Genomic DNA, 243793 nt, shown 5'->3' with positions numbered 1-243793 from the left:
GAGCCAGAATATCAGGAATGCAGTATTATGCGTTTTACTGAAACATGGCAGCAGGATCATATCCCTGGCACCAGTGACTCTCTCTCAGGCTATCTAGACATGCGAGCAAAGATTCTATGAAGGTTGGAGCACTCAAAGGAAGTGCATTGCCAGTGCTTGTACACAACAGTGTCATCCAGGACATGGTACTCTGAAATTTTGTGGAGGCATCAACAAACATGTGGATCAAAGGCTACCTGACTAACATATCACAGTTAATGACACTGAATGGTCAAGTGTCTAATCAGGTAGTCATTACTACAGGACCACCACAAGGGACGGTACTCCCACCATTCCCTTATAATATGTTCACTGAGTCACCTGTCACCTGCAAAAATACTAGGAAGACTCTGCAGTCACTGGGTGCATTAAAGATTGACAAGAAGCTGAGTCTATGGAGTTAGTGAACCACTTTGTGGCATTGAGTGGAAACAATCATCTGATGCTGAATGTGAACAAAACAAGGGAGATCATTGTTAATTTCGGAAGAAACAAGAAAAAGCCAAATCCTATTACCATCATAGGAGAAGAAATAAAGGGGGTGAAGTAGTATAAATACCTTGGCTTTCACCTGGACAACAAACTCAATCAAAACGTAACTATGAAGTCATCTACAAAAAGGGACGGAGCAGACTGTGCTTCTTAAGAAAGGTTAGGTTCCTCAGTGTGGAGAGCGTGATGCCTTCTTCCATCATCTGCTGGAGTAACAGCATCAGAGCAAATTACTTTAAAACAGCCACAAAATAGGCTTAAATTGGATGCAACTACACTTTCACTCTGTCTGAAGACGTTTCCAAACCTATCCAGGAGTTTGTCAGTTCTGTTGTCCCAAGCAATCTGTAGTAGGCGCCCTGATGTTTTAAGCAACATGGTCCAGCCTTCTAAGGACATTCCTAGTCAGATGCAAATCAAAGACCCACAAGTTGTTGCCCTGAGTTGGTGTTTTTTTTTTTTTTTTTTTTTTGTGTATGTGTTAAGTGTTTGGCCATTCGAGTCATGATAAGTGTGCCTGTGCCATTTCTTTGGAAGGATTTCCAGAACGGAACTCTAGATACCTGGAACCTGAAATCACAATCTCTCCCCTCCTTTTGGCTTTTTCCATTTAAATAAGATGGTTTCCTTTACGGCTATTTCAAACCATTGACCTTTCCTTTACCAGACTGACACACCGTGTACAGTATACATCGTATCAGTATGGTTGGCCAGGCTAGGTTTGGATCGTAATAAAAGTGAGTATAAAAATTAATAATTCAACAAACATTAGTTCAATTTAAAAAACTCACACGAAGAGAAAAGACAATTAGAAGAAATGTATTGATACAATTACTTGGTCTTTAGCGCTCAGACCTCGGCAGGAAACTTACAGCTGAATTTTGATTGATATGCATAAACAAGAGTAAACAACAGGGCAGTTTCCCCCCCAGGCCTGAAACTGGTGGTGGAGTGGAGATAGATGAAGTAGGTCAGTCTGTAGACTGCTGGTTAGTGAGACGGTATGCTGAGTTTTATGGGGAGATCCAGTGTACTGTGTGAGCTGATACTAGGGCTTAACTCAGGGACCTGGAAGATGGAAGTCCAGTTGAATAACACAGGTTCAGAGAACCTGTCCATGATGAGCAAGCATGAAACGATAGTGGAGAGGAAAAACTCCCCGTTGGTAAGAAACCTCTGGCAGAACCAGGCTCAACATGGCGGTCTTCTGCCGGACTGATTGCGATGAAACAGGGAATGCAGTATGAGTCCTGGAGGAATGACACTCTGATTAAGCTTTTAGCTACGATGGTAGAGGAAGGGCACAGCGCAAAAAACGCCTGCTGATTGGCTTTCGTGGAAGTGTGGTTCAAACCTGATTGGCGGTGTCATAGGTGGATGTAGGCGAGCAATCAGTTTCTTCAGTTGAACTTCCGCCTAGGCTGCATTTCATATTTTCTCCGGTATTATATATCTGACAACTTTAGAATTTTGCTTGAAATGTAAAATATCCAATGGTGACCAAACAGGGGAAAAAAGGGAAGAGACCTGTCACTAAGCTTCCTCTAATTCTTATTTTGCACATAAATGTATGTATAAAAGTTGTGTAAACAAAAGTGCTCATATGTCTTGAAAGTTTTCTATAAAATCTTTTTTTACACAAAATCATATGACTTGTACTAACTTACTTTTCTGCATGCCTTTATATACCTTTCACATAAGACATAAATTATCTGTAGGTAAGAATCGTTTAACTAATAATAAGGATGAATTTCACATTTAATGTCATATTTTCTTTTCAGTTAGGTCCTCCTATTCCTAAATAATCACTTTATCTGTATTTGTAACAATAACATTCAAAGTCATCATTAAGAAGTGAACTGTTTTTTTGTTTTGTTTTTTACAATGAAGATGATAAGTAATACAATTATTGGGTACAAGGTGTTATTTCTGGTAGTAAGCCAATTCAGCAGTTATTTGTCATTAGATGATTCATTACACATATGGAAAACATGGAGTTGTGAGTCATTACTTGGTTTATACATATTACATTTATTTATTGTGCTCTTGTATGCATAACTATCTGCATTAATCTACAAAATTTGATCTGGACTAAGGTTAGTTTTTCCAGACTTTTTAAATATACGTTTTAAACAATCCTTTATTTGCTTTTTAGAATAAAATGGAGTCTGTCTTTAAAAACATTGTTTATAAAGATAAAGAGTAAAATAAGCAACCTATAGCCTATCCTGGGTGATTTTTAGCAGGTTGGCAGGTGTGTGGATTTAGCCCACCATCTAGTGGTTTATAGCTCACTATTTAAACTGATTGGTTGCATCCAAAATAAATACTTGTTGCATTCCCCCCCCCCCATCCTTTTTCCTTTTTAAACAAAATGTCATTATTATTCCTTTTTCCCTTGATCATTTGAAAATATCCACTGAACTCCCATATGATGAAGTTTTCAAACCCCAGCCCTCCACGTCGTAATCCACACATCAAGTGACTCATATCACCAGCAGCCGGTTAACGTGAAGATGGTCGGGATTATTTCCCCGCCTCAGATCTTGTCTCCACGCGTGTTTACGCTCATGTCTGCCACACGGCTCTGGCTCCCAGCCACCCAGGGGTATTTATAGTCATACAGCGGCGACCAGCAGCACTCCAGGAGAGATCTTCATCTGAGCGTCAAACTTGGACTGACTGAGTGACAGGAGGGACATGGATTTAGGATCCAGCTCATGAGCGCGCGCACGGCACCTCGAGGTAAACCCATCAAATATGAATAGCTCCATTTTTTTGGTTGGTTTTTCTGCCTGTTTGTCGCGGGTGTTAATTCAATCCTCCAAATTGCATTTTTGTAATTTATTTCCATACTTCTGAGTGTTGCCTTTTCTCCCTCCTCCTCTCACTTAACTCCACAGGAATAAAGAAACGGCAGCCTATTTAACAATACCTGTTAGTAGGCAAGTTAATGCATTTGCAAGGCGACGCGCGGCTGACGTGTACAAATTGGAGGAAGGGGGGGGCGCATGTTGTTTTAGTGTTCTTTAATTAAATGAAATAAGCCTGGGATCTAACATTTGAATTTAAAACAACAGATAAAAACTAAAACAACTCCACATATTTTTTATTTCAATATCAATGCACAATGTTCACATTTCTAATATATTTTGATTGTTTTTCTTGTTTGAATTGTCCATCAGATGAGGGATACTCCTTGCTTCTTGTACAGTTTATAGCCTGTTGATATAAGAAACCTTGACCTTTAATTACCCCTCATCTGGAGCTCCACAGCAGACTGATAAAACCACCTACAGCTAGTTCTTTTGTGCAGCCAACTGCTCAGCAGCATACAGGTGCCATCAGGCTGCCCTTCTAAATGTGTGTGCTGACCTTGCAGCCTCTGCCAGCTCTCACAGAGGCGTTGCTCCTGTGTTTGGAGCACAGAGCTCAGCTCAGGCTGTGTCCAGTTCATGTCTGAGGAGCCCATGCTGCTGATGATGAGTGAGTCACCAAGCGCTTTTTTGCTTCAGCTCCTCCACACTCAGTCATCTTCCTTTCAGCTTCCAACTCAATGGAAGTGGCCTTGTTTTGTCTGCCTCCTGACTGACTTGCTCCATGCAAACTTGCTGTTTTTCACCCTTTTGATACACCATCTGACCCCTTTGAATTTCTGTCTCAATAAGACACATGGCTCGCTGGCAGCAAAAAGAGAGAGGGGGAGAAAAAAGCTTCAAATTGTTAATTCTTAGCTATATTTACTTTGAAAACGACCAAACTTAAGTAAATGCCTCCTTGGGTGAGCCCCACCCTCCGTGACTGAAAATTACACAAATCTCGTTTATCTTATTGAAAAAAAAAACTGTTTCTCTGTATCATTTAACATTTCACCCAGACTCTTTTAAATTAAAATAAATTACCCCTAGTAATTTAGTATTGAATTAGGCACAAAATGCAGCCTTTTTAACCAGCTATATATTTTATTACAACTTCCCTCATGGACAACGCAGTCCATTTACATTGAAGTGACTAGAAATGACCAAAGTAGTGGTCATTGATATGAACTTTGGTAAATGACTAGGTTTATTTAATGAATTTACAAAAATGCTGATGGTTTTTATAAATGTTAAATCAGTCTGGGTGAAATAATATGGGTTCATAAGAAAAATGTAAGTTGTGAACCCTATATTCACACATCACAGCAGCAATAACATCTTTTAAACTGTCCAAACATGATTGATTGCATGTTGTGAACTCAATACTTTTATATTCATATTTTACTGGCAAGTTGATTCTAGTTTGGTTTACCCTTACTTTTCATTGCTAGGTAAACAAACATAGTAAATATGTAAAAATGCATTTAAATGTAGAGCAAAAAATATCAAAAGTTGATTAATTTCTGTCAATTTTTTAAGTTACAAAGAGTGCTATATTCCAAATATTTATTTATATGCATTTTGACAAAACCCCCTATAACTAATACATTGTTTTAAATAGGCTCTGCTTCTCAGTCTTCTGAAGGCAGTGGTTGTCTCTGATGCTTCAGTATGATTTTTTTTTTTTACACTTTTTCATTACACAAAACCTTCTGTCAATATCCTTGGATACATCACTTAGTAAAAAAAAAAGGTAGCTTCCTTGGCAATAGCCTTTAATCATAAAAACCTCAGGGATTACCAGTAAATGGTACTTTTTTTTTTTTTTTTTAGTAAAACATGCTGAATCTAAATCACCTTCTCTTTACTATACAAAAGAATATTAAATCATAGAAAACAATACTTTTAGAAATTTATACATTTGCATTTATAAAATAAAGTTATAAGACAATGGTTTCGTAACCGCTTAAACAACAATTGATAAAAGTACAGTGAAAAATTGATCAGCAATAGAAAGCATAGCCAGATCCAGGAAGGGGTTGCTTTTAAATGCTTTGTATTCTAAATGCAATTATTTGTTCTTGTTGTTGGACAAAGGCAACGAAATAACATAACAAATTTGGTTGACAAATCAGTTGTTGGCATCCGTGATTTCTCCTTTAATGCAGACTCTAACTAGGACTAGCGTCACTTTAATTTGCCCATATTTTAGTCAAAAGTAATCTAGGTTTGGTTGTTGTACATACTTTAATATTAAAGATACATGTTTTTGGCTTTTAGAAATTATTTACAGGTTTTATTCATAAAGGTTATTCTTGATAGCCGGCCTCATAATCTAATGGTAAACACTGCCAAAGTGTAATGTATCTGTGTAATTCCTACCACAATTCTTAAAATAATCACCACCCTCAGTTCCCTTATGTTTAAATAGTTAGCCTTTGAATTAAGAAAAAGGGGACCTAGCTAAAGACTCTAACGATTAGTTTTTTTTATGTTTCAACCAACAACATGCACTTTGAGGTACTTTCCTTTAGCTTTCCTTAAACTGCTCCCATTTGGATTCTGAGGCACTAATTTCCTCCTCTCCTAGAAGAATCAGACATCAAATGCAACATCAAAAGACATTTTAAGGCCACTAAAGATTCAAATAAAGCAATGCATAAAAAAGTCACTCATAAGTAAGGGTGTGCAAAATAATCGTCAAATCGATGCATCGTGATTCTAATTTTTGTGATCTACTGAATCGATTCTTGAAGGCAAGAATCGATTATTAAAAAAAAAAAATGAACAAATAAAATACATTAATGGTTGGCGCACATCAATCAAACCAAGTGGAATACAACTTCCAGTCCAGCAGATGTCGCTGCGGATGTGTTGACGCCTGCTGCTTTGTGTCATAAGCATGTCCGGACTGATTATCCTCATTTTGTTATTTTAAGTTTGATGAATCCTAAGATCTTTTTGTTGGTGTGTCCATGCCAGTAATAGTAATATTTCTGTCCAGTATTTGTTTTCATGGCAACACCTCCAAAAGTAATTTCAATAAATACAGCTATGTATGAATTCAGTTGCTTTCAGTTATGTATCAATTGAAGACACTATCCAGATCACACCCAGCCAGTCAGCCACTGGTAATGGCTGTATCTTTTTCTTACAGTGTTCAGTGAAAATATCCCAATGCATCGCAATATTTCAAGTATCGTGATGCATCGTGATAGAATCGCATCGTGGCATGTGAATCGTGATTCGAATCGAATCGTGACTTCTTTGCCAATACCCACCCCTACTCATAAGTCATTATTCTGACTCTCATTTCCTGTGTAAAGAGTCAATAATGTATCAGTGCTATAGACATGTCAACAGGAAAATGATTATATGGCTAAATGAAGAACTTGGCATATGAACAACAAGGGTACATAGTGATAATGTCTACACATCCAAGTGACATTATGTAATTAGAGGTAAACATGGTGCAGCACAAGCTACTCATTTATCAATCATTCGCTGTTATTTAGGTATAGTTCAAAGTATTTTCTCTTAAAAAATAAACATAAGAATCTCTAAACTAATAAAAGAAACATTTTTATTAAATAATGGTCAAATATTCCTTTTGATTAATTCATTAAAAATAAGGCTAATTCGTCAGCCTGGGCTGCTGATCGAAAATATAGAAGTTGTGAACCCTTGAGCACCAACTCAACCTAAGCTGAAATGTTGAAGCATTTCAGTCCAAAGGAGTGTCTCTGCTGTGGCTTGTCAATGCTTCCTTAATTGATGCCGCAATTTCTCATAACTTTCTCCTTTTCTTTTCTGCTTTATCCAGATTTTTAGAATTATGGTGAACTTGGGAAACTCCTGACCCCTGCAGATATGCACACCAGTTCAGATCAGTCCATCTCCCGTTCCCTCACACCAAACCTCCGCTCTTCATCACGCTGTGGAAACACTCATGTCCAGTCCTCATTGTCCCTGCCAGAGCCTGAGGACTGGAGGAGACCCACCCCTGCTGCCCGTCCAGGCTTGGCTCAAGGAGCTCGTTCCTGCTCTCTACAGGTCCCTCACACTGACCCTGAAAACCTGGGCCTTCCGCCTCGTGCTGCCAGTTTTGACGTGCCCTACAATCGCGAGGACGGCTCGTCAGATCAAGGCTCAGGTTCCCTCAGCCCCCATGCTGCACTGCGGCGACGCGGGGGTCTTGTGGAGCAGAAAGACATCATCATGGCCCACCAGGCTCACAAAATACAGAGCACGCCACAAGCCCGCAGGAAGGAGTGGGAGTGAGTATAAAAGAGCTTCCAATTCAAAGGATTCTTTTTAAACTGCACATGTAAAGATGATAGGTCTGCAAGGAGTAGGATGAATGCTCCAATGTAGAAAAAAAAATCATACAAGCCCAATGCACCGCTTTACTTATTAACCTTTAGCTTACATCTGTAAGGAGACAGAATTTGTCAAAAGTATAACCTCAAACTTTTATTGAAAAGCTTCTTTTTCCCATGTTTCTAAAACGTCCTAAATACAAGCTGGCGTGAATAATGACAGGGCTGCTCAGCTGGAAATACAATGTAAGCCAGTACTGACAGTAATAATTACATCTGCAACTCCTGCTGCGATGTGTCTGTCTGTCATCAAAATAGCAGAAGATGTAACACTCTGCAGCCTCAGCAGATACCTAATACACCAGGACATTTCCATGTTTACTAAAACTGTAGCAATTAATGGGTTATTATATGACTAAATTACTCCTACAGAGATTTAAATGTGTTTTTATCCAATAGCTTAGAGTTTACGAGCATCTTTTTTTTCTGTTTCACTACCAAATAGCAATAAGAGAGAGGAGCATATCAAATGACACAGAAAAGCTGACTAAAAACAAGTGGAAATAAATAAAAATTAAAAATGAACGATACAGTTGCTTCTTTTGGCTGAGCCAATTTTATTCTCCTAATGGGGAAACGTATCACGTAGCAATGAATTTAGAATTTTTTTAATATGATCATTAATGACCGACACCGAAAATACATTATTTATTAACCAGGCTGCTGTCAGCCTGGTTGCTTTTGTTGACTCTACAGCAGTGGTTTTAAATGTTTTCCAGGCCAAGGACCCCCAAACTGATGGCGAGATGGAGCGGGGACCCCTTAATTTTATGTATATATTGTATGAAATTGTGTTATATCAAACCTGTCCTATAATCACTCTATTACATATGGAGTAAAGAAAGTAATTTCACCCTGGGATTATTATAGTATTCCTGATTCTGATTCCTATGATGGCACAGGTGTTGTGAATGAAACGGTGCTCAGATTGAAAGAGCTCCTGTGTGTCACTGAATGTGTGCATTGATGACTGAAAGACATCTTCTGCCTCCATTTATCTGTTTACTACAGTGTGTTGAATTCATGTTAATGTGTATTTAAAGACATTTCAATTAGTAAAAAAATTGCAGTAGGGAACATAACAAAAACATCTAGGCAACCAAAACTTTTGTGACCCCCAAACAGTACCTCCCTGGACCCCCTAGGGGTCGCAGACCCCCTGTTGAAGACCCCCGATCTACTGTGTGTAAATAAAGAGCAACGATTTGTTTAACATTGCTGATATTATTTGACTGTTGCTGAAGAAGTCAGAACATCTAAAAACCCACTCCGTCATACTGGTATTTCACCTCTTTCAATGAAATCAAGGCAAAGTGTTGAGAATGTTGGAATTTGGAGGAAAAAATTTCAATGTAACCTAACAATGAACATCAGTAATACAATAGAACTTTTTTGGTAGAAAGTTATTTGCTGTTTTCGTTTCTTTCTTCTTTTTTTTTTTCAAGAGCAGTTTTAAATGGATTTTTATTTTTGTGTAGGATTCTGTTTTTGTTTTATGAACTGAGTCATGAGCTAACGATGTCATATTTTCATTAAGATCTCACCAGCACAGCTAAGCTCTTATTGTATAACTTCCCATACTTGCACAACACATCTATTATTTTTATAGATATGCTCAAAAAAGTGATGCATTTTCACAAAATATAAGGCTTTTAAATTTAGACCACAATAAACATGCATAGAATCTTTTTAAAAAAGAAATTAGCTGAAAAACTGCAAGAAATAAACTATTAAAATTTTTTAAGACAAATTTTGATTTGTTCCAGCTTTTTAGTTTAGACCTTTATTAGCACTATCCTGATATTGGAGGGGTAAATATTTACAATTAATTTAAAATTATTTTATCGGGGTTCTAAGTTATAGACCACAAAGGCAGTGTTTTGTTTTGAACAGTTAAAAATAAAATTATGCATTTTTGCATCTTACATTCTGAAAAGTGTGGTGTGCATTTGTATTCAGCTCCCCTTAGTCAGTTCCTGCTTACAAGCAAGTCTTTTGAGCTATATGTCTGCCAGATTTGCACATCTTCAGAATTAGTTTATTTTTGCCCATTTTCCTTTGAAAAATAGCTCGGTGATATTAGGCGAAGAACATCTTTAAAGACTTATTGGAATTTTGCAACATATTTTGCCACTTCAATTTTGGTCCGTTTGACTGGTCGCTTTTGACACATGCTTTTCCTTTGATCCAAACTCATGCTTTTGCAGTTCTGGCTCTATAGTTGATCAGAAATTAAAAAATTCTGTTTACATGGAGACTAAATAAAATGATCCAATCGTGACATGTGTTTTTTTTTTTTTCTGATTAGACCGAGTTGGCTTAGAGTCTTCAGTTTGACATGTTTACATTAAACATTTTTGGTTTAATCAGCCCTTTAAACTGATTATTTGTGTGAACATAGCTGTTGTCTGCTGAAGCATATCCTTACATTTTGGTCTCATTTGGACAGAGCATCCTATTTGTTTACATAAAGATGAGGAATTGTTCATGTAAACAAATAACATATGTCTGTTTATAAGTAAAATCTGCAAACGGAATTAATTTTAAATAGTTTTTTAATTCTGAACAATATTTATTATTCATATTATTGTGTGGAACTTTATGTTTATGTTCTGTTGTTCCACAAATGTGTTAAAGGAATTTGGTTAGATCCTATAGTCTTCAACTTAATGACTTTGCTATGAACCTAGAAAATGTCAGTTTTCTCCAGTTAATAACACTACATTGCTTTAAAGTCGATCCCGGAATCAAGCATTGCTTCTTTTAAGTTCCTTATATGTTGTCTGCTGGCACCATGATAAAATTAAAAAGACACTGTCTCCTGTTCTTTAAATAAAACAGGACACCCACTCACACTCAATTGGTATGTCACAGAGAACTGACTCAAATTTCTCTAAGAAATAACCAGCATACATGGCAGTGAAATTCAGATTGTTCATATTAGTTCTTTTTAATGTAAAATAAATGATCAGCAATGCGTTATTCACATTCCAGCATGAACGGGCAAGATTACATTGTATTTGAAATGGTCAGCACATCATAGTTTGTATTGAGGTTTGTACACAACTAATTTGCTGCAGTTATTAATCTATTTATATTATCACATTCTTCATCAGATTCTTTTTTTCTCTGTAGTTTATCTAACCATTTTTTTTATTGTGTTTTGAATCTTTTCATGCTTACCTGTGAACCTTTGACCACCATATCTGGATCAGTTTGATTGCCTACCTCTAACCACTTGAATTTGAAGAGGCGCTGTATCAGTGTAACCTCCAGTCAACTAACATAACAACCCCTTGTGGTTTCTATTTACTCTTCACCACCTCCTCTCTATTTCCACTTTATTGCTGCACACTCTTGTTAGGACTGCATCCTCTACAGAAATGGCTACAAAGAATGCATCCAAAAACACCACTATATACATGATTCATATATTTTTTAGTTGTCTATAAATGTATTGTGGTTATTTGTCCATTAGGGGATGCTAGGGAATCAAAGTAGAGCTGATGTGTGATGAAGTAAGCAGTAGGTCTTTTGAATGCTGCTCCCCTCAGAATGTTAAAGGCTATTAACACTATTTAATGAGTAATATGACATGTTTGTAAAATCCACTTTTGAGTGCAAGGTTTTTTTCTTTCTTTCACAGGCTTTTTAATTGTGATTTCGGCACATTTAATCAACACTCTGACCCAAATTCGGGTGTTACTAAACAAATTCGGACTCCGATTCAAAAATGTGTAACTGGTTATATAAATATGGAACATAAATGAACAAGGCTTTGCGCCAATCTGCGGCGATATAAGAAGCCATTATTAGACGAATCAAACTGACATAACTCAGAAGAGAGAGTGTCTGTTGCTAGGTAACAGAGAGAAAAATAAAATACTAAAACCACTCCAGTCAATGTTGGGTGAAAGCCTGTCTGCAATTATATAAATGCCCTTCAGAGCTCTGGCACCAAGTGCCATTAACGTTTCAGCTCTCGATACATGTCACCTGCAGCCAGACTTTCTCAGTCTTTCTCTCTGCATGATGTTTAAGTTGGAACTCCTTGGAGTTTGTTTGATGAAAATGTAAGATTGTAAGTCTAAATCAGATGTAGCAGCTGGCTTAATCTTTCTCAAAGTTTGGTAAGGCCTAGGCAAATATTAAAGCTTTTCTGCTCTTCTAATGATGCTATTTTTGTACTTCTCTGAGTAGGCTGCAAACAAAAGCCAAACAGCCTTAAATCAGGCTGCACCTGGTCATCTGCATACTGTTGTTCGGAGCATCAATGTGGTGATGGTGCTGTGCAAAAGTCTGTCAGCTTCTCCTCGCAAGATGTCAAGTGACCCTGATTGGGTGGTGTGCTCATGTTTGTGTGTTGGGGAAAACAGCTTTCTGTAGGATGAGGTTGCTCTATTGTGCAACAGGGCTTTTGTTGGCAGAAATGAAAAGAAAAAAGCAGGAATTCAAGAGAGTTATGTAGCTATGGAAACAACAGCAAAGGAGAGCACTGGAGACACAAGCGCAGGGAGAAATATGTGCTGCTGGCAGAGATGGACAAATATTTTTTATCAGGCAACATAATTGGAGATGTTTTTTTTCCCTTTGTATTGAGCTTTCAAAAAGTATTCACTATTCCTAAACATTTTAACATTTTATTTACTTACTTTTTCTTTATAGACTAGCACAGGTTAGAGTGTAATTCTCAAGTGAAATTAAAAAGGTAGAAAGATTTTTTTTTTTCATGCAATTCTCTTCAGAAATTTGACAGTGGGGTTGTGTGTGCATCAAGTTTTTAAGTATTTTCATATTTTTTAAATTAAAGTCTGGATGTTGACTAGGTTACCCTTACAAATGAACTTGTGGCAATTTAAATCTCTCATCATCTACTGTTAAATCTGTATGTTCACTGCTATTTTTCTCCTCAAAGGTGAAGCTCTTCCCCCTTTCTAAAAAAGCTGAGTACAAATTCATTTCACACTTTTCAGATTAATATTTCTAAAGCAATTTAGACCTATATTTGATTTCCATTCGCTTCAATTGGCATACTTTGCTTTGGTCTTTCACAGAAAACATCTCAGTGAAATCCATTGAAGTTTGTGGGTTTTAAAGTGACAAAATATGAAAAACAGTGAATACTTTTGTAAGACTCTGTGCAGTCGACCATAAAACAGAAATGGAAGTCTATTTCTATTAAATCAAGATAAGATTTGTGTATTTAGGTCTTGCTTTGCTTGAAGTTTTACTCCGGGTTGGTTGCTGCTCACTATAGAGAAGGCAAATATGTATTTTCAGAAATGTATTTTTAAATCCCCTTTAATATTTTCTGCTTTCTCTTTTAGATCTCTTTTTTTTATGTCAAGTGAGATTTTGTCATTTTTACTTTCCCCTTGTTTTTTTTTTGTTTTTTTCTGCCTGTCTGCGCAGAAGGATCCATCAGTTAGCTCATACCCTAAAACACTGAGATGAGAATTCAAGGTGACTAATGCTGCTACAGTTGACTTTGATCATGAAAAAAAAAAAAAAAAAAACACAGCAGCATCAGTTGAATAATCTGTCTGTGGGGGCAGAAGTGGTCATCTTCATGAAAACGTTGGGGTGGGGGGGGGGGAGGCAGCAGATGGAGTGAGAGAGCCCAGTCCTCTAATGAGGTCTCACTTGTGGCAAGGGGTGTAAAAAGACCCTGCTTTCTTCTGCTTTCCTTTAAAAAGGGAGCAGCCCTTAGATCTATTTCGTGTTCTATTTTTTTCCCCCTGACTTCCAAAAACACAAATCCAATATTAGCACAATGGCCCAGTTTTTACATTTTGCAACAGCCTAATGCTGTTAATAAAAATATGACAACACTGTACGTCTGTCTGGCGGAGAAACAACAATTCAATAGATGTTAAACAATTTATCTGTCCAGATCCCTGATTTATCACCTTATTATTTGTCTTTATTTTTTATTTTTATTTCACACATATTTTCTATTTCCCACAGCACCCACGATCATCTTTACATAATTATCTTTTGAACCCACACAGCATGCTGTATATAGTCACTTTTTGTTGTTTTGGAGGATGTGTTTTTGTTCATCCTCAACAAACTCTAATTGCTATGGTAACTAGTTGCACGTCCCTCCTCTCCAGCAGCTTCCATTCAGATGAAATTGGAAATGTCCATGAAGTATAGCGCTGTGGGAGGGGACAGGCGCTTATTTGTGCGATCCCGGTGGCTGCTTTTTTTCTCTTTCCACTAGGTGATAAGTCCAAGCGCGAAATACTTTTTTTTTTTTTGGGGATGGATGGATGGATGAGGCAAACCGGCTTGATTTCCACAAGTTGACCCCAGCGGGAAGATGCGTAAAGTTTTGAAAAGCGAGGCGAATTTCTCCGTCTGATGCGCTGATCGTAGTTTTTGATTCCCGCTGTTTGCTTAACCACTACCAGCTTGGATGTTGGTAAAGATTTACAACTTCAGTGGATTTTCTATAAACTGCTTGTATTAAAAGTTGCTCAGAGCTGATTATTGCGCGCTCTCAAAGTTGATTTTCTCTACAACCCACATTTTAACAATCTTGATTTGATGCATGGGAGCTTTTTTTTTATGAGAATTAAAGCAACTAAGTGATATACTAGTTTTTTTCCCCGTGTGGAGATGGAGTGAGAGGATCTTGCAACTTGTAAAGGAATCTAGCAGCTCGAAAAGCTGAGAGCGGACTGCAGGTGGATGATTTTTTGCACTATTCGAACTCCTCCTCGTAAGTAAGACTAAATCTGTTGACTCCTTATGTGTGGCTATTGTTGTTGTTTTTGTTTTTGCTTTTTTAGAATGGCTCGGTTCGGAGACGAGTCCGTTCCCGCCACGGTGGACTCCGGGGATGGGGACTTGGAACAAGGTGGCGACGGACAGGACACCGCGTCCGGCGGGCTGACGGCTTCAATGAAGCAAGCCAAGGCGCAGCGGGCCCGGACCATGGCCCTCTACAACCCCGTCCCTCACCGGCAAAACTGCCTAACCGTCAACAGGTCGCTCTTTATTTTCGCAGAGGACAACATCATTAGGAAATATGCAAAGCGGATAATAGAGTGGCCATATCCTTACCTTAAAAGCATGGTTTAAGTAAAAAAAAAAAAAAAAAATGCTATTGCTTTTATTTATTTTGGGGGGAATGGAAGATGTTGCCGCGGGTTGTAGGTTCAGCACAATGGACAGCTCCCTCTTTCTCGCTCTCTATCTCTCGCTCTCTTTCTGACTTTTCTTCTCAATGAGAATTAGCTTATCAAATCTAGTGATGATTTAACTTTCTGTGTACTTCCCTCTCTAATATTTGCTGTGCGATTTATTCGTTGCTGGTTTTGACAGGAAACGGAGTGTAAGCATGTGATGATCATTAGAGTCAGCTCTGCTCAGTGAGGGGGTGGCATGTAGGCACATCTCTGCTGCCTTAGTGCTCATTGGAATATGAACCTGGCCATGAGTAGGAGTTAGTTCAAATTCAGCAGGCAGTGCTTTTCTGATTCTCTGCTGTACTGCTGGTAAACAGTTTTCCTTTCTTTTAAAAGCTTTTCATGGAATTTGTTTTGCCAGTGCATGATTCTGCAACAACACAGGTGACAGAAGAAGCTTGTTTACTTTCTTTTTATTGTCATGCACATCTTAAGGCTCAGTTCCTTGCATCATCAGCTCAGAAGGACCATTCAGTTGCCATATCTGCCCACCTCTCCTCCTGCCTCACACCCCCTCTAGTATAGCATGCCAGTCTCCTACAGTTACCTAACCACATGCTCTCTGTGGGCGTGTGGGAGTCGGGCGAGTGGTCAGCACTAGCTGGCCACTGATGTGTGTATCAGTGGAGGCAGAGGTATGGTGCATGTGTGGGAGAAAGATGGCCAGTATAGTAATTTTGTGGCTGTGAAAACAGCACGTGTCAGAGTGTTGACTGGGTGAGACCTAAAACGTCCAAAAATCTGAGAGTGTGGGTGCAAAACAAATCTGTGTGAAAATTTACAAGTCAAGTAACAGTGGTAATTGCACACTTCTACCAGGGCTTTAAAAGAATTTCATGAAGGTTGCTTCCTTATTGGCTAAGAAAGACTGCACTCCAATAGTCAAATAAAAAAAACTTATATTATTTTATATGTTATGCCACATTGTACCATTGTATTTAGAATTGGAAAAGAAAATCTATTTCTATATTAAAATCTGAAAAGTGTGGCATGAGGCTGTATTCAGCCTCTGGGTTGGTAGTTTGTAAAACCACCTTTGGCTGTAATTATGGCTGCAAGTCTTTTGGGGTATGTGTCCACCTACTGTTCCATTCTTATTAGCTCTCCCATCCCTGCTTAAGAAAAGCAGTATCACAACATAATGCTACAGGTACAATGTTTCCCTGTAAGGACATTGAGTTGATGATTATAATTCAGTTTCATTCCAGTTCAGTTATTAATTTAGTGCCAATTCACAGCTAAGGTAATCTCAAGCCACTTTACAGGGACAATACTCTCAGACTGGTTAGGAAAACCAGTTATTGACTTGGAAGACATGCTCACTTGAATTTTTTGGCTGACCTTCAGCAATCCATCATACCATGCATATATGTATCGGCAGTGTAGAGGAAAACTCCCTTTTAAAAGGAAGTAACCTGCAGCAGAACCAGACTCAGTGAGAGCAGCCATCTGCAGAGGCCGACTGGGGTTCAAGGAAAGAGAAGCAGACATACAAAAAGAAGCATATATACAAAAGTTAACTGTTAACTGGTGCCACAGGAAGGACACAGCCAGGCAGAAGAGCTCCAAGCCAATTCCTCTAGTTTCAGTCAAAGAAACAGGACAACAATGAAAAATAGGCCCTACTCCAACATCTATAATTAGCGAGGTTGATGGCAGCAGCACTCAATCAATCCAGAATGGAGTCACAGTCAAACAGTCACAGACAAGATGAAGTTACTATGATGAGGAAAACGCAGAGAGAACCTACAATTTTGGGTGGAACCAAAGCTTAAACCTTTGCAGCATGAACATGGAAAATAGCTCTGGATAACTAGCTATTTTAGAAAAGGTATGAGAAATATACAGCCAAGACAGAGGTGTTACACAGCCTTCACTTCCAGAATACTTTGTGCATCATGCGTAGGCAAAAAAGTTCTGTTTTGGTCTAATTTAATCAAACAATTCCATCTGTTTCAAGTATATGTCCTGTAGAAAACTCACCGGCTACCTTCCCACAATTGCTTTTATTTTTCCAAGTTACTCACAATGACAATATTTGTGAAGCACACAAGACATGGGTCATCTAACTGTGGATAACTGTAGTTCTTCCAGAGTTACACCACTTGGTTGCCTCACTGATTGCTGCTCTTTTTTTCTTTTAGTTTTTAGAAAACTCACCAAACAGAGTTCAGTATTCTGTCCAAAGTTTAAGGTACCATTTTAAATCCCAATTCTGCGATAAATGTCTCCAAAATGTTATCTCTTATTTCTTTGCTGTGATGCTTGGCGATTTTGATGCTCGTTGTTACTAATGCTATCCAACAGACTCATTGAGCCTTTACTGAATGGGTGTATGTAAACTGAGATTAGGAGACATAGTTATGGGCTCTTTACTTTTACTTTTAAAATTCACTCAGGAGTATAGGGGGCTGAATGTATATTAACCTACCACTTTACAGTAAAAAAAAATATAATGTAATATTTTTTCTGAATGAAGAGAGAATAAAAAAATATAGCATATTTTTCTTTAGCTTTACAATTGAACACCGCTTCAATGCCACCAATCAAATAAAATCCCATTCCAATCAACAAGATAAAATAATTCTTAATAATCCTGTATATTGATCAGCAATATTTTTTTTTAGCTATTTTTCTAATATGGAAATCTTCTTTGTATTTATTTCAACCTCAGCTTGAAAACTGTTTAAATACACTGGAATTTGATTCATCAAAAATCAATTAATTACTGTAAGGCATAAAGGAAAAAGTCTTATTGACTTTTTATGAAAGACTAAGGAAATTCACTTTAATGCATGAAATTAGACTACGGTAGATAAATCAGGGCTGTACCCTTGTTTTTTTTGTTTTTTATATCAGGAGCACTAATGCCCAATTGAAAGAAATTAGGAGCATTGATTTCAATTAAAAACAACCCGGTCATTCATGTTTCGTTAGGCTGTCTTTCTTCAACGGAGGTTTCCAATCACAAAACCTACTCTCAAGCCTGGTTCTGCCCTTTGCAATATAAGCTTGTCCTCAAACTTAAGCCAAGGGAAAAGTTGGATCCAACTTATAAACCTTGATAGCAGTGTCGCTAGATATCCTCAGAACACTAAATACTGGATCTATGTCCTATCTGTTGACATCTCTCATTAATAATGACATAATCACATAATTTACATATTGAAGGTACATCAATATTGACAATACAGAAAGTGATTCAAATACTCCAAATACATTTAAAACTCAAGATGAACTTTATAAAACATTTTCTAGTGTTCCTGGACATTCTTCCAGTCTCTTATTTTTTTTATCTAACAGATATCTTATTTAAATCAAACCTTTTTTTGGAGTAAAACGCAAATAAAATGGGTGAAATTTGTACTTCCACATGTGCTCCTAGTTTTTTTTTTTTTTCCTACTTGTCGCATTATCTGTTATAAGGAGCAAATACAAGTTAAACACTTGCAATGCACTGCTCTGGTAATATATCATATAAGACAAAGGCAATTTTTTAGTCAGCTGAACATGGTTGGATACTTAGAAAAACAAGATATATAAGATGTTTGACTTTGGTTGGTATTGACAAACAATATTTACAGTTACAGTTTGTATGGAGCTGGTGGACAACCTGGCTAGGGGAAAAATATGTTGCCCTTCTATATTGATCTGGCTGTTACTTAGTGAATGTAATGATTTGTCCTTAGAAACTTTTAAAAAAGAAGTAAAAAGAAATATGTGCCAAAAGAAAGAAAATGACAGAGCAAAGCTGCGAATATAAAGGGTTTAGTGGATGAAGGCTTTTTTAATTTCGTTGCAGTGACTTGCACAAGTCTTTAACTTTATCTGTGATAAGTATTTATACTTTTGTTTTGCTCCAATTTAACACAGTGAACTAAGACAAAGTAGATGTAAAATGTAAGAAAAAATACAGTTTGATTATTTTTTAATGTTTTTTTAACACGATTTAAAAGGAAAAATTATTTAAAACAATGGTCTATCTTTTGTCTTTACCCTTCTTTACTTTTATACAGAGTACACAGTATAAAGCATAATGTCATGGGGAAGTTTAAACCACAGGTTAAAAAACAACCTCTTAAACTAGGAACTTCTTACAAAGCAGTCATAAATAATTTAGTGTAAATACAACACAACTGCAAACCTTCGCATAAATGTCTGTCCACCAAAAGTTACCTGACAGGTCAAACACCACATTTACCGTACTAGAGAAGAAGAAAAAAGGCATATGGTCACACTAGAAGCTGCATATATCTACAGCTCATGTGGGAGAAGTTTCAAAATATAACTGTTAGCTTTGCTGGCTACATGTATAAGGTTAGCTAAAGAATGGCATGAAGAGAGTCATTGTTTTAAAAAAAAAAAAAGTCAAACCAGCTTTGCAGGGAATGGTAGTGCTTTTATAAGGCGACCAAATCAAAGTGCTGGCCTATTATTATTATTATCTTTTTAAAAAGTGATTTTCCTTGGTATCAAGATTATGCTTTCTGTTGAAATATCTGAAGTAAAATACAATCATATCCTGAGAAAATATGGGAAATATGTGTCAAGGTGTATGAGCAGTAATGCAAGACTGTTCATGTTAGGCTAGAAAAGTAGGAATGCAGTTTGTGATTAAGAATTGACTAAATATAAAAAACAGGTAATGATTATAAAAGGACAGGATTAAAGTATTAATGGATTTATTGAATGATTATTGTCATTATAATCTAATGATTATTATCTATTTCCAACTACTTTTCGATCCTAATATTGTCTAATGTGAGTAATTATGTGTCTCAGAGGATCCTATCTAAGCTCCCCTCCTTGAATCAGTGACCCCATTTCGTTCATAGTAGGAAAATTAATAATGAGCAGCACACCCCTCATGGGAGCCCTGTTGAACTGAATGTCACAAATGTTGGGGCCTAAATAGTTTATGCCACTTAACACATGTACGTGTGTCAGATTCTGGAGGACAGTGAATTACGTGAATTTTACGAAGTAAAAAAAGTACCAATCACAGTAGCATAGATTTACAGTTACTCTGAGAGTAGAATTAAAGAAGATTAATATGACATTCATGAATCTATTACCACTTTGATCAGGACTTTAATAAAAAATTTGCATTATAACTTTGTTGGTTGATTTTCCATCATTTTGGCCCTTTAAAGTGATACAAATTAAGTCAATGAATAAAAAAGATGATGGTTTAAAAAAAAAGTTAAAATAATAATGCAAATAATAGTAATAAGTCAGGTTTGGTGGATGTTGTTTTGGACCCAGACGCAGATTAGAAGGAGGCAGAGGAGAATCCTTTCAGGTTTAATCAAATAAAGAAGGTAACAGAAGAAAAAGTCCAAGGACAATTACAGGAAAACAAAAATCAGGAGACTTCAGGGGAAAACGTAAATGTGAAACAAAACCCCAACAAGAAACCAGCATTGATGAACTGCAGAGGAGAGTTATATGTGGGAGACTGAACCAAGAGTGGAGTATTTAGTTAATTGGGAGCAGGTGTGGACAGAAGCAGCTAGAAAGGAGCCGGGTGGAAAGGAAAACGGCACCAGGAGGCAACAAAGAGCAACCAGGGGAAAGAGGGCTTAACTGTAACTAGAAAAGAACTCAAAATGAAAACTTACACAGAACCAAAAAGTACATTGGCAGATCATGACAATAATGCAAACCAATGTAGTCCTATAATAATTCAAACAACGCAACATTATTGTGTATGAAACCTATAAAAGAGCACTGATGGATAGAGAGAAAAAAATCATCTCTGTAAACAGGACAGGGCTGCACACTTTCAGGCATGCATACAGAGAGTAGATTATAAAGATTGTCTTCCTGCTGCAGTATTCTGCCCTGTGGAGAGTTTTTTTCTCAACTAATAAAAATCTACCATTGGTATTTCTGAGTGTCCAAATATGTTCACAAACTTTCTCTTCATGATCTGTCTCATTGTACCAATGACTACTTTGTGGTGAAAATGACCCTAAACTTTCAAATACTGTATGCTAAATAAAGATGCAGAAATTGTACCTATACTTTTCATCTTTAAAAAAATCACTTTGTTTGCAAAGAGTTATATTGCCATATCCTCCAACCAGGTACTTTGCATACTTTTGTCATGAGCATTTTCTCTGCGTATCCATAAAGCTGCATATTCATAAAAGTTTAGCCTTTTCTGCTTATTTTTGAGACAATTAAATATGCATCTTGTTAATAGATCACCCTTGTGTGGGCTATCACATCTGGATTTGTTTTTTATATTCGCAAACTTTCCAAAGATTGGGCCCTGAGTTTATAAAGACTTCAGTCTACAGTTTTGCCAGCTATTCATGGAAAAAGGAACCTGACTGTAGTTTGAACAGTTAGATCATCAGGCCAAGGTGACTTCACAGTGCACTCATTTTCCCTCCCTAACCTGCTCCTCTTACTCTTCATGAAAAGCACTTTTAAAAGCATGTTACCATGGATACTTGCAGTCTGTCTAACTGATTGCTTTCAATACCTGGGAAAATGTATCATGGTAGTACATCATCCATTACACAATTTCCTGCCCCTTTCTATGTAATTCAATTAGTAAGCATTAAAGCATAAGTGCATCTAGTGAGCTTTACTATCTTAATGTTTTTTTATGTTTTCCATGCTGATTTGTTCTGTTTTTGTCCTTGGGATAAAATTATTTTCCTTAACCTTTTGACCTTTACACCCTTTGAGTACATGATCCTTGCTACCATCACAGCCAACTGTGTTGTCCTGGCCTTGGAGCAGCACCTCCCTGGAGAAGATAAGACCCCTATGGCAAAAAGACTGGTAATATTTGGTTTGACTTCTGCGATGTAGATCTATGGAGGAGTTGCAAACAAATGCAAACCTGTTGAGGGTTGTTTTTAACCTAAATCTGCTGATATTAATGAGTATGTGACATGTGGACAACTAATAACCAATCAAAAGAAGTTTTTTTTGTTCATAAGAAGGGAATATTTTAGATATGTGATGACAGCACGCCCTGCTCTGCCCTAAGTGGTATAAGTTTTGTGGATTCAGGAAGATAGTAAATGTTTTGTGTTGTTTTGATCTGATTTTCTCATTAGACAATCATTCTAGGTTTAATTATCACTTAGACAGATAAGTAAATTTATGATACGATACCCTGCAGTAAGCAAGTCTTTTTTATAAAATATATGCATGTATGGAGGAATTAGTTAGAACAAGTTATTCCGACATAAAATGACATAAATTACACACAGGTATAACTCCTCAGATGTAGATTATGCACATTTATTTACTAAGTAGCCTTCTGGGAAAAGGTTGCCGTGTGACCTTAAGAGATTTAATTGGCCTTGCTCCTGACTTTTGAAGTGAGTGTGAAAAATATGTTAGATTGAATGAGCTGTTTAAGGACTTCAGGAAGAATTTTCTGTCAACCAATGAGTCTTGTAAAAAATTTAACATATCTCTCATAAATTGAAACCAACCATTTCACTCTATTTAAAAAAAGGTTTTTGCCTTTAACAAGTTACCCTTAAGAGCAGATAGCAAGATGCCAAACGATGCTTCATACAAAAGTGTAAAAACGACTCCCATAGCCGGCTCTTTCTAAGACTTTAAAGAAGATTTGGCCTGTAGATAAACATATTTTGCTTGAAACAAAAAGGGCACCCCAGGAAAAGAGCCTCATACTGATGCTGAAGCATCAAGGCAGAAGTGACATGGTTTGGGAAGAGAAAAAAAGTTTTGTTTCAAACCATTATGTTGACCCTATAACATGACCTAAAGCATTTTAAGAAAACCAGAAAAAAATAGAAAAATCACGTAGTCCAAGAACACGATCCACGAGATATTTAATGACTTAAACAAGCTTTACATTCCTGACTCATCTCACAGCTAAATGTGAAGTGTGGTTCAGGGTTTTCCAAAACTGTTATATGTCCACATCATGACTATATTATCAGTTTTCTCAGCTAACGGGTCAAAGGCTATTGAGTGTTTAGATGTTTCCTCCTCATGTATTTCTTGCAGTATTTGTTATTAACTTCATATTATCTGGTTTCTGTTTCATTAAAGTGAAGACCAAATCATGTTGATAAAGAATTGAAGCTACATTGCACCTCCAAAATAAAGCATGTCGGATTTAAATAGTAGAAGCTTTCTTTTGTTTATGAGGATAACACTTTTTTTCATGACCATTATATCGGATTTTAAAACAGCTTCAAAAAGTTTATGTTGTTTAAGTCTTAATACAGACAGTTTTACAAATTACATACCATAGCCAGTATGGGTTACTATATTTCTATTTTGTCTGATGATGCCTCTGACCGTTGTCCTGACTTTCCTCCCACAGGAGAAGACAGAGCCCTACTTCATTGGGATATTCTGCTTTGAGGCAGGGATCAAACTGGTGGCGCTTGGTTTTGTTTTCCATAAAGGGTCCTACCTGAGGAATGGCTGGAATGTCATGGACTTTATAGTCGTTCTCAGTGGGTGAGTTACATCAACTATTTAATCACATTGAGAATTTTTTTTTAGTTTTGTATGAATGCCAAAATGTATAATATAGGAGGTCATAATAGAAACAGCTGTTGGGTCGCAACAGCCTATGGCCCCAGTGGGCCCCTAAGACAGTAAATCCCATAGTGCTTTGCGAGGAGAGCTCTCCACACATTCTGGGATATACCTGCTCGTCTAGTGAACATGGATGATCACTACTTTTTAAGGTGCATTGTGAGAAAATTCGAGTCTCATTCAGTTAGAGGACTTACTTTAGCTCTGAGTCACACAGGACAACATTTTTCCACCTATACAGGGTTATAAGTAAAGTGAAATAATGTCAGCGGCACTGAAAGGCTGTATTCATTGACATTTCTTGCTTTTAATTTTCCATGGGATTTTGAGTTGAGGTTTGTGTGTTATTATTTAGCTCTCTGAGGTTACGTATAACTACTATATTCCTTTGTTTTTTTGCGTCAGTCATTTATTTCTCCTGTGGTCCATTGTAACACTTATTTGGATTCTGTGTTAATCTCTAGTCAGCCTCCCCCAGTTGCCTTGTGCAGCTTTTTCCTAAAAGCTGCAGCACATTCACTTTATTAGACTCACCTTTTCACTCCTCCCTGTATCTATCTCCCTCACTCTCTTCTGGCATATATTCTTGCTCTTGTATTTCATGTTCCCTGTTACTCCCCTTTGCACTGAATGATAAGAACATTGAAAAATAGTCCAGAAGAAATTGAATAGAATAGGATAAGATAGTATTCTATCTATTTTATCCTATTCTATTCTATTTCTTAGAGTAGAGTAGAGTAGAGTAGAGTAGAGTAGAGTAGAGTAGAGTAGAGTAGATTAGAGTAGAGTAGAATATTGTCCCTTAGAGGAAATTTGTCATGGACACAAAAGTGCATAGTGCTTAGTAGTAGCTTCAATTAGAATCAATAAATACACATAAAAAACAAATACCAGGTAAGGACGTACACATACCCTACCTACACACTAATAACACATCCAATTAAACAAAAACAAAAAAATATAAGAATAACATACAATACCTTAAACAACAAGCAGAACTCCAATTTAGTGCACACTTCCCACTTTTCATATCTATTTAAAATTTTGATTTAATATTCTGATGAAGGTGGGTATAAAGGCGTATTTAAAGCGGTTCAGTTTGCTTTTTGATATTCTGAACCTTCTGCCTGAAAACAAAAGCTCATATTCCATATAAAGGATGTGGGGCGGGTCCAGCAGTAAACACAGGTAGTTCTTCTTTTCAGACGCTTTTCAGTGCGACTTTGATTTGGACTGTGTGGAGAGACTGCTGATCCACGCCGTCATCCCATACCTGATGACACTCTCTATCACTGGGTCACATCCCTCATTGAATTGTGAGTCAGATGAGGGCAAATGGATGGTGAATCTTCTGAGTATTGTTCCTAAAAGTACGGGTGAAGATTCTCAGTCATCCAGGTCATAGTCATTCCAAAAGTAATAAAAAACAATGGATCTTTTTTTGTTTTGTTTTTTACTATTTTGGAAGTGGATGAAAGGTTATGTCTAAGACCACCTCCTCTGTTGAGAGATGGATTTTCCATATTAACAAAGATTGCTTCCCCCTTGCTTAAACCATCTTTCTTCGTTTGCAAGAATATGGACGTTATTGTCCTCAGACGAGTGTCCTTTAGCCTTCAGGTGTAGGTGAACGTCTAAGTCCTGTCCTGAGGAACTGGCCCTCGTGTTTTGAGCCATGTGCCTGTGAAGTGGTTGCTTGGCAATACATTTTTGTAGTGGAAGATGGAGATTAATATAGAAGAATTCCAAGAAGAAATAATTTAAGCGACTACTGAAAGCTGGGTACTGAGACTTACAGGATGAAGATACACCATATGAAAGGGCAATGGCCTCTAACAGCCTGAGCTATCATCCATGGTTAAGATCAAAGCTTAAGGTGGTTTTAGAGAGAGGTCAGTCTGTGACGAGACTTGAACTATTATTCATAGATAATCACTGCATAATTTAAGATTGATGTATTTTGCCTAGAACTTTCAATGATTTAAGTTTCTAACTATGGAAAACTGGGAGATGTACTGTAAAAGAATCCCTATTCTTACAAACTTCACAATTTGACTCTAGAAGTTTTTACCACTGTTGTAACACAGCAAAAGCATCAAATCACATGTTTGAATTTGTTGCACCTCTACAGGGTGTAGTTCACCCATAGGCGTCAATCTTGCTTTAGGATTTTAAGCCCATGTAGAAAATAGTTGCACATACATAACTGAAATAAATTTTGAAGAGGCATTATCAAGCTTTCTAATAATACTGCCACCTGTGGTCCAAACACAGAACTGCAGCACTCTTCTGCTAGTTCTTGTAGCTAATTTTTTTTCCCCACCTGACCTGGAGTTGCCATTGGCGCCTGAGTTGAGCTGGATGCCCGTCGCTTTGGAGTATCAACAAAATCCTTCTTGACTATAAAGCTTTCACAGTTTGCTAGGTCGGACCGATTTAACATGGATGCGCTTCATTGATTGATTGACTTTATTTATCTCACAGTGGAGAAATATTCTCGTTACATCCATTCAATAGTAAAAAAGAAGAAAAAGGTCCCAAAAGGAACAGCTGAAGTCTCTTATTTAGCAGTATTATTATACCAGGTTATTGCACAAGGTATTAAATGGGTATTTATATAGATGGGTATTTATATATATATATATATATATATATATATATAGCTATTGTGTTGGGTATCAAATATAAACAAGTGATTGCGCAGGGTAATAAGTAGTAATTGCATATTAGATATTGCACAAGTTATTGCCGTTGTTGTGTTGCATTGTAGAGTCTGATGGCAGCAGAGATGAACAACTTGCGGTGGTGCTCCTTTTTGTTATCATTGTGATATTAGCCCTACTGATGAACTAGTGCCAATTTAGCATGGTTCGGTTGTGTTGGTGTTGTGGGGTTCAGTTGTGCGTGCCATTTACACTCAGCACGGACCGATCTCGGCGCAGTCTCAAGAGGGTAGTGTAAATGGGGCTATAAAAGGTTTTATAGCCCCATTTACCTCCTGAAGAGGACCTCCTCCTCAGGAGGTGGAGGCGGCTGTGGCCCTTCTTGTGCAGGGCGTCGGTGTTTTGAGTCCAGTCCAGTTTGTTGTTGACATGAACCCCAAGGTTTTTGAACTCTCTACAGTGTTTATGTCCTGCCCCTGGATGTTCATAGGGGAATTAGGAGGGTGTCTTCTCCTGAAGTCGATCACCATCTCCTGGATCTTGCTGGTGTTAAGACACAGGTAGTTCTTCCCGCACCAGTCCACAAATTTTACGATGACCGACTGCTACTGTACTCCAGCTCATTCCCTCAGAAACAAAGCCCACAAATGTTGAGTCATCAGAGAACTTCTGGAGATGGCAGCTGTCTGTGTTGTAGGTGAAGTCAGAGGTGTAGAGGATGTCACATCCGCTGAACAGCACGGAAGTTCTGACCCAAAGTAGGCTACAGGCATGTAGATGCATCGGTGCTGAACTACTGAGGAATCCGTCTGCCCAGTAGCTATGTTTTAGTCATAAATGGTCAAGTAAAAAGTCTATTTGAATGATATTTTTCCTTAAAAACTTACATAACGTCTCTTTAATGTGGAAGCATGTAAAAAGGCAATACTTGGAGGCAGACGTACTAAGAGTGGGATCAAAAACATTCATTGTGTCTGAATGTTAGTAGGTATTTTTAGAAGTATGTCAAAGAAATTCAATTGTAAAATTTTAGAAATGTTTTAAGTTATCACTAAGCAACTGATTCTTTAATTACTTTCAAATGAATTCATTTTTTAGTTTACCAGGCTGTGGCAGGTGAAGCGAAGGATTAATTTCAGACACTGATTGTCAAATTGTGTTGGAGCATTCATGCATGTGCTGCTGCTGGTGTTGAGGTTTATCAATATTTTTCATATGTGTTCTCATGCTGCAGCTGAATGAACTCTAATGCGCACACACCATCTCTCATGTTTGAGATATGCTTCTGAATTGTTGACTCAAATGTTATATAAACTCCTTTACATATTTGTTTTTCATACATGCAACATGAATCTATAAGAAAACATGACACATAGATGCTGAAAGAAGTGTGCTTGTATGGTGCAGTCAGGCTCTGGAGTCAGAGGTAGGTGGGTGGATAAGTGGATTGGCGGTTGTGTCTAAAACTCGCTCTGATTCACCCCCAGGACCTCTGTGCATTGAATGTGAAAGCAGCACCAGAGAAGGCTGGCAAAATCATAGAAAGAGCAGATGGATAAAAAAAAGGGGGCATGGAAAAGACAGAAAAAATGGGAACACAAACATGATCAGTGTTAATTTGTTCCATGTAGGACTGGCTGTTGTGAGTTAATCAGGCTCTGGTGTTTGTTGTGCACTATTCAAACATGCAGGGAGGATTGCTGTTGGCATCTTGACATCTCATTTCAATTTTGACACCCACATCTTTATTTTCTTCTGTTTCTTATTTCTCTTTCCTCCGTTCTCCCTTTTACTCTCTGTCTTACATAAAAAGAACATCAGCAGTACATTTGTTGACCAGTAAATGCCGAGCAGCTGGGTGGGTGACAGATTTGCACAGAATTTACATCATTGAGTATTCAGGAGGTTTGGAAAAAAAAATAGAGCTTTGATATTCTAAAATTTTCTCATTCGGAGTCTGTCAATGTTTGCAGTAGCAATTGCTTTGAAATGAAGGCCTGCTACTCAAGTGAAGTCAAAAACGGGTTTATTGCAACATTGCATTACAGTGTATGCAGGATTCACCTCACAGACTAAACAAATACAACAAAAACTACAGAAACATGAAAACATTTGAGGAGAAAAATGTAGCTTAAATGAAATTTATTTTCTCTTAAATATCTTGGTTACCAAATTGTCGGAAGTTGGCAAGAGAGTCTCGCAGCAGACCTGCACTGTCAGGACCCTTCGTTGCAGCTCTGGGTCCTGACAGTGCAGCTCAGGGTCCTGAAAGTGCAGCTTGGGTTCCTGACAGTGCAGCTTTGGGTCCTGACAGTGCAGGTGTGTAGCCAGACCCCTCTCAAAGTGGGGGGCAGAACAGAAAAAGTAAGTTTCCTGGCAGTGTGATTTATTAAGCTCTTCTATAGCCTGCTAATGTGGGCCCTTAAGGCTTAGCTGGAATGACATTTATTTTGTAAATATGTGGATATTTGCAAACAATTTGATTTTTGGTAATGTTTTAGACTTGCTACATGTTTGTATTTGTTTGTTTTACGTAATCTAAAATCACATCTGTATTGCACAGCTAGAAAATAGGGTAGTGAATTTAATTCCCCTTAATTTGAATTACAAGGGTGGATTTAATTAAATTGGTTAATAAGGTTTGGTTTGTGATTTTTTATACTAGAAAGGAGTATTAATAGTCTAAACTTCAAATAAAACCCCCTCACTATACAGTAATTTGCAGAAACAGCCACTTCTTTTTGCACTTTCCCTCCATGTTGTAATTCTGCTCACTCATCATGCACCTTTCACTTTTTCCAAAAGATATTCAGCTTTTATGTTAAGAACTTTAAATCTCCTGAGGACCACAACATTTATAGTAACTTGCAGGATAATTAAAGCTCTTTCCTTCCAAATTAATAAATTGCTCCACCTTTCAGGCACTGCAGGCCCACAAAAGTGTCTCTAAAAATAGAGATTTGATGTGTATTATCACTTTGAGGCAATAGTGTTTTGTAGCAGTTTGATGGAGATTATAGACACTAGCTGGTAGAGGCCATTTTTTAAATAAAATCTGATAAAACCAGACTTTGTAGGCATACTTATTGTGCTGCTATAGTAAAGATTTTCAGAAGACCTTCAAATGAAATTATGTCATACTGTAGCGGTGTAACCCTACACCATAAGCGTCGTTAGACCTATTTAATTGTGGCTTCAGTCATCCTTTCTTTGGCATTAGCCACCCTATAATTATTTTGCGATTTAAAAAAAAAAATGTTTTTTTTCTGTATTTATTTTTTCCTTATATTTTCCCAAAACAAATGCAGTAAAGCACCGAATAAAAGCCATAAAGAAGACAAGTTAATCTGAACAATCATAGGCGTAACTTCCATAAGGACTGGTGTGGACATGTCCCCACCAATCTTGACCGGTAGGGGGACAGTCCCCACCAATATTTTGTACACGTATTTTGCTTTCGGTGCTGTGTATATCTGATTAAAACCCCATTCATGCCGCTCCTCAGAAAGAAAATAAAAAAAGTTCTCCCCGCTGCTCACCGTCCACAAACCCCGACAAAAAACTCAGAAAAAAGAATCTGTTTCCTCTCGCTTTCTCCCCATCACCCCCCTCCGCCCTCTCCCCATAACATTTGAATTGAAGATATCCGCGGGTGACGGGTCGGGTTCGGTAGTCATCCTAACGGGTTCGGGCGGGTGCGGGTTGGTAAAACTCGACCCGTGCAGGTCTCTAAGCTACACTACATTCAGTATTGTTGCCATAGAAACAGACAACAGCGCCAATATATCAGAATTATACTAAAACACACGCAAATAATTTCCCACATAAAAAACAGGACTTTCAGTCCATTACAGTTTTCCGTTTTTAGAGGGTTGTTTATTTTGCGTTTATTAAGCAGTGATTGATTAATTTAAACACCTGCTCTACTGATGGTCTATCGGAGTTGGTGTTTAGGTTGAACATAAAGAACACATAAATCTGATTACCGATTACTTTTAAGCTGGTTGAACATACTGCGACAGACTGGTGACCTGTCCAGGGTGATCCCACCTCTCACCCAGAACATGGCTAGAGATATGCACCAGCACCTCCTGATCCCACTGAGGGATAAGGTTAAAGAAAATGGATGGTTGAACATAGTCCGCTCTCCCAGATTCTATCAAATCAGTATTGATACCCTCAGGGGCGGATTTAGGAAATTTGGGGCCCTAGGCAAAGACAGGCAGGGGGCCCCCTGAGAAGAAAACCCATAAAACAGACCCATTCTACAGATAGAGAAATGTTAATAGAATAGACATCCATTATTTGTTCTAGGTTTTGTCCCTCTCTTCTTGTCCCTTTTTCCTCTCTATTTATCAGCGTTCTGATGGCATTTTAGCCAAAGGATTTTTATCAAAAACATAATTAATGTGCACAAATAAGGATTAGTTGTATTAACCATACATGGAAACAGAGTTTTATGGGGCCCCCAGAACTTGGGGCCCTAGGCAACTGTCTAGTATTGCCTAATGGTAAATCCCCCCCTGGATACCCTGCTGGTGGATGTTCTTGACAGAAAGACGGAGTTGCTTAATCATATTCTGCTTAAGGCCCCATAAGGTCTTGTCCGAGTCCTGGTTTAAAAATAAATTAATTTTAAAAAGTGACCCAAAATTGACTGTCAATAAATGTTCTACAAAATTGATATATTTATTTGATTTCTTTGATTTGTACTGTCTGTTTAGATTTATGTGATATTTTTTGCACAAAATATATACACTCACCGGCCACTTTATTAGGTACCCCATGCTAGTAACGGGTTGGACCCCCTTTTGCCTTCAGAACTGCCTCAATTCTTTGTGGCATAGATTCAACAAGGTGCTGGAAGCATTCCTCAGGGAGTTTGGTCCATATTGACATGATGGCATCACACAGTTGCCGCAGATTTGTCAGCTGCACATCCATGATGCGAATCTCCCTTTCCACCACATCCCAAAGATGCTCTATTGGATTGAGATCTGGTGACTGTGGAGGCCATTTGAGTACAGTGAACTCATTGTCATGTTCAAGAAACCAGTCTGAGATGATTCCAGCTTTATGACATGGTGCATTATCCTGCTGAAAGTAGCCATCAGAAGTTGGGTACATTGTGGTCATAAAGGGATGGACATGGTCAGCAACAATACTCAGGTAGGCTGTGGCGTTGCAAAGATGCTCAATTGGTACCAAGGGGCCCAAAGAGTGCCAAGAAAATATTCCCCACACCATGACACCACCACCACCAGCCTGAACCGTTGATACAAGGCTGGATGGATCCATGCTTTCATGTTGTAGACGCCAAATTCTGACCCTACCTACCATCCGAATGTCGCAGCAGAAATCGAGACTCATCAGACCAGGCAATGTTTTTCCAATCTTCTGTTGTCCAATTTCAATGAGCTTGTGCAAATTGTAGCCTCAGTTTCCTGTTCTTAGCTGAAAGGAGTGGCACCCGGTGTGGTCTTCTGCTGCTGTAGTCCATCTGCCTCAAAGTTCGACATACTGTGCGTTCAGAGATGCTCTTCTGCCCACCTTGGTTGTAACGGGTGGTTATTTGAGTCACTGTTGCCCTTCTATCAGCTCGAACCAGTCTGGCCATTCTCCTCTGACCTCTGGCATCAACAAGGCATTTCCGCCCACAGAACTGCCGCTCACTGGATGTTTTTTCTTTTTTGGACCATTCTCTGTAAACCCTAGAGATGGTTGTGCGTGAAAATCCCAGTAGATCAGCAGTTTCTGAAATACTCAGACCAACCCTTCTGGCACCAACAATCATGCCACGTTCAAAGTCACTCAAATCACCTTTCTTCCCCATACTGATGCTCGGTTTGAACTGCAGGAGATTGTCTTGACCATGTCTACATGCCTAAATGCACTGAGTTGCCGCCATGTGATAGGCTGCTTAGAAATTAAGTGTTAACGAGCAATTGGACAGGTGTACCTAATAAAGTGGCCGGTGAGTGTAAGTGAATATTGTAACAGTTATGTTTTCAACTGTAAGCATTAAATTGATAAATGTTATTCGCATTTTTTTGGCTTTATCCTTTCCAACAAAAAAAAAAAGGCGTCGCGCAGGTAGCTCCCTTTCCTTATGAGCCGTCCCCACCAACTTTCAACACAAAGTTACACCCTTGTCTTAGACAACGCCTTAGCAGGTGCACTGAAAAAATTTTGGCGCGCGCAATATCTTCTAGGGGCTGAGCCACCCTTGTCTCTTAAACCTAGAGACGCCCCTGCCCTACACTGAAGATTTTAGCTAAATTTACCTGATGGGAATACATTCTACATAGAAGAACTCTGAAAACTCCTCTACAATTTCAGAGTAAGAACCTGATGGATGATACAAAGTTACAAAAAGAAGAGGTTTTCTTGCTTTGCAATTTAGATAAGGGGAAACTAAGGGATAAATGTTCAAAAGAGTTGTAATTATTAACTGCCTTTGGAATAATCAGTAATTCAGACTGAAAGATTGCTGCTGCTCCTGCTCCGTGCCCAGAACTTCTGGGTATTTGAAAATTTAAATAACTAGAAGAAGTTGCCTCATTTATGCTCACATAATCCTCTTGCTGCAGCCAAGTTTCTGTAAGGCAATATAAATCATTGTGATTATCACAAATCAAGTAATTACCGGTAACTAGCGGACTTTATGATGAAAGAGATCTTATGTTATATAAACCACATTTGAGTTATTTTAATTTAGATTAGTTTATCATGATTTACTCCTTTGGGAATCTTTTCTAATTTATTAGATTTTGGACGTGGGCAAGACACTGTCTAGATGGAGTAATGAGTGGGTAACACTAGAGAAGCTGCCGAGACGTGTGTTAAACAACGACTCTGATTTTTGTACATATATTTTGCCCTTTTGAGGCTTTGTGAAGGCAAATCTGTGTTTTCCAATGTTGTGTCATAAATCTAAAAAAATAATCTACAAATTTAATAACGGAGAAGCTATTAGTCAGCTTTATATTTTTTTAATATATAAAAACTATTTATTTTCTGAGGCAGTGTTTATTTAAGAGCAACTATGAAAATTAACAAACACCTAGAAAAAAAAAACACTATAATATATTATTTTACTTGTGAATCCCAAATTGTTCATTCTTGTTTGCCTTTTCTAAAACATGCTTTAAATCAGTCACAGCTGTCTATCCATGCTGGGTCAGATCCTGACGTTTCAAAAAGGAGGCAGGCAGTCAAGGCAGCAGAATAAAGTGTTAGCCTCACTGAATGTAGCTAAACCAGTTCCTGCCACCTTGGGGTGCACTGGAGGTGCGCCCTGAGCTCTCTTATACCTTGTATTGCAGAGGAGCTACTGCACATGTACAACTTTTAATTTGAGTAAATCGGCAAAGATTTTTGCGCCTTAAGGCAGAAATACATCACCATTCCGACGATAAATGAAAGCAGCTTTACTTGTCATTAAAAATTAAATTTTTATCTTGCACATATATGTTCATATATATCCTTTATGACGGAACAGAGGCTTTGTTGCCATCTATCAACGTATTCACATGCAGAATTGAATTTCAAACAGAGCATGACTGGAGAGAGATAAGAAAAATATTTCAAAAAATCTACTTTTAATTTTTGTGGTCATTACTATATTTTAAGAATGCTTTTCTATCGAAAAGCTAAAGTTAGGATCCTTATATTAACCCAAGTCATGTCATTTACAGTATGACATGCCCAAACTCATCAGTGAGCTTTCTGCTGCTCACAGATCTTGAATGTTATCATTCCAGTTGTGGCTGGAATTGGCAACAGTCGACCTGATTTCCTGCCACCTGACACATTTTTTTTTTTTTGGTAGCACATATGCTGCCTCTTCTCTCTCTCTGTCTCAGACACACACTCAACACACATGTACTAACTCTTACTCCAGTAGCCTAGTATAAGTTAGTCAGACTTAAAAGAAAACACACGTGTCATGGAGGCCAGCTGGGAGTAAAATCGAGGCCACTGGGCCAGTGCTGGCGGCATTCAATCCATTTCATATTAATAAAATGCTAGAAGCAAATCTGCTGGGACAAGGAGCTCAATTAAAACCCTTAATCTGAGTGAGGAGTGTGTAGCAAAAAATGACCTCAGCTGTGACAATTTACACACAATCCAATTTATATCAGTAGGATTGTTAAAATGGTCGGTTATATCCTGCGGCTAATAGACCGGCACAGGTGGATTTGATGCTTTGATTAGCAGTGAAATGGCCCCCTAATGGCTTGTGTGTTTTTGTGTGTGAATGTTGCTCTGGTTTGGAGGAAAGGTAGTGATTGTTGCCAGTGAACTCGCTGCCCTCCTGTTGATAGATTAATTCTGGTTACTCCCTCATCAGACCTAATAATATTGATTCCAGCTGTAGGTGCACACTTTCCTCTGTGAGTGTTTGTCCATGATGTGGTGTGAAGGATCCCAGGTTGTAGAGTGTGGTACTCTGTTAGAATTGTTGCTCTTTAGACAGGATGAATAATAAAACTGGGTGGGAGTTGGGAGTGAATCATTGGCCATCTGGTACAAATAAGCGACACACAGGAGTGAGACAGACACATGCATGGGTGAATTAGCTAATTGGAAAATTTAAAGTCACTGTTTCCATGTTCAGGGCATTTACACATCGCAAGGTAGAGCACATACTTAGGCAGTGCGTTTTCTTAAATCTAGAGGGGCTTAAAATAAGCTTTTCTTTCTAGTGTTTTTTTTTTGCTTCATGTGGTGTATGTGTTTGTGAATCTTGCTATTTTTTTTTATCATAGCTGATGATGTCTTATTCCAGATGTTTTCGTCTCTGATAAAGGCTTGACTCATTTCACATAACATGATATAGTATAGAGTGGACTAGACCACATTAATTTAATAAAATCCATGCCATATACACATTTTCTGTAAATTAAAAATATGCAAAAGTAAATGTATTTCAATAATCGAAATACGTTCTATGGATTGATTACACATCTTTAAGCCTTCAAGCCTTTAAAAAAGCGTGGCATTTAAGATTAGGCTATTACATGAGACCAATCAAAATTTAATGTAGTACAGAAATGAGGCCTCAGAAAGTATGTTTTATATAGACTCAAAGCTTGTTATTGTCAACATGAAGTTTTAAGCTGAGTCAAGTCTCATTGGAATTCAAATTCTAATTTATCTGACATAATTGCATATACTTGAAAGCTCAGGTTCTACTTTCCTTCACAGAGTGCTTTAGTCCAAAGCATAGTCGAAGAAGGACAGCTTTAAAGGAACAATAGTTAAGAAATTGACTGTGAAATTAAACAAAATAATTGTTTGTCAATCATTTTTTGTTTTTAAATTGAATTTAATTGAAATGTGTGTTGCTACTTGAGGGGAGTTGCATCGGGTCAGTTGGCGCTCCTAGAGTTTTTTCTGGGATAGACTTCAGGCCAGTTTCTAAATGTGGTAAAATCATCCTCAAACTCTTTATTTTGAGTTCAAACCTTCTCATCTTGTATATCCTGCATGAAATCTTTTAAAGGGACACATATTTCAAATAATTGAAGAAGCATGAGGTACGTTTCAGAAATTCTGTTGTTTGATTTGGAGCAGTTTGGTTATGATGGATGAGCCTTCTGGGTTATTTTTTTATTAGATGACTGCTCTTGCATTGACAGCATGTATTTTGACGTGTTTGCATTATTTATGAGTGAACAACAATCTGCTGGACAGCAGAAAAGCAACAAACAATATTCCTTTCTCAAACAGATTTATTCATTTGCATATTGTTATCACATTGATTCGGTTAAGTACAAGCTCATGAATGGACTAAAATAGTCTAAATATATGGGGGATACGTTCGTATTTTAAATCTGTATCAGTGGTTTTCAATCAATTGTTCATGAATCAAGGGGCAAACTAGTATCCTGTAATTCTGTGACACCTTATATACGTACGGTGAGTTATTATTTCTATGACTAATAATTAATAAGGACCCATTTCAATGCTCACAATTCAACAGAAGCATATTAATGTTGCTGTTAATGCCTTACTTGTTTTTTTTTCCAGAATAATTCCAAAGCCATTACCTTGGAGGTGCATTATGCTAATGTTAATTCATCTGTGCATTAGTGTCTGCAATAATGTGGTGAAACAGTGAGTAGCAACATGATGCTGCTGCTGATTACTGTAGTTTTTGGTGTGCTGTTCTTCGTGTAGGTGGAGGTGTGTGGGAGAGGGCTCATTCTGTGCATGTAATGAATTTAGTCTCTCCAGAGTCGATTTGGTACAATTTCTGCAAAAGTGATTCTTGTGGAGAGCGCACAATGAGAAGATGAGCCTTTCTGTAAAGATAAAGTTGTGAGTTAAATGTGGTCAAAACAGTTGTATCTCACAAAAGAAAACTTTGGGCAAGCGAATAAATATATGCAAAGGATTATTATGGATAGCTTTATTAGTATTTGGTACTGTTTTAGGTTTCATTCCTTTCAAGTGGAAGAAAAACAGGTGTCTGTAAAATTATATTTACTTTATGGGATCTGCACACCTGGCACAGAATCCCGGGAGGTGAACAGACTGCACAATCAGGGCAGAGGTCCGCGCCTGTAAGTAGCGCTCCGTCTCTTACCTGCAGGATCAGCTCTGCTCCTCCCTCTATCCAGGCTCCTTTTATATTGGCTTCAATCAGCCTCTGCTGACACCTGCACACAGCAGTTGCGGAGCGCAATTGGTGCGCTTCACCTCCGACTTCAGCCCAGCTTGGATTGTTAAAGTGGGAAAAGAGAAAACAAAAACAATCCAAAAATGCAAAACACAACAACAAATCAAAATAAAAGAAAAACACAATCATGTTTTCCCCTGGGAATGTAGTGTTGGTGCGTGCAACACAACCGCTGCAACACTACATTCCCCACAATGCAACGTTATCCCGCGAAGTCGCAGCAGAGCGCACAAGCAGGCGTGGCCTGTGGGCCAGTTCTAATGGTAATTAAATATCATCCAGGGGGCTGTGGATAAATTGATTGCGACCCTGAAAGAGAAAGCGGGAGAAGCGGGGCTTTGAGCATAAATAATTTGTGGTGCCACCCTACCTACAATTTATTAATCAGTTTGTTTCTTGTCTCAAAAATGGCTTTTCAATTGTAATCTTTTGAAATCAGATTTTATAACTAAAGGAATAAATTAAAATCTTGAAACAAACTATTTTTCCACCAGCTGGTGCTCATACAAGTGTTTTAAATATCAATGAAGAAAATAAAATTAGGAAACAAATAAAGTGCCCTGAATAAAATACAACATTGGGGATTGTGATACAGAACTAGGACCCATCCTATAAACTACTGTTAGAATGAAGCCATATTCTTAAAGTAGCTATAACCATTATCTGGATACCCTAGCTAATAAATAATTTACCCCCCTTCGTCTGCTTTTTATATGGTTAATTGGCATCAGATAGCTAAAGCCTGAGATTTTGCTGAATTTTACAGAGATTATGTTAAGGCTCTGCATATTGATTCTTATTGCATAGCATAATGCATGGTGTGATCTACCATTTTTATCTCATATTGCTCTTTCTCTCTTTGTACACATTATTGTAGCAGTTTCTCATTCCTTACAACATATTGCAAAGGCTTGTGGACATACAACAGTTGTTTTTATAAAACTCTATGCTCTTTTATAACATTATCATGAGCTCAAGTCATGTCAGTCTATATTAACCATACTTCTGAGCACTAAGTTATGATTTCGTATAAAAGGAATAGTCCTTATTTCAGTGCTTGAATCATTACTTATAAAATTTAAAAACTTGAGATCAAAATGATTTGTCAGAATATGAAGGTTCTAACTGGATACCATCTGACATTCTGAACAACTGTTGTGGTTTTTTGGGATGATGGGTGTTTTCACCACTCAGATGTGGAGATCTAAAACAGTGGTGGAATATCTAACTACCTACTTACATTCCAAAATCTAGAAAAGGAGTTTTTCACATCCTGTTGGGGGAAGCTATGTGACCGGCTTCCACTTACCGAAATGGTCATGCAACCTTGTATGCAGCATGTGGTCACATCACAGCAGTGTCCTTCAAAGGGTGGAACCACCATGTGGAGATACTTTACTTGCTGCATTGCAAGATATGATATTCGTTGTGATGAAGATGAAACAGTTTGGGCTTGTCAGAGAGGAATGTCTGGATGTGCATGAATGATTTGCAGTACTATGTATGTTGTTTGTTCATTTCCAATACGTACTACAATATTGTCTGGTTGTGCACAGCTCTACCCAAGGAGTTTTTTTTTGCACAATATTGCTAACAATTTAGAATTGCAAAGAGCATTTGTTGTTAAAAATTATAAACAGATGTAACAAGTGTAATTTCAGCAGTTACACATGATTTGTAATTTTACTGTAGTTTTCAAATGTATGAGCAAATAGTATGTAGGGCCTTTCTTCGGTATTTTCAGGTAGTACCACCAAGATCAGACTTTTTTTCCATGGGAAAATATTTCCAGACTTAACTGTCATAATGAAAACATGACAAACCCTTTTGACTATCTTGTGCATAAACAACAAAGAAAAAATCTGCACTTTTCATTTGTTGACACTGACACCCTGGGCACAGTGTGTGATGCATGTTAGGGGAGCAAAGGTGCTGGGTGAAATAAAAATATATCCATTCATAATATCCATATTTCCACCAGATATTTGTCTAGCATTTATGGGAGTGCCTGTATTCATTTATTTATTTTTTCAAATAAAGCACTGCAATCAGACCAGGGCTGACATGTTTTGCAAAGAACAGCAAAGCATTTCAATTTATACATGTGCATAGATCAGTGAAAAAGGCCTTGGAAAGAAAGACTTGGACTTACAGTGAATGGTTGATTTTTATAAAAACTGTAGCCTCAATGAGACTAAATACGAATGCATGCTGCTGATTCCAGATATTTATTTTAAAGAAATCCTAACACATCACTATTTGGCACTACTCTGTGTTGATCTGTCACACTAGACCTTGTTAAATTTTTTACATGAAACATAAAATACTGGCAAAGCACTTCATTTGCAAATGTATTTGCTGATTCTGTCTTTTAAAATTAAACACTTTGACTTTGTTAAAGATCTTAAAGTGCACAGCAGTGAACTTGTACACTTGGGTAGACCTACACAATCACAATCAAAAGACTTATCTTTCACCTACTCATCATTCTTTTAAAACAGGGACCTTATTTCTTTTTCCACAATGATTTTAAATCTGTATATCCCAGTGGCCCATCCTTTATACAAAGTTAAAAAAAATTGTAAAGGGGAATTTATTTATTGTGAATGGTAAATGGCCTGTGCAAAGCACTTTACAATACTTTCAGTCATTCTTCCATTCACATGCACACTGATGGTTGTGAGCTACATTGTAGCCACAGCTCCCCTCAGGCTCACTGACAGAAGCAAGGCTGTGGTACACTGGCGCTACCGGGCCCTCTGACCACCAGCAGTAGGCAATGCAGGTAGGGTGTCTTTCCCAAGGGCACAACAACATTGAAGGCCAGATTAAATCCAATTAATTGTATTTGCAATATAATCACAATTAAACAAAACACAATTTTAAAATTGAAGAGGCACTGATTTATAATCACACTTATATTTATAAAGGTAGAGATTTGCAGCTAGATTCTTGCATGGAAGAAGAAGTAAACACTTTTTTTAAACAATAGTTACAGTAAAGTCCTTGAAGAATAGACTCTGGGCAAGCAAGCTTTCAAAAACCGAAAGCCTGGGGTGCAACATCTACAAGCCTGGGGTGCAAAGGCAAATGGAAATAAAATCACAATTTTGGTTTCTGTCAAAATCTATCAGCCCTTATTGTAATGATGATAATAATAAAAAAAAGTGACAACAATTATAATAATAAAATTCATTAAAATCCCTTTCACATAAAAATATTGTAAAACGCTACAGACATCAGCCAGAATAAATATTACTCTTAGCATTAATGAGAAATTAAGCTCTAAAACGCTGCTTTTGCATTTATTTTATATTTAGTCTGTGGGGTTAGTAAATGACTTTAGGGCTGTAGGGCTTCATCCCATATTTCAATGTTTGTGGATTCAGCTTGTAATACAAAAGAGTCTTCATGCAGCCTTTTTATAGCAGTCTTAGTATAATGCGCTTAAAACAATTTGTTTGCTGTTGCATATTGTTTTAGGAAAATATTTTTCTTCAGGAAATCTGTACCTAAATGGAATAAAATGACCTCTCTGTGTAAGGATGAATCATCAGCTTCCACAAGAAGCATATTTGTTTTGATTTGGAGCAAGCCTCCCCAGAATTGTTTGCGCTCGAAATGCGGCCTTGAAGAAGGTGCTGCTGCAGCTGCCTGCCTTTGTTTTGTGTGTGAGTTTTAAAGGCCGTTTCCACAGACTCCCACTGCCGTGGTCCCTCTCAGTCACAGTGTCTCTCACTGTGTCATCTCTATGTCTGACACACTCTCACTTGTTACATTTCAGCTCACTAAAACCTAATAATCTGCACACAAGTACTTGCACATGCAGTTATGCCACAAAATAAGAGAAAGGCTGTTAAATTGCAAAGCGATTCTTCTTTCAGTTATTCAGAAATTGAGACAAAATTCTGATCTCTTTGCATTGTAATAACAGGAGCAAAGCTATGACTTGGTGTTTAAAGCAATACTTCTGACGCATGCAGAAATGGAAACTATAGAAACCATGTAATACTGCATGCATCAGAGCAGTATGACTGATGTATAATTAAATGTGTTGGATGATACCAGAACTTCGGCCCTATAAATGCTATTTTAATAAATTTTATATGACTTATTCTTCTTTGATACAACACAAAACAATATGAAAAATCTTAAAGATATTGTTATGTAAGACAAAATGAGAATCCTTAAGCCATTGTTTTTCCATACCTTTAGAAGTCTGTAATGTCAACCATTTTTGAAGTGTCACCAAGTGTATTAGCAACTACCGGTACATATCAGCAACATGTTGCTGTTTGTGCATCATTTTCAAATGTTGCAGGAGGAAGCAGAGAGTCAGAAGCATGAATCTCCTGCATTTGTGCATATGGGCTTTCTAGGATACCCTAAGTCTGTCTTAGCCGCATCTGAATGAATGCTATCAATTATATTCAGTTTGATTCCACAAGGGATTGCGACAAACTCAGAGACTCAAAGCAGGTACTTGACAGGGTTCTCACCAAGATGTTTTATGAGCATAGCTTTAAATAAACCTCAATAACCATTGGTTGGTTTGGCTTCAGGAACTCTTCCTGCTGGTGGGGCGGTAGAGCATGTATTCAATGGCCTGCAAATATTCAGGGAAAGTTGTTGACAGAGTCTTAAGTGTACAGGGTTCTTATTTTCACTGCACTTTGTGTGCAGATAAAGGGGTACATTTATTTGAAATTAAAGTTTCCTCTGGATTTTAGCATGTTAAAGGAAAGCTCTTTGTCTGCACCTTGAATCTCTCTCTCTCTGGTTCGTTTTCCTACGCTATAGAAGTCAGAGAAACAGCCTTATTTTAGTAATTTAGTCATTTTAATAACTTTAAGCCTAACCAGCGTTTGAAATAGGCTGGAAAGAGCCAAGGAGAAAGTCCTGATGTCAGTCTCAGGGCTGATATGATCATTAAAAGGAGAGTTGCAGCCTTAATATCAGCATAGCAGAGAAAAACTGGCTTGTAAAGGCTGGGGAGCACCCTGCTTGATTCTCATACCAGTGATTTTGTGTAAAGCACATTAAAACATACAACATATATCAATAAATGGGATGGCAACTTAGTTTGGTCAGCGACACCGTCATTTATAGCAACACTAGCTACATTCACATGGACATAAGTAACTGCCCATGTCTGTCTGATTAGAATGCACGTAATCACTTGTCAGGAACAAGTTATTCTGAATGTCGGCCTGAGAACTAAGTGTTGAATGGCAAATTGCTCTGGCTAGCTGTTATCAGAATATTTCGATCAGCATGTTCACTTTTTAGTCTTAGCAACCATGTTTTTCCTTTTACCTATGTTCATATAAGCAATACAATATTATCAATTTGGGGTTTCAGTAAGATGGTGAAACTTTGTGCATGTAAACATAGCTATTGCCTTAATTGGGAAACCTTTTGATCAAATCAGGGGAATCCCTAGATGTCATATTTTCTACAAAAATTGTCATTTTCTTTTCTATTTTTAATGAATGAATATAGTAATATTTTTCAGGTAAATCTGCTTGATATGCAAAATAATATAATTTTGTTTCTGCCCTTTATTGAACAACACAAACAATAACTCTAACACAATGACAGGTGACTAGTGTTTGTGGGATTGGAAATATACCCAACCAGAAGAATGTATCTTTTTTATTAAACAAAGGATTTTTGTAGCCTTTTTGTTTTTTTTTTTGGTAACAGTAATAGGTGAGGGAGGGGCAAACTCTTGTTACACTAGCTCTCATACAGCCAAGGAAAAATTGTCACTTTTTGAGATGTCTCATTTCGTGAAAAAAAAGATTTATGTGTAAAATGTTTTTGTTTTTTGCAAAAAGTTTGTTTTTTAATTTTTTGTTAAAAAACATTTAAAAAACTAAAAAACTTTAACAAGCCTTTTGACTCCATGTAAAAAAAGGTTTTCTTTTAAGAAGCTTCCTAAGCTTTAGTCGTTGTGACTCTCAGAAATCTTTGAAGATTGATTATACCAGGGGCAGTCAGCCCGCGCAACGTTCTGCACCTGCAGTGAACTTTTAGAAAAGGTTCTGATCATGGTGAGAGCATTTTCAGATTTATCCGCATTAGTGCAAGCAAGCCTCACTCATTCACTCGCTCGCTTGGCCTCTCTCCCTCCCACTGCTTTCAGGAGAGATTCTGCGTGGGTTTACACTTGAGTTTTTGCCATGTGCTTTCTACTCCCTTTTCACACACACACATATATATATATGCCCTTCCCCACATTTACCGGCACCATGCAAAGATTTTATAAGTTGTATATTTGCTTGTTTATATAAAAGTGGGTGTTTAAAAGAGCAAAGTGGTCAAATTTGACAGAAGATTCCCATTTCTTCTGTAAATTTCATTTTTTTTGTAAAGCTAATATAGTAGTATCTGACCTACTAATGAGGATTAATGTCTGAATCTTTTTCCCCCTCCTACTTCTAGTTGAATTTATACATTTGAGATATTTTGGTTTTGCCATCCTATGGAAAACCTCATGTGGTTTCTTTTGTAAGCTACTGTGATCTGGTTGCTCCTGATGCTGTTTCTCGGTGTTTATATGTAGGTGGAGGCACATCGATGTGTGCGTGGGTAGATGTGAGTAGAGCTGCCTGCCAGGTGTATGTGCCTGTGCATTCTTTGTCTCTCGCCATACAAGTCTGGTGCATTTAATGAAAACACTGTACCACTCACCGGCTGCGCAGTTGTTTCTGGTTAATAAAATAATGAGACAATTGCATTTTTCCCCCTTTTAAACAAAAGGCTTGTTTCTAAGCATTGTTTTATAATGACAATATTTTAATTTAACCAGTTTTTTACTTTTAAACAAAATTCAAATTTTAAGCTTTTTTTTCCAGCCAACTCAGACAGATATTCTTGAAAAAATGTTGTGGACTCTGCCCTGTAGCATTCCCAACATAACAATATTTTAAATCCTCTAGGATCTTGGCCACTGCTGGTGCCCACATGAACATCCCAGTCGATCTCCGGACCCTGAGGGCTGTGCGAGTCTTAAGACCACTCAAACTCGTCTCTGGGATCCCCAGTAAGTAACTTACTAACCTTTAAACTTCAGATATTGCACCTGAATGTTTCCCTGAGAAATGCAGAAATAGTATCCATGTGAACGAAAGGAATTTCAAAGTGTTAAGAAAAAGAAAACAGGCATTTCTGCACAGTCAACCAGAAGAAACGTAAATTATTTGATGAATTCTTGAACTGAAATAGAATAACATCAAAGTGTTGTTATTAATTTTAATATGAACAAAGAACAAATGTTAGAATCTTTTTAACTTAATTTGTTTTGATGATCATGAGCCATTTCAGATAAATAACTATCAGACTTCCAAGAAGTTCTAAAGCAGCATAGCAAACTTTGCAAAAGTTTATCTATTTGTTTATTTTTTATTTTCAGCAGCGAAACCAGAACTGAAGTGTAGTATCTTAGTATTGATTGAATAAAACTGTTGTTAGTTTGTTAGAAACAGGGCCTTAGATATACAGTAGAAACATTCCTTTTTGTCAACTATTTAATTAGTTAGTTTAATTATATTAAGAGAACATCACAAGTCATTTTCCGCAATGGCGGTCATACAAACAAAACAAGTATCGTTTAGAGCGGATGTAGATTTGACCAAATCATATGCCTCCGGTCTGTGACACTGTCTGCGCTCACCTACAATTTGGGAGAGGTGCAGCGGAGTGTCTGCGGAGGGGGCGGGGACGTCTCTGCATTTACCGCGACATCCACGCAGACGACCTTGTTTCGAAGTATAAAACAACCTTAAGGCTTACAGGACAGAGAGATTGAGAGCAGGCAAGCTGGAAGTAATCCAAAGCTCTGCAGTGGATTACCATAAACTTGAAAGGAATCCAGGACTGTGTTTGTGGCATGGCAGATTAAACCCAGAACTGGTAAAGCAGGTTAAAACCCCAAGCACAGAGATAGCTCCAAGATACAGCAATGTATACTACATGCATTCAGCGGGGATTTGTGAAAGATGACCAATTGGACATGGATGTGGCCTGTTTGAATAAGGTGTTGGTGTCACGTCTTGGTTGTAGTAAAGATGACCCAAAATGCAGAGGCAGAGAGGCTGAGGTGAATTCTTGTAGTATTAATGAAAAACACTAATAACAGAGGCAAAATCCAACTAAAATGTAACTCAGACCAGAACCACGGAGACATCAAGGGAAACGCGCACAAGGAGCCAGGGAGAGACGAGGTGAGAGGACAACAGCAAAGACAGGACCAGCAACAACAAGGAACCAACAAAGAGTGAGAGCAGAGGGAGAGCATATATAGCTGACAGAGACAAAGACGAGGGAGCCAAGGGGAAAGGAACACACACACACAAGAGGGCAACAGAGGACAACAGGAAAAACATGAGAATCAACATAAATCTAGAAATTACAACAAAATAGGAGTTAAACCAATAAAACAAGAAAACAAGGAGGAAAGTAAAGCACAACATAACCAAAACCATGACAATTAGACATAATGACGACAAAAGGTCTTCTTAAAGCAGGAGACTCATTGTGATGCAAAAAAAAAGAACCTCACAAACTGATAATTACTTAAAGAGATGTGAGTACAATGAAAGCTATTCAAGCACCTTTTTTAAGCAATAATCTTTAGGGTTGACATGGTTTGATAAAACTCTTTTTCATCAGACCAAGGTAGTGTTTTCAAGCAAAAAGAAAAAAATTCAACCCTCCATTAATTAAGATGGTCATATCTCATGTAGTCTGTGCAGTTATTGTGATTTGTATCTCATTAATTAACACATGTAAACATCTTCTATGATGGCTCTTAACTCCTTATAAAGGGCATTGTCACATTTTACTTTTAGAAAGGAAAAGTCCCCCTTAATTTTATATTTGTTGTATTTTGTTACTCCTTTCATTTTGAACCCAACTTAAATGTGTCTGAGACCTACTTTTTTACATACTATTTACCATACATTGCATTTAATAGCAAATTGCCTGTTACTGTTGCTGCCAAATAACACTTTTAATTGTATAGCAATATAATGACAATAAAGATTCCTCATCTAATTGTGATTAATCTTCTAAAATTAATTATTTAATTAATAACCAGAATGGAAAACACTCTGGTGCAGAATGGTAGATAGGCAATATTAATTCTAATAACTACTTATTTCAAAAAAATGTATACAGAATATCAACTAAGACTTACTGAGGTCAAAATTTTCACAAAAACGTGGCCTGGTCTGATGAATCTTCAGTTGCATCATTCAGATACCACAGTAAAGGTTTGCCCAAACACCTTCAAAGGATGAATTCATCCCACTTGTAAGAATGGCTCAGGGTTTTAAGAGTAGAGGGGCAGGGGAAACCTCCTATGCACAACTTTGGTTGTAAAGCATCTTCTAAATGGTTTAAATCACTCAATAATTATTATTGCCAACAATCTCAATGCATCTATGACCACAATGCACTCACCCTCTGATGCCTTGGAATAGTTAGCATATCTAAATCTGTAAGGGCAATTTTTGGATGTGGCAGTATGAAAGTTTTGCATCATAACTGTGCATGAACCTCAGATCTCCAACACCGTCTTAGATCTTTAACACAAAACATAAAGGTAAATCGTAATAAGAAAAATGTTTCATACCAAACCTTATGCTCTGTAGAGTTCACTAAATATAACCGCTATCTAAGAAATTCATATTTGTTTTCATATTCAGTCTATCTTGCAAAGCTACGGAGGTATAATTACGAGTTCTAAAAAATAGCTTCTAGTTCCAGTTCTGAGGAAACGCACATAAAAGGGGTTACCTTTTGCAAAAGGTAACCCCTGAAAAATCTGAAAGCACCAGTGTTTGCTTATAAGCAGCTTTGCTTCTGTACTCTACCTGATATTTTCAATGAGGCATTGGAATTTGAGCTACTTCATGTAAGATAAGGTTTAAGAAGAAGGTAAACTTTTCCCTTTAACTTAATTGATAAAAATAAAAGCAGATAGGTGTGATAAAAAAAACTGAGGATATGATTTAGTGAAACCTTTGCAGCATCACACCAATAAAAATGTTTGGGCCTTTTGTGGTTCTGTTGCTTGTAAAATATTTTCTCACTTGTTAATCACTTCTACAGGCCTACAGATTGTGCTGAAGTCCATCATGAAGGCCATGATCCCACTGCTACAGATCGGCCTTCTCTTGTTCTTCGCCATCCTCATGTTTGCAATCATTGGCCTGGAGTTCTACAGTGGAAAGCTTCATCAAACCTGCCTGCCATCAGACGACATTTTCGGTAAAAACCTCATATAATGCAAATGATTTTCTCTTTAAACTGTTTAAGAATAATTGTTTAGAAATAAGGAAAAGTCTTGATTCACTAAAGATAATGGTGTAAACACAGCCATCGATTTGGGTGTCAAATACTAAACCCTGACTTTAACTCCTTCTCAGAAACACTGGTTAGAATTACACCTATTGCCACAAATCCCTAGCTACATATAAAATCCCCAGAGTTTGTTTTGGATTATTTATTACCAGCTGTGAATAATTCACCAACAAGTATATGTAAAACATGTGGTTTAGTCAATTTTCTGAAAGAGAGGGTGTGAATATCTTTATTTGAGGGCTTCATGGATTACAGTAGCAGCAAGCTCAGAGGTATTATTAGAGTTGATGCTGGTTGATTTAGCCACTGCTTAATTAGTCAACAACTCCACTGTAATCACGACACACCATAGCATTTACTGTCATTGCCCTGAGATAGAGTTTGATGCAAGGCCCCACAGGAATTCAGAAGGAAACTGATGCCTCCTCGCTTTCTAGTTTACCTTTTCTTTTCAATCACCGCTCTGGTTCTTTTCACACGTTGTTTAGGAAAAATTATAAAGACAGCTTTTTTTTTTTTTTATTAATTGCCTAAAAACATAGGAGCACTTTTTTCTATCCTCTGCTCCTCAGTATTAAAACAATAATCCTGATTTTGCGTTAGTACAGTTGCTTGCAGGAGTTTTTATACCACTCGAACTTTTCCCCATTTTGGCAAGTTACTGATGCATTTTTTGGGGAAGATTGCATTTACTAATTCATGTTACTTTTATGTCAAAGACAAACACAAATAGGATCATAACTAAAGTAGAAGAAAAAAATTAATAAAATATAACTTGCTTTTAGAAAAAAAAAAGCAGAACCTTGACCCATATGTATCCTGGATGTCTTGTCAAGGAGGTACATTTTCTAAAATTTAGTCATCCCGAATAAGTTTCATACAAGATGCCCGCTGTTACACTGACTGAACTAAATCCATATGGGGCTCACATATACATGTTGACTAGAGGGTAAGTCTGCAGGTTGAAGAGGAAATAACAAAGAAACAAAACAAAGTATTTCATTGGAGAGAACAAAAATAGCAATTGTAACCAACTGTGTCTACTGTAGTTTAAAGATAGCATGAGCTTCAACTGCTCTTTGTTTCTCATGGATGTACAGTAAACAACACCCGAGTTTCTCATCTCTCTCTGCTAAAATGTGTCACCATCAACATGTGAAACAGACATTTGGTTGTATTAAACAAGCAAGCTTTATAACAATATTGTAACAGTAGAATTTCTTTGTGGCCAGCCACCAGTTCAATATTACCACTTGTTTTACTTTGTTTGGCCATTTTTGCATCTAATATTTGACTTTAGGTTTATCATAATGTATAGCTTAACAGCAAATTTTAAGATATTGCTGCTAGATTTATTGTAGGCACAGTAAATGCATTTCACTTTCACATAGCTGCGTTTTTTTGTTGTCGTTTGTTTTTTTTAAATTTTTTTTTAGATAATGAGACTGTTGACTCATCAGAGCTGGCATTTGCATGCGGGGTGAGAAAGTGTCCAGAAAAGTACGACTGCAATGACACCTGGATCGGGCCCAATGATGGCATAACACAGTTCGACAACATTCTGTTTGCTGTTCTCACCGTCTTTCAGTGCATTACCATGGAGGGCTGGACAGCTGTGCTCTACAATGTGAGTCTAGGCAACAAATCAATATCCATATCCGACTGAGCAAAGTTACATATTAAATAATCTCAACATTTCAGACCAATGATGCTCTGGGTTCTACATGGAACTGGATGTACTTCATTCCTCTCATCATTATCGGCTCGTTCTTTGTCTTGAATCTAGTGCTGGGAGTTTTGTCTGGGTAAGTATGTTTCTTCCTGTGTTTGCAAAAGGAAACGTGGTCTTATTGTTGATACTGTGAAGTAAGACAGTTGTTTCCTGTCTTCCCAGAGAATTTGCCAAGGAAAGGGAGAGAGTGGAGAACAGGAGAGCCTTTATGAAGTTACGTCGTCAGCAGCAGGTTGAAAGAGAACTGAATGGCTACCGAGCCTGGATAGACAGGGCAGGTACTGGGAAGCCGAAACATTTGTATATCAACGTACCAAAGTACAGCACAAATGTCAAAGTCAAGCCCCGGCCCGCAAATTGTTTACCCATGGCCCCCCAGATGATATTTAATTACCATTAGAACCGGCCCACTGGCCACAGCCGCTTGTGCGCGCTGCTGTGACTTTGCGGGCTACTGTTGCATTCTGGGTAATGTAGTGTTGATGCGGTTGTGTTGCACGCACCAACACTACATTCCCAGGGGAAAACATGATTGTGACTGCTTTTCAGTCCGATCTAGCTAAAAGAAAGATGCAGGAAAACGTCAGCATCCCCACACCGAGACTCCGCCAGAAGACGTATTTCCTACCGATACTCTGAGACAGAGCCCTACTTACAGGCGTGAACCTCTGCCCTGACTGTGCCTTCTGTTCACTTCCCGGTATTCTGTTCCTGGCATGCGGATCCCACCTGCCCCTCGCTCGGCGGCATGTCTGTCTTTATCACCTGCAGGATCAGCTCCCATCTCCTTCCATCCAGGCTCCTTTTATTTTTGTTTCAATCAGCCTCTGCTGACACCTGCGTGCAGCGTTTTCCCAGCGCAATTATTGTGCTCCGCCTCCTTAGACAACCAGCTTCAGCCCAGTGTGCTTGGATGGTTAAAGAGAGGAAATTAAAAAACCAAAACAAGCCAAAGATGCAAAGCACAGCAAAAAAATGAAAATAAAAGAAAAACACAAACACAGTAATGCCTTTTCGGTTTATAATGCATGCACTTTCATTTATGTATTTATCTTAATATGTTTATTAATATGATAAACGTTTATTTATAATATTGATATTAATATTTTGTTTAAAAACAAACAATATGTAGCTCTTGGCTCAATAGGCTCTGTTCATTTCAATATGTTTTAATAAACATTTGAATAGTCTGGCCCTCGGCTTTTAGCAAATTAGGGGGGGTTTTTGGCCCTAGGTTCATGCCAGAAACAGCTCTGTTGATTACTTTGAGGAAAGAGGCACTGTCAAACACAGAAACACCAGATCAGGTAGATCTTCTATTGCAAAGGCAAAAGAGCAGTGTACGCATTAGCAGTGGCAGCACTAGCTACATCAATTAATTTGTCCTGGATGAAGAAACTGCTACAATAGAATTCCTGGGTAGAGGATACTTTCTATTTAAAAAGTAAATAAAAAAGTGAATAGTGGCAATGATTCCATCAAGGACTCTGCTCAGAATAAAATGCAACCAAATACACAAGCAAATGGGCCACATTTAACTCCAGCAGAAAGGCTGCAACTTTAACCCATTATCTAGGGGAGTCAGTGGTTTTGAATTAATTTCGATCATCAGCTCTAAAAAATTTTGCAGAGAGGATTTAACTATTTTTATTCGGTCAAATAAATAGTTTGAGTGGCATTACTAAAAAGTGAATTATACATTTTGTAATTTTGTCTTTATCAGAATCAGAAGAATCAAAATTTGAATTTTTCATTTGTAATTGTTCCTCAAGGGTTCAACTACATTTTAATCAGCTCAGAATAATAATAATAAAAAACAATATAAATCAAAACAGTGAAGGCAAAAAGTGATATAAGCAATAACAAAAAAATAAATATTATAAAAACTTTATAAAATGACTGTGCAATTACAGAAGAAAAAAAAAAAATATATATATATATATATTTATATAAACAAGAATATTTACACAGACATTGCAATATTGCACATAAGAATATTGCTCTCAAACAGTAATGTAGAGTTTGCACAGAGTGTACTGACTGTTCGCGTAATTGTTTGTATTTCCAGTGTATGTGAGGCACTCAGGACAACAACAGCTCACTGAACAAAGCTGGTTTTATTATTTTATAACATTGAAATATAATCGCTTTAAACCTTGCTCAAAGCAACGTAAACTACCCAAGCCTTCACCTGTCTTGTCTGGAAAGTGACTGCTCTGACAGGGTTTGGGATCTTCATCAGTGGAAGAGTTGGGAAGCACAAACATGCAGTGCTGTAATGGCATCCTACATTGCTTGTCTCCCACGCAAGCAGAGGGTGAGAAAAAGGTGATACTGACTCACTGACTTAAATTTGTGTGCATGTACGTATGTGCACTCGCATCTCACTGTTTACATGCCCAAGTATGTGCGCGATGTAGACACTGTGCATAGTTATGTGCACAAATGTGGGAGAGTGTGGGAAGAGGGAGGAGAAAAGAGAGACAGAATATAAGGGGGATTTAGAAATCAGTCTTCAGAGAAGGTCACAACGGCCTCTTAAGGCAGAGCTTACATCATTTCCTGCAAATGTTTGCAGACATCCTAAACAATTCAACCCTGAGATCTGTACTGCTTTAGTTCTGATGGTTTGAATTGTTGCTTTGTGTTTAAACTCCAGTTTTATTCTGTTACAGAGGAAGTAATGCTTGCAGAGGAGAATAAAAATTCAGGCAGATCCCCTTTAGATGGTAAGTTAATCAACTCCTGGACAAAATACTTTTTTTAAATCTTACATTAGACAAGGTTTTGTTTTCTTTATTCAACAAATAAAAAAATAAAAAAAAAGTGATTGTAAACGATAACTACAAATAAAATCATTAGTAACACATGCATGTTCATCAGCATAAGCACAAACACATTACATATACATACAGGAATCTAAACATATATAGAAACTGCTCATTTAACCTGCAATATATATGCCCTCAGCTGTGACCTTAATTAGTATTAGGGGCCTGTATTAGGAAACTTGGGGGTGGCTGAAATGTTCATCCTTAAATTTTGGCTAGAGTATTTTTTCCTCCTCAGAATTCCTTTATAGGCCCTTTAAGCAGCAAAGTTTTGTTGATTTGCAGGATGTTCTGGAAAACTGGGGAAGGGAAATTCAGAAGTTTTGAATGTAATCCTGCTGTTGTCACTATAACAGGACTTAATCCCAGAATAGACTCTGATCATAAAACCTTTTCCAGGTTTTATTGTTGATGTTTAATCCTTTAAATTAAAATGTTGTTATTTTTATTTTTTCATTTTGATTGAAGCACTTTGAGATATTTTTTGAAGAAACTGAACTTCAAATTAAACTTACCACTATAATCATTGCTACTTTTGAAAATATTATTTTTTTATCATAATTGATGATGTTTAACTCCATTGGTTAAACATCATCCTTCTCAGTTTACTCTGTTTAATAGGATGGACCACACTGGTTTTGCACATTTTTGCACATGCAACCTAGTGCTTCAAACTCAATAATGGTGCATTGGATTTGTCTTGAAAGTCAGGGAATGTCACTGCCAAAGATTTAATAATTGTAGTAGTACAAACAACTAAGAAAATCTGGCTAAAATTGTAACAATATAAATTTCTTTCCAATCTATGTGTTCAACGTTGAAAAAGTAATTATATCACTAATGAATATAAAGTACTTCGGGCCTGATCTTCAAAGATTCGGTGTAGGGGGTGCTAAATTGCAAGTTAAATTTTGTTATATAATAGGTGGGAATGTTGTGGGTGATCTATAAAGATTGCTGTGCAAATATTAAGATGTGCAAACTGTTTAGGTTCTGCCCATTAAAATGAGCAGTTTGCATACTATACAGGCAGGGGAAAGTGGTCGTAAAAGAAGAATGAGGTTGTAAGCCATAATGTTTAAGGTAATAATGATAAATAATGAAGGTAATAATGATAAATGATTATAAAGATTATTTTAGAAATCAGAAATTACTATGAAATTATTATGAAAATAATTAAAGTTGCATATAAAAAATGTAATATAAAACAGGAGAAGTTTTCCTTGTCTGTTTACTTTTTTTTAGATTTGGTTTAATTGTCTGCATTAATTTCTGCTCGCTTGTAGACATTTTTCTTCATTGATTTTATTATTTCTGATGGTCCCAATATGTTTGTATGTGCAGAGAATATCTCTCCATCCTCTGGCATTGTACCAATCCCTTCTTTGTTGCAACAATTACTCCAGACATTTTTATGTGGCAGTTTGAACCTGACTTATAGAAGTACTAAAAATGACACAAATACAACAGAAATTTGAAAACTCAGTTAAGTCTCAAATTTGGATTTGCTTTGCATGTTGTAAAAGTTAACATTTGCAAATCCTTCACCCTTGAATTTTGCAAAGTTTTGTATTTACATGGATTCTTTATACTGATCAAGGCAAAGCAGCACAAAATGCTTTGAACACGCTGTTTGCCTTATTGCAACAAATCACTTTGCGCTTCTTTTTAAGATCTGCTTATCGCTTACAAAAATGTTTGTCCCCTTTGTAGAGATGTGCAAACCTTTAAAAGATCAGGCACTTTGTATCCTTTTCATTTAGTGCAATAGAAAAAGCCTTATCTACAACTTATATGAAGTTCTAAGTTCTTGAGCTCCATCTTTGTGTTGTTTAAGTTTTTGTTACGTTCCATTTCAGTGCTGAAGAGAGCGAGTAAAAAGACAGGTGCACGAAGAGCTGCACCAGGGAGTGACAAGTACACAGACATGTCCACTGCCAGTAAGTCAAGGATATTTCTCAATAAGGAAAGATAAGAAAATATGCCATTAAAGTGATAATCAAAACAGTTTGGTAATCCTGGAACTGTGACAAAGAAGAATGAACAAAGATCCAACTTATTTTGTTAGCAAACTAGAAAATTTCACACCATAGAATTGTTATGATTTTTTTTTCTTTCTTAGTAAAGTTGTTCTCACAATAAATCATTTTCACGAGGGCTGTCGCTAATTGTGGAGGAAACAATCCCTTTTATTGTTTTGTCTTTAATCAGTAATAAATCATTTGACTTCATCCAGTGATGTTTTCCTTTTTCCCATCTTTAGGCATGTCAAGGTCAAGAATGAACTTTCGCAGCGGCCGTCGTGGCCCGGCTGCCTACCTGCGACGTAAAGAGCGCATGTTGCGCATCTCCATCCGTCGTATGGTGAAGACAGACACTTTCTACTTGATGGTCCTGAGTCTGGTGGCTCTTAATACCATCTGTGTGGCCATCGTGCACCACGACCAGCCCGACTGGCTGACCATCATCCTCTGTGTGTTTTACTCGAGAACATCCGACAGGGTTTTTCTTTTAACTAACACCTTAAAGAGAAATGATTAGGTCACTTTTAATGATGGAGTTGTTTATGATTTTATGCTGCCTCGTTTTACTTTTTTAAATGACAGGCTGTATTTTTTCTAATCTGCAGACTATGCAGAGTTTGTGTTCCTGGGGCTTTTTCTGGCTGAGATGTTTTTAAAAATGTACGGCCTGGGTTTCCGGCTCTACTTTCATTCATCTTTTAACTGCTTTGACTGTGGGGTGAGATCCTCCATCTTTTATACTGACTGCATGTTATCAAAGAAAAACAGTATTTTTTTGAATCACAGACAAAAAAACTGATTCAACTTTATGCCTTTTTACAGGGCCGCTACTTTGTATGATTAGTTTACTTTATCTCATGGAATAAGTAATTATATTTTTTATTAATATTTTTCAATTAGTACCAAGAAAGCTCACTAACAATCTTACAGAATCATTGCATGTTTTCAGCTTGAGTTGGTATATAAAAAACTTCAGTTATTTCCCTCCCATACCTTAAACTCTTAAATGGCAGCCATTTTTTTCTCCCTCTTCTTTGTGACATCTTTTGCAGGTCATTATTGGCAGCATCTTTGAGGTGGTCTGGGGCTTCTTTAGGCCTGGCATATCATTTGGTATTAGTGTTCTGAGAGCGCTGAGACTTCTGAGAATATTCAAAATAACAAAGTGAGTAAATAAAGATAAAAAAGCAGTATATATATATATATATATATATATATATATATATATATATATATATATATATATATATATATATTTGATAACTTCATAAGATCTTTAATAAATTTATTTAGGTTATATGCCCTCCTACTGTTTGATATACGTAAGCTTTGTAACAGATATTAATAAAACTTTAGATAAGTTAATTTTTCCTATCCAAATATCTTAAGATACTCTCTTGTGCCTATAATATTTTATATCTTAACTGTTCTCTTTATAAAATCAGTATCAACGACAGTATTACCTCCATTACAGTAGGCCTGGTTCGGTAGCACATGTCTTTGTCATAATTGTGGAGAATGGTAAATGTCTGAGTATTTTCACCATTATACTGGGCACATTGCTTCTCTGCGTTATGCGTTTGTAGCTGTGTCACACCGATACAACACTAATAGTGACAAATTGAAAGCAAACAGAGCAGCAAGTGAATAAACGTGCAATTTAAGAATTGACTACAAGTTGTTAAGGCCTATTACAAAAAAAGTCGGGCTATATTATTTTAGGTTCAAATTAAGATTTTAGGATTTAAAACTTTTTTTTGACTTTTCAAGACCTTGTAGCAACGGTAATGAATCCAACTTTTATCATTTATCTTCTTTCCAGGTACTGGGCTTCTCTCAGGAACCTGGTTGTTTCCCTGATGAGCTCCATGAAATCCATTATCAGCCTGCTTTTCCTTCTCTTTCTCTTCACTGTGGTGTTTGCACTGCTTGGGATGCAGCTTTTTGGAGGGAGGTGTGTATTGGCATTCTTTATTGAGAGTATTAATAAATTGAGTTTCCATGTTTTAGTAATTTCCTTACTTACACTTCCAGTCATGCAGAAGTGGTTTCCAGCTCAGAAATGCAACAGTGGTTTCCCTAAGTGGCCTCTTCGGAGGATGAAGGAAAGGAGGAGCTATGTCCGGATGAAAATAACTCCCTGCATCCTCCTTCTCCTTCTTCCTCCTGTTTGTTCCTCATTGGTCATATCTGACCCTGCTTCTCAATCTGTTTTTACCTCTAGGTTCATCTTTGAAGATTACACTCCCACCAACTTTGACACATTTCCAGCTGCCATCATGACAGTGTTTCAGGTTTGGTTCTCACAGACCCCCATCCCCCCTCCATGCCTGCTCTCCATGACACATTTCACCCTGGGATATTTCTCACCCCGGGCGCAGATTAAACAACTCTGCTCAAGCGCTCTCCGCCCCCTGCCTTCGCTATCGTCCCACACATCCAAGCACACATATGCGCACATGAATTTCAGACAAGGGAAACGTGAAAAAGTCCACATCAGATCTGCCTGAAATGAACTGCTCTGTGAAAATATGTTTTGATCAGCAACCATAGAAATTATTATTATCTCGTCACCCTTTTTAATAGTGTATTGTTATCAAAAAGGGGGCTAGGTCTGCCGTTTGGAGTATTTTAAAGCCAGCATTCACTGAAGCCTAGCCTGAGCAGTATAATTATTTCTGCTATATGTTCTGTGCCTTTAATTGCCTGCAGATTCTGACTGGTGAGGACTGGAACGAGGTGATGTATAATGGAATCCGCTCGCAGGGAGGTGTTCAGTATGGCATGTGGTCATCCATCTACTTTATAGTGCTTACTCTGTTTGGTAACTGTATCCTTGTTGACCTAAGAAGTGGTCAGAGAGGTCTGATGTAACCAGGATGCTTGTGCACCTTCACTTTTTAATATATTCATATAAAAGTGTAAATATGTATTTCTGAAAATTTTAAATACAGGAGAAGCTCTAACGTGTAAAAATAGTTTAAAACTTTAACTGCAAAATGTTCTAAGCCACTTATAGGCATTGAAGGGTTCTTTCTCTGAGATGGACTGATAGCATAGAGCATTAATGATTTTTGAAAAGAAGACCAAGGCCAGTCTGTTTAATTATGTTGTCAACTATCTCTTATCTACACAGGATCAAAACTATACATTTAGACTTCATTACAAACACTTATCATGAAAAGTAGTGAAGTTTTTGTTTGGTCAACAATTCTTTTATGTATATTTTTGTCACAATTAGTCTTTTGCCACTGGAAATTTTTTTATTTTTTTTTATTTGAATGCTTTTACGTTTAAAAAACAAAATACATTTGTGAGTTTAGTTTCAGAGTTGCATTTTTTTTGTTAAACAAATGTACTTTCATTGGTTTGTTATATTCACAGCCATGCATGAAAAACAAGCATAAAAAAGTTGTTTAGACTTATTTCCTTTCCTGCTGTTTCCTTTAGGCAGTTTTGGCAATGTCCACCTATTAAATATAAACATTTTTTAATTGAATGCTATCAAGTAACCTATATAAGGAATCCTCCTTTTTTTGTTTTTTGAGAAAATAAAACTTAATTTTAAATTAAATTATCTCTTAAATAGCAGTCTTCCTAAAATACCATTAATTTATAATGTTGAATTAATGCCTGGAAATATGCCAAATTATGTCTGAAATTCTTAACGCTGTTACTCTGATTATAAAATGAAACTGTCTAGCTGTATATTTACATTCTATTATTAAAGGTCTTATCAATTTTTGTTGGGTTTTTTCATAAAAAAGTTGGTAAATCCTGGGTAGCCATATTTTTCCTCAACTGCCTTTTTGACAGACACACTACTTAATGTGTTCTTGGCCATCGCTGTGGATAATTTGGCCAACGCACAGGAACTAACCAAGGTTTGCATTGTTTTTATCTATCTTGTGTTTATTTATAAAATGTGATATTCTTATATCTGTTTATGTTTAAAAACCTAAGTGTAACAAAGTTTGTATACTCAGGATGAAGAGGAGGAGGAGGAGTTCTTCAATCAGAGGTATGCAAGAGGAAGAGACGGCTTAATATCAGAGTAAGTTAGTGGATAACGCCTTAGATAAATTTATTCACAATTCATCTGTTTTTTTTAGTATATGACAAAAACCATCACAGCTCATGTCTTCATCTGATCAACAATCAGGAAAAAAACAACAGATGTTGAATTTTGATTAAACCATTTTTTTTGTTCTTGTTGTTTCCAATTACTCATGACTGAAGGCATGTTTATATGGTGCTCTGATCACCTCAGCTCCATAATTACAGGTTATAGACATTAGAAAGATGGTTATTGTATGTTGATACTTGGTAAACCAGCCATTTACCAATGACAGGTTTACATTAATTGTGCAGTAGAATTAATAAGTTGGCAAAATGGGATACCAGTAGTTTTAGACAGATATAATTTTCGTCTATGTTGTAATTCAACAAAATATTTTCCAAGTTACACACAGTACCCCCAAGATATCCCAATCCAGATCTTATTACTTAAGTTTTTAATTATTTATTATGTTTTTATCGACTTGCTATGGATTGTCTGAGCTTTGATTACGTTTGTTCCCTTTACTCGGGTCCTAATCTAAATAACTTAATCTCTTGCCTTATTTGTAAAAGATTTATAGTTTATTCTTATTTCTTAGTCCTGGTTTTCTCTATTGCACCTCATTACTCCCTAGATGTCCTCAGTTATCCTCGTGTCATCTTTGAATAATCTACTCTTCACCTCTTATTCATGACTCACCCTTTTCATTCATTCATCTCTTCCAGGTAACAAAAAATTGTTAATACCCCTTGTTTAATGAAAAAATGGTCACATAAATAAATTGAATCTCGCTAAATTAATAATAAATAAAAGTTCTATGAAAATAAACAAATGAATGTCAGACATAAAAAAATAACTGATTAAACAGGCCTGGAGAAAAATATGGTATCCCTAGAAAAGGCTAAAAATAATGTGACCAAAGGGACATGTTAAATCAAGGTCCACTAATTAACACATGAGTATGATCTGTAATCAGTCAGTTGGTCTATACTTATATAGGGCAACAAGTAGCCACTGTGTTTTTTGGTGACATGGTGTGTACCACACTCAACATGGACCAGATAAAGTGAAGAAAATAGTTTTCTCAGGAGAATTGAAAGAACATTATGGAAAATCATGTTAAAGATAAAGACTTTACGAACACCTCCAAGCAGCTTGATGCTCATGTGACTACAGTTGCACAAATATTCAGATATGTAAAATCCATGGGATTGTATCCAACTTTCCTGGCCACAGAAAAGAAAATGGATGACAAATCAAAGAAACCAAAATATGAACAGTAACAACACATCCATCATTGAGCTTGAGTGGACTTAATGAGATGTAGTAGGTCACCAATGTGGTAAAAAACAAATCCGGAAAAAAGAAAGTGGACTGGAATTTCCCAAACTACATGCTAACAATCCAAAACGCTTCTGAGAGAATGTCTTATTAACAGATCAAACAATCAATCAATCAATTTATCTTTTTTGTCAACTACAATTTGCGTTGTAATCGAGATTTCAGTTTCAGTACAAACTGTTCATCACATACATCACATACATGAGAGGGGTTGGGGAGCTGGACAGGGGAACGATTGACTGAGGCCATGTGTGCCAAAGAACGCTGCCATTTGGCAGATTCTTATGCCGTGAGGCGGTTCCCTTAGGGCGCTGCCTTTTATCTCTGTGGAAAGATAGGAGCCACATTGGGAAGGAAAAAGGGGGATAAAAAGCATATTTCACTATTTATCCTTGACAGGGTACAGTTTGAGATATAAAAAAAACACCTCAGCACAAGAAAAGCACATATAACATGGGACAAACATTTCAGCAGAGGGAAAACTTTGGAGGCTGAGAGTCATGCGTGAGTCTATCTGATGTTTGAGCATCAGTTGTGTGTGTGTGAGTGAGTGCGTTCAATTCGTCCATGAACGCTGTCCAGAGGCCATTGTCCTTGATAAGATGGAAGTTTATCAACTGGCACTATAGTTCTGAATTCATCCACAGATGAGACAACATGGAACGTTTTGCCAAGGCAAAAAAAGCTCTATGCTCACAAATAGAAAATATGAAGCATATGAAGAAAAGAACACTGTCCTTACTGTGAAACATGGAGGGGGTTCTGTTATGTTCTGGGGCTGCTTTACTTCATCTGGCAAAGTTTATCTTAGAAAGCTTGGTCTCAGTCACAGGTCATTGGTCTTCCAACAGTATAATAACAGCCAAGAATGGCTACGAGGAAAACATCGGACTATTCTGAGGTGGCTTCTATGAACCCTGACCTAAGTCTTACTGAGCTTCTTTAGAAGGAGTTGAAACATGCAGTTTAGAAAAGGCAACAAATTAACAAGTAAAGGTTACCAACATTATTGTAAAGGCCTGTTTTACGAATACATTTTTTTCATATAATTTTTTTAAACATGGTGGAAAAGCAATATCTGATTTTTCTTTATTCATTTTCATAGATTTATTATTTAATGCTTACCTTTGACAGATTCAAATTATTTCTGTGACCATTGTGTGTTTTTATTCATTAAATGAGGGTTAGGTGTAAATACATAATACTTCTCTCTGTCTAACCCTGTTTATTTTTCCTTATAAGCTGCTAATTATTTGCTCTTCCAAAGTTTAGATCTTTTAAATTCTGATTTGGGAGCAACTTCACTGTGACTCTGAAGTAGATCAACATATTTAGTATTTAATGTGCCTGGCTAGCTGCATTTATATCACATGAAAATTTTAATTTGCATGTGGTTTGTTTCTACATTTTATATACATTTAATAGAAAATGATAAATGAACCGGGCTTATTCAATTTAATTCAAAAATGCTTTATTAATCCCAAAGGGAAATATGATATATGGTGGTTTTCAAGATGTGCTGAATGCTTAAAGTGCATATACACTAATAATCCCATTTCTCTAGCTGCACATTCAATGAGTTAATTGCAGATTGTTATTCAAATTACCCTTTAAAATGCTGTTACTTATTTTCTGTTACAAAAACATGTAAAAGGAAAAAGGTAGGTGTCAATGTTACAGATTTTACAACTTTAATATAACAGTTAACTGTTACCTTTTAAATATTTTACTGATTAGAGGTACTGTGGAGGATTTTCACGATTTTTTTAAAAGACCTGCCCTCTCTACTTTAAAAAAATGCACATGCACAACCCTGTACCCGCTCCCAAGAGGGAACGCCTATTAAACACGTGCAAGAGCATGCACAAGCCCATTTCTCCTCATCCTCGCTCTGTTTAAAAGTTGCTGTTCTCATGGCTCATACAACCTTACCATGTCTGAACGTCCGCCCTAACCCCTAAAATCCGTCCAGCACTATATACACTATATTGCCAAAAGTATTTGCTCACCCATCCAAATTATTGGAATCAGGTGTTCCAATCACTTCCATGGCCACAGGTGTATAAATTCAAGCACCTAGGCATGCAGACTGTTTTTACAAACATTTGTGAAAGAATGGGTCGCTCTCAGGAGCTCAGTGAATTCCAGCGTGGAACTGTGATAGGATGCCACCTGTGCAACAAATCCAGTCGTGAAATTTCCTCGCTCCTAAATATTCCACAGTCAACTGTCAGCTGTATTATAAGAAAATGGAAGTGTTTGGGAACGACAGCAACTCAGCCACGAAGTGGTAGGCCACGTAAACTGACGGAGCGGGGTCAGCGGATGCTGACGCGCATAGTGCGAAGAGGTCGCCAACTTTCTGCAGAGTCAATCACTACAGACCTCCAAACTTCATGTAGCTCAAGAACAGTGCGCAGAGAGCTTCTTGGAATGGGTTTCCATGGGCGAGCAGCTGCATCCAAGCCATACATCACCAAGTGCAATGCAAAGCGTCGGATGCGGTGGTGTAAAGCACGCCGCCACTGGACTCTAGAGCAGTGGAGACGCGTTCTCTGGAGTGACGAATCGCGCTTCTCCATCTGGCAATCTGATGGACGGGTCTCGGTTTGGCGGTTGCCAGGAGAACGGTACTTGTCTGACTGCATTGTGCCAAGTGTAAAGTTTGGTGGAGGGGGGATTATGGTGTGGGGTTGTTTTTCAGGAGCTGGGCTTGGCCCCTTAGTTCCAGTGAAAGGAACTCTGAATGCTTCAGCATACCAAGACATTTTGGACAATTCCATGCTCCCAACTTTGTGGGAACAGTTTGGAGCTGGCCCCTTCCTCTTCCAACATGACTGTGCACCAGTGCACAAAGCAAGGTCCATAAAGACATGGATGACAGAGTCTGGTGTGGATGAACTTGACTGGCCTGCACAGAGTCCTGACCTCAACCCGATAGAACACCTTTGGGATGAATTAGAGCGGAGACTGAGAGCCAGGCCTTCTCGTCCAACATCAGTGTGCGACCTCACAAATGCGCTTCTGGAAGAATGGTCAAAAATTCCCATAAACACACTCCTAAACCTTGTGGACAGCCTTCCCAGAAGAGTTGAAGCTGTTCTAGCTGCAAAGGGTGGACCGACGTCATATTGAACCCTATGGATTAGGAACGGGATGTCACTTAAGCTCATATGTGAGTCAAGGCAGGTGAGCAAATACTTTTGGCAATATAGTGTACATTATAAGGTGGACTTGATAGTGAACTCTGTTAACTGACCGTTTGGGCGGATGATCACTACTTTTTGCTCTCTATTGGTCACATAACTCCTCGTTTACCACACGATGCCTGCATCATCTTTGTTATTAGTCGCTGGCTGCTGGGTAGCGACTGCCTATGGTGACAGCAGGCCGCTGTGACAGCAAAACCCATAATGCTTTGGAAGGAGATCTCTCCACGCAAAGCATTCCGAGATGTACCTGCCTCTTCTGAGGCCTTTCTTTTCTTCTCATACACTTCGTAGACACTTTTTCTCTTTCAACCCTCTGCCATTTTTAAAGAACTGCGGTGAGAAAGGTGAGCTTCAGTAACTGTCTGAAAGTGCTCATGTGCGGAAAAAGATAGCTAAATGGAGGCAGGCACTTAGGACCTCCTTACGTAAACATATTACCAGAATGATTGACAATTAGGACCACTTATTTAGATGATCCATACAGAAATAAAAGATCATCCTCTATACCATTAAATGTATGTTAAAAAAAACTATTACTATTCCTGTTTCATTTTGGCCAATCTTTTCTCCACTCTCAGTGCCTTGTAACATCAGCAACACCAATAGAGAGTTTATTATTATGAAACTATTTAACACTCTGGGACTGTAAACCTAGCATATCTTTGCCATTTTTAGATTTGGCCTTTTTGTGTAATGTATGAGTGTTTACTTATAAACAATAAAAGACTGAACATTGGCTGGTTTTGATCTAATGTTCCCCAAATTTGTGTTTTACTTTTAAATTTGTGGATATGAGAGCTCAACAGAGGCACAGATCTTTAAAACCCAGGGACTTTTTTGTCATTTGTGTGTAACAGATATAAATGTAAGTCATGTGTGTGTTGCAAACTCTAAAATGCTTATTGATGTAAGTTTTCTGACTCCATCTTGTTGTCTTGTTATGTTCTTGTTGCATGGCACTGAACAAAATGATTGGATTAATGAGGCTTTATCTTCTAATCCAGACTAAATGATATCTTGATGAAGATATAATATCTTAGGATAATCCTTTATTTAAGTTTTTCAATTTAAGAAAATGTTGTAAAGGAATATTTTCTAAGGATCCATTGGCGTTCTTCTATTAATTCTTTTGATGTAAATTATTGTGGATTACAGTTGATAAAAGCTTAAAATTCAGCTTTAAAAAAATGAGAGAAGGCTTTTAAACACGGAAATGCCAGCTTATTGTATAGTATGTTCATGGATGGGACTAACGGCGTTGAAAGTAACGGCGTTACTAACGCCGTTACCTTGTTTTAGTAACGAGTAATCTGACTAATTACTTTGACTGTAACTATAACGCAGTTACCATTGCAGACACCCCGTTACTGCGCGTTACTCAGGTCGCACAATGAGCCTTTTTTCATGATAAGACTCGTGCGCAGCTGCGTGAAGCTGACACCCCACCCACGTCAAAAAAAAACTCTGCAAATAGACTGAATGGTTAGTGCAACGTTAGTGAAGATTTGTGCAGAAAAAAATATTGTTTGTGCTACTTTTGTTTAAGAGATATTAAAGATTATTTTTAGGTCATCCAGAGGTGCGCGCCTTGTCATGAGAGAGGGGAGGATGAGAATGGCTGATGTATAGTGAGATTCCGTCTGTCAGTTGGGTAGGCGGGTGTCTCCGCTGGTGGGTGTTAACGTACAGCACACACAGAGAGATGGAGAGTGAGGATGACTTCAGCAGCAAAACAGCGTTTTCCAGATGGAAATAACGGTGTTAGGTCGAGCTCCGTTTCCCCATCACATACGGTTTCCCCTGCATCTCCGCACAGCGCAGGCGGCACGATTCACCGCACACGCGACAGGTCGCCCTGTGCTCGCGCCACAGGAGAACTATGGAGAGCGTGAACGATCAAATGATAGCCTATATGGAGAAAGGGAGAAATCTGGATGGATGGATGGATGGATGGATGGATGGATGGATGGATGGATGGATGGATGGATGGATGGATGGATGGATGGATGGATGGATGGATGGATGGATGGATGGATGGATGGATGGATACTCTGCCTTTTCAACCTACTGTATTTTTTATTTTAAACATTATTTGATGGCCTTTGTGGCAGGGATGGAGATCCATATTTTATGTCACACACAGAGTATAGATTTAGATAGATAGATAGATAGATAGATAGATAGATAGATAGATAGATAGATAGATAGATAGATAGATATATGTTGCAGTACACAGGATTTCAGAATTAGACATCCCCAGTTATTAATTTCATATACTCACCAGATCTGAATGCCCTGTTAAAAAACTTCATAGCGCGTTCCCCCCGATGTCATTTACGTTGAGTTGTAATAAATGCAAAACTCTCTGCAGGTTCTTGTCTTTGTCGTTCGCTCTATTCAGCTGGCTTTGGAAACACACCGCGAGAAGGTGGGGGCTGGGTGGTGAGGGTTACGGGGGCGAGAAACGCAAAAGTAACGCAATAGTTACTTTTACTAGTAACTAGTTACTTTTATTGTGGAGTAACTCAGTTAGTAACTCAGTTACTTTTTGGGAGAAGTAACTAGTAACTATAACTAATTACTTTTTCAAAGTAACGTGCCCAACACTGAGTATGTTCTTATTTCATCAATATAAACACTTTTTTTTGCATGTGTTACTGCATCAGTGAAACTTGGCGAGTAAGAACATAAGTTAACTTTTTGATAATGTTATATTTTATTGCTCTCTAATACTAAAGAAATAAAGGGGAGTTTTGAAAATCTTTACATTATTAATCAGCTGATTTCCAAAGCTTTTGCTTCCATGTAAACATGTTGTTCTGTGCCATATCAGAAGTTCATTGTTTGTTGTAAATCACTACTGTCTTGTTTTCAAATGACCACTCATCGGACAACAAAAGAACACCAGTAAGTAGAACTGAATGCATCCCTATTGCACAGACCTTTCTTTAGTTTCCCTATTCGATTCCTGAGATTATTTTGTTGATGTAACACAATGTTTTCACTTTAATCCCACGCATTTTCTTTTTTGTTATTGTGGGTTTTGTTCTCCTTTTTTCCAACTTCTGATCTGTCCCTTTCTCCCAGGTATTATTATTAATTTCTTTGGATGCTTTTTCACACATTTTTTCATGGGAAAACTTTCTGTTAAGAATTAATTAACATTACAAATTTACAAAAAAGTTTGCCCTTCTCTTGCAACTTTTATGTATTTCTTTACTATTTTTTTACAACATAGCTGGTTTGCTAAATGGATATTTGTTATTTTTGTTTCTTGTCACTGAATCTGTTCATGTGGACAAACTTTTGCCCCCATTTCAATGTGTGTATTGTGTTCTGGTGTCTTAGTGGCAGAAGAAGACCCTACCTGTATAGAAAACGGGCGATCCACAGAGGGCGGCCCAATTTCCCAGAAGACCCTGACTGTGCACCAGGGGCCCCAGATGAGCAGCCCCTTAAAGGCCCCAGCGCCTTTGTCAACCGCCGCGAGAGGAGGAGAAAAGTTAACATATCCGTGTGGGAGCAGAGAGCCAACCAGCTACGCAAACGTCGTCAGTTGGCGAGCAGAGAGGAACTGTTTAGTAGCCCTGCAGAGGACAATGCTGAAACTCCCACTGTTCCCAAACATGTCCCTGCCATTTCCCCGGAGGCCAGCCCGGCTCACCTGCCTGAGTCTCCCATGTCTGTTAAGATGCCCCTACCTGAACCCCCAATGTCAGTCTCCATTCCAATGCCTGAGCCCCCAGCTGCTGAGTCTCATGTTAATCCGAATGAGGAGAAAACCACAGGAGCTAACCACCGGACTGCTGGCGGTGGCAGGCACCGAATGGCCCGGAAGTTTAGGTCCAGTCAGGGACTGGAAGAAGGAGCCCGACACAGGCGGCACCGTCACCGTGAAGCCCGTGTTGAAGCCAAAAGTTTGGACTGCACACAGTCACCACATGAAGTTCTACATATCAGACGGTCACTCAGTCAAGAAAGGAAGATTATTGATGAAAGAGAGGAGAGAGAAGACAGAGATGAGAGTGAAAGAGCTGATGGAGAGGGGGGACAAACAAACATAACACAGCAAGAGGAAGATGACTCAACATGTATCATCAATCCATATGCAGAAGTTGGAGAAGAATGCAGAAGGTAGGGCCTTTCCTATCAAGCATATCAGTCCTCCTTTCCTTAAATGTATTTGGGGCTTTCTGTGTATCCAGTTTTGTGAACAATTTTGTGTTGAAATGCGTTGATTACCAACCGATTTATATTAAAAATATATTGTTATATCAGAGTTGACTTGAGCCAGAAGAGGACTTGGGTTCTTTCTCTCCTTCTCCTTCCTCATACCTGAACGACATGAACTTTGTTAAATACAGCAGTCTGAATACATTCTAGTCAGTATCAGAATAACAACATCAAGCAGAATAAGAAAACTTAAGCATACATTATAAAATGCAGTCTGGTCCAACATGGACATAATTTACAAATTTCAGACAAGTTTCTAGGCTTACATGTTTTATGTTCATAAATGTACCAAATACAAAAACATATAAAACTTGAAACGTTTATGGTTTCAAAACTAAAGCAGCAAAACCACATCTAAGAACTTAGAATTTTATAACAAATTATAATATAATGCATCGGATACTACATTTAATTAGACTTATCGGATCCATCACAACAGCACTGTAGTGTCATATAAGAATCAGGGTGAGGACGTTTTTATTTCTTTTTAAAAAAAGGACACTTGGCTCTGTCTTGACACATGTAATTATTCAGTCAAGTTTGCTAAAAGAGACCTTCTAATGTTTAAAAATATAATTAAAGCATCCTCTATTTAATGAGGAAACAGAAACAAAATTATTTATGTCACCAGTCTTCTGGCATAGTCTCATTCACAGAACCACGTTCAAAAAGTTAAAAACAAACCAGCAAATAAGGCTCATCGATTGAGTTTAGATCATTCAATAGAAATCCAGCATAAAGTTTAAGCAGGCTCCTTTAGGAGTAAATATCGGCCTTTAGACCTAATTTTAATTAAATGTCTTCCTAGTTAAAGTAGAAAACCTTTCAATGTTTTCTATAGAAGGCAGACTGCTGCAGTACCCTGCCACAGTCTGTTGTTCAGCTTTAATTCAAGAGGGAGACAATAGGTAGTTACCGGTTGCTTGTAGGCCAAATAACCAGGTCCTCTGCAATTCAGAGGAATGGTGGATCTCCCAGGATCTCCTAAGGATCTCTGCTAAGAACGGAAAAACAGCAGCTTCAGTTCAGGAGGCCATTTACAGAATGCAATTAGGAAATCTGTAGACCATTTTATTCTTGCTTACAACAGGGCATGTTGGTAAAAAAGCATTAAAACATTTCCCGACCATCATTATACATTCATTTTCTGAAATGCATCTTAAATTATGAGGTTAGTTGAGTCATTAGATTTTTGCAGAGCTTTAGATGCTGCTCTAGGTTATTTTGTGACCTCCTGTATGAGCTGGCAATGCATTAGGTTATCTTTGAATGCCAGTCACTCCGTTTTCAGTTCCATTGAAACTGAAAGCATTAGAATGTTTGTAACATACTCCACAAAAAATTCATTTTCCCTCCAAGTAATTATACTTCATGAGAAGCTCAGCTGAAAAACTTCTGGAAAGTCTTATCCACTGTTTTTGCATAATCAACAAAAGAAACAACGAAAGCAACACAAAGGCAGAGTAGACATTTTTAGAATGATAAGGAATCACTACTTCTGCAAAGCGATTATCAAACTGTCCATTGCATTACTGTACGCATTTATCTATCTGAGATAATGTCTGAATGTCCACCCATATAAACTTGTCTCTGCTTTTTTACTTGACAATACCCATAGAAATCCACAACTGCAAAAGAAACACAATGGCAGAGGGGGCATATTGAAATTGAAAGGGAGGAGAGGAGAGCTTGATATAAATTGTTTATATTACGTAGAATATGTATCGTATAAGTTTTTATATTTCCTCACCTCCTCTGCCAACCATTCCTTAAACTATTAATTTCACAACAGATCACATAAGGATGTGGTACTAACCATAAAACACAAGGGGAAAATCAACTCCGCTTTTCACCCACCTATTCATAACTTGATCTGTTGCACAACTTTTCTCAGACATGCTGTGCCCAAATAAGGTTTTCCTAAGTCGTCGTGCTGAAAACAAGCAGCAAGAACTTCCAAGACATGGCTTCACTAACAAACCTAAACAGTTCCTCCATAAAAGCATGTAAATGTAAATGATTTTTTTTGCCAACTTTCAAAGCTCTTTAATGTGTTTTCTGTGGTATAACAGAGATCCTGAACCCGGTAGCGATATTCCTGATCCCCCGCAGTGCACCTGGTCAAAGCAGGGAGAGACCGGATGCATTGATCAGTATGAACCCCTGAGTCAGAACATCTCACTTGAGCCAGCTTTAGAGGGCAAAGAGTACACTGTGAGTACCATTGAGTCAGAGAAACGCAAGATTTCCATCAAACGTGACAAGTCCAACCTGGAGGGCAGCGTGGCTATAGAGATGTCTGCACAGCCCCTTCTGGGGCTCACTTCCGTCACAGGTAGGGTGTGTTTTATCTCTGCAGTCACCCTTCTTTAAACATGACATCTTTAAATTGTTCCAGTGGCTGTGTCTGGGTATCAGTAGCTGCTAGGATTTCTATTGGTAACTCATGTTGTTCTTTGTCATAGCTTTTCATGCGGAAGTAACTAATTTTCCTCTCATTGTGCTGTCCCACCTTTTTTTTTAGAGAACAGCAAAGAGTTGCAGGGATATGACTCTGAGCAAAAAGAGGATGAAACGGAGGACGAGGAGCCCCCATTGCCTCCAAAACCTGTAGTTCCTGACAGCATGTTCATCTTCAAAGCCTCCAACCCGTAAGATGCAACGTCTATCTTATAAATCATTTGTCCTGATTTTTGCATATGCCCATTCAGTATCCTCCCCTCTGTTTGCATACAGTATCAGGCGGATCTGTCACTATGTCGTCACTCTTCGCTACTTTGAAATGACCATCCTCCTTGTGATCGTGGCAAGCAGCATTGCACTGGCAGCAGAGGATCCTGTGTGTACAAATTCAGACAGAAACAAGGTATATCAGCTTAATGGCTTTTATAAATTAGGATTTATGGATAAATTAATGTCAAGAAGAGATTAAGAGAACAAATAACTATGTGATGCAACAAAAATGAATTGAACGACCACGGTGAAAGTATTTATTGATATTGCATGTTGTATGACATAAGCACATTGAAGAACATATTTTGAACGGCCTTATGATCATAGAGATTTTTCTTTTTTTAAACAAAATTTAAACCATACATATATGTAAATCTATTGCATAAAATACACATTTTCTCAGTGTCTGGCATGACATCAAACTCAACTCCTGTTCTCGGGCCAGTTAAAATTGTAAACATTTTTTACTAGTTTTTCTACATAGTTTTTATGAAGAAAAATGAAGAAAAGAAACTTTTTATTTTGTTTTTATCACTACTTATGTTTGCTTATGCTTTTCAAACACTCTTATCACTAAACTTTTAAAGAAATTCGCATGCACTAAAATTACTATGCTACCCAAAAGCGGACCTTAGAGGCTTAAGAAGGACAGTACCTTCTCCATTGCTTTTTACTGTTTACACCTCTGACTTCCAGTACCAAACAGAGTCCTGTCATCGGCAGAAATACTCATATGACTCTGCAATCTTTAGGTACATCAAGGATGGACAGAATTCTGAGTATAGAGACCAATCATCTGATCCTGAATGTCAACAAAACAAAGGAGATGATTGTAGATTTCAGAAGAAACAGCAACAAGTTGAATCCTATTAACATCAAAGGAGAAGAAGTGGAGGTGATTGAGGAGTCTTACTTTTTTACAGTAAAAGTGTTGCAAACATAAACTGCAAGGGAAATTTAACCGACAGTGTAAGAAGAACAGCAGCTTTGAAAATAAAGATCAAATTGTACAAAAATAGACATAATTATGTCACATAAATAGAATATTAAGCTTTGTTCACCAAAGATAGGTACAAACTTATCTTGTTGAAATATACAGTGGTCCTTCCTCATCTGTGAGTCAATCTGGCCCCTACCCAATTCTTATTTGTGTTCATGAACAAGTAATAATTCTACATCACTAAACATGATTTAATTTTTAAAAAGGTATAATTTTATCATTGAATTGTGTGTTAGTGATACATATTTACATAGATATCCTCATACAACCAAAAAACAAACATTTAACTATTCTTGGGGTTCCCTACTTGCTTTGGGGCCCTAAAAGATGGCTTTGTTTTGCTTGTACTGCCCCTGAGCATAAAACAGGTTTAAATGTTATGCAGACACAGTTATTAAACTAATTCGGAACGCTTTCTCCCACTGCCATACATTTACAGTGGGGCAAAAAAGTATTTAGTCAGCCACCAATAGTGCAAGTTTTCCCACTTAAAAAGATGAGAGAGACTGGTAATTTTCATCATAGATATACCTCAACTATAAGAGACAAAATGAGAAAAAAAAATCCAGAAAATCACATTGTCTGATTTTCAAAGAATTTATTTGCAAAATATGGTGGAAAATAAGTATTTGGTCAATAACAAAAGTTCATCTCAATACTTTGTTATATACCCTTTGTTGGCAATGACAGAGATCAAACGTTTTCTGTAAGTCTTCACAAGGTTTTCACACACTGTTGCTGGTATTTTGGCCCATTCCTCCATGCAGATCTCCTCTAGAGCAGTGATGTTCTGGGGCTGTCGCTGGGCAACACAGACTTTCAACTCCCTCCAAAGATTTTCTGTGGGGTGGAGATCTGGAGACTGGCTAGGCCACTCCAAGACCTTGAAATGCTTCTTACGAAGCCACTCCTTCGTTACCCGGGCGGTGTGTTTGGGATCATTGTCATGCTGAAAGACCCAGCCATGTTTCATCTTCAATGTCCTTGCTGATGGAAGGAGATTTTCACTCAAAATTTGACGATACATGGCCCCATTCATTCTTTCCTTCACACGGATTAGTCGTCCTGGTCCCTTAGCAGAAAAACAGCCCCAAAGTATGATGTTTCCACCCCCATGCTTCACTGTAGGTATGGTGTTCTTTGGATGCAACTCAGCATTCTCTCTCCTCCAAACACGACGAGTAGAGTTTTTACCAAAAAGTTCTATTTTGGTTTCATCTGACCATATGATATTCTCCCAGTCATCGTCTGGATCATCCAAATGCTCTCTAGCAAACTTGAGATGGGCCTTGACATGTACTGGCTTAAGCAGGGGGACACGTCTGGCCCTGCAGGATTTGAGTCCCTGGTGGCGTAGTGTGTTACTGATGGTAGCCTTTGTTACTTTGGTCCCAGCTCTCTGCAGGTCATTCACTAGGTCCCCCCGTGTGGTTCTGGGATTTTTACTCCCCGTTCTTGTGATCATTTTGACCCCACGGGGTGAGATCTTGCGTGGAGCCCCAGATCAAGGAAGATTATCAGTGGTCTTGTATGTTTTCCATTTTCTAATAATTGATCCCACAGTTGATTTCTTCACACCAAGCTGTTTACCTATTGCAGATTCAGACTTCCCAGCCTGGTGCAGGTCTATAATTTTGTTTCGGGTGTCCTTTGACCGCTCTCTAGTTTTGGCCATGGTGGAGTTTAGAGTGTGACTGTTTGAGGTTGTGGACAGGTGTCTTTTATACTGATAACGGGTTCAAACAGGTGCCATTAATGAAGGTAACGAGTGGAGGACAGAGGAGCCTCTTACAGAAGAAGTTACAGGTCTGTGAGAGCCAGAAATCTTGCTTGTTTGTAACTGACCAAATACTTATGTTCCACCATATTTTGCAAATAAATTCTTTAAAAATCAGACTATGTGATTTTCTGGATTTTTTTTTCTCATTTTGTCTCTCATAGTTGAGGTATATCTATGATGAAAATTACCGGCGTCTCTCATCTTTTTAAGTGGGAGAACTTGCACTATTGGTGGCTGACTAAATACTTTTTTGCCCCACTGTATATCAGATAGAATAATAGTATAGTGTAGAATCAGCTGTGACTTGTAGCTATTTATTTCAAAAAGGGGGAAAAACATCAACAGTGGAGGTTTTATATGAAGTCAGCTCAGTAACTTTTTTGGCAGCTTGACATCTCTTACACAAGTGGTTAAGAACACTTTTATGTTTTTACTGTAACTCTAAAGGTTTAAACAGAATCACCAGATTGCACACAATGCAGAGAAACTGTTGATGAAACACACTTGTAAAATTCTTACTTTTAAGTTTTTAGGTAGATGAGTTCAGGGACAACAGATGAAAAATAGCCTCTTGGCCAATTCTGGTGCATTTGCAGCAATGCTAATTGATGTACATTTCAAATAGATAAGTAAAATAAAATAAAAATGAGAAATCTCAGAAACAATGTCTGATATGGTTGATAGTGATGCATAATGACATAACAAAAACAGGTTTAGTTGTTGTTGTTTTCTTTTACAGGTTTAGGCGTCCCTGAAAGAAACAGACGTAATCATACATAACATTTATTACAAAAGGAAAATTGCACGTGTGAGCCCCCCTAGTATCACCACACCCCGTGCACAGCCTATAAAACAGCTCAGCTCAAACAATTTTACTAAATCAGCTCATAATGTTTAATTTCTATATTACTACCTGATATCAAGAAAATATATAAAGAATTTAGAATGTTAGCAAAGCTTTGCAAATCCAAAAGAAATCTAGTTATCTTTTGAGTCGCATCATCATCAACTAAAGAAATACAGCAATCATTACTACCTCGCACTTTATGATTATAAAACACCAAGGAAGACTTTATAGCTCAGTTTGACTGTCTGGTCAGATCTTTAGTTGACATTAACACAGTCAGTAACAATGTGTCATGACACATTTGGCTTTCATGCACATCCAAGGTGAGAATCAGCAGCTCTGCCTGACAAATCGCTGTGCAGTTTGTTTTTCACAAGTTTTCCCTTTTTACAGTGCCATAGAGAGTAAGTTCAGCTTAGCATGATGTGAGTTCATTCAGCTATTGAAGTACTCTTAAGAGGACATTTTATCAATTTTGGCAAAAAATTTATTCTTTATGTCTCTATAGGGAGCATTGCTAGGTCAAGAATCCAAATCTACTCTGTATCAACTTATTTTTTTTAACATGATAAAAAGACATTTTTACTCTGAGTTTTGATGCTTTTTTTTTTTTTACCAGTTTGCTTCTCTGATGCTGATTTTCCTCTTAGAAATTGGTCTCATGAGTCATGCAGCTTAATGGAAGCGTCACTCAGTATTACTGTTGCACTTTAGGTAATCAGTGTGTTTGCTACTCCAACAAACAACCAATATTTTGTGATTTGTTTTGGTTTTTATTATGAGTGAGATGATTCAACAGACCCATATCTCTAGAAAACTAAAAACATCCGCATTTGTGTTTGTATCTGTGACTATAATTGTTTCAGCATAGTTGATTCAAGCTGATTTGGACAGTATTCGCCAAAGGAAAAGCTTATCCTGAGGCCTTTTTCATGTAATCATTTTAACTGCAGGGCAACAATTGTACTGCTACGATGTAATGTGTAAATACAGGTGCTGGTCATAAAATTAGAATATCATGAAAAAGTAGATTGATTTCAGTAATTCCATTTAAAAAGTGAAACTTGTATATTATATTCATACATTACATACAAACTCATATATTTCAGATGTTTATTTTGTTTAATTTTGATGATTACAAATGACAACAAATGAAAATCTCAAATTCATCATATCAGAAAATTAGAATATTACTGAAGACCAATAAAAACAAAGGATTTATAGAAATGTTGGCCAACTGAAAAGTATGAACATGAAAAGTATGAGCATGTACAGCACTCAGTATTTAGTTGGGCCTCCTTTGGCCTGTATTACTGCAGCAATGCGGCGTGGCATGGAGTCGATCAGTCTGTGGCACTGCTCAGGTGTTATGATAGCCCAGGTTGCTCTAATAGTGGCTTTTAGCTCTTCTGAATTGTTGGGTCTGGTGTATTGCATCTTCTTCTTCACAATACCCCATAGATTTTCTATGGGGTTAAGGTCAGGAGAGTTTGCTGGCCAATTAAGAACAGGGATACCATGGTCCTTCAACCAGGTACTGGTAGCTTTGGCACTGTGTGCAGGTGCCAAGTCCGGTTGGAAAATGAAATCTGCATCTCCAAAAAGTTGGTCAGCTGCAGGAAGCATGAAGTGCTCTAAAACTTCTTGGTATGTGGCTGCGTTGACCCTGGACCTCAGAAAACACAATGGACCAACACCAGCAGATGACATGGCACCCCAAACCATCACTGACTGTGGAAACTTTACACTGGACTTCAAGCAACGTGGATGAAGTGCCTCTCTTCTTTTCCTCCAGACTCTGGGACCTTGATTTCCAAAGGAAATGCAAAATTTACTTTCATCAGAGAACATGACTTTGGACCACTCACCAGCAGTCCAGTCCTGTTTCTCTTTAGCCCAGGCAAGACGCTTCTGACACTGTCTGTGGTTCAAGAGTGGCTTGACACAAGGAATGCGACAGCAGAAACCCATGTCTTTCATACGTCTGTGTGTGGTGGTTCTTGAAGCACTCACTCCAGCTGCAGTCCACTCTTTGTGAATCTCCCCCACATTTTTGAATGGGTTTTGTTTCACAATCCTCTCCAGGGTGTGGTTATCTCTCTTGCTTGTACACTTTTTTCGACCACATCTTTTCCTTCCCTTCGCCTCTCTATTAATGTGCTTGGACACTGAGCTCTGTGAACAGCCAGCCTCTTTAGCGATGACCTTTTGTGTCTTGCCCTCCTTGTGCAAGGTGTCGATGGTCGTCTTTTGGACAACTGTCAAGTCAGCAGTCTTCCCCATGATTGTGTAGCCTATAGAACTAGACTGAAAGACCATTTAAAGGCTTTTGCAGGTGGTTTGAGTTAATTAGCTGATTAGAGTGTGGCACCAGGGGCCATCAATTTTGAACCTTTTCACAATATTCTAATTTTCTGATATGATGAATTTGAGATTTTCATTTGTTGTCATTTGTAATCATCAAAATTAAACAAAATAAACATCTGAAATATATGAGTTTGTATGTAATGTATGAATATAATATACAAGTTTCACTTTTTAAATGGAATTACTGAAATCAATCTACTTTTTCATGATATTCTAATTTTATGACCAGCACCTGTAGGTTTGATGTAAACACGATCAACTAACGAGGAGTCGAGCTAAATGTGTTTTTAAACCACCCAGGTGCTGCGATATTTTGATTACGTCTTCACTGGAGTGTTCACCTTTGAAATGATCATAAAGGTAGGGCTCTGAAACAAGATTCTCATTTAAAAATATATATGTTTAGGATAATTTATTAACTTTTTTTTTGGACTTCAGATGATAGATCAAGGTCTAATTCTGCATGATGGGTCCTATTTTCGAGACATGTGGAACCTCCTGGACTTCATTGTAGTGGTGGGAGCTCTGATCGCCTTTGCTCTAACGTAAGCCTTTTCTTATGACTAATGACTGACTCACTGCAGCTTATAACTTTGCAAGCATGCTGTATATTTATAAATGGTTCTTCCTGGAGTCATAAACTACATGCATCAAGACACATGCAAGCCTGCGAGTAACTCTGTTTTAAATTTCATCACAGGGCTTCAAGTGAAAAAGATGGCTTTTTTGTGTAGCTTTTTTCTGTCGTCTTTCATGGCTTGTATGTGACAGACAATTTACTAACTGACTAACCCCCTTGTGCAGTTTGTTGAAGAGAGCTTTTACTGTATGTGATTTTTTTTTTTGTTAATTTGGATGTAATGTAACCTTTTTTTATCCCCGAATTTTTTTCTCTGTTGTTCCTGTGGATTTTATGACTGTTGGGGAAACCAGGAATGTGATGGGGTAAAAATTTTCTAAATGTGAACATCTCATCAATCTTTTACATATTTATTTTGTACTCATGCATTTTGAATTTGCGTTGTATAGTTAATGTTTTACTACAATGTCTTTTACACATCACAAAACTAAAGATTCTGGCATGTATTAGGATTATGAACAAAGGAATACAAACAGTAACAGAAAGGAAAGTAATCATTGAGCATATAACAGGTAAATATATAATTTACAAAAGATGTGGGTACCAACCCAAGCAACCCACATATACAAAGAAGTCAAATTAGTTCAAAATGAAATTTATATGGAAAAAAGTGTAATAAAAATCTAAGTAAACTATAGTACTTACGAAATATGTTTTAGAAAAGCCTTTAAAAGGTAATGGCAGATTCAAGTTTTCTTCTGTAAGGAGGACCTGTGGAGATCAGATCGATGATCCAATTGATGTCAGTTCATTGAAACTGGTATAGTCTTTGGCTATGCTTATTTTATCTTCAGGCTCTTAAGAGTGTCAGTAGATTTCCATGAATATATTTATGTAGATAGTAAGTATCCTTGACTAGAAATAGACCCATAACAATAATGTCCTCAATCCCAGACTTTAATGTTAATGTAGTGTTTTTGGAAATTACGCAAAGTTCTACTCTGAACAGTTTTAGTTTGTATCAATGACAAACCTGTCAGTTCTGGTTCCTATCTATCTAGATCTCTATCTATATCTATCTATCTATCTATCTATCTATCTATCTATCTATCTATCTATCTATCTATCTATCTATCTATAAAAAAATAAACATTGTCAATTCAGTTTATTACATGAAACATGTTGCTCTTCATTTTATGAGCAAAAGCACATTGACATATTACTAATGGAAATCCCTCAGAACAGTATATTTCCTATAAAGGATAATATTAAAACGCTTTAAACTTCACCCCTAATACCTGCCAGTATCTGTCACAAATGTAAAGTTCTTTACTACATTGTATGTTTCTTTCTCTTAGTTCACTGACATTTTCTCTCACTGTGTTCGATTTATGCCATGTCTTTGTGTTCGAGTTCACCTGCAGAGCTGCAATTCTCAGTACTTTATTTCAATGTCAACAGAAACAACAAAGGCAGAGACATCAAAACAATAAAGTCCCTCAGAGTTTTGAGAGTTCTGCGGCCTCTTAAAACCATCAAGAGGCTCCCTAAACTCAAGGTCTGATGAAGCTAATAAAAACTTGCTGTTGCTTTGCAGGCTCTTTGGAGATTGTATTTGCTTTACCACCCTCTTGTTTTTCTTCTCCACAGGCGGTTTTTGACTGTGTGGTCACATCTCTAAAGAATGTCTTTAACATCCTCATTGTGTATCAGCTCTTTATGTTCATCTTTGCTGTCATCGCGGTCCAGCTCTTTAAGGGGAAGTTCTTCTTCTGCACTGACAGCTCCATGAAAACAGAAAAGGAATGTCGGTAAATAAGCATCTAAACTATTCTCTTATACTCAGATTAGTGTTTGGTATGCACTGTATATATCAACAGAATCCTCCTACATGTTGTCAGGCTGGATAAGCATATTCTACATGCTGTATAACAGGGGAATTGTTAACATACAACCTGAAAATTAAGAGACAATGTTATTTCTTTATGTTACTATCATAAATGGGTTAGAGCAAAAAAAATGTTTAACATTTTGGAAATTGTTTGTTCACATTCCTGTTAAATGAAGTCATACTATTCTTGTCTTTGAATATTTGGTATGCATCCTAATGAAAGCTTATTACAGGAATATTGTGAGGTACTTTGTTGTTTGCATAATGCGGAATTACAGAGCAAAATCTGTTGGGGTTTTAGGAGAGCACCAGTCTTTAAAATATGTATTCTATTTAAAGCTGCCAAAGCTTGTTACAATTTTGTGGTTAAAAAATCTTACAGTGATTTAAAAAAAAATCTCAATTGGAAGTTTAACTTACAGTATTTATACATTAAAAAAATGGCTGTAACTGAATGCAGAGGTAGTGATACCCTGGAATATGTTATTTGTCTAAGGTCAATATTTCTTGCTTGCAGAAATGGCCACCTAAATTTTTCCGAACAGAAACTCCAAACTTATAAAAAGGCTTAACCCTTTATATCATGTTCCTTAAAAGCTCTTACCAATAATTCAAATTTTGCCCAATAATAATAATAAATTTTACCCAATTTATCCACAATGTGATATAAATCCCTCTATTAGAATTCACGCTTAGTATTCACATATAACCAAACCTTCAGTGGTGTTTATTAAGCTGCAGATGTGATAAGTGAATAAAGTGAAAAGATGACCTTCAGTCTGTTCTGTTCCCTGCAGAGGCTTTTACATTGACTACAGCAGAGACAAAAAGGAGGTCAAAAGAAGAGAGTGGAGAAGACACGAGTTTCACTACGACAATGTCTGCTGGGCCCTGCTCACGCTTTTTACTGTGTCAACTGGAGAAGGGTGGCCTCAGTAAGTTCACGTGCTAATTGTAGCATTTGAGATGATATGCTCACTGTTAAAGCTCTGAAAGAGCAAAGAAAACAGACTTAAAAATACCCCCATTCTAGGTGATCATTCTTTATTTCTCTGCTATACTCCTCCTTCTGTATCTGAGCCCACCTACCCTTATTGAAAAATGGAATTTCATCTGTTTCCATCCTAATGTTTTTCTAAATATTAATATGCAATGCTCATAGGTGAGGGGTGTGCTGTAAAAGGATCAGTGCTATGGCTCAGCTCTTTCTTCACCATTAAAGCAGCAACTGCTTTAATGATTCACCTGTCATCTCATGCTTCATTCTACCATCTCTTGTTAAATACACAGAGACTAACCCGTGAGCCCAACAGAGCATTCTACCTCTTTGCTGTTGAGAACTACAACCTAACACTCGTTTTTCAGTGTCCGTGTGAAATACGTAACATAACCAAAATAAAATACACGAGGGGAAAGACATATTGTAAATCATTTTTAGAATTCTCAGTGTCTGCTCTTTATTTGTTGTTTGTTTGCAATACCCTGAGTGAACTCAAGAATATCACTGTAGCTATTTTACTGTTCAAAAGTAGAAACAGGAAATGCAAAAAGATGATTGTCTCTTTTTTATGATCCAGGGTCCTTCAGCACTCCACCGATGTCACAGAGGAGAACATGGGGCCGAGCCGTGGGAACCGGATGGAAATGTCCGTCTTCTATGTGGTCTACTTTGTGGTTTTTCCATTCTTCTTCGTCAACATCTTTGTGGCTCTTATCATCATCACTTTCCAAGAACAGGGTGATAAGATGATTCAAGAGTGCAGCCTGGAGAAGAATGAGGTATGAACAACGTTTGTCAGTGTCGTTAAAGGCATAATTGTTCTTTATACTGTTAAATTTCTCCCCATCAGAGGGCCTGCATTGACTTTGCCATCAGCGCCAAGCCGATGACCCGCTACATGCCTCAGAACAGACAAACCTTCCAGTACAGACTCTGGCACTTTGTGGCATCGCCTTCTTTTGAGTACACAGTTCTTGTCATGATCGCCCTGAACACAGTTGTTCTTATGATGAAGGTAAACCATTTTATCAGTAATAAATATATATGTATAACCTAATCCTTTAAGATAATAATATAATTTATTTCTATTTTAGTATCACTCAGCCCCAACGGCTTATGATGCTGTCCTGAAGCACCTCAACACAGCCTTCACTGTGCTATTCTCCATGGAGTGTATACTGAAGATCTTGGCTTTTGGGTTTGTGGTAAGTATGAATGCTTGTAGCAAAGCTGTGAGAAATTTTACTCCCCCCCCCAATACATTTTAAAAATCTTACATATTTCACATTATGTTTTGTCTGCAGAACTACTTTCGAGACACTTGGAATATTTTTGATTTTATTACTGTTCTTGGCAGTATCACAGAAATAATTGTGGACTTGCAGGTAAGATGTGGTCCGAATGTTAAATGTTGCCACCTAAAAATAGATAAAAGAATTGGCAGTGTTCAATGGAGTATCAAATTCCTGAGCTTTGTGCGACGGTCACTGACCCCGCTCTAGATTTAAGTCATGTTGTCTTTACTTGTGCAAACCATTATTTACACTCTGTCATTCCTGCCTGGCTGTCACTTTTTCCCTCTCTGGCTGTGTTACTCTTCCACTAATCAACTCTCTCTCCCAGTCGGTGAACACCATCAACATGAGTTTTCTCAAGCTTTTCCGGGCAGCCAGGTTGATCAAGCTGCTGAGACAGGGATACACCATCCGCATTCTGCTTTGGACATTTGTACAATCGTTTAAGGTCTGTAGTTTTTCCTCTTTTTTTTTTTTTTTTTTAGTTAGATTATCAATTTATTAATGGGGAGAAAGGGTTACGTTTTCCTATCATTAATATGAACTTGCTATTTTTATCTTCTCTGACAGGCTCTACCCTATGTCTGCCTACTTATCGCCATGCTTTTCTTCATATATGCCATAATCGGAATGCAGGTATTATTTTTCTTAGTGTTTACATAATTGTCAAAAATCTTAAAATAATCTCTATCAGCATAAAAAAAATATTATTTAAATATCCTTTGTAAATGGATGTTTGCCAAGAAATTCCTTGACACATGTGGACAAAAAATATTTGGTTACCTTTGTTTAATGAAAGAAAACCTCACAATAGTCACAGAAATAACTTAAATTGACAAAAGTAATAATCAATAAAAGTTCTATGAAGATGAACAAATGAAAATCAGACATTGCTCATGAAATAGGGCAAATCTTGAACCAATCAAAAACATTTCTAAATGAACTTAAATCAAAAAAAGAAACAAGAAAAACATTTGCAAACATTACAGATTATATTGCTAACTGTAGTTATGCACTCCACCAGTGGGGATTGAGTGCATAACTGGGGTTAAGGATCTTGCTCAAGGACCCAGAGTGGCAGTCTGTGGGAGTGGGGCTGGAATTCAGAACCTCTGGGACCAAAGCGCAATACCCTAACCACCAGTTACCTATTCCATGCCCTTGGGGAGCAGTGGGCTGCCACTGCGCGGTCCACAGGGAGCAATGTGGGGTTAACGGTCTTGCTCAGGGACCCAGAGTGGTGTGTATCAGACTCAACTGTAGTCACAGGCATATCAAGCTCTTTCCCTTGCTTCCCCTGGTCCATGTTGAGTGTGGTACACACCATATCACCAAACAGCAGAGTGAGTACCTTTAGCCCTATATATAGGCCCAATGACTGATTACAAGATTGTAGATACCTGCAATCCTAATTATGGGACACACTGATTTAACATGTCCCTTTGGTCACATTATTTTTTATCTTTTCTAGGGATATCTTATTTTTTGTCTAGGTTTCTTTCATGAGTTTAAAACCATGCGGTTGAACCTTGGTTCAAATTGTTTGACTTAATTTCTGTTACCATGGTTGTTTTGTCTTTAATCAAACGAGGAGTAGCAAAAGTTTTGTCCATGTGTATAAATTAATCCTAGTGATTATATTGTACTGTACAGATGTATTTGTTTGTTTTTTTTTTGGTGAATATTTTGATATGAAACTAAGGTCTGTATCCTGTGTAAAAAGCTGACTTCCTGTGTTTTCTGTAGGTGTTTGGAAACATCAAACTGAATGACGAGAGTCACATCAATCAGCACAACAATTTTAAGACCTTTTTCAGTGCACTGATGCTTCTGTTCAGGTGAACTGTACCAAGAAATATAAGGAAAATCGCATCTTCAATGTGTCAGTTTAAGCTACTGATTTATATGTTGCTTTATTTACAATGGGACAATGCATATACATAGAAATGCTCACAGCAAGGTTCAATGTGTACATATGCCTGTAGCACACAGGCTAATTTTCATCTGAAGCCCCATGACAGGTTAGTGTAAAAGCATGAAAGACAAGATATGTTAAAATGAACAGTTAGTGGAAAAGTAAAGTACATTACAAACACTAGTTAGTAAAATCTTATTGTAAAAAAATATAGACATACTGTTTTTTATTAAAATAAAAAAGGAAGTATACCCAGTACACAGAACAAATAGTTAGTAAAATGTTAGTAAAATACATTAATGTGAATTATATGAGTGTTATCCAGGAGCCATTTTTTTCTGTTTTATAGAAGGTTTTTAGTTATGAGATGTCCCTGAGTTCTGTGTGATGCTCAGGTACTTATTCCCCAGGTGTGTGATGTTCTCACCAAGAAAGCCAGCTGCCCAAAACTGCTTTTTGTTAAGGAAACATTTCAGTCTCCTCTGCTGTTGGATCAAGTGCCAACACTGTTTTTTTAGATGGATATGTTCTTGTGTAAGAGATGCAACTTGTCTAAATGATGGATAGTCTGTTTAATGCTGCCTATGTTTTAAATACCAGGAGTGCAACAGGGGAATCCTGGCAGGAGATTATGCTCTCCTGTCTGTCTGGACAGGAGTGTGAACCAGACCCCTCCATTGCCCCCCTCACCATGTCTCCAGACCATGAGGGCGGGTGTGGGACCGACTTTGCCTACTGCTACTTTGTCTCCTTCATCTTCTTTAGCTCTTTTCTGGTCAGATTCAACAAATAATAATAATGAAAAAATAAAAATTTGCCTTTTTTGTTTTAACTCAGTATTTCCTTTTTAAATATGTTCATCTCAGATCTTTGTTCTTATGTCTTTTTTTAGATGCTGAATCTGTTTGTGGCTGTTATTATGGATAACTTTGAGTACCTGACACGAGACTCCTCTATCCTGGGCCCTCACCACCTGGATGAGTTTGTCAGAATATGGGGCGAGTATGATAGACTGGCATGGTAAGAACTGACCTCATTTACTCTACTCTCTCATAGTTCACTATGTGCGCCACATCAAAGTCAATTTTCCAACTGTATCCAGCAGAGGGCAGCCAAAGAGCGTGAAATGTTACAGCTTTAGAATACACTGCACTGCATTCTGATTTTGGCTGTGCAGACATATTCGTATCCCTCAAACTTTTTCAAATTTTGTCACAATACAACCACAGACTTAAATGTATTTAATCTGGAGAGTAATGTTGTGGATAATAAAAGCAACATAATTGTCCCATGGCCTGCTTGTTAGAGAATAACACTGAACAAAAATAAAGACAAGCAACACGGACTGGTTAGAAATACACTTGCGGAGAGCTGTATTACAAGCTTTGAAAATGAACCCTGTTTTTTAATGGTTAGTACTTTGACTGTTCCATAATCACAATTTAACCTAAACCGCTTTGATTATAAGAGTATTTGTTTTATTTTTGTTGAAGCCTTTTTCCACAAGATTGGTTAAAATGTTTGCAATAAATCAGATGAAAACTTTTGATGCAACTATCATCAAAACATCCAGTAGTTTGTCTGTAGTGGAAGCAAGGATGTGTTTGTTGTCAACCAGCTGATTTCTGAAAGAATGGATCAAACGTAGAGTAAGAGCTACCATAGATAATTTGAATCGAAACATATATCTTAGTTGGCCTATACCCAAATCTACAGCAAATAAAATCCAGTCATGCTACCAGTCTGTCTGAATGTGAGCTGTTATCAGTGGAAGTGTAGGAAAATGTGAATACTGTAGATCAGGAAATAATGGTGCAGATTTGCAGCTGTTGCTGCAGCATAAGGCGGCTTTACAGAGTATTGACTCATGAGGGCTTAAACAAAACGGCATTCCAAACTTTTTAGATTTTGATTTGGACAAGAATTTTAAAACCATCTATCACTTTCCTCCCAATTTACAATCATTTTCTACATAACGTTGTTCTATCTCTGGGAAAAAAAAGTAATATAGGGTTGAAAGATGAGAAAAGCTTTAAGGGTTATAATGATAGATTGGGGTTGTTCACTACCCACCTAAAATAACCTTTTTAAGGGAAAATAAACATTCTGCTTTTCATTAAACTGTCCACTTTCTGCTCTCCCTACTCTATGTTTCCTCAAGTGGCCGGATTCATTACACAGCTATGTACGAGATGTTGACCCACATGTCTCCGCCTCTCGGCTTGGGTAAAAAATGTCCGGCTAAGATTGCCTACAAGGTAATAAAAAAGTGATCACTACTTTTATTTGAAGAGAGAAAAAGCTAAGTGACAAATAGTGTAAAAATTTTGTGTTTGTTTTCTTCAGAGGTTGGTGTTGATGAATATGCCTGTTGATGAGGACATGACCGTCCACTTTACCTCCACTCTAATGTCACTCATCCGCACAGCTTTAGACATAAAGATAGCTCGAGGTCAGAGTCATGTGTATTTACAGTCAAAAAAGTAAAATGTCAGATATGAATAGAATAAATATTACAAATTAAAAAGTGTATATTTGTTCTAGGCGGTGAGGACCGTATTGCTCTAGATGCCGAGCTGCAGAAGGAGATCAGTATAATTTGGCCGTATCTGCCGCAGAAGACCTTGGACCTACTGGTACCTATCAACAAAGGTCAGGCTCTACCTGAAAAGGAATTTTTCATTCTGCTGCTGAGAGACCAGGGGTGAGACTTAATGAAGTGTATCCGCTGCTCCTACAGATACCGACATGACAGTAGGAAAGATCTACGCTTCAATGATGATAATGGACTACTTCAAACAGAACAAAGCAAAGAAACTCAGGCAACAGCTGGAAGCCCAGGTCAGCACAGCATGTTTCTATGAGCTCGGTTGCATCTCCTGTTGAAAGAGTGATTTTTTTTTTTTTTTTGTTAAAACTTTTCCTTTATTGTTTTTATTTCATATTGCTAGATAGATTATTCACCTGGTGTTCATACAGTGAAGAAAATTCAAATAAAAATCAAATTTCAAAAATTATTTGTACTTTCAAGGATTATCTCCATATGCCTTCCTTTACTTCTTCCTGTCTTCCTATTCATTGAATTCTCCTTTCTTCATTATACCCTTCCCTCTTTCCTAGTTTCCTTTCATCTGAACCTATTCATTCTTAGAGTTTCTATATACCTATCCATCTATTTTGGGTATAATGCCTACAAGTTCTCAGGTGAATAAGGACACCCTAATCAGTATTGAAAAGTTATTATACTTAAACAATTCAGTAACTAAAACAAATTTGATTGATTAATTACACAACAAATGATCTTTTTTATTGATGTACTGTTATTTGTCATCATTGATCTGCTTACTGCTTTTAAAAGCACAATATAATGACTTCAGACCAAAAACATCTCTTCAATTCAGTAGTTTAAAAGTACATTGAATGCCTAAAGGTTGTTAATATTTGAATGGTACTAAAAAAAAAAAAAAAAACAAGCCTTGCATATTCTAGTTTATTAGTGTATTAAATATAACTATACATCCATATGTTTTTCTCAGACCCCTATTCAGCGCTGTGTGATGATCACTCTAAACACTGACCATTTTGTGACTTATTTGGTGTCATGCTTCAGGTCCATTTAACCTATTTTTTCCAAAGCTTAAACTTCATGGCTGATGTCTTGAGCTGATTTTTCAAAATTTCCCTCATGGTATTATTTTTGAATGAACCCCCCCCCCCCCACCCCCCACCCCCCCACCCCCAACATGCTCCCAGTCCTGTACTTCATTGATGGTATCGAGCCCTTTAAGCTTCCCCCTTTTTCTATTAATGGTAACTGAGGCCACACATCATATTTCAGGCCATTGGATGATAGGAACTGTCTCTGATCCTTGGTACATTTTCGTATTTTAATCTGACTTTTGAGGTTTTGGAAGAATAGGCCTGCTTGCTCTTCTCTGACTGGGTTTTCATTTTGATTAATAATGACATTATCTGACCAGCTTCAAACAGAATCTTCCCTATGATTTTGTCTTTGTTCTGGTGTTGATACAGAAAATGACAGATAGGCATTTCCATGCAGTTTATACTTTGCATATGAACAGGTTGATATTCAGGATGAGCCAAACGTGTTTGTCCACACTTATTTCTATTTAGTATCACTTTTTGTTAATTTTCTTGCATTTAACAAAAACAGATAGTTGTGGTTTTTATCACATACCTTAAACAAGGGATTCCTAGTCTGATTCAATGTCAGACATTTGGCAGAAAAGTCCATTCCTTGGTGTCATTGTTCTACAAATACATTTCAAATGGTCAACATGTCCATAGCTCTGTTAATAAAGAAAAAACTTGAAAATGTTATCTTTTCATTATTTTCTACCCATTTTAAGCAGATGTATTCTACTCAAGAAAAAAAAGATATGAGAAGAAAGAGGAAAATAAACCTAACTGATTAAATAGAAATAAAATTAAATGGAATCCACTCAAAATTATATCGCCTTAAAAGTTAGAGACTATTTTATCCATGGTTTTCTAAAGATCAAAAAAAACATCTGCCCTGAGGTTTAGATGTGTATTTTATGTGTTGTATGTATTATTTTGTCTTGTTTCAGAAGAGCAACTTGATCTTTAAACGTCTGGATGCCTCTACCCTGCCTGAGGACATCCTGTCCAACACCACCCCCCTGCCACTGATGGCTCACAGTGCGGGCTCTGCCCTGTAAGTCTGCAAATGTTTACAAAACATATATATTTATGGTGCATTGCTGCATTTTTTTCTTACTGTTTTTTTTCTCCCTCTGTTTATTGCTGTCTCCCTCACAGAACCAGAGGAGGCTTTGTGGCTTTGAGTCCTATCTCTCCCCAGGAGCTATTTTTGCAGCCCATAAGCTCAGACATCGATGCCAGTCAACAGCAAAATGTGGTGAGATAGAGGACAGACACAGCTACCATGACTGCATTCACACATATCACATTAATCTAATGTACACACGTGTTTACCATTGACATTTCTGCAGATGTTGCATTTTGAGAATCAAAAAGTCAGAATTTTATATAATTCAATCTCTTATAATGAGTAAAAATGTTTGTCATATAAATAACTGGTCACCGATTTTTCATAGCCTGGCAGAGCTCTGCAATGCTGCTTTTGTGCTCCTGACTGTTAGTCCTTAGCAGGTTGTAATATTGGAGACAGATTGTTCCACTGTTGGTTTGTTGCTGTGTCTTTACTGTCTGGCTGTACCGCTCTAAACTACCTGACAGTCTAATAGCAAGTTATTCTGAAGTACTTCCATGTAAGTGTGCAGAGGAGTGTATCTTTCCCTTAGACAGATGCTGTCTTGCTTTAGAACTTGATCAAGCATGATTCCTCCTCCAAGCTGAAGCATGCAATGCCTTAAAAGATGATTTATAATCATTGAACCATACCAAACACTGTCATATCACAAACTTTGCAATATGTTATTAAGACACCTTTAGATTCCTCTTTTGTGTCATTCAATCACCAAATAAATACAGCTGTGCTGTTAATCTCTCAGAGGTTTGTTAGGGGACTTAAACGGATAAACACAGTATGGTGAAGACTTTGGTAGACTGCACACAGATGAGCTGTAGAAAAGTTTAAACAGGCTGCAAACCTACCAAGACTTTAGTTTTTCACCTGAGATGATACGATGGGAGAGAAAGGCATCACTTAGGGAGACATCCAAGAGGCCGGCAGTAGAGATTGAGGGGCTGCAGAGATCCAGTGCTATGTTAGTAGAATCTGAATCTGATGGGACAATTTTTGGTGGTGTCCTTTCATTGAGAAGTAGCAAGAAGAATGACGTGTGCCACAAATGGAAAAAGCAGCATGTTCTCTATACTTCCTGTGTACAGAACATGCTGAACACTTCAAACATATAATCCCCATCCAAAAAGGGGGAGCGGCAGCATCATGCCATAGCAATTCTTATGTTTGGCACTGAACCGCGTCAGAGTGGGGGGAGCAAAATTACAAGGCAATCCAGAAATTAATCTGTTACGAGACTGCAGGATGCTTAGGAAGCAGCTACAAGCATTGGAAACATTTAAGTAGAGCTGCTGTGAAACAGTTTAAAGCATTTTTAGGTGAGTCAATCCACTCAGTCAAAGTTAAGACCTAAATACATAAAAGAAAACCTTCAGTGAAACAAAAGTTCTGGGAGTTGAGTTGATGTTCACGCATGCTATATTTTCATGAGCAGATTTATTTTGTAAGAAGCTTTTTTTGCAGGTGTAAAATGTTAGTAGATTTAATTACAACAAGAGACGATTCTAAAAGGTGTTGACTTAGGGAACTGAAAGAAATGGCATACTTAGACTTTTTTATTTGTGAGTTTCTTCCACTTCAAACTCATTCTGCTGGTCTAATACCAGAATGCCACTGATCTTCGTCTTTTAAATGTGACTTAAGCGTTAGGTAGATTAATAAATCTGCCATGTCCTAAAAGCTAAATTTTTCTGTACTTTCTTGTTCTTCTGCTCCCTGTGCTCTTCCTGTACAGACTCACTTTCTCATTACTCTCTCCCCTTAATAAAGTCTAACTTATTTTATTTGTTAATCTGTTTGTGTGTGGTCAAAATAGCTTATATTTAGGCATTTTGGATTGTGGTTGAGATGGCCATTTGTCATGGAAGAGTTTGTCCTTTTTTCCCTCATTTGGACTGAGCCTCTGGAGGGAGTGCTACCAGAGGGGGATAAACCTTATCGGTGCTCTGTCTTTCCTTGCCCTCCTGTCTGATTTCTGTACTCACGTAGGTGGGCGAATGCATTTGGGGAATTGAAGCCCCATTGGAGCTTCCACTTGGGAGAGGCCTTTGTGTGCGGGCCTCCTCTATGCCCCGTCTGGCTGTAGAGTCGCAGGTACACACAATCTTCCTTGACATGGCTCCCTGGCTGGATCTTGCAGGCTTCGATGGCTGCATGGGCTCTTAAGCCAAAGTGCTCGGGTTTTTCTCTATGTGCACGGTTTGTTTATTTTTAAATTCAGAAGAGTTTGCTGCTTTCAGACTTTGTCAGAGGTTCAAAGACCTGTCGGGGTGTCATCTATGAATGTCGATAGCTTTACTTGTTATGACTTTTACTCCAAAAGCAGAGAAACAACCAGACCAAAGGATGCACTGCACTTCTGCACCAATGAATGCATGAAAACATGTTATTTCCTGTTTTTCTAAGTCCTTTGTATGGAATCTGAGATTTTCTTAAAAAACAATTGTTTCTATCTGTGGTCACAAAAGGAAGGGGAGGCTACAAGCGGCTCCATGAAGCGTTCAGTATCCACGGTTGCAGATCAACGTGTAAATGGTCTCTGGGAGGAGGAAAAAAGCCCCGAAAGAGTGTACCGACCTCGACACAAAAGCTACAAGGCTGCTGGTTAGTCATTTAATTTATATCCTTCTTTCTTGCATTGATCGTTTCAAGTTCCTATCTCAGTTGTGAACATGGATTTTGTCTTACCAAAAGAACATCATAAAATCTACATTGGGTCCAGCTTTTCCACTCATAAAGAACATTCAAAGGGCCGATCTTCAAAGGATTTCACATATTAAAACAACATTTTTGTTGTCACATAGCAGATGTTCAAAGAAGGTGCAACTTGGTTTGGATTTGCTGTTCAGCTGTCACCTTTTTTTGCATATGTACCTTCAATATGATGATAATATTCTGATGACCAAACCGAGTAAATTTATGGGCGGATGTAAATATTTAAAAGTGATTTTTCAAACCTGAATCTCAACTTTGGCTGCAGTTTTTGCATCTATTTTTGTATTTCTAAAAGATTGCAACCTTTCATTAAAAAAAATAAAAAAAATCTAAGGTCATTGTTGCCACAAAGAAGGCTTTGGTACAATGCCAGAGAGATTCGTTATGTTGGAAAAATATAATCTGTAACTATCTGAGGGTCATCTTTACTATACCTGCTTTAGCAATCAATTTGAACAATTGATTTAGCAATCAAAACCAATTGCCTTTGCTTGAATCCATCCAGTATTATAGCTCTAAAAAATTTGATATTCTTAGCACAGAGAGAGGAATACATACTCCTAAAGATAGGGGGAAATCCCCATAATTGTAATACTTTTTAAATTTAATGATAGAATATACATATCTTTACATTTACTTATATTAGGTGAACATACATTTACAAACTGACCAGAACTTACTACGCATCTGTGGCTGAACCACAACAAACCAGCAATCCACTTCTATTGACAAGAATAAAATAATATTTTAGGTTAAGAAGAAATGTTCAGTAATCTTTTTATTCAGCACATTCGGTTCAAATATTCTCTGTGCTTTATTTGAGCACAGAGAATGCTTAACTCTAAGAGAAAAATGTTTGATGTTCTCTCTTCAAAATCAGCTACGGTAATATTCAGTTTATGGTGAGTAAAAAAAACACAGTTGCCCTAGTACTTTAGTTCTTTGACTCTAATATTTAGATTTATTTATTTATTTGACAGGGATAAATTACATTAATAAGCATTCCTGCAAATGCACCAGAATTAGTCAAAAGGCCAATTTTCATCTGTTGTCCCTGGACAGATGTTAAAATTGTCTACCTTAAACAAAACAGTAAGAATTTCAGAGTGAAAAATACAAATATAAAAAGAAATAAAAACAGCTATAACTCTTCCAAACTAGTTTACAAATACAGAATTAATGTTCGCTAGACTACAGATTTTATGACTGCAAAACATTTGGGATGTGGGTTCAAATCCCGAGTGCTTTAGGACAGGCATTGAGCAGTTAAATTGTAATGTCTTTGAGCAAACTGTAATGACTTCATGTAGTAAGCCCTGAATAAGGGGACAGTGAGAGGAGGCACCTCCCTGTTTGAAGAGTATGTTCCCTTTACCTTGACAACCAGCCTGGGTTGTTCTAGTACAGACATGGGCAAACTATGGCCCCCGGGCCGTATGCGGCCCAGTAGGCTTTTTAATCCGGCCCGCCGAACTTGTCCAAATTACCATATTTTCACAACTATAAGGCGCCCATAAACATCTTTTTTTCCCTCAAAATGTGCGGTGCGCCCTTTGGTGCGGTGCGCCCTATGTGTGTTGTAACTGCAACTTTTGAGACCACCTCATTGAGGAGATGATGAAAGAGTGGCTGAATGTAAGGAGACCAGGTGGTTTTTTCCACTCATCAACATTGCTGTTTATCTGTGACTCCGTGCGTGCCCATCTCACAGCTGATGTGAAAAACATGGTGAAACAAATTAACGCTGTGCTTGCTGTTATTCAACCGCTTGACATCGGTGTGAACCGGACCCAGCAGGCGCAGCAGAAGCAGCGTGTTTACATGCAAAGTCAATGGTTGACGCGGGTATAGGCGCAGCAAAAGGTCCCGCAGCGCGTTTTGAGCAGCAGGCGCAGCGCGTCGGGAGCGTTTAAGCATCTGACGCGCCGCCAACGCGCTGCCGCTGCTCGAGATGGAAAAATTGAAGTTTTGCTGCTGGACGCGCCGCATCAACCAATCAGAGAAGCTGATCTGGGAGCTGACAGCGAGACAGACACATCGCTCTGATGACATATGATATTAAGGCAAATGAAAGGGCTGGATAGATGAGGAGATGATGAAAGCGTGGCTGAGGCAGGTGTATGTAAGGAGACCAGGTGATTTTTTTCCACGCATCACCATCGCTGTTAATCTGTGACTCCATGCGTGCCCATTCACAGCCGATGTGAAAAAAGGTGAATCAAATGAACACTGTGCTCGCCGTTATCCCGGGAGGTCTGACAAAGGAATTTCAACCGCTCGACATCGGTGTGAACCGGCGGTTCAAAGTAAGGCTGCGAGCAGCGTGGGAGCGATTGATGAGCGACAGAGACCACAGTTTAACAAAAAGTGGAAGGCAGCGCCGGGCAAGTTACGCCACAGTTTGCGGATGGATTGTTGATGCTTGGACTAACGTGTCTGCTGGCTCTGTTGTTCGAGCTTTCTCAAAAGCCGGCATTATTTCTGAGGAGCCGCCCGGCACGGAAAGTGACTCTGACAGCGAAGAAGGGGAAATTGGCATGTCTGATTTAGTGCAGCTGTTTAATTCAGAAACAGAGGATGATGACTTTGATGGGTTTGATTAATACTTTGTAATGAATACTTGAATAAAGCACAATCATACTCAGTTTTGCTCCCGCTCTATTTTTCTACCTGAAAACTTAATTCAACAGCAGCCTCTGGGCCAGGTCGCCTCCGGTTTCACCGCGGCGGCTGGCAGGTGTTTTTTCATCTAAATAATCTAAATCTTGCAGCTATATTTGCTGTGATCAGTTGGAATAAAGTAGTTTTAATATGTTTTTAAGTGAGAAAGTCCACCTGAAAACTTAATAATTGCAGTCAGTTCATCCAGATTATTATCCTGCCTATACTATTTCTGTCGGAGGCGCAAAATTGCCACAACGAAACTAACTCCAGACTTTGATGCACTGGCAAAAAAAGGAGAACAACAACACTGTTCCCACTGAAAAGTGAGTTTTTCTACTGTGTTATGAAAAAAATAGCAACTTGCGCATTTACGCACAGCAGCGGTACAGTAGCTTAATTAACATGCTGCACATCGCTCTCATTTTAAAGACCCCTTCCTTTCGTTGGGTAATAATATGTTCTGAATGTTGAAAGTGATTCCATTGATTTTTTTTCCCACTAAATGTTGATTTTTTTAAATTTGCACCTTCAATTGTCTGTTTTTTACATTTCAATCCCCAGGTTTAATAAATTACATTGCTTGTCCAAAAGCTCCTGGCCCGGCCCTTCTGTCAAATTTTAGAACCCATTCTGGCCCGCAAGTCAAAAAGTTTGCCCACCCCTGTTCTAGTACCAGGAAAGAGGACAGTTAAAGAGTTTTTGTCCAGTCGAGCTGAGAGGTTACCAGTTTGATGGAAAGGGAGGACAGATTCATTGTAGCTTTATGAAATACAGTGCTGATTCTCTCAGACAGGCTTGAAGATAAAAAGGTATACAAGTGTTTCAGCACTCAAACGGTCCAAATGAAACACATTGATGCACGGCAGGTTACCTTGATAATAACGAAGCTTTTCTGACCATTCCTCTCCTGTCATGTGTCAAGTTTTAAAGTTCACATTTTAATTTCTGACACTTTAGAAAGTTGGTCTAACAGAGAAAAGATATTAGCCAGAAATAAATTATGCATGAGGAGAAATCCAGATTGATGCGTTGGCTAAGATTACAGATTATAGCCCTGGAACACAATATCCCACAGAAATCATTCAAAATGTTCAAAAATCATCAAATGAACATTTTTAGAATAAGTCATCAAAGTTAGAATGTGATTTTCAATATTCTTTACATATTTTCACAATCATCCACAGAGTGCATATTCATTTAACAGTGTTACAGAATGCTTATTTAAAATAGAATCCACATAATATGGATTTGGCTATTCAGACTTTCCATAACATACAGTCTCTTTGTGTTCATACCAGACAAACCCTCTTTTTTACATTTCTACATCCAGCCATAGATGCCTTCCCTATGAAAATAATGCATTCTTTATAAGGTGAAATTAGATAAAAGGGAAGAACAATAAAACTTGTTAGTTTATATGTTTGAAAGTAGCATATACCATATTATTTTAAACGAAAACATGTAAATATAACATTTGAACCACTTTTAAATAAAAACTAATTTATTGATGGAAAATCACCTCTACTATACCGATTTCTCTGTTCCTCACCAGTCAGTCAAAGCTTAGTGTTGCTTGGCAAGATTTAAAGTAGTATCAGTGCATTAATAAAAAGTGTTTTCATGTCATTATATTATAGGGAATTATTTAAACCTCTTTTTTTTTTCATGTGTTTCGACTATGACTCCCAGTGTCCCGATCTGAGCATAGGGAGCGTGGTCGATCTAAGGAGCATTGCCACCTCTTGTCTCCAGACAACTCAGAGGAAAGAAGCTTACAGCCCTCACGTTCCTCCAGCGTAGACCCAGCTCTTCCTCAGGATAAACAGGTTTCTGAATAATATTTTTTCATTTGATCTGGATAAATCTCAAAGCTAAGTTCTTCTTTTTTTTTTTAAAAAAAAGCTTTTACCAACTCATACGGATTTTAGGTGATTCAAAATTCTATATGAATGTAATTTTTTTTCACCTTTCTGCAATTAGTGAGGTGGTATAATGCTTTATATGAAAGAGTATCTGTATTATATATTAAACCTGAACAGTTACAGTGCTGACATTTAAATGGCATCAGTGATTACTTTAGTAGCATGGCTGGAAAAACTAAAACATACTGTCTGTGTTTCCCTAAAGAAATACAGTCCAGTATCACACCAATATTGTCCTACTCGCTTCAGTCTATTTGTTAATTATTAAAGTCTAAATTTTTAAAAAGCACCTTAATGATAGTGAAAATAGCTTTCTTTAAACATTTGTCCTTCAGTTACCACTTCTGATTACTTTAGGAAGACCATGATGGCTAGTTCTAATTGAGGGTGCTAAGTGGTGGCTGTACACTCCTATAAACACCTTGGAATGTGGCTAGGCAGCTAATTAAACTGGACAACACATATCAACTATCTGTGCAGAAAGTAGAGCGGGCTGTACTTCCTGAGGAGGCTGCAGTCTTTAAACAGCTGCAGGAAACTCCTGTGAATGTTTTACCAATCTACAGTAGGCAGGCTTCTCTTCTTCCTATCCAAAATGGATACCTTCAGATTGGACAAATTAAACTGATGGGTAGGCTTTGTGATTTGCATGAAACTGACAGCAGCAGAAAATAAAGATCTGAGCAACCTGTTGGACATTATGGATGATGCCAGTCACCCAATGTGTCTGTTGACTGATATTTATTTTATTTTATTTATTTAACCTTTATTTAACCAGGGAAACAATCCCATTGAGATTAAAAACCTCTTTTTCAAGGGAGTCCTGGCCAAGAGGCAGCAAAGTTACATAAGAAACATAGATACATTTAAATAAATGACGGGTACATAAAAAATTTAAAAACATATCAAGTAAAACAATTACAGATCATTGAGGCTGTTTCAAATTCTTTAACTTTCTTTTCACAAATAACTTTCAGCTTAAAAGCATTTAAAGATAAAAACTCAGTGAATTTCCAGTTTATTTTTAAAAAATTCCACGCACAAGGAGCTGTGTAGCTAAAGGCTAGACTGATAAACTGCAACTGTCAGAATTTCATTCTTTCCGTAGTTTTTTTTTTTTTTTTCATGAGAGAGACATCTCTTAAAATAAAATTAAAAACACTAAGGGTGATTAAACTTTCACTAGAAAGACAAATCCTTTCTTGTGTGTGGTTTGGTTGAATTGTTATCCACATCCATCTGTCTATCTGTCTGTCTGAGAATAAGGAGCATTTATTTGAAACATGTTGCTATATTTATAAGCAAAAGCATACTGACTCAGAACAGTAAATTTTTGCATACAAAATAAAAGTAAAACACTCTATAACTATTAACTATAACCAAAATGCCAGCCAGTGTCTAACTCTCCCAGATGTATAATAATTCAAATAAATGTGAAGGTTTTTTTTTTTTGTTGTTGTTTCCAAGTTGTTAGAACCTGGAAATTATCTCATTATGAGCAACAAATGATTTCTCTTAACCTCATTACTTATGTACTTAATACACCTTCAAAAATAAGCAGAAAATATCACATTTTATCCATTTTGTCACACAAAAAAAAACAAACCTTAACCCATTTTGTTTGGATTTGTTTGTACGAAGAGGACTATAAAATTGTGTTTCTTTGTCTTTATTAGATTCTATTTTGGGAAATTAATGTAGTTGAATGTGACATCATGTCACAAATACACATGTATGTTTGTTTTTTTTATAACTCAGAACTATCGATTCACAATTATTTTATTGAAGTAAATCACATTTTGAAGGTATGAAAATTGATAGCAAAGGGCCAAGATCAGCTAATATAATAATTGTACTTGTATTTTTCTTTCAGAGTAACAGCTCAGACAGCCCAGTGCCCTCCACTTCAGAGTCCAGCACACCCAGTGGCCGACGACCTCTCTCACAAATGCCCACCCGATCTCGCCCTCATATCTCCTATTCCCCACTCGTGTGTCGCACAAAAGTCTCCGTCGGAGACGATGATGATGAACAAGGCAGCCCAGAGTCCACAAGGAGAGGCAAGGCCTCATGGGAGACCCAAGAAGGAGCTACAGGGGAGAGGCGTAGCCATCTTGACATAAACGCATCTCCACCTCGACGCTACCCTTCAGAGCCTTTCCTGACCTCACAAGAAGATGACCACAGCCCGGACCCCTCTGGTCCCATGGAGACGTTGACCTTTGAAGCAGCAGTGGCCTGCAGCCTTGGACGCTCAAACACCATTGGCTCAGCCCATCCACGCTGGCGGACCGGCTGGCAGGTCCCCAACGGACATTTTAGGAAACGCCTGATGCAGACAGCCTCAGCTGCAGGCTGCGACCCCCTGAGTGACACAGAGGAGGATGACAGGTGCTAGAAATGGACATTGGCACAAGGACCAAAAGTTAATTTTTCTTCTTGCATCAACAAAATTGGGAATGATGGGGAGAAGAAAAAAAAAACATACAATGTCAAAGACCTTAACACTTCCTGAAGCTGTAGATGCCAACATACGAAGACTACTGACAATCAATAAGGTCTATTTCCTGACTTCTACTTGATGATACAGAGTAATAATGCATCTCAAGTTGTCACTAAGTACAGAAATAACTGAAAGGAATGGACTGGGTCATGCCATTTGTGTCAATAGGTAATTTCATTTCTGCAGTTGTTTTTAACAGATTATGCATTGCTCTAAAAGTTATTCATTTATCTGTGGGGTGTGTGAGTATGCAACTAGGTTTTGTTATGACTTTTGTAAATAAATTGTAATCATTTGCCATCTATTAGAACAGGTTCGATGCAACAAGCCATCATAAAGAGGCAATCTAAAACTTTGCCAGGCAATGATATATTTAATAATAATACTCTAACAATGCTGGATTTTTTTACTATGTGAATGAATGTGAATAAGTCAGCTGTCTAATTTCCCTTCTTTATTTTTTGTTTTGGTATTAAACATTATAATTTCGAAGATGGGGGATAAGATTACAGTAATAGGACATCTTAGAAAGAATAATTTGTGATTTCACTCGATGCTATTAAATCATGCAATCACCAAACCTCAGACCTTAAAATGTTGTCAGTTATACATCATTTAGTTCATTTAATCCCTTTAAACCGTTTGAACTTTGGGGGAAAAGACTCTGTGTGGCTTAAAACTAACACTGCATATCATGTGAAACTTAAATTTGCAGCAACGTACTAAAGGGATGTCTTTCCTCAACCTCTGAGCATCTCAAAAAACTCCACAGTGCAGAATCACCACATAATTATAAGAAAACTGATCTTCTGTATCTGCTATCGTGAACACTACATAAAGACTGTGAAACATGAACTTTAGAAACCTTTAAGGTACACCATGACATACTACAATACGTTTGCAAATAATGTACAGAGAACATATGCTGTTTATAACATTTAAAAAAAAGGAGGGGGAAAAAAATTGTCTTTGTTGACAAGTTTTAAAGCTAAGTTGGAATCTTTTGAAATATTCATATTAAGGTTGTGTGTTGTTTTATTTGCCTGACAAATAGATGAAATTATTGAAGCTCACTTAACCAAAAGAATTGTACTTTAAGTTCCAGGAATGCAAATGCTCTGTGGGTTCGTATGTGTAAAAAAGTTGTATATATATATATATAAGTAAAAGTGTCCTCAAGTGGCGATTGTCATGTGAAGTCTTCTCTTGTCCTTTTTTCTCTTTTACCAAGTGAAGCAACGAGTCAGACTGAGGTCTGCTCTTTATGATTACCTTACTGCTTTTGTATACATAATGGTCCATCTGTTATCTAATAATTAAATTCAGTTTATAGCGTCAATTCACAACACGTCATCTCAAGGCACTTTAAAGAGACAATTCAACTAGATCGTGCAATCAGATTGAACGTTTTCTAAGGAAAACCAGCTGATGTCATTGACTCAAAAGCAATCCATCATGAGGATATACAGGTGCTGGTCATAAAAATTAGAATATCATGAAAAAGTAGATTGATTTCAGTAATTCCATTTAAAAAGTGAAACTTGTATATTATATTCATACATTACATACAAACTCATATATTTCAGATGTTTATTTTGTTTAATTTTGATGATTACAAATGACAACAAATGAAAATCTCAAATTCATCATATCAGAAAATTAGAATATTGTGAAAAGGTTCAAAATTGATGGCCCCTGGTGCCACACTCTAATCAGCTAATTAACTCAAACCACCTGCAAAAGCCTTTAAATGGTCTTTCAGTCTAGTTCTATAGGCTACACAATCATGGGGAAGACTGCTGACTTGACAGTTGTCCAAAAGACGACCATCGACACCTTGCACAAGGAGGGCAAGACACAAAAGGTCATCGCTAAAGAGGCTGGCTGTTCACAGAGCTCAGTGTCCAAGCACATTAATAGAGAGGCGAAGGGAAGGAAAAGATGTGGTCGAAAAAAGTGTACAAGCAAGAGAGATAACCGCACCCTGGAGAGGATTGTGAAACAAAACCCATTCAAAAATGTGGGGGAGATTCACAAAGAGTGGACTGCAGCTGGAGTGAGTGCTTCAAGAACCACCACACACAGACGTATGAAAGACATGGGTTTCTGCTGTCGCATTCCTTGTGTCAAGCCACTCTTGAACCACAGACAGCGTCAGAAGCGTCTTGCCTGGGCTAAAGAGAAACAGGACTGGACTGCTGGTGAGTGGTCCAAAGTCATGTTCTCTGATGAAAGTAAATTTTGCATTTCCTTTGGAAATCAAGGTCCCAGAGTCTGGAGGAAAAGAAGAGAGGCACTTCATCCACGTTGCTTGAAGTCCAGTGTAAAGTTTCCACAGTCAGTGATGGTTTGGGGTGCCATGTCATCTGCTGGTGTTGGTCCATTGTGTTTTCTGAGGTCCAGGGTCAACGCAGCCACATACCAGGAAGTTTTAGAGCACTTCATGCTTCCTGCAGCTGACCAACTTTTTGGAGATGCAGATTTCATTTTCCAACAGGACTTGGCACCTGCACACAGTGCCAAAGCTACCAGTACCTGGTTGAAGGACCATGGTATCCCTGTTCTTAATTGGCCAGCAAACTCTCCTGACCTTAACCCCATAGAAAATCTATGGGGTATTGTGAAGAAGAAGATGCAATACACCAGACCCAACAATTCAGAAGAGCTAAAAGCCACTATTAGAGCAACCTGGGCTATCATAACACCTGAGCAGTGCCACAGACTGATCGACTCCATGCCACGCCGCATTGCTGCAGTAATACAGGCCAAAGGAGGCCCAACTAAATACTGAGTGCTGTACATGCTCATACTTTTCATGTTCATACTTTTCAGTTGGCCAACATTTCTATAAATCCTTTGTTTTTATTGGTCTTCAGTAATATTCTAATTTTCTGATATGATGAATTTGAGATTTTCATTTGTTGTCATTTGTAATCATCAAAATTAAACAAAATAAACATCTGAAATATATGAGTTTGTATGTAATGTATGAATATAATATACAAGTTTCACTTTTTAAATGGAATTACTGAAATCAATCTACTTTTTCATGATATTCTAATTTTATGACCAGCACCTGTATATTGCAGTTAAGATTAAAAAATACCAATATCTAATGAGGGAAGACCACTACTCAGGTTCTGAGTTGCATGAAAATATAGTGCAGGTATAGAAAGAGCTTGAGCAAAAAATACAATTAGTTGTAGGCCAATGCTGAGTATGGCGTATAAAAATATGTACAGATTAATAGCCGATTGATACAAAACCTTAACTCTCTAAACTGCTCATAGCTAATCGTATCTTTAGATTTTCTAGACAGATTAAAAAGCAATACAACAGGCTTTGGGCGTTCTAGTAGGATTTATGTCTCAGACATTATTAAATTATATTATTTAATTTCATTGTTTTATTTTAATTCATGCAATAATTTAATTCATAATAATTTGAATAATTATTTTAATTCAATTTTAGCATAGAATTAAAATTTAAATTAGGAAAGTTAATGTTTTATCAAAATGTCTGCCTATATACAACTTGCTGATTGCTGTAATAAAAATAATAAAAAAAGCAAGATATGTCTGTTATTTAATCTTTTACACACACAGTTTAGAATGCTGCTGTGGTGTTTGAAAAGACAAAATACAGAAAAATGAGCAATCAGTATGCTATGCTAACAATAACCAGTTTTGGCCCTAGTAGTCAGCATGCCGCTGTTCTATTATCCACTTGTATCAGATACATGTGTGGCACAGAAAGAGGGCCTAGCACAGAATAAACATGCAAGAATAGCTACTGAAATCCACATTAAAATCCACCTACTTCTGTAAACGCAAACACACAAGATTTTTTTTTACAAGATCAGAGGATAAATTGTTTGATCAGAGGATAGCTTCTCTAATGTTGTATAACTATTTGGCATAAAAAGCCAAGGATGTACAATAAAAAAAAATTTCAGATCAGTATTTTACTCTGCTACATATTTCTAGAGCAGGGGTCACCAATGTTAGGATACTAATCATTGAAGATGTGGGAGTTTATTACACCTTGGTATTGGTTGCCTGTTGCATGTCAGAACTGATGTTTTAATCTAATTAGGACAGTTCCTCTGTCTGGATATACAGTTATAATCTTACGTGAAAAAAAAATTGGAAATGGAATGAGAGCAGTGTCCTTCAGCTAAGAACGATGTGTAATATTTTGATAAGGCTGGAGCCATGGATGTTTAATCATCTGCTAACATGTATGATGTAAAATCGGATGATATGGCAGACTGGAGATGAATAAAATACCTTTTTAACTGTTAATCGGGGCCACTTCCTGAGAGGTGAGCCCGAAGGTGAGAAGCTGCCTTCTGTACAGTCTAAGCAATTTCTCTGACCTGAGTAAAATTACAATTTCTATCAGATTTTTTTGTCATGTCTCCTGGTTATTTAATACATATGGGTTATGAAGTGTTATTTAAAGAGTTTGTCCCGAGTGATCTCTTTTCAGGGAAAAGAACCGGAGAGATGGAGCATCAAAGTGCATACACAGAGCCAATCTTTAACACTAACCTTTTTTAAGGCTGAGGGCTACTTCATGGGTACTGAGGGAGGGATAACAAAACTGCAGACCTCTGACCTGGAGGGGTCAGCATTCACCTTAACTTCATACATAACAAACATATTTGTATTGGGAGGCAGGCAGGCAGGCAGGCAGGCAGGAAGGAAGGAAGGAAGGAAGGAAGGAAGGAAGGAAGGAAGGAAGGAAGGAAGGAAGGAAGGAAGGAAGGAAGGAAGGAAGGAAGGAAGGAAGGAAGGAAGGAAGGAAGGAAGGAAGGAAGGAAGGAAGAGCAAAACATATTTTTATTGTTTCTTTTATGATATCACATTTTGAAATCTGTATAGAATCTGTATAGACTACTCGGTATGATTAAAATGATGAAATGCTCAAAGAATAAATAAATGAGAAGGGCAACAGGTTTTCAGAAGTTGCTGAGGGCACCCCATAAGGCCCCTGAGGGCCCCTGTTCTAGAGTAATAAAAGAAAAAAAAATCTTTTTTTTTTTTTTTTTTTTTTCTTTTAAACTGGTTTCATGTTTTACTCCGGTACAGCAGGTGGCGGTGTATCGCGTCTGAGCTATGCTCCGTGAACGAAGAAGAAAAAGATAGAGAAGAAACAGCTAGCAAGGAAATAAATTGTTTGATGGTACTCACGAAGTTGATAGGCGTAAGTGTTTTTTTGAGTCTGCCTCTCGGACAGCTCAACTGACACCCAGAGCTAGTGCTGAGCTTTGTACCGTATATAAATTGTGAGCCTTCAGGAGAAATGAGCGTCACGTATTGAGGAAATCGCGCAGTTAAAGAAGCTATCTGGATTGCTAACCGCTGTCAGCTTCATCAAGGAGAGTTCTTTGTTTTGTTTCTCAGCTCAGTGCAATCATGAAACGAAGCTAATCTTTTTTCTTTTTACTCCCAATTATTTAACATGTGTGTAGAAGTTCAATAATCACGACAGGAATGTAATTGTTGATTTTAACTTGAGCAGTTAATTATTCCTGGGATACTAAAACTAACATTAGCCGACCCAAATCAAGTTTAGCAGCACAGTTGTGTTTTTCTTTTTAACGTCGGCTCTGAAAAGGACTGGAGGCACGGAAAATGGGCAACTGCCTGAAGTCCCCAACATCCGACGACATCTCCCTGCTCCATGAGTCTCAGTCCGATAGGGCGAGTTTCGGTGACGGGACAGATCCCGACCTGGAGCCGCCTCCACCGTACCAGGTGAGCTGCTTTCTAACGCTCACTTCCTTTCTGCCCGTATACCTAATAGTTATATTAGTGGTTGTTATTCTAGTAATTATGCAAACATCACAGGGGTTTTCTTAAATGTATTTACTTTAAATTGATATTTAAAATGTAATTTGCATGATTATTCTCTCTGACTAAAATCAAACATCGCTGTCAGCATCGGTTCTTGTGATTTTCCTTTTCTCCCCTCTCAGTCTGACCCGTTGGACCAGATTCTTTGTTGGATGAGTGTTATTGTTTTTCTTTGTCTGCCACTAGGAGCAGGCTAACATGCCCATGTACCACCCGACACCCAGCCAGGCCCGTCTGGCCTCCCAGCTGACAGAGGAGGAGCAGATCCGCATAGCTCAGCGAATTGGCCTTATCCAGCACCTCCCTAAGGGCGTTTATGATGGAGGACCAGACGGTTCAGAGAAGAAGATCAGAGAGTAAGCGTTTATTAGGAGGACCATTACATTGGAAATGCTGTGTTAAGCACAATCCTTTTTGTTTATTATAGAAAACTTAATATTTTCATTGTTTTAACATCTTAAATAAATGGTTTATGCCTACCTTGGAGAGTATAAGTATATGGAGGTATATGATTATTAAAAGAAAATCTGTTAAAAGCAATTGAAATAAGGCTATAGCCTTGTTTTCTTTTTAATTCATTTAATGAAAGAGGTTAAGTAAATATCCAAATCATATGTAAAATAATTCCCCACTGATTTGGTACTCTTTTACTCTGAACTTTTTATTATCAAAAGCGAAAATGTAGACCGGAAACATCTTTTTCATATAGGGCTGAAACAATTAATTGGATAAATCGATTATTGAAATATACGGTACATGCTCTGCTCAATGATACGGAAATGAATGAAACTTGTTTCCTTAGAGGCGATCAGATACCACCGGTGTTCCAGTTGCTATTGGGTTACTAATTAGAATGTGATTGAGATCAATATGAATGCTGGAGAAACTTTGAACAAAGGGTAGAAAACCGGATCTTTTCTCTCTGGTACCGCCGTGGTGCGTGCACACGAAGCAGGAGACATTGATCCACCAGCAGCTGGTGTTTCTTATTACTTACCACACAAAATTTTGCACTGTAATCTGTTTTCAAGTTCTGAAAACAAATCGGCACTCAAAATCTCTCAGAATGTCTGTGGTTCAGAAAAATAGCATGGTGCTGCTGGACTAAGCTATCACAGTGAAGTGCTTCCACTAGCTCCACTGATTGCTCTCTCCTTTGGCTATTAATTTTCCCCTGGTCTCTCTCTGCTCTCTTAGACATGCAACAGGGTCATAATTATACAGTTGTTTTCCATCACATGTGTAATTGTACACATTTAAAGTCCAGTTTGATTTGTTAAGCACTTAAAAACAACCACAGCTGACCAAAGTGCTGTTCAGAAAAAAAAGATAAATAAAACATAAAACGGTACAGATAAGAAAACGAAACAACTAAAAAAATACTAAAAATAACATTCACACAATCAAATCCATGAAATTGGGTACAAGATAAAAGGAATAAAAGAGAAAAAATAAAATAAAGCCCACTGTCTTGCTAGGTGTTAGAAGCCAAAGTGAAAAGGTGGGTTTTGACAAGAGATTTAAACAGTCAGAGAAGAAGCCTTTATGATGTGCTGAGGCAGGTCATTTCAGAGTTTTGGAGCTGCAAAAGCGTGGTCCCCTCTGAGCTTCCGCTTAATTTTAGGCTCTCTCAGGAGCAGCTCACCAACTGACCTCAGAGTGTTGCCTTGAAATAATTAGCTTTATTATCCCTTGAAGACACTTGATTAAAGCAGTGATGGCGTGGGCATCTTTCTTTTTAAGAGGGAAATGTATTTGAATTGATAACCAATTCCTCACAAAAACAAAAAATCTAAACTCTAATAGAAATGAGAGTCTAAACTGCCATCTGCCCTTTAAAAAGTTATTTATACATAAATATTAAGTTTGTTTTTTGGTCAAACATGTATTTCATTCCAACATGAATTCTATGGGCAATAGATGAAAAGATGTGTGTAAGACTATCTGAAAACCATTTGTCTGGACAGGAGGGGTTAAACGCTGGGAGTTCTTTGTGATGCCAACAGTAAAGCATCCTTATAAAGTCGATATAAATAACAGCTTCTCAAGCTTCATTGTAAATCTGCCGAAAGCACTGCCATAGAGTAAAAAAGGTAAAGTGAAAATATTCTGATATGCTTTATGGCAAACTTGATGGGGAACATTTTCTGAAAGAACATTAAGTTGACAATTTGGAGCCACTGCCATGACATGATTGATGAAAGAAAGAAATGAGTCATCAGTTTTCAAAAAATGTGTTTCATGTGAGTTGCTCATTACTTTACATAATTACTGAAGGTAGGCAACCAAACTGCACATCCTTACTAGCTATGAAATTATTTAACAAAATGTTTGATAAATTGAGACATTTACAAATCTTTAAAAAAGAGTGAAAAGTAAAAAGTCATGGCTATAGCTAACAATGCATAATATAAGAATATACTTAAGTCATATGAATAACATGTTAATAAAGAAAATTATAATATATGCCTGTTACAAGTCCTTTTAGTTTCCATGTAACTACAAATGAGAGAGTAGAGAGAGTTTAAAAGCTTTGGCTTAACCTCTTACACCCTAAGGGGGTATAAATAAATTTCTGCCTGACAAAAACACACAAAAGTAAATAACTTATAGCCTCAAAGCTATTAGATTTAAGAAGAAACTTTTGGTACGTCTGTAAAGGTAAGATGTCATAGAATGGTTTTCTGGTGTCAGCACCATTGTAGCTTTGACCCTGCCTGAAATATTAGGGACAAAATACAAAATATTTTGCATTTTTTGAACCTCGCCAAAATTTTCTTTGAAATAAACATTGCAAAACACTACCAAAATAATATTTATAGCACAAAAAAGTAGTACAGACTTTCAAATCTAAATGTTGTGTAAAAATATACCAAATTTGGACTCAATCAGATGAATCATATTTATTTTAGAATGGTATTAGTGAGAAATTTCTTAGGCGGAGAGGCCATTTTGGCACATTTATCCATAAATGTCACCAAACTGTGCCAAATATGTTTTTTACATCAATACTGGGGGTTTGGTAAAACTACGAGGTCATGTAGCAGCTGGACCCACCGGTGGGTCCGTAGGGTTCAAGGGGTTAAGGGGCACAGTTGCAGCCCCTGCAGTACAACTGTGACTCCACTAGGGGGTCGGAACCCCAGTGTTAAAGACCTCTGGGTCGAATCATTACAAATGTCAGCGCTAATGTCATTATCAAATTTCTCCTATTAAGAGATTATCAGCCGTTTCCCATTTAATCTGTTTGTTCTTTATTGGCTGATTAACTTAGCAGACAGATCAGGGTCACAGTTGGAGGGAGGTTTAAAACAATCTTAGGTTCTAGAAGAAACTACCCAAAGCTTCGGCCTCACTAAGAACTTAAATCATTTTACAAATGAATGTGGTATAGCATAACTACAGAAAATGGGCGTCAAGAAAAACTGACAGACCAGACAATCAGAACATTAATTAAATAGCAATAAAGAGACTAATGAAGCCGCAGACATCAGCTGCTCAGGTCAGATGGAGTCAACGGGACGGCTTTGGTTTGTGTAGCCACTATTGCTAAAATAACGCCAAACCAAATCCCATTGAGACATGCAAACAACATAAGACTGTAACATAAGGGTTTGCAACCTGTGGCTCTTTGTACCTTATTAACCCTGGATAAACATGGTAAAGAACCAATTCATCATTTTTAAATATAGAGATGAGAATAAAAAACATAATAACTAATACTTGCAGGTTTGAACATTTTTTACACATATTGTTTTGAATAACTGTTTTTTCAATTGATGTTTTAACAAAAATATATATTTGCTTTTATTTTTTAAAGAAAGTTGTGTAACATTTCTCCCTCAAATTGATTTTTATTCAGCTGAGCTGAGGGCAAGAATGGCTCTTTGTATTCTGCAGATAAAAAGTAAACTTTTTTTTTCCAAATGCAAAATCTAAGCCATCTGTGGCAGGAAAATAACAAGGCTATGTACAAACCCATTTGTAACAATACCTGTTTTTACCTTAAACAAATCTTAACCATTAAAGAAAAACATTACATTTTTTTTGTAGGTGATATTTTTGATTCCAATCAAATTAAAGCATTAGAACATTGTCTTCATTTGTTTATCAAATAATATGCTTCTTCTTGATGCATTTTACAGATGATTTATTTAGCACGATAAAAAAAAAAAAAAAAAAAAGATTACAAAAAAATCACCAGTCAAGACAATTCCAGGGAAAATTAGTGGGTTTTATGTACTGGTTGGTTTACCTGTGCAACTTGCTTAGGTTTTTTTTTTTTGTTTCTGCCCTTTTTTCTGCTATAAATGATAGATTAGTTTCAGAAGAAGTGACAAGATAATATAGAATTGCAATTTATGGTCTAGATATGGGCTTTTAGATTTCTTTATTTTGATGAAATGCATTCTGATTTTCTGACTCTGTGCTCATTTTTTTTCCCTACGTTTTTTACCACAGAAAAGGCATTTTTAATGTAACGAATAATGGCACGTGGTTTTAAAGTTTCTTTATCTTTTTGTCTTTCAGATGTGTGATCTGCATGCTGGACTTTGTTTACGGAGACCCCATTCGGTTTTTGCCATGTATGCACATCTACCACATGGACTGTATAGACGACTGGCTGATGAGATCCTTCACCTGCCCCTCATGCATGGAGCCGGTGGATGCAGCGCTGCTCTCCACCTATGGACCAACCGATTTCTCCCCTGATGCTTAGATCAAACACAGCCCCTCGGGCAAACCCAAAACGGCTGTCCTCTTATTGAGTGAGAGGAGTTTAGAAATGTGTTTGTTACTCGGCACTTTGGAAACTTCAGAAATTACCCCCCCGATGTTGGCCTTTCATCCCTCTAAGGTCTGATGCTAATTTAAGCTGGTCTTAAAACATCAGTTTCCAGTCAGTCAGAAACAGTTCCTCTGCATGTTCGTGCTTCTGTGTGTTCGTTTGACCCAGGTTGTGTGATCTGCTGCTGCAGGGTGGAGAACACATTGGATTTGTGATTGTGTGTGTGTGTTTGTATGAGAGAGCAAAAGCTCTGTGGTGATTGAACAGTTTCTTCTGAGCTGGTCTCGCTTCACCTTACTGCTATCACTAGATCAAAAAATGGATTCAAGAGGACAATTAGTTTACCATAATGACTCGTAAGCTAAACGTTTGGAGTTTGTTGTAACGTTGATCTTCTCCACATAATTGAAATTTAAAAAAGCTCCATCGTTATGTCGTATACAGATGCTAAGACTTACACTTGTGTCTAAGGAAGAGTCTAGATTACAAAAAAAACATGCATAAATACAACAAAACTCACTTGGTTTAATAGACAGCATATTTGTTACATGAATGTTGCACCAGGTTATGCATTGGTTTTCCGTCGAGGGCGGATTTGTGCATGGGAGAGAGTTGGAGGAATCAAGTCAAACATCACAAATGCTTGCACACCTTTCATCTGATCAGAGATTTGCACTTTACTTATAGGACATTATCTAAAACAATATATTAATATATTTACCTTATAGCCTTGCACTATCGAAACGTCTTTCTTTTATCTCCTGAGATGCAGGAGTTCTATAACGAATAAAAGATATTTCTCTACTGTCAGTACTGAGTAAGCCTGATGATGCATTTCAAAAAAACAATGACTATGCTGCGTGAACGTCTTATTTTGTTTTCTGTGATTTAAATTAGATGTTTGTTTTTTTCTTCTAAGAAGGGACAGAGGCTTGCTAAAGGTGAAGGGAATATTTTGAAACTTTCAGATAGTTTCCTGCTACATAATTGTAGCAAATAAAATGTAAATGGATAGATGTAAAGTCTCGTAAAAACAGCAACATCCACTTGCCAGCTAAATACTTATTTTGCTTTAGTTTTCATATTGTTTCGTTTTGCTTTATTTTCTTCTCGATTTATCATTTTAAACATTTATCATTTTGGTCTTGTGTTGTTAGTGTCTTTCTAGAAGTTTGTTTTGCAGCGACGCACTGAACAGCCTTTTTAGGTCGATACAACTGTATGGTTTGTTCTTTTCCGTGGCATTTACCACAAAAGGAAAAAAAAAAACATGTTGCTTTGTCTTATAGACAGAGTAGTACAGAATCCAAATTAAATCGTGGAATTACAATACAAGCCTTTTTATGCAATAAAGCATATACTTTAGGATGTATTTATAGCACTCTTCTGAAGTATTAATAATCTGGGAAGAAAATGAATGAATAAAAATGTTCAAGGACAGGAACTGCCGATCAAAGCTGACCAAGACTTTGATTGATGGGTATGTCTACAACTCTGCAAATAAAGTTGTATTTCTCCTGCATTTTAATATAGGAAGTTAGATTCATTTATTCATCACAGTTTATTCTTTTTTATTCATTTTAAGTCACTGTAGCAGTAGTTGGAATCTTTTTTTTTCCTTTGATTTTTAGTGGGGGGTTTTCTCTTATTTAATTTGCTGTTTCTTTCATGTTTGCGTTTAATTTACTGCACTTTTATTCCATTAACTAGCTAACCTGTATGCTGTTTTTATACAGTGGGAACCTCTGTCCCTGTATTGAGACTTATTTTATGGTGTAGGAGGTAAAACTGAGATGTAATGATTTCCTTTATCTTTACTTTCACTGTTTTTCAGTTTTAAGTTTATTCTGAACCTTTGAATTGTAATCACTTAATTTCTGTCCCTTTGAAAGGCTAAGTCCTTGTGTAAACAATAAATTGGAGAGAAACCATCTGTGGTTTTTATTTAAAGTATTTATAGTCCTTTAAAATTTAGCAAAAAACCCAATATACATGGACATATTCATGCTCATGGGGCTAAATATTTTACACTGATTACAAACCTGCAACATTACACAATGTGCAAGTGCTCAATAGCTGAGCCTTTGGTTAATGCAATCCTCAAATCTGGCAGTGGAGTGAGAAGCGTGACTATACAATCAGGGCTCTGTGTTGCTCTGGTCTAGCAAATGAACAAGGACCCGTTTGGAATTGTAATCCCTAATTTTTGCTGCTTACATCCAGTTTCTGTGTGAAGTATTATAAGAACTGTTTTGCAAATTCTTTTCATATTTGCACTTGAACACTTTCCATATTAGTACATTACACAGTAGACCTAACCTTGCAATGTTTTTTTCAGATATAAATAACCAGCAGCACTGCTTTGTGTAGTTTGATATTTTGAAAAAGGATCTCTTAAAGCTGCTGGTAGAATTCAGCCACTGTCAGAACTAGAAGTTTGAACCTGTTGGCCATAAATATCAATTTTTTTTTTTACTACCATTTCAATAATGTAATTCTAAGACACCAAACTGAGTGTACATATATAAAATCTGTTTGTTTAAACTACCCTGATTCATTTTCATTGCAAGCAACTTTTTTTGCAGCAAAATAGCACCACAGTGTAATGCTTCCACCACCATGCTTGTTCATTTTTATTCAGACTTGGACAGATTTTTGTCATTTTGTATACACGACTGTATACAAAAAGAAATTTAGTTTAAAACGGCTCTAGACAATTTCATTTTTTTAAAGTGCAAAAACAGTAATACAAACATAAAAAATTGTAATATAAACAAATTACTGTATATTTACATTTCTAAACATTTTTTTTTTTATGAATAAAATAACCCATTTTACACAAAATTCAGCAGTCTAATGGCAGTGGGGAAGAAACTGTTCTGGAATCTGCTTGATCTGCATCGGATCCTCTGAAGCCTTTTCCCAGAGGGGAGCAGGGAGAACAGTCCATGGTTGGGGTGTGAGGGGTAATTAATGATGTTACAGGCTCGAGACACGCAGTGTCTTTTCAGTGGTTTTAAGTTTGAAAATCTTTGATCTGCCTTCTATTGATGAGGCCAAAAAGTTCTTTAATTGTTCCATCAGACAATAAAACTTGTATCCCAAAAACATTTTGGTTTTTCCCATTTGAGTAGCAGAAAATATCAGCAGAGCTGGAACCTTTCCAATGTAGACCTTTTTTGTCTGCACCCTCTCAGTCCTTTGTGATGTGAATCTTACTTTATTTTAGGAGTTTCTCTAGTTTTCCAGTCCCCTGTTTTTTTTTTTTTTTGGACTCTTTCTAAACATTTAATCAAATACTCTGTATTTGTCTGTATTAATACATGTGTGTTACAACAGCATCAGACTCAAAAGTCTCAAAACTGGTTTTGGGAAAGACATTTGCTAATCTAGAGAATTTTACACTAACTGCACGAATCATGAAAAACACATCTAGTCTTGCTGACACCTACTAAAAGTTTATTTCAGGTGCTAGCTTGATTATAATTGACAAAATTTTAGAGGCAATGTGTAGCATGAATGTAAAATTGTGATTGCATGCAGACAAGACAAAATACACAATACAGTTTATTGTTTACAACCAGTTATTGTTTTTTTTTTTTTTTATCCTATCGTAGGCTGAGGAATATTGTTACGAATAACCATTAAGACCTGAGACACAAAGGCATGCTTGACTTAAATATATGTCAAATCCTTGTTGTATCCAAGTTTTGGAAACAAAATTTCAGTTCAATCTGGAAAAAAAATGGATTTGGGATTTTGTAAAATGTTTTTTAAGATCTATTGATAATGGTAGAAAAAAGAAAGTAAGAGGAAAATGCATTTCTAGACTTTATTTACTGTCCTTGTCTCTACATGATAGACGTATAAATGTGTTTTTTGTTGTATGTAAACTCAGCAATTTCTGAGTTTTTCGTTTAGGCTCAGGTTGAATGTGTTTTATGGAACAATCTGGACATTGAAGGCAGAAGTTCAAAGTTTGACAGTAAAAAGTTTGATTGATAGATGTCAAGTAACCTGTCTTTAACAATAATAGGTAATAGCAGGTATGAAGCTCTCTTTTTTACAGACTGTGAAGGATTCATATTGGAAGACTGACCACAGCAGAGATATCAACTATAGATGAAGAGTGAAATTAAAGAAGAAAAAATGGTTTGCTTTGTTCTAAATGGAATAGCTTCTGAGAATCTCTCCTGTTGTCTTTGTGTTTTGTTTAGGAAAATCATTTTACAGCATCTAACTGAATTGTTTGTTTTTCATCATTATGGAACAGGTTCATCTTGTGATATGATCTATATATTTCATATATAATTAGAAAGTCGTCTCTTTAAATGAGACAGAGGTGTACTATGATTTTTCCACTGTTTACTGTTGAGAATCAAAGAAGAATTTTTTTTAATTTTATTTTGGAAGTGCGCATGTGTTCCTTGCTTTTTAATGTTTCTTATTGGTTTTTGGCCATTCTTGATCTCACAGCTTTCTAAATGATTAATGCAAACGTGAGATTTGAAATCGATCCAAGACCATATTTATGTTCTTGATTTGACATAAATGTATTAATACAGCGGTGGGACTTCTGAACTTTTCATCCAATAATTGGACAGTTTGATGCAAACCAATAGTTTCAGTTAAATTACTTATTGATTGGTATACTGTGTTTATCTGCCAAATTGATGATCAGCAGGGATACAATTCTGCAAACTGTGTCACTGTTCAACACCATAATTAACCATTCAGCATTCAAGAGGAAATATTCCCCCTAACCTTAAGAATATTTTACTCCTAAAATGTTTTTTTTTCATGATAAATACTCAATTGGCTTGTACAGTATAGGGTTGCAAGATCTACATGCTTTATCTTTTAGGATCAGATTCAAGCAACACTGGAGTAAAAGTGACCAGTAAGCAGATTTTTTTAAGGTTTTAACTCAATGTTTAAGATGAAGAATTTAAAGTGTATACCTTAAGCGTAATACAAGAGAGATACTTAAGCTAAGCACCAAAAAAATGCTTGTACTAAAATGCAAATTTCCAATGAAAAGAAAATGGATATAGATTTACTGATAATGAATTGTTTTAGAAGAAAACTATTATATTAAAGCTCTTTTTTTTTTTTTTGCTCCTGCCATATGTTTGGCATACCTAACTGTTGGCTGAATTAATCAGAAAATAGGTTAGACATTTGCATAGCGTACAAGGAGCCCTATAAGTGGGTGGTTTGAAAAGTAAACAGCATCACATATTCAACAGTATTAGATGTGTAGAAATTCAACACCAAAATGTTATTTACTAAAAGCAATTTTTTTAATAGTTTTAGAAACAGACGACTCTTTTGTTAACACATCTTCATATGTATAATAATGTGGCTTTATTAACAAATTTTCATTCATTCATTTTTATTCTCTCAAAATATTTTATTGTTTATTGTCTATCCCTTTGCCATAGGGATGCATTTTATTCTCATCGTTGTTGTTATGCACTTTATAAAACTGGACAGGATCGTCACTGTTTATACATCCCATGAAAGGTGACGGGAATGGAGCATTCCACTTCTGCTCTCGCAATCTCAGACAGATCCTTGGCGTTTAGAATGAGCATATATGCTGGCCTCTGGGAACCAGGAGCCGCCACGATGGTAAGGAGGACTCCTGTGAAGACACCAGATACCAGATTTGTTTAATGAGACCACTGCACACATTTTCTCTCAGTATAGTATAATAATGTAAATAGTTATTTAGTTTATTTTCTGCAGGCTTACCATCATCTTCATCTACCCCATCAGGAGTCTGAACAAACAATGGTTCTGAGGGATAAGATTCAGGCTCCTGCCAAACCCAGGTCTCCTTGGTCTTTACATTCAGTTTGCAGATCTGAGCATAAATCAGGAAAAAAGTCAAGTATAAAGGCTTGTTTAAGTTACTCGTTCTCAGCTCTAATGTTTTAATCTCTTACCCTGTCTGGTATGAAATGGTTGAGTCCCAGTCCATAGGCGTATGTATAGTTCTTCCCTCCATACCTTTGGTAGTTAATCTGTGGAAACTCAAAGGCTAACCCCCCCAGAACAAAGAAATTTAAGAAAATAAAGAAGCACTGAAATATCTGCAATATGACTGTACTGAAAAAATATAAAGTGGCACCTTGGCGAGGTCCAGAGAAGAGCACCTCAGGTTCCAGCCAGATCATCCCATCAGCATGCATGACTGCTGTGGCTGTGGTGTAGGGCAGACTCACAAGATTCTTCCCTTGTTCCTCCTACATCAAGTCCATAATATGGTTGGTGAGAACTAAACAACTATTAGCATTTTACATACTGCAGGCAGGTTTTTGATTGTCTGATGGCACACCTTGTGAACGTCCAGAGGGATCACATATCTCCGCACCTCTGGCTGTGGGGCCATCATGGCTGCTTTCTTTACCTCCTCCCAATTTGCTCTCAGATTGGCCAGCCACAGGTAGTTGTAAACAAATTCAAATCTAGATGAAAGGGAGATTTACACTCACTGACCGCTACTGCTTCCAGGCTGCTAGTACCAGGCTTTACAGAGATCTGTTTTTGCTCAGAGCTGCTCCTCCGATACATGACCGAAACGATCCCTAGAGAATTTGGTCAATATTGACTTTTAAGTTGAACATTTATGATAGTAATATTTCGTTTTGCCATGCTTATTTGGTATTTATTGGCTAAAAGTTAGTCAAAAGGTATTTCCAGTGTCATTTTACCAACAGACAATGGAAACATGAAAGGGTATAAGTGACATGTATGAACATGCCAGTTTCAAAAACACTTTCAACCTTCAGGTGAAGCAAAGTTTAAAATTGATTGTAATTACCCTTTCCATGCACAGAGGTCAACAACAATGAACCCTTGGTCCTCGTAGGTGTTGATGTGGTGGAACATTCCAATCGCCGCTCCTTTAAACTTCAGGTCGATATACTCTCCAGGGTCTTTCTTGGCAATGTGGAAATTGGTCTGGGAAGGAAACATTAAAATAGATGAGACCATTTGGAGGAGAAAAGATGAGCCAGTATGTTTTTATTTCGTTTTAACTCTTACTCCTTGGCTTTCATTGGACTCGAAACAGTCCATGTAGTTGGAACCTCGGATGCTCCAAGCACTGAGGAACTTCAGCAGGTTTATCTTCACTGGGGTCTCAACGAAGACAAAGTAGTTATCTGACATGCCAAAGCTGTGGTTTTGGAAAATACAGTTTAAGAACCTGCATCTTACAAACAAAGTGTTGAGAACAAACAACTCTAAGAGCAAAAAAAAGAAAATAAATAATTCACCCACCTGTGCACGTAAGACGGCTTGAACCTCTCAGCACTTGGAAACTGCACCACGACTTTGGACTTCTCTATAGGGTCCGACTTATCTAAGGAAGTTAAAGCAGAGTTAAAGCTATCATTGCTTTGAAGTGCAGTAAAATACAATCCACTTTGTTTCACTTTAAAAATCCATAATGGTTGGGCCAGCCCTGGCTCTATGACCCGGGATGTGAAAAGCATGTAAGTTTAGTCAGATATTGGAGTCTACCGCATGGTAAATTATTATCTGTCCATTCTCTTGAGGAAAAACAGGCATATAAAATTTTAGGTTTAACATAGGTTTGAGAAAACACAGACCCTGTGGATCATAGCGACACTGAGCTGCCCTATCATGTTAAGATGGGAATCCTTTGGAGGGGGCTAAAAGAAACTCCCTTCTTAGGGTAATTCAGGCTATGACTATTAACCAGAGTTACTACAACACGTTCTGTCATCCCGGTTTCATTAATAGAAGTTGATACAGTTGTAAAATGCACTTTAAACCATTTTTATATGAAAATAATACATTTGACGTTTGTTTAAAAGGGTGCTGATCCAAACCTTTCTGGGTGGGAGGAATCCTCACAATGTTGTAGGCCAGTGTTGCACCTTTTCCCATGCAGTTTCCAATGTTATATACAGTGCCATCTGGCTCAATATGGGGGTGAGCTGTGATTCCATTGATGTTTATGTAGTTGCACATGTCAACCTACATGGGTAAAAATAATTACAAGCTCCCTTAGTAAAATAAAATCTAAAATCCATATATTTCTTGAGGTATGGATGGATGGATGGATGGATGGATGGATGGATGGATGGATGGATGGATGGATGGATGGATGGATGGATGGATGGATGGATGGATGGATGGATGGATGGATGGATGGATGGATGGATGGATGGATGGATGGTAAAACTATACAACTTTAATACAATTGGATATGGAATAAAGCCAAAAATGTTATCCTTCCATAACTTACTTTATTTTGTCAACTCATCCATAACTGAAAAGTACTGTAATTAATTTTCAATCTTTTACTGACTTGCATATGAATTTTTTTTCAAATATTTTTTTTTGTATTATTATTTTTGAGCTTATACCAGCTTAAGAATAAGTTGCACTCAAAGATACCTTCTTCAGGGTCTCCAATGTATCCGTGTTCACTTTAGTGATGTAGTTAGTTTCTGTCACAGCATAGAAATCCTCTCCAATAGGGTAGACATTGACCAGACAGTTGTCTGTGACCTCAACTCCTTTAAAATAAGAAAAAAACCTGCAAATAAAAAAAAAGGTGAAAGCACCTATTATGATATAAATGTGATGCAATAATCATCTTCTAGAAATGATTAAAGAGAACATCTGCATATGAAACCAACCTGGAGAAGATATTTTTGCAGGGATCTGGGTAGGCAAATGTTCCAAACTCAGTGATGACCACTCGTTTTTCTGTGATGGCTCTCACATATGCATCTGTTCGGACAAACCTGACAGACACAAGAAGTAAAACAAGCATGAAATGAAGATTAAGCTAATGCTTAAATGTAAAATAAACTCAAATCTTGCCTAATGAGGAAAAAAAACTGGCAGGGAATATACTCTGCTGATGCAAAAAAAATATGATGTTTTGTTTCAGAGAGTAATGCCACATACCAACATTTATATGATCCAGTTTTTCAATTTCTATACATAGATTCTAATTATTGTGAATACTGCAAATATGCTGAACATGAAAAGGCTAAGGTTTTGGGTCCAAAGTCTTACTTCCTGTAGTAAGTGACTTGGCCATTCTTGAAGTCGAATTTGTGCATAAGGGCCTGCCCATCAAAGAGGTGATAGAAGGGTTCATCTCCAACCTCAAAGAGTCCAGGTCCCAAACGGAGAAGACTCCCTTTCAGAAAGGAGGGAATCCTACCTGTGTATTAAGAAGAAATGTTTTGTAACCATTTGCTTAAAAACATATACTGAAAGATGAACTGATATTTGAGTGAAACATGAAAATAAACCTGTGACTGTTGCAGGCAGTGGTTCAGCAAGCTCCTCACATGTCTCAAAGATTTTCTTGTAGCTACCAGCTGGGTGTTCAAATCTGTTATGGTTTAATGGCACAAAAAAACACAATACAGCAAGAAACTCAACTGAAGTTCACACAATGAGTAGCAATGCATATTAAGGTTTTGTCCCACACAATAAATATTCAAATATGAAAGCACAGAAAATCTTTTTCTTATGAAAAAAAAAAAAAAAGAGGTGCCCCTGTTTAGGTGGTACAGCATTTAGTTTAGAAACTCACCTGCTGACCATGTTTTCCGTCTTCTGTAGAAACACACAAACTGTTTTCAAAACTGTTGAAGACTTCTGAGCCGAAAGCCTCTGATCTCCCAGTGGATTTTGGGTATTTATTTGCCCGCTCAAGGTCACGATAGCTGTGGCACTTTGTTAATCTTCCCCCTGACCAATCATGGAATACTTTGAACAAAAATCCCTTTGTGTCAATATCCCCCACGATGGCTAACTGGATTTATTGAGAAGGATGTGTATTGCAGAAAACAATGGTTGGGAAAAAATGCGGCAATAGTGCATGTGATTTCTCCTCATCAACCTGAAAAACTGTGTGAGCTTATGTTGAAAGACACATTATTTTCTTTGCACTCCATCAACTTGAACTGTTTAGCAATACAACTTAAAGTGTTGATGTTTTATAATTTATATATATATATTATAAGCATCTAAAACGTCTGCTCATTGACAGCACTTATTGCATGTTTAGGAAATATAAGCTTTCAGACTTCAGCTTTCATTTTCTAAACATATTTTATTATCACTGACTTTTTATTGTAGATCAAATTTTTGAATTAAATGCTAGAAAAAAATATATGAAAATGATTTATTGTACTTTTCAAGGATATAGGATATAGTGCTAATAAGGTAAAACGTGCACAGTTGTTCTTTGGTTCCATTTAGCAATATGTGACCTCTGTGCAGAATAATCCAGCATTAGGGATTAGACATGAAACAGAGGCTGCATTGTTCCTGCTGGGAACAAAAATCACTATGAGAAAAAAAGCAAAGTTTCACCAGAGCCACTGATGTGACGTGGTTTGAGCATAATAGCTCACATGCCTTTTAAGTGAAAAATTGTGGGCAACAACATTGGTTTGTTTTGACAAATCTACCCAAAGCTAAGCTGCCCCTACAAGATTTGTTTTCACCCTCAGTGCCAAGCAGAAGTTATCCCATTTCTTCCCTAGTAATCCTTTATACCAAACCCCTCTGAAGCTATACTTTGTACCACCTTCATCATTGTAGGGATAATGAATTAATTATTATTTTGTTATACAATACATACTATACTTCTAGTCTTCTGGCCCCTACCATCACATGTTTCCTGAACCCAGCATGCATAGATTCAAACTGGGGCGCCTGCAGTTTGTTTGTTTTTTTTAAGAAAAAATGTATGTATTTTTTTATACTCATTTGAAATGTGTATCTCTGCAGTTTATCTGAAGTTACAATTAAAATCTTTTGGTTGCTTCAATTATGTAAGACTCCTAAATCAGATCAAAATGTGTTGTGTAGTTTTAAACTAGAAGCTTTGCAATTATTTACCAATTTGATTAATTGATCGATTGACTTTATTGACCTCACAGTGGAGAAATGTACTCATTACATCAGCTCATATAGACAACTGAGAAGAAGAAGGTGCCAATGGAAGAAAAAGCTGCTACATTTAATTTAATTGATTGAACACTGCTCTGTGAGATGGCCAAAGGACACGGTTTTATACCTTAAACATAAACTCTTTTACCTCTGATTAGTTTGGTTTCTCTGTATTTATGGAGATTTTATATTATCAAACAAAACCTGAGGCCCTCACACACTAAGATTAAATTGCATACATGTGTATTTACTGATTTGCCCACTTGTTGCTTTGGATTTTACCATAAAAGAAAAATAGATAAAACAAGTATTGATTCCACACTTTTCAGCTCAGGTAATTTCCCTTTATATTTACATTAAAGTATTATAAATGCAAAATGTCTGTCTGACTTCATAGCAGACAAATTAAGGAATACAGGTCCTTCTCAAAATATTGTGTGATAAAGTACATTATTTTCCATAATGTAATGATAAAACATGAACATTGATATATTTTAGATTCATTGCACACTATCTGAAACATTTCAGGTCTTTTATTGTCTTAATACGGATGATTTTGGCATAAAGCTCATGAAAACCCAAAATTCCTATCTCACAAATGAGCATATCATGAAAAAGGTCTCTAAACAAGCTATGCTCCTAATCATCTGAATCAACAAATTAACTCTAAGCACCTGCAAAAGATTCCTGAGGCCTTTAAAACTCCCAGCCTGGTTCATCACGCAAAACCCCAATCATGGGTAAGACTGCCAACCTGACTGCTGTTCAGAAGGCCATCACTGACACCCTCAAGCAAGAGGGTATGACACACAAAGATATTTCTGAATGAATAGGCTGGTCCCAGAGTGCTGTATCAAGGCACCTCAGTGGGAAGTCTGTGAGAAGGAAGAAGTGTGACAGAAAACGCTGCACAACGAGAAGAGGTGACCGGACCCTGAGGAAGATTGTGGAGAAGGGCCGATTCCAGACCTTAGGGGACCTGCGGAAGCAGAGGACTGAGTCTGGAGTAGAAACATCCAGAGCCACCGTGCACAGGCGTGTGCAGGAAATGGGCTACAGGTGCTGCTTAACCCAGGTCAAGCCAGTTTTGAACCAGAAACAGCAGCAGAGGTGCCTTACCTGGGCTACAGAGAAGCAGCAGTGGACTGTTGCTCAATAGTCCAAAGTACTTTTTTCGGATTAAAGCAAATTTTGCATGTCATTTGAAACTCAATGTGCCAGAGTCTGGAGGAAGGCTGGGGAGAAGGAAATGCCAGAAGTCCAGTGTCAAGTACCCACAGTCAGTGATGGTCTGTGGTGCCATGTCAGCTGCTGGTTTTGGTTCACTGTGTTTTATCAAGGGCAGGGTCAATGCAGCTAGCTATCAGGAGATTCTGGAGCACTTCATCCTTCCATCTGCTGAAAAGCTTTATGGGGATACCTGGCACCTGCTCATAGTGCCAAAACCACTGGTAAATGGTTTACTGACCATGGTATCACTGTGCTTAATTGGCCTACCAACTCTCCTGACCTGAACCCCATAGAGAATCTGTGGGATATTGTGAAGAGAAAGTTGAGAGACACAAGACCCAACACTGTGGATGAGCTAAAGGCCGCTATCGAACTATCCTGGGCCTCCATAACACCTCAGCAGTATCACAGGCTGATTGCCTCCATGCATTCCCAACAAAGTATTTAGTGCATAACTGTACATACTTATTTAAAGGTTGACTTTTTTGTATTAAAAACACTTTTATTTTCTTTAATTGGTCGGATGTAATATGCTAATTTTGTGAGATAGGAATTTTGGGTTTTCATGAGCTGTATGCCAAAATCATTCATATTAAGACAATAAAAGGCCAGAAATATTTCATATTATGTGTGATGAATCTAAAATATATGGATGTTCAAGCTTTATCATTAAATTATGGACAATAATGAATAATGCTAATATTTTGAGAAGGACCTGTAGGCTTAAAAGTCAAAACCTGAGACACCCAAAAAAATTCAATCAACTTTTAAACCTTGATCAATTGTCATAAAATATTATATTAGTAATTGAAACAGTCATTAAAACCAGATATAAAAGTTAATCAATTACTCATGGAAACGCTTTAAAAGAAAGGCGCCCTCTGTAGGTCAATAGGGGCGATTATTTTTCTTCTATTACGTAATATTGCTATAGTCCAAACAGGCGTTGGATAGGCTAGTATGCCGATTGACGTTACTTATTGTTTTCCCAAATTTACAAAAAAGTAACAAGCAAATACAAAAGGGAACAAAAATGAATAAAGTAGAGCTGGTTTATCGTTTCTGGTGTTAATGCACGCCGCTCCTTCTACGCATGCGCAGTAAATTCAAGAACTATCCAACATGGCTGCGGTGTCCACCAGCAGACGTTTCTTCTTCTAGTCGATGTCTAACATTTGCTCTGCTGGTTATTATCGCAGAAACCTTTTTAATGAGAAACGAATAGGCGCTACAGTCGGTTAACCTTTGTGGATATTATTTTTTTGTTATTGAAAAACGGTACTTGTGTCGAAAATGAGTTACACGACGCGGGTGGTTCAGGTGACCAATGTGTCGCCGAGCACAACGTCGGAACAAATGAGGACGTTGTTTGGTTTTCTGGGCACCATCGAGGAACTGAAGCTATTTCCACCAGAGTGAGTTGGTCGTTTAACATCCTATTTACACGTTTGTGTCAAAGATAATAAAAGTACATGTTTGTAGGAACTCCAAATTTTACTGTAGCAACTCTAACGTGCTGCATTTTATGTAACGGAAATACAGGCCCCATGCTAACCAGAGCACACGGCTAAAGCTAGTTACCGATTCGTCAATTGTATGAAAGTGCTTACCGCTCTTTTTAAAATATAAACATTGCAGATGCGCCCACAAAACTAAATATAACCGCAAATCTTTTTGCAGAAAAAACGTTTATTTATTTTTTTTTTTAAACAAATTTAATAAATCTATAATTGGGAAAAATTTGCTCCAAATCCGAGGCAGAAATCCCCTTAAAAGATATAACCATGCTGGTAAACATTTGTCTTTTAAAGTCTGCTTATATGACATTTTAAACACACTTTTAGATTGAATGTATAGCTTTTATCATTTTGAGGAAATTATATTGATTTTAGCTTGTTATACATTTTCGAATTTGTGAAGCATTTGAAATTATAAATAGGCTTTGTCGAGACTATCTACTCTCTTTATTTGATGCACAGTTCAAAACGTAATGTTATTTAAGATAATCTTTTTTCCAAAAATATTTGCTTTTTGCTAACTAAAAGAAATTGTGTAAATATATATTCTCTCCCACAATAGATAGTTGAGGCATATCCTGGTAGGCAGTATCCTATTTATGGGACCAAATCTATCTCTTTGTTTATACTGAATGGGGATATACATTTATTTTTTTCCATAAAGGAATATTATATGGCACCTCTGCATTGAAGCCTTGAACCAAAAGTCTGAACAGCCGTAGATAAATAAGTTGCAGAAAAGTAATTTGCTGGCATACAAAGAATTGTAATAACGAAACATATGATATAATCCTATCTCTTATAAATATTAAATAAGATTAAAGGAACTTTATTGGTCTCACATTTGGGAAATTAACTCTGCATTTAACCCTCCCCCTTGGGGAGCAGTGGGGTGCCTGGAGTGTGGGTTTAAGAGTCTTGCTCAGGGAGCCGGGGTGGCAGTCTGTGGGAGTAGGTTTCAAACTCTCAACCTCAGGATTCCAAGCTCTATGCCCTAACCACCAGGCCACAACTCCCCTATTGAAAATAAAGATATTACCCATTTATACTTTTTTTTTTAAACTGTATTTTAATTGTCAGATAACCAGAGGTGACAATTCTGATGTTTTTTTTTGTTTTTTTTTAACAATGTAACTATTAAAATTTGTTTCCTTCACAGTGATTCTCCTATGCCAGTGACATCACGAGTCTGCTTTGTGAAGTTCCAGGAGCCAGAGTCTGTGGGAGTGTCTCAGCATCTCACCAATACAGTGTTTGTGGATAGAGCTTTGATCGTGGTCCCGTTTGCTGAAGGTTTGTCTCGTCACTGCTCGTTTGTTTGTTCACCTTTTGAGTGAATGTCACCATTTGTGAAGAGTAACGTTGTAAACATGTAAAATGGACTCAATCTCCTCACCTCAACTTATCTTGTTTTGTTTCTATACTATTTTAAGGCAGATTGAATGAAACAGAAACTGCAGGTTTTCTGGTTAGTAAAATGGCGTGTAAAGCAGATTTCTTTTATTTCCTCGGACAGACCGAGGTAACACCACAATGCAGTTGTAGTTGCCTTGTTGGGTTTATATCTTTGGCTTATCAGTTTTTTGTTCTTTTTCCCCTGTCTAAAGTTAACAGGTGCCGTTTGTAAGAACAATGATGTAGCAAAATCTGCTTTACACTCAAGGAGTTGAACATTTCCCAGCAGCAGCCTCTGCAGACACTCCAGAGTTCTGAAACCAAGTAGAATAAGCACATCACCATATGTACATTTTTCCCCCCATATTGGATTATTCGCTGTTAAACCTCTCTCTGTTATTTGTGTGTGTATGTGTGTGTGTTGTGTGTGTGGTTTTTGTAGTGAAGAAGGCAAAAGCAGCCCCCTCGTTGATGGTCGTCTGCCTGCCAACAGGGAATTGTAGACATTTGCAAAGGCCAGCAAGCATTCAAGCCCAACCCCTCTATTTTGTCCTCTACTCTGTCTCTGCCTGGACTTTCTCTTTCCTTCCTTTCTTATTTAAAATGGTTTAGAGTGTAAAGGTCAGATTTAAATGCGTTCTTATAAAAGCATTGCGTAAAATGCAATGTGTTCAACCTCTTTAAAGTGCTGCTTGGCCATTCATGATACTGATAAAATGGAGTTACACTCTTTTTGTCAACAGTATTCATTATGACATAACTAACAAAAAGGTTTAGAATCACTGCGACCAAAGCAGATGATACCGTTAAGGTCACTGTATTCTAAAAACTTGAAGGATCAATAGTGTGTCAGAATACACAGCTTAATGGCCCTAACCAGACATTGTTCCTTTTGTGTTAGATATGCAGCAAGGGCATTTATGGCTTGTTTTTTTGTAGTGCCAGTATCAGTTTTAGTCCATGTATTGGCTTTACATCTAAATTAACAATATTTAAAATCAGCTCTGTAGCACACCACATGTGCGAGAGCATTTACAATACAAAGCAAAAAAAACCAAACGAAAAAACAAGACGATTTGCATAGTTGACATTTTTCCACTGTGTTTAAAATTTTGTATCAATAATTAACCTGATTAACGATGTTAGCCCAACATACTAGGTTGCCATTTTGATATATATTCTACAGGGAATCCCCCCTATTTTCTGTTTTTTGATTAGTTTTTTTTTATACCTGACAATGTTGAAACACTTTCTGTGAAGTTCTCTGATGTTTAGCCTGGCTGAACAGCAAATACAACTCGGGGTAAAATTGTATTTAAAAACATGCACTTCCCTGCCAGAAAAAATTAACTTGTAATGTCTGATCTTTATTAAAACCTTCCACACTAAAGAGTGTGAACGGGCTCAGAAATGAGAACTCCTAGAGCTTATATATACTTTGATCACCGATCCAAAAAAAAAAAAATGTGATTATTGATTTTTCTTGCCAGCTGCTCAACATTTTATTTTTGAGATTCCAGTCACTAGCCTCTTTATGTACACGTCTTCAGTTTATTGATAACCATTGCAAATGTATAAGATGGTACAGAAAGAGGTATACTAATTACATGATCTAAATACTTTAGCATCACTGTGGCTCTGTTTTATAATGGAGATACAAAAATGCTTAAAATGTTGTCCCTGAAATGGCTTTAGTTTGGTTTGATAGAAAAGGGCAGTGTTAACATAAATGTGGATTAAGATAACACTATTCTTTCAGTGTGAGCTAAAGCGGGACTTCGAAAAGGGTAACTGTTTTTATTTACTGGATGCCTGTTGTCACTGCTGATAAAACTCCTCCTTGTTATTAATTGTTTGAAATATCCAACCCACATGACAATGCTGGTGCAATATTCTCTTTTAACAGTGGTCTTTTTTTGTTTTGTTGTTGTGTTTTACAGTTCTTTTTCCTGGCTCAGCCAGTCCTGTATACCAGACCCTGCAGAAAATACCATCCAACAGTTTTGTGTCCTGCAGCAATTTCTCTCTCCAGTGTGTTCTTTTGTTTAAATGTTTTCCCTGTTGTGTCCCAATTTAGGTGATGTGATATTTGTGAATGGGTTGAGACAAATGATGAGGTGTTTTGGATTTTGCGCCATTTAAAAAGTAAAAAAATAAAGCTGTTGTGTATTTTATGTAAAGCTTAAAAGCTGTAAAAAAAAAAAAATTAATTTAAAAAAGAAGTTTTATTATAGTAGCAAAAATAATTTGAGACCTCATCCCCGCCATGGTGTGGTTAAGTGATGCAGTGTGAGGTAAGGATTTTCATAGCATATGATGTACTGCAGGTACGCTACCTACCCTGAATTTTATCATTTAGCCTTACCAATTAATCCTCTGAAATGTGTTTTTGGTAAGTAGACACTGATAGCTTTTTTTTTTTAGTTTTCCTGCCAAATCCTTAAAATTCTCTCTGTTGTGTGTATCTCGATTTTTCTCTGTGTGCTTTTAGTAGCGAAGCCGCCAGCGTGAGTCGCTTGTTTCAGTAAGCATCTAAATGAAAATTGAGGGCACACCCAACTGGAGAAGCCGATGTGCTTGCTAACGTTTGGTTCATGACTTAAAAAACACATTCAGGTGATATATTCTTGGCAGTGTTCATTGGAATAGTGTGATTTATTCCAGCAATAGTTAAGTCACTGCAATGATTACTTTTTGAATTAGGGAACACTGATCTGTAAGTGACCACTTTGTTGAACCTAATTTGAAGAAATGCAGTGAGAAGACTTTTCTTCTTTTTTTTTTTTTTTTTTTTTTCCTCCTTTTTCAGAACGTCTTTTATGAATTTTCCAAACGTGTTGGGGTTCTCTTCTAATGCCTGTTTTTTTATTTTGCTGTAGGATCTATTCCAGATGAGGCTAAGGCTTTGTCCCTCTTGGCCCCAGCAAATGCTGTTGCAGGGATTTTGCCAGGCGGAGGCCTTCTCCCGACACCGAATCCTATTCCAAATGCAGCTGTAAGTCATCCTCTCTTTAATATTACTATATGAACACACACAGAGATTTTACGCCACATTTGACAAGTCTTCACACACCTTCAGTTTTCACACAATGCATCCACAGACCTTACTGTTACTTTGGAGGATTTAATTTACGGTGAAATGCTTGATTATAAATAAGGATACATGGGTTTTAAGGCATAACCGACAGTGATGTTCAGTTTCCTTTTTCACCAGGAGCACTAGTGTTCAATTTTATGTTATCAAATTCAGCTGAAAGGCAATTAACAGAGGCACACACTGGATTAAACCATGTATGAACTAAATGCAGGGAGAATCAATTTTAGTGCAACAGATTAAAAAAACCCACAACATTTTATTTACATCCCTCTTCTTAATTCAGGGAGATCAATGGAGGCTTTGGGCATGTATGGCTCATGTTCCGTGGGGAAACAGAGGGTCTCTCTTTTCCCACTGACTGCAGAAACAGGCTGCACTGTGCTCACCTACCTCAGTGAGATGATGGAAGTCCGCCGCAGGGTTCACTTTTTCATAGCGCGTCTCTTATGTTTATGTATTAACAAAGAAGTAAATTTGATTTAAAACACAGTTTCTGCAGCCCACTCATTAAAAGTCAGGGTATTTCTAAAAGTGCTATAACGTAAACATTGTCAGGGGGGAGTTTTTTTGTTTTGTTTTTCAGCTTTTTGGAAAAAAAAACTTGCTATCTGTTGTCAGGACTGCAACACGCCTCTGTGAGCTGATTGCAAACTTAATACTGTGGCGTTCATGTTTTCACTACGCTTCTCTCCTGTTTGTTGCTACGTTTACACTGCAGGCCTTGATGCTCAATTCCGATTTTTTTTAGAAATCCGATTTTCATATTTCCAACTGTATGCGGCTTGTATGTGCTCTCCTGTGTGAACTGCAGTCATACAAGTTTCCCGCATGCGCAGTGGAGGACGCAATGACGTCACAGGCCAGCGTGCTCTGTTTACGGAAGTAAGCATGGATGGTAGTGCCGGCGCGCATCTAGTGATCTTTTCCCAACCCAAAAAACTCAATCTTTTTAATATAGTTAAACATAAATACTGCTCTCAGCATCATCATCTTCCATGGTTTTTGCTTTTCTTGCCGATTCTGCGTAGCAAGACGCAGAATAGTGACCTTTGTCGGGTATTAATGAAGTTCAGGTCGGATGAATCCGACCTGGCCGTTCAGACACAGGTCGCACTAGAAAAGATCAGAATCGGGACCACATAGCCAAGTAGTCTCGGTCGGATTGGAAAAAATCGGATCTGTGTTGTTCAGACAGCCATGAAATGATCAGTTCCAGGTCGCATGTGGGAAAAAAATATCGGATTTGGGTCACTTCAGGCTGCAGTGTGAACAAAGCTTTTGTGTAAATAAGGAGGTAAATGTGTACACAGTATTGTGCTGCATTAGGTGTTGCTGCCAGAAATCTGTAAGGCAACAGTAATGTCTCATAACTAGTTTCATAAGCATTTTCCACATAGAAATTTACCATTTGACTTTTTGGAAGTTACTTTTTCTTTATTTTTAATAAAATACAAGTTGATATCTTATTTAAGTCAGACTTATTGTAGGATCAAAATGTAAATGAAAGGGGGGAAATCTGTATTTTTTTCTACTCGCATCAATCTATTTTTAGGCACAAATATGATTAAAGGGCTTGCACTGTTCATGAAACAAAACCAATATATTTAACCTGGGTCTGTATAAGTTTCAATTATTAATTACATATTTAAACATTTCATTAGGTAGTTATTGATAGTGTGGCAACCATCAGCATTCATGTCAGCGTGACAAGTAATTTGTTAAAATTTGAAAACCATGCAATATTTTCCTTCACAATTATGCATTACCTTGTGTTTTTCTTTAAATAATATCGTTATTGAATACCATGCAGGGACTGCCCTTTTCAGTGCATCATTGAGATATTTCCTGCCCCACATATACAACTTCTATAAATGGTTGTGTGTGTTACGGATAGGAAATATGTAACAGGCTGGAATTTATTATGAAAACTTTTTTTGTCTTTGTTTTTTTTTTTTTTTTAGCTTGGAGCCAACCCCTTTGGTGCTCCCACCATAGATCCAATGGCAGCTTTTGGATTCGCTGGGCCCAATATGAACCCACAGGTGAGAGTGCATGCCACATTCTTCTGGAACTATATAAAAAAAAAAAGAAGATTTAAATACAATCTTCTGTCATCTCCCAGGCAGCTGATCAGTTGCTGAAGATGATGACAGATCCAAAGTAAGTGTGCAAAGATATCAAACATTCTCAAAAAAAAAGGTTTCGAGTGGCTCCAGTGATTATTAGTAAACGCTTTCTTTTGTCAGACTGAACCCCTTGGCGGCTGGATTAAACCTGAGCGCAAGCCTGAAGGCGGATGCGTCCAATAAGGAGATAGAAGAGGCCATGAAGAGGGTCAGAGAGGCCCAATCACTAATTTCTGCTGCTATTGAGCCTGGACGTGAGTGCCTAAATACCTTTTTTGGTTGCCTGGCTTTCATATAGCTAAATGATAAATATGTGTTAAAAAATCTCTGGTGTATTTTGAGGTGTCTAAGGTGGATATTGTTTGATTTCTCTGCAGATAAAGAGAGTAAAAAGAAGCATTCTCGGTCTCGATCCAGATCCAGAAGGAGGAGATCTAGGTCTCGTTCCAGACACAGGTAAGGCTTTTATGGTGAAGGCTGACATTGATGTGCCTTTCCTGTGTTTTGACAAATAAGTTAATCCTTGTGATCTTCAGTCGCAGGCGAACCAGGAGCAGATCAAGACGTAGATCCAGCTCGAGAAGCAGGAGGCGCTCCAAAAGCCCACGCAGGAGACACACCCACTCCAGAGACAGGGGCAGGCGAACTCGAAGCAGATCAAGGTGGGTTTCTGGTGCATGGGCTTCACCCTGACCATGCTGTCTGACACAAGCAACTGGAGAACATGTTCACGATCTGGGTATATCATTTATGCAGAGACAGAAAGAAGGAGGATGTTGGGAGGAGGAGATCTAAGACGCCTCCTAAAAGCTACAGCACAGCCAGAAGGTCACGTAGTGTGAGCCGGTGAGTGCAGCCTGATTAGTTTACTACCAGGGAATTAGAGGTTTCCTTAAAAAGCTCACTGCTTTATAGTTTGAAAGTTAGTTAGAATAGAGTGTGCTGATAACATAGAGAACATGTCTTATGGTGATTTTTAATGAGACTTTTCAAAATCTTAGCTTAAACCAATCCCTGTCTACTTAACAAGCATTTAAAACCACTTCTAAATCTAATGGTAGTGAATGGAGCTCTGTGTTTCTCATTTTGGTCTGAAGGGGGAAAAAAGCTGCTAAATCAGGTGCCATATTTGCCTCTGTGTGCTTACAGAGAGCTTTGCTTTCTAACAAATTCAATCGTCATTAAAGAACATCACTGTACCTAACCTGCTTTCTCTGCTGTTCTAAGTTATAGATTTAACTAGTGACAGATCAATATGAGAATCCTGAGAAATGGGTTTAGCTTAAACATAAACCTTGCCTTGGGGATACTAAATCCAGATAAAATTATCCTGTTTATTTTGTTGTAAGCTGTTCATATATTGACTTTCCTTATTGATCAAATGTTTTAATAACATTTGACTTTAATGCACAAATATGAGCTGAAACATAAATACCTTCAATCCGTGTTCTGTGGTAGTTTTAACTGTTTAGCAGTGCAGAAACTTTTTTTTTGTTAGTCAGCCATCTGTTAGTGCATAGCAATAGGAAGGTTGGCTTTCAATTGTAACATTCTGTTCATTTTTACAACCATTGCGTACCATCATACTTACTGGTATGATAGTATAGAACAGAGGTCACGGATTAGCGGACTACGATCGGGACCCAACCTGATTTAAAACATTTATGAATTACCTCATGTTGTCCGATGACAGGGTCTAACTTCACTTGCGCCGCTTCTCCTGTTAACATGGTAAAGCTGTCCAGAGTGCTGGGACCAGGCTTCTTGTGAAACAAATTAGCCAATGAGCTGTCAGTCAGGGTTGCTGCTAGCTACTTTTAGATACAGCAGGCAAACCTGTGGCAAGCCAGGTGATGGGATAGAAGGAGAAGATGATGAGAAAATAAAGCAGAGAAAGTGAGGACTGCTGTGAACTGGTGAAAGAAAAATGAAATGGTGTGCTCAAAGATGACCCTTCACATTTTGAGCATGTTTGGCTCAACCTACTGCTGTGAAGCAGGATTCTCCACCATGTACATAATCAAAAATATCAATCCAGGCTCAAAATGAGCACCTTGATATATGCTGAGAATGGCTTTGTTGCCATTCAAACCCAGGTTTAAAGCCTTGCTGGGCAGCATAAAGCCCACTTCTCTCATTTAGCCATAAAAAAGAAAGAAAATGGCAGTCGGTACAGGTGTTTTATAAAATATGTGAATCAGGAAATTGTCTATATACCAAACTTAAAGATTGTTGTTCTATACTTAAAAAACACTTCAGATTTTAAAATGGAAAAATTTCCGTTTTTATTATTATTATTATTATTCAATGTGTAACATCGATGCATAAAAATCTTTTTATTTAAGTGTTAAATTCTGTTTAAAGTAACATATTATAATTAAAAATGTCTCTGCACCTTTACTGGTTGGTTTTCTTTATACGGACCGCGCTGATTTTTAATTGGTTTCCCCTGAAATAGAAGATAACTGGATCATGTTTAATTGCTGTTTTCTTGAGAAATGTGCTTTTATAGGTAAAAATCCTTAAAACTTTTTTTTTTTTTGTTCTGTCTCTTCCATCCTGTATACCCTATTTAAATATGAAACAAATCTCAGGAGACACAGGAGAAGTCGTAGCGCCAGCCGCTCTCCAAAGAAATCTCCAAAAAGAAGAGTTTCTCCCTCTCCATCCCCTCGAAGGTTGGTGAACTTCTGTTTTAAGGTTTTCAGTTTTAATTAGTATTGTACAGTATCAGTGTATGACCATTGTATGGAGGTCTCGGTCCTTAATGCGACCATCATGCTCCTGCCCCGTTGGCCATTGCAGCATGTCTTCCCCATCCTCTCTCTCTTAACCCCATATCCTGTCACCCTTATTTTGAATAAAGGCCATTGTACCAACCTTGTTTGAACGTATCCTGTTCCACTGAAATATTCCATGAAGGTATGTTCCTGGTTTCAATATATCATTTGGGGTTTTCTTTGTTCAGGCACAAGAAGGAAAAAAAGAGGGACAAGGACAGAGAAAGGGAACGCAGGAGTGATAAAGAACGTGTTCGTGAGGAAAGGGAGCGCTCTACCAGTAAGAAGAAGAAAAGTAAAGACAAAGAACGGGAGCGTGAAAGAAAATCGGATGTAGACAAAGGAGATATTAAGGTTTGTTTTAAATCCTGAGAACTGAAGCATCTTTTTTTGTCAGTTTGCATAGAAATATTGGTAGAACCTTGGTTTTAATGTACAGATCACCCGAGATTACGATGAAGAAGAACAAGGTTACGACAGCGAAAAGGAAAGGAAGGATTCAGATGACTCTGCTATGTCTCCTCAGTCGGTGGAGGGAAACGGCTCAGCCCGGCTGATGAAGCAGGCCAAGGTTAATGGCGCTGATGATCACCACGAAGAGGACATGGATGTCAGCGACTGAGAGCTGCGTCCTCACAGAGTGTCGGTTCATTTTCGTTGGAAACATTCTACAAAATTTTCCCCCATTTGGGTAAATTTAAAATGTGAAGTGTCTGGAAAAAAACCTGTTTATCGTAAAAATGATAAGTCTGTTTTTTTGCAAATGTATATTGCAGCATTGTTTGCCTAACAGTTTTTTTTTTTTTTTTTTTTTTTTTTTACATATATCTTGGTTCGTCAGTAAGTCCAGATTTATTCTTTGCCACCACAGATGTAGATTTGTTTGAACTGAAAGTTAGTTTGCTTCACTACTATTGAGCTCATGTTTTCTAAATTTGTTCCTTCATGTATTGTATCTTTTTTTTTTTTTGTGTTGTGGTGTATGTGTCTCTCCTCCTTCTTCACAGAACAGTTGCATCTTGCCTCTGACCTGCAAGCGTTTTATCAAGGATTTCTTTTATATAATAAAGCCTGTTTGAAGAGCTAAACTATTGTTTTCTGTAGCTTCCTTTTACCATCCATAAGCGTGGATTTTTAATGACTGTCCATAAAACGTAAGATTTGCATTGTCAGACCTTATTCCTTATCCCATGTTCCAAATGTGCCTTTTTAAATCCTTCCTCTTGTCTTGACTTCTTCCATTACTTCCTCCCTTTCAAGGATTTGTCATACAGTTCTTTTCTCTCAGAATTCGGTGAGAGAAAAGAACTGTAGGACAAATCCTCATTTATCCTCCTTTTGTCCCTTCTAACTAAAAGGATATGACTATCAAATGGTTCGTACGGATCCTTAGTCTTAAAAGGCATTGAATACTTAAATATAAAAATGTCTTAAATCAGTCTTGTATTTCTTAAAGTGGTTACCAAGTCATAAATACGATTTTATTTTTGGAATTCATATCAACAATTAAAATGATTCATGATATTTTGAAATTTACCAATCAGCTTAGCTGTAACCATTATTAGTTCCATCCTGACAGCAGAACCTATAAAAATAATGTTGCAAACAGACCTTGGGGTGATTCGCCAATAACATGGGGAAATGGAAATTCACTGAAAATGGCTATCCAGCCAAGACTTTTCTGCATGGCTAAAAACAGTACCAGGTAATGTATATGAGGAATGGCATATTTTAAGCAAGAAGTCATTCAAGCTTGGCACGATGGGAATCAAAGCTGTGGGGTCAGACGTGAAGAGTGGAAAAACAAAGCAACAAAATCAAGTTACAGAGAAGCAGCAATTTCTCAGTTCTGTTCCACGCATGTCTCTGCCAGGCCTCTACAGCATCTCTGATGTAAAAAAAAAAAAAGTACCAGTAGCACCAAATCTCCGGATAATGTTTGGTGGTACGCCTACAGTGAAAACAGCTATTATGAACTTTGAGTAGGGATCAAAACAAAGTTTGTGAATTCCATTTATTAGTTATTGGTGTGTTTTTAGCTTTCTTTCTATATGGAAAAATTTTCAAAATTGCAAACATTTCTACCGGGCCAGAAAGTAATAATGTTAGAATAAGCATCAGGTTACATTTGTCGCAGCCAGGTTTTCCTATGTTTATTGTGAAGTTGGTCTTAAAGTTTTATTTCAAGGGACAAAAAAAAAGTCTTGAATTTAACTTGCCCTATGTTGTAGGAACCCTGTCAAATGCAGGTATAACAGGAAAGTACAGATAAATCCATTATCTGAGGCCATGAGAATATCACTAGTGACTTTCATCAGAGCTGTTTCAGTGCTATGATGAGCTCTAAAAGCTCTAAAACCAGAAACGTCATCTTGGTGTAAGTGCTCACATACCTCATTAGAAACAATTTTCTCAAGAATTTTAAATAAATGAAGATTAGATACATCCATAATTCACCAAGTGATTTGGGTCAAGAGACGATTTCTCAATGTTTAATTACTGTTAACTGAAAGGCCTTTGGTACATATGCCTGTAATGGATAGATTAGTCACATCAAAGTAAATGAAGGAGGAGATCAAAGGGAATACTTCCATAAATAACCTGATTGGAACTGGATCTAACATACAAGTTGAAGGCTTAAATGAAGACAATAGTTTTGCTAACTCTGAAAGTTCAACTGGATCAAAAGTGAGTGCTATTGATCTTACTTTTAATAGAATCAATCTTATAAAGAATGTCATAAAATCATTACTGCTAAGAGCAGGTGCGATGGAGGTTCAACAGAGCTATGGCTCTCGGTAATTTTGGCAACCGTGTTAAAGAGAAAAAAATTACAATTATCTATTAATGAAGATACAAATGCTGCTATTACTTCACATATTGTATTTTTATACAACAGTTGACAGTTTTTCCAGACTGGGTAGGGTTCCTTTATGCATTATGATTACCATTTTCTCTCCAGTTTCCCAGCATTGTGCTTTAAAGTGTGCCCCTCTTTATTAAAACATGGAGCCGGCTTTCTATTTTTAAAGTTTTTCTTTTTCAAAGGGGCTACTTTTCTAAAGGAATTACACAGAGAACTGATACCCCAATTGAAAAAAATCCTCAATATTTGAAGGGAAATAAATCAAATGTTTGCACTCTGCAGTATAGTTCAGTGATACGGATGAGATGAAAAGTGGAACAGATTCTTTAATAACATTTATTAGTCAGTCACTTAATTTGGACAGGATTAAATTGATCCCAGATAAAGTAAAAAAGCTTTTTTTGATCAGGTCATTTAAATCCCACACCAAAGAGGGTCTCTAGAATATCCTTTCATATGAAATATACAGTGAGGAAAATAAGTATTTGAACACCCTGCTAATTTAGAAGTTCTCCCACAGGGGTCTGAAATTGTCATCGTAGCTGCATGTCCACTCTAAGAGTCATAATCTGAAATGAGGAAAGCTAGGTAGTATAAAAATCTTTTTAATTTTCATCAAAACTCTGGCTGCAGCATTTTGGAACAACATTTAACTACAGTTTGAGGACTTCCTGATAATAAAGACCTACAATAGTACAGCCTTAAAGTATCAGATGCATGGTCTAGTTTCTTTGAAGTTCAGCTTGATTTTGGTTTCTTTTTCTAATTTATAATCAGCCGTGTTTCTGCCACTTGCTCCTGCCGTCTTCCTCTATTTTTCAGAAAGGCAATTAAACACATGTTTTCTGCTACTTCCTTACAGTTTTTGATTTCAACTTCAGCTTATTTCTGTAATAATTTTCCTGTCCCTGTCCATAATTTACATTTCTTAAACCTTTAAATACAAGCTTCTTATGTAGTTTGTTGTGTCCTCAGCTTATACTGTAGGTTCTTTCTTGTGTTTTCAACATTTATTAAGTAATCCCACGTCTCAGCAACTGTTTGAACAGTAAGTTTTATCCAGTTTGCTTCTATTTTTCTCTAGGATTTTTCAGTCATGAATTGTGAAATGCTTTTCGATTTTCCACATTGCAGCAACTTTTTTGAAAATTCAGTCACTTAACTCTCTCTGTATTTCACCCCCATTTGTCTGCTTCTCATAGTCTTTCTTGCATATGGGGCTTTGGCTTACGGAAAAGGATTAGGGCCACTGAAAAAAAAAAAAAGTTAACTGATTTTTAATTTTTTTTTTCAGTTTAGTACGGGAAAAAAGTCAGAATTCTGACTTTAATCTCAGAATTCTGACTTTTTTCTCAGAATTCTGACTTTTTTCTCAGAATTCTGACTTTTTTTTCTCAGAATTCTGACTTTTTTATTGTCAGAATTCAGTCAGAATTGTGAGATTAAAGTCAGAATTCTGACTTTAAACTCAGAATTCTGAGAAAAAAAATCAGAATTCTGACTTTTTTCCCATGTTAAACTGAAATAAAATTTAAAAATCAGTTTACTTTTTTTTTTCAGTTGCCCTAATCCTCTTCCGTATTGGCTTGTAAAGCCAATTAAGATTACACCATTTTCTATAAGTTGATCAACTAACACATTTGAAACAAATAATTTAACCCCATGCTCAATTCAGTACAATATTCTTTAACATTTTAAGCTCTATCCTTAAACTACTCACGTTCTTCTTCAACCAGATATTCAAGTTTTTGCTTTCTTTCTAGACTTTTCTGATTGCTGCTAATACATGTCTGCCATGTTTCTGTTGTTGACTTCAGCATACTTCAGCTGTTTTTCACGGTGATTAAATACTTTTGTTTTCTGCTATTTAATAGAAATTCAGCAGTTTTAGATTTTTTAATGTCTGCTTATTTTCTGTCATTTTTCAGCTTACAGTTTAGCTTACAGTATTTTTTCTAGTTGCATAAGCAATTAAGATTCCCTGCCTTTAAAAAGAGGCGCATCTCAGAAAATTAAAATTTTATACCAAACTTTTAAGTTAAACCTTTGCAGTTATATTCCTGTTTAAAGTACAGTTGGCTTCCTTATCAGTAGCAATAGTCTTGTAAAACTAAGAAGTCAAGTGTCATCCCCTTGACTGTGTAGGTCATGGACATTTCTGCATTTAAATTCCTTATTTTGATTTCATTGTTTTTTCTTTTTTGAAAAAGTATTTTGGGGAGTTTATTAAATGTCAGTCATTTATAAATCCTTCACCACATATTTCTTATGAAAGTGGAAAAAAATAGAAAGGTGCTTCTACAGTTTTAGCTTAAAAAATGGACTCATGACATAACGTATTTTTAAAAGGTTAATGCTTTTGCTCAAAGATAAAAAATAAAAACCTTACTCCTCAGTCACTTATACACATTGGACTTCTGAAATCAGTTTCCACTGATGAAAGTTACTTTAAAAAATATATGTACAGGCCTACTCTAATTTACCTTTTCAATTTTGAGCCAGCATTGTATGAAGTTACACCTTTAACCACTAGATGGTAGCAGAGCTGATGTAAGGGTTTTAACTGAGCCTCTCTGATGTCATTTGTTTATTAGAGTTGAAAGAAAATAACCAACTAATGCTTCAAGCTAATATAAGATTTGCTCTTAAGAAAAAAAAAATCTTGTTTTTTCAGTGCCTTAGCCCTTTGGGTCCCAGTATTTATAACTCACTACTCAAACAATAGTGATCAGAGCTAAAACTAGATTCTTTACAGGTAGCATTACCACATTAAATGGATCAAGTCTAAACTGAAAATAATGATGCTAGCACAGGTGTAGCTGAAACATGATGCTGGTGCTTTATTTAAAGGGATGTGAAGTAGATATGGTTGCAGTACAGAACAGCTGAAGCCAGCAACAATTTGATGGATCACATCATTTCCTGTCTCAATACTGATATCCAGCTTAATGAACTTCACAGCTGCATTTCCACTCCTCGGATTCATATACATTTGAAACAAAAAAAAAGTGTATCGCAAGACATCGTTTCAAAGTGTTAGTGTTATTCGTCACACACCCGTTAATCTAAAGAATCACGTGTCTGCGTGTACTATACATTAACAAACTCTTGGCTAATGTAGCATCAGGATACATTTGATCCAGGAGGCTAACAGAGCTGTAGCATGCCTTTAAATATCAGTGCAATATTAAGACTACAAACTGTTTACCTGATACCCCAATCCGAGTTCTCCCCCCCACACACACACACACACAGAACGTTTCAGGAAACAGTAGACGTACTCACTCGTACCGAGCACAGGGGTTCGTACTTTACGACAAAACACAGACAGCTGAGAGGTAACATGAGCAGACCTGAAAGCACAGGAGGCCGTGTCCTGCACAGGGAAAAAGGCTTTGATATCAAACTGTTTGAGGTTGTTTATACCAAACCGTGTCCCATTTGGGTAAAAAACATTCTTAAGTACTGGAAATGTATTGCTACACAGTGTCACTCCTTTGAGTTTATATATATAATATGCAATATATAAATGACCAGTAAGCTCAGTTTAAGGATATATCTATATTTGTGGGTTTTTATGTTGTGAACCAAAAATGAAAGAATTATTTACATTTCTGAAGAAGTGAGCGCAGCTTCAGGAATTCATATATCAGTGGAGTATACTGAAATATCGATGATCTGACAGCTTTAAAAATGGTGCACAGCAGCACACAGCAGCAGCTTTACCTGCTTCATGTATAAACAGCAAGTACAATGAAAGCCATTAATCATTTGACAAAAAACATCTGCAGATATTCATCTTTTGGGTTACATGGCACTCTGACAAATCCTCTTGGGTTCATTTGTATTGGATGCATCAGCAAAATGAACAGAAAACTAATCAATAAGAGCACCCTGCCCATTTTCTTCCCTTTTTTTTTAAACTTTAAATAGGTAAAATGTATTAAGAATCAGACCAGTCCTCAGTTCTCCCTTAACTCAAACTGAACCCTTTGGCAGGTCAAAGGTCAGGAAAGCGGCTTGGGTCTTCCTTGTATTCAGCAGGGATGAAGAAAATAGACTCGTCAAAATCGTCGTAACGGAACTCCTGAAAGGTGACCGTCGCTGTGATGGTTGGGAAGACGGGGATGTCTGCAAGAACAAGAAGATAAGTTAAAAAAGCCTGTTATTGATCTTTCCCCCTGAAGCTTGCCCACTTGCAGGCAGTCTAGTGGTAAGGTCGAAGCATACCGAGTTTGACTGGGAATCCCGGTGGAAGTTTCATCTGAACAAACTCCCGGAGTTTGTTGAAGTGCTTGAAAGGGGCTATCACTTCCAACACATTTAGTAACCTGGAGGAAGAAGCAAAGGATTCAGAACTTGGCTTTTAAACACAGAACACAACAGGAACTCAAAAGAGATGTGATGCAATTCGAGAAATTTGTTGAAAAAAGTTAATAATAAAAAAATACTAGAGGACAATGGAAGAAAACATACATCTACAGGTTAACATTTAGAAATTAAACTGAATAGTTCACACTTTTGTTGACTAAAATATAATGCAATAAACAGATACATTGTTACATGTATAATATAACTAAAAATGTTGTGTTGTGTCCCTTAATAATGTGGTATACTAACAAACTGCTCAGCTTCTAGGTTTTCATAAAATCCTCAATGCATTGTTTTCAACACTGCAGCCATTAAGAATACCTCCAATCATCCTGGCTGTACAATTCCTGATTAAAGGTATAAATATTCAGAGCTTACATTTCAAATTCTACACAATTCTGTACAAGAACTGACAATTTTTATGTATGCTTTTGGTGACATGTTTTGAAATAAAGGACATGATCAATTATGAAATGTGTTATGTCTGATGGTTAATTATTTCATGGAAATGTGAAAAGTAAAAAGAAATAATTAATTAATTGAATAGTCATTATTTTTACTATAGGGTTTATTTACACTAGAACGGAAACCGCTTGCTTGGTCCATACAAACAGACCATATGGTTTTGTACTTTTTGCAAGTGGACTATAACTCATAGCAAAGTCACAGGTCTGACAATCGTTGCTCCCGCTGGTCAGAAATGACTACAGCAGGATGGAGACCAGAATCAGAAATGGAGGAAAACTATAGGAGTCCTGCATGCAGCGCCTCTGTTTCGCATATTTATCATGTTTTTACAGAAGCGTCAGAGAGTGTCAAGAGCAGCTCATTTAATTTACATTTAGTGACTTTCGATGTTTATTTTGTGACAGTGAATCCATCCACAAACTTGGGGAGATAGACCGCTTGCTGGCAGCAGTGTTGCCATGTATCAGACAGCTCGACTTTACCTTTACCCCTATGATGGTTTGCTACCATAGTGGACATTTTATGGTCTCTTTACAGCAGACCAAATGTGGCAGAAGTGAATAGACCCTTAAACAAAGATTAGGTTTGGGATGATGACAAAAAAAAAAAAAAAATTCAGGGTATTAAACATGCATCTAGGTCACACTAAAACTACCTGTTTCTAAGAAATGGTGCATGAAGTAACTGAACTGTAAAGAGAAACCAGGGTTTCTACAGGTATCAAAAGATTAGAATTGAAGATGCTCTAAATGAAAAGAAGCCTAACACATCACAGACATGTTTTTTTTTCGTTAGCTTTTTAAGCTTAGGCAGGGATTCAAGACCATCACGATAACCATGTCAATCCTGCCCTGTTCTTTGCTTTAGAAGTGGCTTTTATTATCAGGGAGATCATCCTGCTTCCTGTGCTTTGTTAATAGCAAATAACAAATCGAGGAAAATCCACACATAGGATTGTCTTGGCTGATCTTCTGTGTTGTTCCCCGAGTCAAGTGCATCCAAAATGCTGGGCTTTACCGCTGGATGTGGCACATCAAGAGAAACTGACTCAGGAGCTGGCTGGGAGACAGTCATTGCATCCAAGCTGAGGTCTCTCCTTCTTAGGTAAGGATGGTTAATGCCGTTAGCCCGCAATCATAAATAATGAACAAGAATATGTAAATATAAAGAGGTTACACTGCACTTAGGTCTACATGCAGTGAAAAGTGAGACTGCTTTGATCACTGCACTAATCAACACTAATGTTCACTTAAACTTGCGAGGCAAAAAAAAAAAAAAAAAAAAAGAAGAAGCTTATATTAACTTCCAGCTGCTACAAACGTCAGCGGAAGGACTTGTTTTGCTGACTGGAGGGAGCCGTCATCGTGGATTTGCAGTGCCACTGCCCACCTGTATGCGGGGGTCTTCTGCTCAGAAAATAATATTTAAAAGGTAGGATCATAATTTTGATGAACTGACTGCATAGATCAGGGGTGTCAAAGTGGTTCCAGAAAGGGCCGTGTTGCTGCAGGTTTTCTTTCCAACCAAGCAATAGCACAGTAGACTCCATTCATCTCATCAAGTCATCATGTTCAGATTGGACTCACTTGATGAGATGGCTGGAGTCTAGTGTGCTATTGCTTGGTTGGAAAGAAAACCTGCAGCCACACGGCCCTTTCTGGAACCACTTTGACATCCGTGGCATAGATGATATTTTGAGTTGTACTTTCTCCCTTGAAAACCTTAAAACTTTTTATTTTCAATTAATCAGAGAAATAAAGCAATGCCATTCTCACTACTGCTTCAGTCAGCTGCGTCTGCACACACTTTTCTCAATGAGCAGCAAGTGCGTGAAAATCAGCTTGTGCTGTGCTGTGTAACCACAAACACACTGTATGACCAATACTGTTCCATCACCATATTTGGAGTCTCTTGGGTATTAAAATGAGTATTGAATTTTTAAATCTTGCCATGTAAACAAGCCTTTGTACATAATCTGAAGTGCTGACAGACAGGTAAAAAAGTGAGGAGTATTTGCTGATATATGATGCAATAGCCAGCAAGTAATCACCTTCTTTTAGCTTTGAAAAAGTAAAAATGATTTCCGCCAAACTCCGTTTTAAGCACGCTCCCTGGCCAGTACTATAAATAACTAATGTTTGGGTAGCTAGGAAGCATCTTTGGATACAGCTGATATTATCTCTCAAAAAGAAATCTGAACAGAATCAATGCATCTCTTTTTTTAAGTCACGTTAAATCCCAAATCTGAAAACACATTAAAAACCCAAAGCATTATCGACTTCCCATTATGCATTCATTTATATTAATTTATCATAAAATACATTAAAGATGTGACGTGACACAATGTGGAAAAGTTCTTAGGGACAGGAATACTTTTACAAAGGGCTGTTCGGCTGGAGGAAAAAAAAAAAGAAAAAGAAAACACTTATAAAGAGCCCGTGGGACGGAGACTTCTGATAATATAATCTGCTCCAAGATGTAGTAATTTTTCTCTAACCGCAACACTGATGTTTTTTTTCCATTAAAGTGAACATTATAAAAGCAGCAAATATATTTTCAACAATACAAAGCAGAAAATGCGAAGACTAAAAATGACATTAAAAAGCCATTAACTGTGATAAAGAATGGGGTTTTAATGTTTTCCCCATTAGGGTTCACTCAGCAGAGGAGATAAGGCAATTTCCTTACATAACACTGCCTGCATTAATCCAACATCATCATCATTTACCTTTTCTAACATGCATGTATCTTTTAAACTGTTTTTTTTTTCTCAAATCTACTTTACTGGTTCTCCATGACCAATTTAAAGATCACGGATTGACCGAAACCCAATTTTAGCAGAAAATGAAACCAATTCTTATTTCGAGAAAGCAATATATTTTAGTTTTAGTGTGTTACACCAAATAAGTAAAGCTAAATACATGGCTTTAGTGTGACAATTGAACTACAGCTCCTCTAAAAAACAAAAACATGCAAAAAAATTCTACTTATTTAAAGTAACAGAGTGATACATTTGTTTCTGTGTTCCAACTTTCATCTTGGGATTTTTTTTAAAATATGGTACAGGAGCTCTGTAAATTGAAAATAACCTCTGAAGCTGGAAACTACAAGCAGCTCCAGCCAATTAAAGAAGCTCCACATCAGGCATACCAGCTGGGCTGCTGGTATATTAGTATTACTTTTTTAAACAGATAAACTGCAGTGGAAAAAGAACTGATGTTTGTTGTTTACTAGAAAAATAAAGAAATCTGTTAATGTCTGCATTCAGTTCATGGACGGGTTTAATTTTCTTTCTGGTTTTGTAGATTTTCTTATCAGCGGTTATTCCGTGTAAGAAGTGAAACCTTTCATGTTCCAGGCCTTATTATCTGAATTATTTTATCTCCACTCAACACTTTCCTAAAACCCCAAGAGTATTCCATGGATCAAGCAGCGCTGAAAGCCCTGCGGATAGATCTAAGGAGGATGGGATGTACTTACGACTCAATGCCTAGAGGAAAATCCTGGCTCATGGCTACGGTAGCTTTGAAGTTCTTCTTGCTTTCCTTGCACATGAGCTCCCGGCCGAGGTGAGGCGGCCTGAAGGTGAGATGAGACACAAAGCAGATAAAGATGTATTACAAACTTAACACTTGCACAGATAGGCTTGTAGCTGCCCTGAATAATCGGCCAAATTACGGCAATGACTGATGAAACCATAGAAACGTACTTTCCATGCTCCGCTGTAATGTACTCTTCCCAAGAAATAGTGTTGGGGGCTGGAGCTGTAAGGGACTGCCTCCTCGCAGGCTAAAGACAGGAAAACATCAGTCAGGGAGATAATGACCGTTTTAAAGTGATACAACTATTAACTGTCGGTAAATGAAGACAGAGCACAGAAATAAACTTTTTTTTCCTACCTCAAAATTCTGCTCGCTAATGCTCCCTCCTTTACTCAGGCTCTCCATGATGGCTTTATTCCTCATAATGTCTTCTTCGCTTAAATGTTCCCGCCGTTTCCTGGACTCCAGCACCAGACCGTTGACAGCATAGAAGTCAGCCATGAAATTTCCAACCCTCTCCTAAACACAGAACGCAGAAATCTAAAAGTCATCATCGGCCAGATACAAAATAGCTGTGCTCACTTTACTGAGTGGCAGAGTGGTGTATTCAACAACATCTTAGGAAGGTTATGTGGAAGAAGAAGAATTCATAAGCAGTAGTGATAACTGCAACCTGAGGAGGACTGTAAAGCAAAGCCCAATTAAGAATTCTAGCAGGGGTGAAAAAAACAAGGTGTGTAGCACAAACATACGCATCCAGGACTTTGCTAAGTGCTAAGATAAGAAACAGGTCTGATACCTACTGAGACCTTTTTCTGATAAAGATTGAATTTCATTTTAAAATCTAGGTCTAAGCCTTGAGGAAAAGGGTTGTGTCACTGAATAAATGAGGTCCAATTGAGGCATTTCTTCAGTTTGTGATGATATGACGAGCTATCATCATCCACTGGACTTTAACCACTGTGTTCAAATTGAAACTCAGAGTAATCAAATACCAGGACATTAAAAAATGTAATGCTTCCATCTGCCCATAAGGTTCATGATGCTGATTTCTAGGGCTGCAACTAACGATTATTTTGCTAATTGATTAATCTAGCGATTATTTTTTGATTAATAATTGGATAACCCAAGGTTCCTCAAAGAAATATTGTTTTTTCGAAACGAAACCAGGTGAAACTAAAACTTTTCCACTTGAGGAGCTCTGGATAGAGCAGATTGACAGACAAAAACTTTCTTATCCTAAATGCAAAATGTATATATATACTTTTACAATTTTGATATAATAACTGCTGTAAGTGGGTTGCTCTGTCAGCTAAAGGCATGTTTTACAGTCTCTATACTCCAGTTAACGATTGAATACTAAATTAGTTGACGTTTATTTCAATAATCGATTAATTACGATTAATCTAATCATTCTTGTCATTTCAAGCAGTTCTTGGCAATGTTTCTTGGCTTTATAGGGCTCGACAGGTTAGCAAAGGGGTCTGAGAATCCATGAGGTAAAACAAAGAGGAAACACCAGAACCAATTATGCTGATGAACCAAAGACCATTGTTAAAGCCAGACAGACAGACCCCTAACCAAGTCTTCTTGTAGAATATTTTAATTAAGGATATATAGTTTAAAGTATTTAAGGGACTCCTGTAGTAAATCTGTTCTCCAGTTAAAGTGTGACAAGTGTCTTACTGAAGCTCCGATGCAAACATTACCGTTTTATCCTCTCTGAAGAGCCAGCCAATCTGACTCCGAGAGAAAGTTATCGACTTTGTTGACAGAGTTGCAGAGTAGACGTCGCTGCTCATCAGAATGTCTACTTCCTCTTCAGTCTCCATCTCAGATTCCTAGGACAGCAATTAAAGCTTGCTAAATACATCATGATAAACATTCATTCAAACAGATTTCAGGTCACAGCTTATCACCTCGTGGTGTATTCTTTGGTACACTTTAGCTTCATTGTCCAGAACCACAAAGGACTGGGAAGGTGGGGCTTCACCATTAAAAATGAAGCTCAGATCTCCGCGCTGACACTTCATATCGTTGAAGTCGATGAGTGTAGTGTCAAGTCTAAATTGGGACAGAGAATGAGGAGGGTGTCAGAATTGTTTCGGCCTACTTTCTGCCTCCAAAAGAAGTCCTTGGCCTAAATATCAGCCATTTGCTGCATTTAACTTTCCTTCTACTCTTCTACTAGTGCTGGAACTTTGTTTTTTTAATTACCTGATATTATTGCCCTGCTTGTAGATTTTACAAGCATCAGATGGCAGCATCCTGGAAAGCAAAGGCACTAAAACAGACAGAAAGTGATGTTAATAAACTCATCTCTTTGAGATACTGTTATTTCCAAATATTAATTGATAACAGAAAGATTTGATCAACTATTTGTTAATCTGCAATAAAATGTACACCTTTGCAGACGATGTTCTTGCTATGCCATCGTAAAAGAAAACTGATTTTTTATTTTTATAAGGACAAATCTCACCCCAGCTCTGGAAGTCCCAGTGAACTTCGAGATAAAAGTCACCAAGCTGCAGGAAAAAAACAACAAACAGGTCAAAGAATTCATCTGATCAATAGAGAAGACTTTGCAGTATCGTCTTCATTTATACAAAATCATTTTTGTAAGACACGAGGGTGGGTGTAGCATTCAGGCGATATCTACACATGTCTCATATTACATGTAATCCTCACCTCCCTGAGAGCTTTCATTAATTTTGGCCTTTTCTCCTCCACATTCTCTCTTGACTGCTGCTTCAACTTTCTTAATATTGCTGTAACTGGAACAAAGAAGGAACAAAAACAAATAAGGTCAGTAAACATTCACCAGCATGGATGGGTTGTATCTACAGTATGGCTCAAAACAAAAATAAACATCTGCAACTGACTTCCTGGGTTAGTCAAATAGAGTTGATACAGAAAATCTTTGCCTTCTCGGCTAAATTACTAAAAAAAGATCAAAGTACTGTCAGAGAGGGGAAGAAAATACCCGAAAACATTTTGAACATGTGAAAAATATTGTGTTGTACATGATTAAACTTAAAAGACTTCAGGGTGACTTAAATTCTCTCAGCAAGTTTGTTCCATTTCATGGTACTCGTACTCGTACTCGTCGTCTCCCGCTTTATCCGGAACCGGGGCAGCAGACTAAGCAGAGACTCCCAGACTTCCCTCTCCGCAGACACCTCCTCCAGCTCTGTTGGGGGAAGCCCTAGGCGCTCCCAGGCCAGCCGAGAGACATAGTCTCTCCAGCGTGTCCTGGGTCGTCCCCTGGGCCTCCTCCCGGTGGGACATGCCTGGAACACCTCCCGAGGGAGGCGTCCAGGGGGCATCCGAAGAAGATGTCCGAGCCACCTCAACTGACTCCTCTCGATGTGGAGGAGAACCGGCTCTACACTGAGCCTCTCCCGAATGACCGAGCTCCTCACCCTATCTCTAAGGGAGAGCCCAGCCACCCTGCGGAGAAAGCTCATTTCAGCCGCTTGTATCCGGGATCTCGTTCTTTCGGTCATAAACCAAATTTCATGACCATAGGTGAGGGTAGGAACGTAGACCGACCGGTAAATTGAGAGCTTTGCCTTTTCGCTCAGCTCTCTCTTCACCACGACAGACCGGTGCAGCGTCCGCATTATTGCAGCAGCCGCACCGATCCGTCTATCGATCTCCCGCTCCATTCTTCCCTCACTCGTGAACAGGACCCCAAGATACTTGAACTCCTCCACTTGAGGCAAGGACTCCCCTCCAACCCGAAGGGGACATGCCACCTTTTTCCGGTCGAGAACCATGGCATCGGATTTGGAGGAGCTGATTCTCATCCCGGCCGCTTCACACTCGGCTGCGAACCGCCCCAGCGCACGCTGTAGGTCTTGGCAGGAGGGAGCCAGCAGAACTAGGTCATCAGCAAAAAGCAGGGACGGGATCCGTTGTTCCCCAAACCAGACCCCCTCCGGTCCTTGGCTGTACCTAGAAATCCTGTCCATAAAAGTTATGAACAGGACCGGTGACAGAGGGCAGCCCTGTCGGAGTCCAACATGCACCGGGAACAGGTCCGACTTAATGCCGGCAATGCGAACCAGACTCCTGCTCCGCTTGTACAGATGGCCCCTAATAAAGGGCCCCCGACTCCATACTCCTGGAGCACCCCCCACAGGGCAGCACGAGGGACACGGTCGAATGCCTTCTCCAAGTCCACAAAACACATGTGGACTGGTTGGGCAAACTCCCATGAACCCTCAAGCACCCTGCAGAGGGTGTAGAGCTGGTCCACCATTCCACGGCCAGGACGAAAACCACACTGCTCCTCCTGCAGCCGAGGTTCGACAATCAGCCGGACTCTCCTCTCCAGCACCCTGGCATAGGCCTTTCCGGGGAGGCTGAGAAGTGTGATTCCCCGATAGTTGGAACACACCCTCCGGTCCCCCTTCTTGTGGAGGGGAACCACCACCCCAGTCTGCCAATCCAGGGGAACTGTCCCCGACCTCCACGCGATGTTGAAGAGACGTGTCAACCATGACAGCCCGACAACATCCAGAGCTCTGAGATACTCAGGACGGATCTCGTCCACCCCCGAAGCCTTGCCACCGTGGAGTTTTTTGACTACCTCGGTGACTTCAGCCTGGGTGATGGACGAACCCAGCCCCAAGCACCTCGTCTCTTCTTCCCCCACGGAAGGCATGTCTGTCGGGTTGAGGAGATCCTCAAAGTATTCCTTCCACCGCCCGACAATATCCTCCTTCAAGGTCAGCAGCTCCCCACACCCACTAAAAACAGTGTTAGTGAAGCACTGCTTTCCCCTCCGGAGGCGCCGGACGGTTTGCCAGAATCGCTTTGAGGCCAACCGATAGTCTTTTTCCATGGCCTCTCCGAACTCCTCCCAGGCCAGAGATTTTGCCTCTGCAACCGCCCGGGCCGCGACACGCTTGGCCTCACGGTACCTGCTTGCTGCTTCAGGAGTCCCACAAGCCAGCCAGGCTTGATAGGACTCCTTCTTCAGCTTGACAGCATCCCTTACTATCGGTGTCCACCACCGGGTTCGGGGATTGCCACCACGACAGGCACCGCAAACCTTACGGCCACAGCTACGGGCAGCCGCATCGACAATAGAGGCAGAGAACACAGCCCATTCGGACTCCATGTCTCCAACCTCCCTCGGAACCTGAGAGAAGCTCTCCCGGAGGTGGGAGTTGAACACGTCTCTGACCGAGGGCTCCACCAGACGTTCCCAGCAGACCCTCACTACACGTTTGGGCCTGCCGAGTCTTTCAGGCTTCCTCCTCTTCCAGCGTATCCAACTCACCACCACGGGGTGGTCGGTGTACAGCTCCGCCCCTCTCTTCACCCGAGTGTCCAAGACATGCGGCCGAAGATCAGAAGATACGACTACAAAGTCGATCATCGACCTTTGGCCTAGGGTGTCCTGGTGCCAAGTGCACCGATGGACATCCTTATGCCTGAACATGGTGTTCATTATGGACAATCCGTGACTTGCACAGAAGTCCAATAATGAGACACCACTCGGGTTCAGAGCTGGGGGCCCGTTCCTCCCGATCACGCCCCTCCAGGTGTCACTGTCGTTTCCCACGTGGGCGTTGAAGTCTCCCAGCAGAATGATGGAATCCCCGGGAGGGGCGCTTTCTAACACCCTCCCCAGGGGTGCTAAGAAGGCCTGGTACTCCGTACTGCCGTTCGGCCCATAGGCCGAAACAACTGTCAGAGTCCTCCCTTCAACCCGAAGGCGAAGGGAGGCGACCCTCTCGTCTACCGGGGTGAACTCCAACACGAGACGGCTGAGCTGGGGGGAGACAAGCAGCCCCACCCCTGCCCTCCGCCTTTCCTCGTGGGTAACTCCAGAGTAGAAGAGAGTCCAGCCTCTCTCAAGGAGCTGGGTTCCAGAGCCCTGGCTGTGCGTAGAGGAGAGCCCAACTATTTCTAGCTGGTATCGCTCCACCTCCCGCACAAGCTCGGGCTCCTTCCCCGCCAGTGAGGTGACATTCCACGTCCCCAGAGCCAGTTTAAGCGCCCGCGGATCAGGTCGCCGAGGTCTCCGCCTGTGGCTGCCGCCCAATCTTCTTTGCACCGGTCCCTCATGGTTCCCCCTGCAGGTGGTGGGCCCACTGGGGGATGGCCTCGCGTCGCTCCTTCGGGCTGGGCCCGGCCGGGTCCCGCGAGGAAGAACCCGACCACCAGGCGCTCGCCGACGAACCCCAACCCCAGGCCTGGCTCCAGGGTGGGGTCCCGGCTCCGCCGTACCGGGCGACGTCACGTGCCTCGTTTGAGTCCTCGTCATAAGGGTTTTTGAACCGCTCTTTGTCTGACCTGTCACCCAGAGCCTGTTTGCCTTGGGAGACCCTTCCTGGGGCATTTAGCCCCCGACAACATAGCCTCTGGGATCACCCAGGCACTGAAACCCCTCCACCACGTTAAGGTGGCGGTTCACCACGGTATTCGATACATATTAACATCAATATTTCCGCCTCAAAGGTTAAAATTATATCTCTCTCTCTCTCTCTCTCTCTCTCTCTATATATATATATATATATATATATATATATATATATATATATATACACATATAGATAAAAAACCTCTATGTGCGCGTTAATGTCTCTATCTTAGCATTCTTGCAAATCAATTTCTATCAATACATCAATTTTTTCCTTCCCTCTTTGCCACATTTTAGGAGGATGCTGCACCAAACTGACCCTGAACGTCTTCAGTAACAGAATCATTAACTTCATCTGGTTCAAATGCATCACACTAATGCACCACTACCAACAGCACGGACAGAGTCAGCAGCAATAACTCACTGGCTTTGTGAAATAAGCCTCACTGAGAAACTATCTGGTGACCCTTTAATTACAGCGGACTGCACAGAGCTAGTCAGCACTTCTCAGTGTATCCTGGTTGACTCATGCAGGCAGAATTCAGCACCCGGAGCGGGCCTGGTTGTGGCCATTGAGGACCAGGCAGTTTGCTGCTGCACATTCAGACAACCACAGAGCTAACAGCTGAAATGTGTTACTTATAAGCCTTTAGTGTGCCGCTGAACCTGTGATGCATAATTTATCTCAAGCAAACATCTTTACATTTCTTGCTCACACTAATTACTTGCAGATAAATCAATTTTCTAGGATAAATCTGATATTCCATAATTGTATGACCTTCCACATCCTGGTAGGTGATAGCCCTCCCTCTAAACCTCACTGCTGCCCCCTCATGAGACACGTGACCTTCTCAAAGCGAAGCTTCTAGTCCCAGAACCTGTCCTCGGCCAGCTCGCCATGACAGGCAGCGGTAGCTGAGATGCATACTAACAAAGGTTGGTGTCATTTGTGAAAATACCCACAAGATGCCCAATAAATCAGATTCAAAATCTAGTCCACCGGAAGAATGAACCAAATGCATGACTTAAACACGTCAGTAACCTCATGTTTGCCTTCTATCTGGAATAAAAAAAAAGCTGAATTTGTCTGCACCTTTACGCAGGGAACAAAGTCAACACAAGCTCCTGTTTTACACAATTTAAAAAGTTGTTTTACTAGACTTTGAACTTAAAAACAGCAGCATCACTGAGCAGGATGGTGATTAGTACGTAAGCTCAGAGCTGCCTCATATCATAAGTCAGAGCACGAACTGCTTCCAATCCAATCTGGCTGACAAGTGCTCCAAGAAACGCCAAATCCTATAACTTTTTGAAGCTGACATCTGAGCAATGCCATGATTAAATGTTTGTATTTAATTATTTAAATGGCCCCAACAAAAAAGCACCACAGCAGCTGCACTGCGTCCATAAACTAAAAAATGGGGAATCCAAAGCTGAAGTTATAATTTTTTTGGGGGGGGTTGAAAAAGAAGGAAATATTTGCACAAATCAAAGGCAGCTGGAATGTAACCAAAATGATTTTCCAGTTCAGACAAACAGCAGTTCTGCTGCCAATGCATAAGTGAGAGGCATCAACAGTCGAATACAAAGCTCAGATTCCAAATGTCATAACATGATGCTGAAATTACCATAATGTCACATATTAAACTCCTCAGAGCTGTGCTGCTGCAACTTACTCATCTGTCTATCACCATAGCTGATTGCTTCAGCGAGGGGGCTCCATCCCTGCGCATTTTTTATCTTAACAGGGGCATTGTGAGCCAGGAGGAGAAGGGCACACTCTGAAAGACAAAACACAGAGATAAATGTAAGCTTTGTATAGATGTACAGTATACTCTGTGCTTGGTTCATGCTCAGCAGTTAATTCTACAATGGAGAGACATGTTAAAAACACAATTAACGCAATCAAATTCAGTAACTACATTAAGATTCCTGTTGTTAACTGTTACCCTACCAGAATCCTGCTCAGAGTTACTGCAGAAATAGCAACCCACATTCCTACTACATCATTTTAATGAGAAGCTGTAGAGGTCTCAGAGTCTCCTCGCAAAAAGTCACTTTCCTAGCCGCATGATGATATGCACTGCCGATGAGCTGGCCAGAAAATGTTTTAATATTTCTCCTGTGCTTAAAACAGGGAAACATCGGGCTATCTGGAAACTTTTCTTTGCACAAACACAAAAACAGTCATAGGATTGAAATCAAGTTACCCCCATAGATCAAACCAATAACTGTTTTCCAGTGTAGTCCTGTTTCTCTGACTGTGACTGGCTGGACGTGCTCTCTTCATCCTCTGACATGGAAGCTGGCTCAGAGCTCGTCTGACTGGCTGTGTGTTTCCTGGACAGGGCCACCTTTTGTAGCTGATTTTTGTTTCTCTGCTTCTGTCTCCTTGAACCCCAGTCAGCCTCGGCATATGGCCGTTCACACTGAGCCTGGTTATGATGGAGGTTTCTTCCTGTTAAAAGGGTGTTTTTCCTCTCTACTGTCACTACAAGCATGTTTAGTGTGAACGATTGCATTCAAGTTAATGAGTCGATGCAATCAACTGGTTTTCCTTAGATAGAAAACTTTGGATCAATTTGACTGTATGATCTGGTTGAACTGTAAAATGCGTTTAGATGACATTTGTTGTGAATTGGGGCTATATAAATAAACTGAATTGAAATTGAATTGAATTAAGGTTAAGTGGTTTTTAAACTACCTATAGGAAAACATGAGTCTAGGCAAGTGCCTGACAAGTTCCCCCTTGAGCACTGTTTACTCCCAATCTCACTTTTTTAAGCAAATGGCAACACAATGAGATATTGTTCTACACAGTGATACCAAAACCTCTACATTTATCGGTTGTTTAGTTTTAAGTCTTGTTTAAATGAATTATTATAAAACATAGAATTGCAATATTATTGTGGAATAATTCAAAAACAACGTTCTTATTAACCTACATTTACATTCTTCTGAAGGAGTGTAAATTGACTTAAGAAACCTGATCAAACTTTCTTCAAAGAAGTGTTTTGCAATGCACTGATATCACAATGACCATTCTGTTTTGTTATATTGCTAAGGTATGTTTGAGTTCCCCCATGTAACACAAAATCATAGTATTTTAAATTTTAGTATTCATGCCACAAAAATATCACACTTATCAGGCCTTTTAGGAAATATTTTCCCAACTCAGCAGATCTCAGACGATAAAGGGTTAAATGGCAATATCATGGTGATTGTCCCAAAGCAGTGTGGAGAACACACATAATCATATTTGATAGTACAATAATAGTCACAATTAATCTTAAACTTTCTGAAAAATTATGTTTAAGTTAAAAACCAAGGGTTTTGCAGTGGGGGTTTCCAATAACAAAAGGGAAGCTTTTCTTTTTTTACCTTTTTGGCCCAACATTACAGCAAGATGTAGAGGTGTGTTTCCTAAAATGACAAAGTAAATAAAATAATGATTAAAAAATGTTGAATCCACAGAGATAAAAGCATTAGTCATGATTTTTTTATTTTTTTTTATTTCAGGTATTCTATTTATATAAATTCATGACACTGTGACTAATAAGGTCAAAGAGGCCTAAACTCCTGCAGGTTTCAATGACAGTGGAGACATGGTCCTATTATTCTGGGTTTTAATTTGCTGTAAGCGGTAATCAAAACAAACAAAATACACATTAATTTCTCTTTCTATCAGTATTTTCTTAAGTTTTAACTTTATAACTGAATTTCTGAGATTCATACATTGCTGATCACATAATTTCATTGAATGCACCACATATAGTCTGTGACAATGAGATCATTACAAATATAGGTAAAAAAAAAAAAAAGAGCATAAACCTAACCATGCACGTCTTTTTGAGAGATGCTCTTGGTCCTGATGAGAGATGAGAGTCGACGGACATCCCCTTTAAACACACACTCATGAACAGAAAACTCCAGCTCCTCGTTTGTCAGGATTATCGGGTTTTTGTTGTCATCATTCACAACCGATGCATTGCCGTTTATGTTGTTCTCATTGAGCTGCTGTTGCAGTGTCGAGGATTTGACAGATTTCTGAAAAGCCTTGTTCGACTTGAAGCGGTTACTATTAGCATTGGGGACCGTCCCGTCGGATGTCTCATTATAGGCGTCCAATATCGCTTCGTTTTTATTCGCCTTATTATGATCCTTCCGCATGGTGCGTATCTTTTCACCTGTCATTATGACTACCGTACGCCAATTGTATAACTGTCTACTACAGAAAGGTAAAGATAAAAAGTCAACAAACCATATAATAAAATAAAGCACTTGCGAAGGCTTATTCCTGTCTTTATATTTTTGTTTACAATTCTAATATCGCTACACCTGCTGAAAAACTGACACCCAACATTAGCTTCTATTAGACGTTAGCTTGCTAGCCCTAAATAAAAAATGAGTACGATGGGCGCGGCGATGAATAAAGAAATTAACCTTAAACATAACAGAAACCACACGCACTAAATAAACACGGAGGGAGAAATCAAAACGACCTACAGACGACTACATCGTTGTGTCTTCTATCGTCTTTAAAGGTGCGTATTAAATTCAAATCTGTTCAGTCTTTGCAGCAAACGATGGTTGGACAGGTTGGTACAATAAACCAACAGAGCTAACGTTCTGGCTAGCGACTGCCAGCAAACCTCGCGAGATCACACATTAGGTCGGTTTAGACGGGGGCTATCGGCGGGATTTCTGGTTCGTTTCAAGATCCAAAGCATTCGGAACTGAACCGACAAAAAAAGAATCGATTCTTTCGGACCTCAAATGAAATGTTGGCTTAACAGATAAGAAAACAAAAACACTACAGTAGCAAGTCATAGATGAAATTTACTTTATTTTAAGGACATTCAGGGAACTCAAGTATATCTTTTTTGTTTTTAATACTGAAGAAAGAAGTAGTTTAAGCATTGCGCTTTCCATTGTAGCCACTTTAAAGGAATAGTACACCCAAAACATGATTAGCCTTCATTTTCTACTCACCCCCATGCTGAACAAAACTCTGGAGTACTTTTTTGATATCTCAAATGCATCTGGAGATCTGGGAGGCTTCTTGCTGTCTGCTGACATTCAAATAATGGAGGTCTATGGTGACCGAGACAGAAAGGTCCACAAAAGTCCACAAAAACGTGTCAATATTCCTCCATACTGCTCGTCCAATGTAATCCAAGTGTCCTGAGTGGGTAGCATCCAGAATTTACTTGAAACGAAGTCATTTAGAACGTTTTAGAGCATAAACAGTAGTGTATAGGATTTCCTAATAGCGCCCCCATGCGCGCTCACGATTCTACGGAAGCCGGCAGACCAAACCGGAAGAAAGTGCGCATTCAGCGTCAGCTCTGCCGATAATGCAAGCGTAGAAGAAGAAATGTGCTGTTTACCTGTGCAAAGAAAGAAACAACGAAAGAAAAATGTCTGAGGACTTCAGTGTTGAGGAAGAGCATGAGTTCTTTGCCGAGCTGAATGCGCTGGTTTGGTCTGCCGGCTTCCGTAGAATCGTGAGCGCGCATGGGGGCGCTATTAGGAAATCCTATACACTACTGTTTAGGCTCTAAAACGTTCTAAATGACTTCGTTTCGAGTAAATTATGGACGCTACCCACTCAGGACACTTGGATTACATTGGACGAGCAGTATGGAGGAATATTGACACGTTTTTGTGGACTTTTATGGACCTTTCTGTCGCCATAGACCTCCATTATTTGAATGTCAGCAGACAGCAAGAAGCCTCCCAGATCTCCAGATGCATTTGAGATATCAAAAAAGTACTCCAGAGTTTTGTTCAGCATGGGGGTGAGTAGAAAATGAAGGCTAATCATGTTTTGGGTGTACTATTCCTTTAAGAGCAACAGTTCTAGTTCAACCTGATTTTACACCTGTCTGTGGCAGTGAAAAGAAGATGAGAAGTGGTTCTTTTTTGTTTTTTAGAAAGTGTTTACTCATTAAATTAAAATGCAAAACATTGACGAATAAATGTTCAGATCCATGATCTTGCCAGTGAAAGTACAGCATTTAAGTAAGTAGAAATTGATGTTGGATGCACTATATTTACAATTCGTTAGATCTCCTCTGTACGGTGGCCCTGAAGTGCAAACTGCAACTACAAATCTAAAAGTGCAACTACATTAAGGAAACGGATGGATAGATAGATATACATTTCTCTTCTTTGGAAAATTGAACAAAAAACCCCATAAAAAACAATTATACTCCGGTCCTATTTACTTTTTTATATCCAGAACTGAGAAAAAAATATACATAAAAGAAAACTAAACATTTCACACGTCCATATTCCTAAATAAAGACAAATTAACAAATATATGCATATATTTAAACATCCGTCTAGATAAAAGCTATATTTGATAAAAAATTCTTTGACATTTGAGTTCTGGAGCAAACATTTTTTTTCATTGTCATTACTTACCTACTTTTATCAATATCATTCTACATTTAATTGATTTTTACAAGTACTAATATCTACATAAATTGAATTGAAATGTAAAATTGTTATTTACAGTATCTATGATTTCACTGAAGACTCTTAGATGACCTGCAGAGACGCATCATTTTCTAGTTCTGAAATAGCATGAATCCTGTACTAATCATCTCTAATGATGGTATATTGATGTGCATAATTAACAACAGTAATATTGTTGTCAAGTAATTGTTAATTACTGGACCGAGCTAGATGGGGGGCCATCTAGCTCCGTCCCTGAATGACAATACTAACGCCACAAAATCATGCAGATAAGTAGAGTGGATCATCTATGAATTAACCTCCCTGCCAGGCGGTGGCGCTGTGGAGACTAACCACCATTATTGCAGAAAAATAAGAGGCAACATTCTGTTTGGGAAGTAAGTAGCTGGTTAAGCTAACACGCTTCGTTACCAAGAATGGCGTCAAAAAAGGGAAAGAAAGTAGTAAACCAAGAAGAACTCCGGCGGCTTATGAGAGAGAAACAAAGGCAAAACACCGAGAAGAAGCGCGTGGAATCTCCTTTCGCTAAATACAACAGTTTGGGTCACCTCAGCTGCTCCTTGTGCTCTGTGCAGGTGAGATCTGAACTGCTGTGGCCAACTCACGTTCTGGGAAAGCAGCATAAAGATAAAGTTGCAGAGTTGAAAGAAGCAAAGAGTCAACCAGCTGTACCACAGAGTCAGCCGACAAAAAGGAAAATGCAGGGCAGTGAGGAAGCAGTTCAAAAAAAGGCCAAAGCAGCAGGTCAGTCTGGGTCAGGGTTGCCTGGAGACTTCTTTGAGAAACCAGCTGAAAAGGCGCCTTCACAGAAATCTGCAGGATTGAGCCTTTTAGCCGGAGTTTATGACGAAGACGACGATGAAAACACTGATGAGCACAACCCCCCAGCTCAGCCAGCTGAGGAGCTGCCAGCCGACTTCTTTGACAGCTCCATCCCATCCACGCCTGCTATATCCCACTCAGGATCCATCCTTAAAGCAGAGGTAGCGGAGAAGACCGCCGAAAAGAAAGACAACACCGCGGAGGCACTGCCAGAGGGTTTCTTCGACGATCCGGTCAGGGACGCGAAGGTCCGAAACGTCGACGCCCCGAAGGATCAGATGGACAAGGAGTGGGAAGAGTTTCAGAGGGAAATCCGACAGGTGAACACTAAGTCTGAGGCCATTGTGGCAGAGGACGATGAAGAAGGGCGCCTTGAGCGACAGATCGACGAGATTGATGAACAGATCGAGTGTTATAAAAGGGTGGAACTGCTCAGGGACAAGAGGGATGTGTTGAAGAGTAAACGTGAGCCCAGGAAGGATGAAAACATGGAGACTGAGGAAAACAACGAGGCGGAGGGGGAGGAGGATGAAGAGGGATTGCTGGGACTTCTGTCCCAGGACTGGAGAGCTAAGGGAGCTCTAGCCTAAAGTTACTGTAAATCATGTTTTTGGTCACGATTTGACAATTGTTTCCAAACATGTAAATAGTTTTACTTAAAGTCACCATGTTTTGTAAATTTCAGATTTGATTCCTGCAACACACCAGTAAAAATGTGACAGAATCCAGGGCTCTTTAATTTATTACAAAAACACAAAGTCAAGCCTTTCACTTACTTTATTCATTGGTGCTCAAACGAAAAAAAAAAAACATTTACAGTTGCAACGTGGACCCAAAAATATGGCAGTGACAAAAGCCAAACTCAGTCCTGCAAAAACCATTATAGAAAATTATTTTTGGGAACAAAAATAACTTAAACAAGTCATACATTTTCATTTGATAAAGGGTCAATTGCTAAGAACCCCCCCTTTTTTTCTTCTTAAAGCATCCAAAGTTAAACAATTTTTGGTCAAATGTTGCAACTAGTATGTTTTGATGCATAAAAATAATCTAGTAAATCTCAATTTTACAATTAAATTACTAAAATAGGGTATTATTTAAGTAAAATGATCTAATTTCAATACACAGCGACACATTTCAAGTCTTGTTCATGTAGATTCTTTACAAATAAGGAAAACTCAAAATTCCGCTACATAAGCTCAAAAAGAACTTTTAAAAACAAATCTACTGTTAAAACTCTGGCTTTTAACAGCTGAATGAGAGGATATTAATGGAAAATTAAGTGAAAAGAAAAAGAGCCTCATTGTCCAATGGAATTTGCACTGTCAAAAGTATCAATCCTGTTAACCTTTAACTGAGGACACAATAAGCTCCAGGGTGATATTACTGTTGGTACATGATTAAATACCAGTAATTTGTTAAATTCATAAATACCGCTATTATTGCCAGCATCAGTTATACAATTTTATAAATGTATTTGTTTTCAGGGGTCGCCACAGCAAGTCATTACAACCTACTTCCAGACTAGAAGAGTTTTACCTTACACAACTAGTATGCAAACCCTGGTCCTCCACATTACTTTAAAGAATTAAATCCATCACCATGAGGGCACAAATGTGATCTGAATAGTGCTGGACATCAAAAGCTTTCCTTAAAAAACCCTGTAATTTTGAGGCCATACTGTTTTACAACTAAATTAGAGTTACCAAGAACAACAATGCCTCCTTTAGATTGCATCCCTTCTATGCTGCAGGCGCAGCAATTATGCAAACAAAACTTTGATCATGTATCGAGTTCAGATACTGTACACCATATTGACATGTTTGGGCAGAATATTTTTTTTAAATCCATTTTTTGTTGTTTTTTTTGGGTCATGATATATGCTAAATGCATTCAGGGAAAGTAAAATTTATGGAGTTTTCTTTTATTTGCTGCAATAATCATTCAAATGAACAAACAACTGCTTGCAATATGTCACTGTGTATAATGAATTTCTGATTTTTACTCAAATCACTAGAATAGGTTACACAGACATTCCAATTTACTGCGATTAACCTGTATTGGAGAAATCCTTTATTTCATCTATGTTCAGTTTGATTTTAAACCATACCTATATTAAATACTCTTTAGCATATCTGTTTAAAACCAGCAGGTCAAAACTTAAGAAAAACAAAAAATAAAGAAAAAAAAAAGGCAGTGAAGGATCTCTAATTAAATTCCAACAATGTGACCCCTTTTAGAATATAACTGTTTGAAATTACATTTTTACAGAGCACAACAGGCCACATGGCCTTTGTGTGAATCCTTACATAAGTAGGACCTTTATAATGCAATAAAATATACATTAATGCAAACAGTGATGGTTTTTACAGAGTGTGAGCTCGGTGCGCCTGTAATACATCACTTATTGCTACATGTGCCTCAATAACCATAAAAATTCTAGCAAGGAGTTTGTAGCCCTTCAAATTTGCAAAACATCAGGAAACTAGAAAAGCAAAAAACCAAAACTACAGCTAAATGCACAGATCGACTGATCACAGATGGATATCTGAAGGTGAAGGCAAGCAGAGCTTTAAACTTTAGTTTTAGCTTAGAAAAGAGCATAGAAAAAGTTTTGACTGCTTTTACATCTGATTGTTTTTTCTTAGATAAGTTAGGAAACTGTGCAAAAACACAATGAAAGCCTCTAAAACGCCATTTCTAGTAGTCATTTGTAAACATTCATTAAAAGTCCTTCTCCAGTAATTATATTAAGTGAGCTGAACTAGGTGTTGATGTAGACGGGAACATTTCTGAGAGCTACAGCCTAAAATAGTTTAACAAACAATTCATTACATCAGGATGAGACACAGAATCAAAAACAGAAAAAAATAAAAATAATCAGTTACTTCATGTTAAAGACGTGGGATGGGGAAAAAATGACTTATTCCATGTTTACAAACAAAATTTTAGGAACTTGTTAAAAAGGATCAGATTTTACATACAAATACTTGTTCGTATTACTATTAAAATCTAAGCAATTTTTGTTTGCTGACAATATATTTAAGTGGAACTTGTGGGGGAGGTGTGAGGAGAGGGCATACCAGTGCCTCTTTTACCACTGTCAAAATGATAAATACTTAGTTCACCAAGGTGCAGCAACTACAGATAAAAGTCCGAAATCCCCAAACCCTCCCAGACCCTGCTGGGTGCTCCATACTGTTCACTGCGGTCAGTGACATGGAGCTCACAAACCCACAGCAGCTCTCAGCTCCACCAGTCTGTACCTGCGGTCTCCATCATCAAAGCACGCCATAGCATGTTCACTGGGAGTCGCTGCCCCAAACTGATTCTTTAGGTCTTGGTAAGTTAGTCCGAGGTGGTTGCGCTCCACTCCTGCTCTCCAGTAGAGGTTCTCAAGGTCTGCATTCAGAAAAATATTCAATTAAAGTTGACATTTAAGTGTTTATTATTACTCTGCTAAAACTGCAGAATTGCTTAGAGAAGGTACACATCTGCCACAAAAACCTGAAATATGTTAAAAAGTTTGCCATCCACTTTAAGTGGCGTTGGATGTTGAAGTTTGCCCTGAAATCGAAGGGTTGACGGTTCAAACCCCAGCTCTGACTTTCATTGTCGTTGTGTCCTTGGGCAAGACACTTCACCTGCATTGTCTACTGATGGTGGTCAGAGGGCCCGGTGGCGCCAGTGTACGGCAGCCCCGCTTCTGTCAGTGAGCCCCAGGGCAACTGTGGCTACAATGTAGCTTGCCACCATCAGTGTGTGAGTGTGTGCGTGAATGGGTGAATGAATGTAGTGTAAAGTGCTTTGGTCAAGTCTCCTGACTAGAAAAAAGGCGCTATATAAGTACAGGCCATTTACCATTTAATAGTCTGATTTTTAAAAAGTCAGAGGGAACTTGGAGACCAAAAAAATCTGAAAATATTCAGTATCTACTATTGCAATTTCCAACAGGTCTGACTGATTTGGGCTTCAGAAGAGCACGAGAGAGCAAAACTTTCTGAGAAAAATTATGGTATGGTTACATAATGACAAAAAATATTCTTCATTTCAGCAGATTATAAGAAGGCTGAACAAAGACTAGCAAAAAAGCTTTGTTTTAATCTTTGATCTTTCAACCCGTCTGCCATGGAACATGCTCAATTTGGAAATCTTGTCCGAATTTGAGAAAAAAAAATTACAAGTAAGGAATTATCTGATCACTCTTTAAGACCGATATCTCAAACTCCAACCAGTGTTCTGCCCAGTTTAGACAGTTCGTCCTGAATCATTAATAACCAGTTAACCCTACTCTTGAGGACCGACTTTGGACGCCAGCGCTCTAAGGGAACATGGCTTCATTTGCGCTAGGTGTTCCCATTGCTAATATTGAACCCTGAAAACCATGATTTCATGCAATGATTTCTAATAAGAGCATCCGGTGCAAAGTGAATGCCTTCTCACACACTGTAACAAAGCTTTTACTTCTAATATAAATAATTAAAGGATGCTTGTGTGATCCTTGGAAAAGATTTCCAATGCTGCACTCTGATCTTCTTGTGCCTTTATATGGAAGTTGAAATGCACTAAAATAAAAAAAAATTGCAAATTTTTGATCTCCAAATTGCACATGGAGATCAAGTTCTAAAAAATAAAATGTAATGCCATCAGCTACTTTTTCATCTATGTTGAAAAATAAGCATTAAAGGAAAATCCTCAAACTGAGAATAACGAATGGAGAGGTTCAGTGTTTTTGACCTGATAGAGAAGTGACACCCGGCAGGGACAACATCCTCGGACATTTAGTCCCGGCACTCCTCCTCGATCGTCTTGGAGTTAAGAAGCGAGGACGTCTGCTTATTTGTGGCTTTGTCAGAGGTGCAGACATGTCTGTTAGAGGAAGAATCAGATGGTCATGTTAAACAGCTACAGAGTGAAAGAAAGTCCTGAAATTAAATTGGCTTTTTTCTAGTTAGTACCTTCCACATCCTGAGGTGGTGTTGTCTCTGTCACCATCGCCGCATTTACAGGCCCTTTACTGTTCACAGTCACTGGAGCTGCTTCATCTTTATACTGCAAATAGATGGCAGGAGGAAGGTAATTAAATGACTGTGTGTTTGGAGTCTGTAGACTCAAAGTATAGAGTTAAACGTTCAGTATTGGGCTGTTACCATCTTACTCGTTTATGTTTAAAATGAACTTTAAAGAGTTCATGAACCAAAATCCCTAAAGCAAAAAATAAAAAAATATATATATTTTTGGCAATCGTGTGGAGCAGTTGACTTCTAATTTTCTGAAATTGACATGAGACATTCTTTTTGGAAGCTTCACATACATGTTTTATTTTTATATTGAGTGACGACCATAGCCTACTAAATAAAATCTAAGTAAAACCAATTGAGTAATAAAAACATTTTAAATAAAACATTTTTCTTTAAAAGACTGAGTAAAAACTCATTTTGATATCCTGATGAGTCGATCAACTTATATAGCAGTGGAGAAAAAAAGTTATATTTAAGGCACCATAGAATTAGGGTATTACTCACACTGTGTTTTGACCCATTCTCCAATGAGGCCACTCTTTGATGAAGATCTGCAACTGTAGACAGGAGAATGTGGATCTGCTCATCAGTCCACATATGGTGCTGCTCTTCCGTCTTATTGACCTCACTCATGGCTCTTTTTAGGTCTGTGATGTCCTACCAAAATGATACATGATGTAAATATATGTGCAATTAAGTGTTTAACACATGTGCAAGCACAATCTGGGCATAAACTCTGTTCAGTAAAAAGGAATAAATATTTACTTGTTAACATATAACGGCTACATAAAAAAAGAAAGACTGGTCAAGAATTCTAAAACTATTTCCCTTAACCGATGACACAAATTGCTGGAAAAACCTTCATGCATATGCACACAACAGTAATTTTATTATTGCACCACTTGATTCAGCATTCAGTCTTCTAGATCACACCAAACATAAATATAGTATATCTGATTAACTTGGAGTAAATTCAAGCCCCACTTGGATTTTCCATGAATCTGTCTGACTTAGCAAAAGCCACTGTTTTCAGAGAGGTTTAAAATATATATATATATATATAATTTTTTTTTTTTTGGTAGGGGGGATGTTATATTATGAAATTAAACTTTGGAAAACAACTTAAAGGAATAGTACACCCAAAACATGATTAGCCTTCATTTTCTACTCACCCCCATGCTGAACAACACTCTGGTGTACTTTTTTGATATCTCAAATGCATCTGGAGATCTGGGAGGCTTCTTGCTGTCTGCTGACATTCAAATAATGGAGGTCTATGGCGCCCGAGACAGAAAGGTCCATAAAAGTCCACAAAAAACGTGTCAATATTCCTCCATACTGCTCGTCCAATGTATTCCAAGTGTACTGAGTGGGTAGCGTCCAGAATTTACTCGAAACGAAGTCATTTAGAATGTTTTTAGAGCATAAACAGTAGTGTATAGGATTTCCTGAAAGCGCGTTCACGACTCTACGGAAACCGCGGCAGACCAAACCAGACGAAAGTGTGCATTCAGCTCGGCAAAGAACTCATGCTCTTCCTCAACACTGAAGTCCTCAGACATTTTTCTTTCGTTGTTTCTTTCTTTGCACAGGTAAACAGCACATTTCTTCTTCTACGCTTATATTATCGGCAGAGCAGACGCTGAATGCGCACTTTCATCTGGTTCCGTAGCGTCGTGAACACGCAGGCGCGCGCTTTTAGGAAATCCTATACACTACTGTTTATGCTCTAAAAACATTCTAAATGACTTCGTTTCGAGTAAATTCTGGATGCTACCCACTCAGGACACTTTGAATACATTGGACGAGCAGTATGGAGGAATATTGACACGTTTTTTGTGGACTTTTATGGACCTTTCTGCCTTCAGGCACCATAGACCTCCATTATTTGAATGTCAGCAGACAGCAAGAAGCCTCCCAGATCTCCAGATGCATTTGAGATACCAAAAAGTACTCCAGAGTGTTGTTCAGCATGGGGGTGAGTAGAAAATGAAGGCTAATCATGTTTTGGGTGTACTATTCCTTTAATTCAAACATTTTGGAAAGTAAAGCATGGATTATGCTTGATGTGTCCACGTGATCCGCGCTGCCAAATTGTGGAATTTGTGCTTCCAAGCCCATCCGTGCAGACAGACCTTTTGTGCACCTGGGAAAATTTGTAACTATGATTCGCATGGTGGGCAAGCAACAGCTCCTGCTGGCGAAGGTTCACAACAGTAAACATCTACAGACATCCCATGATTTAGCTCATAAATATTACCACTATCAACAGATTCTCCTGGAAAGATATTACTGGATGACAACACGCTTTGGAAAAGTAAACGGCTGTGTTTTCAGCTTGTGCTGAACATGGAGATGTTATTGGTAAATACTGAAATCAGCAATATCAGTTTGGATAAATGTAGTCCGTTTTTTTATCCTTCATACACCCTGATATTTAGAAATTTAATATCTGTGATGTGAGCATTTTGCTATCATGAAACCACCTAAGTGGATTAACATTAGAATACATTAAATCTCCATGTTCTATTGCTCATAACATTTGGAACTTATCAGCCAACTACTAATGAAATCGAAGCATTCCTTTGCTGTTATAATATTGTATATAATGATACAAAGGTGAATATAGAATTCCTATACCTGTTGCAGCTTTAACTGAAACTGAGGTTTTTGTGAAGCTTAAGGCCCAGATCCAAAAATATGCTGGATAACATAATGGACAGGATATAACCTCTCAATCATCAAGTGCCAAAATGTTTAAAGACAGAGCAAATATAATCAACCACAGATGTGACATACTAATAGGCTTCTAACAAAAGACAGAAATAGAATTTAAAAATGTTTTAGAGTTTTACAGACCGGTTGTAGACACTAATGCAACCCTAATACTGCATTTTTTCCCCTTGAAACAGATGTTTTTTTATTTCTTTGCTTTTATATTAGACATCATAAAAACTTGCAGTCGAAGCAGGGGTTTTAACACCTTTCAAAGCCGCCATAAACTTAGCTGGTAAAACTACAGGCAAGAAAGAAATATGAAGTCAGGGTAATAGAAATACATCAATATGCAAATATTTGGTGATTTTCTTATTTTATCTTGTTTTGCATGTGAGAAAAACAGGAAGATATTTTTTTCCCCATTCTTTCAGATATCTGACCTAGTTTTAGTTCATAGCATCGAAGCTCTCCAAATAGATTGTCACTTGTTTAATGTATTATGAATGCAAAGCCAAGGCATTGATCCAAAGAATGACAGGACCCTCTTATCCCCCCGTCTCCTTTAACACAGGGTTGACAAGAACTGCCAAGCTGCTTACATGCGTGGGTTAAAGCACTTATTAATCTGGCTGTGGCAGCGATCACCAGCGCTTCTCATTTGGATTCAAGCCATGATTTGGAGAATCAACACAACACGTCTTGATGTGAGGTAGTAGATTTTTTGGTTTTTAACAAAACAAATCCTGCAACTATGAATAAAAAGAAGATTAAAATATAACCTCATGTCGCCTGCATGCTAGATAATATTATTTGACATTAATGTTGTTTTATGTGCCAATGAAAAAAGGTGTCCTTAGCAGCATTTACATTATGGCTACAATTTATAATATGTACAAGAAAAAGAAATCATTGCACAATTTGTACTGATTAAAAAGTACTTTGATTTGCTCATGAAAAAAAAAAAAAACATTTTGCTTAAATGTATAGAGGAGGATGTTCTTTTTTGTGGGTCTATCATCAAAATAAATGGTCCTCCTAATTGTCAATCATTCTGGTGATACTTTACGTAAGCCGTCCTATGTTCTCATCCCCATTTTCACTTACCGGTGAGTCATAGCGAGTGAGACACAGTGGAAAAATTGCAAATCTTCTTTTGGAAAGTAAGCTTGTCTGAGCGATGCAAAAAGTAACTTATAAACTGAGTGTGCATGTGTAGAAATGGGCTCGTGCATGCTCTTGCATGCGTTTAATAGGTGTTCCCTCTTTGGAGCGGGTACAGGGTTGTATTTTTTTTTTAAAAGTGGATCGGGATGACTTTTTAAAAAAATTGCAACAATCCTCCACTACACCTTTAAGGCAGGAGACTATTTTAGTTGGGAAAATTGGGAAATGTTGTTTTTGTTAACATAAAGATGAACAACAATCTGAAATCAAGATCATTCAGCCACTACAGCTAAAAATATCCTCCACTTTAGGGTGCAAAAATACATGTTACGATGAGAAGATGTCCCTTAAAGTCACCACTCCTTTCTAGAAGAGGTCCTTTTAGTTAATTTTAATCCTTTGGCACAAAACAAACTAACAAAAAAAAAGCTCTCCGCACCAAAGTCATAGTGGTGATTATGGCAGAGATGAGGTTAAAGACCATTTTGCTTCTACCTAACCAGCACTGAACCAACATTTTATGGATGATCAACCAGCAGGACATAACAGGTAGCACCATAATGTAACACCCCTTGGCCATTTTTCCACAATAGTTTGCAGCTTTGCATACAAAGGCCCCCAAATAAGTGCCATCTAGTGTTTGAAAAGGGGGATTGGACTGAACACTACGTCTTTACCTTGGAGAGATATTCAGCTCGCTACTGCTTTTTGTTTTTCTCAAAAATAAAATAAAAAAACGTAGGGTGTTTTACATACACTCACTAATACTGTGAGTTTTCTCATTTAAAAAAAGTAAAAAGAGTTAAACTTTTTTCTCTATTGTTCATTGAACCATCAAGCAAAATGTGAAGTACACACTGAGAAGTGAATTCAACATTGATTGGGATGAATATCCATTCAGAAAATAATGTCACAGTACTGCACTATAGAGGATGCGTCTGGCTTAAAATTACCATGGTCTTCTTTGACTCATCCTCTTTCTTCTGATTTTCAAGAGAAGCTCTCATTGTTTCCACATCATGCTGTACACTTGTTAGTGTGCTGCCAATTGTGGCAACACTCTAAAAGAGACAGAAAAAAAGTGTCATGTAGTTACTAAATTCAGAACACATCGTCAAAGTTCAAACTTCTGTTGACATTACCTTCTGAAGCTCTTCAACAGTGGTTGGAAGGCCGATTAAATCAGCAGACGATTTCAGACTGGTTTTCAAATGGCTGACAGCTGAATCCAGAAAGGTGATCTGTTTGGGTTGCAACAGAACAGTTTAGCTAAAAGTGCACATTGTATGATGAAATCCTCTGGAAAAACTGCAGGTACATTGCAGAAAATATATAAATCTGTTCACACTTTTTTATGTTATAAAAGTGCAATAAACTGTCTGATGTCAAAACAAAACAGAGCAAAAGTTAAAACTTTTGAATGTTGGCTGATAGCTTTTTCTTTACAAAAATGCACTTAAAAAGCAGATATTGCAAGCGTAATAAGCGTAACTGACCTTTCGATTCACTTCTGTTAGGTTAGACCAGAGTCTGCTCAACCCCTTGTCCCCGTTTTCAATCTCTTCGATTTTCTTCCCCTCGTCTTTCAGATCCTCGTTTAATTTGGGTATTTCATTTGACGACGCCTTCTGGGTGGATTCCACTTCAAAAATAAAAAAATCATGTGTTATAAGCAGTGACAAAAACACCTCAGCTAGATAGAATATTAACAGAAATGTAAAAATCAAAGGTGATTATGACAATCACACTTACTGCTGTGCCACTTTTCCTTCAGTGAGTCTAAATCCTCTTTCAGTGCAATCTGCATCCATATCAGTCCAGCAGAAGCCATGACACAGGCAGCTAGTATGATGAACAGGAACAAGGGGTAGCACACGCTGCAGCATTGTGAGTAGCTTCTTCTGTTAAAAGAAGAGACATGTAACATTAGACTTTAAAACTGAACAGCCTATTTTATTATTCATTGAAGCACACTTAGAGGGTTTTGTGTGTGAATAACAAGCATATTTGAAATTAACTGTTCTTAAAGAATGAGTTGCTAAAGCCTGTGCTTGCAAGAGTATTCATACTGACCAAATTCCTATTTTGTCAACACACCCATAACCTGAAGGTTAACCTTTACCTAGTGTTGTGCTGCCTCTATCAGGTTTCCTTACAGGAATTCCTGTATTTTGCTCCATCCAATTTCTCAACAACTTAAGACCATCTTGCTACTTAACAATAAAAAAGGCATTTGGCAAGATGTGCTCTCCTTGTATATTTGAATGATTGCATTTTTTATTGACATTATACAAATGGTACAGTGAAACTATGTTCTCTTCAACCTGAAAGGGCATAATTCAAGAATCAAGTACCCTTTATATTCAGACATGATTAAAATTCTGTTGAGGCATTAAAAGCACTTATAAGAGAAGAAAAATAAGCATCCATTTTAGGATACATGTTTAAACAGTGTTCTGTGAAACATTTACATTTTAGATACCGTTTTATGACCAAACCTTCAAACTTCTCCACAGCTTCATCACTCAAAGTTTTAATAATTATGTATATTCTATGTTGGATATCAATCATGCTTTTAAATGAGGACAGCACTTTCCATTAAATCGATTAAAAGTGCTTTATAAATAAAGTTTGAATTGATTTGAACTGCGAAGTATTTCTTGGTCTTTGAGATGCTTTAGCAGCTGTACTTATGAAAGGAAAACAATTGGGTCTCCATTTAATACTTTATAGCTTCACAGCGGAACTGGCTACAATGGCAAAGCAGAGTGAATAGATGAGTGTCAGATTTTATATTTCATCAAGTTTTTAAAACTATGTAATTTCCTACCCATTTATCACATAAATTATGCATACAGTTAATTGAGGTTTGTGACTTTAAAGTAACATAATAGGAAACCATTTGAGGGATCTGTCTAATGTCATAACTTAAAGCTAAAATAAGTAAAACTAATACTTAAGTTTTTTGTTTGTTTTTTTCCTGACAATTATTAAAGAACAGTGTGTTGTCTCATAAGTACATCACAGTGTTTTTAGAGAAGAGAATATGTATAATCTTTGTTTTGGAATTTGAGCACTAATTTTACATCGTTTAGTTGAGGCCCAGATGCAATCCAATTATTCTCACAAACGTATAAAAAAAGACAGCAGCTCACTCACTTTCCAAAGCTATTTACGCCGTTCAGGTTGTTGAAGTCATCCTCCTCAGAGCTGGATTCCGACTCTGAACCCGGTGGTTCGGTTCGCAGAAGTCGGTGACCTGACCCCTTTTTCGTCTTCTTTCTCTTACTGTCCCCGAGTCCGATCAAGGCGTTCAGCTCTTTTCTCTTTTTCATCTTCTTCTGTGGGGTTAGCGAACCGGCCAAACCCGATTTAAAGCCCATTAAATCCAATGTTTTGTCCAGTTTGCCGGATGTTGTCGCTTATATAAAAGCTAAGCTAATCGTACCTTACTAGCCTGAACTCAAACAGCGTAATGTAGAAAAGTGACATATGAAAACATCGGGCTCGTAATCCGATTGGTTTCTTTTACACTATGTATCTTCATAAATAGTTTTAGAGTCTGTTTAGTTGATTATACCCAGAAATTGCTTCTGTGAGCTACCGGGTCGTCATGTCTGTTAAGCTAACTCAGCTAGCTAACGTTTGCCAATTCTAGCTGCTTTAACTTCCGTGTTCTTACTTTACCTCGTTTTAGTTAGAAAGCAACTGCTCCAAAACGCTCATAAAAAATACACATATATATACAAAATAATACACGTTAAAGTCATATAAAGGAGTAATACTGCTTAACCTGCAAATCCCTGCGCATAATAACCTCGCTGTTGATTGGTTGAGTGACAATGACGCAATTTCCGGTGCATTTTTTTTCTTCTTCTTCTTCTTCTTATGGGATTTTATGGCGGTTGGCAGACTTGTGAATTGTGCATTACCGCCACCAACTGATATGGAGTAAAGCAAGATAACAGGAAACGATTCACCCCCCCCCCCCAAAAAAAAAAAAAAAAAAAAAAAAAAAAAAAAAAAAACCTGTGTAACTTAAACCAACATAATACTAAATCACATTTGCCCATATAATTTTAATTTACTCTAGGTCATCTTAACTCTGCCAGTTTCTGATGGTCCCATCGGTCCTCCCATCATACTTCCAACCATCTCCCAGTTCAAATCTTTAATGTCCAGATATTTTTCTGCAGCCTTCACTATTATTTTGATTTTTTCCGTTTTTTTTGTTGTCTGTGCAGTACAATTAATTACTTCTACCATGAAAAGAACAAAATTTGTCTTTTTAACAATAAGTGAGTCTTCATTAATTTTTGGAGATTTCTCTAGAGGTTTGGAATTTGCTGTGTGTTGAACTGTAGGTTTGGGTTTTTCTGACTGAGATGGGATCCTTTTTGCAGCTTCAGCGTAGGTTATTCCGAGCTCAAATTTCATTTTTTTAATTTCCTCAGACCTTTTGCTTGCTTCACAGCCGCGATAGGCAGCAGTATGTTCTCCACCACAATTACAGCATTTTATTTTAGCTTCTTTTCCACATTTTCCGTACTCATGTTCTCCTGCACACCTTCCACACCTCTGTTTCCCTTTACAAACTGCTGCAACGTGACCGAATTTTTGGCATTTGAAACATCTCAATGGTGGAGGATTGTAGATTTTGACATTATAGCTTATGTAACCGATGAATACTTTGCTTGGTAATTGCTCTTCTTCGAATTTAATTAGCACAGATAAACTGTCAGATCTTTCTCCGTTTCTTGTTGTTTTTAACCGTTTTACTTCTTTTACTTTTGCACCGCTTATGTTTTCCAGAATCTCTTTTTCAGAAATTTTTAGAGGAACTCCTCCAATGACTCCCCTGCTGATCTTTTTGTTCTCCATTAGGCTGCACTGAACTCTTATCCCGTCAATTTTGTTGATACGTATTGCTTTGCCTTGCTGGGCGCTGTCTCTGCAGTTAATTAGCAGGTCTCCACTGTACAGAATTCTGGCACCTTTGACTTCTCCGACAAGTTTATTGATGGTTTTTGTTAAGTGAACCGGATTCCAATTTGTAAAAGAGTCTGCCTGATTAACGACTTTGAATATGACTTTGAATTCATTTTGTTGTGCTGTGGAATGTATGGAATGATCATCACTGGATTGTTCTGAACTAGATTCCCCTTGAACTGATCTCTGTTTTTTCCGCTTTTTCTCATTTTTTGATGTTGCTATTTTCCAACCTTCATTGTCACTATTTCCCTCTTCCATCCCACAAGAATCGCTTCCTGTTTCCTCACTACTCACGGCCCAAGACATTTCTCCATAAGCAGCTTCAAAACACGCGCCATGCACCAAACGACCATCCACCGAGCCTCAAACACTTCTTGTGTCAACGTGGCACTGTCAAGTCTCAGCGTGCATTTTTTTTTTTTTTACGAGGGAGCGAAAAGGTACAACGTCCTCTGGCAAGCCGTTTTAACATAAATTCGGTTTCGTCTGACCATCCTTAATTACGTTCCAGATTATCTTAAATTACATTTTGACTAGACAAAACCACATTTTGACTATCCGGAATGCCATACTACGCACTGTCCATTGGCATTTGGCACATGGCCCTGCCTCATCCGAAATGAACACTAGTGGATAAAATTATATTATTTAGAGGCTATTTCACTATCATCATATTGGATACAGTGAAGTATCACTTGACAACAACAGTGTCTAATGTGAAGTGTTTTTTAAATTAGTTTACATTTTATCACTACAATAGACTGTGCCTTAGTATAATTTATGAAACTGTTTTTTTTTTATATAATTTGATATAGGCAATCAACATATAATTCAAAGAGTGTGTTTATTCAAACATACAGTGGCTTTTAAACGTATTTATACCAGTGTAACTTTGAACCACAAGCTTCAATGTACTGTATTTGCTTTATCCGAAAAATTAAAACAAAAATTAAAACAAAGTAACAAATAATTGTAAAGCAGCTAAGTCATAATTTCTTTATTTTTCTTTTTAACAGTGTCCTGTCTGGCGATGTGGCAATAAGAATAATTGTCTTGATGCCAAAAACAGCCCAACAGATGTTGCTTTCACAAGTGGAGCAGTACGGCTATCGCCATAGTTTTCTGCTTGATTTATGCATATAAATAGTTTTATTAAAATTCATGCAGGGAGCATTACAGATTTTATGGACGCTGCAATGTAAGAAGCCCCAGACGCCCAAAAGGATCCCAAGAGGAAAGGCGTCCGAAGTGTCTCCTCTCGATGTGAAGTACCAGCGCCTCTCCTCGATGGTTGAGTTCCTCACCCTATCTCTATGGGAGTGCACAGACACCCTTTAGTGGAAGCCAATTTCGGCAACTGGTAATACGGAAATACATGACTGTGAGATAGACTGGCCAATGTGGCCCCCTCCTCTGGTACCTTCCCGTGACCTTTCAGGAGATGAGTTCACACTTCCTCCTGAAGCACAGGTAAGGTAAGTTCACCAAAATAAAACACAGAAGTTAAATAATCAAACAAAACCTAGAAAAGTTATGACCTGATTTAAACCAAGATGTTATAGTGAAAATCTGTAAAAATGTGAACATAAACAAACCCGGGATAGTATATGAATGCAAACTACAGGTGCTGGTCATAAAATTAGAATATCATGAAAAAGTAGATTGATTTCAGTAATTCCATTTAAAAAGTGAAACTTGTATATTATATTCATACATTACATACAAACTCATATATTTCAGATGTTTATTTTGTTTAATTTTGATGATTACAAATGACAACAAATGAAAATCTCAAATTCATCATATCAGAAAATTAGAATATTACTGAAGACCAATAAAAACAAAGGATTTATAGAAATGTTGGCCAACTGAAAAGTATGAACATGAAAAGTATGAGCATGTACAGCACTCAGTATTTAGTTGGGCCTCCTTTGGCCTGTATTACTGCAGCAATGCGGCGTGGCATGGAGTCGATCAGTCTGTGGCACTGCTCAGGTGTTATGATAGCCCAGGTTGCTCTAATAGTGGCTTTTAGCTCTTCTGAATTGTTGGGTCTGGTGTATTGCATCTTCTTCTTCACAATACCCCATAGATTTTCTATGGGGTTAAGGTCAGGAGAGTTTGCTGGCCAATTAAGAACAGGGATACCATGGTCCTTCAACCAGGTACTGGTAGCTTTGGCACTGTGTGCAGGTGCCAAGTCCGGTTGGAAAATGAAATCTGCATCTCCAAAAAGTTGGTCAGCTGCAGGAAGCATGAAGTGCTCTAAAACTTCCTGGTATGTGGCTGCGTTGACCCTGGACCTCAGAAAACACAATGGACCAACACCAGCAGATGACATGGCACCCCAAACCATCACTGACTGTGGAAACTTTACACTGGACTTCAAGCAACGTGGATGAAGTGCCTCTCTTCTTTTCCTCCAGACTCTGGGACCTTGATTTCCAAAGGAAATGCAAAATTTACTTTCATCAGAGAACATGACTTTGGACCACTCACCAGCAGTCCAGTCCTGTTTCTCTTTAGCCCAGGCAAGACGCTTCTGACGCTGTCTGTGGTTCAAGAGTGGCTTGACACAAGGAATGCGACAGCAGAAACCCATGTCTTTCATACGTCTGTGTGTGGTGGTTCTTGAAGCACTCACTCCAGCTGCAGTCCACTCTTTGTGAATCTCCCCCACATTTTTGAATGGGTTTTGTTTCACAATCCTCTCCAGGGTGCGGTTATCTCTCTTGCTTGTACACTTTTTTCGACCACATCTTTTCCTTCCCTTCGCCTCTCTATTAATGTGCTTGGACACTGAGCTCTGTTAACAGCCAGCCTCTTTAGCGATGACCTTTTGTGTCTTGCCCTCCTTGTGCAAGGTGTCGATGGTCGTCTTTTGGACAACTGTCAAGTCAGCAGTCTTCCCCATGATTGTGTAGCCTATAGAACTAGACTGAAAGACCATTTAAAGGCTTTTGCAGGTGGTTTGAGTTAATTAGCTGATTAGAGTGTGGCACCAGGGGCCATCAATTTTGAACCTTTTCACAATATTCTAATTTTCTGATATGATGAATTTGAGATTTTCATTTGTTGTCATTTGTAATCATCAAAATTAAACAAAATAAACATCTGAAATATATGAGTTTGTATGTAATGTATGAATATAATATACAAGTTTCACTTTTTAAATGGAATTACTGAAATCAATCTACTTTTTCATGATATTCTAATTTTATGACCAGCACCTGTACAGAATAAAGAGATGGTTAAATCAAGCAAACAAGAACAATAACAAATGTATAAACTGAAACCAATGGTGTTTCCACCAACTTTGGGCCGGATTTATCAAGATCCAATTTTGCGTGCAGTAATTTGCGCTCGCAAACTGGAATTTTGCGCGAGGGGCTGAACCATGGTTTGCGGGTGATTTAACAAGAGTGATTGCGTAACTGGTGGCAGGTGCAAAACTGTTGGAGACGCCCTATTTAAATGATGGTTTTGCGCGTTTGCGGCAAAGTAGTTTGTAGTTTGTACAAACTAGTGCATTAATAAATTTAAATCTTACAGGGACACCCCCACCCCCTCCAAAAAAAAAAAAAAAAAAAAAAAAAAATATATATATATATATATATATATATATAAACTTTGGCAACCTTTATTCCCTAAGGTGGTATGTGGCTGAATTTCTACTTCACTTCAGTAAAAAAAAACAAAAAAAAACAGGTGTTTTGTATTGGCCTGTAGAAAAATGCACATATTCTTATCTGTTATGTTGCAAGGAGTTTTGTGATATGTGGTATTGCGTGGGTCCTCCTTGTGGCTGGCTCCAAATCCATTTGGAGTTCCCCCAACAGCTCCAAAATGGCAATGCTGGATAAACCATATGTTTTGATGATTGTTTCCTCGTTCATTCCAAAAATATTCACACGGAGTGAAAAAATGCGTTCTCTGCGTCTCCTTGCTTCATTTCGATGTCTCCTTCTTGCGACAATAACCGCTGCCATGTGTGCGCAATTACGCATACAGACCATTTGCACCTTCTTTTGAAACATGTTAAATTTAGAGTCAGATACCGTTAGCAAAATTGCTTTCAGGTTTGATAAATCACTTTGCGAGTGCTAAATTAATATATTTACATGTTCTCCTCCCACAAGATGCACTTTTGCATGTAAACGCCCCATATTGCATATTCATTGCAGAAAAAGTACTAAATTGATAAGAGGCGCTATTTAGCACGTTTTAAAGACGAAATCCTTTTAGCACGCTGTTGATAGATCAGTTTGTACATTTTTTAGCGTGCGCAGTGAAATAGCTCACGTTTTTATACATGCAAACCTTTGATAGATCCGGCCCTCTGCCTAAAATGACCTAGAACAAATAAAAAAATGAATACGTTTAGATAATTAAAACAGTTCTTCTTAAAATGAAAACATTATCGACAGTCCTGAGTTCCTTCTGCATCTGACAATCATATAACACCTAGTGTCATTGGTTTCTTCAGATCTGCTGCAAGACGGACTGCTGTTTGGATCCTTCCTACTTACAGCCATAAGCATCTATAACAATTCTTTAAGGAAAACCTATACTAAGTTACAACAACATTTCATTTCTCTTTAAGATTCAAAAAGCATTTTTAAGTTGGATAAAAGATTTTACACAACAAGCAGGGGAGACAAGGGAAAGTTTTATCTCTAATCAGAAACATGCTGTATTGCTCCCATTGATACTGCACATGCTCACTATCCCCCGAAGACACATTCAAGATTATCTGATGAAGGTTCTCAGTCATCCAGGTCATAGTCATTCCGTAAAAATTCAAAAATTATCCTCTGGACTTGGTTTCCAAGATTTGAAGACGTTTCGCCACCTCTCCAGGAAGCTGTCTATGATTCTGAGGGTCGGTCTTTTAACGACCGACCCTCAGAATCATAGACAGGTTTCAGATATTACAGGCTAACGATGGAACCAAACGACCCATTCATCGGTTACCATTTGCATGTTTCCAAGCGATACAAGGCTTTGTCTATATAAGACTCAAACTCACTGCAGATCCAGACATTTGAATTGAGAAAGCTTCCTGGAGAGGTGGCGAAAGGTCTTCAAATCTTGGAAACCAAGTCCAGTGGATATTTTTTGAATTTTTACAGAATTCAAGATTATCCTCTAAACTTATGTGACAAAGGGTGTTTTTGAACCGACAAAGTAAATCTTTTAATGTGAGAATTATTATTATTATTATTTTTATTTTTTGCCATACTGTTCTGACTGTTTGTATGAATTAATTACAACTTCATTAGAGGGAATCATTATATTATATGGCTTGAGTGTGCTAAAATCTGGGTGTCTGTGTATGGTGTTCTGTCAGCGCCGACAGCTTGGGGACTTCCTTAAGCAGGAGAACTAAACAAATTCCAGGGTAGTGTGGCTGCAGTGCTGGGTGTGAAAGTCTTGGGCACATAACGATTATACAGCTGTAGGAGATTTTTACTCGTTCTACAATTGTGAATCTGACTGATAGATGGTCCTGTGGACCTTTGGAGCAGTGATTCTTTTTTTCATCACTTTCGTTACAGGTTGTGTTATCAGAACGATTTCCTCAAATTTTTAGTCTGGATCACTATGCATTGAGCAGCTCATGGCCGACATAATGACCTAAACCTAAACAAATTCCATTTACCATCCAAATCTCCTGCCACTATGCTTAATGCCTAATATCGTGTGTTTGGGATGATGTGCTGAGTTTGATTTTGAACTAAGTAGGTACTGGTTATTTTGGTTAAACTTCTAGATACATAGGTACTAAAATAAAAAAATAAAAAATCCCCAGAAAAGTCCAGAAGCGGCTGATGTTACTTTTGGATGTCTACATAAGGCTACCATATTCATTTAGGAATATAAGATGGAACGCCTTTTAATTTCTCTGAGCATCACATTCCATGAACACCATATTACACATGCTAATATATTTGTTTTGATGTTCATATCTGTGAGGACTGTCAGCAGTCATTAATGTTTTTACCTGTAATGAAGCTTTCTCACCATAAAATGATATTTGAATTAGGTTGCAAATGGCTTTAGATTCCTCTTTAGATTGATGATAGCAAACAGTATTTTGTCTTTTTTGTCGGATTTCTTTCCATCTTGGCATTGTGAATAAATAAGTAAAACATCCTGCCAAGACCTCAGTTCTTTAACAGGTGGTCACACAACCAGATGATCATAAACCCTGTGAGTTAAATTATTGTTAAATCAAAAATGAAAGTCTATTTAAATGAAAACGCATTTTAAAAAATTTTTTTTTGTTTGTTTTGTTTAAGTAGAGCCATAAAGTATTTGAAAAGATTTGAGCCCATGCCACTGTTCCCTTTTGAGGTTAAGGTACCGAAAAATCATTAGTTACTTGCAGTACCATTCACTAAAGTGTTTACTTTTTTTCATTTGAAAATGGCACAGCAGAAGCAGGAAATTTTAAGACATTAAAACCAAGAAGTTTAAGTGCTAAATCATAAGCACCACTAAAAAAATAACTATACCTGTTTTTCTCTCTGGTGCATTTTTGTTAAATAATTATGGGAATTAATAATCATGGGAACATGCAAAAACGATATATAAATAAGTAAAACATTATTAAGTTAATGGTATTTATGCAGCTGACTTAAGTAGGGTATTTACCCTTAATTTAAGCAGGTAAAAATGATGATTTGCCAATGGAATGAATGTTTTTAACTCTAAACTATGAAATAAGATAATTGAATAATATGGTCTTGAAATAAGATAATGCAGTTGTTTTTTCTTATTTTAAATGTAAATTGTCATGTTCAGTTGGCAAAGCATGTCGCTTACCTCCTCAATTTAAGAAATAAATGCACTTATTTTAAGAAAAAATGACTAATTTAGATTTCAGTTTTTTGCAGTGTAGAGAAGCCGGCCTAGCGTTTGGGAGTGGTGACCTAGTGGTTAGGGCATAGAGCTTGGAATCCTGAGGTTCTGCGTTTGAGCCCCACTCCCACAGACTGCCACTCTGGCTTTCTGAGGAAGATCCTTAACCCCACACTGCTCTAAGGGGGGACCCAACGGTGGAAGCCCTCAACTCTCCAAGGGGATGGGTTAAATGCAGAGGTAAATTTCACCAATGTGAGATAATTAAAGTTCAGCTAAGCCAGAGATTTTACCCACAAGCAACTATGCTGTTCCTCTTGTAAAAGTACAATTCAGCAAAACCACACCCAAAAGTATTGCTTTGAAATAAATTAAATCAAGTTACTGTACCTATTACCCACCTCTGTTGTTTTAGAATAAGCAGATTCAGAAAAGATCACTTTCAAAATGCACATTTGGCAATTTCTAATGATATGAGGTAGTGTCTCTGAGGTCCATTTTGTTATGTTTAAAAGCATTTTATGAGACTGTAACAGATATTTAGACAACCACATGAGATAATGTCAAAATATGAAATAAATTTATTAAATAATTAATAAAAAAAAAACACAGCCAAAATCTTAATTTAAAGAGGCCACACACTGATGAACAGCATCCCCCACATTTTTGAAAAGCTTGCTACACCCCAGCTGGGTTTACTAAAGTGTTCATGGGCTGTATTGACAGGGAAAAAACGTTCTAATTCCAATGATTGTAATGTAAATTACCTTTTGTAAGACTCCCACAGTGTGAGTGGATCATTGTGATTCTGAGTGAATTCCTCAGAACCCCTGCTATGCAGGGTGTTAGATTGTCCTTTATGATTAATGTTAACTTGTGTCAACTTCCTGCTCAGTAGAGACCAGAGGAGAAATCTGAGCTCATCATGGTTACCAGCTGTTTCGGGTTTGTTTTTCACATAAAGGCAACTCATTGGTCCATAATAATTTTCTGATTTAGATTTTTTTAAACAACCTTTGCCTGAATTGGAGGAGCAGCTGTAAATGTAACACGCGCCCAATTTGAAGGAATCCTCGCCTATTTTGCATACCCAAATGCAAAAGCAAACAACTGAGGATCTGGAATAGTGCAAACCACGCTTCAAATATTGGGCGTAAATCAAAAATATCTGTGACAAGCTCACTGCGACAAACTGCTGTGGGGGTAACCAGCCCTTAAGCCCATGTTACATGTGTGATACATCATTTGAAAGCTAAACCTTCTAGTTTCTGAAAATATACATGAAAAAAATGTGACTAAAACAATGCCTAAGCTGCGTCAGTTCAAACGATGACTCAAAGTTGTTTTTTTCTCGAAAAATGTCTTTTTTGAACGGCAGTAGTAATGAAATGCTTGAGAATAGGCATGTCTCAGTGTGTTACATTTGTTCTAAATCATGTCAACCACAAATGCAGAAAATTTCAGACCTCTTGCTACAACAGTTCCACAACTGTGGGGCTTTGAACTTCTGGTGTTACCAGCGTCTCCAAATCTCTCCAAATGTGCCTAATTGTGCCAAATGCTTTTACTCAACTATATGACCCAGTGCCTTTTCTGAGCTGTATTTGTTTTTATCTTTTTCGGCCTTAGGCATTGATATAAAACAAAATCAGCATCTAAACTTCAAAAATATCGGCACGCTGTTAGTAATCTGCTTCGAGCTGTGTGCCCTGATCAAGTCTCAGCTGTTTATTTCACTCTTACCAAGTATTTCAAACAAGGATAGCCATGTCTATCCTTGTTTGAAACCTTATTTCATTGGCTACAAAGCCAGACAGCCCACTTGGTCTTAACCAATAACAGCAGGACTCTTTGAGGCATAATATTGTTCTACTCCGTGCATCATTGGCTGACAGGCAAGGAGCGCTTGGGAGACTACATTGGCTGTACCTGACTCAAATCGAGTCATACAAAGATGTGGACACTTTTGTCTTGGAGGTAAGAGGACGATGTAAAGAACATAAATACCAAACATCCAGACACATGTTTGTGTCTTATTGGCAAGATGCTAAGCATTGGCTGTGACAAGCTACCTTTTCTGATGTCAAAAAAACATATGTTATGTGGCGATTTTCTCATGATGGAATATTTTTATTATCAATATTCTGGATTACTTTTAATCTGTGGACCCTTATGGACAAATGGCGTATATAATTGAAAACTGGATTTATAAAATGGTTTCTGGACGCTTTCAAAGTAATGTTGTTGTGGCTGCTTTGTAATGTTTACTTTGTGGCATGCTGCTATATCTGTGTTAATTGTGCTTATATGCTCGCTGGTAAAAATTTTACTGTTATAATTTTCATGCATTCTGACTTATTAGTTGTAAATGCTATAAAAATGGTTGCTGGCGATAGGGTGGGTTTTAAGAAGATATATTGTAAAAAAAAAAAAAGAAAAAAAAAGAAAAACTGCATAAAAATACAATCTGGAAAGATGTCAGTAGGAGGAGAGTGAACTTTAGAAATTTGATTAATTGTTAATTGCAAAAAAATGCCATATATTCAACATAACTTTGCAATTATGAACAGCACTGCATCATCTATCATTCTGCTAAATGCACAGTATAGTCATGAATGTGTGAATTGGAAATATATGCATATAAACCATAGAAAAATGGCAAAAGACACCATGGAGATGCAAGCTAAAGCTAGTTTATAAGTCCTGCTGTCTGTAGTAGCATAACTCCTGTACCAACATAGGCTTTGAGGTCACTGGGGGAGGATGAAGAAAAATGCACCCAGTAACACATTTTTAACAGTTTCAAAACAATTTCCCACTTGTTAAGCAAGGGAATGGCGTTATTGTGTTGAATGGTGTTTTGTTGAACGAGGGACTGCTGAACGTCACAGTACAGATCAGAGCAAATTCACTGTTGCAATGTGGAAGTCCTAAAGCCTAGATCTTAGTCCCATAGGTAGCTTGTGGGTAAAATGAAAGAGTGTGTGTGGGAGAATAGCAGCTTGCAAATCTGACCTAAGAAGACCATTCTTGTCAAAATGCATATTAGAAAATCTAGTTTAAACTATGATTGTGTGATAGAATGGGATTCACGCAAACTGACAAAATCATTTATCGCCATAATAGATGTCAGTTCCTCTCATCTGATTAATAACAGCTGTTTAATAAGAGAATATCTGCAGGTCCTACCTACGTAGTATTTATAAAGTAAAAAAGGAAGGGAGGGAGTACTTGAACTTCCCATGGAGTAGGTATGGCCCAGTATAAGAGAAACTTTCATTACAAAAAACACAGTATTATAGTATTTACATGTAAAGGATGGGTGACAAGGATATGTTTTCCATAACTTAAGTGGAAACTCCATCCGTCCCAAGTCTCCATATCCAGACCTGTTCTTACATTAAAAATGGGTAGAATATCTTGATGGAGCAAGTCTTCATATATTCAGTCAGCTGGCTGTTTCAGAACCAGAGCCAGTGGGCTCTGTCTTTCATCTAACATTACCTTCTCCCCTGGACAGCTGCTATGCAGAGATTAGGGATAAAATAGAGAGACTATGTCCAGCTGTGAGGAAGAGGTTTGAAAAATCTATTTGAGAAAGACAAGATAGGAGGAGGAGGAGGACATTGCTGGAGTTCCAGGTGTTGCTGTGAAGGGAGAGAGGGCGTGATCTGAAAGTGAATGGTTTAAATTCTTATAGTGGTGTATAGAAAGATGAAAAGAGGGAAGGTCTGAGTCAGTTCCTGCGACCCCCTTATATTGTTGTGCTGTGAAATATTATTCCAAGACCTTTCAGATATATATTTTTTATGTTGTCGCTTTGCACATGGTATCCTTTCTCCATTTGTAACTGTCCTTGCCTCAACCTATTGTCCTTTTTATTTCAATTTTTTTTACATCCCCAAAGCTATTCAGATCTTATGCCTCATTCTTTGTTATTCAGCACTTCATTTCCATTAGTATTCACATTGTGTGAGGATTTTATGTAATGTATTCAGTTGTGCATTTTTAAATCAGCTCTCAAATTATTTTCTACTTCTTCAATTGTCTTCTACAGTAGAGAAAAATCGGTATTGAACATATTTGTGTTGTTCCTAAAATAATATTTTTTAAATGTTCTGTCGAGAAGAAATGCAGGTCAGATGTCAATAGCACCCTAGCTCACACACATACAAATGTCCCCAAACTAAGCTATGGGTTAAAAGTGCAAGGGCACAGGTATGCATTGCTCAGGCATTGCTCACATTTTCAGTTTTTAAACTTTAAAGATTCTGTGCAATGTACTGTTTATTTTTGCTCCATAGATTATCAATGAAATTTAGATTAGGTTTATGATATGGTATGTTAGCCACATACCATAACACCATAACACTACAGGACCAAAGCCTATTTGATGGTGTCCTATCTTAAGGTCGATGTGCACCACTTCCTCCAAAAATTATGTGTTTTGACATTCAAAGTGTCCAATTTCAGTCTAGTGACTAGACTATAGTTTCTCTTTATTTTACTGACCTTTCCAAGTGTTCTGCGATATCTAAATCAACCTCAATATGTTTTTCTTTTTCAGAAGTGCAGTCTTGTTATATGCAAAGGGACAATTTCAGTGGTGTGTATTATTTATTGCTCTCACAGAAAAAAGCCCTACAGGGTAATTTCATGTCTTTTGAAGCTTTTTGAGTGGTTTTTGAGTCTAAAATGACTTCCATGATTATTCTTTCGATTTTTTCGGTCAGGAATTTTGGAAGGCACAGCTGACAAGGGCTGGTGTTTGATGAACTAAACAGCTTCCTGCTTCAAGGTTATGATGCTTTTTTACCTTACGAGAAAAGCATATCAGCAGTCACTGGTGGGAGACTGATTTCTTTCTGAATACTAACAGACTTTAGCTGTATTTCTGGTACTAGTCTTGAGTTTTAGCTTATTTTCTTTCTGTGTTTAGGACTTTTTATATGCTTTTTCAATTCATTACCCATAATGTAAGGACATATTCTTTTTGATTTTGTGATGATTGTGATTTACTTGGGATACCAATGTGTGGCATGGGTTTTATGTCAAAGTGACCAACATAAAAACATTTGATAAGTGCAGTACCTATTTCCCTATGTGTGTTCTTAGTGGGGGGACATTTTTTTGCCCCTGCTCTGTATTTATAGTAAATTTTAGGTTAGTGAAATGCAGTGGAAAGCACAGAAGTCATTGGAGTTGAAGAGGAGAGACCGTTTGCAGTCATGACACAACAGTATGTAAAAGAGCTCACTATCTCGCATGATCATTGACAGAGGGAAGAGTTACAGATGTAAACTGTTATCTCAATCATGTGTGAAAGTTTTCCTGATAAGATTGTAAGGTCAAAAGGTTATTTTTGTTGTTCTGTTATTTACCTACATCATTGCAACACAATACATGGCATTATGAAACTGGGTTGACACTTTTGCTGGCATCAATACCATATAATTGTTTTAAGTGAATAAAGAAAATGTTCTAAAATAAAAAAAAAAGGTTCTACTTTGTGTTCCAGGTTCATCAGGGTTCCGTTCATAACTTCATGGGAAAAAAGAGATGATGATTTGGTTCTTTACGGATTTGTAAGTATAATTTATGATAGTAACAGGGACAGTAGAAATTATATTTCCATGGGAGGTGAATCTATGTATGGAAGTGAGGTGAAACGAGAACTGGTTTGTGAGATGTTTTCTGGAGCAGAGTAGGAAAGTTGGAGGGTGGACAGATAGCTGTGTTAGATTTAGGCCCCGTCCACACGAAGCCGAACCCTGGCCTAAACGCACAAATTTTTCACCAAACCAGCCTCTCATCCACACGAAGCCGGCGATTCGGGGGTCTGTAAACGATCTTTTTTTTATTCAGCCTTCAGAGTGGGAAGATTTTGAAACGCCGTTTTAGCGTTTCCATCTTTAAGCTCTAACCGCATTTTTTTTTTTTTACACGCATGCGTCATAGCGTCGCCTCTAAACACGCATGCGCGTCACAGTATCACAACAACAATGGCGCCGTACTGTGTTGAATGGTTGCTGCTAATGCTACTCACCCTGCTGTCGGGCTTACAACAGAATCTTCTTCTTCTGGAATATCTCCAGGAAGAACAGAGCAATATAGACGACATAGTTCAGCACCTGAATTTGACTTAACCACGAAAATGGACCTCTCAGGGCAACCATGTATAAATATTAGTGCGCATGCCCAACATTTCGTCGCCTATTTTTGCTTTGGCACCACAGCGCCACTTACAGGCCTTGTATACATTTTGCAGTGTTTTCATGCATTCGTGTGGACGATCACATTTATTTTACGTCTCCGTCTTTACGACAAACGTTCTGGAAAATATTAGCGTTTCGTGTTCGTTTTGACTTCGTGTGGACGGGGCCTTAATGACAGCGTTCTTAATGAGGGAGTCCTCACTGAAGGCAAAGACAAAATCTTTCTGTGATTTGCTCAATATGTCCAGGAACCATGACTTCATCTAAGTCGGTTACAACCAGCTCTAATCTAATTCAGCACCTTGCATTATAACAACACCAACAACACTGACCGACAAACGGCTGCCTCGGTTTATCAGTACTTTTATTTACTTATTCACAGCTCTTTTGAATTCATTTGAATAACATATGGCCTACTTTTATGTCCTTACACCAGTATACTGAGGATAGGCTCTCTGTTTTCTTGTGTGTTTCTTCTGGAACCAGGATTCCTTTTAAATTTTATCAGAAAATTGTATTTCATTTTTGTCTAACTATTTGGAAAGCATTATTTTTCAGTGTTATTTCCATCTTATAGCCCATTGAAGCCTGTTAATGTGCATGCAAATCAAGTACTACAACATCTAGATTGCTTTACTATTTTTTTTAATAAATATTAAAAACTAATCACATCTATAAAGTCATAGATAATAAATATTAACTGCATAGGGACCTTGCCTGTAACTAGTTGATTTGAATGAGCAGTAACTGAGTTAGCAACCCAGTTACTTTTTGAGAGAACTACTTACTTTTTAAATTCACTTTTCCTTGCACTTGTTAAGAGATTCTTTGTTTTTTTCTTTGAATGATACATCTTGATATAAGCTGGCTGCATCTAAGCTGGCTGGATCTATATATATATATATATATATATATATATATATATATATATATATATATATATATATATATATATATATATATATATATATATATATATATATATATATATATATATATATACATATAAGCTGCCTGCATCTACAGGAAGCATATATTTGTTTGTTGTCACAAAAACCAGTCTCACAAATACCAGTGATGTATAAACTCTTGTGAGCTGGAAGAAATAAAATATTGATAGTAAATGGATTTTTTATGCTTGGCAGAGGATGATCAGCCACATATAGTTTATTAAGTAGCGAGGGCAGGAAAAGCCATACTGCTCAGAGTGAACCATCAGTGTGGATCGTGAAGCGCAGACTCGAAGCTCCATGCACAGAGACATTTCTGCACAAGCACAGATGGAAGATCAGAGCAGAATTTGTCAGCATTGAGCACGCAGTACCGGACCATTCCAGATTATTTTCTCAGACCCTGCCGCTGCTGCTATGATCTATCTGTGCTCCTGGAGCATGTGCAATGCTGTGCGGCAGGTGGGTGGCAGGATCAAACAAGGCCCTGCAGCATGTCTTATACTGATTAGCTGATTATAGTACAATGATGCATTTTAAATTCCGACCGAAGCACCACTAATTTATTTAGTCTCGTCTCGTTGACTAAAACTCAAACCTATGGCTAGTAATTTTTTAGTCATAAACATCAATGTTCAGTTTTCGTTATCGTCATGAAAAAAAGAAGCGTCAAAAAAATTATTTTGTCATTGTTTAACGAAAACAACACTGCCATTGGGATCCCCATAATGCTCCCCATTTTATCCTACTGAGTGGATATTTCTCTGCTCACTTGGATCCTCCTCTGTCCATCTCCTTGCCTCATAAACCATTATTCTATTTTATCTCACTTTAGAAATCAAGAGGCACTAAGATAATTTTCCATATCCCTTTTTATTGCTGAGTAGATGTATTTTAAACCACTTTTTGGGAGATGTTCTCATCCAAATCTTTTGTTAGCTACCGGTACCTTTTTTTTTTGGTGTTTCCTGAGCTTGATTCTTCTTTACTTCTTTGTTTTTAAATGTGTCTAGCATCAGAATGGTCAGATGGTTTCGATAAAACACACATATATTCTCAGGTCTCATTTTATGTATTATCTTTGCTCCAATTTATTATAAACAGAAGGCTGATGTTTTGCTAATCACTGCTGTCAAAAACTGAAACCAACCTGGGTTTGGCCCACTTCCTCAGAAATTGACAGAATGATGAATGTCTGTTTACCTCCACTGTTAAACTAAAATCTACAGTCTCCGGCCAAAGTTTATTGTATTTTTTTTCTGTACCGGCACACTAGCCAACAGATTTCTGTCTTCACATTGTGTCAGTACTTTTAACATTTACATAATACTTTTAATGTATTCAGCAAATTCCAATTAGTGTTTTTTTTTAAATACTTTCTCCATGTTCAGCATGAAATCTTCCATAAATCTATTTGACCTGGAGGGCGTTTTGGCTGAACCAGTGGGACACATGGGCTGAATACAGCCGGTGTTGGTGCAAACTGGCTTTTAGCTTTTTCATTGAAAACAGTCCCCCACTGGCCTGTTCTTGGCTTTGAAATATTTTCTTTTGTGCCTGTAACCCCCCTGAACACCACAGTTCAGAGCTAACATTAATGACACAGAATGAAAACTCTTCACTAGATGAATTTACAGACACACAAAGGGACCTGAAATGCTCCTCACAATCACAGTATGGGTTTGATTATTTAGTTGCAAAAGATGAGACCCACTGCTGACGCCTTATTATCCTCACTACATAATTCCTTAAGGCAATAGTTGTCAGTTCACAACAACAGCATGAAAGCATGTGAAGAAATACAAAGATGGCATTGTGATCTTTTTTTGCCAAACCGATGCCTTGTCCCTGTATGTAATGGTCATTTCTAATCATTTTTGCAACTTTTTTTAATTTTTTGTGCTCAGCCTCATGTCACAATATTTAAACTAATCTCTGTGATTGAAATGTTTAAAAAAGAAAGAAAAAAAGAAGTGCAACTGAAACAGATAAAAAAATGGAATACCAAAGTGGTGCAAAAATGTATAACAGGCTGTGCACCAAAGAAGGACTTGAGTTCATAAAGTGAAAAGGAGCAGAGTAAAATCAGGACATATATTGTTTGAGGAAAATAACTTGGGGACCTACAAATCTGCACTGTACAGAATGATTTAAAAGTCATGAGTTCATTTTATCTGCATATGAACAAAAAATGTAACAAAAGCTCAAATTCAAAACATTTAAAATCTGTCTGTGTTTAAATTTCTGCTCCAGTTCTGACCAGCATTACAACTTTTATATACACAGGAAAGCTGCAGGAAGCTGCTCTCTGGAGAGCTATTGGAGACATGTGGTGGTCATAGGAGTCTTTTTTTTTCAAACAAAAAACTGGTGAGATTTAAATTTCTTATTGAAATGTTACTGTCACTGTGTCATGTCTGTCCTGCCCCTCAGTTTGGTTGAAGTCATCCTCCACATAACAGCATAATGTTTCGCCTAAAAACAAAATGACTTCCAGCCAATGCTACATTTGCGATTGATCAGACTGCAGCTGCAGCCAAACTCTCTCCTCCATCTGGCCCAGACAAGGAAAGGAAAACATGCTTTAGTTGAAGCCAACAGTTTATGCTGAGGGCAGGTAATGTTTTGCTATCAACAAAGGTTTCCATAGGATACAAAAAAAATAAAAATTGTTCTGCAAAATAATGTTATTTAACCTAAAATAAAACATCACCTGTAGGTGAGTTGATTCTTAGGACATCAAATTCCTAATATTCCACACAAAAAAAAAAAAAAAAAAAAAAAAAAATTTGAAAACATAAATACATAAAAAATCTATAGGATCAAGTTTACATTCCAATATCCATATAGGAAACCCACTTCTTGTTTTTAAGAGAGACAAGTTTACAAAGACCTTTTTTATTTATTTTGAGTTATCATTGATTGTTAATTCTTACACTATTTATAGATTTGAAGACTCTTGGATAAATTTACACTTTAAAAACACCAAAGTGGGTGGGAGTCACAGGGCTGTATCCTGTTTATTTGATACAAGCCTTATAGTGTCACATAGGTAGAAAGGTAAAATTAAATCAATGGGTCTGCCTAGAGCACCTGGGGTGAGTACAAGCATCACGCTGGGGACCTGTGTGGAGCCATGCCAGTATGAGGCTGCAAATCAAAGCATCAGAGGTGTTTCATCTCCTCACTGGAGTCGGTTTTTCATCCGAGGTTAAGACTGAAAGGATAATACTTCAACCTCGGGTTCTACACATCCACAGCCACGAGGTAGGCAGCATTAGAAAGCCCTCATTTTCTGATTTCTGCCAAACATTTGTTTTCAGCACTTTGTTCACAGCGGGGTTACACACACTCTCACCAGGACCGATTCCTGCAGCCGTGGGCAGGAAGCAGCCTTGGGAGCTGAAAGAAAATGTAAATACCGGTGGCATGATGGAAGATACTGAAAAGAACTGACTGTTAATTGAAGGCTTTCATCTGACATGGCAGACCATGTGAATACAGATTACCATCAGTTGGAAGCAGGGCTGCTGATGGAATACCAATTTCTCTCAACAGGCGGTTTTGTAACATTTGTTTAAAATCTTCCTGCTAATATGTTGTTAAATCAACCACAAATACATAACACAATCTTCCTTTGAAGCCCTCTGACTGATAGATGAGAAAGAATCTGCATGACATACAGAACTGGAACACGTGTGACACATACATAAACCATGCTTCTTAATGATGCTGAAAGAAAAAAAATGCAATTTATCTCAGTTCACAGTAAAACCTGTTAACTTTATTTGAATAAGAGAGACATAAAAGGAATGGGTTGATCTCTAGCACATCCAAGCCACTGAATTGTCTGGTTTACTCAACAACTGGTTGTACAAACACTCTACCCACAGGCAATAATTAAGAAAGTGTCTGGAAAAAACAATGGTAACAAGACGTGTTGACAAGGCAACTATTGGTTGAAGAGGATTCCCAGCTCAGATTAAACTAAAATTGAACTTATTTTGGTTTAGACTGTGTAGGGAGGGAAACTATCAAGTAACTCACACTGCTAAAAAAAAAAAAAATCTGCAGCAGTTATTGGGAAATGGTCTAGTTAATAGAAAGCTAAAGTCAGGGCAATTCTGTAAGAATGCCTGCTCTTAGTGGTGAAACACTTGAGACCTGAGCAGAGTCACCTACTAAATAGGCAACATCCCTTAATATGCAGCTACAGCAGCCATCCAATTGATTAGATCAGAGTATTTCCATAGGTTAAAATGGCTTCTTCAAGGTCAGTGCCTAAATCTGTTTGAAAATGACTGTGTTTGACAAATAAACCTCACAGATGTACTTTATCCATCATTCTTTTGCAAAGACAAATAATTGAATTCCTAGATGCCCGAGCTGATTGAAACTGTAATTCCTAAAAAAGATAATCAATATTTGGAAATTAATTTGACCATTTACTTTTTACAAAAAAAAGATTTCTTTTAGTTTGTACTTCGCAGTTATTTATTGTTTTGCTTTGTTATATCATGTAAATTACCAAGTATATGCAAAGGTTCAATATAGCATGAAACCCGGTGAAAACATTGAAGGGATGGGAATACTTTGCGGTACCTAGATAAATTAACAAAGTGCTTACACTAATCAATATGAACCTGAGTGATATATTAATTATGAATTATTATTATTGTTTTTTTATTAAGGAGACTTCTTTGAGTGTACTTTTAAGGACTAATACTGATGTGTTAGAAAACACTACCTTAATAACTGTTTGCCCTACAGATGATTGCATGAAAACTGTAACTAAATAATAAAAATTGCAATTTTGGTTTGTTGAATTTATAACATCTATCCATGCATCCATCCATCCATCCATCCATCCATCCATCCATCCATCCATCCATCCATCCATCCATCCATCCATCCATCCATCCATCCATCCATCCATCCATCCATCCATCCATCCATCCATCCATCCATCCATCCATCCATCCATCCATCCATCCATCCATAACAAGGTGCATTGTACTCTCTAACCAAATTTCATTGTGAGATATTACATTAATACGAAAAAAGTGTTGATGGGAATGTACAGGAAGCTTTCTAAATTTAGGTCTGCAAGTGTCTGGGTTATTTTATATAAATCCAGGAACCCTTTCCTTACTTTAACTGACAGAGATTGGCAACAGAATTGTGACATGAGGGGAAAGAACACCAGAAAGCTTGTTAAAGTTTACAGTGATCTTGTTCTGCAGAATTAAAGTGAACCCAGCTTAGATGTGCTCTGTCATTCTATGTGGTTCATTAGATTCTGTGCAAAAGGGAATCAGCAGGGGGCAATGTTCTCACATCAAAGAAAAAGAGCCATACTGCACAAAAGCAACACTTGAGTCAAGGACAAATGAGCTCAGACTCACTGGTTTAGCTCAAGCTAATGAAAGCAATGCTAATATTATTTATATCCTACACAGCAATAAGCACTGGTCATGTTTATGCTGTTATATTGACTGCGCTAGCTCCTGACGAGGTCTTGCAGTGTCATAAAGGGGTTGTACACCTAAATATTTCACGCACACACAAACCAGACAGATAAAATGGCAGCATTTTCCTCACACAGTCTGCCACACTCAGGGAGGAGAACGCATTTGAGATCATGTTGTAATACATAATTAACCACAATTGTAACATTCAAGATTGTGCCTGGAAGCCTTTTCAGTGTGAAAAAGCTTCACACTAAGATGACAACTTGACGACTACTTGCTGCTTTCATATGAACACCCCTCCCACTCTCACTCCCATGTAATTAGGTAAATAATTTGAATTAAAGTAAGATTATGCATTGAAGATATTCAACAATTTCTGCTCTGTTTTAAACCAGAACGTCTGCTGGAGCAAGGCTTTAATGTAAATAAGATTTATTTTTAAGATGTACATAGTATGATATCATCCTAAATCGATAAAAGAGAATAGTTTAATACATTAAGGAACATATAGCTGTGAAAAGCTGGATGAACATATACAGAGATTGGTTCATGACTATGACTTTTATGAAAAAGCCACAGTGTATGTTTAGTATTAATGTTCAGAAAATGTCATAAATAACATGTCTCCCCATTGTCGATAATAAAAAAGGTACTCCTTAGCAGCCTCCAGTTTTTTGTACAGAGCTGAGTAAAGAAATTTTAGATTCATTGAAAGTGAGGAATGGTTTCAGAGGCAGACAGAACGCCAAAGTTCGCTTTTTCAGTGTATTAGACCAGGATTAGTTTAATCCATGTCTGTGAAATAGGCCCCTCATTTTCCTTGTAATATCTTCAGTACACTAGTATCTTCTTACTTGGTTTTCTTTCATTTTCCGAGATAAAAAAAAAAAGCAAAACAATTACAAATTCCCTGATTATTATTTTTTTCTCTTTCTGGAAATGGTTGGAGGCAACTTCACTTTTATTTATTTTGCCAAAAGAAAAGAAAAGTGTGCATGGAAAATATGAAACAAAAGAGAAAAGATTAAAAGATAAACAGACGAGGGAAAAATCAGCAAGCATGTATAGGAAAATCAGAGAACAGAAAGCAGGGTGACAGAGGCATGAAAGGGGGGGGGATCATTGACGTTTCTCAGATTTGATTAAAACTGTTTATGTGACTGAATAAAGCATGACAGGGAAAGGAACTGGCTTTATTGATGGCAGTACGTCTGCAGCATGGAGAAGAAAGGAACAGGGCTAATTTTCTTCTCCTGTTTCTATAAGGTGAAACAGAATTTTACAGCCTTTTCCCCTTCATCTTTTCCCTTCTTTTTTCCACATCCGTCCTATTGCAGATTTTAAAAAGGGGTAAACAGACTGACAGCGCTGGCCTAAATTTCTCCCACACAGTGGCTGTTTCATGGAGTGCATTCAGCTTGCTGCAGACCAGACTCCCTTTACTGCAGCTCATCTACAAAAAAACCACTGATGCTTTTGGTGTCTGTAACACAATTGTAAATTTGCTGAAGCTGTTATTATTAGGAAAATTGAGTTTTAATTTGTGCTTAAACTAGTTTAGTCAGTGGATAAAGATGAACTGATTATGACTTTTAAATTTAGATTCCTCCCTTTTATGTAGTTTTTTTTTTTTACACGATAAACCAGTAATGCTTCAACATGAAACGTTTGAAAAAAAAGCCTGTTTGCAAATTTATTATAGTTAACAATACTACCACAGTTTTATTAAAAATTATGAAGTGAGGCAAGTCTTATCAAAAACTTTGAGTAGATCATGTAGCATTAATCATTTTATAAATATTCTGAAACATAAAAGTAGCTTTACCAATTTTACAGATTAATAATAATAATAATGATAAGAGCAGCATTAAAATTAGCGCTATCATCAAGATAAGAAATATTAGTAGACAATGACATTGAATCTATCATATTATGATGAACTGTGTTAAGGATGAGATTATTTCTATTACAAAAGGTAACATTAATGGTTAGATAATATTTAAACATTTAAAAATACATGCAGAATTTCTCAATTTAAATATTTTATTTAAAAGAAGAAAGAATAATTACAATGGAATAAATCAGAGACCACCATAAGATAAGTTAATAAAACAAAAATGAAGATGTTAGGGGAGAGGCGGCCTACTGGTTAGGGAATAAAGCTTGGAATCCTGAGGTTCTTAGTTCTAGTCCACTCCTACAGACTGCCACTCTGGGGCCCTGAGCAAGACCCTTAACCCCACATTGCTCCCTGGCCAACCAACGATGGCAGTCCACTGATCCCCAAGGGGACGGGTTAAATGCAGAGGTAAATTTGTCCAATGTGAGATCAATAAAGTTCAAATATATTATTCAATTATGAATCATTAATATATTATATTATATTCCACAGCTGAATATTAGGATTGACTCAAACAACTGAATTTATATGTCACTGACTAATGTTTTGAAAGACATATTTGATAGGTGTCCTTCATCAAATACAGTCATGGGCAGATTACAGTCTGTAGCCTGAACACACAATGCATCCAGCATTCAGACTCTTTTATTTTCAGAAGCAGATCTAATGCAAAGGAAATTCTGTATTTATCTTTAGATGAAGTTGTGTCTAGTTCATCTGCAGTACTGATGCATGAGAAAAGAAATCATATGAAAACAGAACAGAATAGACTAGACTAGACTGGAGTCGAACACACAGTAGAAAGCTTACAAGCAAGAGCAAATAGTATCAAAAGGATCTTATTAAGGTTAAGATTTAATGTAGAAAGAAAAAAACAGTCATAAAAAAAACAATACTCTGGAGTTATAAACAAAAAATGCTTATAATAATGCATATAATAATGCATGTATACAAAAAGGGGGAATATTCAAGAAAGAAAAAGCAAAGATGGAAAAACTGCAACAAGAATGAATATAGAAAAACTGTGTAAAAAATGTCACTGTAGGACACAACACTTCCAGAATAGGTAAAATAGAGTGCAAAAATCATTAGCAAATCTGTAGTAATTAACCTCTGTGCTCATTAACAGCCATCAGACACATTGAGTGTGTTAGAAAAAAATTGCAAATATTGCTTGATCAAATCTGGAACCTCTGAAACTAGTAACATGTTTGCGAGCACTTACTGGAACTGGTGTGGGCATTGAAGATTAAACAGTTCAACAGCAGCTGGGAGGAAAAAGCGGCAGAAGCACTACAGGATGCAAAAGTCTTTTACTGAAGTGCTCTCCAATGACTACATATATGGGGTGGGAGACACTATCCCAGCAATGTTTCTGATAAATAAAACGTGGTACTATTATTTGTTTTTACCTTCATTCCAAATTAAAATGCAGACCCTCAGCTACTTTAATTGTATTCTTAAAAAAATATTTCAGTGTGTAATAATTTACTTAGACCAACCAGAGGACTGCATACAATAACCTAAAACTTCACTTGCATGATTTCTGCAGGGCCTGAGGTCTTATATTTAATAATCTCAGAATTCGTGGAAAACAAATAACTATGAAAAGATTTTCCATACTAGGTCTCAAATCATGGGCTATTTTTTTTTATATCTTTTTTTCAGTTATAAAGTTATTTGCTTTTAGACATTTTCATTGAAATCTTGTCCTGTGTGTTGGAGCTGTCTTAAGACTTTGGGCATAAATATGCTCACTGATAAATGCAAATATGCAAAACCTGTGTCTAGGGTAGTGAACAGGCGCATCAAAAGGAATATAGGGCCGTCATTTAACCCTCAAGCAACTCTTTAATAGCTCTCCCAAACTGCTTTGGTTGGATTTATTTTGGGACAAACATCAAAAACTTATTTTTACTTATTTATATATCACCTCATTAGTCTTAAAGAAACTAGACCAAACTTTTTTGACCTAAAAGCAAGGATTTCTGAATTTTTCTTAAACTTGGCTGTTATGATGATAACTGTATTGAGTATTAAAAGCCAGGAAACCCATGGGTGTAATACACTAGAGCTGCAAAGCACAAAGTAATTGGACTAACATTTATTTAAACTACCTTAATCTTTATTGGGTTTAAAGTTATTAGGTTCCATTTAAACCATTTAGCTGCTAAAGTCACTGCTTGTGTTATCTCCATCTGCATGTAGACTAAAGAATCTTCTTTTCAAAGGATCTTTTTTTTATTCTTAGTTGCACAAGTTTAAAGTAAAAATACAGACTTTACTGGAAAAATTGTAAATTATTTGTGGTTAAAATCCCAACTTCCTTCTATTTTCATCTGAGACATGATGATTGACAGATGATTTTCTCTGGTGACAGAAAATTAGCCTTTTCTCATGAAAACGATTATAAGAACTAAACTTTTCACCCCAAAAAATAAACATACCGTGGTCTACATATTAATAAAATTAAAGGACTTGATTAAAAATCTAAATCTAAAAGTTAAATGTCAGTTGCAACTATACGTTTTATTCTTAGACAATTTAGTTGACATGCAATGTTAATTTTTTTCTTTCCAAGTCTGAAAGTGTTCAAAAGGTTGAAACTTGGTTTTGAACATAACAGTAAAAGAAACTTTTCATTACCTTATATAAATGTAAAGGTCAACATGGCAATTTGGCAAGCTTTAGAAAATATATTTATTACTTAGTTAGTACATTAACCCTCATTTATCATATAGGACTATATTTATATAACTTTTTCCAAGATGGAAGGAAAACAGAATCCCTTTAGATATTTCTTTTTTTGCTACTTTACTGTTACTTGAATGTCCTTGCAGGATTATTTTTTTTTTCCCTTAAATGAATATTGTACGGTGACAACATTTTGAAAAATACATTAGTTTATTCATCTGAAAACAGTTAAGACTTAATTTTTAGATCGATGAAAATAAGTTTTTAGAATCAATTTTAATACTTTATTAAAAATTCAAAACTTATCCTGGGATTTTCTGTTACCTCTTCAATGACATCACCCTTAATTAGGGTGAGGAGAAAGTACTGTATCACATTTTTAATAGAAAATCCATCAATATGTTAATATTTATCATTAAGGATGAGGTGTTAAACCATGCTTAGAGTTTAACCAAAATGAATTCAAAATTTAGCTTTCCCAGCAACAAAGGCAACTTTTACCTTACTGAATATGTCAAGACCAACACTAGAACAAACATCTGAAAGATCGCTGAAATAAAAGTAAGTATGATGGCAGAATAGTTTCTGGTGGAACTCCTGGTCCAATGTTTTGGGAACATTTAGCAGTCCTGTGAGTACTATTAGCACTCATGCAACTTATATAATGTCAGTTTGAGAAATTTTTGGAAGATGGTACAGTTTTAGTGTAACAAAAATAACCTGAATGAAAAAAAAATCAACATTTTAAAAGTAAATATTCTCAAATAATAGCATGCTATATAATATGTGTTTCTGAGATTCTTTTTTAAAAGAACCTTCAAAGCCTTCAAGCAATTCTTTTAGTTTCAGACGCAAATGAGAGCATGTTTATAAATTTTGAGTATCACCCCATATAAAGTCCAAATTACTCTAACTCTAAAGAAAAAGCACATAAGGCACGAAAATATTACTCTAATTGTCTTTGCTGCTTTACTTCTATCTGCTAGTGTCTGTTTTATTCAGAAAAATGTTCACACATGTGAAGTTAGAACTGACAGAAACATCTGCTCAGAGTTACTGCAGCCTGCACCTGATTGGAAAAGCTAGGAGTGTTACAACTGCACCAAGTTAATGGTCTAATCACATCCATACATGTGCTCAGGGGGTAATTTAGGTCTTGTTACACCATACACTATTTAATTATCATTTTTTATTACAACTGAGGGAAGAATGATATAGAGCATGTACACCATTAATATCTGACAGTTTTATGGCAGGTTAAGAAAAAAGGTGATTTCTATTAAGCTTCTGTAATTTCAGATAAATACATAATGCTCTTACATAAACAAAGAGGTAAGAAGCAAATAATATTAAATTAAATTAATATTGAATATAAGCAAATATATTTGCTTTCTGTTTCCTGTGGATTTCCTTTTGTGTTGCAAAAATGGACAAAGACACATTGGCAACAGAAAAAAATTACATCCATGTTGATGTAGCACCCAACACTTCAGAACCCCTGTTAGAGTTAACGGTGCTAGTATCTTATCATATTCTGCTCACATGTTTTAACCTTGTTCTATTAATGAGCTGCTTTCTTTGAGTTTTTTTTTTTTTTTTTGCCTTAAGAACCATAGCTCTACTGAAGCCTTGTAGGCTTTATAAAAAGGAAAAGGCGTAGGTGGGTTGTCTGTTTAAGAGATACTGGAACCGTTGCATTTGGCAAGGACAATCAGAGGAGCACCCTTACTGTTGCAAATTCTTTTGAAAAATATGTTGGTCTGCTTAGTCTTGCAACCTTTAACCATGTGATTTATGTTCACTATCTGTTTTCACTGTAATAATCAATTTTATTTATTTTTATTTTTATTCACTGTATTATACAATTACTTAGAAAATTATTATTGTTTTTATTGAAAAATACTGAGATTAAAATGAGATAAAAGGCAAAAAATCTTGCTGCACTTTGCTTTATGTCTCCTATTTATATCAAAGTGAAGGCAATAGTGTTTAGTTTTCTTATGCTTAGCTATACTCACATACTGTGAAGCTGAACTTAATATGCAATTCTCTTTGTGCTGGATCCTCTCCCAGCATCTTCAATCCAGACGCACAAGGGAGAAACCTTGACGAGGTGCAGAAGAAGGAAAACAGCACATTTTGGTATGACTAAAGCCTTCAAAGCATTCTCCTACAGCAAGATATTCTTTTTTTATATGTGATTCAGACTATGGGAGACAAGCAGCACACGGAAAAACACACTTTTTTTTATTTTCAGCAGCCTGTGTTACTTTGCCTTTTGGTGGACCTTGAATTTCATGGAGCCTCTGCAAAATGATATGTGAGCTTTGCGGCAGCTGCAAGAGAGCATGTTGCACAGGAACACAAGCACATCTGGTGAGGAAGAGAGAAAAGACACGTTTTTGTAAAAGGAGGAAAGGAAATAAGAGGATTATGGTTGATAATGTGTGAGCCACCTCCTGCAATGGTAAAAGAGCCCTGTTGCAGAATACCTGTGGTTTATGTAAGCACCATTTACAAAGGAGTCATGCATTGGTGACACAAAGAAGGAGAGATATGATTGGCTATAGCAAATTGTGCAGGAAGCAGCTGCAGTGTGAATTTTAATTGAAACAGGAGAAGGCAAGTAGCCAGTCTAAGGTTAGTTGTTTATTTGATCAGTTCTTGAAAACTGTTTTTTATATAATAAAAGTATAAAGGAGAAAAATAAAGGAATAAACTAAGGTCAAACAAGCTTGAATGATTTTTGCATTGTAGGAGTTAATAGAAAATACATTTGTAAGAAAAAAATTAAGCTCAAAGACACATGAAAAGTATGACACATATCTATAATGAGACATTTCAATCAGCTATAGGTTCCCTATGAAAAAAATAAACATTTAAAGTAGTTTCATTAGTCAAAATTAGAGCTAGACATTTGCTGTCTAAAAATACTCCTGGTGACCTTGTGTGTATTTCAGTGGAATATGTAATGTATCAAAGACTATAAAGACTGATGACACATTTGTGAATTGTAGATAAATAAAATCAGTTATACCTATTAGTATTAATGTTAAAATAAAAAATAAAACACTCAAGGAATATATGAAACCAGATGTGACAGCTATTATTTGATATACATTGTGTTGGAGGCCTCATGTAAACTGTGTAAAAATTAACATTAGCAGAGAAATTTAAAAATGATAAAAATACAGAGATAATTTAAAGCAGCAAATTCTGCTCAGATTACCCAGTTCACTCCCCACTGGAATGCTACTCCAGGTTACTTAGCAAAACTCTCATCCCCAGATGGCTCTCTGGGCAGATGTAAGGGTCTCACTTCCCTCCTAGGGTGAAATGGGTTGAATGCAGAAAGCCAGTTTTGATAAAATGCACAATTGCAATGACAAATCGAGATTACTATAAAAATATTCATAAAGCACAGATCTAGAATTACTGAGGTTTTTTTTGCAGCGATAGTACCCAAAGCCTATAACAAATAGGGCTTTGAATGTATGAAATTAAATAAGAAAGTATAAAATATGGGAAAATTATTTATTTTCCCATAAAGTAAAGGGCAAGACAAAGAGCAAGTGTCAAAACAGGCCAGGAAGAACTGTGCAGTTTATTTATTCCTGTAACTCAATTCAGCGAGTCTCATAATGACTCAGTGTAACACACTTTGTTTCCGTCAATTATGGTGATGTTTAAAAAAAGCTTTAAATACTACATCAGACCCCTAACACACATGCACACACAAACACTTGTCTCACCATCTCTGCAGGGCCTTTCCATTAATTTCTACAGCCTAACCTTGACCCTTACCCTAAACCTAACCATTCTAGGTCACCTTAACTCTACTCATATTTTTGTCCTAAATGTGACTCTCACCCCAGGAGGAGAACCTCTCCTCATAGGGACCAGCCCTTGGTACCTACAGTACCAACAATGTAGCATAGTGTTTAATTCTGCCAATCATACAACATATTTGTGCTAGTAACTGTTCAATTGCTCATTTAAGTAGACATAGACCCTAAGGACAAATAAAAACTGTTAATATACGTGAACCTATAAACAATATAGTGAAGCAAGTTGTTCACATTGCAGTTGGAGTATATACTTTGCAAATTGCAATAATTTATAAATTCCAGAGAGCAAGTGTTTATTTGCCTTAAACAACCAGTCAGAGGCTGCCAACAGTGAGGGGAAAATGCCAAAACCAAAACTATCCCCAATTTTGAAATGTTTGCAAATCCAGGTAATAAACGCCTTTGATTGATGAAGAGGTTACCAGGGTGTCAAACACTGCCTTCTTGGCATACTTACTTTTCTTAAATCACTGCCAGAGGAGTGAGTAATTTGGGATCCAAGCCATCTGCAAAGACTAATAAAGCATAAGCAAATGATTTTAGAGAAAGGTGATTATATAGGTCTGAGGGAATTTAGTTTAGACAAAGGCTTTCAAAATTTGTATAAACTCCCTTCCCACCAGCATTCCTAAGCCATATTAAACGGGTTTTTTTTTTTAGAACTTGAAGCAGTTATTAGCCTAAGCAACCCTACTGAATTTGTTTCCTGTTGAAGAGAATGCCATTAATGAGCTCTGCTTGCTTTGGGTCGTATTGATTCCCTTTATTTATTCAGTGCTGTTTCCTTGAATCAAACCACCCGGCTTTAGAAATATGACAGCAGGTTGCATTGTAGGTTATTCAAAAGGTCTTATATCTCATAACAAAGGTTAATACGCTTAAAGACTCACTTGAGATCAAATAAAGGCATGTACAAAGCCGTTATTATTACAGCTAAGCTGCTAACATGGCTTCTTCTCTGCATTAAAGTAAAAAGAAAAAAGAAAAACTCTATTAAGAGAGACGTTGTCCTCATGGAAATCTTGCTGCATTGTAAAGCTGCTGATGGTTTACACAGCCTGTGCTAAAATACTTCAGCTGGAGGGGTTTTGAGGAGGGTGGAGCGTTTATATCCTCTGCTGCATGTTTCTTAAATTACACTATGCATTTTTTTCATAAGCACAAAAAGTAAGCTTTATGCATAGCAAATTTGCCTTATGATACCAGCAGAAATGAAGACTTGCCAAGCAGCATCAGATCTCTTTCTTTTGTGTGTGTATTGCTGTAACAGAAACCCCCCAAATTATCTGCTTTTCTGCACTTAAATAAAATTCAAATTTAAAGAAGATGCAGGTCTAATGTAGTGCTTAGTTAATCCTTGAACCTGATCTGCTGTTACTATTCTTTTATCCTACTTAAATATCTTGCAACAAAGAGGTATTTTAGATGAAGTGGCTTCACATGTTGATGCTTTTTATATATGTCTGAAAAAAGTAACATCCCTTTCGCCTTATTTAGAAAAGCGAATTTACTTAGACCTCAATAGGTTCATAACACAGGCATTGGTGATTTTTAATATTGCAAGGCAAAATAAGTAAAAAAAAAAAAAAAAAGGTTTGGACCAAATTAGTGATCAAATTTTTGCCAAAAGTTGAGCTAAAAGTACATTTCCTCTAGTGAGTGAGTAATTAGAGAACAGAGTATTTGTGTTCTGTAGGGGGCCACCAAATCACTGGTTTAGATCTCAGACTGTTCCGGAGAAAGACCCTCAACCCTAAATTGCTCCCTGGTGCTGCAAGTTTCTCACTACTTGGTAACAGTTAGATGGGTTAAATACAGAGGACTAATGTCCCTGTATTGTACAATGGCAAACAAAGGGGTTAGCTGTTATACTTAAAAGAACTCAAAGATATTGGTATAGCTGACGGGTTACAAAAGATAAACTTCAAGGCTTTTTGCAGAATTGTATTACTTTATTTAAACCTTTCTACGGTTATAGCTTCATACATCACTTTTTATATACAATCGTGTGAAGTACACACTTCTGCTTCTCTCTATTTTTTTTTTTTGAAGTCTTGTTATATATTTAACTGATTTTGGTATCCTTTAATGATAGAAATTCCTTGGGGCAAAAACTTGATTAATAAAATTTATTTGGATTCTCAAAAAAACAATGCGTCTGGGCATGGGTGAAAACACATCATGAGGATATTTTGTGGTACGGTCCCTCACAAATAGTGTTTTAATGGGTAAAAATGTCCTTCCAGCCTTGGGGAAGTGGAGGCAAAATAAAACAATGCTGTGTTGTCAATAATATAGGCTTCTGTTTACAATCTTAACCACATTGATAAAACTTAACAGAGGAAGGAAGGGCCTTGCCCAGTCCTCAATTCTTGCAAGAACAGCATTAAAACAATATTTTTAGTAAGAACTTTGAACATGTTTTATAGCTTTCCAGACAAAGTATTAAAAAAGGCAGTAAAATGGTGCAGCACTGATTAATCCATTTATTATTTCTTGAAAGAAACTCATGGGAAGTACAAATGATCTTTCTTGATGTAGGACAACTAATTCAGGTAGAGTAATAGTTTATATAATTTTAACATAATTTGGTTTTAAGCAACATAATTCAAACAAACTTCTGTTCAGGTCAGTTTCTACACTGAAAAAAATCTCAAGGTAATTTAGTTAAATTGTAATGCTTTGTTATTTCAACTGAAAATGAGCATTTCTATTTTGAAACTGCTATAATTACTTAACGTAAAATGAAACATTATGCACCATGAATGATATCAACGGAAACAATCAATCGCTGAATAAATATCTACTTTGATTTAGATGGTATTGATGTGATGTCACATCAGCACATGATGTCACCAACATTCCCTGGTGAAATGTTTGACAATAGATGTTTGACCTCACAATATTTCATCAATTAGACAAAAAAAAATGTAATGTAAGATTATATGCTGCTTATTGCCATACTTGTAACAACCGACCAGATTTTGTCAAGCTTATTTAAGCTCCCCCCCCCAGCGTTTTAATTTCATTACACTGTCACAAGTACAGAGCAACAAAATTACTCTCTGCATTTAACCCATCCCCTTGGGGAGCAGTGTCCTGCCATTGCCCGGGGAGCAGTGTGGGGTTAAGGGTATTGCTCAGGGACCCAGAGTGTCAGTCCATGGGAATGGGGCTTGAACTCAGATCCTTAGGATGCCAAGTGCAATGCTCTAACCACTAGGCCACCACTCCCCAAAGCAGACATTAGTATGCCTAAGGACCCACACTGGCAGCTCTGTTTTTGCTCTGTTAGTCTGATCTGCTCTGGATTGATTCCTGGATTTTGTCTTCCGACCTCGGCTTGGATCCTCCTCTGGTACCTTCTCGGCTCTCTGATCTTCTGGTTTGGTAACCTGGTTCTGCTGCAACTCCGGCATTGGATTTCCCCTCACGGATACTGCTGCTTCTCGGCATCGGCTGGCGTCAGCTCTGCTCATCACTCGGAACTCTGGGGGCAGCTTCCACAGCAAGCTGTGGAGAAACCTCCCGTTTGGATTCTACTCCTTTCTCTGGCATCGAATTGCAGTTAGAACCAGGATAGTGATTTTTGCTCATAGTCGTGGCCAGTCTTAGATCCAAAGTCACTAACCTGAGTTTCTATCTCTACAAAGTATCCAGTGATGAGTAGCCGCATGTTTGTTATTCAATAAAGTCTTGTTTGAAATCACCCTGATACTGTATGTCTGCTTGAATATTGGGTCCTAAATTCAGAGCTTCTGACATTTAGGGATGTTACATATTTTTTATTAATTCACAATAAAAATAACCAGTTCATACCAATTTAGCTTGAGTAAACCTGACAAATTTCGCTATAACAAATAAGAGAAATCTTCCATGAAATGGGTGCTAGGATATTGAAATATGAGCTATTTAACATGTAAGGATAAAAAAAAAAACAACTACATATGTTTTATACGAAATCTACGTGATAAAACAGTTTACATTCTAAAAAAAAAGTTTTATTGACCTTAAACAGCAGCTAGGTCAAAAGCAAATGCATGAAATAATGAAGTCAGTCTGTGAAATATAAACATATATGCCATTTGCAAAGTAGTAGTAAGTCTGCATTGTTAAAGTCCACAATAGAATGGATTCTATCTTTATAACATGAGCATGTTCAGTCTTCCTATATTCAGGAAGACTAAGCATGCTCCTCTCTGCATACATGAGGATGTGGTGGAGGTTGCGGACAGAATAAAGTTCCTTGGAATTCATATTCCCTCTGAACTCTTCTGGACTGAGAACACCTCCCATCTGATAAAGAAGGCCAAACAACAGCTCTTCTTTCTCAGGGAGCTGAAATGGACCAATCTTTCTGTGCAGCTGCTCACACACCATTATAGGGCCAAGGACTGAAAAGTACCCCATCTTTGCATGACAGTGGGGTGTGGAGGCTGCACGGCACAGGAGGGGAAGGACATGGAGGGTATTAAGGACAGCGCAAGGGACTGTATGATGCTGTCCACCAGATCTGAACTTAGTTTATTCTGCCCAAGTCAGGAAAAGCACCAGATGCATTGCCAAAGATCAAAATCGGTCAGGCAATGCCCCATTTGTGCCACTTCAGGACACAACACAGTAGCAATCAATCCAAATAAATAGACCAAAAAATAGTTTCTATCCTAAAACTGTAATAGCAATCATCCCCTTGCAGTTGGACTCTCAACATCAAATCTTACCTTTATAGAGAAACATGCATTATTTCTTCCTTAGACAAACACATTGACATAAACGCCTGTTGAAAATCAAATAGACCATCAGCCATAATCACAGACTGCTTCAGCAAAACTTGCACTTTATGTAGATACAGCATGTTATATTTTGAGGTTTATATATTCTACAGCACAGAATATATAAACCATGCAATATATATGAGAAAATATTCTAATTGTCTTTAAATGTTTTAAAAAAGTCTTTAATTCTTAATATTTTGTGATTTTCTTTTGAGATAGTTTTTGTTTTTTGTTTTGCTTTTAAGGGTCTTCTCATTGGCTGGTTGCTTTTATCTTTGTCTATAAGTGTTTTAAATTTCTACCTACATTCTTTGTTTGCTGTCTGAGCCTGGTGTACACACTTTCATCATGGTCTTGTAATGACGATATACGTCCCAATCTCGTAACATCATAAGTGACACTCACACCCCCACCATCGACCATTCTCCCTGCTGCCCTCTTGAAAGTGGCTTGACAGCATCCGCTGCAGGGCCAGCAGATTCTGCAACAGCTTTTTCCCCCACTGCCATCACATTGCTGATGTTGAACAAAAACTCTAAATCTAGCCACAGCATCACACTGATAGCACCAACCCAAAAAGAACTCCACTCAAAAATGTTTTTCTACTACATTTTTGCACCATATATATTTGTCTTTGCACGGCTATGAACTTCCATATCAATGCATTTTGCATTATGTTTGCATTATATTCCTGTTTTGATCACTGCTGCACTTTATGAAATGGAAATGATAATTTCACTGCCAAGCTGCTGCTCATTTACTGTCTGAAAGCTGTATAAACAAAATTTGTTGTCATTTTGTATACACTGTGTATACAAAATGACAATAAAAGTAGTCTAAGTCTAAGTATATATTCTTTATTTTTATTAATGGCGGTAGTTGGAAATATGGATTTTGTAGTTTATTGATAAATGAAAATACAAAGTCAGACAAGCAGCTTCAGTGGTTATTTTTTGATAGCATCTTGTTTATCTCTCATGCTACAAAGATTGGAAAAAAAAACTGGTGATTAAGTAATAAAACTTTTCAAATCCACTCTAACAAGATGGAAGGTAAAACATTTTCCCCCTGCAATTTCAGGTAAAAAGTGTCATTCATTAGGAACAACAGCCTCAGGGTTATAAAGATGAGCTGACTAGCAAGCTTGAGCTCAGCATTAGCACTGCCACAAGGTTAGGTAAGGCTGAACTCTTACCATTTCTCTTTACTCTCTGGCTTATATATAGTATAGCATCCAGTGACTCATTTTTTGATGAATGTGTGTAAACAGTAAAAACACACCTGGGTACTGAAATATTATTTTTCACTGCAGGGTTTCACAAAATCCAAAGTTTAAGGAAATACACTGAAAAAAAACAAACATACAATTTCCCCAGTGCAGGTTGATGGCATTTTAGAAGAACTATGTTTATGTTTTATTATATAATCTGATGTATTCCACCCTGATTTGATCACATTCACAAACTCTTCCCATGTGTTTAATCGTTGTTATGATGATGTTGAATAGAATTAAATGTTTATGTAGAAACAAGAGGAAGACTGAAAAATACAAATGGAAAAAATAACTCTGAACTATTACCTTCTGCACTGAGTGATGCCATCAAAGGCTTATGGGAGTGGCAGCTTGCTTCCTAAAAAAGTAGATATTATCATTTATATATTGTTTCACAAGAAAATAGCAAAAAAAAAAAAAAAAAAAACTGACCATGAAAAAATGTTATCTAGAGGACAAACTGTAGTCAAAGTAAGTTGTTTACTATTATAACACAGTAGTTTGACCTGTTACTTTAAAGATCAGAATACATCAGATTATATTATTTCTTTTAAATGTGAGCTTTAATGAATTAAAACACAGTTTAAAGTTAAACCCATAAAAATGTAAAATGGTTTAAGATTGTTGTCATTAAATTTAGAATCAAATCTAATTGGTTTCCATTCAAGATCCGTAGTTCCTGGAGATTCATGGAGACTTATTTCTGTAAAAGATACCAAGGTGAATATAATCTATTATTTTGGATATTCTTAATTTTCTTGACTTTACACATGAAGAGTAAACAGAAATAAAATGAACAGAACTGTAAAGGCCGAGTTTAATTAAATGGTCAAAAGAGACTGTAACAGTATCAGCTGGACAACATGGAAACCCATCAATGTCACTTACAAACCTAACTTATACACTAATAGACAAGTATCCTTTGGTTAACAAATTTCTGACCTTTTTATTCTTAATTGGGAGAAATTAATCTCCTCTAAATATTTACGAATATACTGATAGAAAATTTAACTTTTCTTTTTCACCACAATAGACGAGTAAGCCCCATATTCATAACCTTTTATTCTTTACATGACTTTTTCAAACTTGCTGCTTCCTGCACAGTTGGCACAATGCCCTTGTTCCACTTACAAGAATTGCTGAACTTCATGGATTTCCTATTCATGCTTTGTACTTTGGCAAGTACAAAGAAACGTGGCATAAGGAGAGAGAGGCGAGCTTTTCATCTTTCCACATGGTGAAATCTACAGTTATGCTGATTCATTTTAGAATGATCACCAACGTTTGAAATAATAGCAGATGAGCATGTTAATAATTTTCACAACTTCTGATGTCTCAGTTTATACATTTTGAATAAATTAAACTTTGTCTAGCTTTCTCTCTCATCTCCTTCATCTTGTTAGAGGCCAACTTCTATTCAGGGGGTTGGAGGTTTTTTTTTTTTTTTTATATTTCAAACTGATTACAGGGTGATAAAAGCCAATGGTCTTGAATTTAAGAAAGCTTTCACAAGTAAGAGTTGAAGATTTTTATCTTTTTTTTTTTTTTTCAAAAAAAAGGCTGTAGTCTATCTGCCTCCTGTAGCTTGGGATTACAAGCTACTTGACCGTAGATTGATACAAATATTACGTTGATAAAAAAATATCTATAAAGCTAAGGAAGTCCGAATTTTCTTCTAACCCAAATCTTTAAATTTCTTTCATTTTCTATCTATGATGTGTATTTAACTTTTGTCATTTTAGTAGTCAGGGAAAGAGCTTATTTCTATTGCCACATCACTTAGCTGCACAAAAAAGGTGACCTTTACGTTGATGAGGAAGGGAGAGCAAAAGATAAGAAGATAGTAATTTATTTTTTCCCCCTGTGGTGCTTGCTTTTTTGTGCTCCAGTTAACATTCACAATAAGAATAAAATACTCCAAAAATAGAAAGAATATTCTCTTGTTGTTATAAAAGAAAGACTGTTTTAGACTGAACAACCTTTTAAAGGGCTATGTATAAAGTATATGAGTTCAATAGTTACCGGTATAGTGACTTCCAACCGTACTCATACCCCTTTGACTTTTAGTTTTTTTTTCACTTAACGACAGACTTTAACAAGTTTTACAACAGATGTTTTTATGATAGGCTACCATAAAGACAAACTTCATATTTAGCACCCTTGGGAGGGATTACGTCAGCTGTAATTTAGCTATATCTCTACAAACCTTTAGATTATGGCTTAATCTGCTTTGCCTGAATCTCAGTCAAACTGGATGGTGATCATCTGTTAACAGACATTTCAACATATGAATATGCTTTAAAAAAAAAAAAAAAAATTCCATTGTAGTTGTGGCTTTTGACACATTTATTAGTAAGATTTCTCTGTATGTAGATCAATCCTTACCATCGTTTCAGCCGACCAGAATCCCCAAAGCATCAAGCTGTCAGTTTACTAGTTTTGCCAATGATCAGATTAGTGGGGTATTGCTTTAAAATATTCTCCAACCTGAGTTGTAGAGCACAGCAGCTCCTTCAGAGTTTCCATGGAGTCTCTTAGCTCATTTTCTGATTCATGCTCTTTATTTTTGTGTTTATTATAAGCTGTTCCAAGGTTTTAATCATAGCAGATTTCTCTTCAGGGTTTTACAGAACCTTGAGGACCGGTTAAGGCTGAAAAGGAAACTCAATCATCATCATAAAACAAACAAAGGAAATCTTCAAGATGTTAACATTTGTTATATGACTTATTTGCTTAAGTTTAAATCCCTCTGCAATGAATGCATGATTTATTCATCAGGATGGTGAGAGAATAAGGGGTTCACCCTCAGTGCTACAAAAACTGCCTATAGTTGTACCATAACCTTTTCTCTTTTCAAGTGATAAACTAAATAGTGTTTTATGAGATGATAAAAGCTTATAATGTTTCATAACCTAGTCCCACATTATACACTAACACAACATTTATATGTGTTCCTTCATCTTTATGATGCAGTTTGTTTACTGTTTAAATGACTGAGGCCTTGAGAGAATGGCTGGATTCACATGTTGAAACTTCCGGTGTGTTTTATTTAAGTGTATAAAAACAAGGTGGCTAAATGCAAATGCATTGCACACATTTTACTTCCACTTCATGTGTATCCACTACTTTGTATTGGTCTATCAGATAAGATCCATGTGAAAAACTTTCCAAAAGATATGAGTCAATAAAATAAGAAAGATTCTTATCTTAATTGTCATCATTCTTTGCTTTCGTAACCAGTGCAAAAACACAAAAAACGATGTTTCTTTTTAGGTTTGCTTTTGAAATGTATAGGGCCAGTCAGATAAAACTTTGGAACAGCAGCTGTTGCTCTTCCCACTCACTTTTTGCAGATAACAGCTAGAATCTCTCTAGCTGAAGAGACAAATATGCCACACTGTACTGTTTTTTTAAACAAGAGGTTAGGAAAAGCATAACCTTTTTGTCTAGTACAATGTGGTGTGAATAAAAAAAACCTATATGCCCCTTCTGCTAATTCCCTTAGCAGCAAGTAAAGGAAATATCAGCAGAGAAAGTGTGCTAGGGAGAGGCAAACCAAAAACATGTTGTTGAGGTTTAAGTGATGCACCCAATAGCATTGAACAAGAAAATATGCTACAATTGCCTTATTGGATCAGCAGATGTAAAAAAAATAAAATAAAATAAAATAAATGATCCATTCTGATATGTCTGAGGGGGAGATAACCAAGTAATTTGGATTTGGAAGTTATAATAATATTTTATGAGGCCCTGCAAACTCCTCTTGAATATGTTCTAGAAGTTCAAGGTTGTAGAATAAACCATAAGCCATGCAGATAGTATACTGCGCCAGTGAATATATGTTTTTATTATTATTTTTATAGAGATTTTTGTTATTTCTGATTAATGAAGAAAATGTTACTACATATAAAAAAAACGGAGAAAATAATGACCAAATAATAATATTTGAATATAATAGATATTTTTATGTTACCGTAATGATATATTTTTTTATATTTATGGATACAGTTAAATTATTATTATCATTATCATTTTATTATTATCATACTTTTGAATGGTGGATCATTAATTTACAAAAGTGTTTTTTTAATAAAATGTTTAGAAAAACCACATATCATATTGGCACAATCATATTTTATAATAGCACAAATCTTGTTTCGAAATATTAAGGAATTTTAACACTGAATACAATCCTTTTGCATAACAGAGAATGGCTAGAGTAATCCTTTCTAACTATAATCTTAGGAAGGCTTGCTAAAATTGTTGGGTCTACATTATGATTTTAGAGTAATTTAAATACAAATGTAAAGCTGTAAGAGTGGCTGAAGTTTGTTTGCACATTCGTTATAAATTTCTAAGAAATATTTTAACAATTATAAAAGCAAAACAAGTATTGATCTTTTAGTTTTTAATATGGCTCTACGTTTTTTGTATGTGGCTTGTATACTTTTCAAAGCATCATTGGTCGTCTAATAGAAAATAAATGAACTAGAAAATGTCAAGATGCTTGCTCTGGAAATGTTGTTTCGTTTTTAGATTTAATCGCATGCAAATGTCTGCTTATACAGTCTGAAGGTTGCAGAATCTTGGATAACCTTGCAGATACCCTTGGATTTCTTCAGTGCACTCTAGATGTTAATGTAAAACAGCTGCTATCTACTAATTCAAACCAGCTTTTTATTTGTCCCAAAAAATCTAAATTAGAAGCAATGTCTTTGAAATCCTGATTATTATGACACTGGGTGAATTTAGAATATTTTATCCTTGTGATCAGTTGATTTATAGAAGTTTTTGACAGCTTCAATAAAAAAAGAATATGTATAAATAATTAGATTTTCCAGCTTAATTTTAAATGCCGTATTTCTCTCTCGATCCTTTTATTTTATTTATCAAACATTTCTTACAATATAAGCCATTCTAATGATTGTTTTTTTTAGTTCTTTTTATGTTCTTAGTAAATTATCATAAATATTTGTATATATCTTTAAAGCTTTATGTTCCAGCTTTTTCTCTGCAAACAACATAATGACATAGAGTAGATGTAAGTTTTCAATTAAAGACCTTATTGAGTATACTAATATTTGATAACATATTGTTATATGCGACGTGAATATGCAAACCCAACCTTTAATAAAATTTTTTTTTTTTTTTTTTTTTTTTTTACAGCCTCATTATGATGTGAAATTGCATTTTCAGCTTGTTGTTTTCTTATTAATGCATGCAATACTGAGCAGCTGCTAAGGCTTTATGCTCTGAGGAGATCCTATTTAGAGTGAAACTCTTCACCTGAAACATATTCATTCAGATACTTCTCTTAATTTATTTGTTTTGATTTCATCATAGAGCAAAAGGCTTATTAGACAAAGGCAGAAAAGGATTCATGTGAAAGCACCAACGATCATAGACAGTATGCTTCTAAATATTGCTCAGCCATGAGCAAAGTTAATTCAGATCAGAGCTTGTTCTGACAGTATCATTGCATTTGCCCTTGAGGATTACCAACAGAGTGAAAAGTTGTGTTCCTGCAGAAACTTTTATGGCACAGATTAACCCTGCCTCCTGTTGTTTGATCTGGTCAAGTCATGCAAAGTGCCAGAATTATCAAATCCTGATGCTAATGCTTAAGTTATGTATAAAGTATTTGAAGACGGTACACAGTGCATCCACCGCCCTAGCCGTCTTCTTAACAGCTTCCAGCCTGGGATGATGTCACTTCTTACCCTGCAGTGGAGTAATCTATCTCCTGCTAACCCTGAAGGGCCCCTCCGGAGTTATCACTCTTTAATAGTTGTCTCTGTTGTGGCTGATTCAATCCGTAACTACATTTTTTGGGCCTGTGCAAGAATAAAACAAACATGCTTAATCATTTCTGTCATTAGCAAAGGAGAAAAATCTTCCGTGAGTCTTTGCTGCTATGTTCTGGGTACAGAGCATTAATATCAGAGCAGACAAAGTGCTGCGGCTTGCAAGAGGTATGATTACGCACACACTCATGACAGAAAGAGACAGATTCACATACACACCCGCAGGCACCAAGTCTCACACACACTGCTCAGTGTGCCACTTCCTCATCTCCTGCTGCTCTGTCCTTAAACCTCTTCACCCTCCTTGCAGGGAGCAGACACTGTGCTCTTTTCTCTTTGTCATGTTAATAACACTAAGCCTAACTGTCCCCCATTCTGCCTGTCAACTTGCATTTATTTTGTTTTCCTTTTTTCTTTCCTCTTGACGGCATGTACTGTCAGATTTCTTGGGATATGCTAAAGTCCCTCCCTGTATCGTTCGCTGCTCCTGGAACCAATTATATTATCCGGCCTGCATATTCCTACATCGGAATGGGAAGAAGGGGAGGCAGAGAAAAAAAAAATCCATCTCTTTTCCCTTTGCTAACAGCATCACACGCTCAAGAGATTTTCCTCCCCTAATCTGTTTTCTCTTTTAAAGTCTTTTTGGTGTAGATTCTCATTCTTTCCATGATGTCTCCCTCTGACAGTGGGAATAAGGGTCTTCTTGTTGGCGACACCAGCACACTGCTGCGTGACACATTATCTGGTGTGGTGTGCAACTGCAGCAGGACGCTTGCCTCGGAAGCTAAAAGTATTGTCTGAGCTTCTCACTTCACCCCTGGCTATCTGCTGTGCTCTGGCTTAAGGCTTATCCTCAGGACTCTGCTGTGCAGCTGGGCCACTGAACACAAACAACCTCACCTTTGTATACCATGAGTCCATGCTCAGCGGATTGGTCAGCCTGTCCGTCAGGGCAATATCTTTTGTAATTTTTATGTGAACGACATTACAGAAGCAATGGTTCATTGTGAAGATCAAGATTTTGTTTTTTAAACAACTTTTGTTCTCTGCCATCCTGAGTCTGTATGTTTTTGAACCATCCTCAACTGCATGTCTAATGGTTTTGAAACCTATAAATCAAAATACTTGCCCATTATTCTTTGCAAACAAATTCAAACAAAGAGTAAAAATAGACAGAGAGCATCTATGAACTGCAGCTTTAAAATCCCGCCCTTGTATTCTGAATATAATTTAGGTCTAGGTCAGGGATAACCAACTCCAGTCCTTTAAAGCATGAGTCCTGCATGTTTTCAATGTTCACCTGTTTTAACAAACATTGAGTAAATGAATGCACATGTAGTGGTAAGGTGTTTAATAATTCAGCTATGTTGGATGACAGACATGCAGGATACTGACTCTTAAGCACTGGAGTTGGCCGCTCTCCTGGTGAAGACTGCTTCAAACCGCACAACTCCTTTGTAGCTCTGGGTGTATTTTAGGTTGTGTTCTGCTGGATGGTGAGCCTTCTAACAGGTTTTCTTCCATGGCTGCATTTATTTACATCCATCAAGCACAGAGGGAAAACACCTAAACAGCATATCATCATATTTTATCTTTACTGTGATGTGCTCAGAGGAATTTCCAGTCTTGGTTTTAAATATAGTGTCCTTGAGCTTAAGGTCCAAACATTTGTTTAATAGCCCTTATAAAAGAAGACATTTAAAAAGATGTATTAAGCCCCAAAGTATCACTACAAACATACATGGCATGCAATCTCTCTCAGCTTCACAAAAACTAGCAATAAGTCAAAAGGCAAAAACAAACTAACATACAAATAAACAAAACACACGACAGTCCGATCACCCACTGAGTTGATAAACAATTATTCCTGGTGTCTAAGCTTAGTAATCATATAGAGAATGAAATATACCTTTGTCCTCAGTAGAAGAAGTGCTGCTGAGTAGTCATAGTTTCCTCAGGCTGCTGCAGTAATATCAGAGCCAACTCCATAGAATCAGGCCAGAGGGCTTTTATTCATCTTCTCTCATATAAGAGGGATTCAACCTGTCTTTGTCATCAGTTATTAAAACAAACTATAACTAGAGCAGATGAGAACAAAAATATGTTAAATAATAACCTAAAAACATTAAATGGAGCAAGAAAACATGCTCAACTTAAAGGATCAATTGTGTTCAAATGTTTAACCGGGTCTCTGCATATGTAAATATTATTTTTAACGATTATCATTTGACCAAGAGATAAGAAAATAAATTAAGTACCTTTGTCCTCTACTTTATTCTTTCCAAAAATGTAAGAAACATCTATGATGTGAGTGGGAAACTTTGATGAGAATATTCAATTTAAAAAGATAATTTATGAAGATGAGAAAATAATCACTTTCCTCAGACTCAGAGTCAACATGGCTCTCCGAGTTAAGAGCAAGTTTCCTTTGCAGAAAATTGTAAATGCAAAATATTGACCTTATCTCTGATTAGAAAATTGTTTTCAACCCTAAACTCTAAATTACTGGATAATCTTTTCATATGAAAAGTCAAGTATTTCTGGCTAGGGCTAAAAAAAAAAAACTGTGTTTGAAGATTCAAACAGTGCTTCTTTGTGCAGTGTTACTTTCTATCACAAAAAGTTTTTTTTGCAAGTAGGTCAGAAAGTTCAGTATTGGTCTCACCTGACCAGATTTCCTACTTGCACATCCTTGATCTGTCCCCAACATGACTTCTGACAGACTGTAAACAGGACTCCCTATGGCTTTTAACAATAGTTTTTTTCTTTGTTTTTTTTACTAAAATAGCAGAAAATATTAAATGGAAAAGGGATGAAAAACAAACAAAAAAAAAACACAAAGATTTTTTTTCTGTACCATCTTTTTGCTTGCATTGATGTAGTAACAACAATAAACAAATTGGAATGAGACACATTAATTCTTTTTGACCATTGTCAAACAACAATAGGAGAGGAGAAGACCATGCAAAATCAATAATTAATAATATTTACTTAAAGAAAATAAAATAAAACAAGAACGTTTGGGGTAGAAGCCATATTCTCAACTGGGATCATCATCTCATGCAGGAGGAAAAAAACCCAGAGTTGGAACGCACTTGAGCAGAAACTGAACCATATCTAGAATCAAAGCTGCATCTGGACCAAAGCTGTCTGGAGCAGAGTCTGTCAGACTGGAGCATGCAAAGCTTTAAGCAATTTATGTTCATTTAAGTGAAATAGCAAATGCATTCTACACACCCTGTAGGTTGATGAAGCCCAGCAATCTGATCGAAATTCTGGTACTGTATTAATCTTTCTGCTCAAGTTTCAGCTAAAAAGCAGGCCTATATAATTTGCCTAATCACACTTTTAATAGCAGTGGGGCTGTCAAGTACCCCCAGGACAGAGTAAGGCACATATTAGCTAGAAATGACGTTGCTCAGACAAACACGACAAAATGTCAAAAATGTCACTTGCTGAACAAATTGCGCTCCATTGTTGTTCTGTGACACCTGTGAGTACCTTTCTGCAGACAAGCTGCAATTATGGACTCAAATAAAGATGTAGATGGAAAATAATAATGCAAATGTATTTGCTTTACTTTTTTATGTATTTATAATGGCTTACTACATCTTATTATTGTTTTTTTCCCCAGTGGATACATTTCTACACTATAAGTGTGTCACCATGAAACGTTGTTTTTACCATATTGGTTTAAGCTTAAATTCAACTATTAAAGCTTTAGAAAAAGGTTTGATTGATAAAAAGCAAGTAGGTCAAAGCTACATAAAATCTGCACGATTTAAACATAAATGCAAATTAATTCAGGAAGATTTGCACCTTTGGTAGTATAACAGACCTAAAAGGGAAGATTAGCAGCCTAACTATCCTTTAAGGAGCCCACTGGTCTCTTTCCAGGGACTGGTAGGGACTTTGTTCAGTTTATTGTACCATGCTGTGGAATGGATTTGATTTTAGCATTGCTATTGTCATTTTACCAAAAATAATTGTTCTTTACTAATAACTATTTTCATATCAGAACCATTATGAACATAATAACTACAGATCTAAGCATGCCTTACAGCTTTGATACTACAGCAAACACAACCAACTGGCAGATGCTCAGGAAGTGCGCAAATGTCCGGCCCAATTACTTTATAGGATACTGTATAGTGGGTACACCATTTTATGTGGCTGACCGAACATCTAGTGCGGGGGTAACTAATTAAAAAGCGGGGTCTGAATAAAGAAAATCATCATCCGAAAACATTTTTAATTATAATCCATTACTTTAAACATAATTTAGCACTAAAACAAAATTAGGTGTTTATGCATCCATGTTATACATTGACCTTTTAAATAAATAAATATGTATATATAAAAAAAATAGGAAATTTTTCCATTTTAAAATCTAAAGTGTTTTTTGGAAGTAGCGAACAACAATCTTTCAGTTTGGTATATAGACATATTTCCTGATTCACATATTTTATAATGAAAAAGTAGTGGACTCGAAATTTGACAAGCAGGTATATCCAAGATTGGTTTGCGAGGCCTCGCCACAGAGACTGTCCTGGGAGGCAGAGTTACATGACCAACAGGGAACGAAAAGCAATGATCTTCTGTTTGAATGGCCAGTTATCTGAGTTCACTACAAAGTCCACTATATAGTCCCCGCTCTATATAGTGATGGAAGAATTTAAGGGTTAGCGTGGATGTTAAGCAGACATGTTCACAAGTCATTTTTTGCAAGTCCAAGTCAAGTCTCAAGTCTTGAGAGCTCAAGTCCAAGTCAAGTCTCAAGTCTTGAGAGCTCAAGTCCAAGTCAAGTCTCAAGTCTTGAGAAGGCCTGTCGCAATAATCAATTAATCGCACAAAAAATTCTAATCACTTGATTCATTTAAAAAAGTGCAATCATTTTCGTGCTTGCTTGTTTCTCCTTGTGTTTTCATCTCCGTCACTGAGACGGTATAGCTTAAAGGTCGCTATTATATTTATGGAATTATCATTATCTTGAACTGCTAAATGAAAAATACAATTAAAAAAAGCACACGCAAAATTTTTTTCCAGATAAATTTTGCATTTTCTTACAGTATTTACCTGACATTTGTGGTTACAACTTTTTCTAGTTTTAGCAATACATGTCTGCTCTTTTATTGAAAATGAGGACTGTGGAGAAAAAAAACAATCACAATCCTGCCGTCCACGTACTGTTGCGTCAGTGACGTCAGTGGGTTGCACAGGGAAAAATATGACTTATGGTTTTCTTTCATTTTAATGTTAGTTTTATGCTTTGCATGTTTGGAGAGGAAGATATGATTTGTTTTTCTTTGTATTTTCTTCTTGAGCTTTGCATGTTTTGATGTTTCTTTTTTATATGATTGTTTTCCTTTATTTTAGACTTTTGAATTTTTCCTGCATGTTGGGTTGTTTTGGTTTGTTTTTCCCTTGTGACAATCCATGCGCACTGGACTGAAGTAGTTGTCTGAGGAGGCGGAGTGCATTAATTGCGCTGCGTAATTGCTGCGCTCAGGTGTGAGCAAGGGCTGATTAAAGCCGACATAAAAGGAGTCTGAAGGAAAGGAGAAAGAGAACGGAATCTGCAGGTGACAGAGACGGACGCGCTGCCAGGGGAGATGCAGGCGGGATCCGTGCGCACTGATGGCCCAGTAAGGAGTATTAGGAACCTCGCCTGTAAGTAGCGCTCCCCCTCGCTTAAAGCATAAACAGGAATATATCTTCCGACGGGGTTTTGGCGCGTGGATGCTGGCGTTCTCCTTGCTTCTCTTTTTAGCTGGATCGGTCTGGAAAGGGGTTTGGCACGCCAGGGAGTGGAACAGTGCTGGAGCGCCGCAGAGTCTGTGGATCAGCCAGTGGGTGCTGCAGGCCGATCACTCGCACCAGAAGCAGCATAACAAGCGGAGCCCAACTTCCAGCCTGTGATTTTTAAAGAAAACTCTTGAATTTTAGGTTTTATCAGGAGAAGAAAAGGACTGTTTTATTATGCCACTTTTGCTGTGGCTTTTTGTATAAATAAAACACTTGAACTTGAGTGCTTCACGGTTTGGGTCTTTGAGGGTTTTTTTTTTTTTTTTTTTACCTCTTCTGTGTAAGGCGAGCGGCGATCAATCAAGTTAGTAAAACAAAAAACACTTGAATAAGTGTTTTTACACTGGAATAAAATATTGTTCACAAGTCGGAAATCACGAGTCTCAGTCGAGTCTGAAGTCCTTTAAATGCAAGTCTAAGTCGAGTCTGAAGTCATTAAATATGCGACTTAAGTGCGACTCGAGTACGAGTCACAAACTCGAGTCCCCATCTCTGATGTTAAGACACAGCTGCAGTTGGCCGAGTCCTCTAACTCCAATATAGAACAATGTAAAGCGTTTCCGCCATTTTATAAGGGTGTCCGAATGTCTAGTGGATGAAAAAGTAGTGTCTCAGAATGCTCTCCTTGCAAAGCATCATGGGGTTTGTTTTGCGGTCAAGAGAAAACAAAGATTAAGCAGGCACCATTCAAGCAACTGGAATCACATGGCCAACTGGGAGAGAAAAGTAGTGGCCATGTGTCCAAACCGTCAGTAAATTGAGTTCACTGTAAAGTCCACTAAATAGTCCCCACTCTATATAAAGATTGAAGGGTTAGGGTTTCGGGTAGACATTGTAACAAGGGGCATACTTCCTCATTTAGACTCTGAGCTGCATAGAAAGGACATACCTCTATTGGAGGTCCCGCAGTCATTGGAGATGCAAAAGTCCTCTTTGCTGAAAGTTGATTGAATCACGGTACCAAACTTGATTTGGCTAAGCAAAACATCCAATACCATTTGGACTCTTTGCAAGAGCCGCAACTCCAGGGTGGCCTTGCAGCTAGAAGGACTGATCTGCCTCATCACACTGATCATAGTCTCCAGGTTGGCAGAGAGTAAGAAGCAAGCCAGGAACGTTAATGAGAGCCACTGGTGTAATAATCATATCAGCCTACCCTTCCATTTAAGCTGCAATCTGCAGCAAGCCACTACAGAAGTACTAACCTGTCTGCTCATATCACTGAAGCTGCACAGCGAGCCCCAAGAAGCCCGTCTTGCTCCTCCTGAGAACAAGAGTGAGTCAGAAGTGCTGCCCGCCAGCCTCCCACTGAGAATCTAAGCGTAGCCTGCCATTCCTCTTCCTGCTGCAACCAGCTGAGGCCTGGGACGCTGCTTCCAAGGAGTAAAAGACTATCGTACAAGCTGGCCCTTTCACCGCTGTCTCTCTCTGAGGTAGAACCACCATTAAAGCTTGGAGAACCACAGTGACTGAGGACCACTCCAACCGCTTCACAGATAGGAATAAAAGCCAGTAGCTTTGTTAGCCCATTGCCAAGGTATCCCTCAGCCTCCTTTTGGCTGTTGTGTGGCATAGCCAGAGCATGGGCAATAGGCACCCTGTATCTACATACCTTACTCCATCAGTGCCATTGCACAAATTCAATTCAAAGCTGATTACCTCATATTTGCTGTTGGCTTAAAGAATAATTATTCATTGCTTTAATTAAGCAAGGTTTAATTAATTGTTTCAATTACCTAAAAACTACTGCTATACAGATTCATCATTTTAGCTGATTTTCCTTTGTGTTGTGTTCCTTCTTTTAGTAGTTTTAGTGTGTTCTAGTAGTACTATCGAACAGAATTATTGCTTGTAACAGGAAATTAATTTACTTTATAAATTTAAGCCTAAATAAAAATTGGGTTGTCAGGACTGACTCTTGATTCTGTTGCATTAAGAGTCAGTGCTGAATTATTCCTTTCCTTTTCTTCTAAAAGCTTGATTTATAAAGACATTTTGTGGTTTGGTTAATGATAAACTACCAATTGCAATTGTATTTTAAAATTTCTAACATTTTCTAGTGGTTATTTCCAACTCAGGTTCACAATTGGTTGGACTATCTTCATTTATCAGTAAATTTAATTTACTATTAGTAGTTTATAATCAGATAATTAATTGTAATTATTAAAGGTGGGTAGCAATCAATCACATTTATCTAAATATTGTGGTTATGGACAAACTTTGAATTATATATTATTAATCATATTTTTTATTATGATCATTAATATTATTCACATTCAAATAAGAATAAATGCATAAAATCAGTAAAATGTAATGATCTGTTTGTCTTAACTATTTCACAGTAAATTGGACATCCATTTCAATTGAAGTGTTGATTTTATTACAATCATTTTAACTTTGGTACTTTTAAAAATGTTATATTATAATTATAAAAGAAAACATCCATGTTGGCTCAGCAACATGATTTATATAAGTTTATCAAACACTCAGTCTGTAACTGTTAACAGTGTCGCCTATGGAAATCCTATGTGGCACTTAAATTGAACAGAAAGGTGAAAATGCATTAAGAAAAAGAGAGGATTTTCTGTTATTATGAACGCTATGGCTCAGAACTAAAAAGTTTGCAGATGTCAGTCAAAATGCATAAAGAAATGGATTTTTAAAGATATGCTGCTCACAAAACTAGCAGTAATAAGCTGGTTTGAATTTGGCAGTGTCTTCACACTTTAAGTTCTCCATCTAAATTGCCACCTCCCACTCCTCTGCCCACTTAAGGTGATTGTGTGCAAGTCATTTTTAGCTTTAACTGCACCTCTCAGTGAAATTAATGCTTAGACCCGATGCAGACAACTTTGCCGTGTACAACTGCAGATGTATACGACAAAAACGGCACCAAAGTTCAATGACAGTTTCTCAATATTTTCATTTTATTCCAAGTAATGTTTGGGCCATTAACGCAAGCCTGTCAAGATTCTTGCTTTTATTGTGTGTCTGTCTATAACACTGGCTCCATATCTTTTTTTCCTATTGTTGCACCTTTCTTTATTTAATAATCCCTTGGGATCCCTTCATGGTTAAAAACCTTCCCCACAAAATCGGGCACCCTCATAAACCATTTTTCAAAGCTGGTTTCTTTTATTTGAAAAAAAGGTGTGATGAGCTGCTACCAAGTGTCTGTTTGACATTCTCAGTTGCTAGGATTTCAAATGAGCAGAATGCAGACAATTTCCCATGGCCATCTGCTGCAAAATAAATAAATATAACATGATCAAGATGCTTTTGTCATCTGAGAATGCTAACTAATTAGTAAGATAGATTGAAACCAAATGATATGCATTGAGATTTAACATGAATAACTTTTGATGGTTTGATATTTTTATTACAAATATTCATGAGCATATACAGAATAACAAAGAGCTGGGCCTTAGTGTGAGAACAATGACGTTAAAAGTGAATTTATCCTAAATTTGTAACATCTATTAGAAAACAGACGTGTGATATAACAACTGATTGTTAGTATTATTTGATTGATGATCTATGGTAACGAAAAAGCAAAAACAAAAGAAATTGCCAAAGGGGGAACATTTTGTCATGACCAGGAATCCATTTTTTTCAAAGTAAAGTGAGGCAGCCCAAAGGCCACAACATAGAGGGAGGAATGCCATGCATATGAGTTATTTCATTTTAATTCATTCAAAATAACCTTAGGTTAAACTACCAAACATAATGTAGTCAGTCTAATGTCGGTTTAATCAATGGTGGCCATCAGAGTATACAGTAAGAGTTATAATGGGCAAGCAAAAAATGGAAATGTTGGTTGTCAGACTATCATTTCAAGGGTTTTACAGTACCAGGTCTTTATGTGTCCTGTTTCACTAGCAGTTGTTTATGAAAGTGTGACAGTGTGGTCCTGTCACTATGCATCCAAGTGATCATGTGTCCTGGCTACTTGGCCACAGGGATACTGATTTGGCTGAATGGTAAACACACATGACTTTCACCCAGAGGTCTATGGGATCCTTCTGTTTACACCTTTTCATAAAGGATACATTTCTAACTTTATCAAAAGGGTCCTACAAGGGTCTTAAACAGCAGCTAGTTTTGAAATTAAATTGATTTGAAAGGCAACACAAAAATACTGCTTAAAGGTATTGTGGAGGATTTTTTCGAATTTTTGAAAAGATCCTCCCTCTCCACTTTAAAAAAAATGCACATGCACGACCCTGTTCCCGCTCCCGAGAGGGAACACCTATTAAACACATGCAAGAGCATGCACAAGCCAATTTCTCCTCGTCCACGCTATGTTTAAAGGTTACTGTTCTCATAGCTCATACAAGCTTACTGTGCCTAAACGGCTGCCATAACCCCTAAATCCCTTAATCACAATATAGAACGAGGACTATAAATTAGACTTTATAGTGAACTCAGTTAACTTACCGTTTAAACAGATGATCAGTGCTATTTGCTCCCCGATGGTCACGTAAATCCTCCTCCATTGCGCGGTGCCTGCGCTATCTTTGTTATTAGTTGCCGCTGTCAGGTAGCGACAGCCTATGGTGACAGCAGGCCACCGTGACAGTAAATCCCATGATGCTTTTCAAGGAGAGCTCTCCGTGCAAAGCATTCCGAAATATATCTGCCTATTCTGAGACCTTCCTTTTCTTCTCATACATTTTGTAGATACTTTTTCTCGTACGATGCTCTACCATTTTCAAAGAACTGCGGTGAGAAAGGTGAGCTTCAATGATTATCTGAAACCCTAGCTCACCACAGATATACTCCTGAAAGTGCGCATCCTCTATACCCTTAAATCTGCATAGATACCTAAGAACCATACCCAAATTGATCCTACTTTCTCCTAGTCTATTATATAAAAACCCAGTAAAATACATTGACATTTTTGGTTAGAAACGTGACAAAAAATGTAAGTGATAAGAATACTTCTGCGTGGTACTTTATGTTGCTTGGCGTTATACCTAGACTGCGGAAAAACCATCAGGACTAGTTTCCTAGTAGGGTACCTCATTTCCAAAACTTCAGGGAGTTTCTACTGTATCAACTTAGGTAGAGAGAGAAAACTGAAATTGAGGATGTATAAAAAAAAATCACTATGGTTGCCTAGACAGCATTGCTGCTCTGTTCTTAAATATGTTTAATCTAGGACTGAAATTAATGTGCAGAGGGCTGGTGGTCACGCAGCAGGTGTTGACTGAAGCTTGGCTGCTCAAGCAGGGCAGTGCTCATATCTCCACAGCAGCCAATAGTGTATTGATCAGAAGGTGAAAAGCAAGTGATTGTACATGTTGTCATGACACTTCCAGAACCAGCGATCTTGGCAGCGTGAGGCAAAATAAGTGCCTAGTGAGGTGTGCTCTTGGGGTCCTGTGCGCACACACAGAGAGATTCAGCAGGCAATGCATAATAGCTGGGTTACTGACAGTTCAGACTCACAGGTTTTCAGCCCTGCAGCGTTTGAGCAGTCTTCTTAAGCTGGGAGAAGAGTTGCAGAGCTCAACTGAGCAGACAATCTTATTTACATTCATTATATGAGTCGATTTATCCTGACTCATCATAGTCCAGGAACCAGTATTAAAGCTGCATATCACGAAAAATAATCCTCTTATAAATTCAAACAGTGATACCAGTGTTGAAAATGCAAATCAAGTCACTTGGTTGAGAAACAATATGCTCAGTGACTTTGTGCATTGTATATTATTGTTGTAAACAATGCACACTTAACTTTCAAATCAACTAATTCCAAGAATCGAAACTTTATGCCAGTATCTTAAAAACTTAAAGGTCTATAACATGTTTTCTAGCAAAGGAAATTATGTTTAGAAGAAGCAGCACAAATTATGTCTTTAAGAAAAAACCATGTGCAAAGACCAGACACAAGTAAAAGAGAAGTTCCGTTCATTATCAATAAGTCGTTGTGATAATTGTTCTGATGTTAAACTAAACCAATAAAATGTATGACCTTGTCATTCCTTGCAGCTTGCTTAGGAACATTTACCTCAATATAATCTATGGTTGTGTAAAAAGAGTGATTCCATCATTTAATATAATATTCATGCTCCTAATTCAATTAGTTCAAATTAATTAAAATACTTTATTAATCCCAAAGTAAAATTAAATGTTACACTTGCTCATATTTTTCTTTTTTAACCAGTTGTTGTAGGTGTTGATAGGCGTATGCAGGAAAGATCATCTGTAGCTGTCTTTCTTGCACTGGATCTGGACAAGCCCCTTACTGAAGACACTCTGTTGTTGTTTAACAAGCTTCTGAAGAGGATGCTCATTGTTGTCTACTGTATGATGTTCTTTACTTTATCAAGGGTTATTTGTACATTGTACATTATTTGTACCATGAATTAGGAAAATAGTTTCTTTGTTTGTTGCTGTCTAGACAAAACATCAGTGGTGGCTGGCCAAAAGAAGGAGCTAGGCCGCCGCCCCACCCACCCAATGACCCTGATTAAGACTAGAGAAATACCAGGGGCTCAGATAAGAGTTGGAGAAAACCTGGAAGGTCAAGGCATCAGTGGTACCCGTGGTTAATGGGGCACTCGGGGCAGTGACCCCAAAACTGGAGGAGTGGTTACAGCAGATCCCTGGAAATACATCAGACATCTCGGTCCAGAAAAGTGCAGTTCTAGGAACAGCAAAGATACTGGGCAGAACCCTCAAGCTCCGAGTCCTCTGGTAGAGGACCCGAGCTTGGAGGAAAAAGGGGGAACATTTTTTTTTTTCCAATTTAATTTTAAATTAATGTATAAAATATTTCGAAATATATTGATATATATATTTTGATATTTATATTTTAAATATGCAAGATAAATATTTAATGTTTAATGAGGAGTAAAGCGTCACTTCATTTTTCGTCTGATTGGTGACGTATTTCCAGCCTAGGGCGCAAAAATCTTTTCCCATAGACTCGTTAAAGTTTTCCATGTGCAGTAGCTCCTCTGCAATACAAAGTCTCAGGACGCAGCGAATAGGAAGTGTATTTGCTCACCACTTCCTGCCACAGCACTGATATTTTGCGTTTGATTGAAAGGTCGGGAGCTGGAGACGCATTGGAGAGAGAGAGAGAAAACTCCACCAGCTGCCACTGCAAAACACTGGTCATTCTCCTGGGCAAGGGATCTTTTTGTGCATTGGTTAGTGTTAAAAGGCTTAATAAAAACAAAATTAACCTTTCCTTTGAGAATGAGCAAATAAATTCCTTTTATTTATATGGTGCCAATCAGAGATGGCAAAAGTATTCACTTTACGTACTTGAGTAAAAGTACAGATACTTGTGTTAAAAAATACTCTGGTAAAAGTGGAAGTACTGATTAAACTTCTTTACTCAAGTAAAAGTAACAAAGTACAGGCTTGTAAATTTACTTAAAGTATAAAAGTAAAAGTAGAAACCACTTTTTTCATGCCGTTGCCTACATTTTAAATGGATGTCTGCCAATAGGACTAGATCTCCGTTGTGTTCATTTTCAATCATCTCATCGTCCATGCTACTATGCTAACGCCACCGCCACCAAGCTGCAATGATTTGCCGCCAATGAATACCGCCGAATCTGTCGATTCATCTTGTAGTGGTGCGTCAAATGCAACGTAGATTCCCATCCAATTAGATTGAATTTGGTATTGATGACGTGAAAAATAATAACGGTAACTCCATTGAAATGATTCAAAACTAAAGTAACGAGCCAATTTTTAAAAATGTAAGGAGTAGAAAGTACAGATATTTGTGTAAAAATGTAAGGAGTAGAAGTAAAAAGTCGCCATAAAAATAAGTAGTAAAGTAAAGTAAAAATATCAGAAAAATGTACTTGAGTACAGTAATGAAGTATTTGTACTTCGTTACTTCCCATCTCTGGTGCCAATTCACAACACATCAACTCCAGGGACTTTACAGAAACAATTCATCCAGATCATACATTCAGGTTGATTTCTATCTAAAGAAAAACAGCTAATTGCACAAACTTGAAGGCCGTCCCTTGCACAAAGCATGCTTGTAGCGATAGTGGAGAGGAAAACTCAATTTTAACAGGAAGAAAATTCCAGCAGAACCAGGCTCAGGGTTAAGTGGACATCTGTGGAGGCCGACTGGGGTTCAAGGAGACAGAAAGAAGCAGATATACAAAAGGCTACTGTCTACCAGCTCCACCAGCGGCCCCGTCCAGGAAAGACACAGCCAGGCAGGCGAGCTCCAAGCCAGCTCCCATGTCAGAGGATAAAGAGAGCCAATACAGTTAGTCACAGTCAGAGAAACAGGGCTATACTGAAAAACAGGCCAAGCTCCAACATCTATAAACAAAGGTGTTGATGGTAGCAGCACAGCTGTTATTTCTCTCCAGGATTGTGTCACAGCCAAACAGGAAAAGACCAGATAAAGGTACTATGAGCAGAGCATTTGCCAAAAGGCAACCAAGATCTTTTGATTTTGGCATTATTATTATTATTATTATTATTATTATTATTATTATGATTATTATTATTATTAGGGGTAGTGGTCCGTGAGTGTATTGCAGTATTGCAAGCGGTACATGAAACTATTTTATTTCTAAGGTAGTAAAATAACTCTGGAATCTATTTTGCTTTCTGAGGACCCAATTTAAAAATTAAACAAGCTTTTATTAACCAAAAAGTAATTTTTTATTATATGTTTGATTTCAACTTTAGCTTTGACAAACATCAAAACCAAACAGGAACATCCTGGATATAGAGAACAGCCTGGTATCAGCTGTTTTTCACACTGAGCCATCGGAGCTCATCAAATCAGCTCAGGTGTTTTGATGAAAATGAAGTAAAACTAATTAAGTCAGTCTGACTATAATTTTTGTTGTGTAATTTGATCCCAAATCATCAAGTTTAAATGTGATTTTAAGGGAGTTACTCAGAGGAGCTCCAGTTTTGTAAATACAGATTTATAATATGATTTTGTATTTATTTCAATTCCTTACTAACTTCCAGGCAACATATTTATGTTTTGTTTTTCATTTGAGATGGAAAGCATACAATGCCTAAGAATTAAATGTTTATATTAAAGGATTAAGTAAAATAGTCTTTATTTCATTGTATGTTCCACTATTAGAAAACCCTTAATACTTTTGATTGAGATGGGTACTCATGGTAAGACAAGATGCCCAAAGGTAAAAAAAAAAAAAGGTAGGGAAACACTGGTGTATAGACTTTTCCTTAGCTTGATTAGCTTCCTATTCCTGAACATTTTATTGGTCACATCAAAGTGTTTTAACTAGAACAATAAAACCCTGTGTTTAAATTCTGTGAGACCTTGGACAGAGTTTGGAAAATTCCATCCAAAGTCAAAGAAATAAAGGACATACCTCTACAAAGTCTGAAAGAATATTGTTTATGACTACTTTTAAAGATTATAAATATCTGGTTCTGACTCCTTGATCTATCTATATGGATAAATATATCCACACATAGTTACTTTCAACATGATATATAATATATAATAACTACGAAAAATGTTTATGGATCACATAGTTGTATCAAAGCCACCTCAGCACAGTCTGATTAATCATCTGAGTTTGCATATCATGCCATCAGTCAGCTTCCCTGTTTTTCATGAGATGAAATAAAGCGACCGTGCCACATTGTATAAGAACATTTCATCATATCAGAATAACAACTGTTCCTTCTGACGCCACAAGCCACAGTATAGAAAATCTACAGCTGCCTATGTTTAAGGCTCTATTAATTCCAGCCATGACTGCTGACAGATGAAACAGCTGGCAATAAACTATCTTGTGTGTTGCGTGAAAAAAGAGAGAGAAAAAAGGGCAGTTATAGTTAGGCGGCCTGAATTCTGGTTACTCTGTCATCGCATGTGCTGCTTTTTTCCTGACTCTGGCATACACATCACATCAAAAGAGGAAAGATGGAGGGAACATTTCATCTCCAAACCATTTGCTTACGACTGTTTCTCAGGACTGCTCAAGGACTAACAGGTAGGCTTTTTGCAGAGGGGGGGCTCTGCTCTCTCTGTACACTGACATGAAAAATTAAATAAATGGAGCCTGCATGAACAACTAAGATTCCTGGTGTGTTTGGTTTCCTGTAGGGATCCATGGTTTTCTTAAATGCATTAAATCATACTGTTAAACATGCTTCTTATCCAGACTCAAGCAATCCTCTTTCATCACCTCCTGAAGAGATCATTAAACACTTAAGCTAATAACAATGTATTTAAGGACCAGCTTTGAAGCTGTCTCCCTTTCCTGCTTGAGGATCCAGCACCTCTTGAGGGCAGCAGATACATCAGCACTTCTTTTCTGCCCTTCCTGCATGTGCACAGCAAGGTCAGAGCAGGGCTTAAACTTGGCCCACTACCTCATGTGTCTTAGCTTGCCCAGCCTTGCTTTAGGCACAGATTATCACCATTTACAAGCCACCTGTGCAATCTGCTGTGGCCAGGGTGACATATGACTAAAACTCTTTCTTGACAAACATTTTTCGGTGTAACAGTCTGGAGCTAGTTGATGAATTTCAAGTTTAAACATTTTGAAGTAAAGAGAATTCTTATCTGAAAACCCTTTTTTTACACAGTATGCTATTTGGCTGATATAAATTGGTCCTTTGGGAAGTAATTTCGGCACCATTCATTGGGTTGTTTCTACCGAGGCATTCAGCCGGACCTTCCCTTAAGGATTCACTCTTGTGTGATATGAAGCTTTGGGTGTTCTTGCAGAATCTTTTGATGCATGTCCCCTATGTGGACGGAGTTTGTTTCGATTGAGTAGCAGCATCATAAACACAACAAACACTCTCTGGGTTTGATACAGCCTGTAAACAAGTTGCATGCAGCTTGATTGTAATGATGATTTGGCAGAGAATAGAAGCATCAGGCAGAGTAAGGCTGAAAGCGGCGGAAAACAAAATGCTTGGATATGTTGGTGAAAACTGCAGACACATTTAATCCTAGCTTCTTAGTGATTTCATCTGAATCTCAATATGGCAGACACTGATGATTAGATGAGACCGTAGGCCAATTAGTGTAACACATTGGGTGTTTTTTTTTTGCTTTTTTTTGTACCTTGGTACAGCTCCTTCCAAAAGTATCCTAAATAATTGTATTTAATGATTGCTTTAATTTATTTTATCCATTACAAATAAAATTAGAAATGTGTGCGACTGTGTTAGTATACAACCTAAATATCATAAATTAAAAATCCACTGTACCCTGATATAGAAATAAGTAAAAAGGTCTTTAATCAAGTGTATTTATCCTTAATTTTAGTAGGTAAATGGGTGATTTGCCAAAGGGATGAGTATTTGTACTCTTAAAATAAGATTATTAGATATTATGCACTTGAAATAAGACAATGCAATTGTGTTTTCTTATTTTAAATGTAAATTGTCTTGTTCCATTGGCAAAATGTCTCTTTTACCTCCTCAATTCAAGAACAAATGCACTTAGTTTAAGAAAAAAAAACTTATTAAGACTTATTTAGATTTCCATTTTTTTGCAGTGCAATCATACAACAAAAAGCTATGATGGCAATGGAGAAAGATAGCCAAAGGGTCTATGGTAACTCTGGAGGAAGAAATACGGCTTAGGTTGAAAATCTGCCAATGGGACAGGTAGTGTTTCTGCACTTATCGGATTAAGCCTTCATGGAAAGTCCATCCATCGACTGATTAAAGATAAGTCATCAGTCAGAGGGAGACACAGGACAAACAACTATGCAAACATACTGGAATTGAACTTTATTAATCTCACACAGGAGGAACTCAGTGGTCAGCAGTGGGCTGCCACTGAGCAGTGTGTGGTTAAAGGTCTTGCTTAGGGACCCAGATTGGCAGTCCATGGGAGTGGGGCTTGAACTCAGAACCTCCGGCACTCAAGCACAGTGCTCTGACCATTAGGCCACCACTCCCACATGTAAGTAAGACCAACTTAAAAAAAACAAAAAACAATCAACTGTGACAGAAAATATATTGGACTATGCAGAGCAACCTCATAGATCTTGGTCATCCTGAAACCAAGGAGGAAGTGAATAGTTGAGCATGCATTTTCAGTCGCTGACCCCAAACTGTGGAATAACCTGCTGTTACAGATCAGACCAGCAGATGTTTTTTGCTGTTTTTGAATTGCTCTTAAAACACATTGTCTCCTTGACTCTTAAATCAGCTTGAGAAGTAGATTTTTTTTTACATGTTTTTTATTTGATTTGACCAATTTTTTATTATTCTATTACTCTGCTAGTATACAGAACTTTGTTTAATGGGGTTGTTTTAACAGTGCTTTATTAATAATAATGTATTAGATTGTATTGTATTGAATACCTGCATGGGGAGAGCATGGGAACTCAATACAATGAGATTCAAGGCCAGGATTTGAACCCAGGATGTTCTTACCACACAGCAAACATATGGAGGAATGTACTCTGGCCAGATCAAACCAAATGGAACTTATTCTCCCGCTTTTACAAAACTACATATATGGGAAAACATACATTTAAGACACCATCATTCATTCTTTCATTTCCTTTATTTAACCAGAAGAAATTTTATGCAGAAGAATTGTAGGGAAAAAAAGCTGTCAGAAAATATGAAAGATTTGAGACTCTGGCAGAGACAAAAACCCTAAACAGACAGCTACTGGAATAGTGTTTGTATAAATTTATTGTGTCAGAGTGGTCCGATAAAATATGGACCAAGAGCTAATTGAGAATCTGTGGCAAGACTTAGTTATTCAGAGATTGCATATGTAAATTCTCTGTCATCCGGGTCATGGCAACCACAAAACAGCTTTAAATCAGAGATTAATTTGCAGATTAGATTTCTATTCACAGCCACTCTCTGCCTACTTGACTGATCTGAAATATTTCAAAAAGCTTGCATAGAGAGAACATGCTCTGAAGGACTTGGTGCTGCATCTAGAGGAAAAGGTGGTTAGAGGAGGGGGCACTGACGGCATACAATACATACTTTATGCATGAAATGTATACTTTTCCATCTGCTTTACAACCATAAGATGATTTGTGTTGGTCTGTACTGTACAATAGTGAGGTTAGAACATGGAAAAACTGCAGGCGATATGAATAATTTTGCAAGGCACCATGAAAATATGAATTTCAAGATAAAGCATGATTTAAACATGATTTCTTTTGAAACCACTGGGAAATTAAGTTAAAAAAATCAATGACTGCATATTTCTACCTGTCAGAAGGGAAGCTGTGTTTGACTAATCAGCATCCTATACATGCAAGGTTTGATTGGATCTAGGTAAAATAACAAGGATTGGATTCTTCTTGCATCTCTTAAATCCAAGCAAGCATACTTATTCCTTTTTATGTATATATAAATAAGGTCAAAGAAAAACATCAAATAGAATTTACTGCTGTAGATGTTTTTGTTTCCTTAACAACTCTGGCAAGTTTGATTTATTATGTTTATCAGAGTGGCTGAAAAACAGCTGCAGGCAATAGACGGGGGGATTATCTGATCACCTTGCAAATATTTATCTTAAAGGCTTGACTCTTCTGCCAAGAAAGCTCGGAACATACTTTCATTAAAGAAGATGAAATCATCTGCTTGTAGGAAAACAAAAAAACTCATCACTACTAAAAATCTCACTAACCCTAAAGTCAAATAGATTAATATTGGCCTGAAGAATATAGCCTACTTTTTAAACACAAGTTTTCTTCTGGTCCGACCTATAATGTTTTCTTGGCTCTCCTCAGCTCAATGGAAATTGATCTGAACTCCTCTGAGGTAACAGCTGCTAAATGTTTCTTACAGATTTATTCCATTATAGATACCAAACTAAAGACCATCAAGCTGTTATTGTTTTATTTATTTCTCCTGAGGCCTGAGGAGGACTCCACTAAGAGTCCCAGTGCGGAGAGGTCGAAGTAATCCAGCAGTGGCCTCCGTCTGGCATTTTACCCAGAGCACATCCTGTGGGAGTGGGAGCCGTGGAGCCGGCTGTGCGACCACATCAAACAATGGCTTTTTGTTGTAAACAAAGCCAGGGCAGCTTGCCGGAGGCCCATTCTATCTCTCTCTCTCTGTCTCTCTCTCTTTCCCTCTCAATCTTTCTCCCTGCCGCTTACGGCCCCCTATCCGGCCTACGAACTATAATTCTGGACAAGCAGCACGAGTTCGCTACGCAGCAACACAGAGTCTCTTTTCTTTTTGTATCTGTGCACCAAAACCTTGAACCTGGCAAGGTAAAAGACAAAGCCAAATTCAGCAACAGCACTAGAAGGATGAAATTAAAGGTTTGCCTTGAGAGGAAACAGAATCACCTGAGCAGCTGTTTCCCTCACATTATGCATAATGTCCTTATGTTTGCTTATCAGTAAACCTTAACTGATTCTTGCTGTTGTTTTCCAGGGGTAACAGTGCCAGTTGTGCATAAAGTACTTATTACACAGTTGTTTCCCTAAAACATGTAATTAATTTGTTTGTGGGCAGAGTTTTTTTTCCCACTTACTTCTGAGTGCTGCAAATGATATTCGTTCCCTTGAAGCTTAATAAAACATTGGTTGTTGATAGATGCAATGAGGAAAAATGAACTGCAGTATTTACAGAGAAACAGTGATGGAAAAGTAAACAATTTAGCTTTTAGCACAATCTGCATGTAGAGAAATATGAATTGGGTTGATTATTTCTCCTCTTAGGGGGATTATTTATACTGTTTCATTATTTCTCGTTTTTTGAAAATGATTTGATTGCTTGCTGTGAGAATATCTTTTGATTAAATTTTGTTCCCTTTTCTTTTGTCCACATTAGTTGTAGTGCACTAAATGAACAAAACGGATATATAAGATATTTATGTAGAACATGTTTGCTTCAGCAGCCCATTAAATTTTATTATGGTCCTTTAGTAAGGACTTGGCTTTCTGTGTTTTTTCTTCTGTGTATATATATATATATATATATATATATATATATATATATATATATATATATATATATATATATATATATATATATATATATATATATATATATATATTAAAAAAGCATTTAAAACACCTTTTGCACAATATAGGGGAGGTTTTTGAACATTTTGATGACATGAGCTGTCAGATACATGGAACTTCACATATTAAAACCCACAGGAAAACATGAGGTGCCTGAGTGAAACTTTGAAGATTACATATGATGTAATATTGTAATGCATGAATTGCATGAAAAGCATGATACTCTTGTAAAACCCAATGCATTACATGAACATTGATGAATGAACAAATATCTATGAACATTTAGCTTCATACCAGCACTTTTAACAAATGAGTCCCAGTTACCTAGCTGCTCTCAGAAACATACACAAATTCATCGACCGTCCCTCTGATCGTTAAAAAACTTGAGGTTCATTTCCTGGTGTTTTTCCTACATGTGCTTTAATCATCACTGTGTAATATATTTACCACATGGTCTTTGCTTCCTAGTACACAATTTATTTACACATTTTGCCGTACTGCTAATAAAATATAAAACATAGAAAATTACAATGTGTAGAAAATAAGTAGGCATTAAACATTAAACTGTGAATAACATATTTACATTAAACAGTACTAAATTTCTATATTTATTTCACATCTTATTTCTAAATAAACTTTCCACATACATTTCCCAGTGTTTTTAAATGTAACTATAGCTGTGCTTCATATGTCACAATACAATGCAGTTGCATTTGTTTAGGGCTGAAACAACTAATCAGATTAATCATGAAGAATCGATTATTGAAATAATTGTCAACTAATTTAGTAATCGATTAATCCTTAACTTGAGTATAGAGACTCTGAAACATGCCTTTAGCTGACAACCAACTTAGCAACCAACTTAGAGCAGTAATTCTCCCAAAACTGTAAACAAATTTATAAATATTTTGCATTTAAAATATAAAAACTATTTTTCTGTCAATATGCTCTACCCAGCCTTCTAAAGTGTAAAAGTTTTAGTTTCACCTGGTTTAATTTCTTAAAAGGTCTTCTTTAAGGAATCTTTGGCCATCCGATTATTGATCAATTAATTGAAAAATTGACAGATTAATTAATTTGCAAATAATCGTTAGTTGCTGCCCTACACATGTTTTTCACATTATATGCAATAATTGCTCCATGCCTGAATGATGTCATTTGATATCAAATTTTTTTCTAATTTAATAGTCTAAGTAAAACTATTTCTACATGTACTCCACATATAATCACATATTATTTTAGTTTGCATGTTACTTCATGATATGATATAATAATATGAATATAAAATAATATATAACAATATAATATAATATATGTAAAAGTGTTTCTCACACGTTACTCCTCAATCTTATAATAACATGTGCTCCACACATTACTGCACAGTGTATTTTCCATATGTTTTATATGTGGACGTTAGTTCTAGATGTAGAAAATTGTGTTACATGTTTTCAACTCTTCAGCTGTAGTTTATGAGCACTCTCTGCATTTTATTTACATGGGGCTAAGAATTCTTTATATAGATTTCCATCAATCAAATCCACATGGACATGGTATTAGATAGCAGATTGATACCAGCTATTGGACATATGAATAATAACTTCTTCATAAATTCACTATTCTAATTGTCACATTTTTTTGTATGTTCTATAAGAAGCATAAAACAAACTAGAAAGAATATCCTGAAGGCGTAAAAAAGTTTCACAGTATGGCAGAATTGGAAAAGAAATGTTATTTGAAGTTTAAGCTGAGGTTTGCCATCTCTGTTTTAGAAGCTACCTTTCACTTGCTCTGGAACAAAATTACTCATATCCGTGGCTGCGTTTTTCTGAAAAGGTCAGAATCAAGTTGTAATGCAGTTTTACTCTGAAATATGTTGATGCAGCATTTTGCTTTTGTAGGGCAGAATATGAGTTTCTTGCATGATAATGCAGATAGCACACTGACTGGCCACAATTATATTTAAATTACTCTTAATAGCAACCCCAAGGAGCTGCAATACACAGTAGGATTACGTTCAAAGTTTCATGACCATGTATGATTCCTGCACCTGACCCTTCATGTTTGAATCTCTTTTGCTCTATCGTCGGCCAAGTGATTAATCAAATCTAACAATGCATGTTTTTATAGCTGAGCTGGTGTTTATGCCAAAGATTATCACCACTTTATCCCCAGGGGTTTTGACTGCACTGGGCTGTTTTAAACCAGTGATTACATTTTAGCTTTGATAATGAAATATTTTAAACAGTCTTCTAAATAAAACAGCAGTGCAGGGCACCAGCTGGGGTTGTTGCTTAGCTATTATTACTGCTGATAGATTCGATAAAAAAAGGAAAACAGAAAGAAGATGGGGGGGGGGTTCATCTTTGTGTCCCAGGAGCATTGGATAATTATAAATGCATACCAATATAAATGTTATTGTACGTAATTGCAATTCTTCTGATAATAAAGAATCAAATCGGACAAATCTGTTAAGTGGAATACAAAGGATATACCTTTTTCAGTTTATTTTACAAATATAAATCTGAGAGATATCTTATTTCTTGTTGCTGAGTCAGAACTTTGTAGAACAGCTACAATAACAGCTGCAAGTCGGTCTCAAGCTTCAAAATGTGGTGTTAGGTCTGGATTTTGACTCAGTTATTTTGAAAGATATGTTTTCTTTCTTTGAAATAACACCATCAGAGCTCTGGCTTTTTTATGCATAACTTTTCTCTTTCAGAGGTTTTTGCAGCCACTAACAGGCTGCTTTTTTTTAACATAAAGGCCCTTTATTGATATTTTGTCTCTGATGATGCATCTATGTTTACTGCGGCAGTCGGATGTTCAGGATGATCAACTTACATCAACTTACATGTGTCTTTATATATATATATATATATATATATATATATATATATATATATATATATATATATATATATATATATATATATATATATGTGTGTGTGTGTGAGTGTGTGTGTGTGTGTGTGTGTGCAGAGGGTGTAAATAGAAAGCTTCCTTACAGCACACTTTGCAGATAATTGTTTCTTTAATTGCGCTTTCATTGTCCGTGGTCAGACACATGGGTCCAAGCCTATGCAGAGTTAGTTGGTGGTTTTTAAACGAAGGGGAAATGGAACAACCTGCTTCACTGCCCTTGCAGATCCCTCGGGCCTAGGCTAGTTTTTCTTTTCTCTCTCTCATACCTAGTGTGTCAAGGGCATTCCCCCCATTTCCCAGCTTCTGGAAACATGCAAAGGTCAATCACTCTAAAAGCTTGTGGAGGCTCGCAGCGGGGGAGCAGATTTACGTACTCTCCTAATCTTCCCTTCGACAGAGTGGCTAAAACGTGTGCTCTTAATAAATTCCCCAGCTGTAACCTGTAAAACTCTCCCCTCTTCAGAGACTGTGCACTGTAATGTTCAAGCATCATTTGTTTAGTTCTGAACAAAGCCGGGGCTGGTATCCTGTTAACATTTGTTTCCTGACAGCGTTTCATATGAAGTGGAAATTATAATGAAGTGAATTCTAACCAAGTATGTGAATGCTAATCGCACCACTTTAAAATCCAGATGCTGGCTGCTGAAGGGGAAAGGAACTCCTATTGACTGCATTTGAATCTATTCGTAAGCACATTACAGTTTCAACACTGAGAATATCAGGGCATAAAGTGTGTCGACGGGAAGTACACGAAAGGGCAGAGGCCATTGGCTTTACTGCTATTTGGAGCATGCTGTGTGTCTTTGAGAATTGAAAAGTTTGTATTAGATTTGCTTCAGCACTTCTCCAGCTGGGCACTATGTAAATTGACAGTAAGGAACTATGCTGGAAAAAGCTGAAACCTCTGTCACCAGATATACAAGAACATTTTTGTTTCCTTTACACTAAACAGCCCATCTATAAGTTGTCCTTGATACATCACTGGTTGTTTTTCTCTTCTTTTCTGGCTGCAATCACCCGAAAGAATATGAGCACATCCTGCTGATAAAAATCTGTTCCTGCTCCTTTTCTTCTTTATCATTGAAGAGAATGAGCACAGTATGAAAATATTTTTCAGTATCTTTTTCTTCTTTAAGAGAAACAGGATGTTGAGGATTTCCATTCATGGACAGTTATTCAAAATAAAAAAAAGGCTTCAATCCCATCTGGGGCTGCGTCTTAAAAGAGAGCACATTTCAGCTTTGAATAACAGTAATTTCTTCATGCTGCAGCTAGGTTCAAGGCAGTGAGCGATCTTCTTCAGCCTGCAGAGCCCCAGCAACTCTGTACAGTGAAAAGCAACAATGCCCCGTCATGCCTGGTGGCCGTTTTTTTTCCCCTTGAACTGCAGAAACATGTGAGGAGATGAGGCGCCTCTGTGTAGCAGAGGGGGAGAGAGAGGGACTGATAAAAGAAAAAAAAGAGGGAATCATTTATTATTCAAATGAAATGAGGTCCAGCAGATGGTGGAAGAGGGGCCACGGGCTTGCCGCAGAAAACCTCCTGCTCTCTACCTCTGTGGTTTCAATCAGGCCGTGACGAAATAAAAAGTTCAAAGGGAATCAGCGATTGTGACAAATCTTATTAGCATATTTCCAATGAGCAACATTAGAGGCAAAGGAGGAGGGGGATGAGGGCTGTAGTCAATGATCTCTGGTGAGCAGGAGCTAATCAATGTATGCTGTAGACATATGATCCAACTAGCTTCGTTTATAGATACACTTATTACTGGATGCATAAGAACTTCTTTCTGTTTCAGCTTTTGGTATCAAATGATAGTAAATAATCATTAAATTTAAAACTCCAGTCATGAGCCATAAAGATAAAAGCAAGGACATTTGTAGCCTGGGTGCATAACACACCAAGATTTTGAAATCTTTTAAAATTGAATATGCATTACCATCTAGGGCATCGTTATCCATACAAAAATTACATTTTTATTCACTTTTGTATTCTATTTATTTATTTTTTGTGTGCGCTTAAAAGAGCAGAAACATCTCTTCTGTTTTTTTTATTCTTTTCTATGTTCTCTCAATAACTCTATGGCATATTTTCCATATTTTTCCAAATGGTGCAAAAACAGGCAAGTTAGGTATAGGTATAGGTGCAATAGGTTTCTCCAGCTATAGGTGATCTGCACAGGGTGTATGCCAAAATGATCCAAAAAAAAAATCTAATTATCCCGATACACCTGGAAAGGATGAGGAATAAATAAGCATCTCTTTCAGAGTACAAAATAAACACAAAGAAATAGATTTTTAAGTGTAGTTGGAAAGATGATTGCTGTTCACTGATGCTCTCAGTTCAGTTTCACTGTGTTTGTACTATTTGCAAAGAAGGCAAAAAAGAAATTGCTTTATTATTTTAAGGAAGTTGGTCCTGCTGGATTGAATTTAGTGCTGTAGAGGCTGAATACAAATTCCAGCAACATTTGTCATATTTTTACTTGCTTAAAACTTGAAAAAGTATATATTTCTCACTTTCCTTTTAATTCAATTGTATGCAACACTTTGTGTTAGGCCATCGCATATAAACCCAATGAAAAATATTAATGTTGGTTGTAAAAAGACAATGTGCAAAAGCTCAAGCAGAATAAATATATTTTAGACCACTAGCTTAAGATTTAGATTCCCATTAAGTACTTAAAGCTTAATTTTTCTTCCAAGAACTCTGAGGAAGCAATTTTTTCTTTGTGCTTTGTGAATTATGAATGCCATTGTGTCAAGTCAGTTACTATAGCCTCATGCAACAGAGCTATGTGTGGGGTCAAACAACCAAGGCTGGACTCATAAAAAAGCAAAAAAAACTCTGAAGCTGCCCTTTAGACACATAAGACTTCAACACCTGTCATGGGGTAACTTAAGTGTTAGCTTGCAAGTGCACTCCGCAAAATGTGGGTAGCTTATCTTACATGTTGTTTAGCACTTTAATCTTTGAGGGGCTATGCCGCTTTCTGTTTCGAACAGAGTATTACTCCATTCCAGATTTGAAATATTGGGCAGGGAGATCTTCTTGACGCCCCACCACCACCACCCTCCTAGGCATTACTGTATTTCAAAAAAACTGAAATCTGACTGAGTTATTCTGAAGTTCCCTGTAGTGCTGTTCTCTTGGACCGCAACAGCCCACAGATCTGGCGGCAGACGCTTTCTCTCTGCGAAAATACAGAGGAACATCTAACATTAAAAAGCACAAGAGGAATTTGGTCAGAGAAGGAATGCAATAAAACGTGTTTAAGAAAAGCCAAGTTTTACTTGACACAAAGGATCTGAGAGTGTCCCGCAACTAAAAAGGGCTATAAGGGAACAAATAGATCACAATCACTTTTTTATGAGCTAGAAAGAAAGGAGTGGTCACATACTGGAATAGGGTTTTGATTATCACACAACAAAGGAATGTTCTGTCTGAAGACTAGAAAGGCTTGTGTTGAATATAAAATCACAAGCTTTGCTAATCCTACTTTGGAACCAATTGCTAAATAGTAATAAACTGGCAGTTTTGCCATTTATTAGCATATTAATTGATTCAGGAATATTAAAACCAGTACCTTCCTTTTAGAAACTCTGTTGCTTAAGCACAGAGGGAATAATAATTGAGTTATTTAAACAGAAACATTTGGGTACTTGGCTTCGCTTTACTTCCCTGCTTTCTTCAACAAAAATGAAAAATGGTTTGAATAAATTGGAGATTTATACGCCTACCAGGACTGGGGAAAACCCATCTTTTGTTTTATTGCTAACAGTCAGGGCTTTGAATGTCTAAATTGATGATTAATGAACAAAGATTTTTAAAGCAAAATTGAAGCCAAAGCCTTAGAGTGGTAAAATAAGTTTTGACTTATACAGTGGATCAGTGGTGGGGAGTCCAGCTCTCTTAGAGCCACTTCCTACAGCCTGATAACTAGAGGTGCCACTGAGGCTCATCGGTGACATTATTATGGTATCAATTTGAGAATCCCACTCAATAAATAGAGGCAGTTTGCAGCGTCACATTGTAAATTCCTGTCATTTAAATGCATCTCATTGCTTGGAAAATGAAGAGACCACCATGAGCTTGAAACAGGTTCTTCCTTTTTTTTCCTGACTCCAACCCAAACAGTCCAGACACTCACTCTTCTCCTCTCTAAGACCAGAATAGAAGCAGCAAAGTGACATTGATGAGCCCACTGGGCCTGCAGGCTGACGTTAGCCCACCCTGGGATGAGGCTGCTGGAAGACCACCCCAGTGTTCCCACTGAAGCCCAGGGTGCCTGGGCCAATTTATGACACCTACTAAGCAAGACTGCACTGTAAGCAAGTGGCTGAGTCATGGAGGTGCTCCAGCTTTTCCTGCCTACAATCATGACCACATCTATTTTTTGCAATGTTTATTACACAGACACAGATTTTTGTTTCCACTGGCCCTGAGATTGTTATTCTTCTCTACAGTAATCACACTTCTGTTGTCCTGTTTATATATTATTCTTTGCTTTTTTTCCTTCTCATACGGAAGCTGTTTGTGATACAAATGTTGCTTCACAAACCTTTTTAAAGCAGCTTCCCACATCAGTGGGAGGAGTATTTACAATTGACACCAATTATTTAAAGAACATTTTGTTATCCCTACTGTCTGTTATTAAATCAGCCTAAACGTTTCTATGCTTCAGGGCTTATAAATCATAAGAAAATTATTTCACTATAGATAAATTGCGGATAAGCTGAATCCATGCTGTATTTTTAACATTTTTTTAAATGCTTTTTTGAAATTGAGTCGTTGTTATACATACTATAAGATTAGTGTGCCTTTTAATTTGAGATAATCCTGTACATCACGTCATTGCTTTAATAATTCACAGCATTAAAGTTAAATGGAGGCATAGCTGGGAATGTAGTTAAGGTGACCTCCTCAAACTGCTTCCTCAAACAAGTCTGGTTCAACCTAGAGTACAGTTTCCAGATGCTTCAAGCTGCCATGCTCATCTGTTAACCATTGTGCAAATACAAACTCCATGGGAGAGTTCAGCCATCATACTATTCAGAAATGCATTGGGCTCTGGTTACCAGGGATGAACAGCAAAATAAAAAATAAAGATGCTAGTTAAAGCCAATAAGTGAGTTTCCTTATCCACAGAAAAAGAGTAAAAATACCAGCAAGGGCTGAAAGACCACTCAGAATTAATATTTTTCCAAAGACAAAATAAAAGGCTTAATCTTAGTTTGCAAATTCACTCTGAGGTCAAAATGTATTTCTTGAAGATGTGTCCTGTGGTCTGATTGAACTAAAATGAAAGTATTTACCAAAATGATCATCTTTTTCTTTGGAGAAAAAAAAGATAAAAGCTTGTAAGTCTGACAGCCCCATTCTGACTGTGATGTGACATCATGATGATATGTTTTTCTGTAAAGGGGACATACAGCTTTGATGAGAAAGATGGAAATATTAGTTCAGATACTCATCAGCCAGCAAGTTACAGCTTGGACACAAATGGGGCTTACAAATAGACAATCACTCTGAGCCAAATAAGCTATAAATGGCTTAAGGACAGGAAAATCAATATTTGAAAATGGTCACCATACAAGCCTCACAAACTCACAGGGAATTTGTGAGCAGACCTGATCAGTTTTGTGAAAGGAAGTTTACGTTCATACATATTCATAATTCAGGTAGACCAGTGCAGATTTTTTTTCTCCCAGAGATACATTAATGTGGATGGTTAAAATAGCACAATGTGAAATAAGAAAAGAGCAAACAACTTTTTGACCTTTCTAAGTATATCATGTTTGTGCATCACTAATTCATTACAATTTAACCTATAAAGATTTTCTGACATGTCAACAAAAGCATAATCTCATAAAACTAAATCGTTTACGGATCTGGAGAGAAAACCATCAGAAAAAAAGATAATGTTTCTATTTCTGCGATTCCAAAAGCTTGAATTTGTCCCATATCAACAAACTCTATAGTGCTATCACAACTTTTTGGGCATTTAATTACATCTATCCTTTTTATTTAAAAGAAAATGTGTATGTAAGAAAGTTAGCATGGAATTTCTCTAATCCTAACCCAAACACATAAATGTATAACTGTCTTTTGGGAATAGGCAGAGAAACCACACACCTTTGTTTTGATATTGAAGCACTATTCTTAATAGTGGAAACAAATTAAACTGGTTTGGATTCTGGTACAGATTAAACTTTTAAATAGAAACTATACATTTTACAAAGATTGAAACCAGGCTCTTCCCTGAATCCTAATGTTTTTTCCCCAAAGCTAGATTTGATGACTGTTTGAGATCCTTTTTTAGTTAAAATATCCAACGTTATCTAAGTTTCACTCAAATTGTCACCTTAGGTGATTACATAGTTTGGGGTTTTCGAGGGAAAAAATGCAGGAATCCCCATGGTTCAGTATAAAAATTAAGTGGTGCTATCCACACCAAAGATAGTTCCCCGCTACAATGAGAGGGTGGCAAACAAAGAGAGAAACACCTGCTCCACCACTGACACCTTCAAACTTGACTGAAATTCTCAGCTGCCATCCTGGAGAAGTGAAATGTCTTCTGGAGCAAAGTTTTATGATCAAACAAGAGCTGTTATTCGCAATGGCATGAAGAATGTTCGAAGGAGACAAAGTAAGTCTTTGAAATTTGAAAACCAGGTTCAAAGCCTGATTCTTAGGTTTTTGGTTCCCTACAACTAGTCCTAGTGGATTAGATCTAATGGCAGGAATAAAGACTTTTTCAGCTTTATCTAAAACCAACAGCGGGTGGAAACTTTGACATAGTTCGATGATCCAATAGGATAATAAAGCACATATAAAATAGATTTTGGAACAGGTTCAATCGATTTCTACTTTAGACATTACCACATTCCTATTAAAGATTTATGGACATTTCTTTAAGTAGGGTTCTAGATATTAAATAAACTAATAAAAAATAAAATAGCTCAATTATCTAGAGAGAATCATGCCCAGAACATGTTGATGACTAAGCTTTCCGGTTTTCCGCGACACATTGAAAACACTGCCCCTATCTGCACGAGTGAATTGGAGAAATCTGAAATAAAGTCAAACTTTACAGAGCTGTATTGCGACTTTCTCACTAGAAAAAATGATAATTTTAACCCATGAATCACAACTCAAAATAATGTGACATTTCTGAAAACAAGTCTAAGTAAATCTTTGAATGGTACTGTGCATACATTTATCACCTAGTTCTAAACTATTTTAAAAGTTCAACATTATCGTCTTCTGGAACAGTTTATTTTGTTTATATATTATATTGAACAGTTTATATGATAATTCTGCATTTAAAGATGCCATAGATGTATAGTCCCACATGCATAAGAGATGAGAGATTTCTTTGAAGATTCATTTTCTTGTTTTTGCTTTTTTTTATTTTAGTGACCTATATTTCTAAAGTGAAAGGTATAGTGGAGGATGTTAATTAAAATAAGTGCTCCTCCTAATTGTCAATCATTATGATGATATGTTTACGTAAGGCCGTCCTACGTGCTCGTCCCCATTTTTTTCACTTACCAGTGGTGAGTCTGACATAGTGGAAAAATTGCAATTCTTCTTTTGGAAAATAAGCTTGTATGAAGGATGCAAACAGCATATTTTAAACAGGAAATGGAAATGGGCTTGTGCATGCTCTCGTGCGCTTTTAAAAGGTGTTCTGTCTCAGGAGAACAGAGTTATGCATGTGCCTTGTTTTTAAAGTGGAGAGGGCGGGTCTTTTCAAAAATTCGTGAAAATCCTCCACTATACCGTTCAGTCACAGGAAATGGTATGGAGTCACGGGAGAGACATGCACTAAAGTTCTCCACAGGTCAGGAGTTGAAACCTGGGATGGCTGCATCAATGTCTGAAGGGCTGGTTATACTCCCGCAGCATTGTGTCGCAGTGAGCGTGTCACAGATATTTTTTTATGGCCAATTTTGAAGCGTGGTCTGCGCTATGTTATTCCACACCACCATGCAAGAGGGACATTCACGAACTAGCTGTGGTTCTAGATACGGCTGCGGCAGTGGAAGCAAGTTTGTGCGACAACGGAGGGACATGAGGACGAAAAAGAACCGGGATCCCGGTGGAAAAGGGTCCCAGCGGTCTCACACACCTCCCTTTTCTAGCTGGTCCATCTTCACAAGTCGTATTCCACAATGGCGGTCATATAAACAAAACAAACCGGTAATGTACCAAACAGGAAATACGCATAGTGTAGAGCGGATGTAGATTTGACCAATCAGAGGCCTCCTGTCTGCGGCACTGTCTGTGGTCACCTGCATTTTTTGGAGAGGTGCACCAGAGTGTCTGCGGAGGGGGCGAGGGCACATTTGCGTTCACTGCGACACACACTCAGGCGACCAGCCTTTAGGCCTCATAAATCCCTGTCATTCATCCTAGCAGTTACTCTGCCTGCTTATACCTTCCTCTCTCAGTTATTCCCCACCAGAATATCTCCTCCTTACCTGCCTCCGGCCAGTCAGCCATCATCCAGTCTGTTTACAACCTGCCTCCTCTCTCTTCAGCCATTGTTTCCCTCCTCAGGTCTACAATCAGCCAGTGGGTTCTGGCTTCCCCTGCATCCTTAAGCTGCCTATTTTGTGCTTGTTACTGACTGGTTCAGAGATGACCTGCCTGCTCAAGCTTGCTCCCGTCTGCCTTCCTGCATTCAAAATCTCTAGACTGAACAGGTTTTTATGTTACACATACTGCGTTTAGTCAACTAATACTTACTATTACTATTTCAAAAGCTATATGAAAATAGGACAATAACTGCTTGCTGTTATCCTAATGATCTAATGTTTTTCCAAGGTGTCACCCGATCTGGAAGACATAATGCAGCTTCTCAGACCTTATCTTCACCTCATCTGTGCAAAAGCATTATCAACTTTCTCTCTATCATTAATTTGAATCTGTTCATATATTTTTAAGGTATGCTAGAAACCCCTTCACTTCCTTTATGTTTCCTTTTAGGCATTCTTACAGATTAGAAATGCCATACTGATTTAATCATCCCAAGCAGACTAAACCACCCTAATCCTCATTTTAATGGTTTTTGGGGTTTATTAGTGATATTTACAGTTATGTTTCTCACTGAATGTTTTTACGACAGAGCATATACATCGCAGCCATTAAAATTTTTAGAACACCATAAAGCAATTTAAAAACAATGTTGTTTTTATTATTATTAACCCAGGTTTACCAAGAAAGTCTTCAAAGGTATTGACAGTAATCAGAAGCACCCCTCTACAAAAGGCAGTAAAATTAGGACCAGACCAGACTGCGGACTAGGCTTAATCCACAGCAGATTCTCTACTCAGCTTGAATCAAGCTTGCAGTGTGACTTTCTCTCTTCTACGTCTACTTGCTCTGTTAACAAGCGTCCACTGTGACTAGGGAATTCACAAGCAAGGCAGAAGTAGGGGGGACCCTTCCCTCCCTTCCTCTTCAAACAGAGGCATGCAGAGCTTCCCTGGAAATGGTAGTGGTAGAGGAGTGCAAAGAGAGACATTAGAGTCCCTACTCTTTCTCCCCCGCTGTCCTTAGCTTTTAACCAGTCTTTTCTGCCACTCAGTGTGCATGCAAGGCCATCAGAAATTGATAATAAGGAATTTCAGAAACACAAAATCACCTCTACCAAGACCAAACTGTTCCAGAGAACTATTCTGACTTCCAAAGCAACAGTGAGAGATTTATTACTGCACAGAAAAAAAAACAAGTCCCCCAAAAAGACATTTTAGCTGCACAGCTGGTTAATGCCAACTGGTTGTGACTTGTGATGAGTAATGACATCTCCTTTGAGCCAGTGGCTTTGTTCTGTCGTGTCTCGATGATGGATTGTTCTTTTAAAACTCCTTCCAGAGATGTGCAGATTCTTTATTGCACAGCAATTATCCTATGGTTTTACATGAGAGCCAAGCCTTCTCTTCCTCTGTCAGGTCAGCTGTGTTATCACGTTTCCGCGCAGCCAAAGAAGCAGCAGTTGTCCACTTTTCACTGTACTCATCAACAGTAGATCCAGGGTCCATACAAACCTAATTAAGAATCAATTTGAGCTAGTGTCAGACAGTCTGGCGCCTAGAGAGGGGTAAATGCTTTTAATATGAACATTTTATCGTTGTCTCACAGTCTTCCATTGTCTAACGGTCTGCCATGTGTAAAGTATCTGTCATGGAGCCTGGATGCTGCCCCAGTAGCATATCCACAGATTTCAACACATGCTGTGCACATTAAAGAAAAGGTAGCAAAAACTGATACGTGAAGCAGTCCCACTTGAAAGGTAGAAATCAAACAATGCTCCAAAACAACGAGATGTTGGGAGCTGTGATAGGCAGGTATGTACTCTGCTCGCTTTTCAGATTCAGCTTAGTCCCAGGACAAATGCCAGCTCGTGAAATTCTCTCCTGAAACATGTCAAACATATTTGAGGCCGACTCAGAGTGATGTGATTGCTGTAAAGAATGTGGAATAACTGACACCTTACCGGGTGTTATCCATTCCACCTCCTCCATTTGCTTTCGTTTTAACCCCCAGTGAGATCTATAGGCAACGCATTGTTGCGTATATCTTTGGTTTTCTTTTCTTTAGTGTCATTTAGCGACCTATTGTCATAGATCTGAAGAAAATTTCAGGTTACAGATTTAGTGGGAAAGATTCTGTAAGAGGAGAGCAATGAAAAACATTTTACCCATGCATTTCTTTTTTACATCAGACATTAAGTGTGGAGCTTTCAGGAAAATTACAAACTCCAACTCTATATGCACAATGCACAAGCCGTTTCAGAAAGACTGCTGCATTACAAATAACGAGAGCACACATTGCCTAAAACCTGTCAAACAAGAGCTTCTTTAGGGCAGCTCTCTCTGCTCTGTCATAGCTATGGCTGTGAAATGCCGTGATTATCACTCGAGGGGACGCCGGCGTGCAGAAATGATGGCTTCTGAAAGCAGAGTGGCAGTCAAGAAATGAGGAGTATTTTCAGAACACTTTCACCTGGGCATGTAGGTAATTTCTACAGAAAATTTGCTCAGAGACGGTGATTGCTTGTTATGTTG

At 37.5% G+C, this 243793-nt stretch overlaps 7 protein-coding genes across 11 annotated transcripts; 4 read left to right on the top strand and 3 right to left on the bottom strand.

Moving 5' to 3' along the window:
* The first annotated feature begins 3037 nt into the window (after positions 1-3037).
* Positions 3038-97591, top strand: LOC119795705 (voltage-dependent R-type calcium channel subunit alpha-1E-like). 2 transcript variants are annotated; one of them, XM_038303845.1, is made up of 49 exons: positions 3038-3276; positions 7213-7666; positions 14566-14829; positions 21657-21762; positions 23294-23433; positions 43809-43912; positions 46984-47142; positions 48672-48862; positions 48937-49040; positions 49130-49245; positions 51643-51696; positions 53658-53738; positions 54062-54271; positions 54428-54540; positions 54875-54987; positions 55645-55776; positions 56047-56116; positions 56535-56652; positions 57639-57706; positions 57809-57876; positions 65784-66569; positions 68741-69003; positions 69193-69319; positions 69405-69534; positions 75696-75755; positions 75834-75940; positions 76329-76340; positions 77437-77533; positions 77626-77786; positions 78664-78801; positions 79444-79645; positions 79717-79881; positions 79961-80071; positions 80171-80251; positions 80490-80609; positions 80732-80797; positions 81908-81999; positions 82677-82851; positions 82969-83096; positions 84238-84334; positions 84423-84528; positions 84621-84728; positions 84817-84917; positions 86669-86775; positions 86880-86979; positions 88837-88941; positions 89316-89451; positions 93916-94052; positions 96022-97591. In XM_038303845.1, exons 2-49 carry the CDS (start codon positions 7260-7262, stop codon positions 96544-96546), a joined length of 7161 nt encoding a protein of 2386 aa, XP_038159773.1. In that variant the 5' UTR covers positions 3038-3276; positions 7213-7259; the 3' UTR covers positions 96547-97591. The 2 variants fall into 2 exon arrangements, with proteins under 2 accessions (XP_038159773.1, XP_038159774.1); XM_038303846.1 differs by lacking the exons at positions 3038-3276; positions 7213-7666 and adding an exon at positions 14024-14460.
* Positions 97592-101775: 4184 nt separating this feature from the next.
* On the top strand, positions 101776-108636 carry LOC119795713 (RING finger protein 11-like). Its single transcript, XM_038303874.1, has 3 exons — positions 101776-102413; positions 102699-102868; positions 107043-108636. Exons 1-3 carry the CDS (start codon positions 102291-102293, stop codon positions 107230-107232), a joined length of 483 nt encoding a protein of 160 aa, XP_038159802.1. The 5' UTR covers positions 101776-102290; the 3' UTR covers positions 107233-108636.
* A 4009-nt stretch (positions 108637-112645) lies between these two features.
* rpe65a (retinoid isomerohydrolase RPE65 a) lies at positions 112646-117047 on the bottom strand. Its single transcript, XM_038303733.1, has 14 exons — positions 116897-117047; positions 116610-116692; positions 116368-116518; positions 115983-116090; positions 115738-115879; positions 115167-115314; positions 114592-114673; positions 114355-114487; positions 114131-114270; positions 113645-113774; positions 113438-113552; positions 113253-113347; positions 113059-113170; positions 112646-112948 (listed from the first exon to the last, which is right to left on the bottom strand). The coding sequence occupies exons 1-14, from the start codon at positions 116905-116907 to the stop codon at positions 112803-112805; spliced, it is 1596 nt and encodes a 531-aa protein (XP_038159661.1). The 5' UTR covers positions 116908-117047; the 3' UTR covers positions 112646-112802.
* Positions 117048-120602: 3555 nt separating this feature from the next.
* LOC119795674 (serine/arginine-rich splicing factor 11-like) lies at positions 120603-131496 on the top strand. Of its 4 annotated transcripts, none has more exons than XM_038303770.1 (12): positions 120603-120908; positions 122170-122303; positions 125285-125400; positions 127464-127544; positions 127625-127662; positions 127749-127882; positions 128006-128084; positions 128165-128290; positions 128385-128474; positions 130223-130306; positions 130597-130762; positions 130935-131496. In XM_038303770.1, exons 1-12 carry the CDS (start codon positions 120787-120789, stop codon positions 131028-131030), a joined length of 1266 nt encoding a protein of 421 aa, XP_038159698.1. In that variant the 5' UTR covers positions 120603-120786; the 3' UTR covers positions 131031-131496. The 4 variants fall into 4 exon arrangements, with proteins under 4 accessions (XP_038159698.1, XP_038159697.1, XP_038159699.1 ...); XM_038303769.1 differs by having other exon boundaries at positions 130848-131496; XM_038303772.1 differs by lacking the exon at positions 120603-120908 and adding an exon at positions 124897-125021 and having other exon boundaries at positions 130848-131496.
* A 4594-nt stretch (positions 131497-136090) lies between these two features.
* Positions 136091-152674, bottom strand: LOC119795694 (ankyrin repeat domain-containing protein 13C-like). Its single transcript, XM_038303815.1, has 13 exons — positions 151868-152674; positions 151413-151454; positions 149708-149812; positions 144344-144429; positions 144135-144180; positions 143873-143939; positions 143575-143719; positions 143365-143496; positions 142013-142174; positions 141823-141902; positions 141594-141692; positions 137505-137605; positions 136091-137405 (listed from the first exon to the last, which is right to left on the bottom strand). The coding sequence occupies exons 1-13, from the start codon at positions 152223-152225 to the stop codon at positions 137275-137277; spliced, it is 1554 nt and encodes a 517-aa protein (XP_038159743.1). The 5' UTR covers positions 152226-152674; the 3' UTR covers positions 136091-137274.
* A 2175-nt stretch (positions 152675-154849) lies between these two features.
* znf830 (zinc finger protein 830) lies at positions 154850-157303 on the top strand. The gene has a single exon (XM_038303817.1). The coding sequence runs from the start codon at positions 154931-154933 to the stop codon at positions 155924-155926; it is 996 nt and encodes a 331-aa protein (XP_038159745.1). The 5' UTR covers positions 154850-154930; the 3' UTR covers positions 155927-157303.
* On the bottom strand, positions 156099-168075 carry efcab14 (EF-hand calcium binding domain 14). The gene is made up of 9 exons (XM_038303816.1): positions 167399-168075; positions 165992-166140; positions 165736-165881; positions 165382-165480; positions 165193-165300; positions 160862-161014; positions 160295-160388; positions 160074-160205; positions 156099-158738 (listed from the first exon to the last, which is right to left on the bottom strand). Exons 1-9 carry the CDS (start codon positions 167620-167622, stop codon positions 158563-158565), a joined length of 1281 nt encoding a protein of 426 aa, XP_038159744.1. The 5' UTR covers positions 167623-168075; the 3' UTR covers positions 156099-158562.
* Positions 168076-243793: the final 75718 nt, after the last annotated feature.

The sequence above is a fragment of the Cyprinodon tularosa genome, unplaced genomic scaffold (genome assembly GCF_016077235.1).
Source record: "Cyprinodon tularosa strain WSP-4 unplaced genomic scaffold, ASM1607723v1 ctg52, whole genome shotgun sequence".
In the NCBI taxonomy this organism is placed as follows: domain Eukaryota; kingdom Metazoa; phylum Chordata; class Actinopteri; order Cyprinodontiformes; family Cyprinodontidae; genus Cyprinodon; species Cyprinodon tularosa.
This window is presented reverse-complemented; position numbering and strand designations above follow the sequence as displayed.

Excerpts from the sequence above, each read along its gene's own strand:
- LOC119795705 (XM_038303845.1), top strand. The coding sequence starts at position 7,260 with ATGCACACCAGTTCAGATCAGTCCATCTCCCGTTCCCTCACACCAAAC. Across the intron at positions 47,143-48,671 it reads GCCATCAGACGACATTTTCG|ATAATGAGACTGTTGACTCA; the intron begins GTAAAAACCTCA and ends ATTTTTTTTTAG. Across the intron at positions 69,320-69,404 it reads ATCTTCAAAGCCTCCAACCC|TATCAGGCGGATCTGTCACT; the intron begins GTAAGATGCAAC and ends GTTTGCATACAG.
- LOC119795674 (XM_038303769.1), top strand. The coding sequence starts at position 120,787 with ATGAGTTACACGACGCGGGTGGTTCAGGTGACCAATGTGTCGCCGAGC. Across the intron at positions 122,304-125,284 it reads CGTGGTCCCGTTTGCTGAAG|GATCTATTCCAGATGAGGCT; the intron begins GTTTGTCTCGTC and ends ATTTTGCTGTAG. Across the intron at positions 127,545-127,624 it reads GGCCCAATATGAACCCACAG|GCAGCTGATCAGTTGCTGAA; the intron begins GTGAGAGTGCAT and ends GTCATCTCCCAG.
- LOC119795694 (XM_038303815.1), bottom strand. The coding sequence starts at position 152,225 with ATGACAGGTGAAAAGATACGCACCATGCGGAAGGATCATAATAAGGCG. Across the intron at positions 149,813-151,412 it reads TGTAATGTTGGGCCAAAAAG|AGTGTGCCCTTCTCCTCCTG; the intron begins GTAAAAAAAGAA and ends TTTGTCTTTCAG. Across the intron at positions 141,903-142,012 it reads TTAGCGAGCAGAATTTTGAG|CCTGCGAGGAGGCAGTCCCT; the intron begins GTAGGAAAAAAA and ends TCCTGTCTTTAG.
- rpe65a (XM_038303733.1), bottom strand. Across the intron at positions 115,315-115,737 it reads CATTGGAGACCCTGAAGAAG|GTTGACATGTGCAACTACAT; the intron begins GTATCTTTGAGT and ends TTACCCATGTAG. Across the intron at positions 113,171-113,252 it reads ACCATTTCATACCAGACAGG|ATCTGCAAACTGAATGTAAA; the intron begins GTAAGAGATTAA and ends ATTTATGCTCAG.
- znf830 (XM_038303817.1), top strand. The coding sequence starts at position 154,931 with ATGGCGTCAAAAAAGGGAAAGAAAGTAGTAAACCAAGAAGAACTCCGG.
- LOC119795713 (XM_038303874.1), top strand. The coding sequence starts at position 102,291 with ATGGGCAACTGCCTGAAGTCCCCAACATCCGACGACATCTCCCTGCTC. Across the intron at positions 102,414-102,698 it reads AGCCGCCTCCACCGTACCAG|GAGCAGGCTAACATGCCCAT; the intron begins GTGAGCTGCTTT and ends GTCTGCCACTAG. Across the intron at positions 102,869-107,042 it reads TCAGAGAAGAAGATCAGAGA|ATGTGTGATCTGCATGCTGG; the intron begins GTAAGCGTTTAT and ends TTTGTCTTTCAG.
- efcab14 (XM_038303816.1), bottom strand. The coding sequence starts at position 167,622 with ATGGGCTTTAAATCGGGTTTGGCCGGTTCGCTAACCCCACAGAAGAAG. Across the intron at positions 166,141-167,398 it reads GGCGTAAATAGCTTTGGAAA|AAGAAGCTACTCACAATGCT; the intron begins GTGAGTGAGCTG and ends TTCTTTTAACAG. Across the intron at positions 161,015-165,192 it reads ATGAGTCAAAGAAGACCATG|GACATCACAGACCTAAAAAG; the intron begins GTAATTTTAAGC and ends TCATTTTGGTAG.